General features: G+C 36.2%; 1 protein-coding gene and 1 pseudogene across 4 annotated transcripts; both read left to right on the top strand.

Moving 5' to 3' along the window:
* Positions 1-94,542: 94,542 nt before the first annotated feature.
* On the top strand, positions 94,543-246,481 carry SAMSN1 (SAM domain, SH3 domain and nuclear localization signals 1). Of its 4 annotated transcripts, XM_057696114.1 has the most exons (17): positions 94,543-94,641; positions 96,559-96,665; positions 100,928-101,018; positions 118,635-118,766; positions 134,482-134,519; positions 137,146-137,183; positions 138,942-139,028; positions 145,848-145,927; positions 163,891-164,017; positions 165,211-165,560; positions 219,069-219,140; positions 223,200-223,349; positions 227,749-227,875; positions 230,197-230,348; positions 232,487-232,693; positions 234,622-234,772; positions 245,669-246,481. In XM_057696114.1, the coding sequence occupies exons 4-17, from the start codon at positions 118,644-118,646 to the stop codon at positions 245,869-245,871; spliced, it is 1,905 nt and encodes a 634-aa protein (XP_057552097.1). In that variant the 5' UTR covers positions 94,543-94,641; positions 96,559-96,665; positions 100,928-101,018; positions 118,635-118,643; the 3' UTR covers positions 245,872-246,481. The 4 variants fall into 4 exon arrangements, with proteins under 4 accessions (XP_057552097.1, XP_057552096.1, XP_057552094.1 ...); XM_057696113.1 differs by lacking the exons at positions 94,543-94,641; positions 96,559-96,665; positions 100,928-101,018; ... (1 more) ...; positions 163,891-164,017; positions 165,211-165,560 and having other exon boundaries at positions 134,487-134,519; XM_057696111.1 differs by lacking the exons at positions 94,543-94,641; positions 96,559-96,665; positions 100,928-101,018; ... (3 more) ...; positions 138,942-139,028; positions 145,848-145,927 and adding an exon at positions 164,233-164,369 and having other exon boundaries at positions 163,995-164,017.
* Positions 246,482-251,587: 5,106 nt separating this feature from the next.
* LOC130829865 (glucose-6-phosphatase 3-like) lies at positions 251,588-253,037 on the top strand (annotated as a pseudogene).
* The last annotated feature ends 35,321 nt before the right edge of the window (positions 253,038-288,358 follow it).

Genomic DNA, 288,358 nt, shown 5'->3' with positions numbered 1-288,358 from the left:
TTTATTTGAGATTTTTCTTATTTCTTGAGGTAGGCCTGTATCACTATGAACTTCTCTCTTAGAACTGCTTTTGCTGCATCCCATAGATTTTTAAAATTAATTTTTAGTTGGAATTTAGTTGGTTTACAGTGTTGTATTAGTTTCTGCCATACAGCAAAGTGAGTCAGTTATATATGCACATATATCTACTGTTTTTTAGATTCTATTCCCGTATAAGTCATTGCAGAGTATTGAATAGAGTTTCCTGTGCTATTCAGTAGGTTCTTATTAGTTATCTATTCTATATAGAGTAGTGTGTATATGTCAATCCCAATCTCCCAATTTATCCCTTCCCCTGCCCTTGGTAACCATAATTTTTTTTTCTACATCTGTGACTCAACTTATGTTTTATAAATAGGTTCATTTGCACCATTTCTTTAGATTCCACATATAAGCAATATCATATGATATTTGTCTTTTTCTGATTTACTTCACTCAGTATGACAATCTCTAGGTCCACCCATGTCACTGCAAATGGCATTATTTCATTCTTTTCAAAGATTTTGGAGAGTTATTTTTCTCAATGTATTTTTTGATTTTCTCTTTGCTGTCCTCAGTGATTCATTGGTTGTTTAGTAGCATGTTGTTTAGCTTTCACATGTTTGTGTTTTTTCAACTTGTTTTCTTGTAATTGATTTCTAATTTCATATTGTTCTGGTTGGAAAAGATGCTTGATATTTCAATCTTCTTAAATTTATTGAGGCTTGTTTTGTGGCCTAACGTGATATCTTCTGAAGAATGTGTGCACTTGAAAAAAGTGTAAATTCTGCAGTTTTTGGATTCAATGCTTTGTACACATCTGTTAAGTTATCTGGTATAGTGTGTTGTTTAAGGCCAATGTTTCCTTATTGATTCCTGTCTGAATGATATATCCATTCACTTAAATGGGGTATTGAAGTTCCCTACTAATATTGTATTACTATCAATTTCTTCCTTTATATCTGTTAATATTTGCTTTACATATGATCCTATGTTGGGTGCATAAATATTTATGATTGTTATACCTGCTTCCTGGGATTGACCGCTTTATCATTCTGCAATGCTCTACTTTGTCATTTTTTTACAGTCTTTGTTTTAAAGTATATTTTGTCTGATATGAGTAATGCTACCTGAAGTTTCTGTCTGTGTCCATTTTTATGGATTATCTTTTTCTAGCACTTCACTTTTAGTCTGTATGTGTCTTTAGATCTGAAGCGAGTCTCCTGCAAGAAGTATGTGTATGGGTTTTGTTTTTTCATGCCTTCGGTCACTGTATGTCTTTTGATTGGAGCATTTCATCCATTCACACTTAAAGTGGTTTTTGATAGGCGTACATTGATTGCCATTTTGTTCATTGTTTTCTGACTGTTCATTGTTTTCTGAATGGGAGTTCTTCTGAATTCCTGTGTTCTTTTCTTTGTCTTTTCCTTTGGGATTTGGGAAGTGTTATGTTTGGGTTCTGTTTACCTATTTCTGTTTACCTATTGTAGGTTTTTGACTTGTGGTTACCTTGAGGTTCATACGTATCTACCTAGATAGAAAGCAGTTTACTTTAAACCAATAGTTGCTTAAGTTCAAATGCATCCTAACAACAGTACATTCTTAATCCCCCACCATATTTTGTGTTTTTGATGTCATATTTTACATCCTTTTGATTTTTATATCCCTTAACTACTTATTGCAGTTATAGATGATTTTACTACTTTTGTCTTTTAGCCTCATAGTCAGTGGTGAAAAGCTGAAAACTTTTCCCCTAAGATCAGGAACAAGAATGGATGCTCACTCTCACCAATTTTATTCAACATAGTTTTGCAAGTCCTATCCACAGAAATAAAATAAGAAAAAGAAAAAAAAGACATCCAAATTGCAAAGAAGGAAGTAAAACTGTCACTGTTTGATGACATGATACTATATATAAAGAACCCTAAAGATTTTACCAGACAACTATTAGAACTAATAAATAAATTCAGGAAATTTGCAGGATACAAAATTAAAATGCAGAAATTTGTTGCATCTCTATACACTAATAGCAAACTATCAGAAAAAGAAATAAGGAAAATCTCATTTGTAATTGCATCAAAAAGAATTAAACACCTAGGAATAAATTTAAACAAGGAGGTGAGAGACCTACATTCTGAAAACTATAAGATATTGATGAAAGAAATTGAAAATGGTGCAACTAAATGGGAAGATATACTGTTGTCATGGATTGGAAGATTTAGTGTCCATACTATCCAAAACAATATACAGATTCAATGCAATCTCTATGAAAATGCTCATGGCATTTCTCACAGAACCAGAACAACTAATCTTAAAATTTGAATGAAACTACAATAGACCCTGAGTATCCCAAACAATTTTGGGAAAGAATGACAAAGGTGGAGGTATCAAGCTCCCTGGTTTCAAACTATAATACAAAGCTATAGTAATCAAAACAGCGCATTACTGGCACAAAAACAGACACATAGATGAACAGGGAGCCCCAAAATAAATCACACACATGTGGTCAAGTAATCTATGACAAAAGAGGCAAGACTATACAATGGTGAAAAGACAGTCCCTTCAATAAATGGTGGTGGGAAAACTGGACAGCTAGGTACAAAATGATAAAACCGAACTGCTTTCTCACAGCATATACAAAGATAAACTCAAAATAAATTAAAAACTTAAATATAAGGTCTGAAATCATAAAATTTCTAGAAGAAGACATAGGTAGTCCACTCTTTGACATTGGTCTTACCAATTTCTTTTGGATCTTACCAATTTCTTTTCTCAGGCAAGGCAACAAAAAACAAAAGTAAACAAATGAGATGACGTTAAACTAAAAAGTTTTACATAGTGAAGGAGACCATCAACAGAACAAAAATGCAACCCATTGAATGGGAGAAGATATTTGTAAATGATATATTTGATAAGGGATTAATATCTAAAATCTATTAAAAAAAACTCATACATTTCAGCATAAAAAAAAAACTGATTAAAAAATTGGCAGAAACATGAGTAGACATTTTTCCAAGGAAGAAATACATATGGTCAACAGGCACATAAAAAGATGCTCAATATCACTAATCATCAGGGAAATGCAAATCACAACCACAATGACGTATCACCTCATATCTGTCAGAATGGCTATTATCAAAAAGACAATAACACATGTTGGTGAGGATGTGGAGCAAAGGGAATCCTGTGCACTGTTGGTGGAATGTAAATTTTGCAGCCACTGTGGAAACAATGTGGAGGTTCCTTAAGCAGTTAAAAATAGAACTACCATACAATCCCATTTGGCAAGTCTATTTTTGGGTATTTACCCAAAGAAGATAAAAACACTAATTTGAAAAGATATACACACCTCAGTGTTTGTTGCAGCATTATTTACAATAGCCAAGATGGACACTGAAGTGGCCATTAATAGAAGGATGGATAAAGAAGATGTAGTGTACACACACACACACACACACAAAATGGAATATGACTCAGCTTTAATAAAGATTGAATCTTACCATTTGTGACAAACGTGGGTGGACGTGGTATTATGCTAAGTGAAATGTCAGACAGGGAATGACAAACACTGTATGATTTCACTTATATTTGGTATCTAAAAAACAAAACAAATGAACAAACATAATAAAGATGTAAAGATGCAGAGAACAAACTGGTGGTTGCCAGAGGGAGGTTATTGTGAGGTGGGCAAAATAGGGAAAGGGGATTAAGAGGTACCTACTTCAAGTTATAAAATAAATAAGTCATGGGTATGTGATATAAAGTATAGGGAATATAGACAATAATATTGTAATAACTTTGTATAATGACAAATTGTAACTAGACTTATTGTGATGATCATTTTGTAACATATAAAATATCAAATCACTATGTTGTCTGCCTGAAGCTAATATAATATTGTGATATTTGAATTAAAAAAATAAAAGATGGAACTAAAATTTGAAGTCTTTTCTTAACTCTTTGAAAGAAAATAATCTTTTAATGAATATGGAGTTCTAGGAAGACCTTGTTTGGACCTGGAAAAAATGTATAGAATGTGTTACATTTAAAGTTTAAAATAAACTCTAATGCTGTAAAAAATTAGCCATTAAGTACATTCTAGAACACTTTCTTAACCTATGTCTGAAGCACCTGGAAAATAATCATTAAAATTTCATTTATATTTTGTTGATAGGCAGATCATTCCCTAGAACATTGTCTAAATGCTTCTGAGTGATGTAATTTGACTAGTAAATTAATGGTTTCTGGTGATCTTAATGTTAACATAACATTTGGAGGCATCGCTCATCAGGGGTGCAATACTGCATTTCACAAGATGCATGAGACAAAGGAACTTAATGAGTTTTGCCTGCACTGCACATATTGTGCACAACTCTGTTCAAACTGTTACAGGCTTCCTGCCAAGATATGTAGGAGAAATTGCCTAAAAGATTAGTAGAAGAAATGGTCCCACTTCCTACTCTGTACCCTTGCGATTGGTTTGTCAACAGTTGGAGAAAATTTTGGTATAGGCAGTAAACAGTGTCAGTTTCAGAAGATGGGACCCCTGAATAAGATTTATGAGAAGAGAAACACGATTCTACTACAATATTTCCTTCTTTGTAATAAATGATGGTTTTAATAGGTATTGGCCACTCCTAATATTCATTATTAAAGTTCGTTCATGCTTTAATAAATGTTTTTGTGATAAATTCCATTTGATATACTTCTAGGAAATAAATGGCTAGGTAACACTGCAAGTCTAATATTCCTTTTTTGTATATATAGCGAAAGTTTTAAACATATAAATAACAATTAAAGTTGTTGCCCATTAATAGCCTGTAAACGAAAAGTGTCAAAGGCTATTTGTTATTGCACATGGTCTACTGCTTAGAGGACATACATACATAAACATTATTCCTGAGTTGTAGAATCATTATACAATAGAAAAATAAATCACCTATAAAAGTTTAAGTATACACAACTGGAATAGTTTTATTTAATTTTTTGGCAAATTCTTTAGCATATTCTCTTTGTTAGTTATCAAAATTTTTTCCTGTATGTTATTTTAAAAAATTCCATACTATATCAGTATATAAATGTTTTACATAGTAAAAAGATTAACTTTTTTGTTACACTATTACAAAACATATTGGCCAACATTTATTGAATGTTTGCTATGTGCCAGGAACTGCTCAAAGTGTTTTATGTATATTAATTCACAATAATCCTAATATTAATTACTGTTTCAGCATCACTTTATAGAAGGGTAAAGTGATATACTGAGAAATTAGGAGGCTTGTCCTACCTTGCAGCTAGAAAGTGATGAAGGATTCAGTCCAAGTAGTCTGACTACCAAGTAAGTCCTGTATACTTACTACCTTTTCAAGATTACCTGGGAATAAATGTTTGTAGTGGGTAGAATCAAATTGTATGGTTTTTTTTTTAATTAGTATTTTTAAGAGTGTATGTGTTTTGCTTTGAAAAATGTAATAGCCAAACTAAGATTTGAAATAATTGTTTGCATTCAATACTATTTTCATTATTTGATACCAGTTTAAGTACACTGTTCAGTGACATTAATACCTTCACATTGTTGTGCAACCATTACCACTATTCATCTGTGGAATTATTCCAACACCCAAACTGATATTCTATATCCATCAAGTAATAACTTCTCACTATCCCCTTCCCTCAGCCCCATTCTACTTTCTGTCTCTGTATCTTACTTTTCCTTTCTATAAAGTGATGCTGAGAACAGAACTTGCTTCTTTGGATAATTGTGAGTTAATAATAGGCTCAGCATAGCACAGTCTCTCTTCAGAGCTGTTAGACTGCAAGGGGAGCACTTGGATGGTAGAGTTCTTCTAAGATAAATCCACTATCATTTGAATTGCCCTTTTTTCACTATTGTTTTTCTGCCCAAAGAGCAATGCCTTCATGGTACGTGTGTGTGTGTATGTGTGTGTGTTTGTAGGCAGTGGGTGTGAGGGAGGCAGGATGGGAAAGAGGAAGTCTGGAGAACCTACTAGCAGGAATGAAATCGACAACTGGTTTGTATCAGGGTTCCAATGGTGTATGTGGTGTGTGTGTGTGTGTGTGTGTGCGCACACTGACATGTGAATGTGTATGTGATGGTAGAGCTTGGGGAGTTAGGGATAGATGTATCAGAATCAATCATGAGATATTTTCAAATTATTCTTTGCTACTTCCAAGCCCAGTTCTCCAGGAATTAAAATAGAGTCTTTAGGGGTGGGAGTCTGTGTCATTTGTAGAAGCCCTTTGCTGGTTGTGGTATCCCCCACAGCCCACCCCCATACAGTTTTACACACTCACACAAGCTCTCACACATCTATGGAGAACCACTGCACTGACTACACCCTCTAAAATGGAGAAAAAATGAAAAGCTAGTCAGTAGGTGGCCTATCCTCGGTTACTTTGTAACACATTTGAGAAGATGAGGCAAGAAGAACTGGGAATTATGAGTATATTTTGGCCAAGAATCTTGAATAGTAATGCCAAGAAATAAAAGTGGTAGCTATGAAAAAAGGAGAGAGAGAGAAAACAAACTGAAAAGATGGCAAATGCACAGAGCCAGTCTAGGAACGATCAATGGGCCCAGGACTGAGGTCATGAGGTATATAACCTGTGGATTTACAACAAGGATATAGTTAGAGCTCATGAAAATGAGCAAAAAAAAAAAAGAAAATTAACATGTGCTTTAAGACATTGAATTACTTTGCTTTTAGGGATTTCATGTTTGTTTTTTAAATTGTTAAAACAGGCCCCTGTGGTTCATTACAGATGTATGCCTAATTCAATTATTCTTTTAGATGTCTTAAAAATAAACATGTCTTCAGTATAGTTGAAGCAGGACTTCTAGCTTGTCTTGATTTCCCCAGGACTTTCCCAGTTTTAGCATTTCCAGTCCCACGTTTCTGGAATCTCTTTAGACTTCGGCAATTGGTGATGGTTCAAGACACATTATTTGTAATCATATCCTTATCATTTTATTATATATATGATAATTATATTTGCCTACCATGTGTTTTGCCTTTTATCATCTTTATCTGTAAGAATAATAAGTGGTAAACAAACTTTTCGTCAAATTACAAAACTATAGTTTTGAAGCGGACATTTTTGCTTTCAAAGGAAGAAGGCAGCAAAATGTTATTGAAAGTGGTTGCATTTAATGCTTAAAGTGATATTCCCTAAACTGGATTCCTGGCTGGTGATGAGATGTTCTAGGAATCCATCTTAATTGGTTATAATGTCTGACTTCAAAATGCACATGCATGTGTTTAGAAAATCTATCTGTTGGACTTCTGTAACTTCCTTAGGATAATTCACTCTGACAGAAAGGAAGAGAGAACAGGTGTTAGAGTTGTTGTTCTTAGATAATTTAGAATTGTTCTTTTCTCTCTAATATGAGCATTTTGCACTCTACATTTCCCTCCACGCATTGCTTTAGCAGGTTACCATACATTTTGATACATTCTGTTTTTATTTTTCTTCAATTCAAAATATGTTCTAATTTTCTTCTCAACTTGCTCATTGACCCATGTGATATTTAGAAGTATGTTGTTTAATCTCCAAATATTTGGGGGTTTTATGAATATCTTTCTGGTATTAATGTCCATTTTAATTTTGTTATCAGAGAAGATAACTTTGTGTGATATTGGTTACTTTCAGTTGGTTGAGGTTTGCTTTGCGGTACAGATTATGGTCTATCTTCTGAATGTCCCATGCACTCAAAAAGAATGTTTCATCTACTGTTGTTAGTTGAAATCAGTGGATATTCTTACTGAGGTTTTCTTGATCTTTAGTGATTTTCTGTTTACTTGTTCTATCAGTTTCTGAGAGAGTTGTATTGAAATCTCCATCAATAGTTGTGGATTTGTATTTTTTTCCTTCTGGTTCTATCAGTTTTTACTTCATGTATTTTGAAGCTCCGTTGCTAAATTCATACACATTTAGGATTTTTACGTCTTCTTGGTAAATCTAACTCTGTATCATTATGAAATTTCCCCTTTCATCCCAGGTAATATTACTCCTTCTGAAGTCTACTTTGTTATAAATATAGCCACTCCTGTTTTCTTTTGATTGATGTATGCATAGTGTTTTCCTCATCCTTTACCTTTTAAGCTCACTATGTCTTCATACGTGTCTTATAGACAGTAAACATTTGGATCTTGCTTTATTATTCAATTTGGCCATCTCTGTATTTTAATTATTATGTTTAGATCATTTATATTTACATATGTGACTATCTGTGATTTGATTAAAATCCACTCAACTTGCTGGTGGTTTTTATGTATTCTACTTGTTTTTCTCTTCCACTTTTCCTTTTTCTTCCTGCTTTTGAAATATTATGACTCCATTTTAACTTCACTATTGGCTTATTATTTATACATCTTACTAAATTATTTTTAGTGTTGCCTTAGGATTTACAATATACATCTTTGATGCATCACTGTTTAAGCAATATTACACTACTTCGTGTATAATGTCAGAAACTTACAAGAGTATACTTCCAAAACACCCCTCTCATTTTTTTTTTTTTTTTTGGCTATCATTGCCCAAATATTTTTTAGGCACTAGAAAAATACAACCCTTAGGCCAAAACCAGTCATTTTCATTTATTTTTGTGTAATTTATGGCCTCTTTCATGCTACAAGGGCATAGTTGAGTAATTGCAAGAGAGACCTTATGACCCACAAAGCTGAAAATATTTGCTATTTGATCCTTTAAAGAAGAAGTTTGACAATTCCTGCTTTAGAAAATCAATGAATCTTTTTAGTGTGATTAAGAATATCTTTTCTACTTCCCTTATTATAACCATATCCAGAAATCTTTATTTTTTTCTATAGACCCAAGTTTTTGTCTTATGTCGTATTTCTTCTTGCTGAAGAACTTCCTTCAACATTTCTTGTAGTTCAGGTCTGTTAGTAATGAATTCTCTCAGTTTGTTTAATCTGAAAATATATTTATCCCTATTTTTGAAAGTTATATTTGATGAATTTATTTTTATGGCTTTACAGTTATTTTCCTTCTGTCACTCTATAGTTTGGCTTGCCTAGTTTCTGTCCCTCTATAGTCTGGCTTGCCTAGTCTCTGTCAAAACTTTTAACTTTTCTTTGTATATAATTTGTCTTTTATTTTCTGACTGTCTTTAATATTTCCTCTTTCTCTTTCATGTTCAGGCATTTGAATTTGATGTGCCTAGGTCTGGGCATTTTTCTCCCTGCCCCCTTTTCTCTGTGTTCTCCTTCTGGGATTCCAGTTATGCTTATGCTAGGTTATTTGACATTTTCCCCACTGCTTTTTGATGCTTTAATCTGTTTTATTTTTATTATTCCCTCTTTTTTTAATCTTTGTGTTTTAACTTGGGTAATTTCTATTGACTTATCTTTAGACTCAATGATTGTTTTCTTGACTATGTCAAGTCTACTGATGAGTCTCTCAAAGTCATTTTTTTATGACTACTACCTCTGGTTTTTATTTTTAGAATTTATTTAAACTTTCTTATATTTTCCATTTTTCTGCTGAAATTCCCATCTGTTTGTTAATGTTTTCTGCCTTTTATACTGGATTCTCTAATATATTAATCACAGTTTAAAAAAAATTCCCTCTCTGATAGTTCCAGCAATTCCACTGCTTCCATTTAGATAGTTTCTAGTGCCCTGATTTTAAGTTAACTGATCTTTTCTCAACCAATATCTAATCTGCTAAGCCTATTCTATAGAATTGTGCCTATTTATCTATTGAGATACTATATTTGTTTCCTTATTATGTATATGTTTTACTTTACATACTTCAATATATTTTGAATCACTGCTTTACAGTCTCTGGTAATTCCATCTTTTTTTTTTTTTTTTTTTTTTTTTGGAATCTGAGCTATTTACTTATTTTTCTTGTTTTCTTCTTTACATATCTAGGAATTTTTTATTGGATGATGGACATTATTGAGTTTACATTCTTGAGTGTCTGGATTTTATAGTCTTTATTAATAGAATGTTGAATTACGTTCAAGTAGACAGTTAATTTTCTAAAGTATGTGATTGATCATTTTGAGTGTTGCTTTTAAGCTTTATTGGGAAATTTCTATAGTGGAATTTTTTGTAGTGCTTTATTAGCTGCATCTCATGTATGTTTTCTCTTAATTTTAATGAATGCTCAGATTAAGTTCAAAAAGAGAAGTGTGGTACATGATAATCTGTTATAAGGCTTTGACATAAGAAATTTCTCAGTAAAGTGCCTTATTTAGGAGAGCCATGTAATCTTCACTCATTCATTCACCCATCAATTATTATTCCTATGAGAATTAAGAAGATACTAATAAGGAAGATACAGATTCTTGGATTTTAGAGTGAGAAATAAACAAAGGGTGGTGGAAATTCGGAGGAAAGAATAGAGACTTCTGGTTTCAGGAGGTGGTGGGAAGTCAGATTCATGGAGAAAGTGACATTTGAATTGGCTGTTGAAGGAAGGAAGCACTTACATCATGAGGTTTGATGGAGGAAAAGATATTCCAGGCATAGCTAAGGCATATAAACAATTTTGGAGAACCAGTAAAAATCAAGTTGTCAAAGGTGTCAAATGTGTTAGATGGGGCTAATTATAATAGTACTTAATATGGTTACTATACACATAAAAATAATGCGTTAAATTGCTTAGCAAAAAATTTGGCATGTGGTATGTACTAAAATATTGTTTATTTTACAGATTTTGGGAGCATTTTTTAAACAAGGATGCTAAGCTTTACATCATTAAAAATATTAAATATGAATATCTCTACTTTTTTAACATATATTTAAAACATTTTTGTTACTAAAATTTTTTAATATTTGTTGTCATATTTTTAAGATTAGTCATATTTATTGAGGACATTCTATAGACACTTTAATATTCCATCTTTAATCCTGGCTATTACTCGGAAATACATGTCATAACAGTAAAGAAATATGCTTTGAAAAGTTCAGATCAATAGGTATCAGAACAATTATATAAAAATAATTTTTTGCTTCTTCAGTTATACATAATTTACACTTGAAACTTATAATTGGTCTTTGTCATGTTTGGTGACCTTAACTTTTTGACATCATTGCCAAATATTCAAATCTATTATATAGATTCATGCTTTTGTGTTATATCTAGTAATTAATCCATTCTTTATTATGTTAAACCTATTCAGATTCAGAAGGATGGGCTTCGTCCTAATTAACCTTAAATGTTATAATGAAATTATATTGCGGATTAACTCTGGAAGTTTATTTTATGACATTGTTTATTCTGTGTTTAGAAAAGCACTTAATCATTTAATCTAATATACTGTCAAATAAGTGTCTTCTGGAAGCCAGAATTTAGCTTTGACAGTTAAAGAAAAAACCAGATTTTGATGCAAAATTAGATAAACAATAATGAAAATATTAAGTACCCAGGATGCAAAATCCCATTTAAATAGCATGCAGACTTTTAATAGAAAATTACATAAATTTCTTGGACTTTAATTGTATATAGCAATAAATCAGTAAGAAGATGCATTACTATGTTGAAAGAAATATTATTCACAGGAGTCGAGATATCATAGGAGACATCATGTGTACAAGAACATCAGAAAATAGGGCTTGTGATTGATGCAAGCTTCTAATATGGAGGCTGGCATTTTTATTTCCTTTCAAGTTAAAGTTCATAAGAATTCTGTAGTATTTGTTAAGCTGCTTGCACTTTTGCAGGTAATGAGAAAATAAATAATCAAATATAGCTCTAGGTTTCAAGATGTTGACAATTAGATCCATTTGTATGGGCTAATAAATTTTTAAAAAATTTCTTGTTTAACCACCTTACTTTATAAAGAAGGAATTATGTTACTTTAGCTATTCATAGGATGATAGGGTTTAGTGGCAGAGTTGGGGCTCAATTATAGGATTTTTTTTTCTTTCTACATTAAACAATAGAAGATGGCTGTGCCTCATTTTCTCCTTCTGTAAAATGGGTATTGTTATCATGCCTTATACATTTTATCATAATCATTGTGAGGATTAACTGAAGAAATACTTGTAAAGCTAATATTAATTATTAGGAACATGTTAAGGACTCAGTATGTGACACTATCAGCAGCAGCATTAGTTCTGTGTTATCTGGCAAAAACTGTATTTAGCGCCATAGGAGTTTAGATGAAAGAATGATAATGAAGTATGGAGAAAGCAGATTCTCAGTCAGGTGGTAGAAAACCACAGTACACACTTGTAAAACTAGGGCTTCTAGAGAAAGACAATTTGGGTGTAAATTTTGTGCCACTTACTAACATTAGAATTATGGACAATTTAGGACAATTTATAATTTTAAAAGCTTCAGCTTCCTCCGGTTTATAATGATAAAACCTATGCCCACGGGTGTCAGGTGCACAAACTCGATGTATTATAAATATCCAGTACATGTTAGATTTTATTTTACTCCTAACCAAACCATTTGATAAAATCTGGCAATTGGTTCGTTAGGTGAGTACAGCCAGAGGAAATATCCTTGTACTGTACACATAAAGCTTAATTCTCAAATTTTAGTAACAGCAAAGTTGGATTTTGCCAAAGCTATAAATGAAATTTTGTCTTAATAACAACTAAAAATATTTATTTTGCTATTTCTTTTCCATTTTACTTTCAAACACTTTTGTTGTCTTTTTTAAAAGGATCTCTCAATGAAACGTATTTAATAAGAACTCTTTGCTTTAAAAAGTTATCAGTGTAATTTGTGTTGAAATCATGCTGATAAGTAACATATGGTGATGATATAAACATTACACTAGATTTTTCTCTATTACAATTATTAAAAATTGGAAAAGTTTGGTATCTGTTGTGTTAGTCTAACAGAAGCAATGGGAAGAATATCTTATCATTTCATGTTATATTGCTCCCTGCCAGCAAAGTGAATTATATATTACTAAAAATAGAATTTTAACCTCCCACTGTACAAAGGGAAATTTTGTATTGATAGATATTGATCCTGGTGTGTGTGTGTGTGTGTATATATATATATATATATATATATAATCTAAGATTTCTAATGCTTTTAGAAATTAGAAGGTATATATTATAAAACATTGATATTCATTTAATGCTAAGAAAAATTAGGAACAAGTAAGAAACAAAATAATAGATTGATCCTTTTTTCCTTTGTCCTTTGAAGAATAAGATCCAACAGACATACTTCAACCGTAAGAGTATATTAAATATCTACTGTCATATAACAATGAATCCAAAATGCAGCAGCTTAAAAGAACAAACATTTATTATTTCATGGACTTTGGGAGTGGCTCAGCTGGGTGGTTCTGGCTTAAGGTCTCTGATGGACTTGTAGTCAAGCTGTCGACCAGGGCTGTAGTCTCATCTGAAGGCTAGACTAGGGTAAAGTCTCCTGATCTCATTCACATGCTGCTGGCAGGCCTCAGTTCCTCACAGGCTGTGACACTGAGAGCATCATTTCCTCTCTGGCTTTTGGCTAGAGGCCTCCTCAGTTCCCTGTCATGTTAGCCTCTCTATGGGCAGCTCACAGCATAGAAGCTGGCTTTCCCTAGAGTGAGTGACCCGAGAGAGAGGGCCTAAGGCAGAAGCCACAGGGTTTTATAACCTAATCTTGCAGAGGATGCACCATCACTTCTGCTATATCTTATTGCTCATATATCCCGACTCTGGTATGATGCGGGAGGAGACATTACAGGGGTGCGAGTAGCAGGAGGCAGGAATCATTCAGAGCTATTTCGGAGACTGGCTACCACTGAAGGAAAGTGGTTCTCCTTCCTTGCTGACAGAGAGAGTTGGTACCTTACCTTATCTAAGGCTTTTGGGCCTGCCTTCGATGATGATTTCTGTGAGACTAGCTGGTAAATTCAATAAGTCCTTACCTTATTGATTACTTGGTAAAAAAAAAAAGGCAAAGGTTCTGGTCTAAGCAGATATCTGCTTATTTTTTCCCATGGCTTTCTCCACAGAGTATTTAACCTGTTTAGCCAGTCCTTCAAGGTTCTGAATCTCTCTATAAAGCAGATTGGAAAGAGTCCTCATTGAGGATTTTATATAGTGTAGTAAATTCCTTTTATGCCATCTCACCCCTAGAGTCCACATTTGCACAGCTGTCCGTCTGTATCCAAGGCTGGCTTGAAGACAGTTCTTTCACAGTTTGTGACTTCTTACCTCTCTTGTGTGAACAAAAGAGGAATTGGCTAAAACTGGGATTGTTTCTAATAGACTGTTTAAGGAAGGTCACAGTTGGGTTATCTTTGTGACCAGTTGACATCTATAATAAGATTTGAAGACTTGATGAAAATAGTAAGTTTAACATATCAATCAGAGGCTTATCAAAGTGATCAATCTTGGCTGGTTGGAGGAATTTCGTTTCATTTAAATTGTACATATTTTTCACTCAGAATAGATGAATAAAAGAGTATTTAGGCTTCACTTCTGATTTGGTCAGTTTTTGTTTGTTTGTTTGTTTGTTTTTTGTCATCCAGGCTCCAACGCTTACTGTATAATTGATTCTGGGCATCTGATAAATGGCAGGCAAGCCACATCCCCAAGGTCTCTTTCCAGAAACTGCCTTATTTTCTCTTTCCATATGTTTTTAGCCTACATTTTGGAGTTGAACTTAAGTGCTTATGCAAATATATCAAGGGAGCGATGATTGCTTTATCTACTGCCTTAAGCTGTAGATGGCTTGAGAAAAGTAGCAGGAGAGAGCCTAGCCTGGCTCTGAAGATTGAGGCCACTCTTTCAGCTTAATTAACCACATGTGGTAGATTTTATTATCGCTCCCAACAGTGTTCTCTGTCCCTAAGAGGTATACATCCATTCCTTTTGCCATGTGACTGCCAGTGCCTTCTACTAGGCAGAATATACTTCCCACGTCATTGTTAAGTTTGACCATGTGACTTTATTTGCACAACAGCAGAAATAGTTTTTCATCAGCCTGGGTCCCAGAATAAGATGTATGGAACACACTTGAGCACAGCTGTAGTAACTCTTAGACCTGTGAGTGAGAAATGCATGTTAATTGTTGCAAACTGTTTGGATTTTAGAGTTGTTTGTTTCCATAACCAAAGCTGATTAGTATACTATATAAACAGTGAAATGGTCATGCACTGTGATGGACCATGTGGACAATATGCTTTGACTGCCAACCATAGCACAGGCTGTCCCCTTGCATTCTCTACTAAGAAAGGACTGATGGCATCCATTGTTTTACGCATTTGATAGTAGTGAGGAACAGAACTTTCATCTGTGAAGAATATCCGTAAGTGTGTATGTTTTCTCTCTCTGTATAATGGACGATCAATAGACTAGACGGTGGTGAGCAGCTTAACTTCAAAAAGAGAAGTGTAGTACATGTTAATCTGTTATAAGGGTTTGACATTAGAAGGTTCTCAGTAAAGTGACTATTTAGAAGAATTATGGAATCTTCATTCATTCATTCATCCATCAATTATTCCCATGAGGACTAGAAGGATATTAACAAGGAAGAGACAGATTCTTGGATTAGAACAAGAAATGTACAAAGGGTGGTGGAAATCCTGAGGGAAGAGTACAGACTTCCGGTTTCAGGAGGTGGTGGGAAGTCAGATTTCTGGAGGAAGTGACATTTGAGTTGGACCTGGAAGGAAGAAAGGATTTATCTTACAGGGTTTGATGGAGGAAAAGACATTTCAGAGATCAGATTCATGAGCAAAATGTCAGAGATGGAAAAGCATGGGATGTATATGAGAAACAATAAGCCCTTTAATTTTATTTATTTTAAATTTTTTTTAATTATTTTTTTATACTTTTAAATTTTTGACTATGTTGGGTCTTCATTGCTGCACTCAGACTTTCTCTAGTTGCCGCAAGTGGGGGCTAGTCTTCGTTGGGGTGCATAGGCTTCTCATTGCAGTGGATTCTCTTGTTGTGGAGCACCAGCTCTAGGCACGCGGGCTTCAGTAGTTGCAGCTCTCAGGCTCCAGAGAGCAGGCTCAGAAGTTGTGGCACATGGGCTTAGTTGCTCTGCGGTGTGTGGGATCTTCCTGGACCAGGGCTTGAACACATGTGCCCTGCATTGGCAAGCGGATTTTTAACCACTGTGCCACCAGGGAAGTTTTAAGCATTTTAATTTTAGTGGCGCTGAAGGCACATGGAGGAAAATAGGCTCAGGTGAGAATGTGAAAAGACTTGAATGTTAGACACTGGAGTTCAGGCTTTGATTTCTAGGAAATGGGGAAGCACCAGCGATTTTCAAGTAGGGGATTATATGATTATTGTTATTTTTCAGAAACCTATATATGGCAATAATAAGCAGTATATTTGACTCTTCCTATCTATTCTTCTTCTATCTTTTGCCCTTTCTAATAAAACACAGTATGAAAATAGTTTCTTAGAAGCCTTATCAAATTGAGTGCTTCTTAGAGAATTCTGATCCCTGGCAAAGAAATCTTATCAAATTTTGCTTTCATCATTCACCTATCTGTTTAGAAACTTTTAAGTCTTTCTTTGCTTCCCGTTTATCAATTCTAAACCTACTGCCTAGTTGCCAGCTTTTCTGTAATATGATCGCAAGATTTATGGTAGGACTTGCATTGTGAAGACATGGAAGCCTGCAATGAACAGAAGAGTTGGAGATGACAGGGAGGACCTAAGGGAGAATCTGAAATCCTGGGGGCCATAAAAGTTAATCTTGTTCTCCTCTAAGGGGGCAGCCCAGCCATTTTACATCTGAAGCTAATTGCTTGTAGGTCATATACATAAGTGATAGAATTGATGTTTAACCTTAGGTATGTTTTAGTATAAAGTAATTTAAAACCTTAACTACTACCTGATATTGGAGGGAACAAGAATTTACCAGACTTGGCAGAAGATAACAGCTATCACAGAAAGGCCAAGGTATTGATCTAACTTATTCTAACATCTAGGGCACTCTTAGTTTAGTAGACTGACTCCAAAGGCAAGTATTCAGCATCTTGCTTACTTTGCTCATTTAAGATAAAGCTAAGAATGGACAGTATATTCTAGAGCTATGTGAAAATTTTGGTAACTGCTGAATTGTCTTCATCCTAGGTTATCAACACTTCTCTTTCCCTGCAGTTAAGTCTAGTCAAAAATAGTTAAGTCCAGTCAAAATGGGAAAACAAAGATTATCACAGTCTATTTCAGACTTAGGGCGAAGTTGAGAAGTCTATATGCAGCTTTCCGGAACAAGCTGGGGTCAAGAGTAGTAGTAGGAGCAAGAGGATGCAAAGTTGGAGGCAGGGAGTGGCTTCACAGGAGAATAAGGTCTAAGGGCAAATATAACGAACATGTGAGATGAGTAGGAGTTTTCTGGGAATTGAACTGAGAAGAGGGGATGAGATGATCACAGAGTTTGGAGAAAGGCCTCTAGGTTTGTTTATTTTCCCCCTTCAAGTTATACTGAAGTATAGTTTACATATAATAAAGTGCACTCATTTTAAGTGTATAGTATGATGAGTTTTAACAAATGTGTAACTCATATATACCACCAAAATCAGGACTTAGAACACTTCCATCATTCCCCCCAAAGTAACCATATATCCCTTTCAGTCAACTCCTCCTACCCCTGGCCCCAGGCAGCCAATGACTATTCCTCAGAGTAAAGTAGCTTTGCCTTTCCTAGAATTTCATATAAATGGAATTACAATTGTTTGTGCTTATCTTTTGCTCAGTATAATATTTTTGAAATTCTTCTATGGTATTGCTACATCCATAGCTTATTCTTTTATTTATTTATTTATTTATTTATTTATTTATTTATTTATGCTGTAGACTTTCATTGTATGCATGTACCATAATCTATCTATTTATCTATGATTAGACATTTTGGTTTTTTCCAGTTTTTGGAAACTGTGGAAATAAATCTGCTTATGAACAGTCAGGAACAAGTCTTTATGGACATATATTTGCATTTCTGTTCGATAAATACCTAAGAATGGGATTTTTGGGTCACATGATAGGTATATCTTTACCTTTTTAAGAAATTCTCAAACTCTTTTCCAAACTAGTTGTATCATTTCATGTTCCTACCAGCAGTGTGGAAGAATTCCAATTGCTCTGTATCCTCTTTATCACTTGGAATTGTCTTTTTAATTTAGCCATTCTAGTCAGTGTATGTAGTCTTATTAAGCATCTTTTTTATGTGTTTATTGGCCATTTGTTTAATCTTCTTTTGTAAAGTGTCTTTCAAATTTTTGGACATTTTAAGTTGTTTGTGTATACATGTGTTATTGTTTTTAAGAGGCTTTTATATATTCTGTAGCATGTCCTTTTATTTCTTAACAACTTTTATTGAGCAGAAGTTTTTATTTTTAATGAAGTCAATATATCCACATATATCAATATTTGATTGTAGTTCATGCTGTATCCTTTAATTTCTCTGAGCAATGTTTTATAGTTTTCAGTGTACAGGTCTTACATATCTTTTGGAAGATTTTTTCCCTAATTATTTCGTATTTTTGGATGGGGTACTGGTGTAAATATTTTTTTTATTTTTCTTGTTCATTCCTAGCATACAGAAATACAGTTGATTTATATATATTGGCCTTGTATCCTGAATTATTGTTAAATTTATTCATTAGCTTTTTAGGTGATTCCTCAGAAATTTCTGCATAGATGTTTGCCATTTGCAAATAGACAGCTATATGTCTTACATTATGGTACTTACTAGAACTTACAGTACAATGTTGAATTGAAGTAGTGAAAGGATATGGTCTTCTTCTGGTCTCATGGGGAAAGCATTTAGTTTTTTCCATTAAGTGTGATGTTTGCTATAGGTTTTTTAGAGTCCTTCCTTTGGGCTGAGTAAATTCCTTGTTTGTGGAGAGTTGTTTTTTTTTTTTATTATTATTATGTGTATTAGATTTTGTCAAATACAGTTTCTACATCTACTCAGATGTTTTTATCCTATTACATGATATTTATATTTGAATGTTTAATCAACCTTACACTCTTGGATGAATTATCCTTGGATGTGATTTATTTTAACATTACTGGATTTGATTTGCTCATTTTCTTCAGGATTCTTCTGGGACTAGAATTCTCTTTGTGGGAAGATTTTAAATTAAAATCTGTTTCTATCAGTGACATAAGAATACTCAATTTTGTTATTTTTTGACTAAGTTTTGGTAATTTGTCTTTCAAATAATTTTCTCATTTATGTTGTCAATTTATTGGGATCAGTGTGTTCAAAATATTCCCTTATAATTCTCTCTTAACATCAGTAACTTCTGCAGTGGTATTTCTTCTTTAACTAATAAAATACTGGTAATTTATATCCTTTCTCTATTTTTTTTTTATTATTTTTTTGGGGTACACCAAGTTCAATCATCTGTTTTTATACACATATCCCCATATTCCCTCCCTTCCTTGACTCCCCCCCCCTTCGAGTCCCCCCCACCCTCCCCGCCCCAGTCCTCTAAGGCATCTTCCATCCTCGAGTTGGACTCCCTTTGTTATACAACAACTTCCCACTGACTATCTATTTTACAGTTGGTAGTCCTTTCTCTACTTTTTTTGATTGGCCTAGCTAGTCCAATTTAATTGATCTTTTCAAAGATGTACATTTGCTTTCATTGATTTTCTCAATTGTTGGTCCATTTTCTATGTTACTGATTGAGACTCTTACCTTTATTTTTTCTTCTTTCTACCTCTTTGGGTTTAATTTTCTTTTTTTAAGGTGTTTTTTAAATTTTTTATTTATTTTTATTTATTTTATTTTTGGCGGCATTGGGTCTTTTTTTTTCTTTTTTTTTTTTTAATTTTATTTATTTATTTATTATTTTTTGGGGGGTACACCAAGTTCAATCATCTGTTTTTATACACATATCCCCATATTCCCTCCCTCCCTCGACTCTCTCCTCACCCTTGCATTGGGTCTTTGTTGCTGTGCATGGACTTTCTCTAGTTGTGGCGAGCATTCCTTGTTGCGGTGATTGGGCTTCTCAGTGCGGTGGCTTCTCTTGTGGAACATGGGCTCTAAGCCCGTAGGCTTCAGTAGTTGTAGCAAAAGGGCTCAGTAGTTGTGGCATGCAGGCCCTAGGGCACACGGGCTTCAGTAGTTGTGATGTGTATACTCAGTAGTTGTTACTCACAGACTCTAGAGTGCATGCTCAGTAGTTGTGGCACACGGGCTTAGTTGCTCTGTGGCATGTAGGATCTTCCCGGACCAGGGATCAAATCCATGTCCTCTGCATTGGCAGGCAGATTATTAACCACTGTGCCACCAGAAAAGTCCTAATTTTCTTTACTAGCTTCTTACTACAGAAGCTCAAATCATGGATATTAGATCTTTGTTCTTTTCTTATATAACCATGTAAAGCTATAGAGTTCCCTCAAAGCACAGCTTTAACTGCAACTAAGGTCTTGGTAAGTTATGCTTTCATATTTTTTAGTTCAAAATATTTTCTAAATTCCCTTGTGACCTCTCTGACCTATGGCTATCTAGAAGTGTTTTGTTTAATTTCCCTATACTGGGGGGTTTTCTGGATATCTTTTTGTAACATATTTTGATTTATTTTAATATTTTAAAATTTGAATAATATGAATGTACTTAATTACACAGAATTTTACACTAAAAAGTGGTTAAAGTGGTAAACTTTGTGGTATGTGTATTTACCATAGTACCAAATGTTAGCTATTCTTACTGCGTATAGTATATCTTCTTTATCCATTCATCTGTCAGTGGACATTTAGGTTGCTTCCATACCTTGATAATTGTAAATAATAATGCTGCCCTGAACGTTGGGTTGCGTATATCTTTTCAAATTAGTGTTTTTGGCTTTTTTTGGATGTATACTGAGGAGTGGAATTTCTGGGTCATGTGGTGGTTCCACTACTCTTAGTTTTTTGAGAAATTTCCATACTGTCTTCCACAGTGGCTGCACCAATTTACATTCCCACCAGCAATGTACAAAGGTTCCCTTTTCTCCAAATCCTTGCCAGCATTTGTTATTTGTGTTCTTTTCGATGATAGTCATTCTGATGGGTGTGAAGTGGTATCTCGCTGTGGCTTTGATTTTCATTTCCCTGATGTTTAGCATTGTTGAGCATCTTTTCATGTGCCTGGGGGCCAATTATCTTTTAAGTACATTAAAAATTAGGACAATTTTCTTTTATATTTTCCCATATTTACTGTTTTTGGTATTCTTCATTCCTTTGTATAGATTCAAATCTCAATCTGGTATAACTTTCCTATGCCCCCCAAATTTCCTTTAACATTCCTTTTAGTGCAGATTTACTAGTGGGAAACTTTTGCAGCGCATGTTTATCTGGATTCTTCACTTTTTTGAAGAGTATTTAGGCTGTGGCCTCAGGGTTTTAACCAGCAGAGGGCGCTGTGCCTCTCCGCAGTTGGAGATGCAGAGGAACACCCAAACCTCCATGCTCTCAATGAAACTGGAGTCCTGGTCGTGGCCCTGAATTCCTGGATGAGGTTGTTTCAATTCAAGGCTTGACAGGAAAAAAGAATACTTGCTCTCAACAGTCTGCTGGAAAAATAAAAATATTACTAGGAAGCGGTAATAGTTTACTTGGAATTTATAGTGTCATTCAAATATTGGATGTTTTTGTTTTTCCTAGCAAGAAGTTTACTAGTGTGAGTTATAGATTAATTTTCATTCCTGGAGAAGAATTGGTCTAGGTTTGCTTTCGATGTATGTCTGTTCTCTCCAAGGCAGTGCTTGTTCATGTTTTTCCTCTTGAAAATGCCCATTCCCTTTTTATATTGTCTCTGAAGCAGGTAGTCATAGCCATTACGTTAGTGATTTTGACTTGAGTACCAGAGTAGTTTGCTACTTGTCTGAAAATTATATTCTATTCTTAATTTCATTTTAGATATTGGAGCATAATGCCTTCTTTCTGGAGAATCTTACAATTTGGTTTGAAATAGAAAAGAGTTTCCCACCTCTAAGAGCCCATGAAATGTTTTACATGCAGAAGCATCCAAACTTTGTAAGGACTTTGATGGCCAGAGCTTATATTATATAGCAATACAATTATTGTTACCTCTTGCTAATATATTTTTTCATTATATATTGGAACTCATGAATGATGATGCCACTTTTCTTCATTCTGTGATAGAAGTTTTGCCTATTATACCTATTCTGAAGCCAGTCACCATTGGAGAGGCAGTTGGATATATCTGGATAGATCTGGCTGTGTTATATACTGCTGCTTGACTTTTGGCAAGATGCTGAATCTCTAAACCTCAGTTCCTATGTCTGATGTTGGGATAGCCATAGTATTTATTTATTCATTTTTAAATTTTTATTTATTTATTTTTTCATTCATTCATTTATTTGGCCGTGTTGGATCTTTGCTGCTGTGCAGGTTTTCTCTAGTCGCGGAGAGCAGGGGCTACTCTTCAGTGCTGTGTGCAGGCTTCTCATTGCGGTGGCTTCTCTTGTTGCGGGACACAGACTCTAGGCACTCGGGCTTCAGTGGCTGCAGCATGCAGGCTCAGTAGTTGTGGTGAATGGGATTAGTTGCTCCACGGAATGTCAGACCTTCTCTGACCAGGGATCGAACCGGTGACCCCTGCATTGGCAGGTAGATTCTTAACCACTGTGCCACCAGGGAAGTCCTAGCCATAGTATTTAGCTCACAAGGTTATTGTGAGTTTAATGAGACAACTCATGTAAACCACTCAGTTACAATGTCTGCCACACTGATGCAATCAATGTCAAGGATTATTTTAATTAGCTTTTATGTTCGGTGAAATACATGAAATTAAATAAAATTGAATCATCTGCATTGCATGGATACTTCAGGAAGCATGGAGAAAACACAAGAGAGATAAGCAGTCAAATGGATAAATGCTAATGTTTTTCTAATTTAATGGAATGTCTTAGTAACTATGATATAAACAGAATGCAAAATGGTTTCTTGGGAAGCTTTTTGTTGTAAAGCAGTACTAATGGTACAACACAATACAAAGGTCACTGGGCTTTGTGTCAGTAGACTTTGCTTTATAATGGCTCTATCACTTCCTATTACCTAATTTTTGCAAATATACCTATTTATTTATTTATACCTCTCTAGCCTTACATAGGAGATAAACCTATTCTGGAACCCCTTAACCAAAGTGAGGAAGTTTTCTGATGCTCTGTCTGGAAGGACCATTGGTAGCCATGAATAGATGAGCTACACTCCTGAAGTAAGTAACTGAATGCCACTTGTTATGGGCTGAATCATGTCCTCTGCTCACCACCCACCCCCGCTCCTGAATTCAGATGTGGAAGTCCTAGATCCCAGTATCACAGAATGTGACTGTATTTGGAGACAGGGTCTTAAAGTAAATAATTAAGGGTAAATGACATCATTGGAGTAAGCCCTAATTCAATATAACAGATGTCCTTATAAGAAGAGGAGATTTGGACACAGACATACACAGAAGACAACCATGTGAAGACACAGGGAGATGATGGCCGCCTACAAGGCCTTCGAAGATACCAATCCTGCTGGCACCTTCATCTTAGACTTCTAGCCTCCAGAACCATGAGGGAAGAAATTCCTGTTGTTTACGCCATCTAGTCTGTGGTGCTCTGTTATAGCAACCTGAGCAACTAATACACCACCTGTCCCCTTTGTCCCAAGTCTCCTTGTTAGCCTGACTTCTTCAAGGGCTTAGGGACTTCACTATGTGGGTCATGTAAACGTATGAGGAACCCTCTTCATGCTTCCCTTAAATAAAAAGAATTAAATGTCCGCAAAGTGAAAAATGACTGAACTTAACTCACATTTGAAAGATTCTATTTTCTTTTAAATGCCAGGGTTTGACAATATGTCACCGATTAAAGCCCATCAAGATATGGCAAGGGGGCTAACTGAGGCCCTTCTCTGAACCTGGGAACTAAGTTTTCTTTACATAGAGAGATTCCTCTGAAGGAGGAGAGCAAAGAAAAAAGATAGGCACCTCTTTCTAGTTTCCAGAGATTGGTATATGAATATTAGATGCTGCTGTCTAGCCTGCAAGGGAAGTGAGTGTGCCCTCAAGACAAACACACTGAAGGAGTGACTGCCTTTAGGAAGTCAAGGGATGGGTCAGATATTCTCAATATTACAAGAGCTCACTAGCCGAGACCTCATGCTCTGAATGTTAAGTTGCCAAGTGGTTCTCTTGCCATCAAAAGCAGCAGGTTCATTGCAAAATGTGGGTGACTTATAACAGCACTTAAGTTAAGAGCCAGTATTTGTTTGTTGTTGCTGCCATAACAAATTACCACAAATTTAGCAGCTTAAAACAACACCCATTCTTTATCTTATAACTCATGAAGTCAGAATCTGGATGCAGCATGGCTTGGCTAGGTTCTCTCAGCTCAGCAGCTTCCAAATGCTGATATCAAGATGCCAGCCTGAGCTCTTATCTGGAGGCTCTGGGGAAGAATCTGCTTCCAGGCTCACTGGTGGTTTTCAGAATCCAGTTGTAGGACTGAGGTCCCCATTTCCTTAAGCCCCTTCTTTTTTAAGCCAACAGTAGCAAGTCAAATCCTTCTCCTGCTTTGACTCTCTGACTTGTTCTCCTGCTACCAGCTGGAGAAAGATCTCTCATTTCAAGGGCTGATGTGATTAGATTAGGTCCACCTGGATAATCTCCCTACTTTAAAGTCAGCTGATTAGTGATCTTAATTACATCTTCCAAATTTCTTTTGCTATAAAATCTAATATATTTCTGGGAGTAATGAACAAACATTACAGGAGTCAGAATTCTGCCAACCACACATCTTTAAGTGATATTCTCTTAGCTTACCTAAATGAATTTTTATTTCATTTGGAATAGTTATGAACATATAGGTAGCATTTAAATAATGGCATTTTGACTTCCACAGATGTACGTCTTTGCATTTTAATTTTTTATGATAAAATCTTCATTTTCCTCTCTGTCTTACAAACCCAGGGTCAATTCAGATTTTTGGTATTGATGGATGACTCCCACGGTTATCTCTGGATTACTTGCATAGCAAGTCTATTACTTTGGTCATGAAATGGGACTTTTTAAAGACTTCCAGGCGTGAATACAGGTAAAGAAAATACATTAGTTCTAACTGAAAAAAAACAACACTTTGTCAGTGGTTCTCAAACTTTCAGCTGCATCAGAATCACCTGGAGAGCTTGTTAAAACATGAACTGCTGGGCTGCACACTTGAGTTTCTGATTCAGTATCTATGAGATGGAGCCTTGATAATTTGCATTTTTAATGAATTCCTAGTAATGTTATTACTACCAGTTCCAAGTCCATGCTTTGGAAACCACAGCTTTAGGTTGATTTATTTCTATGTTTTTCTATTTATGAGAAAGCACAAATTTGCTACTTCGTGTCTCTGGGGATACCTGTAATCTACATGCTACTATAATTATTTTATACTCATCCCAACAAAAAAAGTGCATAGAGTAGAAACCTGAGGAAAAAATGGCATGGAAAGAAAGGAGCCTGGTCATTAATGATATTTAGGACATTTCCTTGTATGTACCATCAAGTGATGACTTTGTTTTAAATCTCTTATTTATTTTCTTGCTTTTTCTAAATATGACCCTATAAATATTAAGCATAAAAGAATAAGAGAGTCTGGTGACAATGAAGAGCAAAGAAAAAAGTGAATTGTTAACATTCAAATGTTTCTATTGGAAGTAAAATGTTAAGGGAAATTTTTTTTAATCCTGATTTAAATCTCATGCTTCATTTACTGAACCAAATACTCATGCTTCATCTACTGAACAAAATAGGAAATATTTGCTAAAACTTTATTCCAAAATATAGTAAATTATTTTTGCCAGTGGTATAATTGTCCACACTCATAGGGCTATGTCTATTCAAAAATGTTTATCTCCTTTGCATGAGGAAGAATTTACTATAAAATATTTCATTGTGAAGGTGGGAAATTTTTCAGCGAAGTAGGATACTGTTTTTTACAGGTGACAGTTATTTCTTTCACATTATGAAATTCCTATTAATGGTAATTATCACTAATTCTAATGAAGATAATATTGATGAAGTGGTTATCATAATAGTGGTTACAGTTAATATTGAATATATAATACCAGATATTACTATCATGTAAGAGAAAGGTCAAAAACTCGAATCTGTAAATGGAGACATTGAAAAAAACATTCTCTGTTCAATTTAAAGTGAATGCGAGGGATGTGGCAAGTTTACATATAAGATACACTAGACTTGGGCGTTGGAAGCATAGAAGCGAGTGGAAGTTTCAGAGGAGATGAAAAGAATTCTGATCAAAGAAGAGGGAAACAGATGATAATGAAAAGGGTTACTTTCCCTTTTCTCAGTGATGTCACAGTGGATTTCTAATTCTCTTTTCTGACCTGTTTTCTTCAATGCAGCTCTAGCCAGTCTGCTAGCTTCTTAGAACCCCACTGGGAAAAGCAGGAAAATATATTCCTCAATACCTCCAATATTCTACAGGGAGTCTTTTGAAGTCCAGGAAATCTGACTCTGAAATAAGTTCCCCCCGAGCACCCCTGCTTAGAAGAAAAGAGCACCAAAGGCCATGGGAGAGGGCATGTGGGTTTTACCCATTGACATTGTTAAGAAATTTCTAGTGTCCACATGCAGTTTTGATACTTATTTTTTTATACATGTGTTTTGAATTTTAATAAACTGAAAATGATTTATAATATGAATTTGTGATAAGAAAGTTAATATGTAGCCCAGCTCTGGGTTGAGGTTGTAGTTGCCTGGGGCAGTTCATGACCAAATAGGCAGATAAGTCTGCATCCTGTGTAAGGTGGGCCATTTTTACCTAATGGTGACAGTGAATTGGAAGCAAATAAACAAAATTGCCAGTTGGTAAACCTTGGGTTAACCTCAGATCTTTAATGATTCGTGAAATCTAGAATAGCACCCCCAAGAATGCTCCCTTACATCAGCAAGTTTGTTGCTGTTCAAAGATGCTTCCTTGGGAGCCTAGAAACTTGAAGCAACTACAAAAGTCCCAGAGGGTTTTGTCACATAAGAAGCCAGAGGGGAGTATCTGCTTGGTGCTACCGTATATTTTCTTTCTTCAAGTTACAAATTGCTACTGTGGATCCTGGAACCAGACAGAACACATGCAACATATTTTGAGATTAAGCAGAGGATCCGCTTTACAGGAGTGAATTCACACGTGTAGAACCATCTTTCAAATCAAAATGTAGCAGCATGTGGGTCTGTGAGATGGAATAGAGGGCCCATAATAGGTACTAAAATGCTGCCAGATAGGTTTAGGACCCATTTGTTTGTCGTATATATGATGTGGCAGACGTCCCGGTTACATCAGTGGCCTATTTCAGTTTGAAGGTTGTTATATTTGGGGAGAAGGGAGGGCTTTTCTTACACTGACTTAGCTTCTAAGAGATATGGTAGGAGAAAGGGAAAAGTTAATGGAGAAAACAAAATATGCTGCAGCCTTGGCGAATATTCTGCAGAGAAGTACAGCAATATTCTTTTTCGCCAGGTTCATGGAGTGTAACGACTGGTACTAAAGAGACAGAAAGACTAGTTTAAAGTGCATGTGATGTGCCAGGCACGAGGCTAGATGTTTGCATTCGATTCTAATATCAATGAATTTGGGGAAACTGAGGCTCAGAGTGGCAGAAGGAATATGAATGGATTGTAAGTCTCGGTATATCTGGCTCCCAAGCCCACTCCACATCCTGAAGTGCTGCTGAAATCTGATTGGAGCACCATGACCTGGATGACTTTTGCAAGAGTCACGGTGTTCTTGTGTGTAAAACAATAGATCATCTTCTAAGGTTTAATCAAAAATCTAAAAACATGACTGCATTCCCAGGAAATTAAAAGGATTTCACAAGGGCATTGGCAAAATCTCTTCTACCACAGGCTAAGTAATTTCCCCCAACTTTGTAAAAACACTCACACCCATTTAACTTCAGTTTATTCAAAGTCCTTTGGGTGTAAATAAATGAAATGTTTTAACAAGGTAATTACTTTTAGAAAATAGATAGCATAACAAATAACAGAACAGTTGGCACCAGGAATAACTTTCTTAGTTTTACTCCTTCTAGATTGGCTAATTTATTTTCATTCCTCAAGAGGCATAAAGAATGTTGAACATGGCCCTAATTAAAGTCCTCTCACAAGTGCCATAGTAATTTAGACTCGCACTAAAGCCTTGACTCCAGCTGCAAATCTCTGAGTGATCTGGCCCCTGCTCACCTCTCCAGTTCATCTCCTGCCTCAAAGATGAAACCACGTTGGCACTCTTGCTGTTCTTTGAACACTCTAGGCTCTATTACCACAGGCCTTTCTCTTCTCATTGCCTGAAATGCTCTTCCCATAGATATTTTCCTGCCTTATCCCCTTGCTTTATTCAGATCTCGACGCAAAGAGCTCCTCATCACAGCAGAGTTGTTGGACCACGTTGGCTTAAAGAGTGTGTTCTGCCTACCCCCATGGGCCCTGTCTATATTTTGCTTTGCTCTATTTTTCTTCATAACACTTACTCTTATATTGCACATTTATTTTTTATTTTTCCCCAAATCCCCCCAATAAAACCCCAGACTATAACCAAGGAATATGCTTATCTTGTTTTATCAATCTACTCTAGTCCCTAAGACAATCCTGGTCAAGCCAATGCCCCCAAAACGCCACATTTGCTCAATCAATAGAATGCGTAGTTGTAGCTTTTGTTTAAAATGCTTAAAAGTATTTCATCTGAATGAAGCTTCTCATGGAAATTAAAACCAAGTAAAAGGGCTTATCAGATTAATTTTTTTTGGTTTCAGCAGCAGACTGAAAATTCCTGGGGTAGGGCAAGACACAGAAGCTGGCATCAATTTAATTATAGAGGAGCCATTTGAAATAGCAGAGTCATTTTGACCCAGTGTTAATGAGGGAAAACTGATGTCGCAGCTGGGGCTCCTCTCCTAGCTGCGCTGCTGCTGCCTTGCACGTGTGGCTCGAGCGCAGTCCCCTGCACCCAGGCCGCCGCTGAGACAGCAGGTGGTGCCACTTGTCTGCACAAACAGGGCATCTCCTGGGGGAAGGTCAGCCAAGCAGTGTCATTCATGTGATGACATGAAAGAGCCCTTTCCTCTACAGCAGGTCTTTGAAAGGTGAAATGTATGAGGATTCTGGAGTCAGGAACTGGGAGAAACCTGCTTCCTAGGATGCCAGTATATGGAGTAACTACATTTGTGAATGATAAAGAGATTGAGAGGAGAAAGGCAAGGAGGAGGCAGGATAACTTGCTTCCTTATGTGTCCCTTCACATTCGCATGTTCCCAGGAGAGAGGGGCTCCTGGGATGCTTCAGTGAGCCTTAGATGCATTCCCCACATGCAGGCTTACTCTCTCAATTTTGAGAGTATACTATGAAGAAAATGTTCATTTATATTAAGGACACTTTATTTCAAAATGCAACCTTTTTTAAAAAAATGGAACATATAACCCATGTTGTTGAAAGCCTACTATATGACAGTCTTTGCACTAGCAACTGAGGCCACAAAGTATAACAAAACATGATTTCTCTCGACAAGGTGAGGGCATGTAAACAATGTTTTAAGTACCCTGGGAGAGGTATGAACGAGATGTTATGGGCTCCCCACGGAGAATGTGTCAATAACTGGGGGAAGCAGGGAAGGTTTCCATTAGAAGATGATGTGTGAATTTGAAAGATGAGTGGGAATTTTTCAGGCAGAAAGGGCGAGGAAAGGTTGCACCATGCAAAGAGAGCAGCAGATATCAAAATAATGAATTGGATTTTAGAAATAGCGAGATTTTGGTTTGGCTGGAGCACAGGGTATGGGTTTGTATGTGTGCTTGTGTCCACTTGGGTGGGTATATCAATGTTTGTTCAGGAAAATTTCAGGTGCTTTCTAAATCGCAAGGTTGAAATGTTTAGTTCAGGGAATTAGAAGCTTATACATATTGGAAGGCCTTGGGGAGATAAAGACAGTGTGGAATATCTGTGGAATGATTCTCAGGAGCCCACTCAGAAGGTGCTTTGGATCTCATAACCACCCAAGCATCTGCTTGTAATATCTGAGGAGTAATGCCCTCTTTCTCTCTTTACCTTCCAAATCTTGTGTGATGCCCCTCAGTGGTTGTCTCTAACTCAGAACATCGTGGGAAGCATGTCCCCAGCATCTTCTTTGTTCTTGGCTTCTTCTGACCTTAAGGAGACTAGGGTGCTGCTGACTTGATGGGAGACAAGTGAGTTCATTGAGATAGGTAAGGTTGGCTGGCATCTTATTGTAAGGCTTTCATGACACAGTATGTACCTGTACTTTATCTTAGAATCATTGGGGAAATTGTTAAACGTAAACATCTTAACACAGGGAATGATATCATTAACTGAGTTTTAGAAAGATCAGTTAGTTAGCGTTATTACCAGAAAACTAACTCTACTAATTCTATAAATTTAAAGAGGAAAAACTTAGGGAAGAAACTTATGACATTCAAGAAAAAGAAAAGAAAAGAAAAGAAAAAAGAAACCTATGATATTCTGGTAATTATGTGATGTTAGGATTAAAGGAACAAAGATAGAAGGCAGAGAGGCCAGTTGCTTTCGAAGTGCTTTCCTTGCCTTGACAAACAAGTTTTGGTTCTGTAAATGTTAAAGTAGCACCTCTGCACCACCATTGTGCTTCCAGAAAGAGAAGTGCCCATATAGCCTCCACTTTCATATCTCTCGGTCCTTATTCAACTGATTGGAAACAAAAGTCTGTCTCTGCAAAGGTCACCTATGACTTCAGTGGCAGAGAATGCTAGCTGTCTACCGGAAATTTGCTTTGCCCTTGGACAGCTGGGAAGTAGCTGCTCAGCTATGGACCATTGTTTCCAACCCCTTTGCATCTACATGGGACCATATGACTGAATTCTGCTCTACGGAATATGGGTAAAAGTGAAATATACCACGTCCAGAACTGGTGCGTAAAAATCTTCCACACTATCCAATGAACTCTTTTCCCAACTGCTGGCCAGATGAAGCCCTGTTGGATGTCCTTGGAAGCCACATAATAGAAGAGTCTCCAGGAACTTAGGTCTGTGGACCAGCTTTACCCCACACTCTACTGCCACCACCACCACCAACTGAACCTTATATGAGCAAGAAAAACAATTCTATTTCACTAAATCATTGACATTTTGGAGCTTTTCTGTTACCATAACTGGTATTACATTTCTCTGTGCTACTCTGTAGCAATAAGTACCATCTCTTTAGCACTCAAATGCTGGCGGCATTGAAGAGAGAATGTCTTTTGGCTACTTGAAAATGTAGACGAGGGATTTAGGACAGTCTGAATATACAGGATTTTGGAGTAGTTAGCACATAGGTAGAAGTTGAAACCATAGGAAGGATGTTTCAGGAAGAATGGATAGAATAAGAAAAGAGGGCCAAAGTAGGGATCTTGGAGAGTCCAGCAGTAAGGGTGCAGGCAGAGGAACAAGTGGCAGCAAAAAGAGAATAAACTACATTCTGTCCTAGAATTCATGAAAATTCAAAGGAAGGAAGATTATGTCAAAGGCTGAGGATAAATAATGTTTCACTAGAGTGAGAGAACAAAAGTAAAATTGCTGTGCCGTGAGGAGTGAAAAAAGGTAGTGCAAGTAGAAACAGAAACTGCAGCTGATTCTAGAAGTGTAGCAGTACAGGAAGGAAACACACACCTTCAAGGTCAGCAAAATGAGCAGAGGCATTTTTAGTGTGAGGATGAGTTAAATAGGCTTGTAAGCTGAAAGAGAAGAGCCACCAAGAGAGGATATATTGAAGATAAAAAAGAGGTGAACTTTAAAATGGGCTTGGAGGACACAATAGAATGGAAAATCCATGAGGAGAGGGGCTTCGTCTGTTTTATTTAACACTGTATCCCCTATCCCCAGGCTTTGACTATTCTGGCACTTGAAGGCACACAATAAGCATTCATTGAAGGAGCCCATGAAGATAGGAAAAGGGAAGGCTGGGGAAGATGAAATCAGGAATACAGAGAGAGGTGTTATCTTTGGAAGCATCAGGCAAGGCATCCTCTGGGATGGGGGGATTTGAAGAATATGCAGATAATATAGGGGGTGGAGTTTGTGACTGATGGTTGCTACTTTGTCTGTGAGGTAGGAGCTAGGCCATCTCTTAAAAATGAGTGGGCAAGTCCTGCTAAGTGATCTCAGGAAGAATTATAAAGGTTTGTAACAGTTACTGGCATAAATAAATATAGTTATTTACTTAAGATGGAATTATTGGACAATTCTAACAATGCACAAATTGTGAGAATAAATTCATTCGAGTTTGTTTAAAGAAAGATTTGTGAAACATAAACCACTGGACAACTGGATACATTTAATCTTTGACAAGATTAAAGTTTAAGCTTAAAACCTGAATATAAATTTGTTTTCAGATTATTTAGAGCAAAGTTGGATGTGTTTTATATATTATACAATTTCAGGCACTGCAGCAGTTTTTCTCCATGAACTTCTTTTTCCTTCCAGTTTTATTGAGATATAATTGACATACAGCACAGTATATGTTTAAAGTGTACTTCATCATTTGGGTAAAATTGTGAAAAAAGAAATTGTCCTTAATTTTTTTAAATTAATTTTTATTGGAGTATAGTTGCTTTACAATGTTGTGTTAGCTTCTACTGCACAGCAAAATGAATCAGCCATACATAAACATATACCCCTCCCTTTTGGGTTTCCCTCCCATTTAGGATACCACAGTGCATTAACGAAAGTTCCTTGTGCTATACAATATATTCCCATCAGTTGTCTATTTTATACATAGCATCAATAGTGTATATGTGTCAATCCCAGTCTCCCAATTCCTCCCACCCTACCTCTTTCCCCTTTGGTGTCCATACATTTGTTCTCTATTTCTGTGTCTCTATTTCTGCCTTGCAAACCGGGTCATCTGTACCATTTTTCTGGATTCCACAATATATGCATTAATATACGAATTTGTTTTTCTCTTTCTGACTTACTTCACTCTGTATGACAGTCTCTAGGTCCATCCACATCTCTACAAATGACCCAATTTTGTTCCTTTTTATGGCTGAGTAATATTCCATTGTATATATGTACCATATCTTCTTTATCTATTCATCCGTCGATGGCATTTAAGTTGCTTCCATGCCCTGGCTATTGTAAATAGTGCTGCAATGAACATTCGGGTGCATGTGTCTTTTGAATTATGAATTCTCTGGTTTTCTCTGGGTATATGCCCAGCAGTAAGATTGCTGGGTTATGTGGTAATTCTATTTTTAGTTTTTATAAGGAACCTCCATGCTGTTCTCCATAGTGGGTTATATCAGTTTACATTCCCCTCAACAGTGCAAAAGGGTTCCCTTTTCTCCACACCCTCTCCAGCATTTGTTTGTAGATTTTTTGATGACGGGCATTCTGACCAGTGTGAGGTGATACCTCATTGTAGTTTAGATTTGCATTTCTCTAATAATTAGTGATGTTGAGCATCTTTTCATGTGACTCTTGGCCATCTGTATGTCCTCCATGTCTATTTAGGTCTTCAGCCCATTTTTTGATTGGGTTGGTGTTTTTTATATTGAGCGGAATGAGCTGCTTGTATTTTGTGGAGATTAATCCCTTGTCAGTTGCTTCATTTGCAAATATTTTCTCCCATTTTGAGGGTTGTCTTTTCATCTCATTTATGGTTTTCTTTGCTGTACAAAAGGTTTTAAGTTTAATTAGGTCCCATTTGTTTATTTTTGTTTTTATTTTCATTACTCTAGGAGGTGAGTGAAAAAAGATCTTGCTGTGATTTATGTCAAAGAGTGTTCTTCCTATGTTTTCTTCTAAGAGTTTTATAGTGTCTGGCCTTATATTTAGATCTTTAATCCGTTTTGAGTTTGTTTTTGCATAAGGTGTTAGGGAGTGTTCCAATTTCATTCTTCTTCATGTAGCTGTTCAGTTTTCCCAGCACCACTTGATGAAGATGCTGTCTTTTTCCCATTGTATATTTTTGCCTCCTTTGTCATAGATTAGATGACCATAGGTGCATGGGTTTATTTCTGGTCTTTCTATCCTGTACCATTGATCTATATTTCTGTTTTTGTGCCAGTACCATACTGTCTTGATAACTATAGCTTTGTAGTGTAGTCTGAAGTCAGGGAGCCTGATTCCCCCAGCTCCATTTTCTCAAGATTTCTTTGGCTATTTGGGGTCTTTTGCATTTCCACACAAATATAAAAATTTTTTGTTCTAGTTCTATGAAAAATGTCATTGGTAATTTGATAGGGATTGCATTGAATCTGTAGATTGCTTTGGGTAGCATAGTCATTTTCACAATATTGATTTTTCCAATCCAAGAACATGGTATATATTTCTCCATCTGTTTGTGTCATCTTTGATTTCTTTCATTTAGTTTTCCGCGTACAGGTCTTTTGCCTCCTTAGGTAGGTTTATTCCTAGGTATTTCATTCTTTTTGTTGCAATGGTAAATGGGATTGTTTCCTTCATTTCTCTTTCTGATCTTTCATTGTTAGTGTATAGGAATGCAAGAGATTTCTGTGTATTAATTTTGTATACTACAACTTTACTAAATCCATTGATTAGCTCCAATAATTTTCTGGTGGCATCTCTAGGATTTTCTACATATAGGTTCATGTAATCTGCAAACAGTGACAGGTTTACTTCTTCTTTTCCAATTTGGATTCCTTTTATTTCTTTTTCCTCTCTGATTGCTTGGCTAGGACTTCCAAAACTATGCTGAACAATAGTGGTGAGAGTAGACACCCTTGTCTTGTTCCTGGTCTTAGAGGAAATGCTTTCTGTTTTCACCACTGAGAATAATATTTGCTGTGGGTTTGTTGTATATGGCCTTTATTATGTTTAGGTAGGTTCCCTCTCTGCCCACTTTCTGGAGTGTTTTTATCATAAATGGGCATTGAATTTTTGTCAAAAGCTTTTTCTGCATCTATTGAGATGATCATATGGTTTTTATTCTTCAGTTTGTTAATATGGTGTATCACATTGATTGATTTGCATATAGTGAAGAATCCTTGCATTCCTGGGATAAATCCCACTTGATCATGGTGTATGATCCTTTTGATGTGTTGTTGGATTCAGTTTGCTGGTATTTTGTTGAGGATTTTTGTGTCTATGTTCATCAGTGATTTGGCCTGTAGTTTTTGTGTGTGTGTGTGTGGTATCTTTGTCTGGTTTTGGTGTCCTTAATTTTTTGATTCAGCTAACAAGTTTTAAATAATGCCTTTTAAGAAGAAAAAATGAGTGAATAAATTCTATGTGAATACCTAAATAAAATTTATAGACTGAGACTGGCTCTGAATATGTAGATTTCATAATATTGACCATAAAGAAGAATTCTATGGCAATAAAGAGTTGTTTCTTTGGTATTTTATATACTGTCAAGGCATGTACTTTTGCTTAATTACCCCTTTCCAGACTAGATCCATGTAATCTTGGACATTCCTTCACTCATTCCTTCAAGGAATTTTTATTGAACACTTTCAGAGCGCTGGGGACATGGTGAAGATGAGAATGGCATGCTTTTCCTGACCTCATGGAGGTGAATAAATGAATATTTTAATTAACCTCACCAGAGCTCTTCCCAAATTTTCTCCATGAACCACAGACTCTTTCCTTTTCATAATTTTATTGAGTCCATGCTGAATTGGGCTCACCAGTTAATTGCTCATATCTCATTTTGCCATCATCATATGGAAAAAATAGGGATGTGAGCAAGTCACCATTTCATTTGCTTGGAAGATTCTACTAATGTCATAATTAAAGGTTTTATGTTGTGTGAAAGTCTGTGTGAGAGAAGTAAACAGTGGAGCTCATGTTTGGTGTGCAAGTAGCAACATTTTAAAATATGGATGAAACACATTTGACTTTTTAAGTAAAATAATATGCAGTATACATACTCTTTGAAGCTGCTCTCCATTAAGCTGTGGCAATTCAGAGGTAATGCAATAAATGTCATTGTCTGTGGAAGTCCCTTTGGTTATTATTGTATTATGGTTTCTATTGTGGTGGGTTCTCTCTTTGAAGACAGACGCTTCTCCAGGGAGATAAAATATGAATCTTAGCTTTAAGCACATATTTTTCCCCCTATAATGTAGTGGCTCTGGAATTTCATGCTTCAGATAAGAGTTGAAAGTTTTAATTTATAATTTTATATTATTAGAGAGCAGAGAGTTGAGATTAGGCAATCTTATTTTTCAATCACTGTATCAATATTTCCTACTGTATTTTATTTATACAAATAAAAATAAGCTATAGATTAAAAGATCCTTTCATATTTATAAATAAGATAAGGAAATTCTTTTTTGGTAACTGTTACAAATTATTTTGTAATTGTGGTAAAAAGAAAAACACAACTTGAGATCTATTCTTTTTACAGAATTTTAAGTTTATAATACAGTATTGTTAACTATAAGCACGATGTTGTATAGCAGAGCTCAAGAACTTTTCCATCTTGCGTGACTGAAACTCTAAATCCATTGAACAACAATTCCCCCCTTTTCCCTGCCACTAACCCATGGCAACCACCATTCACATTTCTGTTTCTGTGAATTTGACTAATTTAGATAGCCATATAAGTAACTACATTTCATAAAAGTAGAATCATGTACTATTTGCTCTTCTTTGACTTGTTTATTTCACCTAGCATAATGTCCTCAAGATCTATCCATGTTGTTGCATGGACTAGGATTTCTTTTTATTCTTATGGCTGAACAATATTTCATTGCATGTATATGTATACATATCACATTTTCTTTATCCATTATCTGTCAATGTATATTTAGGTTATTTCCACCTCTTGGCTGTTGTCAGTAATGCTGCAATAAACACGGGAGTGCAAATATCTCTTTGAGACTCTGACTTCAGTTCTTTTCGATAATATCCAGAAGGGGATTACTGAATCATATAGTAGTTCTATTTTTAATTTTTTGAGGCATCTCCATTCTGTTTACCATAGCAGCTCACCATATTACATTCTGACTGATAAAAGTCCAAATTTCTCCACATCCTCACCAATGCTGGTGAGTGTATGTCTGTGTGTGTGTGTGTGTGTGTGTGTGTGTGTGTGTGTGCTTATAATGGTCATCCTAACAGATGTGAGGTGGTATCTCATTGTGGTATTGATTTGCATTTCTCTGATTAGTCAGGTTGAACATATTTTCATGTACCTGTTGACCATTTATGTATCTTCCTTGGAGAAATAAGTATTCAAGTCCTTTGCTCATTTTTAAAATGAGATTTTTTTTTTCTATTGAGCTATCGGAATATCTTATATATTTTGGATATTAACCCCTTATCCAATATATGGTTTGCAAATATATTCTCCCATTAAGTAGACTGTCTTTTTGCTTTGTTGATTCTTTCCTTTGTTATGCATCAACTTTTTAGCATGATGTAGTCCCATTTTGTTGTTGCTGTCGTCTGTGCTTTTGGAGTCATATCCATGAAATCATTACCAAGACCAATGTCATGAAAAATTTCCTCTATGTTTTCTTCTAGGAGTTTTATAGTTTCAGGACTTACATTTAAGTCTTTTATCTATTTAATTGGATTTTTGTTTATCATGTAAGATAGTTTCATTGGTATTTCTGTCCATTTTTTGGCTGCTACCATGGTAGCTTTGTGGTATAGTTTGAAATCAGGAAGTGTGATGTCTCCAGCTTTCTTCTTTCTTAGGATTGCTTTAGCTATTTCTTCTTTCTTAGGATTGCCTTAGCTATTCTTTTGTGGTTCCATAAAAATTTCAGTATTTTTCTATTTTTCTTTTTCTGTGAAAAATATCATTGAAATTTTGATAGTGATTGCATTAAAACTATAGGTGATTTTGGATAGTATAGATATTTTAACAATATTAATTCTTTCTATACATGAACACAGAATATCTTTCCATTTATTTGTGTCTTTTTCAATTTCTTTCATGGAAGTCCTATAGTTTTCATTGCACTTACCCTTTACTTCCTTGGTTAAATTTATTCCTAAGTATTCTGTTGTTGTTGTTGCTATTATTATAAATGGGATAGTTTTTAAAATTACTTTTTTAGGTATTCTGTTGTTAGTGTATAGAAATGCCACTGATTTCTGTGGCATTTCTATACACTAACTGAATTTGTTAATTTTACTGAATTTGTTCATTAGTTCCAATAGTTTTTTGTTTGAGTCTTCAGGGTTTTCTATATATATGATTATGTCATCTGCAAATAATGACAGTTTTACTTCCTTATTTCCAATTTGGATATCTTTTATTTATTTGTCTTCTAATTGATCTACCCAGAACTTTCAGTATTATGTTCAATAAAAATGGTGAAAGTGGACAACTTTATCTTATTTTTGAACTTGAAGGAAAAGTTTCCAATCTTTCACCATTGTGTATGATGTTTGCTGTGGGTTTGTCATACATGACTTTATTATGTTGAGGTATGTTCCTTCTCTACACAACTTGTTGGGTTTATTTATTTATTGAAGTTATTTATTTTTATTTTTAAAATTTATTGGAGTATAGTTGATTTACAGGGTATATTTATTTTTTATAGTTTGTGTTTTAACCTGTATACCAGAACTAAAAGTGATTTATACACCACTATTGCAGTATTACATCATTCTCTATTTGTCTAAATATTTACTTTTGCCAACAATCTTTATACTTTTGTATTGTTGTTAAATGCCCTTTTGTTTGCTAAAGACTTCCTTTAGCATTTCTTTTTAAGGCAGGTCTAGTGGTGATGAACTTCCTTAGAATTTTCTTTTTTGTCTTGGAATGTCTTTATCTTTCCTTCATTTCTGAAGGACAACTTTTCTGGGAATCATATTGTTGATTGGCAGGTTTTTATTTGAACTCTTTGTACATATCATACCACTACCCCTTGGCTTGCTTTCAAGGTCGCTACTGAGATATTCAATTATAATTTTTTGGTTCTGGTAGCAATTCCAAAGCGATGGGTGTGTGTAGGGGGGTTGAAAGTGTTGTTCCCCACACAGGTCCAAGTAATTCTTCAAACACCAGTAGGTTTGAGAATTCAACTCAATTCTGACACTATCTACCTGGAGATAGCATCAGATCCCACAGGTTAAGGATTCAGTTCTACAAGACCATCTCCCTAAACTTCAGAAGCCAGTATAAGTCCAGGTTATTACCTGGACTTCTGATTGATTGGCTATAAATCAGAGGTTTTCACGACCTCCTCCTCAGGTTTAATTTACTAGAGCAGCTCACAGAACTCAGAGAGCCCTTTAACTTACTAGATCATTGGTTTATTATAAAAGGATATCACTCATGAAGAACCAGAAGGAAGAAGCATAGGGCAAGATATGGGGAAGTGTGGAGCTTCTGGGCCCTTTCCAGCATGCCACTCTCCCTGAATCTACATATGTTCACCAACACAGAATATTCAAACCCCATCCTTTTTTTTTTTTTTTTTTTAATGGAGGCTTTATTACATAGGAATGATTGATTAGCTCATCAGTCACTAGTCATTGATTCAACCTCCAGTCCTTTTCCCCTCCTTGGATGTTGGGAGGTGGGACTTGAAGTTCCAAACTTCTAATAACATGGTCCACTGGAGACCATCCCCCTTTCTTTGGGGTCATTAACATAAAAAAGACACCTTTACAACTTTCATCACTCAGGAAATTCCAAGAGTTTTAAGAGCAAAATGCCAGAAATGGGAATGCAGACCAAATATATGTATTTCTTATAAACCATAGTATCACAAGTCTTATGGGAGTTCTCTTGTATATGATGAGTCTCTTCTCTTGCTGCATTCAAAATTCTCTCTTACTTAGTCTTTGACTTTTGACAATTTGATTAAAAATATGTCTCTGGTTGGATTTCTTTGGATTCATTCTAGTTGGAATTTCTTAGACTTCTTGAATCTGGATGTCCATTCCCATCCCAGATTAAGGATGTTCTCAGCCATTGTTTGTTAAAATAACTTTCTACTCCTTTCTCTTGCCTTCTCTTATTGAGATTCCTACAACGAATATATTGATCTATTTGATAGTGTCCCATAAACCTCTTGGGTTTTCTTATTCTTTTCCATTCTTCTTCTTTGTTGTTGTTCCTTCAATTAGATAATTTTAAATGACCTGTCTTCAAGTTCATTTACACTTTCTCTGATTGATTAAATCTGCTGTTGAACCACTATAGTGACTTTTTCACTGTGGGTTTATATTCTTCAGCTCCAAAATTTCTGTTTGTTTCTTTTCAACTATTTTCTATCTCTTTGTTGATATTCTCATTTTATTCAGGCATTGTTTTCTTGAGCTCATTGACCATCTTTATGACAGTTATTTTAAATTCTTAAGTAATTCACATACTTCTCTTTCTTTAGGTTTGTTTTCTGGATATTTCTTTTATTCCTTTGACTGGGTCATATTTCCTTCTTTCTTCATGTATTTTGTATTTTTTGTTGGGATTTTTGCATTTGAAAAAGCAGCCACCTCTTCCAGTCTTTACAGACTGGCTTCATGGAGGCTAAGACCCTTGCCAATCAGATTCCAAGGGTCTCTGAAACCTTTTTTTGTGGGTACTATAACTTCTCTGGCCCTGTATGTGCAATCATTGCTTTCTCTTCCAGAAGTCTGTAATATTTTGACTGTCTGTGGCACTGCAAGTTCTCTAGTCCTACAGAAGCAACCCACCCAGATCTCCCTTATTCTCAGTAGCCAGAAGGTCTCCAGAGTATACCAGTTCTCCTTGAGTGCACTGAGTCAGATACCAGTCACTTGAGCAGCCCTCTGAAAGCCAGAATCCTGGACACACTCCATTCCTCTCCCTCCATCCTGAGGGAGAAGCCTCAAGTTGTTCAACTTCTCTTGATCATGCTATGCTGAAACAGCCATCGTAAGCCACCCATCTCTTTCCTATGCTTTGAATGGTCCCCAAACATCCAAACTATGTTGATTCCATCAGTGCTCCAAGTGAGGTGAGACAGAAACCAGTCTCTTGGGCAGTCCTCTAAAGAGCTGGAAATACATGTTCCAAACACACGTTCCACCCTTCTCCCTTCCTTCTGAGGGAGAATCCTAAGGTTGTGCTGTTTCTTCTGATTGCACTTAGCTACACTGGCTGCAACAATCTACCCAAAGCTTTCCTTTGTTTTCAGAGGTTCCTAGGGATGAAAATTATACTGGTTTTGTCAGTTCTCCACCTGAAGTGAGACAGAAACCTCAGGCAGCTCTCCAGAAAGCCAAAACATTGGAGGTATGTTCCATTCTTCATGTTCCGTCTGAGAGAGTAGTCATGGGCTGGGGCATTCTATCTTGGCATTGAGCTTTGCTGGCTTGGGGGAGTTGCTGACACAGGTAAAGTGAAATAACTCTTCTTAACTATTTCAATGTGGCTGTTCTCAGTTTTGTTCTCACCTAGTGCACTGCAACTTTTTAACTGGATTCTGGAATTCTCATAAAGGTATTCTGATCCACATGTCATTGTTAAATCAGCGTTTCTGTGGGTAAACAAGGCTGGGTTATCTTACTGATGTCACTCCTATTACAAATTACTTTGAAATGTTTCAATATGCTAATAATTCACTTTATTCAGATTGCTTGTGTCATCAAGAAAATGCATCAACAAGACTCTCACTTGAAAGCATTTGGGTAGTCATTAGTATCAAACAGTCAAGAATCTTCTTCTGGAAAAAAATACTTTATTATTGATTATAAGTAATAATATGCAATCTTCCACTTGACTCTGTAAAAGTCCTGTTGACATTGAACTACAGTTTATAAATAAGGTATTAAGAGGCAAAAAGTGGGCTACACTATGGGTTCTTCACATGGAAGCTTTAATCTCAGAAATTTGGAGTGCATACTCATTGTTCTTCCCCAGAAGAAGATGGTTGGGGATTGAAGATAGGGGGAAGGCATGTTCTGGAGAGGGGATTTTTTTTTATGTAGGGATGGTGGAGATAAGATTTTAGCAATATATTCCTAACCTGTCTTTAATGTGCAAAATGGAATTTTAGTGTAAAAAAATTCAATTTTATACCCAAGTAGTCAGTATAGGAGGGAATTTTAAAATTTTGTTTGTTTTTCTTCTTTCTCTTTTGCTCTCTGTCCCCTCAAACTCTCTATATTTATCTTCCTTCATACTTATCAGTCTATTTATTGCCATCTCTTCCTGTTGAATGCTTCATGCATTTTACATTGCCCCTTGCAGATTGTCATGCATGCACTAATCACTCATTCTAGTTTATCTTTCTTCTCCAATGACCAGTGTGTTTTCTTTTTCTTCTTTATCTGACCCTCCCTTTCTCCTCTTTGGAATAATTGCTTACAAGGAATGTCTTGAATGCTAAATCTATAATTCAAGCATTGATTTTTAAACAGAATCCAAAGGTTGTATTTGAGGCTGGTCTGACTGTGTATCTGCCATATGCCACTGAAATAATCCATTGTTTATCACTGTTTTATTGTGTTTTTATACAGTCTCATATTGCTTGGGTGTGATATGGCACTGTTAGCTTATCCACTTCAAAATTAACCAAGCCAGCTGGAGGAGTGTAATTTAGAGGGGTAGCACATGGGTATGTGAATGCTGGCATCTTGAGTGTGCTCTGAGGGTGTCTCTTATGTTTCTTTATGCCCTAGATTCATCCAAATAAAGCAGAAAAATTGAAATACATATCCATACCCACTCCCCCACACATACATAAATACATTTGCATTGTTTAGGATTCACTGAAATATCAAGAACATAAAACAATAGTATATGGAATTCCTTTAAATCGTAGCAAGTATGTGGCATTTAAATATATTCAAGCATAGTGTGTTATCTAAATAGTATCTTGATGGTGATTTCCAATATTTGTTTCCACATTTTGTCTCATTTTACTGTAAAATATTTAATTTCTTTGTCTCTCTGTCTGCCTCCTTCCTTTCCTGTTTTCCTTCTTCTCTTTCTTCTGCAAATACTTACTGAGCATCAATTGTAACCCAGAGATTTCGATGATGAATAAGATAGGCAAGGAAGTATTCTATACATGGAATACATCATATATAAGCACATACATAATAGAAAAGATATGATTTTTAATAGTGGTAAGAAAAGTTATTGTAGTATGATAGAAATAGATGAAGGACAAGGGGGTATCTATTGTCCTATAGAAAGTCAGGTAAGATATCTCTGAGGAGGTAGCATTTGAGTTGACATCTAAATGATGAAAACTAGCCAACCTCAGGACCTGGGGCTCAGTATTCTAGACAGACAAACTGCACATATGACCTTTTTAATGTTTAAGGAACATAAAGCAAGCCAGGAACACTGAATGAGAGAAAAAGTGGAAGGACATGTGTTCAGAGAGGTAGTCAGGGTTCTGTTAATGTAGCATGATGAAGGTCATGGGGAATGGGTTAGATTTTATTCCAATTGTAACAAGAAACTATAGGAGAGTTTTAAAGCAGGGAAGGAATATGGTTTGATTTATGTCTAAAAAAATCATTATGACTGTTGCATAGCAAATGAGAAGGGCAAGGAATGAAAGCAAGAACTGGGAAACATAAGCACAAATGCATTAAAATGTTTTGTCCTGGACTGCAAAGTGAGTCACAGAACTAGAAACTTTTCTTCCTGACTCAAAGTCCAGTTCTCTTTATTATTTTATTATGTTGTGACCTCATCATTTTATACTTATTTTTCTATTGTTTTGTCCTTCAGACAAGAGCTTCTTTCCTCTCTTCTCAGATTATTCTAGTGCTTTAATTTATTCTTCTTGACCTTGCTAGGTTATAGAAGCATGTTATACTGTCTTTATTAAGGTATGCCCTATGATTTGTACATCTGTTGTATCCTTAATTAAATGTATAATTATGGTTCTAGGATAAAACTTAACAGATTAATACCTTTCCTACTGAGAGAGGACACTGAGAAATAGGGCAATAGTAGAGAAAAACTAATTTGTAGTGTTTACAAGAGATTTTTATCAATGGCATCCACTGATTCTATTTAATTTTCTAGGGAAAATGATTACTTTTATAAAATAACTCTTGTCTAGAGAAATGTAGGATAATTCATGCATAGTCTTAAAAAGTGGAAATTTTAGATAAAAAATAGATGTTATGTAGCCATCTTAATTTAAAATAGAACAGGATAAAACTTGCCAATCTCCACAGTAAAAAAAATCTTATTTTTTCTCCTTAATTTGTTTATTCATTCTGTTCTTCATTCAACAAATCTTTATGGAGTAATTTGTGTGTGCCAGAGATGGATGTTCTCACATATCTTTGATGTCTGAAGTGCTAATCTTTCTTGGCTTGCCCATTTCTTATTTCTTTGGGTAATTTACTTTCCTGACTTATGTATACTAGCAATTTAGTTAGGTGTTCTTTCATATTTCTGCCAGGTTGAACATTTTCATCATGTTTCTCTCCTGTCAATCCCTTTTGCTGCTTCCCTGAATTTTTATCCCCACACTCTTCTCCCTTTGTTAGAGCCACTTGATCTTGCTTGCATATTCTATTACCATACGTTCTCTGTAACTTGATTTGCATTTAATCTGGGGATATTTAAGGGATCTTTTTGAGTAGCTTGCAGGACACAGCATTGAGTCAATCTTACTGCTAGTTCTGCTTGTGGTTCCTTTGTTTTCAATTCCAATGACAATGTTTTTTCCAGTCACTAGTTCTCCACTTGAAATCCTTCTTTTCTCTCAGGTAAGGACATTGCATGAGGCTAGGAATCCTAGACTTGAACCATAATTCCAACTGTGTCAGACTTCTCTGCACATTGTTTACTCTGGTCACTTCTGTCTCTGTGTTTCCTTCATCCCATAGGATATCACCCCAGGTGATGGGATATTACCTCCTGTCTGTGTAAACCAAGAAAGATTCTTATATCTTTCCAGACATCCATCCCCTACTCAAAGGAACTCAGTACAATCTGTTCATTTTCCCAGTCCCTCACAATACATACGTTGACATCTCTAAGGTCACAAATAACTTTCAGTTTGGCATATCCAATGGGCATTCATCAGAGGTCACAGTCTGTTTTGATTTTTTTCCCACTTGTCTTCTTTAACCCAGTGTTTTGTGGGTTCTCCTCTCTTCTCTGCTTCTTCCATGGGCTTCTTCTACATGACTCATCCTTTAAAGTCAGTGTTTCTTGGGATTCTATCCCTGAATCCTTTGTCATTTTAAATACTCAGTGGGCAGTATATATATATGTCTGTGCTACTCTCTTGCTTCGTCTCAGCTTCCCCTTCACCCCCCGCCCCCTCCCAAACCTCGAGTTCTCCAGTCCATTCTCTACATCTGCGTCCTTGCTCTTGTCACTGAGTTCATCAGTACCATTTTTAGATAGCCAGTGGGAAGTTGTTGTATAACAAAGGGAGTTCAACTCGAGGATGGAAGATGCCTTAGAGGACCAGGATGGGGAGGGTGGGGGGGACTCAAGGTGGGGGGGAGTCGAGGGAGGGAGGGAATACAGGGATATGTGTATAAAAACAGATGATTGAACTTGGTGTACCCCCCAAAATAAATAAATAAATAAAATTAATATAAATAAATAAATAAATAAATAAATACTCAGTGGGCAATCTTGTCCATTCTCTTATTTCACCCCGTATACCCCAGCCTTAATTCTCATGCTCTAGATTCATATATCCAACTTTCTGTTAACCACTCATCATCACCTTGATCCTAATATTTCAGAAAGTGAATGTGTCATCTTCTCTCAAAATTCCTCCTCTTTCTAAACTTCCTATTTAATCACCTTCCTCTCCCACAGTTCCGTATCTATGCAGTCATAAGTTCTGATAATTTTAATACTTAAGTACTTCTTGACATTTTCTGCTCCTTTCTCTTTTATCTCTGCTACCTTCATTCTGGATGCACCATCAAAACAGTCTCTTTATGGGTCTTCCTGACTCTAATTTTGTCACCTTCAAGCCCATCCTCTAAAGAACTGACAGAAAACTGCTATTTAAGATGTCAAAAACACTACAGCAGGCTGTTCCTCATTATCTACAGACTAAATTTCAAACTCCTTTGACAATATATACAAGTCATCCATGATCTTACCTATCTAGCTTCATCTCTTATCATTCACTTCCTGGAACTCTGGTTTGGCAACTCTGAATTACTTGCAGTTTTCTACAACTTTTTCCTCATGTTTGTGTCTTTGGTCCTGTGGTCTATTTATCTGGAGATTCTCCTTCCTTTACCTGGCTGATCTCCCCCTTTTACGGGCCCCCATGGCCAGCCATCTACTATTCATCTTCAGTTTAATGTCATTTTCTCCATTTCTTCTAGCATAATTGCTATGACATTGGCATTCCTGTTCAACCTCCCCCTGCCATGCTGAGTTAGATGTCCTTCAGCTATACTCCAAGATACTGTGTGTCTGTACCTGTATTAAGACAATCTGTATTGCCTTAATTTTCTGTTTGTGAGTCATAACTTATTTTGCATTCCCAATGGTACTTGGCTTACCACTAATCACAAAACACAGCTCAGTAAATACTTAAAGTGTTGCTCGATTTTCAAGTAATCTTATTAAAGAGGCAAGATGAATGCTGTTAGTCTCTTGGCACTAGTTTTTCTCATTCTTAAGCATTTTACTAAATATTTTGGGAATGGTTGTATTGGGAAATTTATTTTCTATGTGGAAGAGAGACAGTTTAAAAAATCTTAAATAAATAAAACTGAAATCTTCCAAATGATATGTTTTGTTTCTTTTCTAAGCTCATGTTTCCATCAACTAAAATTAATAAATATTCATCAAAAAAGATCACTACTTTTATTTTTGACAATTATCTTAATTTCAAAGGAACTGAAAGGATGTATCTTTTCTTGAAACATTTGTTGTTATCCTTAATCATATTGCCAACTCATTATGTGATCTTGACCTTAGTTAACTTGCTGAATGTTTCTGTTTCTTTTCTATTAACTACTAATTTCTCCTAATAAATAGTAAGGCTAACAGGATGTCCAACTTACAAATATTGTAATAGAAGCTATTTTTTAATAGTGTATCATGGTCAATGTATACAATGAACACGTAAGCCCTTAATTTTTAACATGAGACTATTTATTAAATGTTGCTCGCAGGGCACTATTCTTGAATGTTTTACCTGTAATAACACTTTTAATCTCATCATAGTCAATCATGTATTATTATCTTCATTTTACAAATGAAGTTACACCAAGTAACTTGGCCAAACATACCTGTTATGGACTGAGTTGTCTCCCCTCCCAAATTCATATGTTGATGCTTTAACCTCAGTGTGACTGTATTTGGAGATAGGGTCTTTAAGGAGATAAGTAAGGTTAAATGAAGTCATAAGGAGAGGTGGCCTCATCCAATAGGAGTGATGTCCTTATAAGAAGAGGAAGAGACCCCCAGGCATGTATGTACACAGAAAAAAAGCCATGTGAGAACACAGCAAGCAGGTGGCCATGAGCAAACCATGGAGAGAGCTCTCACAAGAAACCAACCCTGATAGCAGCATGATCTTGGTCTTCCAGCCTCCAGAACTGTGAAAAAATAAATTTCTGTTGCTTGAGCCACTCAGAATACCTTGTGGTGTCCTGGTACGGCAGCATTAACAGACTAATATAATGCCCAGCTAGCAAGTAGCAGAGTGGAATTAAACCCATACAGGTTGGCTTCAAAGCCCATTCTCAACTATTACACTGTTCAATTAAAGAATGTTTACAGTGATTATACATTAATGTATTTAGTTGCTTAACTTCGTATTAAATAATTATTCTTTTCAAAAATTATTTAACATTTCTCAGAAAGCAATTTTGGATAATTTATGAAGTTCTTTAAAACATATCCATGGCCTCTGACTTAAGACTGTTTATACTCTTTGATCCTACTTCTAAAATTAAATCCTTAAAAGTTTGAGAAAAAAAGAATATGTAATTGTCTAAATAGTTAAATAAATTTTCATACAATGATATAATATAACTATTAAAAACCATTTTTGGAGACTATTTTATGATGTGAGAGAGATTTATAATTTTGTATTTGAAAGGTTGCAATATTATGTACACAGAAACATCCCAACTTTGTTAAATTAGCTACTTACATGGGTATCTATACATATTCAATCTAACATACATATGACTATGCATATTGGTATGTGCATATACCCTTATATCCATACATAGATGCATGGTAGAAAGAGTGATGGGAAATTATACCAAAATATTAACAGTGGTTATCTCTGGTGGGGAACTATGGATGATTTTCAATTTTTCTTCTTGATGTACTTTTCGTGTTTCTCATTGACTATAAGTAGCATGTTTATATATTTTTTTAATTAGAAAAAAATCTCAAGTTATATTATTAGGAAACAATTAACAGCATATTCAGTAGCTTTTCTGAGTGAATTTTGCACTCCTTCAACTAGACCACTCAGTTTACTGTCAAACAGCATCAAGCTGCTCTAGGTTCTCAAGTTCTAGAGCAGATAGTTCTTTAATATCTCTAATGAATGTTATTTTTAAAACTAAACCAAAGGGAGCACTTCTGTCAAATTTTCTTCTTCAGGCTGTGCTGACTGCAAGTGGCAAAGTTACCCAGTATTATCTACTTGGAAGGGTCCTCTGGTATCCAGATATTCTAGCTGCCATGATGCCAAGGATGACCAAGAGGAACTTAAATTTTGGATGCCTAAAGTCCTGTGTGTGTCTGGTTCCCCCTGAGCCTGATGATATTAGCTATTTAACATCTTAATAGACTAAATATCTATTATTTGAATATTTGGGTTAAATTTGGGTATTGGGATTAATTACTTGGATAAAGTATTTATGGAAGATGAACACATATGTTGTATTTAAGAGTTTAAGAATACTGATTCTGAACTCTAGAAAACAAGTTTGATGATTCTGAACTCTAGAAAACAAGTTTGATACATTTTTTTAAAATGTGTTCTTTTTAAGGACAATATAAAGGAGAGTATTTCACTCCTTGCTTCTTCTGTACAGCATGTATTTAAGCAAGATAGGTTTTTTAAAATTAATTCTACGCATTATTGCTTGAAGAACCTTACCCTTTGTCTCTGCTCATGCCCAGCATTTTAAATTCACAACCTTTAATTCTACTTTAGTGCAGTTTTTTTTTTAAATCTAGAGTACTGTAAAAAAGAGAGTAAGGAAGCAAAAAATAAAAATAAAGTAATATATATAAAAGGGGAAGAAAATGAAAACAGATTAGAGAGAAAACAAGGTGTAAGTGTGGGGTGTGTAAGAGTAATCATCTAGTTCTGTGATTACATGCTTCAATATAATATGTACAGGTGATGGAAAAGTCATGTATTTTGAATTAACCAGGAAAATTCAATAAGGATATGGAGCCCATTTTCCACTCTTCCTTTTTCTCCTAGTCAGTTCATATATCTGGAGAGTTTTATTGAGAGAGAAAGAAAGAGAGAAAAAGCCATGCACCTTCTAATACTCCTTGTTTTTAAGTATTATAATGAATGATGACTCAAATTAAGTAAAAAAAATCAGGGGATGAAAGAGCAATCATGAGATCATTCAACCATTTCATATCTCAGTTATATAAATTGGTTTTCTCCTTAAATTAATTGACTAGGGAGAACACATTCAAGAAAAGCATAATGGGTCAAATCTACTCATGACAAACTAAGTCAACTGCATGGTTTTGAACTTTTCGGAAAAGTCAAAATAACTATATTGCTACATAGCACATTATCAGTTGGAAAAACCTAGCGTTAAGGAGTAGCCTCTTTGAAGTGAATTTTCAGATTAAAAACAAATATTTTAATACAAAAGGATAAGAGAGGGACATTAGGAGATAGCTATGGTCAACATATTTGCAGTCCATTTCTTTAATTCTTTTTCATTTAGTCATTCAATGTATTTATTTGAGTGTCTCAGTTATTAATCACCTATTTTTCAATATTTTGTTTAGCAATGTTAAGTTTTTTAAATGGATTGACTTCGTGACTATAAATATTTGAGGTGGGATGTGCTACTAATTGGAAAGGGGTTTAAGTATGTTAACTGGATAAAGCACTTGTTAACTTATCATATACAGTCCACCTGGTATACAGCGAAAATAGCATACAATAAAATATTTCATCCAATGAAAGTGACTTAGATCAGAAGAAGTTGGAGAAAGAGCACACGTGGAATTACTGTTTATATAAAAATTCTATAATTGGATGAAATAAGCATTTTTTTCTCTATGGAATATCTGTTAAGACACAGGTATAGTTTTACCATGCATACTTATTCTTTTCAATGGAAATTTTGAGGACATTTTAGCTAGAACACAAGCAGGAAGGTAGCAGAAGCTTCTAGGAACTTGAACTAATGAGAGTACCTTTTGTTTATAAAATGTGTACTCTACAAAATGAATTCACACTCAGAGGTCTCAACAACACTATGAGATAGGCAGCATGGGGTAATTCACTGATTTCAAAATTGTATTCTAGATCAGTACTTCTCACGTTTTTAACACACACCACACACATACCACCTGGGGATCAAGTCACATGGTAGATTCTATTCAGGGAGCTTGGGATGGGGCCTGAGATGCTGCACTTCTACTCTGCTCCCAGGTGATGCTGCTGGCCACTTTGAGGAGAGGCTTTGGAAGTTCCAGGACTGAGTTGGTACTGCCTCAGGGTTAGGATGGAAGGTGTGGAGAGGCCCAGTGGAATCCTTGAAGCTCTGGCATCACCGTGATCTAATCATATATTCAAGTTGCATATTGGATTTTATTTGACAAACATCTTTTGGTGCTAATTTTTTTTTCTTAGCCATTGGTTTCAAAGTATTGGAAAAAACTCCACTAGATTCCCGTTATATCTCTGGAAGTATGTGTCATTAATCTCCCAGGATGTGTTTGGTTATCTCTAAAGTAAATGAAGTCAAAGACAAAAATCGGCAATATAACTGCAATCCTTTAACTGAAATTATTTTTATAGTAAAGCTGCTAGTAAGTGGTGAAAGCAGAGGTTGGATCCAGATCTTCTGGGTCCAGGGATCTTGTTGCTATACCACATTTACTCAAATATTTCTAGAGGTTGGGAAACAAATATGACCCTTTTGTTCATGGTGAGTCATGGAGGAGACATCGGCTCTGCTAGAGGACTTCATTTAAAAAATTAGAAGGCAATAGTTCATGTTGGAAATGACAATGTGGTGAGGGGGAAGAAAGACCTGCGCCTTCCTATTTATAGGTTATTCCTGAGTATCTTGGGAAATACTGGATTCACTCATCAGAGAATTTAGAACTGGAAGGGATCTGGAAGATTTTCTAATTTGTATGTATTATTTCAGTCACAGAAGTTAAGTAACTAGTCCTAAGGTCACTCAGACAATGGTAAAAGTTGAAATATGCCTTGGCTCTCCTGATTCTTATATGAATATTTCTGCGCTTTTAAAAAATCTTATAACAAGCCTCCCGCCGGTACTGGTAATGTGAAACCATTGGTAATGTGAACCAAATTTCATACATTTGGTTTCCACCTTCATGCCCTGCCTCTAACTCTCCTGCTAGAGCTATCATTTGAAGAAGATGATATAAATAGGAGCATAGCAGTAAATAGTGGGACCAACGAGGCCAAAGAATATACCCTGGGGAGCTGAGCACCAACCAAATTTCATAGATACTGTTTACTCTTCACTGTGGAAATGGCCTTTATCATGCATGCTTCACATTCTTTGGTGTTAGTGCATTCTGGTGCAAGAACCCTTTGCTGGGATACTGGGTGAAAGGTAGAATTTCATGACAGGGTAATATGAAGCCATGGCTAAAATAGGTGATGACATTGAAGGAGTTTTCATGAGTACAATAAAATATTTTAGATAGCCAAAACCAAAAACATTTATTACTATACTTCTTATTTTAGCAGAATCATCAGTATTTATTGAGAACTTAAATGGTAGACTGTTCTAAGTGCTTTATACATCATATATATTTAATTCTCAAGTGCATGCAGTTTCAAGCTTGTGTGTTGCCAGAGTGATAGCTAAATAAAGGGAAAAGCCCACAAATGAGCTTCTGTCACTTCCAGACTGAATTTTCATTGAATTTGCAGTTGTTTGACTTAATGCCCCAAATCTTCTGGTTTCTTGGGCACCCTGTGGACACACATCTTGGCCAGGTCCCTTTAGACCTCTCACCTTTTATTTCATCTTGTGATGTAGAGCTTTCAAATGACTCTGAGGCTTACTCTTTTCTCTTTAAGTTACCTAGAACTATTTCAAACATAAAGATATTTTCTGTTTCTGTTCTCTCTCCATTCCACCTTGGGAACAACAAGTGTAAACAGTACACCTGAAACTAATATAATATTGGAAGTCAACTGTACTTCAATAAAATTTTTTTTAATTAAAAAATAAGTACAGGACTTTCTAGATGGTGTAGTGGGTAAGAATCTGCCTGCCAATGCAGGGGACATGGGTTCAATCCCTGCCCCAGGAAGATACCACATGCCATGGAGCAACTAAGCCTGTGCGCCACAACTACTGAGCCTGTGCTCTAGAGCACGTGAGCCACAACTATTGAGCCCATGTGCTGCAACTACTGAAGCCCACGTGCCTAGAGCCCGTGCTCTGCAACAAGAGAGGCCACAGCAATGAGAAGCCCGAGCACCACAATGAAGAGTAGCCCCCACTCGCCACAACTAGAGAAAGCCGGTGTACAGCAATGAAGACCCAACGCAGCCAATAAAATAATAAATAAACAATAAAAAAAATAAGTGCAAACTATAAAGAAACATTTTAGGCTCTCTAATTCTCAATTCAGTACTTTTGACATCAACAGTTGCAGTGGTCTAGATTTTGCTCTGTCTTTTTTTGTCATTCCAAACATTTAATTTTTGTTTCTTATAGGAGCATCAAAGTTCATTTTCAGGAATCAAAATACTTGCTTTCTTATATATACCCTTAAGTTTCCTTTCTAAGCCATTGTTGTTACTGTATATCAGCTATAAATGTTAAACCCCAAATAGCTACTGTATGTTTCCTCTGGAGGAAAGAGGTCTATGAGGTTGATAACCACTGTATAAATTGCATGACTAACTGGTTAATGTGTGTGTGTGTGTGTGTGTGTGTGTGTGTGTGTGTGTGTGTGTGTGTTCTCTCTGTCTAGTGCCCTGGGTGTTAGGGAATGCCAGGCTTCCTTCCATCAAAGCCATTCTGTATGGGGATGACATAGGATATGCCTGGGACCAGGGATTCAGCACTGAATACAGCAGACGGTCCTCCCCTCATGGGGGTGGCATTCTAATGGGAGGACATGTTACAGTATTATGGACATGGGCTCCATTCTCCTTAGTCCTCGCCCTACTTCAGTCTTCCTCTTTGATAATAAGACCTTCCATCCTCTTCATGAAAATTTCCCTGAAGTCTCCAGAAATATTGTTGGTGAGACTCATTTGGAATATACACATTTGTAATTTTGTATTGTTATCTACTTTTTTTGTGCAAAGGTATTTTCTCCATAGCTAGGTATGACAGCATTTCTACTCACAAAACTTCTAACACCAAATGTGTGGGTTTGCTCTTTTACCCAAAAACCAATTCTCCAATTCCCTGGGCACAACTGAGTGTCCTACAATTCAACTCAATGCTGATACTAACTACACAGAGTTAGCACAGGTCCCATAGATTAAGGGCTCAGTCCCACAGGACTGTCCCAGTAAGTCTCAGGTTTCCATCTATAATTCTGACCAACCAGCTATAAATTCAGGGAGTTCTCAAAACCCCCTCCTCAGGTTCAATAATCTGCTAGACAGGCTCACAGGACTCAGGAAAACAGTTACTACTAACAGTTTATTATAAAGGATACAACTCAGGAAGAACCCAATGGGAGAGATGTATAAGACAAGAATGGGGGAAGAGGCACAGAACTTCCATGCCCTCTCTTGGTGTGTTCCCCCCCACCTCCCATGGCACCCCACTGGAAGACACTTTGAACCCCATCATTTAAGTGTCTTCCTTCCATTATTTAGGCGTGATTGACTAAATCACAGGCCATAGGTGACCGAACCCAATCTTCTTCCTTCCCGGGTGGCCTGGCGGTGGGCCTGAAAGCTCCAATCCTCTAATCACATGGTTGGTCCCTTTGGCAACCAGCCCCCATCCTGAAGACACTTGGGGACCCATCAAGAGTTATCTTATTAGCATAAACTTACGTATGCTTGAAAGAGGCTTTTTGTGAATCACAAAATATGCTCCTATCATCTCTGGCACTCAGGAAATCCCAAGGGTTTTAGAAAGTCTGTGTTAAGAACTGGGGAAAAAGATCTGATATATATTTCTTATTATCATACTAGATTTTTAAGGGCAAGGATCACTTCACAAGTTGTTTTATTAAATTTTATTTTTGCAAATTTTAAATACATAAAAAAAGTATAAAGGAAAATACAATGAACACGGTAGCCATCACACAGCTTTACAAATGAAACATTACCTGTGCATTTGAAGTGCTCTGCGTTCTCCTCTCTGATCATGTTTCAGTTCTCTCCTGCCTCTAGAGGGAGCCACTGGTAATTATCTTTCAATGAGCTTCCAACACATATACTCTTAAGCAATATACATTCTCTTTTGTATCTTTTTGAAGTTTATATAAATAATCTCATACCAATGTGTTCTTTGTTCACTTGCCTTGTTTCCCTCAACACTTATGTTCGTGAGAATCCTCCATACTGTTAGGTGTGGTTGTAGTTTATCCCTTTTGTCTGTTATATAATATTTCACAGTTTGAACACAGCACAATTTATTCATTCTCCTATTTGTGGACATTTAGGGTTTTTTCTAATTTTCTATTCTTCTAAGTCTTTATGCTCCATAATGTCTTATGGGTAAAAGGTAGTCAGTAAATACACTATATGATTTTTATTCTATATTATGTCACCATTACATTATCATCTTATAGGGAAACCAGATTATCTGATTTAGTTAATGGTATATTTTTCAGTTGCAATACGTGTTTCATAGTGACGTGTTATGCCAAACCTAGCAAATTTCCCTTACATTTGAGAGTGGTCAGATTCCAAGCTGAGCTCACAAACAGGAAGGGTGAGAGGTGGAGTAGAGGTGAAATTTTCAGAGTCACTGTAGTAAATTAAAGGTCCAAATAGAATCTGATAGGAGCTTAATGACAGTGCTTAACTTGGAGAGAAACACGGCTGCTGAATGCCCTTTCTGCGCCCACAAATACTGCTAATATGCAGTCTCTCTGCATTACCTTTTGGGCAGGACTTAACTCACATGTTATTTTATAAATGAATCACAACTTTTATGGTTTGTCTTCTGTAAGGAAAACTTCCAGAGGTGCTTTCAATGCAGTCATCAGCTTATGCCTGTTATTAGTGCTCCAGAAGACAGGCTCCCTATGGCTGCTGGTGGGAAGTGAAACTTACCCCCAGTCCACTGTGCTGTAGATGGGTGGATGTTTCGCTTTCTGGGCATGGCCTGATTTAACCTACTGGCCAATCCATCCAATTGGCTTCAGTCTCTTAGATTCAGTCTCTCAACACTGAGTCCAGACCCTGTAAAAATATAAAAGTCCCGAGAATAAAAAAATGCTTTATCGATGGCTGGTTTCTCCCTCCCCCTATAGCTCCAAACTGTGCCACACACCAAGCAGACAAATGTAGAAATTCAAAGGCCCGTGTGATTTTTGGCTGTTTGGAATTTATCTCAGCAAATGAGGAGATGATCTCATATCACAGGAGAGGTGCAATGATAAGTGTGAGGACAAGTCATCCCTTAAAAAGCGAAGATGAATGTGCTGCTCTAAAATGGAACTATTCCATGTGCTGTTTACCCAAAAGAAGTATGAAAAGTGAACAAATGGAGCTGTCAGACAAAGCACTGGTGACATACAAAATATTGACATAAATAGCTGATGATACACGAAGCATTGAAAGACACGGTGATACCCCTGTAGCCTCCTTCGCTCATTGATTTCCACGTGGTTTTCCTCTTCTGAATGTGATATAGCTTTTGCTCTGTTAATCGTCTTCCAGATGGGGTCTTCAGAGTGACAAGCGGTCAGGGATTTGGGCAATTTTCCATTGACTATAAAAAAATAGAGATAAAAATTAAAAGATTCGAAAAATAAATCAATTACCATAGTTTGCAAGGAATCGTTTTTAGCTGAAAATTAATTAATCATAATGACTGTGGAAGTGACTGCTAGCTACTCAGAAACATGTTCCTTTTTTCTACGCACACAGTATGAACACATTTCTCTGCATTCTTTGCTCTTGAGTTAGGGCTGTGTACTTAATTCAGACAAAGACAATGTGAATAAAAGTGTTGACAGTCAACTTCAGGTTTAGTGTCTAAAATCTCCCATGAGATTCTTCATCTGCTTGCCCTGTGTGCCTGGAAGTGGAAGACTCCAAGTGGCAGAACCACATGATGCAAGGAACCCAGATGCCTGGGTCTCATTTGAAGCAGACAGTCAGGAAAGTTGCCCAATGCACAAGAATTTTCTTTGAGCAGGAAATACAACTTTATTAACACTGAGACATGAGTGTTTGTTAGAGCAGCTAGCATTTCTATCATAATAATCAAATAAGTTTTATTCAAACACATTTTTATCTTAGGTTATTTGTATGATCTACGGTTTTAGATTCCTTATTTAATACAACTTTATTCTTTGTACAGCTAAGTTGAAACAAATCATAAGTATAGTGCATTTTAAGAGGAATAGATGATGAATTTCACTTACAGAAATGGGACCTTATCACTCACTTGAGAGTTTTGATTTCTGTTTCTCAGAAATATCATAGTTTCTCATCACGCAGATCACTCCTTCATAAATAATTTTTCTTTTGTAGTTTCTAGATTATTTTGGTCTTTAAAATACAACAAAGTTAGAAATGAATGATCATTTTAAAACTTCCTTTTGTGGATAGAGAAGGAAAACATTAAAGACTTTACAATGGGCTAAGAAGCCTGTGTATAAGCATATCCTCCTCAGTTATCTTATTATGTGATTCCACAGATTCTGTCCTTTTGTTGTCTTTGAGCTATTTACAGTTCTTTTCACTATAGATAACTAGTAGCAATGTAAATGACTCTTGTCCACAGATGTACAAATGAATTTTGCCCAGTGAAATACAAGCGATCTCCCTCTACTGAGTAGTCCATGTGATAGCAGAGATTCTGTATTTTATCAGAATAATTTTCTGTGCTATTTGTTGACTCGATTTCTTTATTATGCAAAACAAAAAAAGAGAAAGAACAAAAGTTCCTCACTTGTGCAAGAGCTAAACTTTCCATGTTTACTTTTATATATTTTATTGTCACTGTACTTAAATAGGTAATTAAATATTATTTCTCAGGCACTCATGATCTGATTTTAATCATGCTCCAGACCTCCTCTTAAAATGTTTTGATATTAGCCTTCCCAAATTCAGGTCCTAAATATAGAAAAAATAAAATGAAATTTTCAGCATTTCTTTTCCTCCTAAATTGTCTTTGGAATTTCCCAGCAGGCCCCTGAAAAATCACACAAATTTGTTCTTTGGCTTATAAAAAGCGATGTTAGAACTAATTAGTTTTGTTTGATATGTTACTTTCATAAGAGTTGCATGGAAAAAAATTTCGGATTAGAAGAGACACTAGGTTAAGTTTGTAAAGGTAAATGTTATTAATAAAATATTTCAGAAACTTCATGCTTTATATCCACTCCCTGGAGATTTGTCAGTACCTTACTTTCTGTAATATATTTTTACCTCTGGTGAAACACTGATCAAAATTCTTATTCAATAATCTGTCTTGTACATTTATCAAAGTTCTAGAGTGCTTTATGTGCTGATGTTAAGCCACAACAATATAACATCATCTGTCACAATTGCAGTTATTGCCACAGCCTTACTTTTTTCATTTGGATCTGTTGAAAGAGACATGGGTTGCTTGTGCTCTTGGGTGTCTTGCTGGTAATGCAAAGATTTCAAGACCTTGACTGCTCTTTCACCTGGGCCAGTTCTCAGGGCTGTGCTCTCATGAGTAACATTGAGGAATGAGGTTCTGTTTCCCTCTGAGACAAAGATTACCCTTGCTTATTCCTTGCTACGGAAGCAATGGATTTGCCCAAACTCAGTGTTCCTCAGGCTGTGACATAAACCCTCTGCATGTATAGCATCCACCTGGGCTCTTTCTGTCACCCCTGTGGGGCTTGTGGACAAAGGAAACTAATGCAACTTTTTATGCTCATGCTGTTTTCTGTGATGTGAGCAGAAAGTCCTTTGTCTCTGCCCAAGGTATCTCACATCTTCTGCCAGCATCACAAAACTGTAACAGGCTATCTCAGGAGCTTGTAAGTAGAGTAAAATCAAGTCCCATACCCCCAAAAGTTAGCATCGTCTAGAGCAGTGGTTCTTAATTGGAGATGAACATAAGACTTAGCTAAGGAGTTTTACATATGTTGAGACCCTATTTTAGGCTTGCTGAATCTCCTTACTTGATATTCTTGCTATACTCTTGGTATTCCATGTATAGTATCTCTTAGAATGACTGTATGCTGTATCTCAAGATTTCTTCTCTTAAAACTCTTCCATCTTTATAAATTAGATATAGCATTCAAAGACATCTTCGAAAAGAGACTTAATCATTACTCAGGAACTGTTTACTGGAATGGCTTTATTATCTTTATTTTTCATGTCACCGAAGCAATCATCTACTGCTTTCAACTGTATTATTCATATCAGAAACTTCATCAAATTTTCATATTTGAAAACTGTCAGTACTAAATTAACCACGGTCATTAATTCTCTGTCATCTTCAGATAGTATTTGTTCTATTCCGATGCTTGCATGGAGGCACCACTATAAGCTACAGGGAAGAGTTTATATCTTCAGCAAAGAAGGAGAGTTTCAGAGCCTCAAGGAAAAAGCCTGTACTTCCAAGTGTTCACAGATCAGGGCTGATCTCATAATTTTTTTAGCAAGAGTCAGTGATTTATGGCCTGCTAGCCAAAAATATCCATTGCATGTTTTTTTTAAATAAAATTTTACTGAAACATAGTCATGGCCTGTTAGCTATGTGTTGTCTCTGGCTGATATTTTGCCACAATTGTGGAGTTGAACAGTTACAACAGAGAACATGTGGCCTGCAAATCTTAAAATACTTACCACCTGAGCTCGTTCAGAAAAAGTTTGCTCTCAGCATCTACCAGTGGGTGGCTCTGGATTTTCATGGCTGCTTTTAGTTGAAAAGTAGATGGTTTCATGAAACTGGTAGCCCAAGATCCAGCAGATCAAGAATTAATTAAAAAGATCTAAGTGAACTAATGAGAATTTTTATTGTAGTAATTTTTTGAGAATGTTATTGTTTTCTTTTTCTATTTTCTGGATAGATGAAGAAGTCCTATTTTCTTTAAAGCTATTTGTAACCCACACCGATTTAGTAAATGCTGCTTTTGTAAACTAAAATGAAACATTTTAAAATAATATCTGATTCTCACTGGCTTCCTGGAATTCCAAAGCTCTGAGTAAGTATCTTTACTTTTCATGGTAATATATTTATGTGTAGGTTCAATAGGACTCTGCCCTCTGTTTTACCAGTTATAATTGGACAAATCAGTTATGCAACCAATGCCTTGCCTGAAATGTCATTTTTGAAGATAATGTACATTTGATCAAATATGATGAGTCACCTTTAAGAAGTTGATTTTACATATGAAACCAATGGCTACAAAGCCCTGCCAGGAATACTGGCTCACAAGGTTCTGGTCTTAGAGGTGGTAAGATGGTCTCTTCCTTACAGGGAGGAGACGACAAATTTGGGGGCCTTAGGAACAGAGGAATTCACTCAAATTTATAAGTATTGCAGATGAAATCTGGAGTAGATATTTTATTGGGCTTGTTTTTCTAGTCTTATGAGAACAAATGAAATGTTTATAAAGGTTCAATCAGAGATTCTTTATGAAAACTTTCAGACAGAAATTAAGTTTAAGGCCTCAGTGGTTGTTTGATACTGTACAGCTGTAGATTTGCAAAACAATCTCGAAGAGTTTCGTTAACATTCTTGCTGCACCTGTGTAAACAATCAGGCCCAAAATAGTGGGACCAGTCTTTTTTTGTGATCAAGAATAATCCTTCTTTGAGAAAATTGTGATCTTAAAGTGGAGGGTGGTTGGAGACTGTATTAATGTCCTATTGCTTCTGTAAAAATATTATAATGAACTTAGTGGCTTAAAATAACACAAATTTATTATCCTATAGTTCTGAGGTCAAAAGTCAGAAGTGGCCTCACACTGGTCAGAATGGCCATCAGCAAAAAAGCTAGAAACAATAAATGCTGGAGAGGGTGCAGAGCAAAGGGAACCCTCCTGCATTGTTGGTGGGAATATAAATTGATACAGCCACTCTGGAGAACAGTATGGAGGTTCCTTAAAAAACTAAAATTGAACTATCATATGACCCAGCAATTCCACTACTGGGCATATACCCTGAGAAAACCATTATTCAAAAAGAGACACGTACCACAATGTTCATTGCAGCACTATTTACAATAACCAGGACATGGAAGCAACCTAAATATCCACCAACAGATGAATGGATAAAGAAGATGTAGCACATATATGCAATGGACTATTACTCAGCCATAAAAAGGAACGAAACTGAGTTATTTGCAGTGAGGTGAATGGACCTAGAGTCTGTCATACAGGGTGAATTAAGCCAGAAAGAGAAAAACAAATACCGTATGCTAACACATATGTGTGGAATCTAAAAAAAACAGTACTGATGAACTTAGTGGCAGGACAAGAATAAAATGCAGACATAGAGAATGGACTTGAGGATAAGGTGTGGGGAAGGGGAAGCTGGGACAAAGTGAGAGAGTAGCATTGACATATATACACTACCGAATGTAAAATAGCTAGTGGGAAGCTCTTGCATAGCACAGGGAGATCAACTTGATGCCTGATGATGACCTAGAGGGTTGGGTTAGGGAGGATGGGTGGGAAGCTCAAAAGGGAGGGGATATGGGCATATATGTATAAATACAGCTGATTAACTTTGTTATACATTGGAAACTGCACCACATTGTAAAGCAATTATACTCCAATAATGATCTGAAGAAAAAAAAAAGTCAGAAAATGGTTTCACCAGGCTAAGAGCAAAATGTTAGCGGCCTGCCTTTCTACTGGAGGTCCTGGGGAGAATCTGTTTCCTTGCCTTTTCTGGCTTCTAGAGGCCGCCTGCATTTCTTAGCTCATGGCCTCCTCTCAGCATTTTCAGAGCCAGCAATTGCATTAGTTGGACCTCTGCTTCCATCATCACATCTCCTCTGATTCTGATTCTCCTGCCTCTCTCTTTCATTACAAGGATCCTTGTGATTACACTGAGCCTACCTGGATAATCCAGGATAATCACCCAACCTCAAGATCCTTAACGTAATCACCTAATTTAAATTGGTGCAGCCACCATGGAAAACAGTGTGGTGGTTCCTCAAAAACTTAAAAAAAGAACTACTATATGATCCAGCAATTCTCCTTTTGGGTATTTATTTGAAGAAAATGAAAACATTAACTCAAAAAGATATATGCACCCCCATTTCCCTGCAGCACTATTTATAACAGCCAAGTTATGGCAATAACCTAAGTGTCCACTGACGGATGAATGGACAAAGAAGATGTGGTATGTATGAATGCATGTATGTACACCATAAACTATTAATCAGCCATAAAAAAGAATGAAATCATGGACCTTGAGGGCATTCAGCTTAGTGAAATAAGTCAAATAGAGAAAGACCAATGACAAATACTCTATGCTTTCTCTTATATGTGGATTCTAAAAAGAAAAAAAGGAAGAAAAAGAAAAGAAACCAAGCTCCTAGATACAAAGAACAGATTGGTGGTTGCCAAAGGTGAGGGTTGGAAGGTGGGAGAAATGGGTGAAGGAGGTCAGATGGTAAATAATAAAAATATAAATTTTTTAAAATTAAAAAAGTATGAAGTATTTCATGATATTAAACAACTTTATAATCATATATTTGCAACATAGTAACAAAGGGTTAGAGACAACTTATAAAGTACTTATAAAAGTTAAGTAGAAAAATCCGTGAGGAATATAACAGACAAATGGCAAAGTTCACGAGCAGACATTTTTCAAAGAGAGAAATGTCAATTGTTAACTATGTACTTAAATGTTTATCCAGTTAGAAACCATAAATTAAGAAGAAAAGGCTGCCAAATTAAGAGGGCTGTTCTAAAAATAATAATGCCCTATGTTAGCAATTGTATGGCAAAACATTCATTCCTTACTGTTTGTGGGTATGTAAATGGGTACAATCTTTCTAAGCATAACTTGGCGATATTTATCAAGAGCCCTAGAAACATTCACACACATCCTTTGAAATTTCACTTCTGGGAATCTAAAGTTTAATAAAGAAGAGCAAAAAAGGAGGAAAAAGTAAATGTCCGGCTTGGGGAATAATTACATAAAATATTATTATGTTACCATAGAATATTACCTCCTTCCAGCTTGCAGGAATTGTGTACCTCTCTTCCCAACTCTGCATTCAGTGACATCATATCAACATGATGTAGCTTGAAATCAGCTACGGTGGGAATATTCACTCCATGTAAGTTAGAAAATGCTAATATAAGGACTTTCCACCTCTTACAAATCCAGTTGTTAACTACTCATCAGCATATTACTAATTACAACTGGCATAAGCTTTGAGAATAGTAGTCTAATTTTCTTATTTTACTAATCAGTATACAATAGCCTGTTAAGTTCTCACAGTGAATTAGTAGAAGAATTAGTACTATAATCTTATCCTCCGAATTCCTAGGCCAAGAGCTTTTAGCTTTAACACTGCCAGGGAAATTATCTGTTGCTGTTTTAAATCCCCAAACTCTTGACCTATATACCAAGTTCTGGATGAAGCCGCAGGTGAAATGATGCCTATCTGATCAATTCTGTCAATATTTACTGTGAAATAAAGCAGGAATTAATCACGATTGTCTATTTATACTTGGAAAACTTGCTTTAGATTGGTCCTGGCACAAAGCATCCATATTATTTCATCTGTCTCTTATAGGCATCTAGGAAAATACCTTGCAATCTAATAGGAATTCACAATTCAACTTGCAGAGTATCTTTGTGATTGAAACACATAAAGTCCCATTTTCCTGGAATCCATACAGTTGTAGTTCCCAATACACTGACACGCTAAAAAGGAGACCCAGAATTTCCAGCCTTCCATCCAATAAAAATTTGTTGAGGACCTATACTGTACCCACCCAGGGCTTGTGTGATCCCTGCCAGAACTCCAGAGCTTAGTCCCTTTTCTCACTGTTTTCCCCTAATGATTTCTCACGGGCTGATAACTCTGGCTTGTCTTTTAGGGAAAGGTAGTTCTTCCTGAGTACGGCTGCATCTCAGTTGGGAAAGAATCTCTCTTCCTTCCTAACACCACTGTGTTCCCCTCCAATCTCTCTAGATGCTACCAGAGATAGACATAGATATTTTTTTTCTTTCCCAATCTTTCTGTTATTCTCAATCACCATCCTAGTCAACAGGGGAATTGAACTTCTGGGCCCATCTTCAAGGTGTCGTGATTTGGAGATTCACCTTCTATCACGTTTCACCATTTTAAAAAGTGAAGTGTGCACAAAAATTACTTTTGTTATTTTCTTGTTGTTAAAACTCAGTTTTTCGTGCCTTCCTCCCAGTACTGATCTGATAGACTTGGCATGGGGCAAGGATTATTATGCATTTTGCAAATCTAAGTTCTCCAGATGATTCTGACGAAGGTGATCAGGGATTTGCTCCTTTGGAAACTCTGCTTTGTAGGGACTCTGCAATAGATGGTTCTGAGATGGATCAGCAGAGAGCTCACATAAACTGAGAAGCCTGAGTCACCATCAGACTTCTGTCACCTCACTTTATACCAAGTCTCAGCGTAGAAAGGATGAAGTGCATACAAAAGTGGAGGTTTGGCAGTTCGATCTGTAATGTGGAATTTGCGATTTGCATGGTCTCCCAATTCCTAGTATATTTAAACTAGAAGTTAAAAAAAAGAATGACTTGAGAAAAACAAGTCTTGAAATTTTTTTTAGACTTTCCTAGTTGTCTTTCATGTTGATTTTAATGTGTATTTCACATATATTATTTTATTTAAATCATGTCTATAGTTCTAATCAACCTCTAGATTTTCGATTAAAATTTAGTGACGATAAATACTCATTTCAATGAATATCTAAAAAATGAAGTTTTTTGAATATTTTACTTATAATTTAAAGAATATAGTTTTTTTATCTTCAGTCATTTAATATATTTCCACTATGCTGTATTTAACTTAGTGATGTCAGAATACTTTTTCACTTTGACTCTAGTAAGTACTGTGTCTTTAAGCCCTAAAATGACACTAGTGATAATAGTAATATCAATAAGTAATTTTATATGAAACACCTGACCTATCTGGTATATACATGTATGGAAAGAAAAAATAATAAGTTATGAATACTCATCAGCTATTCAAAAAGTGTCAAGCACTTGATAAAGTTAAATATTCTTGTTATTTATTTGAAAAATGAAAATATCTGTTAATGAAGAACCAATAAATCTAAACATCAGAACATATGAATCCACAAAATAAATTGGTGGATTAGCTCACCTCTTATTTATACACCCCTTTTACCTATTTAGCTTCTATTCATCCTTCAAATTTTAGTTTCAATATTGCTTCTCCTTTCCATTCCCTGCTTACTCCTCTCAGAACACTTCTCATCTTCAATTGTAACTGCCTCTTTCCCCATCAGCACTCCTTTGGATGGAGATATACCTTGTTTATTACTGTATCTCTGTGCCTCCTACAGGTTGTAGTAATAACTGTTGCAGTATAAGTAGTCACTGGACAACAATGTCAGCAAGTTTCAGCATTTCTGACAGACAGAAAGCTTCTTGAGGACGGGTATTCCATTCCTAGTACTGATCACCTCATAAGAGGCAGTCCATAAATATTCTGGAAATAATGAAAAAATAGAAGGGGAAGCCAACTATGGCATCCCCCAGGGGGTGCTAAAGTCCAAAGTCTTGTTTACTTACTACTTCAGCCAGAGTAAATTTGCTCTGTACTATTTCAGTTTAAGTAAACAAACATTTATTGAGTGTTTGTGGGTTTCCTTAGAATTGCAAAGTTAACCAAGACTCAGTTCCTTCTCTAGAGGTAGTTAGAAGCTGGTACAGCAACTAATGCAGCAGAAAATTACATCAAGATTATCCACTAAAGGCAAAACACCTGGCCTTTTAGACAGTAATTTAAGGGCTACTGCAGTGCCCAAGACATTTACTTCAAGGCTATTCCGGCTGCCACCACAGACCACCCTGGATCATTTGCAACCATACCCTGGGATTGTCTCCTCCTTAGGACTTCTACTGAATCTTGGGACAATTCCCCACCCAAGAATATCTAGAGCTGATGAAAAATCAAAAACTCTCTACAATCAACTTTCTATTCCTCCCTAGAAGCGGGTTTAGGATTGGGCAGACCTAATCGACATAAAAGCCCCACCCCTCTTGATCCTTTATGACAAGTTATACATAATTTGATGGTCAGTAGATGCATTTGAATTAATGGTCATATGTTTTTGGCCACATGCTCAGAAATTTGGGCACTACCAGAGGTGCCTGTGGGGATAATGACCCCTTCTTGGCCATGGTTTCTAATTACAAATGTCTGTAATAATATAATCTGATCACAGGTCAAAGGACCATTGGATGAAGTTTTCCATAGCACAAAAAACTGGGGTTTTTTTTGTTGTTGTTTTTCCTAGCAATGATCAAAGCCTTCCAATTGTACCTAATTAGAGAGTATGATTTTTGAGTGACCAAGGCTTAAGTTTATTACCAACGAAACACATATCACCTGTGCCCTAAACTGAGTTGGAATCTATAATTCTTCTGGGCAAGAAAGTAGTTTGCAAACTTATTTTAACTGCTAGGAACATTACAACAGAATTCTTTTAATGTTAAATTTGGAATTAGATGGGTAGAGTAGTAATTCTTTGTAGGAATTTCTTGGCTATCTCTTTGTGTCTCACTGAAAATTTATATCCTAATGTTAGCTTTTGGCTAATGTATATTCTATGAATGAGATATAATCTCTGTTTTAGTAAGGATCTCTATGAACAGTAGAAATGGCCATGGGAGGGTCCAATTCTTATTGACCCCTTAGGTACTATATGTAAGCTGAAATATAACCTGAAGAGATCAAGTGATAAAATATTAAGAAAGAAGGAGAGGTTAATGTATAATGTTACCCTCTGCAAGAGACAGAATATTTTGCCTTTTTTTTTTAATCACGCAAAGAACCAACACAGGTGTTTCTAAATAATGGCTAGTTCAACAAAGAATGTGTTCCTTTTATAGCGAGAGCCGTATTTTTGTGTTATGCTGGCTCACGACACGTTTAAAATTGACATACATTAGAGCACTTCAAATTTATGTCTTCATTTCAACCATTCATTTAGTAGGTCAAATCATCATTATATTTCACCAGTCTGGTGGATTTTAATTCATTTAACATTTTAATCTTTCATCAGTTTTTCATTTAAGAGGATTTCACAGCATATACTGGATTTGTTTAAATTTGTGTGCAGTAAATTTATTCTTTTAACAGTTTTATTCTTTCATCAGAAATTCATTTAAATGGATTCCACTATATATCACTTCTACTTCCAGTGCAGCTTTAGGTCAGGCTGTAATTGATGCAAAAGCAATGAGGTATTAAAAGAGATAGGAAATATCTGAAATGGGAAAGAGTTCAAGAAGTAGGCCATTGTAAGGGCATTACGCACCTCAGGTAAGGTGGGGAGGGGAGAATAATAAAGCATTTTGATCTGAAGCCTTGCATGCTTTATAATTTCAATTCTCAACAAAGTCAAAAAGATCTATTTTATCTAAGCTTGTGTCTTTAAAACAAAATTAACTGCTTGAGTGCCCTAAAACAGCCCCCATATGGCCATGTGAACGTGTGTGCTTGTCTTTACCATCCATTTGAATTACTGGCACAGCTTCTTTCAGTGAACATTCCATCTCCTCCCTCCCCTCTGCCGACATTCATTAAATGACATCCAAGTGATAAACATTAATATAATAAATACAGTAGCTATGGAAATAACCCAGGGAAGAGGGGCATTCTATCATGTTTTCATACAGAAGTAGATGAAAATCACCAGTAGTGCATTATACTTGGCGACAGAAAACTGCAGCATGAGAGATGCCTTTACCAAAGAGCAGAGGTACTGGGGCTTGCTTTGTGTGCATCAGGAAAGTGAAAGGTGACCTTGAGAAACTCCTCCTTGCTCTCTAGGTCTCTGCAAAGGGAGGGACTGCTTTTATGATGCCTCCTATTAGAGGACATTAATGTCGATTGGTGAGTGAAAGGTGCTAGAGAAATGATATCGGTGGAAGTCAATATTTATTTGAATTTGTTAATGTCTCTTTGGGAAGACAATGCCTCAGGAAGAAATATTCTCACCACACACATATACACAAAATGGTAATTTTTTGAGACAATGGGTGTGTTAACTAACCCTATTGGGATAATCCTTTCACAATATATACACATATCAAATCATCACATTGTGTACCTTAAATTTACACAATGTTATATATCAATTAAATCACTGTGAAGCTGGGGAAAAAAAGAAAAAGAAAGAAGGAAGGAAGGAAGAAAGGAAGGGAAAAATAGAAAAAAAGAGGGAAGGAGGGATATACCTTGTGATATTGTCACGGTTGTATTCAATATATTCCTTTATGAAACTGACAGCTACTTCTATCTTCCTCTAGTTTATTGACTCTGTGGGTTGCTTGTTATGTCAAATGCCCAATAAATGTTTGTTGAATTGAACTGAATTGCACTGAATTGTACTGAATTGAAAGAAGAAAATTTTAAGTGCTGGGAAAGATGATCCAAGCCCATCATCCTCTAATCTCCATCTGCCCCCCACCCCCACCCCCAACAAGGTCACAGTATAATCTGGAGTTAGAAATATGAAATCAATTTAACTTATCACTCTGTTCATAGAGCACGTCCCTTTACTGCATCTGGCTAGGGAGAGACGATCACTGAGAGAAAAAATATCGCACTCACACTAAGCATCTAAATTAGTGTTTTTAATGAGAATGATGATTGGTCATGAAAAATTGCAGGAGGGTTGTAGGAAGATCATACCTTACTTCCACTCTAACGTCATGCTGAGCTTTCTTGTGCCTCCTCTTATGAAATTATGGAAGGCCTAATTCTGGTCCATTTATAGGTCTATGGCAGTTTTTACGTGGGAGTTTACAAGTGAGTTAGGAGGAATCACTGGATTTCTCTGTAGGTTCAGTGTAGCTCTCATGGGTTCTAGATCCCATAGGACATCCTAGAACTAATTGAAATATAGGAAGTCTAGAATATTTCCACCTATGCTTAGAAAAAACTTCATTTTTCTACAATGGTCTAGGGGAGACAGGGAGAGGTAAGGGACACATTTTTTCCTCTCCAAGATTTCTAGCACTTCGGACTGCATGCTGGCGAGTCTGGTCAACAGTTTTTCAGGTCCATTTGGATGAGGCTGCTGGTCTTCCAAAGGGTACTGTATGTACCAGGAAGTTTATTACAGTAATGTGAATTTTCCTGAAGGCTAATTTTATTTGGATCTAACTTATCAACCTAGCTGTCAAACTACAAGTGGGAAGGTGAATTTTATTGTGTGGACAATTTTATAACCTTTCAAATGATAATTTCCTGAATTTGTATGCAGGCATATATTGATGGAGACTGACAGATGCTGAAAAGAGCAGAGCCACAAGCCACACCGTAGAACTGAGGATACAAATCATCCTTCCACTTGTCCCTCCTCTCTTGCTATTTTTGTAATGCATCAAAGCTCTCTTTCAAATGCAAAATATAAAGCTGGGCTCTTATTTACCTAACTGATCTTGCATATGTGTTTCCTTCAGCTGTGGCTGCTCTTCTGACCAGCAATCTCCTGCCAGCAATTTTATATCACTGTGTTCATCTAGATGGTTTTTTCGTTATTACTCTTCTATTTAATATCAGTAAAATCTGGACCTAATACTTGAGTAATTTGGTTCAGGAAGAGCTAAGAAAGTCTGCAAATCTGTAGTCATCAATCAGTTACACAAGGACCGAGCCCCACAATGTCTTAGAGTATTTGAGCATCATTGAGACATAAAAACTTCTCTGAGTTTTTATTTTAAATTCGTGTTTTCATGGCTTATCTTTTTCCATCCTCTTACTTTCAATCCACCTAGGTGGTTTTTTTTTTTAGATCTTTCCCTGTCATCTTCATACCCCCAAATGATTCTTTTTAAATTTATTTATTTATTTATTTATTTATTTATTTATTTATTTATTTATTTATTGGCTGCATTGGGTCTTCATTGCAGTGTGCAGGCTTCTCACTGTTGTGGCTTCTCTTGTTGCAGAGCATGGGCTCTAGGAGGTGGGCTTCAGTAGTTGCGGCACATGGACTCAATAGTTGTGGCTCTCAGGCTCTAGAGAGCAGGCTCAGTAGTTGTGGTGCACTGGCTTAATTGCTCCCCCGCATGTGGGATCTTCTGGGCCCAGGGATTGAACCCGAGTCTCCTGAATTGGCAGGCGGATTCTTAACCACTGTGCCACCAGGGAAGTCTGTTAGGCTGTTTTTTAAGTGAATTTCTTATAAACAGCATATAGTGTGTCTTTTTCTTTTTTTTTAATCTGCTCTGCCAACTATGTCTTCTAACTGCTATAGTATGATCATTTATATTATAGGTAATTTTTTATATGATAGAGCTTAAGTCTTCCATATTGTTTGTTTGCTGTTTATTTTCTCTATTTCTCATAGCTCACTCTTTTCTTGCCTTCCCATGAGTTGCTTGACCATTTTTTAAGATATCACTTTGACTTTTAATGACTTTGAGTATATTTCTTTATATACTTTTCTAAGTGGTTGTTCTAGATGTTGTTTTATATATATATATATATATATATATATGTAAGGTATCAACAGTGTACTAGTCTTCTTGTTTTACTACTTCCAGTGAAGTGTAGAAATATTATTTTCATTTTGGTCTCCTTATCCTCCAACTTTGAAAATACAATTTTCATGAATATTTTTCTCTATATATTGAATATAGGGCTTTATAGTTTTTGCTTCAGTGGTCAAATGTGATTTTTAAAATATCATGCAGAGAATAGTCTTACCATTATTTTTGCCCATTACATTGTTTGTTTTTCTCTTCTGGAATTCCTAATCTCATCTTGTTGTTATTTTCTTTCTTTTTAGAAATCTCTTTAGCCATTCTTTAAGGGTAAGTCTGCTGATAGCAAATTCATTAAATTTCCTCTGTCTGAAAATGTCTTTATGTTCTCTTCAAACCCAAAGGACATAGTTGGGGTTATTAGTCCTTTTCTTTAAGTGCTTGAAAAATGTCTTATAACTTCTTCCTGGCCTCTATGGTTTCAGATGAGAAAAATGTCATTTGTTGGCTGCCTATAAATAATATGTTGTTTGGCTACTTTCTCTATGTCTGCTTTCGAAATTTTGTCAAAAGTAAATGAAATTTTAATTTTAATGTGTCTTGGTATGGATTTCTTTGAGTTTATTGTATTTGAGATCTTCTCAGCTTCTTGAATCTATAGATTCATATCTTTCACCAAATTTAGGAAAATTTTAGCCATTATTTCTTCAAAGATTTCTTCAGCTTCAGCTCCATTCTCTTTCTCCTCTACTTCTGGGACTCTGATGACATAAACATTTTATTTTTTATTATTGTCCCACAGATTTCTGAGGCTCTCTCTGTGTGCGTGTGTGTGTGTGTGTGTGTGTGTGTGTGTGTGTGTGTGTGTGTAGGCTATTTTGTCTGATGTTCAGAATGAGTAACTTGTTATTCTGTCTTCAAGTTTAGTGAATTTTTCCTTTGTCATACCCAGTCTGCTGTTGAGCCCCTCTATTGAATTTTTAATTCATTATTGTATTTCTTTATTTCCGTAATTCCCATTTGTGCTTTTTAATTTTTAATGAAATTTTAATTTTTTTCAGTTGTTTCAAGGGCATTTGCAATTGTTTGTGGAAGCATTTTTATAATGGCTATGGTAAAATCCTTGTCAGATAATTCCAGTATCCTATTTATCTTAGTATTGTCATCTGTTGTCTTTTCTCATTCAAGTTGTGATTTTTCTTGTTATGGCAAGTGATTTTCAATCATATTGTGGAAATTCTGATTATTATTTTGGGATACTCTGGGTCCTATTTAAGTTTTCTGCTTTATCAGCCATCTTCTTCATGTTTTCTACGTCTTCTATGGTTTCTTATGCCTTATGTCTAATTTTTTGATTAAGCATACAGCTCCAGACCTACATTTTGCGGGCTACAGTTGCACTGACAATTTAGTTTTCTGAGCTTTTGAAGTATATTTTGGTCTCTTTGGTTTGCTTGGTACTATTTGGTCTCCTCATTATTCTTCTTGGTGGCAATCACCAGACCAGGCCACCTAGAGTCTTTAGGGCAGAGAAGGGAGACTGGCTCATGGGGTTGAGAAAGTTCCATGGGTCTGCTATTGTTGGCAGTGTTCCCACTCAATCCTTGCTTGAGAAAACTGCTTGTGTCTCTGAGCTTGGAGGTAGGGGAGGTTCTTGGCCATAGAGGCAGAGAACAATTCTCCAGGCTGATAGTTGTTGGTGACTCTTCAATCTGGGTGAGGAATCAACTTACCTGAACCATATTCTGCCATTAGGTTGGGGATCAGCAGAAGTTGGGCCTAGTTCTCTTTCTGCCGGTGCAATTAGGGGCAGGGGGATATGAGAAGATCCTGGGTTACTGTGTTGTTTATTCATTACTGGCATCTCTAGCTAGTCTATCTTCTTTTAACCTTTCAGCATTTCCTGTTGGCTTATTTTCAACCTGCACTTGGTAAGGGAGGAGCAGAGAAAGATGAGTCTATACCATCTTGTTTCCCGTCTGCATTTTAAAGTGAATATATATTTTGAATATGTATTTTGATAAGTAAGAAGTAATCTTCTATGCTGTTTTTATAAACCCTTCTCCTTTTATATACTTGGTATCTCTATTAAAATATAAAGAATGAACTTATTAGCAAAAATAATGACAAGAAAACATCAAAAATCTTTTGTGATTTTCTTTTGATTGATAGGATTATGGGTCATTGTTATTTTCTGCTCTAATATTTTTTGCATGTTCTAATTTTTTAAATCAATGAACACTATTACCAATTAGGAAAACTGTTATTTATCAGAGAAGAAAAAAAGAGGCATGGGAAAGAGGCATGTATGAAGCATGGCTAGACTACAAAGCAATGAGGAATAGTAGAAATAATACCATCAATGTTTTTTTATTTCTAGGACTGGGCCCATTGCTTTCTGTGCATCAATACTTACTGGATAACATCTTCAGAACTCTTGCTAGCCAGCTAAAAAAGACAAAAGTAAAGATCTCTAAAACAACAAAGGTAGCCTTAAAGGGGAGTGGGAAAGGGTGGTTATTTTAATAAATGGTGCTGGGTCAATTGAATATCCATCCATAGGGGAAAAATACATATATCCCAACCCATATCTCTCACTACACACAAAAAACCAACTCTAGATGAACTACAGATCTGCACGTAAAAGGTAAAATAATAAATCTTTTAGAAGAAGCATAGAAAAATATCTTCAAGATCTTAAAGCAGGGAAATATTCTTATATATGAACTCAGAATCAATAACCATAAAAGAAAATTATTAAATTAAACTCTTAAGAATGTCTATCAAACAATACCATTTAGAGACTGGAAATCAGTGCACTGACTGGGAGAAAATATTTGCAAATCAGTAAAAAAAAAGACAGAAAAATGAGCAAGTACCCAGAAGAGAGGATGTTAAAATGACCAATAAACATATGTTAAGATATTCAGCATTTTTAGTCTTTAGATAAATGCAAATTCAAATCACAGTTGATATAATTGTATGCTCATCAGAATAGCTCAAATGAAAAATAGGTGATATCAAATATTGGTGAGGATATAGAGTCAATAAACTCTCATAAATTGCTGGAAGGAGTGTGCATTAGTACAACTACTTTGGAAAATATTTGGTGATTCTTATTAAAGTTGAACATAGGTATATCCTATCCCAACAATTTTAATCTTATTAATGTATTCACAATAAATATTTACATATATTCACTGCAAGATATTTTCAATATAAAATATATTAATTGCAGCTCTAATCAAATAACTTCAAACTGGAAACTACCCAAATATCCATCAATTGTAGAACTAATAAATACTTTATAGTATAATCACACAATGGAATCCAATATTACAGTATGAACAAGCAAACTGCAACTATAACCACATTATGGATGTACTGCATAAATATAACACAAAAATGTACACACTCTCTGATTACATTCTATAATGCTTGGAAACAGAGGAAACTTACCTATAGTGTCAGAATTCTGGATAGTGGCTATCCTTTGAAGGAGGAAGTACCTAGAAGAGGAGACAAAAGTGGTTGTTCTGGAATGTTATAAATGTTCCAGTTATTGATTGGGACTCTGGTTATATGAGTGTGCTTACACATGTGAAAATTAATTGAGCTTACATTTGTGGTTTATATTCCTTTTTGTATGTTATTTAATGAAAATATGACTACATTTTCACATATAGTAGAATTTTAATAATGATAAAAAATCTAATAAAATAACCATATTTTAGATAGGATTTGTAATCAATTTTAGTTTTTTTATGCAATTCCTGCTTCCCCGGGCCACAGAGAAGGAGGGGACAATTATCAACAGGTAGAAATTGGTGATGGATGCTCTTCAGTCTCTTAGCCCTGTCCTGGAGTGAGGCAATCAATGGCTTAGGAAACGTATCTCATGCTTCTTCTCCTGTATTTTGAATGGTCTCAAAATAAAGTCTATTTTGTCTGATATTAGAATAGCTGCTCTGACTTTCTTTTGCTTATTGTTTTTGTAGTACATCTTTTTCCATCCTTTCATTTTCAACCCATTTGTGTCTTTGAACCTAAAGTGTGTCTCTTGTAGATAGCTGTGTTGTGCATTGTAATAAGCTACTAAATATTTGAGCCGTGGGAACCAAAGAAACCAAAATCGATAATAATTGGCATTTGTGGGAATTTTTCTAAGAACATTTAGCAATTTTAATCCAGTTTTATTTCTTTGTGGTTCTTAGCAAAAAGGGGATATATACAGAGGGCTTCAATCCAAAGCTTCCCTACCCCCCCCCTTTTAATGAGCTTTTAAAATGAGCTTTTTGTCTTTATTTCTTTCTGTAGATTCAACTTACTGTCTGAAATCCTTTCATTTCAGTCTGAAGGACTCCTTTTAGTATTTCTTGTGGCAGTAGTGAATTATTTCAGTTTTTACTTGCCTGGGGATGTCTTATTTTTAAAGGGTAGTTTTGTTGGATATAGAATTCTTGGTTAATAGTGCTTTTCTTTTACACTTTGAATATGTCATCCCACTGCCTTCTGGCCTCAATGGTTTCTGACAAGAAGTCAGCTGCGAATTTTAATGAAGATCTCTTATACATGATGAATTATTTATTTTTTGTTGCTTCAAAAATCTCTTTGTCTTTCAACAATTTGATTATGATATATCTAGGTGTGGATGTCTAACATTGCCAATGATACTTGTGCTGTCTTCACTGATTTTACTATGGAAATTAAGTCTGTTACCAACAAAGTCCCAGTTCTTTTCATAAGTTCCTCAAAGAGTAGGCTTGTATTCCATTAGACCTAAGTACATATGTACATCTTTATCTTTCCTCAGTGAGATCCAACTACAATGAGCTGACCATACCTGTTACCCCAGGTAAAAGTCAATCCCTTTGATTTTTCACATAACACCTGAGTTGCTCTCTTCGTACAGTTGGGGCTAATTTTATCTCCTCTTTTTTATTTCAACAAGATGTGCTCCAAAGTATCCTCTACTAGTCTTCCATAGGAAAAAATATTTGCAAATGAATCAACAGACAAAGGATTAATCTCCAAAATATATAAACAGTTCATGCAGCTCAATGTCAAAAAAACAAAGCACCCAATCAAAAAATGGGCAGAAGACCTAAATAGGCATTTCTCCAAAGAAGTCATACGGATGGCCAAGAGGCACATGAAAAGCTGCTCAACATCACTAATTATGAGAGAAATGCAAATCAAAACTACAATCAGGTATCACCTCATACCAGTTAGAACTGGGAATCATCAGAAAATCTACAAACAATAAATGCTGGAAAGGGTGTGGAGAAAAGGGGACCCTCTTGCACTGTTGGTGGGAATGTAAATTGATACAGCCACTGTGGAGAACAGTATGGAGGTTCCTTGAAAAATTAAAAATAGAATTACCATATGACCCAATAATCCCACTACTGGGCATATACCCAGAGAAACCCATAATTCAAAAAGATATATGCACCCCAATGTTCATTGCAGCACTATTTACAATAGCCAGGTCATGGAAGCAACCTAAATGTCCATCAACAGATGAATGGATAAAGAAGGTGTGGAACATATATACCATGGAATATTACTCAGCCATAAAAAAGCAACAAAATTGGGACATTTGTGGAGACATGGATGGACCTAGAGACTGTCATACAGAGTGAAGTAAGTCAGAAAGAGAAAAACAAACATTGTATATAAACACATATATGTGGAATATAGAAAAATGGTACAGATCAACCAGTTTGAAAGACAGAAATAGAGACAAAGATGTAGAGCACAAACATGGACATCAAGGGAGGAAAATGAGGGGATGGGGTGGGATGAATTGGGATATTGGGATTGCCATATACACATTATTAATAAGAAAAAAATACCAAATTGTACACTTTAAATATATGCAGTTCATTGTATGTCAATTATATCTCAAAAAAAGTTCTTAAAAAAAAAGAAGGATCAAGCAGAGATTACCACATTAACACTAAAGTATAATTTACAGTGATCTTGTGTTCTTTTATTAGATTCAGGATTCATTCACAGATAGATGTGATTGCTGAGGAAGGAGACCAATATGTCTGGGCACCAGTAGCTGTTATCAGTCTGGAAGACTATACCACAGTGGGTCACCTAATAATATGACTGTGTGCATCATCTCCTTACCTTACTGTGGTTGGAGAAATGCTTGTTGTTTTGTTGCCAAAACTATTATCTTCAGCTTCAAACAATGCCTGTTTCATAAGCTTGGTACATAAACCTGAGAAATTTCAGGTCCTATGATAACCGACTGGAAGCACTACCCATGATTGTAATTGGTCATTGCGTAAACTACAGATCTGCCTTTTATAACATTGGTGTTCATCCTGAGATTAAGGTAACATTTAAAAATACAGGCAAAGATGAGCACTTCTTACAGCATATTCGAGTCCTTCATCAGATTAATATTATGGGTTATCACTTTGATAAAGATGTGGATAACCTGAAGAGGACATTGAAAAGAGCAATGAAGGTGATTAAAGAAGTGAAAACAGATCTTATGTGTAAATATTAAAGGAATAGGGCATATTTAGTTTAGAGATGAGAAACCCAAGGGAAGTCTCGAGCACTACTTTAAAATTTATTAAAGATTTTATGAGGAGCACACCTAACAGTTATTCTTTCTGTTCATGGAGGACAGAATGAGAAAACAGATTTAACTCCTTATTTTTTATTATTATTTTACGTTCTGATTAACTACTTAACTAGATATTAATGGAATTTATTTCCCATTACCTAAATCACTCCCTGGCAATAATTTGAACCCGAAGGTTGTACATTAATTTTTTTCAGAGCCCAGGGGCACCATTTAGTACTCTTGAGCAGTAGCGCTATGTACTAAATAGTATAGGGCAACCTGACGCTGGCTCACTGATCATTTAGTTATAGATCAAAAACTGACTTTAAGAGATCATCTGGCCCAGGATCCTGAGAGGAATAATGCATCATACAAAACACAGGTTTCATTCTCTTCTTGAAGTTCTCTGGGGATGGACACTCCACACCCTTTCTCATTAATGAAAAAGGAAAACACACACATACACTAAATTCATTACATACATTTACTGTTCATAAGAAAGCAGGGTGTTAAATGCTAATGGTGAGAGAATGGAGAGTGGAGGGAGATGAGTGAAAGAAGAATCCGTCGATTCTTTTAAAAATGAACACCTTAATAAATAATGAATGCACAGGACATGATTTATGAAGCTTGTAAGTCAAAATTTTAGTTCTTTTCACATGATCCAAATTTATGTAAATGCTGTAAGAAACTTTAATTCATAATTAGTTAAAAATCACAGTTACATGCTATGTCTACATATCTCTTCAAACTGGCCAAAAGGATAGATTAAAGTTTAAATAGCAAAAATAACTAATGTTATCACAATTAGAAGTGGAGCTTTAAGGAAACTGGCAGATTCTCCTTCTGAAGAGAGTTGAACCACTTTATTTCATTTTATTAAATCATTAATATTTCTGTTTTTTTCCAATAAGATAAATGTGAAATTAATTTATGGTGCAAGAGGGAAATGAATCCTGGTGAATTGTGATATCTTCAGTCATATATCAGATTTTTTAAATGAAAATACTATTTAGAATCTTTTGCACCACCACTTGAAAATCACTGTTCTGTACCATCATTATTTCTTCTATTTATGAATGAATGTAGGTGGTATCTATAATTCCAACTTTCTGTTTTGGGAGTTCCACCTCCAGGCTGATCTGCCATCTCAGTATGTCAGAGAACTAGTTCCCAGCTTGCTGCACTCCATTTCTTTCTGGCAGCCAAGAAATTTGATTTTTATAATGAGGTGTAAATCATAGAAAAGGGTTGTCTATAAAAGACTTCAGCAGAGATAACAGCAAGAGTATAAGAGTTTATGCCAGTGGTGCCGTAGGTTGAAAAAGAACATGAAAATTCAGGACACCATCAGAGATTAAGGAGACTTCAGTTTACGTGTGTATCCTATTTCTGTATTCAACATATAGTGACAGTGAAAATCAGCAGTGGTATATTTCATGTTTGGATCAATTTCTCCTTTGATGGTTGTCAAGTGGGCTGTCTAATGGACAGAGGCATGGCATAATACATGTAATAATCTTTGACATCCTCCTGTGACTTTCCACAAAGCAAGGAGAAGGCAATAGGGGAATATTCTCCCTTCCGTCTCACCCACACTTGACCGTAATCATAGCGTGACATCACTGTTAGGACCCTAGACATGCAGAACAGAAAATGAGTGTTTAGAATTGTTTCAAAAAGAGAGTAAGCATTACTGAGATGAAAAAGTTGTCTGTGTCCTAACTGATAGAGAAGAGAAAGGTTTTATTTTAGGATTTAAGTGTAGTATTGATACTTTTGGCATTTAGTCAGCTTCTTATTTTATTATCAACCTTGAATACATTTTCCTATTTAGTATCTCAGAAGATCATTAGAAAGAAAATGAACAAATGCCATGTATCCCCTAGTCAAGATTCCTGTTCTGCCTCCTTCCCTAGCCCCAGTGAACTGTTATCAAGTAAAACTGGGTTAGAATCTATATGGTGTCAGTGTAGACCTGAACATGCTTATCTTTAATTTACCAATCAAGTAAATTGTAGCATTTATTCATAAAATAAAATTGACATGACATAGCTATATAATCCCAAAAGCCAGATAAAATTTTTGTCCAAAATACATATTCAGGTAGTTGTGTACAAAATATAAAACACTCACATAAAATGATAAATTCTAGTTAAACATCTAGGTATTTTGCTTATATATCACCAAACATCCAGATATTTCAGAAATATCCAGCTAACTGATTAGATGTTTCTATACTCCATACAGATATTTGGCAATATTTATTGACATATTTGTTCATGAAACAATTACATGGAGGTACACAATCCTTCATCACCTGAGATAAGTTTGGGTAGCAAGAGGGACATAGGTCTTAGAAAATTATGTGCATTTTCTCTTTCCATTACATGTCTTATATGTTTGCAATTTTTCTTTAACCATGATCAAGTTTTCATATCAATGGCCTATCAGTCAAGATTAAGGTTAGGTGCATGAAGTGGAGGTGGATCAAGAATCTTAAATAATCTTTTATCTTATATCAGGCTTATATCACCACTTGGAAAAATTTCAAGCCCATTGGCTCAGATGCTCTATGTGTAGATTTTTTTGGCTCAAATAACAATCTGAGAAACTCTACTGTTGCTGACGAGGCTTACAATGGTGATTCACAAGAAAAACCTATTTGCTTCTCTGTGTTTGCTTGTTTGCACATCATTCCTCCGGCTGGATTAGTGAGCAGAAGGAATTGTAAAACCACAGGGGAACGGTTTAAATGGGATAATGCAGACATTAGAGAATGATTAACAGCAATTTCACAAAGGTGGAAGGTAAGCTGCTCATTTTTATGGAATGGAACAAATGTGTTTGGAATGATTAACAAAATAAGACATGAAAAAAATAGAAGAATGTAGCCACTCAATTCTATTTGGGTAACAAACCATATGAAATATAAATGCAAATTCTCTCCCCAATTCATGTACTTAACATTATTTAGTGTTAAACTTCAGCTAGACTGTGGCAGACAACCTGCACAGAACATAAAACCACAGTGCTTAAATGCCAGCCATCCCACTCAGTTAAAAGGCAGTTTATGTGATGCGTACTTTTTCTGAATTTTTTTATCCTACATAAGCCAGCATAATTCAGTGCTTACCAATAGCATTTGAATAAAGCCTAGACCATCTTCCACAGCTAACAGGTCAGACAAGACACTTAAATCCTGAAAGCTTCCAGTTATCTTGTAAAATAAAGAAAATTCATTCATTCATTCATTCCACATATATCTGACCTCTATTTTATGCAGCGCACTATCCTCAGTGTTGTGAAAAATGCAAAGGAATCTATGTAAGGTGTCCTACAGAGGCTGGGGAAGGACAAAATAAGTTTGTTGCTATCCAGAGGTACTTGTTTTTGCTATCATTTAGGCTAGGTAGAAACCAGCTTTAATTTCTGGAATACTGCTACTGCAGCTTTCTGAGACAACTTTCAGTATCATCCAGCTACCCTTTCCTCTTTGCTTCCTCGCATCTGCTCAGGGATAGATGGACCTAAGAACTTCTTTGAAAGCACCGTCTCTACACCTCCCTAGCACAGCACCCCACACAGTTAGCTTTGCTCCATCTTTCCCGCACGCTGATCCATGGATCTGAAGAACAAAATGAGGGTCTCTGGAGCTTTGGCAATGTGAGAAGCGTTCATTCCTAGCAAGGGTCAGGATTGTCCTTGAACCTTAAACCCTAGTTTAAAAAAAATGTGGTCCAGGGACAGGTAGTATGGGCATCACTTGAGAGCTTCCTGCAAAAGCAGCATCTCAGGTTTCACATGAGATGTAATGAATCAGAATCTGCATTCATATACAAGTTGAGGTCTGAGGAATATAATAAACAACCAAAGGATAAATGAATTGAAAGAGCTCTCTTCTACATTGTTATTTATTTTTTATTGAAGTATATTTGATTTACAATTTGTGTTTGTTTCAGGTATGCAGCAAAGTGATTCAGTTATACATATACATATATCTATTCTTTTTCAGAATCTTTTCCCATATAGGTTATTATAGAATATTGAGTAGAGTTCCCTGTGCTATACACTCTTAATTTGAGTTCAGATTAATTAAAGAACAGTTGATCAGAATATGGTTTAATGAAGTCTCATTTTCAATGCAATGCAGACAATTTAGGATAGGGATTGTATCTCTCAGGATATTATTATATCTCAGATTATATCTGTTTCCCTAATGCCCACAATAATGCTGACATACACTAAATAGATATATGTTGAATGAGTTTTTATGGTTTGCCCGGAATCAAGTATAGATTTCTCTCTGTGCACAGTATATGCTTGTTGACTACAGATTTGCAGAGATAAGTTTGGTATTTCAACTTCCATTTCCCAATGCCTAAAAATCTGTCACCTTCTATGTGTTGAATTCGTATATAAATGCATCCCATTCAGTTAATCTGTAATATTTATTGAGCTCTGCAACTATTCTCTTTACCGGAAACTTGGAATTAAGGAATGAAAGGAGATTTTCCTCGCCCTCAGGGTGTTTATAGTCTAGTTTATGGGTAATTATAAAAATATGCCGTAATAGAGGAATATACAAAGTACAATAGGCACATGAAAAGATAATTTAATATTTCCGGAGTATACCAAGGATGGCTTGACAGAAACAATCTTTGAATTGAGAATTGATGGTTGAGTAAGTACTAAAGTCATAAAAGTTTGAGACCATTCTAGGCGAAGGAATCAAGGTGTAAGAGAGCTTATAAGATAAATTATTTCTGGTGTTTATGCAGAAACAATGAGGAAGGGGACAGGACATTGTACAGAAAAGGCAATGGCCTGACCAAGCAAACGCTGGTGTGACTTACCAATGGGTCTGTTTATCATTGAGCAGACAATGTGGGAGCCATTGAAAAATTTTGGAACAGAGTGTGAGGTGATCAGATGCATATTTTAGAAAGCGTAGGGGGTGAAGAGGAAGGCTTGCAATCAGAGTCAGAGAGACCAATTAGGAGACGACAGCAACAGTTTACATTAGAAATGATAAGAACACAGTCTGTGACAGTGACAATGAGAATGGAGAGGAGGGAAGGAAAAAAACTGTTCTCAGGAGGTATAAGGGTGAGGAGGACTGTAGAGCTGCCTATATTTGTGCAGCTTGGGCAAAGTGAGAGTGAATTGCTCTTGGCAGAATTATTTTCATTGCTGTAATGAATAATTACTTGTCCTCTTCCTAAAGTAAAAAGAACCAATGGCCTTCAGAAGATTAAAGTTATGGTTGGTCTAAGAACCCAGAGGATCATGTCAAGAATTTCAGAATCAACACAAAATGGAGAGACCTAGGCTGCTTGTTATGAAAAATCCAGGCAGAGAAATTATCCTGAAATGTACTGTCAAGACTTGCCTGCAATACAATAGACGTGGGTGGGTTGTGGTTGATTTATTTCCTTTACAAGGAAAGCAAATATGAACAAGACTTTCCCCACATGTAGGTAGGTTCCATTATTGCTTACAAAATATGATTTAAGGAATGACTTCAAAAGGCTTCCCTGCCCCTGTCCTTACTGGTGTCCCAAATTCTCATCATTAGAGAAGAGCCATGCACTTGGAGTAAGAAGTTGCCCATGTAGAGAGAAAACACTGAAAATATCCCTGCGCTGTTCCTGACCGTCTCTTCTGTGAGACATGAGAGAGGGCCAGGAAAGGTGAACCTAGATCTCCTGCGGAATTACAGAAATGTACCTGCGTGTGAGAAGCCCTTTCTCTGTGTTTCCAATTAGAGTGTGGTTTCATTAGAGGATAGCTAGTCAGACTATGGCTTAATGAGATCTAACTCAGAGTTTCTCAAATGTTAATGTCCTTACAAACGTCTGAGGATCTTATTAAAATGCAGACTCTGATTCAGCAGGTTTGAGATGAGATGGACAAGAGATGTGTTTCTCAAAGCTCTGGGTGATGTTACGTTGCAAACACCAGGAAGTGAGGAGTAAGGTGACTGGAAGTTAACGAATCAATTATCTCCCAGGACTCTGAAGGAATGAGACACAGGGTGAGGAATTTGGAATGTGATGGGGGTGGTGTGGGCACCAGGATGTATTTGCCTTCATACTTCCTTCAGATAAAGAATGCCTCTGAATGCCATTCATTTATAGGGTTCCTTTGAGCGATGCTTTACTTCTATGAACCTTGCCAACAGGTTATGCAGGGCAAGTTGCCACCACCCACTCATAGAAATCTTCACTTTTCTGAGTTCTAAAGGCACAGATAAGCTTGCTACACATGACTAGTTTATAAACAAAATGCCTCAAGATGGTTTAAAAACAATCTGCAGCCAGCACCACAAATATATAAACTGTAAGAAAATAAAACTGGGGAGAAAGTATTTGCCAAAGAAAGACAGAGAACTGGGGGTGATTTAATAGAATAGCCACCTCAAATATACCATATTCTATACCACTTACTGACATGTTTTCAGCTGAACTCGCTTTTACTTTTTTGGACAATCTAAATAATTGCTCACTTTTTCCACCTCATATAGACACATCTTGATTATAATTAGAGGACGAAGTGCATCTGGTTGCATATAATCCAAAGCATAACGCTGAAGTGAAGACATTAGCTATAGGTGACAGAATACTTTAAGGTACAGTTAAAAGATTGGCTCTGGCTATGTTTATCATTGTCCCTCCTTGCATAAAAAATACTGGTTTATTTTTAAGGAAAGATTAAAATTTTACTAACTGTTGACCCTTTAGACAGCAACAATGCTAAGAAATGGAAATTTCACCTGGCCTGAATTCAGCCTATTAGAAACTCTTTTTCAGTAAGTGTAACAGCCACTTTATTTATATCAGCTTATTTAGTTATTTTATATTTTAAATAGATTAAAAATATGTAGCACATCACATTACCTGGCTTTGAAAATTAAGCCCATGGCTGTTCCTGCTTTTTAGCCATTCTCTAAACTTGCTCCACTGACAGACAGGCATAGTATAAAAAGAGGATTAAAACTGTTTTCTGTATCCTCAATTTTATCAGGGATAACACAGAAATCTCCATCATTCATGCAGCCTAGAGAGTTCTAAAGCATTAACAGTTTATCTGGCTTACGTGTTATAAATGCTAGAAAGTATATATATTTTAAACCAATCACCCAATCCAACCATAACGCAAAAAATTGTATTGCAAGTTCGATTGGTACAATTCCTGCTAAATGAATAAAATAAGGCAAGCTCCTGGAAAAGCTGGTGTCCAATAAACTTAACAATAAAATCTTATCCAAAGGGGTTAAAAAAGGTGTTTGGGGAAACAGGCTTCTTGATGTGTAAATATTTTCTTTTTTCTTTTTCTTTTTTTTCATTTCTGAGGATGAACAACATAAGGCATAGGCTTTTGCAAGAAAAAAGTTGTTAACAGCTGCTTTAGTCATATAGATATAAATAAAACTTTGATTTCAATGTTCCTGGGGTTATTTCACCATCACTTATTTGTCCAGAAGAACTACTTGTAAGAGCTGAGTTCAAACAGGGCTCGCAGGGCTGGCCTTAGGCAAACTCAGGAAGGAAAGGTTGCTGTTCAGTAACTTGCAATGCTTCCCATTTTTCCCTCCCCTTTACTGTCTTTCTAGCCCTCAGTTATGTCTTGGGTAGGGGATCTATTTTTCTTTATTTCTTATGCAAAGTCAAAGGTTTGTTACGGGAAAGGAAATGTGATTTCTGACATCCATATAATAAGCTAGTTAACAGAATATAATTCCTAAAACCAAATGAATACTTGAAAAACCTACTACAATTTCTTCAGGTATTATTATGCATATTGCAGGAAAATAGATTGTAATTTATGTTTTATGTATTTGTCAGTAAATTGATATTGCTAGAAACACTATATTTTTTAAGGAATTGTCTTTCAAAGCCTGATTTAGACAAGTTTTCAATACAAACACAAAAGTCAATATACAAGATGAAAATAAATGATGGTTCATTTGTAAAATATAGACAATGTGAAAATATAAAAATAAAATTACACAAGATAACTCTTTCTCTCTTTCTCTCTCTTTGTTTCTGTCTCTATCTTATCTCTTTGCCTCCTTCCCTCCCTCCATTCTATTTGAAATCCTTAAAGTATTAAAAAGATGAAAAACAAAAGGACAGCCAAATGAATACAAAAATAGTAAAAGAAAGTTGAATTTTAGCTGAAATAACCATTGAAGGAATTGACTAGTGGTGGAAATGGTTTTAGGTGACTGGACTTTAGATGCTGTTCTGGATCCTAAGAGCATGGTGAGAAGTCCTCTTGCCTTAGAAGCACTTGCCAGCTTATTTGAGATGCAGACGCCTGAGCCCTGCCTCAGACCTCTGAATAAGCCTTGGAAGCTGGGCCTTTACCTGCATTTTAAACAAGCCCCTCTGATATTCTTATACACATCATAGTTTGAAAATGTCTGCATGATTGGATATTAGAATCAACTGGACTTGTGTGCCTGACAGTGGCAGTGTCTAAGGCTAATGATCTTCTTTTCCTTGCATTGTAGATATGTAAAAATGTCATGTTGCTTTGCAAAGTGCTCCTTCCAATTATCTTTCCCTGAAAGAACAAGAAAGGTGCAACTCAGTTCTCACCCAAGGCTGCTTGATTTCATAAATTTATCCCCATTTTTTGGTGGTATTCCTCACATCAAATATCAAGTATCAGTGCTTTAAAAAAAAAATCCACAAAATATGATGACAAACGAAACTAAGTTTGTTAACCTGTTGGAGTAAGGGAGAATATTGAGTCTTGGTAGTGTCTCAAGAAAGCAAATGTCAGGATAGGGTATTTATAGGGTTTGGGATCTGGGTTTAAGTGAGTCTTAGGGTGGGTGGTTCATTGTGGAGAACTGAATGGACCTGGGCAACATTTATGAAAGAATAATTTATGGTGGACTTAAGAGGGCAGACTTGAAGTAAATCTTGATAAGTTAAGTGAAATTTGATAAGTAACTTGTTTGCCCAGCTGAGCAATCTATTGTCCTGATATTTGCCCAGAAAAGTCGGTTTGCAGGAATTTTCCTAAAGCAAACAGCAAAGTCATTTCTTGATTTATAATCTTATCTTCTTGGGGCTCACTAACAATTGCTAGGCTCTGTAGACAGAACCCATCTTACTTCCCAAACCAAGGAGGAGCAAAGAGGGCTTTCCTGAGCTTTCTTCATTCTAAATTCTTGGAGAACTTCATTCAACAAATGTTAATATGCTATAAAAGATGGAAGGTGCCAAGGACAGATACTGGTATTGTCTCCCTCACACATACATACACACACACACACACACACACACACACACACACTGCCCATGACAGACATTAATAAGCAGTCACAACATTCCTTCCTACTTATCCTGAACTTGGCCTCATGATGTTTTTCAACGTAGCATCAGGCAATCATTTTCAATTCACTAGAGTAGTCACTCATACTGCAACCAAATGGGCTGTGTTAAGCTTTTGGGGAATATAAAGGTGAATCGGGCATGCATTGTGTTCTCAAGGAGTTTAGAGTTAAGAACGCACAGGGAGTACCCTGGGAACATTGCTAAGAGGCTGGTTAGAGCAAAGCATACGTGAATGGCAGTAGTATGGAAGTCCACGTAGACAGCTGTTGGCCATTATAAGTGACCTTTAAAGTGAGAGCAGAGTGTGTGACACTTACATGATAGGAAACGGGGTATAAGTGAATCAGGAAAAGTTGCAAATGAAAGAATCACAAATGTGCTTTGAGATTATTTAACTGGAAGTAGACAAGAGATTCTGTAAATGCAAAGAGCATGCATGATGCAAGTGCAGAAATTTTGAAAGAACTTAATTTAAGAACAGATTAGGTCAGTTACAGGTAGGTGGAAAGGTGGGTAGGAAAAATACATTACAGACATGGGGTTGAAAAGTTTTGACCACAGTGGTTTATTGTATGGAAGCAATTTGAGGAGAAGAAAGAAATGATTTTTAAAAATATAAATTTTGCATTTTGAACAACAAAAAATTTAAACAACAAAAATTGTTAAATTTTGAACAACATAAAGAAACGGTGTTCATCAAAATTCAATACCCATGAGGAGAAAGAATATGAGAGAAATTTGATCATTGTAATGATTCTCTTCTTTCTGTCTGTTTAATTTCTCTTCCTTGGAAGTTATCTGTTTTCTTCTCCATGTGACTTTTGTGGAATACAAAACTCCAGACCCTGTGCCTCTCGATCACAAGATTGCCACATACCCCACACTTGACCAATGACTGGCACTCTATTGAGAATTTGCTTTTTAAGGTGAGATACTCAGAAATGAAGAGTAGTAGGAGCTGAGTCTCCAGATGCCAATGCCCTACAGAGATGTTTTATATGTTAATACCACTTAGTTTGCTAAGATACCCTAGTTCTTATCCTTCTGGAGATCTGGTTGTTCAGTTCTTCCTTTGAGCCTGCAAACTATGCACTGGAAACCGAAACCAGCATAATTCCTTCTCCCCATGTAGGAAATACTGGATCCAGTAAATACTGCCTAGCTATTTGCCCCAGGATATACATGTTCCTGGAAGATACGATTGTGAACCAGTTAAAATCAAGACTAACAGCTTGTTCATCGACTCATTTCTAGGTCCTTACCTCACTGTGTTGACAATCTAAAACTATTATATGATACATTCTGCCCAAATAGCTCCCTGCTTTGCTGTCTTGCTCTTCAGTTACTATATCCAAGCCCTAAAACCCTATAAATATTGACCTTCTTTAGTGCACCAAGTCTAATAAACTTAGCTTTGCTTCATCAACAAGTTTTTCTGGTGGTCTTTTGGGGAGCCAAAAGTCAACACTACTAAACAATCAAAAAATCCTTTTTTTCTTTTCTGGATAAATTAGATACAATTAAATTCTGTTGCCTGAAAGTAAAAATTGCCAATTGTATAATGCATTATGATAAATGCTCATGGAATGTCATTTTGTGTGTAATTTGTCTCATAAAATTAGACTGCAAATTTCTGGAGGGCAAACAAGTGTCGTATTGGGGGCTAATGTTAAATAATGTAGAATATAAAGAAATAGACAAACTTACTACTTTGTGCCATTTCTTGTCTCTCAGTTACTAGCATATTGCCTTAATAAAAACATATCTCCAATATTTATTATTTGACAATAGCTATTGTGCTAATTATCTTAGGTCTGTAACTATTAGATAAAACCCTACAGCAGACATTGTCAGAGTGTCACCCATTTCCTGTTGAATGCTCTTTACATTTCAGTAGAAGGCAGCCTATGATTCCTAAATAACACCATTAGCATTTTGGTGCAGGGCTGCCCTTGGGAATTTGTGGCAGGGGCAGCCATTAACTAAAAACTTGTGAGCATGGAGGGATAATTGGCCAGGGTAATTCCGAGTTTCTCAGGGGGCTAAATTTTAGTCATCCAATATGATAACTGGCTTAATAACACATCCTTTATTGGTTGCCTGTCCTCTGTATTCTCTCCACTCCTCACTTGAATGGGGAAAGCTATACGCAAAAATGATGTTCCTCAAACATGTCCGATAAGTGCCATGATTTAATTAAAACATTTTGTTTGCAGGTAATAGAAACTGATTTTGCCTGAAGCGTCCAAGTAGGAGAGATTTACTGGTAGGTTACTGGTTTCGACTTCTCACATTGCCCCCAGAGGTACCTGTTAATCAAGTATGGCTAAGTGTGTACATAATCCTTGCCTCAGGGTCTGCTTCTGGAGAGAACCCAACTGAGACATAGACTTCTTAGGAAATCATGTTATCTTCATCCTTTCACGGTAAAACAGTTCCTAGAATTGCACCAGGGACAACTTTTGGTGAAGAGTCAGCAAGAATATTCACTCCCTCGCAAGATGGTGTCTAGTTTGTCTTTGTCTATTGAGTGCCTAGTACAGTACATGTCACAGTGAAGGTAATAAATAAATGTCTGCTGAATGAATTACCACGGTGTACATAGCCTGGTTGCTATAGGGTCTGATAATTTCGGGGATCTGACAATCACAACAGACTAGAGTTGAACCATGCTGAGGATGAAAGAGGCATTTGTTCAAACAGTGTTTTAGCCAGGGTACCACATAGCCAGGACTGACGCTCAGGCAACATGCATGTGGATGGCTGGACCAGTTTTTCATGGTTGTTGTCTAAAGTTTGTTTCGTGTGTTCTGATTGGTACATGCCCATGTTCTCCTACTTGTTAAATATTTTCATATTATCCCTGTTCATAACCAGCTTTTTCAAACTCCTTTATTTCAGATGTGCTTGAATCTTCTCTTCAGATCTGAAGAGAATGCCCTTATATTCTTGCATGTTCTTTATCTTAATGTCTCTTCTCACCAGCTCTTTAGCATTTCAAAGAAAGACAGTGTCTTGGCCAGAGTCATTGCTTATTTCTAAAGCCTGTATATCCTATCATACATCCATGCAAGTATTTATTTTCCTCCTCAGGAATTATTTTTCTTATCATCACTGATTGCATTGGTCTAGTGCCAGTCTACTCCATGCCCTATTAGACAGCATTAAATATTAGCTTTGGTTGATACTATAGAACATTACTTATGATAACCTGGACAGTTTTAAGTCAGTGCTTAAAACCAATCAATCAGAAAATAATATTTTAGTATCTAACATACGTAAAGCACTATAAAAATGGCAAGGGAATCTACAAGAATTTCAACAATGATCTCTGCCTTCTAAATATATAACATTCCAATCCAGGTCTGAACGCAGTATTTATATAGTCCCACGCAAGTGATTTAACCCTTCTGCCTCATTTACTATATGAAATGAGGATAATAACTTCTGTGCAGGTTTAATGTAAACTTTTAAACACATAAATTCTCCTTAACACATAATCGGCACTCAAAAATGGCAACTGTGACAATTATCAGTCTAATTGCTAAGTTGAGATGTCAAACACTGTAAAATATCACCTGGTAAGGATCAAAAGGCAGGGTAATTTTTCACATATACAGAATCTAAGTATTGCGAATTCAGGGGAGGCAGCCATTCTAGTTTGGAGAAACCTGGGGAAGTGTGTTGGAGTTAAGTGTAATTAGAATGGAGTCTTGAAAAAGGGGTAGATGTTGGGCAAACATGCTCACTGAATAAGATGAACTAGGGTGCCTGGGACAGGTGCCCTAACCACACTGTAGTAGACTTCCAGGCTTGGGGGGGTGGGGGTGGGGTGGGGTCAAGGGCTAAAAGAGCCTCTGACTCCTGTCCTTCACCATGAAGAGATGGGATTGAGGAAGTTATAATTTGATTGTAATCATGGTGTAATGAAGGTAAAAGAAACAAGACTGTGATGGGCTGAATTTTGAGAGGAAACAGGCAGGGTGGAGGTAGAGGCTGGAAACTTTGCTGATGAAGCCATAGCTTATTCATAGATGAGATGAGTACACTCACCATCTACTTTCTGAGAATCAACATTTCTCTCTTTGCACTCATTCTCTCTGGGGTAAGCATATTTAGGGTGGTCAAAAAGAATGATAAAAATCAGTTGCTTCCTCATTTTAAAATTTATTTTAAAACAAGGTATTATATTGTACCTAGTATACAAACGAAGAGTTATTTTCCAATTCTGTTGCCCATTTCATGCTGAAGTTTCATTTTTCCTACCTTGATTGTACATATTAATAAAATGGTATTATAAGTTATTCTTTCATTCTTTCTTTTTAATTTGTCTTAAAATTGGTCATATTTTTAGGAAAAATACTCATAGAGTCTTCTCCTTAAAAGAAAATTTTAGAAATGAGAGTAATGTAAAAAAGCAAATATTTTCTAGAGTTATTCTTAAAATAGTCATGTGCTATGCAGAGATGAAGGTGTTAACTTCAGTTCTCAGGTCCATTTTTATGTTACCAGGCAAAACCGATGCCTCCACTGAATTATAGGTATGAGTGCCATTATCTCCCAGAAGCACCTTGAAGAAGAGATGTCTAATCTCAATAATGTGACTTTCCACATTAAATAAATCCCCCATGTTCAGTAGTTCTTCGTTCTTAAGGAGAAAATGTCTTATCCCTCCCGCCATTCACCTCTTCTAAAGAAAAGAATCTCAAAGAAGTTTGAATTTTTATTAACCAGAATTGATTTTGTTTCTTTCTAGTTGGTATTCCTCATCACACTGTGTGTGTGTGTGTGTGTGTGTGTGTGTGTGTGATGTAATGGATGAATAAACATGAGAACCAGTTTGTTTGCTAAATAAAAACTATTTTCCTTTATATAGACTTCTCTCACCACTTATACTAAGTTTATGCTTATTTAAAAACAAGCAGTTAGCCTAATAAGATAGTTTAATCAACACACCTCTGAGGCAATACTTGGAAAATACTTGCAGAAGTATTTGACTGGAATGTTGAAAGACTCAGGAGGGTGAATTTCCTGGCGGTCCAGTGGTTAGGACTCTGAGCTTTCACTGCCGAGGGCTCGGGTTCAACTCCTGCGATTTAAGGGAAAGAAAAAGGGCTCAGGAAGTTTTTTACTTCTGCAGATGAGCTACACTAGAGAGACATCTCCAGAGGCTTTGTTTTCTTCTAAAACATCTGCTCTCCATACTTTCAACTAGTTCTACATTAATAAACTAATAACAATGTGAGGCTTGGAATTTGCAAGAAAGGTTGTGGCCAAAATCTGTTCAATTTTGGTATCCACGTTGTGTCTTCTCCATTGTAATTTATGAGATATGGTTAGTGGATTATACAGAATTTTCATTTGAACAATAGAAAGTAAAAGGAGAATTCTTTTTTCTGTAAGTGTGACCTCTGGTGACTTTCTCTTCACCCAAACTAGCGTATCCACCCCTCCCCACCCCCAAGTGCACAACCTCTTTAGTGAAACAGGAACAAATATTGATCGAAAATAAAAAGACAGGAAGGTAAAGTTAAATGTTCACATTAGTGTCTCCAACCAATGTGTTACTGAGTAACAGTAAGTTTCTATGTATATTTTACTTTATGTCTTTACTGTTACGGAGAGGCATACCGTTCACACACATATACACGCAGCAGTAATGCAAAAAGTTAAATATCACTAAATATCTAAAACTCAGGGTTTTTCTAGACACGAGTCTTGTATGAATGGCATACATCTTAACTCATATTTTAATTTAGATGTAAAATTATTTGTTTTGAGAAATCCTGAGACAAGGTCCCTAGAGTCAGGATTTTAGAGCTAGAAGTGACCATTAATATTATTTAGCCGAACTCTCTGTGTCAGAGCAAAGAGCTACAGAGATAACTAGCACCTGGTTCTAATTAAGAGTGGAGACAAAACTAGAGTCCATATATTCAGTAAATTATAAAGTGACCATTTCTTTCCCTTTAATCACTATCAAAAGAATATCCTCTTATAACACTAACTTTCCTCGTAAACACAGTATAATAAAATCTTAAATATTAACACTGAAGGGCTTTGACCAATTGGCGCGGTCACTCTTGCCTATATGCCACTCTGGTGCTTACTAGCTGAATATTAGCTCTGCTTGGTGACTACTCGTGAAGATTTCTTCATGTTTCCTGACATGCTGTTCACCTATTAATACAGCTAAGAATTGTGCTTCTCTTAGTTACAGTGTTGCATTATCATGCCAGATTTGCAGTGGGGTCAGCCTTGACCTCAAATGCCTTTCTGGCTTAGGCAAGTCAGTCTAGCTCTCTCTGGATATTTTCTTTCTTCTTACCTAATTGACATAAGTTGTGTCCCATTACTTCATTATATTTAGACCCACAAGCTATTTCAGCTTATAAAGATCACATCTTATTTTAGCTGGTTTCAGCTCATTCATAGCCATCAGAAAATGAATTAGAGAGCAGATTCATTGAAGACAGCATCTATACCATGACCAACACCCAACTGATTCAGTCAAATGGGTGAAAAATCAGTCCCATCAGTTGTTTGGCTTTTTTGAATTAAGCAGCTGATTAATTTACTGTGTCACTTTTCAATAATTGTGCCGGATTGTTAATAAAATAATGAGTAATGTCTAAAGGTCTAACATAGGTGGAAGGCCACTAGAATTTTGACTGCTAGGATCGGAAATACCCACTAATAAAACGCCTTGGGAATGATCCCTAGTGCTTTTACAGTCACCTGCTGATAATTTGATTTAAGTCACATTTCCTCAATCTGTTGGTGAGTACCGTATGACATTTAGGCCAGGGCGAAGAGATGGATTTTGGTGAGACGTATTGTGTCTATTTCCTCCTCCAGCCTAGCAAGTTTGCCAATGTAATAGAAAAAAGAATATTTTATAGCCTTTAGAATTTGGTGTTGGAAAGCCTTTCTTAATTGGGTTTAATAATTTTTAATAGAAGCTATGTGGTCGACAGAAAACTGCAGTGACTAACTTAACCATGATAGAAAGAAACGTTCTTTTAAATAATTAAAAGCTGATAAAAGGTCCATGCATTATGGAGGGGGGAGGGAGAAGACCAGATTTAATCAGAGGATTCAGGAAGGAGGGTTGATGAGAGAGATTAATCAAACTAGCGCATAGTCATATAAGGGACAGGATCAGACGATTCACTCACAAAAAATGAGTAAAAGCAAAGGAAGAGTGGGGGGAGGGTGACACGGTGGAGAAAGTCACATATGCGGTGGGAGTCAGATGTCAAACCTCATTAAAGAAGTTGTCCAAAACATCTCTAATGAGCTGGAAACAATGTGCGACTCACCTGGTTAGAGGCATTTTTGCACAAATTCAAACTCAGGCCAGGTTGCTCAATGGGTCTTCAGAGAAATTACAAACACTGAAGTGAATCTTAGCCAAGGAGAGCTGTGTTAACAGACTTTCCCCAACCACACAACTTTGGCGATGAAGACAGAGATAGATGCCTTACCTCTCTGAGGTTAATACTCAGTTGCCTTCACCTATATGTCGCCACTAATAACTGCTACAAAAGATATCAGGGCTAGAGAAACAAAAAATAAGAACAACAGCAAACAACACAACACAGTTTGTCTAAAGTGTCAGGATCAAGCAAGGCTGGGGGCCAGATATCTGTGAGCAGGGGAAGGATTTGATGGAAATCTGTGTCCCTCTGCCAAAAGAGTTAGCTACACTGAGCCACCTAAGCCATCTGTATATGCAGAATGACCTTGGCAGAAGAGGAACACACTATTTGTTTCCATGGAAGAAGGGTGTGTATATGTGTTTTTTTTTAAATCAGGTATCATGGTCTAATGCAGAGGTGTCCTCACGTTTCCTGCCAAGAACTCCTGGGCATCTGATGAAAGGTTGTGAAGTTCTTTCAGGTTTTTGATCTAAGTTTGTCCTCCATGTAGGCTTTAAAATGAATGGATTAAAAAAGTCATCAGACCTCAATCTTTTTTTTTTTTCCTTCTTCCAATTATAAGTAGAAGGAACGATCTTCTGCAATCATCCTTTTGATTATGTCACTCTCTTTAAATAACTTTAAAAGAGCACCTGGTTTTCCTTTGCATCAAAATACAATGTTCTGACTCTCTTCCTTTGTCCGTCCTGTGCTTTACTGTTCTGATTTTGCTTTGTACGCTGTTCTCTCCTCCTTTCTGCAGCCAGACGTGAACTATTTGCCCTCCTGCTTCCCTTATTATTTTCCTCCTTGAAGATCTGCTATTGTCCTCACCTAAAACATCACCCCCACCCCTTTCTGTCCAAATTTGTTTACTGTTTAGCACTTTATTCTGTCTTCTGTTGTGTGGTACTTGTTCCTGATACTTTAAAAATTCACCTGCACTTATGCTGTGCTCTTCTCCACCACTAGTTTACACGGTTTTTAAAGACAGGAGCACTACACTCTTCTTTTTTGTTATTATCGTAGTGCAAGGCTTATCAGGGTCATTTGACTACTGGTCCCATTTACAACCAGTAAAGACCATGATCCTTTGCTGTCCCTTCAAGATTGGGTAGGCGGTATCACTTTGTACTCAGATTAATCTTGTCCATTTTCTGTTTCTTCAGGTTTCTGTCTCAAGTCTTAACATGTTTCAAGTCTTAACAAAAGCACTGTGGATGAATTCAAGCGACCAGGGCATGCTTTCAAAAGCCTAGAGCATGTAAGATAAGGAACGAACTCACAATTCTCTCATTTTCCATCCACCCAACAGATGCCTGACTGTGTTTGTGTACGAAATGTTAGATTCTTACTTATTCACATACTCATCGATAGCAGGTGTATCTGTTATTTTGTTTATATTGTCTAAGTCTTAGTATGGTGTTATGTTCCCAGTCTCTCTTAATTACTTATTGATGATAATTAAACCACCAAACACACTTTCTTTAACAAATATTTCCAAAACAAAACAAAACAAAAAAGAAACAAAAACACATTGTAAATGATGGTATTTTCTACTTAAGTCCTAGTCATGATCTTGTTACTTGCTGTGAGAGCTGGATCTGCTTGTAAAAGGCCCTGAGAACAGTGCACTAAGTCCACATAGACCTTTAAATGTGAAGAATTTAGGCCCAAACATGTATTTGTGTTTATGTGCAACACCTACTTCTTTTCACAATGTCTCAATCTGACCCCAGAAAACCTTTTTTTTGTGGATGCCTGCCATCAAGGACTAGCATTAGTCACTTAATTGCTCTGCTATCACTTTATCTCTCAGGGTGTGAGCCTGACTCTGAGATCATTGTACTAATTTAAAATATTTGGAAACCAGCAAAAAGACAGACTTGAGGAGACATTGACTAAGTCCCTATTCCAGGAGGCCTCGCGTTTTCCATTGTGCTAAAAAAGTCCAGTTTTGCCCTTCAACATTTCTCTAAACAACTCTTCCCCAATCCAGTCTCAATAGCAAAAAAATAACCATTAATTGAGAGACTTAAGGAGACACAATAAGAATACTGCGCTGAAGTTCTGCTACCGTTCTGGCTAGGAAAAAGAATAGATAGTGCTGCTGGGATCTCTGTGCCATGTGAGTTAGAGCGCTTGTAAGAGAGCCTCGGGAAGTGTGCACGGGTTGGAAAATTTGGATAAAATAATGACGAAAGATGGCACATTGATCCAGGCTATTATTTGTATTTTTAATTTGAACATTATATAAAGCTGCCTCCCTCAGACTCAGTGGGAGCTTGTTAAAAATGGCCCACAGTCCTGTTGGGTCAGCCTCTCTGGAGGTGGTATTCAGGGAATCCACCTTCTTAACAAGCTATCCTAAGTGATTCTCGTGTTCAGGAACGTTTGAGGGCCACTATATACACGAAAATAGTAAATAAAAATATTCACCCAGTGCTGTGTGCTGTGCTGGATATTGAAATGTAGGAATAAATAAACCAAACCCATTTCAAGAATTCCCAAAGGCAAATTATAACACCAAAGAAAGTGAACACAGTTATGTGCTCCTATAGACTTTATCCAAAACTTGAGGACTGAGTTTTTAAGTAGGTTACTTTCAGCTACTTTAAATGGAAATGCAAATTCCTATCAATTAAATTAATCTATGTAATTTATTTAAAATATTTTTAAAATGTTCTAGCTGTTACAGTTAGAAGGTTTTTTAAAATTTTTTTTCGTAGTATAGTTGATTTACAATGCTGTGTTAATTTCTGCTATACAGTAAAGTGACTCAGTTTTATATATATATATATATATATCTTCTTTTTCATATTCTTTTCCATTATGGTTTATCACATATCACAGGATATTGACTATTTCCCTGAGCTAAACAGCAGGACTTTATATATCTACTTTCCATATAATAGTTTGCATCTACAAATCCCAAACTCTTGAAAAGTTATTGCCTAAACCAATTTAGGATGTTTTGGCAGAACTGGCGGGGCACTTCTTTGGGACCCTGGCTTCTCCTTTTTTGTTGCTAGCATCTCTCTGATGTTTCCTCAAAGGTCCCCTGACCTCATGGCCCTTCCCCTGCTCTCCCATCAAAACTGCTCTACTGATGGGTATAATGGAGAACGCTAAGCTGGGAATCAAGAAAATGGGTTTGCACTGTGACTCTGATACTAAACAACTTACATGGCCCTGAGCAAGCTTCTTAACTCTATGAGTTTCCTTATCTAAAAAATAGATGGTATGGTTTTAAAACCTCTGATATTCTTTCTGGTCCTCTTTCTATGATTCATTGAGTTCTCCATGCATTGCACTTCAAGATGGGAATGAAGGTTTCCATTTGGCAGGAAGAGAGGTTGCATGAAGAGGAGTCTTGGAGGAGCTGTTCATGAATGTCACAGCAGGTATGTAAGCAGGGCCCTTAGAGCCAAGAGGAGTCAAATTGCCCATTTGAGTGAGCCCAGCTCTACTCGGACTTGGTGTGTGAGCTGTGAACACATCCTCTGGCTTCTCTGTGATTGATTTTGCTCATTTGGAGGTGGAAACAATAATAATAACTGTTCTCACCGTGTCATTATTACCCAGGGCATGAGCAGACATGTTTAAGTCACAGGGTGGGCATTCCATAACATTTTTTCACTCACTATGAAGGTGTGGTTTATACACTGCCTCATTTTACCTTCTTAACGTTGGGCTATTGATTTAACAAGTACATTCAGGGCTCAGGATGTTCCAGGAACTGATCTAAGAACTTCACTTTAATAGTAACTCTTTTAATCTTTATAACAAGCCTTCAAGGAATTATTACTCTCCTATTATGCAGATAAGGAATCCAAGGCACATAACTTGCCCATGGTCACCCACATAGCAAGCTAGACAGGCAGTCTGGGTCCGCAGTCTGTGCTCTCAGTCTTTGTTCTGCTAGCCTATGTGAAAGTCAGAGAACAAGAAATGGCAGGCGGAGGGGGGTTGGGGGGTGGAATGTGGGCAAGGCACCTATATTATTTGTCAAAGACAGCATAAATTTGGTGTAGCAGAAAGATATCATAATAACTCAGCAAAACATCTAAAATTCTATGTTCACCTACAAAACGCCCAACCTTTGGGTCCTTCTTTTGAAGAGACGTTAGTCTGGCATTGGGAGTATTTACAAAGCTTCTTAAATCTGTATGGCAATCCTTCACAGGCAAACCAATGGGCGAGGACATTCTGAACCTTGAAATAGGAGTTGCAACATGTCTTAAACATCCTCTCTCCCACGTGTCTTCCTATCACATGTCTCATAGGAATAGCAACTCACGAGGAACGTTTCCCCTGATCTGCTTAGAGCCCCTCAAATTCTTTCCCCAGCTCGGCAGAAGCATGTCCCACCAGCAGTTTCAGGATGCTAGCCTTATGTTCTCTCTCTTTATTATTTAGACCATTATACGTTGTCTTTTTCCCTTTTTCTTTTTTTTTGAAATCCCTTTTATATAGGCTAAGAGAGTAAAACTTTAACATGTTACAGGGATAAATCTCATTGCAGAAATAATCACTAAGGGTTGTTGCTTATCTGGTTTCTTTCACTCTGGTGCCTCAAATCTTGACCGTGATCGTCAGTTATGTTTCCCTTAAACAGGAGATTTTATAAAACAACAAAATGATTAATTAAGAATAACAATGGGTTGGGAACTACTGTATTACAACTTAATGTATGATAAAATTCAGCATAATTTTTTACAATAAACTGAATGATAGGTATTTCTAATATTAATTTCCAATCTTGCCTTGTGAGTAAATGGTCATATGTGCTCAATTAGAAGTAAGAAAAGAATCTGCTCAAGGTTGGTTTCAATGGTTACATTTTTCTGCTGCTCAAATTCTGCCAAAATTCTTAGGTAAGAGGAGATTCTTCCCTGGGATGTTACTTCCTTTTCTCAAGTTCCTTTTGCTACAAGCAGGTTATTCTCAGCCTCGGCTTATACAATTGGCCAGAGTGTACTTTAAGTAGAAGTTCTATCCTTCATGTTTCTAAAGGGGTTCACTCCCAGGAACACGCTCTGCCAAACGCCTGTTAATTACTTCTTGCCTGGAGGATGGTTTCCCTTGACTGAAATATGGCCCCGAAGCTTTCTGTATCCCTTCGAGTTTTCCATCTTTTGCTCAGCTGTCTTTATGTTCTTTCACTCGTCGAACTTTGGCTGAACACCTACTCATGCTAGACACTGCTGGGCACTGAGGTTACCAACACAAATGAAAGACAAGCTCTGTGTTCTGGAAGCTCATCCTTTACAGAGGGACAATTATATAAGCAGACACCTACGATCCTACTTGATTAATACCATGATAGAGGTTTGCCTAGGTACCAAGCCAACCTAAAACGAAGATATCAATTGTATACTAGCAAAGTGAGGGCAGAGAAGACTTCACAGAAAAAGTGACCTGTAAGTCAAGTTTTAAAAAGGAAGCTGGAGTTAAGCAATGAATGATGTTGGAGAGGCCAGGGTACTCTGGAAGGAGAAGCAGCACATGCAAAGACATGGAAAAATTAGAGAGCTGGTGCATTCAGGAAACCAAAAGAAGTTGCTGTGGCTGGACATAAAGTGTGCAGGACAGCTGGGGACACCGGGATTGCAGAGGCCATCAGGGCTGGGTCATGAAGGGTCTTCCATTCCATGCTAAGGTTTTTGGCTTGGTCCTGAAGGTATTCATTACTATTCCTCACTACACACAGACCACAGACAGTTAGTTTCCTAGCAACAAAATTTATCCCAAATGGAATATTATAAAATTGACTCAACAAATGCCATGCGATACATATGGTGAGGGACGTAGTGGTTCCCGGTTTTCTAAGGCAACAAACTCAATCATTTCTTTATTTCTAAATTAGAATTATATATAACTTTGTTGTAAAAAATGTTAATAATCAGGAGTTAAATTATATAATGAATAAGCAAATGTAATATGAGAAAATAACTAAATTTAAAGTTGCCACTAATTTGTAGCTCGGTGCCCAACTCTGAGCTTCCTGTTAACTGCCTTCAGCTGGGAAAAACAGTGAGTTACTGTATCTTTCATTGGCTAATAGAAGTTGGGACAACCAAGACATTTCCTGGTCCTAAAACCTGAAAACCATATTTTACTGACAAAGCCTATTCTGCCCTTCACTCCTTCTTTTCTTCCTCCTTTCCTCCCTCCCTTCCTTCCTCCCTCCCTTCCTCCCTTCCTCCCTTCCTTCCTTCCTCCCTTCCTTCCTTCCTTCCCTCCATCCCTCCCTCTCTCTCTCTTTCTTTCAATTTTGTACTCCCTGATCTTGTAAGCATTGTGTGCTAGAAGGTGAGGCAGGGTGCCACAGGAGGTAAGGGGAGAAGATGTGCTATAAAGAAAGCCAAAGACATTTGCAAGCCATTTGTAGCAGGTGCTGTCAGAGCCTCGCCCACATCCCTTGTACCTAAACCAGTTCACTGCGCTCCAGTGCAAACTTCTAGCTGTGACTGAGGCTTGGTTGGAACTGTAGGAGGTCATTCTGCTCACTCAGAGCAGGCTAGAAGTGCCAAGGGAAGTGAGACCCCCTCCCAGGAGTTGATGTGCCTACACCTCAACAAACCTCACCCTCCAGTGGGATAACTCTGAGACATGAGTTTTGCAGCATTTCCCTAAGTATTCCAGTGGGATTAAGCTCCAGGCACCCTGCCTTGCTGTCTCTGCATGAGTTTCCCACTCCCTTACTTGTATTTCTTGTATGTTCAAATACACTCATTGTGTGAACCCTTATGTCATGCTCTGCATCTGGGGAAACTGAAGCTAAGGCACTGTGAAAAGAAATGCTAGGAAGGAGTTCAAAGGTTTCAGAAAAGACAATTTGAGAGATCACATTGACAGCAAGAGAATAGTTGAGGTAGAATTGGAAGAGAGTGGAGGCAACAAGACTCATGAGGAGAAAATTGCTATAGTCTAAGGAAAGATTGTAAAGAAGGAACTAGGGCACCAGGGGATTGGAGGGTAGAGACAGATGTGGAGAGAGTGGGCAGATGTTATGGCAGTAGATGGGGAGGCAGTAGAATCAAGGCCTTGAGGAAGACTGAGAGGGAATAGTCAAAGGAATAGCAAAAGGCCAGGAGAAGGGGTTATCCATTCCAGGAAGAAAGAAGCAGCCAACTGTTTCAGGAGCTACAGACCGATGGCGTTGCAGGGGTTCCATTGGATTGGAAATCTGAATCACAGTGATCTTCCACAAATCACTTTCCATGGGATGATGGAGACAGAATTCTGATTGCAGCAGATTAAGGAACAAATGAGCTGGCCAAGTGATTATAAACCAATCTCCAGAAAAATTTGGTTATAAAAGGAAGGAGAAAGAGAGCGATGGCTAGTGGAAAAAAGGTTTAAGGTCAGAGAGGGTATTTTTAAAGGCAAGGATGGCTTGAGCTGATGTGTGGACTTCAGTGATAGAACAAGTGCAGACGAAAAGGCCAAAAATACATCAGTTAGTAGTATAAGGTCTTGGTTCTGGAAGGGATGGTGGGGAGGAGATGAAATCTTGAACACAGAAGGAGTTTAACCTCCCATTGACAAGTTAAAAAGAAATCATTTACATGCCAGACACATGAGAGGTTGAAGGAAGTCAGGAAGCTGGTCTAAGAGGGATGTCAGTTGTGAAATCTCCTCTTCTGATTGTTTTGATAAGGATTCCTGAGAACTCACGTGCATGAAGAAAGTCAGAGTGCTTGCTGCAGTTGCAACCCTGTGTCTTCGGCTGTATACTACAGAAACAGAAGGTGAATATAACCGAGGGTTGGGAGTGGGGAAAGAAAGGGGCCAATTTGGCAAATGAGACTGTAAAGTTTATGGTGCTAATGATTTTCAAACATTTTCAGAAGCAATGGAAAGAAGAATGCAAAGAAAATGAGTTTATTTTCTAAAGTGCATTTTTTTTTTGTGTTGCAGTTTTCCCTTGCTAAAGTCATCTAAATCTCTGTATTTTGAAAATATAAAGACTGCACCATGTGTGTGGATTAGTACTACTCATCACTCCAGCAGTAAACAAATGGATGAACACTCTAGGTTTTAATAGAGCAGGTTGCTACTTCTTTACATCAACTTACTAACTTCTCTAAATGCTATCTAAGATGTATACAATGAGCACTTTTAACATTCACCCCTTCCCACAAAAACAGGCTCTCAATATTAATCCTAAATATAGCTCTGCATGACCTCTGTCTGCCCTGTACAGACTTAGCAGGTTTTCGTTTTTCAGATCTTCTTTTTGGTGTCTAATTTCCTAAAGTCTAAGAGACAGCTGTCTGGGGGCCTGAGAGCTAAGACAATGAACACGCAGCTATCAAGGAAATGGTTTTCTTACAGCAACAGCTCCATTTAGATCTGAGCATTTTCTCATTCTTGCCTGACTGTAGACTTTCATAAATTGCAATTAGTGCTAGATTCAGACATATCCTTTCTTGCTGATGGGGCTGGTTGGGGTTAACTTCTTTAGCCTGCTTTAATTTAAAACAGGTCAGATCTAATTAAGGTAATCTTCAGATTCCAGTAGTTTGCTATTTTAACTGTGTATCCTGTAGAAAAACAAAGCATACAGATATTTGCATATTAAACCAATGGGAAGTATTAATTTTTTTTTTTTTTTTTTTTTAGCATTCAATGCATTGTTTTTATTTCTAGTCAGTAACACTTTTATTTTAGCCACTATTTCCTCATCAGTCAGAAAAGAATGTGTTTTGTCTTCTCTCAAAGCTGGGATTTCTAGAAGACTCTGCTATTTTTCTGCATATTAAAACAGGAAGTACCCTTGACTGCTTGACTGACTTCTTTCTCTTAGTATCTGCATGACTAAAGTTTAAGCTTCCTAAACTTGGTTGAATCTCTATGGTCCAAGTGAAATAGAAGATAAAGAAATTAACCACTTAAACTATGTTAACAGTCAATCCAAGTATTTCTAACATCTGGCATTTTCACATCCTGAAGTATTGATGAAGACAAATCTACGAAACAGAATATTGGTGATGAGCCAGGGCCAGGCTGGGTCATTTAGGACGTGAAGTAGACAATTCAATTTCTAACACAGAGTATTGGAATCCCTCTGGATGACAAATGGCTAAGCTGGTCATTTTTAATCATGTGCAACTTGCGATACCGTAATGTTTGATTTTATGACATCCTCTTTCACTTTTATAGTCTACGTAACAGTTTTGCACTTTAGTTAGGTGACTTTACACTTAACCAAACAACTACCTGCCACTTTGCTTATAGACTATTTTTTTCTTCACGTTAACTAAAAATCCTCTGATTTGCCTGAATGGCAGTTTTGGAAGTCATTGCATTAGAAACAGAGAAAAGTAAGGAATCCCAGGGAGCATCTGGTCCTAACCCTTAGAGACAGGGAATCTGATGCCAAGAGAGGCAAAGTGAACTGGCTCAACTCAAACAGCTCACTGCTGGTTGTGGTAGAGTTATTACAAGGTAGCTGTAATTGTTCTTGCCACATGTCCACACCCATTGCCATGTGACTTTGCAGCTCCTTCCATTAAAAGGAGGCATCTGCTTCCCCACACCTTGAATCTGGGCTTGCATGGTGCCTTCCTTTGGCAATAGAAGGCAGGAGAAATAAGGGTAGCAGTTCTGCAGCAACAGATAACTAACATATAATTTATTTTATTTTACTGTTTTTAAAAACTCCCAGATTATTGGAAAATCAGCAGTACTCAGATTGTTTTTTTCTCAACTCCTGCTTCCAGCTACTTGGCAAATTTTCAAGTATTTGATTTCTTTGCTGGTATATTGTGTCATTTCTTTTACAGTTTCTGCCTCATGAAGCTTTCTAAATGTGTTCTTTTCTGGTTTCGAGTTTTTAGGAACATCTTCAGCTGAGGTGGAAGTTTTGATGGTGCTATTGGGCATTACTTTGTGGCACAAAGTTTTAATCCACTTAACAGCTTCCTGCACATTATTTTTTTGGCAGGCAGGTGATGCTGTCAGCTATGTCCATACTAGCAGGCAAATTGCATCAAGCAAGTAACTCTTGGAATGAATAAAAAAAAATAAAAAAACTTTAACTAAGGGGGAAGTCAACTTGCTGTGTTTGATAAATTTCAGTTCTTTGTCACCTGAAGTCATGTATATTAACATAAGACTTTATCATATTTGTGGCTCGAATAGAATCATGTTATCTGAAAGCCTCTATTTATTTTGGATGATTTACTCACTCTTACTGGTGGGGCAGCTAAAGGAAGCATGATGTAATAAAATTAGCATTGAACTTTATAATTAGAAACGTGAGTTCCAATCTAGATCATCCACCTATTAGATGTGTCCCTTGAGCAAGTCACTTTACTTCTTTTAATTCAATTTCTTTTGTTTAAAATTTTCAGTTTCTTGGGGTTTTTTGTTTGTTTGTTTGTTTGTTTGAGAATGAGGTGAAACATGTAAAGCATTTTGTAAGCTGCAGACTCTCATTTCTACTTCTCTTCTGAGCATACACATTTTCAGTTGCTTATTGGACATTCTTTCCTGGATGCGCCCCATCTAAAATCCATCTCCACATGCACTACTCAAGCTTTCATTTTCTTTGGACTTCCCTAATTCTATTCAAGGATACCAACATTTTGTCAATTACCCAGGTTTTAAATCTCAAAATAAGTTTTTGATGCCGCTCTCTCATTTATCCTTATAAGGCATTCACTTATATATTAATGCAGCAAATGCTTATTAATCACTTGCTCTTTTCTCTTGCTGCACACCCTCCTTTCAGTCCCATCCTTATGTTTCAAACCAGTCTTTCCTCCATGTAATCTCACTATTTCAAACTCTGCTTCTCTGGATTTGGCATTCACCTTGGATTCCTCAGCCTAGACCTTGACCAGATTTTATCCTTCTCTCTTAGTCTTCTCACCAGTCCCAGTGTCCCTTGTTTCTGGCAATAAGAATATCCTACTTCTAGTCTGTGCCCTTTAGGACCTCCCCTCTCACCCGCAATAGCCGGCAGTGCCACTAATCCAATTTGTTCCCATCTCATTCTCCCTGATGGAAGAAGAAAGTCAGACACTCTGACGGTGAGGGTGTTACCTAATTGTAATAAACCTCCCCTCATTTATAAAATAAGAGGGATACTGGCTACAGACTACCTCACGAGGCCATTGTGAAATGAGGTACACATATGACTGGCACAGAAGAAGCACTCAAGTTCTTCCCAAAAACCTGGATGTGATTGCACAACGCTAAATGCAATACTCCCCATCCGACTGACGATTCAAAACAAAAACATATTAGAATCTAATTAGAGAGATGCGAATGACATGCTTAATACAATTTGTGTATATTGATAAATGATGAGATGCAGTGCAATACAAAGTGAAAAGGTGAGAAGTATGAAGTAAGTTTACTCACGGAAGAGAAGCAGGTAGTGACTTGTAAAGAAACTAAGAGATATGAATTAGTGAAAAGAGAGCAAGAGAATATTTTAGGTGTGAAGAAATACATAGGAAAATGCTCAAGAGCAAAACAAAGTGTGACACTGGGGTGCTGGCCCAGTGAAATGGAGACGATGGGTTTTAGGTTAAAGGTTGTGGTACCAGTTACTGCAGACCTCAATTCTTGTCCTAGTAACAGAGAAATACATGTGATCCAATTTCTCCAATATTGTCCAAATTTTATTTCCAAAAAAAACCAAAACAAAACAAAACAAAAAAACCCCACGCCTTTTGTTGTGTTGTTCTTAAGGAGTCAAGTTAGGAACTTACTGAATGTGTAAATCCTTTGATAATATATTAAACGTTATTGCGAAACACACTTTCATATGCATTATTTTAAATGTGAAATAATATTTGTGGAGGAAAAATTTGACTGCATTTAAGCAACTCCTTCCAAGGGAGGCTTCCTGTGTTTTATTTATAAACATTAACTGCCTTCCCTTTCTGTGTGAATTGGGCTAGAAAATCACAAATGCAAGAGTGTTTGGGTTTGTCTAATTCAGGCCCTGCATATTTTACAAATGAGGAGCAGAGAGAGGGAGGTTAGATGTCTTTCACAAGGTCATAGCTAGACAGTGGCCAAGATGAAATTTAGACTCTTCTCCAGGTTTTCAATCTCTTGCTTTAAGAGGCATGCTGAAGGACCTAGGATAGCCAAGATGACATTAAAGACAAAGAGCAAAGCTGAAGTACATCCACCACCAGACAGCAAGACTTGCTTTAAAGCTATAGTAATGAAGAAAGTGTAAAACTGACACAAAGATAGACCGATGGAATATGATAGAGATTCCAAAAACTTATCTACTTGGAAACAGTGCCTTGATATGATAAGGATGCCACTTCACTTCAACAGAAAATTGACGATCTTCTCAAGAAGTAGCACTGAATCAACTGGATGTATCAGTGTAAAACAGCAAACAAACAAAAAAAACCCTTAAATCCTACCTCACACCAAATAGAGAAATTAATTTGAAATGGATCACAGACATTACATATGAAAGCTCCTGGAATAAAACATGGACAATATCTTCATGACTCTGAAATAGGTAGCAAGTTCTTAGCTAAGACACAGAAGCCACTAACAAAAAGGAAAGATTAATAAATAATTAAATTTAATTGTTTGTTAATTAATACATAATTTAAAACTGCTCATTAAATGACAGCACTAGGATAAAAATCAAGTCATAGGCTTGGTAAAAATCGATGTAACACACATCTGAATATATTTGTCGAAGTGTTCAACAGAATATAAAAATTCTTACAAATAAATAACTCTTACAAAGAAAAAAACCAGACAACTCAATTAAGAATGGGTAAAAGATTTAAACAAACATTTCTCAGTGTCAAAAAGGCTATGAAAAGGAGTTCAACATTGTTAAAGCCACAATTAAAACACAGTATGCCAGAACAGCTAAAATTAAGAAGGTAAAGTATAGCTCAATTTGTAAAAGTTGGCAACGGTGTTATTTAATAGTTTACCATTAAGAAATCTTGGAGGAAAATTTGCCTCACTTCTTTTAGGCTAATAAGTACTTCAAACATCTGCTCTTGTCATCTCATCACCATAGCTCCCAATGCTTGTGTCATCGAGGCGCACACAGATAATGCTGAGATTTATGGCTCCTGACACTTCACACAACCAGAGGGGATAGTTCTGGGATCTTTAGTCCCTCAAGGCCCAGCCTGGCGGCCTGGAGGCATATCAGTAGTTTGGTTTGGCCAGCTCTATGAGAATACACACTATTTTAGCATCACTAAATAAAGCATTGGCATAAAGGCAGATGAGTCTGAGGTCGTTCTGGACAATGGTACGTAAAAGGTACATAAGCAAGAAGAGAAATCCAACAAGTGGACACCGATGGCCCTTGATACTAAATTTGTACTGTACCGAAAGCAAAAAGATCAACAGTAAACAACCATGTGTACTTCCCAGGGTCGTGAAAGCTTATCAAGGAAAAGCATTTCAGTTTAGTTGGGAAAAAGGCTGTATTCCAGGGCCATCAGCATCACGCAGCTCACATGGAGTGCTCTCTGGGGCTAGGGACCAGACCTTCTCTTGAAGTCTGTTGGGTAGAAGATACTAGCTATATTTGTTATTACCTAGCTATATCTTTTATATTAAATTAAAATGTTAAAGGACTATTAATGAAAATGACAATTTTATTTGTAGTCATAAGCTTCCTTTTAAACTAAATACACTTTTTCCATTCCGTTTAGTGTTGTCAGATATTTTAAAACACTTATTCTAGTTTGCTCACAAAGTTTAAAGCCATCTTTCATTCATTGCAGTTTTCTACAGGAGTTTGGAAAAACATGCAAGAACCTTGAAATTATTCAATTCTATGCCAGGTGCTTTACGGATGAAATTGAGGCACAGAGATATCGTTTACGGATTCTTCTCCCACTGGAATGCACTTTGAGAAACATTTTTCTTCTCTACCATATCTGTAAATCACTACTTTCTAAAATGAATCTCTTAAACCTCCTAAAAGCTTACTCCTTATCAAATTCTACTTTGGTTGCAAGAAACATTGACAGTCTTTACCAGATAAAGCTAGAAACTTCAGCATTTCAAAACCAACACATTTCTGTAAACCTGTATCTAACAAATATGACTCTCCCTAGCTGTCCTTCAAAATCTGTCCGTGAAAGGTTAATACGTGAAAGGTTAATACTTATTGTTCGTGACGAGAATGTACATACTCTCTCCTCACCTCTCCTTTCCTCTCTGCTTCTCTCCTCTCCTCTCTTCTTCACCCTTCTCCCTCTTCCTCTCCCTTTCTCTCTCCCTCTCTTTTCCTTTGATACTAGATGACTTAAAAATGGGAAAACAATGTTATCTGAGTTAACCAGCTAATAGATGTGATGGTAATATTGTTTATGCATTATTTCCAAAATGATGGGTATTTTATGTTCTACTACTCTAATTACACTTCTTTAAAATTCATGACTTTACTTCCGTCCTTTGTTTATGAAATAAGTGAATATTGAGTTGACGGTCCTTTGCAATGAAAAAGATAGTGTGATTTATAATTATTTCAGTTTAATTTAAGGAAGTGTCACCTGGGGATATGGTGGAGTCTCAGAATTGTCTGTACTATAATTTCCTGCAGCAGTCCACAAATTTGAACATAAACATTAGATTTACCTCTATCTAACTTGAAAGGCTTTTTCCTCTCCCTTACTCTAACTTTACCACTTTCCCTGCTCTGAAATATCCATCACAAGTGTCAGGAGCTAGAGGGATTTTAGATATCCTCCAGACCAGCTTTTCGACTGGTGTGTATAACTGGTGTGTACCTGCTGACACACTGTGAATGGTTATAGACATGCTGAGACAGCATCTCCCTGGAACTTAAAAGTGGCCGGTGGGGCCTTGAGAAAACTTCCATTTTTTTGTGTGTGCTTTTATGTAAAAAATGTTGAGAAAGACTTAGTCTATCTCTGTTTCATTGGTAAAGAAGCTGAAAAACCCTTTGAGTTTGTCACAGAGTCCCATAGGTCTAGGGCTAGGTATAGAATTCAGATGTTGTGGCTTCTGCTCTGATGTACTTTGGCCATGACACACACTTCCTTCCTTCTTTTTGAGTGAGACAGTGAAATTTAGTGGCTGTTCTTGGTACACACCTTAATTGGAAGACGTGACCAAACTAATTCATGATAGCAGCCTGCTGAATTATTCCTGGAATTCAAGCTACATATGTTGCTATCAATTTATATAAACAGGCTTTAAGACAGATTTTATCATCACTTTTTTTTATAGAAGTGGAAATTGGCATTCAGAGAAGTTAAGTGATGTGTCAAAAATTTCGTAGTAAGTTACTGAATTCAAATGCAGGTCTGTCCAGTTCCAGAGCTTAAGATCTTTGCACACTATCATAACAACTTAAGATCTTTGCACACTATCATAACAACTACCTGTTGGAATGAAAAGTAACTGTCATCTTATAGAGTACAGAAATTCTACCTGCAGAGGAAATAGATAAAAGACAGTTACTTTTCAGCATCTGAGAAAAGAAGGATGTGAGGGGAGGCAATAGGGACATTTGCTGTGCCACCAGACCCTATTCTGCTCTTTGAACTAGCTGTCACTTCTAGGGAGTGGGTGTCCTGGTGTGACATAAAACACCTCAGGGTCCTTTTGCAGAAAGAATCTTAGAACATTTTATTGTTTTTATTGCTTCTACCAGATACAGGTGTTAGGAAAATTTCAAGTTGAAGAAAAAAATACAGCAAGTAAATTTTTACAAAGATTTAAAAAGTTAGATACTACAGTGTTATCTTTGGATTCTCCCAGTAGCCACCTCCTCCCAAATGACAGGAGTCCATGTAACAGAAGAATTACAAGGAGGGACCTCTGACTCTAAATTGTACCACAAATAGGTAGTTTGAAGAAATCAGTTCTCTAACCATTATATGTGGAAAATAACTGATGTCTTAAGCAAGTGATCTTGCTGTGATTTATGTCAAAGAGTGTTCTTCTTATGTTTTCTTCTAAGAGTTTTATAGTGTCCAGTATTACATTTAGGTCTGAAACTAACACAACATTGTAAAGCAACTGTACCCCAATTTAAAAAAATGGAAGAAAAAAAAACCAAATGAGAATCAGAGAGGAAAAATGAACAGCAAAACACCATGGCACATAGATTTGGCCTTTTAGAAACTATTGAAAGATTTCATTTTTTTTTTTAGATCTTTATTGGAGTATGATTGCTTTACAATGTTGTGCAAGTTTCCACTGTAAAACAAAGTGAATCAGCTGTATTTATACATATATCCCCATATCCCCTCCCTCTTGAGCCTCCCTCCCACCCTCCCTATGCCACCCCTCTCGGTCATCACCAAACATCCAGTTGATCTCCCTGTGCTATGTTCGGGCTGGTTGACTCTCAATCTGAGGAAGAAAATGTACAAAATGAGCCCAGAACTCCCTGTTATGCTATAATTCAGGAAACTTTAAGAATGTTAAGCTGTTCTTTGCTAGAATGCGGTAACCAAAAGTCTCTCAATGGTCAAAGATAGGACATAATTGGGCATCAAAAATATGGGAGAATTAGCTGAAGCCTATTATATATATAAAAGTCTATAAGCTCATGATGCTATGAGAAAGAGAGAAAGGAAGAAAAAGGAGGTGGAGGCGGGAGAGAAAAATAATAAATCCATTGGGTACCATTGAAAAAATAACTGGAACACTAATCCCTTACTCTGAAATTGTCACATGTCCTTCTTTTTCGTCTATGTGCTATGTTTTAGGTAAACCATAGCACGAGGTGATGAAAGACATTTCTACCTTACAAAATTTTCCAGGAAAGTAATGCAGGGTGACATATAATTTACAAGATCACTTTGTAGCTCCTAATGAAATAATTTATTGAAGTTTTGGTAATCAATTGATGAAACTTAGTATCCACAAAAGGGAGAACTATTAAGTGCCTCCTGATATGATACAATGTACAGCACCCAGAACCACCTATGAAATGTTCTTGCAAAAAGTTGATTCAGAATCTAAGCAATTTCCATCTGTAGGAAAGAGCTGTTTTCCATTTAGAGGAGATACTAGAGATAGAAGAATAAGTTAAATGAGGCAAAAAGAAGCAAAAAGAAAATTCTGAATGTGATACATTTAACAGCACCTAATTTCTGCGAAGTTAGTGGCAAAGGAGAGAGAGAGAGAAGCAAAGAGTTCAAGATTAAAAAGACTTGAGAGACATGATAACCAAATGTGACATGTGGTACTTGTTTGATCTTGATTCAAATGGAGCAAATGAAAAGTTATCTTTTTTTTTTAAATCATTGGGGAATTTAATTATGGAAAGTGATTTGGCTATCTTGTCACATAACAAATCACCCGTAACTTAGTGGCTTAAAAAAACAATAATTTATTTTCTCACAATTTTCTAACTCGGTCAGACCTCTTGGGAGACAGCTTTCTGCTCCATCTGGCATAGCTAGGGTGGCTTGCCAGGGACTTGGGAATTTACTCCCAAGAGGGCCTCACTCGCGGGACTGGAACTTTGGTGCTGGCTATAAACCTGAGAAGCAGCTGGGATTGTCACAGGAGCCTTCAATGTCCTTTCATGTAGCTCTCTTTATGTGCTGCTTGAGCTTCCTTACAATAGGACAGCTGGATTCAAAGAAGAAGGAAGTGGAAGCTGGCAGTCTCTTAAAGGCTAGGCTCAGATCTGGCACAGTGATACTGCTGCCCTAGTCTGTAAATACTTATCAGTGTAGTCACAGCCTCAGCCCATATCTAAGGGATGGGGGAAAGACACGCCCTGTCTCTGAGGGGGGTGTGACACAAGGAGGTAGTTGAAGTTATCCAGGTATAATTTTTAAGTGCAGCAATGGCACTCTGATTATCTAAGAAAATGTCAAAAAAATTTTAGAGATACAGAGTGAAGGTATGTAGGAGTGAAATGGCATTATGTCTGGGTTTAAAACACTTTAGCAGGAAAGAAAAATGATAAGGATAAAACAAGATATCTTGATAATTTTTGCATATAGGTGATGGAAATATGGAGGGATTATTGAACTCAACTTTTGAGTATGTGTGAAAATTTCATGATGAATTTTTTTTTTTAATATTGGGACTTGAAGTAATGTTATAGCTCCTAAAAGAGACCCTAAGGAAGAGATTCAAAGTTTTAGTTTCATCTGGTTTTGATTAAATTTTAATATTACATCTTCTCAAAGTGTACCTTAAATGATACTCCTCCAAAGCACTAACTTTGAGAAACTATGCAGGAATAGCAAAACTTACACAGAAATGCTGAGGCTGTTGGGAGGAATCATAGAAAGGCAGCCAAACACAGAGGGCTGTTGACATTGGCGCCTATGATGTCGGATTCCTTCATCCAAAAGTGTGAGGACTTGATGCTTTGAGTTTCTGCATCTATATTCAGACCTTGAAGGGGAGGGCAGGGGGACTGCAGCTAGTGACCATGACCCTGACCTCACTGACCTTCTGCATCGATGCCAACAGTTGTCAGTCTGCAGACCAATTCTTACATGAGAAGAACAGCTCTTAGTCATGAGTAAGCACTCTGTCATGTGGTCTGTTACATGGAACTCAAAGCATTCTTAGCTAATAACTCTCCAAAGCAGAAGTTTACAATGTAACACTGTAGGTATTCCTAATTAAAGGACCAGGGACAACTGTAGTTGCTCTTTCCAGGGGTACTAGAATTAAATGCAATTCAAAGGAAAAAAAAGTCCAGAACCAACTGAGGAAGAAGCATGTTTGCGAGATGTAAATTTTGTAGCAATTCTACCTTAGCGTATATATTCAAAAGAATTAAAAGCAGCGACACAAATAGATTTGCGTACACTCGTAGCAGCATTTTTCACAATAGCCGAAAGATAAAAGCAACCTGTGTCCATCAACAAATGAATAGATAAAATATGGTACATACACTTGATGAATATTATTTGTCCTTAAAAAAGAAAGAAATTATCACACATGCTACAACATGAGTGAGCCTTGAAGACATCATTCTAGGTGAAAGAAGCCAATTAACAGAAGGCAAATACTGCATGATTCCACTTAAATGAGGTACCTAGAATAGTGAAATTCTTAGAAACAGAAAGTAGAATGGTAGTTGCCAGGCGCTGGGGGGAGGGAGGAAGCGGGAGTTAGTGTTTAATGGGTCTAGAGTTTCAATTTTATAAGATGGATAAGTTCTGGAGGCGGATGGTGATGATGGTCACACAACAATGTGAATTAAATACACTTAATGCCACAAAACTGTACATTTAAAATGTTTAGAGTTGGAAATTTTAATTTACGTGTATTTTACCACCAGAAAAAGTGCTTATTTCAGTATCTTGCATGTAAGATATCCAAAATTTTTTTAATTAAAAAAATTAAAGAGAAAAAAGGCATGGGAGACGGGGAGGCGCATGGTACAGAGCCTTGAACTAACCCTTTGAAGGGAAGGTGTTACTTTTATATTGGAGGATGACATTTTCTTCAGGGCGTGCTTCATATTTTCAATTTAGTTAGATAGGCCTATGGTTGGTTTCACTGCATTTTTGCTCCAGATTTTAGGAATATTATTGCCACCTTTGAAATCTGTTTACAAAGATCATGGTAAGGCTCATTCTCTCATTTTGTTAGTCAGGGTTCCTCATTAATTTAGAAAATTGTGTGTTCAGTAAAGACCCATCTCATTTGATAATGGTCTGTGAATCCATGGGATTATGGCAGGGATTTTACTTGGTAGTAATCTCCCAGGAGAACTGTCCAAACAGCTGTGAAGGCAAGAGACAGCTACAAGGGGCACAGCAACAGGGGGCTAAAGCTGACCCACATGAATCTTTTCTGCTTTTCACTGGTAAGTTTTCTTTTTTTTTTTACGTTCACCCTTCATATCCTCATTTTTATTTTATTGTATGGAATTAGGGTCTACCCTAAACTTCCTGAGTGGTGATATTAATACATTTTAGGGTCTCATAAGAAAGTCCACATCAGATAAAGGAGGAAGAATGTTTTCATTAAAGAATTTAAGCCAACTCTATTCAGAGGCAAGTAATTTACAAAAAGAGTACATATTTATCTATAACAATGACTAGTAGTTACTTAACATTTTGATACTGAATTTCTAAGTGGGATATGTAAATAGTATTTTTGAGGAACTATTTTCTTCTTTTTATTGTTGAATATGAGAATTTTTTTTTGCAAAATATGCTGCATTTGGGTTGCTGGCTTTGCTTTGGGACATTCCTAGGAATCAAAACTTCTTCTTTATTGTTCGAGTAATGACTTCTGTTCAATGTTGGCTTGGTTAAACTACCATGGAGGCAGCTTTCTGAGTTACACAGCACTGTAAATAAATGCAAGGTACAATAGATTAATCCACTCCTGCACATGTGCTCATTCAAGGGTGTAAGCACCTCGCAAATTCTTTTTTGCGTTATTGCTTTTTTTTTCTTTAGCCTGAAGTGGATCAGTGGAAGTTAGCAGGTCGTCATAGATCTGGAAATACTTTCTAACTCTAACCTGCAATTGTGACCATCTGCCAATGCTAAAAATGGATTTCAAAAATAGTTTTATTCATTTCTATCTGTGTTTACAGCAGGGTATTATGCCTATTCATTGGTTTTTCAAGATGTCGATGGGAGGGCCCTGTCATTTGAGGAAATAAAATGGTTTACTTTGATGTTTGTTTTCTTTCCAAATTGCAAGTAAGATTAACATAAGTGCTAGAGATGGTGCTGACGTAGGTTGTAATACCCAAACAGGAGGCATTTTAAGCCAAGATAAGGGATTTACTCTTAGAGCATCTTGAAAAATAAAATGCAATCGTGAGTCGTGGCAGGCTGAATCATCGAGTCAGTTTGGCTGTATAGTCCCGATTTACAAAATAACTGCCAGTGCTCAACTTTGCTTTGTGTCATATAACTCTGACTGGAGAAAACCCATTTCAGGTGATTTAAGTGGTATTGTGCATTCTTTTCTCGTTGCTCTAAAAGAGCTCTGTGTGGTTTACATGAATATACTTCCCATGGAAATAGGCAGTGTAGCAGCAGAAATGACTGTGTTCTGGAATCAATCTGAATGGTACTATAATCAGGATGCTAACGTTTCTGTAACATAGCATAGCTCAGCATAGCACGGCATACGCTTTGTAATCCTGCTGCTGAAGACATATAACCATGTAATGAGCAAGACTGTCTTTCTCTGTAATATAGGGAAGAAGGCACGTACTCAAAAAGGATTGCTTCAAAACCATGCCTCATGGACTCGATTTGACTGCAACGCTTTGCCATCTTTTTAAGTTATCCTTAAAAAGTTACTTGCTCAGAAACATACTGAACTATCATGAACACTAACTTATTTTGTGTAAGCATTCCAAAGTTTATATGTGATCAAAATTAACTGCTTTAATAAGAAAATGTCCACAAGTTCCTTGGGAAAAAATCAAAACTATTTAAGGTATTTTTATTCCTTCTTGGGAAATAAAGTTATTTAGTGTATGGGCTCTCAACCAAGGTGTTGTGACACCCTACTGTGCTGTTATGAACTGTGAAAAAGGGGTGGGGTTACAGTTTTTGCCAGGAATTGGTGCATAATTCATATTTCGTCTGTGCCTGTAGGAATGTGAACATATGGGACACAGCATTTTTAAAAAGAGATTAAAAACTACTGATTTAGTGGGAAAATTGCAGAATTGGAAAGTGGAAATGGATATGAATATATTGACCTTTAAATCTCTAGGAAGGAGGAGATTTAAAATATTAAGCATCACATAAAGATTATCACTAAGGAAAGTCAGTGAAAGAGTTAAACATTCTCTTAAGTGTAGGGGCAAATTGTAAATCTCTTAGTAAATGGGGTTTTTAAGAGAAATATAAAGCAAACTTAATGAACTACCCATTCTGAACCAAGGATACTATAAATAATCCATTAAAGGTGATCGCTATTATTTTGGATCCATAAACTCCAAATGGGGTCTATCTTTCAACAGGCAGATAGGACTATCCTTTTACGTGTATCACTCTGAATCCAGAATTTTTCTTAGAATTTACATTGTGATAAGGCTTTTAGAGCATTTGCTCATTAGAAGCAAGATGATTTTCTTGTTGAGCTCATCATATATTTATGGAGTTTAACTTGGCTTTGTAACCCAATAAGGTTGCAAATAAATTATCCCTGCACCATCTCTTCAATGATTTGACATGATGCTGCCTTTATCTTTATTTGGTTTATATATTTTATCCCTTTTCTCTCCATCCTTTTCTTCATGACTGTTCTTTATACTTATTAAGGTAATTCTAACTCCAAGCAGGTGTGTTACTCAGAAGACTACCCTCTCCTTGTCCTTCAAAATGTGGACTTTTAAAGTCTTGGTGCTTCTACATAAATACAGAATCATCTTGTCAAGTTATATGAAAATCTCTGATAGGATTTTGGTTAAAATGAATTTGAAGTTTACACCTTTAGGGGAAATTGACTTCATTATGAGGCTGAGGCCTCCCATCTGTAAACATGTATAGCTTTTCATTTATTCTGATCTTCTTCATGGTCTTTAATGACATTTATAATTTTCTCTATAAAATTCTTGCACATGTTTAGCCAACTTTATTGCTAATGGTCTAAGAATTTTCGTTGTTGTTATTAATTTTTTCTTAATTTGTTTTTGCTGATTTATAGATACATTATTGATTTTCAAATATGGATACTGCAAATAAGTCGTTTTGCTGAATTTTTAAAATTCTGGTAGTCTGTGGTTTTTCTGAGACTTTTTAATGCAGGTAATCTGTAAGTTTTCCTCTTCTTTAGTAATCATACCATTCTCAGCTTCTCTCTCTCTCTTCTGTAACATTGACAAGTAAAAATGCTATGATGGCAGGCATCCTAGTCTTGTTTCTAACATTCATGTAATTACCTTTAATTGAGTCTTCCTGAGGTTTTTGATAAATAACTCTAATGAGGTCGAGGAAGTCCTGCCTTTTCTTAATTTGCTGAGATTTTATCAAGGATGAATAATAAATTTTTTAAATGCCTTAGAATATTTACTGAAATGATAAGATTTCTTTTAAATATGTTACAGTATATTTAAATGTTGAAACAAATTATATATTCCTGTATTAAACACTAATTGGTCATGTGTATTTTTAAATACATTATTAAATTTAATTTTGCTAACACTACATTTAGGATTTCTTAAAACTATAATTAAAATCAGTCCATAGTTTTCTTGACTTGACAGGAAAAATCTGATATTTTATTTTTCTAGAATTCCTATTACTAGGATGCTGTAATGCCCCAATATGTCCTCCACAACGTTACCCAAATGTTTCATGTGTTTTCTATTTATCCTTTTATGCTGCATCCTGGGTGAACTCTTCAGCATTTGCTAATTCTTTTAAGAGGTCCAGTTCATTGCAATTTTTGATTATTTAATACAAATTTCTATGATTACATTATTCATTTTCAAGAATTTTTCTTTGTTTATTTTTGGTTTCCTTTCTGCCTGTTTTATTTTCATCATAGGTTATTTATTTTTAATTGTATATTCCTTTCTTATTGAGCCCTGTGAAGATGATATTCTTTCTTAAATTATTTTCATCCATTTTATGATGTTAATTTCATCTGGAATTGAGATGGCTTTATTTTCAGATTGCCAATTCAGTCGACTCTCTTTCTCAGCATTTGATCCCTTCCTGTGTTTTGGTTATTGTTGAATGATAACTCTTTTTCTCTTATCTCGCTCTGTCTATCTCTGTGTCTCTGTCTCTGTCTCTCCTCTCCCTGTCACCTCTACCCTCCCCCTCTCACTTTTCTCTCCTTCTTGGCCTCTCTACCTTTCTCCATCTGGTTGTGAGGCATAAATCTGCAGTTTCTCTGAGACTCCAGTTTAGAACCAAGGCTTATATTGCTGGTCCAGGGATCTCATCCTGAGATGATATTTGGTGTATGACTGATCCAGCCACTGGACCAGCTGGCAGCTTGTTTCTAATCCCAGTTTGCTGGCTGTGTTGTTGAATTTTGCTTTTCTGGTCTACGGCTTCCTAGAAGCAAGAGCCCCAGCAGCTATGGGAAGGGGCACTTTTCAGCCTCCTTTCATAGCTGTGGGTGCTGCTGTAGCCCTTGGATTTCAGCACGGAGTTTGCTTTATGTGGAAGATGGCTATTACACATTACACCACAAGGCCCAAGATCCATCAGTGCTGCCCGTTTGTGGGTGGGCACCTAACAGGTCCAAAGCTTAACCTCCATTCACCACTTTGTGCTTCTGTGAGGTTTTCAGTTTCCCTGACATGTTTAGGTATTTAAAGCACACATGTCTTAGGGCTTACTTAGCTCTTTTAAATTTTCTTGATAATTTTCCATGTGTTTGGAGGAGAAGTTACTTGAATTATGGAACTGTAAAACGTATTGGTTGAAATTTTTAAAGGTAGACAATGTGACTACAATTTAATCTTTACTTTGCTTATATCTTAAAAAAATATATTTTTAAAGATGAGAACATTTTCAGTGCAACACTATGGTTTTTCACTCATTGTTTCAGGCAAGAAAACATTTTCATAATCCAGCAGACCTTTATATTATGACACCAATATCAGCATCACAAGTTACTACAACTAGAAATTTTCAATATACTAAACGTATACCACTTTCCCTTAAGATTGTTTCCAGATGATACCATAACTAGACCAATTCTGTCTTAAAAGGAAAAAAAAAGTAAGTCAATTCAGTTAATAAGTTTGCTTCCCAAATACAAAGATGTAACATAGAGTTCACAATGGTTTTAAATGCAAACTCATACATTTTAAAATTCATTATTCTATAAAAGGATAAAAACAAATGGACAATATTATTTATTAAGATAAATACTGTAAACATTAATATGAATGCCTTTATTGTACTTGTGAAATTCTTCTGCTCTTTCAAAGCATACATCGTATTCATTTTATCCTGAGAGTTTCTCTGTAAGGTGAATGACACTGCAACTTCATAGTTGAGGAGGTGGAAGTACAACAGATTGTGTTTCTTATACAAGGACATAGTTCTAATTAGTACTAATTAGTACTAATTAGTACTCTAATTAGAGGGATACATATAACTAAAACCTATGACCTAACACCCAACACAGTTTATTGGTGTCCAAATAGGTCTTTATTTAGTACCTTCAACTTGATGTCTTCGTCAAGTTTCTTGAGAACTTGCCTCATTTTGTGCATGAGTCCCCAACACTCCGACTATTGTTTGAATTCCTGGCTCTGTAATAAGTGCCAAGAACGTCTCTACTTACTGTCTTGTTCGCTGTTGAACACTGGTATCCCTTAAACGTGTAATCCCAATGCACAGCGTTATTTAGATTGGGTGCTATATATATGGGTGGGTAGATGACTTTCAGTGAAAATTATCATTTCGTTATTCCTTGACTCAGAAATCTCCTTATTGCAGGAGGGCTCTATGGACAGCTTATATGAGCCAGTCCCAGAACAACAGGCTCACCAAGAGAGCCCGTCTGGTAGAACTGACTCTCTTTTCTCACCCTCTGGGGAAAATGGAAACCCACACAGCAATCTCTTCATGGTGAGTGACTCTGGAGTGGATCACCTCTTCTCTATTATATATTTAGAATCACTTGCTTAATGAAACCTGTTAATACAGCAAAACGACCCTGTTTTCAGAAAGTTCTTCATTTACTTTTTGTTTCTGCTTTTCTCTTCACTGTTGTCTCTTACATGATTTTGACTTATTAGTATGAACTACCATTCACAAAGTATGTATTAGGTGATTATGTCACTTAAATCACTTAATCAAAAGCAACCTTATGACAAAGAAATAATTGTATCATTTTCTAGATGAGGAAATTGCAGGAGAGAAATACAACATAACTTGTTAAAGACTATAAGCCATTAAGTGTTAAAGCTGGCAATTAAATATATATATGTCAGCATCAGCAGTGTATCAGCAGTTTACTCGTGAATCAGGTTTTCGGTGTAGATGTGGGGAACCTGAAATGTGTAGCATTTGCCAATTTCCATACTGTAAATGCTCCTACCATGGTTGATTTCTAACTATCAGTGGTTTAATAACAGGCTTACAGTATCTGAATGTTTAACTATTCATTCTCTTTAGTGCCGACTCCAGCATACCAGAGCCTGCTTTGAAGTTTGTGCTAACCACTTTATTAAGCTGCTTCTTAAATTTATGGACACACACCATCAACTTACAAACTACTGAGTATTACTAGAATGAAAAGGCAAATAGTTTCCGTGAATTATATTCATAATTACTAGAGGCATAGAGTTCTACGTGCTCTGCAAAATTGGCCCCATTCTTGTTTTACAGTGCAGGCTGTTTTCTTAGTCAATTGCGCTATATTTAAATTAATCCCATTCTAATACACTTATTTTGCTTCTATTGTGACTTAGGACAATACAAAAGATCCTATGTCTGCAGGAAATAAAGAACTTCTCTATACTTATAGATGTCACCTCTTATTCTTGTAATCATACATTTCCCCAATAACAACAATAAAAAATATTAACTATCATTTATTCAGTGCTTCCTTTTTGTCAGGCACTGTACTAGATGATGTTATATATGAAATTACTTGTGTTGATCCTCACAATAACTTAACAGAGGTTTAGCAATGTTGAGAAAGGCTAAAGAACTTTCCCAGTTAAAAAGAGGATGACCCAGGATTCAAACTCACATCTTTTTTTTTCCTCTAGAGAAAGAGTTAGAGTAAAATGCCTTTGAGTTTTACACCTACCTGCACAGCTACCTACTTTATTCTTTGGGGACATTGAAAACTTCTTATTTTCCCAGCTTACGGAACGTTTCTGTTCTCCAGAAACTTAGATCAACTAAAATGTAATATACTGTTAGTAAACAAGTTCAATAATAAGTCTCAGTAAGTAAATATAATTTTAAAAATTAGTGTAGTGGAAACTCTTCCCTCAACTCTGTACCCTTTCTAAAATCCAAAAGATGTTGATGTGGACAGATATGCTTAAGAGGAAGCAGCAGTACATTTTACGTCTTAATGTGTGCGTGAGAGAGAGAGAGAGAGCCCATTTACATGGAGACTGTCAACTGACATTGCAAAATGTTTGTAAGCATTTTTACTCTATAATTAAAAAGAAAAATTGAATAGGCTGAAAAGCCTGAAGATATTTCCTTAAACATGTGAGTTTAATAAGTAAGCATGAAAAATAAACAAGTTCATGGCCAACCAGTCTACTAGGATTGTTATCAAACTACATTGCAAAAGTAGATGAGAATAATAAAAACATGATTTAAATTGCTACAGCTCTCTCTGTATATATATTTCTGTCTTTCTATGTATATAATTAAATACTGAGGTATATATATATACATTTTATATATACATATATATAACATATATGTCACTAATTTTTAAATATATGCATATGTACAAGTATAAATGTATATATGGATACATATATGTACACATATACACACACACAGAAAAACAACTGGTTCAATTATTGATTCCACTATTCAACTTTTGAATTATACCAATTGCATCAAATTATCATTGACAGCTATTTTATTCCTAATGAAAATGATTCCACAGCTCGGATAAAACAAAGTTAGTCTTTTAATAATGAAATTTAGTGATTTAGAACTTTCCTGACTTTCCATCCAAGCCTCCGAAGAATGGATGCTTTTTCTCACTTATTAGTCTCAACTTTTTTTTTCTAATTCAAGGAAAAAAAGATTTGGACCAGTCTTAATAGTATTGGACATAGATTCTTCTTTTGGATTAATGTTTAAAAAATACTATGAAAACACCCCTAAAGTTAATGGAGTTATTCCTCAAGCTCTGAGAGTCCTCAGCCCAAATGTATTTGTAATTTTCTTGTAGGGGAGAGGTGCTCTCAAACTTAAACTCTTTATACCCAACCTGACAGCATATCTAGTTGTTACAGTGGAAATTTAGAGCCCATACTAAAAAATAGTGTCATTTGCCACATGAATTGAAAAGAAAAATTAAAATGAGAGAAGCGTCCTCGGCCTCTTGGCTTCCCTTAAAGCTATTTTATTTATGCATCCTTATTAGGAGTTTTGCTATGTGAAAAACACTGTGTTAGTCAAAGTGAGACATTACATAGGTGAATGTAAGGTGTTCCCAAGTCCCAAAGGAGATGATCAAGTGTAGACCAACTGCACAATTAAGGACAGAGAAGGTGTTTAAGGGAAAGAAGCTAATGTTGGGATTTTAAATGCAGAACATCAAAAATATCCCATTTACAATTTAATTGCAGCTCTAGGAGGGGTTGGTAATGGAGAGCTGGTCTAAAGAGAAACTGATTTAAATTGAGATTTTATTAAATTTTATAAAGATAGTAAGAGATCCATTTGTAGTATATAACAAAACCAGAGAGTTTTGGAGGACTACTGCCAAAAAAAAGAAAACTACTAGCTAAAAATTTTGACAAGGTGAATAATCATGTAACTAAGCAAATACGCTGAAAAAAAATAGACTAACATACTAGCCTAACTAAAGATTGACTACTTTATTATTACATTAGTTAAAATGTAGACTGTTACTGCTTGATTCTGTACCTATTTTAGCACCTCTTTATTATGTCTGAAGCTAATAAATGATCTTGAATTAGAAAAAAAAGTGAGAACATAAAATGTTTGTACCTCTGCCAATTTGGGGTTAACAGCATCAAGACTGAATTATGAGGCTTGCCATCTATATTGATTGAAGTAAGCAAATAATTGTCAATTTTCCACTTCATTTTGTATCTCATAAATTAAATTCATAAGATATTTGAGCCTTTTCAAAAATGAGCTTAAATGTGGAACAGGAGAAATGTCTCTATTATTTGTATGTTACACAAATATTCACTCAGTGAATACTGGTAAGCTAAGTGAGTGGATCAGTGAAGGTTCATAAATCAAACTAAAGAAAGTCTTGATAATGGAGAACATATGATGCAGTGTCATATGTGAGCTTTGGAGCTGGGCAGATATGAATTCTCATTCTAGCTCTGCACTTACCAGCTATTTGACCTGGGGAAGTTGCTTAAATTCTCTAGACCTCAGTGTCCTCCTCTGTAGAATGAGAACAATCCTAGGTGTGGATTCAGCCTAGTTCAGTTTCAGAGACGAGCATCCCTTCTTGCTACTGAGCACCGGAGTTAGAAAGGCAGATGTGTCACAACAGAGCTGCGGCTAGAGCTACGGCTCCATGTGGCCTGTGTGTGTACTGCTTATGAGCTAAGAACCGCTTTTACGTTAAACAATTTGTTTAAAAACAAAAACAAAAATAAAGAAGACCATGCCATAGAAGCTGTATGTGGCCCACAGAGCCTAAAATATTTCTATCTAACTTTTCATGGAAAAAGTTTGTTGACCCAGGCAGTGACATTTTTAAGACAAGAAACAGGTGGAAATTCATTTAATAATGTATTTAAGCAAGTATATGGAAAAGATTGTTGTTTCAACATGTGATTATTATAAAAATTAATGAGATATTTTATATTCACACTTACATTTTGAAATATGGTGTGAATCTTATACATCTCAATTCAGATGCTAAAGTTTCAGTGGTTAAAGTGAATCCCGCTCCTGATGAAACAATAAAAATTGTGCATTTTGACCCAGCTTCAATTTAGAAATTAAAATTAAATTAAATTAAATTAAGTTAAATTAAAATTTAGTTCCTTGGTCAGACCAACCAAATATCAATTGCTCAACAGCCACATACGGTCAGAAATGCTATCATATTGGACAGCACAGAATTAGAGGTTTGAAATTGCTGGTGATGCTGAGGCATCAAAGTAACCAGATAATACCAATTCCGCATTTTACTTAGGGAAATATAAAGTATACAAATACTTGATGATAAACACTTAGTTATATACTTTAAAGAAGAGACAAAAACAAAGGGAATAAGTATATTAACCAATGAGGAGACTGAGATTAATCACTTGTCTGAAATGAGGGATGGAGTCAAGACTGCAGTTCTGGCTTCCCAAATGCTACTATAGTTCTTTGGCTTTTCTGTCCCAAGCGTGTGCGTGTGCGTGTGTGTGTGTGTGTGTGTGTGTGTGCGCGCATGCGTGCTATGCATGTACATCTATGCAAGAGTTAGAAAGAGTAGGAGAAGCTGAGTGGGAGAATATGTTTTGGGGAGATGAGAAGTGAAGAGGAGGGGAAGATAGAAAGATAAAGAATCCAACCTTATTGTATATACATTAAATATAATCTGATACATATGTATATTACATTAGTTAAAATGTAGGCTGCTACTGCTTGATTCTGTACCTATAGAATCAACCACATATATATATATATACACACATATATATATATATGACATAGCAGAGAGAACTTGAGACAGGCAATGAAGTTAATAAACTTGAGTTTTATTCCTATTCCCTAGGCAGCTGAGAACTGTGTATCCTTGAGAATGTTATTGAACTTCTCTGACCCTAAGTTTTCTAAGCAATAGAATAGGGATAAAAATGTCTGTCTCTTGGTTTGTAGTGAGAATCATATGTTATAACAAACGTTAAGCACCTGGCATAATGCATATTAATGTTCATTTTCCTTCCTTCTACAACCCATCACACCAGGGCAGAGTGATCCTTTAATTTAATATCCTTGATTAAATGACTTTAAGTCAAACTCTCATTCAAGCTTGGATGTCATTTGAAAATAACTGCTCAAAATGATTCGTAATCAACGCTCCTTACCTAAAAGCATTGATTTTTACTGGGATGGACAAGAAGGAAGTAGTAGGATTTATTGTTGATATGCATTAGAAAACCCAATATTTTAATTTCCACAAATTGCTTCAAATCATGAACACTCAGTTTGAGTGCAATATTTGACACTCATCCCGAGATTTCCTTCCACGTGTAAATAACAGTAAACAGGAAAATCTATCACGGTGGCTCTTGTTAGCCCAATTTATATTTCAGGTGTTTTGTTTTGTTGGTTCATTTTAACTTAAATATTTTTAATTGAAAGTTTAATTTTTTAATGTACTCACTCATCAACATTCTGCACTGATAAAATCACTGGAGAAATCAATTAAATTTTTTCCAGCTACCAGATGTTAACGAGAGCATAATATAGCAGATACAAACATAGTTTTAAAGACAAATGATCCGATGCATGTCTAACAGTTGTTTAGAGCTCAGCACTAATGAGGCCAAGGTCAAGGGTTTAATGCCCTCTTGGCCAGTTAGTTTTGCTCTGTTCCATAGCCACTGGCAGGATCCATGACCCAGCCTGCCATCTTGGCTGTGCATGTCATTGATCATTAAGGAATCTGGGTTGGAGGATGAGGTGGCACCAGCACAAAACCATTACCCACTATGAGAAGAGCAACTGAAGGGAAGAACAACCTAGCTGACCAGTAGTTTATCTACCTGAGAAGATTTTCCTTCACTGTAATCAGTCTTCAGTCCGCTAGTGCAATTCTCAGCTTTCAACTTAAGAGAATTCATGGGGCAATGGTAAGGGCACTAAGAGAGAAAACTGAGTGCTTGCCCTGGCTTTGTTCCTAAATGGCACTGAAAAAGGCATTATACTATCTGGCTCTCAGTTTCCACCTCTGTAAGATAATAGGGTTAGACTAGATGGTCTCCAAGACCTCTTGCTTCTCTAAAATGGCTCCATGGGTATATTTTTAATTTTTTTGCAAGGGGGAGTGTTTTCTAACATAAAACACTATTATCTTCCTTTTGGAACTGTTGAAGGCAGACTTTTGAACCCTACTAATGAAACTTACTGTATAAATCAGGGTTCTGTAGAGAAACAGAACTTATAGGATGTGGATATACAGAAAGAGAAATTTATTTTAAGGAATTGGCTCATGCCAGTGTGGAGGCTGGCAGGTCTGAAATTTGGAGGGCGGGCCAGCAGTCTAGAGACTCGGGGAGGGGCTGACGTTGTAACAAGAGTCGAAAGGTAGTCTAGAGGCAGAATGTGTGCCCCTCTTCCTTGGGGGACTACTGTTCTTTTGTCTTAAGACCTTCAACTATTGAGATGAGGTCCAGCCACATTATACAAAAGTAATCTGCTTTACTCAAAGTCTACTGATTTAAATGTTAATTTCACTTGGTGTTGGACCAAATATCTGGGTTCTGTGGCCAAGCCAAGCTGACACGTAAAATTCACTATCACACCTGCCTTCTGGTATTTACGTCTTTATGTAACACTCACCTTTCTTTGTGTGTGACTTGATTCCAGCAGAATTTGGCAAAGATGATAGGAAGTCATTTCCATGATTAAGTTATAAAAGACTGTACCTTCTGTCTTGCAAGCAGACTGTCTCCGGTGCTTTCTTGCTTGCACATTATGGTGAAGCAAGATCCCATCTAGAAGAGGCCCATGTGGCAAGGAACCGAGAGCAGCATTCAGCCTACAACCAGTAAGGAAAAGAGGCCTTCACTTCAACAACCTTCAGAAAATTGAGTGCTGCCAACAAATACTGAGTGAGCTTAGAAGAGGCTCCTCTTCCCAGCTAAGCCTTTCAGCGAGACCGCATACCTTTGGGCCAATAGCTTGATTGCAAGCCTGAAGTAAAGGACCCACCTAAGGCATGCCTATGTTCTTGACACACAGAACCTGTGAGGCAATCCATGAATAGCGCTTTAAGGCATTCCATTTTGGAGTAATATATGGCAAAGCAATAGATAACTAATACAGGATCTAAAATTAACTTGATAAGCCATTGCTCAGGGTTATTTGCAGATAACCAAATCCATGTTAGCTAATTTAAGCAGAAAGAAGTGGATTACAGGTGAAAGAAATCTCAGAATTGTTGGGAGGCTGAAGATCGATACTCTAGCTGAGCCTGCAGAAGTTACTGAGAAGCACATTACAAAACCTGGCACCCCCAAGAGAGCTGCTGCTTCTACCACCAGCAAGAAGTGGCCAAATCATGAAGTTGGTATCATAAGGGCAGGCTCCAGGATCACACAATCTCTGCTGAGATTTGCTACATTAAAAATGGATACCCACACCTGTCTTTTCCCCCACGTTAGTTAGTCCACATTAGTCAGTTTTGAATCAGTGTCTTAAGTTGGTCCATGTGATAGACAGGATCTAAGCCACACATCTTATCCTGGTAACAAAGAGAGTCCTTTCTCTCTCCTCCCCGCTTTCTCTGTTCTCTCTCTCTCTCTCCTTCTTCCCTTCTTGTTCTCCTTCCCTCCTTCAGTTCTCCTTCTCTTTCTCTCTTCTTCTTCCACCTTCTTCTGCACATTAATTTTAGGATTAGTGAATTACAGATGTCAACTATAGCAGAAATATGTATATCAAAAATATCTAGAGAGTAAAATAAGCAACTGTGTAATTAAATGCTGTATTATAAGTATCGAGCTCAATTTCAGCAATAATTCTTAAAAGGAATTTTTAAAAAAAATAGCATAACAGTCAGGAGCACAAAATTTGGGGGTCAAACAAGCTTTACAAAAATCCCAGCTTTGAAATTTACCAGCGATGTGACCTTGGACAAGTTTCATAAACTCTTTAAGCCCAGGTGCTTCTCCTCTAAAATGAGGAAACTGCTTGTTACTCTCATTCATCACTTGAGAATAAAAAGTGACAATGCAATTAACATTCTTAGCACAGTGGCAGGCACAAAGCAAATGACCAATAATAAGTGTTATCACTGAGAACATGATTGTGGTTTGTAGTTTAATGGTGCAATTTCCATGGAGAAGGTGAGATTTAAGCTGGGCTGGAAAAGGAAGAACGGGAGTTAAAAATGATAAAAGGAAGGTGAGTAAGACGTTATCCCTGCACACTGTCCTAGCATCTTCCACAAGAGGCCTTAAAAAGCACTTAGAGCCAAGTGTCTTGTAAATGGATAAATGGACACATTGAAATGTGACATGTCATCTTAGAACATGTGAATAATGAAGACAAGGTAGGTGACTCTCAGATTGGTTTTCTAACCACTCAGCTGCATTTCTTACTTGCCTCCAAACTATTAAAATTGGGAGTTTTCTGTTCTGTCTCCATATTAGCATCAGCATTGACATAGCTATTAATAACATAGACATTAAAGGAAGAAAATGAGATTAACAATGGCATCCCATCAGCTAGGTCTTCATCAAACTATGAACAAGAGGAGTGAGTGTCAAAACAGTGCATGTAATCCTTTTCTTGATTTCTAGATTGTGAAATGAGTCATAACAAGTTGACATATAAAATATAGATCACCTTCATTAAAAACACTGCACTTTTCTTTCATTTTTATTTTTTACCTATTATATCTGATCACATACAACTATTCTTCTGCCACCAATTCATATGTGAACACTTTCTGGTGGTTTTTAATTAGTTTCCTCACGTAAATAGAGGCTTATGTTAAAATATAATGAAATCAATAGATTAAGGTTAATTATGCCCTATTCTCTTTTTTATTTCCTAAGCTCACGATACAATTACTAATTGAATCTAATGAAAGCCATGGTTATCTCTTTAATCATGTTTTAAAGAAAAAGCTGTAAAGCAAAAAAGCCCATTCCCATTTTAATTTTCTCTTAAAAGCTTTTGTCATCCCTACTGACTTTGGATTGAAATATTGTGGATAGGGAAATATGGATTGTTTCTCCTGGAAGAGATTTTCAAGTTCTTGTTCACCAGCCTTCATACTATTGATGTAGCGACTGAGGTTCTGAGAGGGTTCTCCGATCTTGTCCAGTTTAGTAGCAGACCTGGGAAATCAGGTCAGGTTCTGGAATGCCAGTTCAGCGCTCTTCTATTGTAAAGACAGAATTTGATATTTTTAACCATCTTATTTCCTATCACACTTCTTGCAAGTTTGTTTCATTTGCTCTTGTTCCATTTGTGGCTATGAGGATTAAATAAGATAATGATGTAAGGAGCAGGCAACATGAGATCTAAACATTTCTTGTCTTTCACCTCTCTGAAGCCTTGTGCAAATATAATTTCATAAGTCACAGCACATTTAAGGATACTTAAGAAAGTTCTAAAAATGATACAAGTGAACTTATTTACAAAACAGAAACAGACTCACAGACTTAAAGAACGAACCTGTGGATATCTGGGGGAAGGTCGGGGGAAGAGAGAGATTGGGAGTTTGGGACTGACATGTACATACTGCTATATTTAAAATAAAATGCCTTTCCAATGGGGGAAAAAAAAAGAAATCTGGAAAAGAATCTTTTTGAAAAGGAAGAATCTTTTATAATGCAAATAACCATCCTCTAAGTAACCTATTTTGCCATCCTGGATATTTATAGCACTGTGAGAGGAGTTTGTTAGTTCAGGATTGATAGAAAGCTCACTTAGCACACCAGTAGACGAATGGCAAAGTTCTACACAATTTACCAGCTCTGTCCCTGATGGATTACATACAGTAGCCATGCATTCTCCAGGCACTACAAGCTATGAGATCTGCCCTGAGATGATGAGCCTTGTGGGGATGCCATACACCACCTGTTTCTCTTGGGGAAATCAGAATTCATTAGCGTATAGGGTTATTACTCTTTGACAGGAGCTGGATGGGCTGGCAAGAAAGTCTACTTTTCCCATCAGAATGAGCTGATGTTGCTTCTGCTGCTTCTTCTTCGTTGCATTCTCATGGGGGGATAGAATCTGTTTTCCCTGAGAACCATAATTTTATTACAGTAATATACTGGGGGGCCTCCCAGTATAATGTGGAGTCTGGCATCTAAATTCAATGATTCTTGAAGTGCCCATTTTTAATTAAATGTGCTGTCATAAATTACTGGGCATTCTTTGATGATGATGATGGCATTCACAAAATGATTAGTGCCTTTAAAACACATGAATATACTGTCCAAATAATACTAACATATACACACTACTGTGTATAAGACAGATAACCAACAAGGACCTATTATATAGCACAGGGAACTATAGTCAATATTTTGTAATAACCTATAAAGGAAAAGAATCTGAAAAAGAATACATATGTGTGTGTGTGTGTGTGTGTGTATATATAAAAGTAAATATAACTGAATCACTGTGATGTACACCTAAGACTAACATGACATTGTAAATCAAATGTATTTCAATTTTAAAAAAAGAATTATATGAAAAAACACAATTATTATTCATATTTGTGCTTTGATAAGAGTTGCTTTCTAAGATTTTTGTTTAGTAGTGGCATATAGTATTACATTTTCTCATCATTTTCATAGCCATTCTCCCTTCTGGCCAACAGTTCATTTGTGGGATCTCTGATCTAGATGACGGGTAGATTTTGTATCTGTGTAGTCAATTATGGAAGTAGCATTGTGTGCTCATTAAGGCATCAGGCATAAAATCCCAGTTTTACCACTTACTAGTTATGTGACCTTAGGCAAGAATTTGGCTGCTCTGTGCCTCAGTTTATTCATCTGTAAATTGAAGATACTTATAACTGTATAAACCTCACAGGATTGTTGCAAGGATGCAATGAATTACTCCATGTAAAGCATTTGGAACTGTACTTGAGAATTCACGAGTGTTCTGCCACTATTATTCTGCAAATGTGTTAAATCAAGAAATTAGAAAAGCAATAGAATTTAAAAGTCTCGTTATTCTTAGCAACTTGCTTTAACCAACTGGGCTCAGACTAGCTATATTAACTAACATTTCTCTTTGTGGTGTCATCTATTCGATGATTTAGGAGATGTCTTCATGTGATTTTTTTCTCCCCACGTTTGTAATAAGGTGTAGAGGCAAGGATGGCACAGCTTATGGGTGGCAGGACTCCTTCACATGGGTGAATGATTTACTACCCAGCACACAAACCTCCTCCTTGTTTTGAAAACAGAGCTGAAAGCTGGGTATGTATTTTTTCATCTCGCTGATGGCTTTCAGTGTACTGAGAAACTAGCCCGCTTTATTAAATTTGAAGCACTGTAAGCATCCTCTTTGCCAGATGTCTGTTAGAATTTTTTTAAAGGGAACGTCTATGAATTTCCATGTCTTTTTGTGAACATCTGTGGGAATTTTATTGAAGACTAAGAAGCTACAAAATGTCCAGACCTGGGCTCCTTCAGTTTGGATGTGGCATTCTTGGAATCACAGTATTTTTACAGTAAAATCATTTTAGTTATGCAAATGAATTATCTTTATTCTTGCAAGAGAATGAGTTGAATAAAAGGAAATTGGGTTAGCTTATTTTAATAAGAAGTTATATGTATGTGTACAAATATGTGTGTGCATTTTTATGTTCAACTCTTGCCTCAATATCAGAATTCTATGTAACCATTAATGAATAATTAATGAAGCAACATCTGTAAGTATCTTCAGTGTGTTTGGAATCATGTAAAGATTTTGTAAAGACTAGCTCATTTAATCTTCAAAATTAAGAAAACCATGGAATCCAACAGGATCCTGAGAGTAGCAGTCATTGATGGTGGATATTTGAGAGAGGAACCACTTGTGATTCTTTTTTGGCTCTAAAAGAGTGTCTGGGACATAATAGATGCTCAATAAATGTTTGTTGAATGAACAGTAAATGTGTGAATGAATGAATTATATGATTCTAAGGAATGCATTAGAATGAAAAATATGACTAGCATTTAACCAAGGTAAAGCACTGTATGTATGACCCTAGACAAGTCAATTTACCATCTGGGATCTCAGTTTATTCATTTGCAAATCAAAGGTCAGATCTCATCAGCACTTCAGTCTTAAAAATTCACCATGAGATTTACACCATCATTTACTGTCAATCAATATTCTCTATGCAGAAATACCTTTCACATTTCCATTAGCTTGGCAACAACAACTCCTGACATACTCATTTCATTTTTCCTTCTGACTTTGTGATTTGAAAGTAAGATTTAAAATCCAATAATGCAAGAAACAGGCACGTATTAGACTCAACCCCATAGGACAGTCGACTGTAACCACTGCATGAGAATAGAAATATGGCAGTTGGTACCCAAAATTTCTCTGTTCTTTTAAATGGCATCTTCTCTTTATTTCTAATTGTTTTTAAATTTTCCCTAATTTGACCTAGCTTCATAGTTACGCAAAAATGCTTTGCTCCTAGAGTCTACTCTCATCTACTTGAAAAATAACACAGGTTGGACATATTCTTTAGTTTCTACTGTCCCATTCATAATAATTTGCCTACATTTCACTTTTTTATTTTCCTAAAAATTGCCAGGGGTAACAAATAAGGTAAGCCACAAACTCCCTAGTGAATGAAAGGTAAGACTAATAATTAGTGCTTGACTTAGGGGATAATGAAGGCTAACAGGAGCAAGCTTTACCTGGTACGTATGGTAAGTGTCAAATTAATGGACTAGACACAATGATTTCATTGACTCTCCAAAATGGTATTTTCCTTTTGTAGTTCAGATGTGGGAAGACATTCAGAAGTCTTTCTGAAACCTTGTAAATGTTACTAAAAGTAATTAAAGTATGTGGGCCGAGTGACTGGATGCAGAATGTCCTGCTTGAGCAGTGGAGGAACTAAGGGTGCTGGGCGTGGAGACCATGGGGGCATAGGCTACCGTGGAAACAGAATATTGACCCTCTCTGGGGGCGCAGCCCCTTCCTCACTTGCACACCTCATATCACCCTGTTTGGCCCTGGAGGATGGCTGGTTAGCCAGAGACGGGTAAGATTCCTCAGCGGAGGAACAACCTAAGACAGGCACAGTCGCAGAGGGGCCAACAGGGGTGGGGCACAGACCCTTAATCCTTCTGAGAGAGGTCTCCTGCCCCCAGGGCTGCTTTGCTCTCCACGCCCAGCTCAAATCCACGCCCAGCTCAGATCCACACCCTGCTCAAATCGGACCCAGGAGGCAAACAAAGATCATTGCCCCAGTCATGTGAGGCCTTTGTTTGTTTATTTCAAAGACAACCTTGTTTGTGGGACTAAACTGGGAGTGTTAGACCCTTAGGCTATGCCAAGAACTCAATAAAAGCAATGTGGGATCAATCAGCAAGGCTCTTGATCCTAGAGGTCTTGAGTCCCCCGGTCCCATCTTTCTCTTAAATCTGTGTCTGTGTTTTCTTTAAGCTTGTGGCACCCGTCACTCACCTTGAGTCGCCGAGCTGGTCTCAGCATTCAGACTCTCTCTCTCTCTCTCACACACACATAGATGTAGTTCTAAAAATAAAGCTATGTATAGTCCTTCTTGACTTGCCCCTCCAGAAATGAAGAACCTAGGGTCTGAACTCAAAAGTACATGACAGTCTGCTTATGTAAGCCGACTGCTTACAAGCAGTACTAAAAATTGCTTAACCCATTCACTAGTCATCTACAACTAAGCAACACCCAGGGAACAGACACCTTATTCTAATTGAGTAGACGTTGCCCTGTTTGAGTAATCCCTTTTCTTCATATAATCACACTTGAGACTGAATTTAATGTACTTAACTTTCCCTACCTTCTTGTAGGAAGCATGTTACCTAAGGAAAACTACACTAACTCTTTCATCTTAATAAGGATTCAAAAGTATTTACTATATGAAAACTCTTTAATAGAAGATCCCCAAACCGAAGCTGATTCATTACAAGCAAATATTAGATAACTTGAGTTCTGGTAAAACAGAACAAAGTAGATAGTCCCTAGAGAATGCTGTGACAATGTATGTTCTAAAAATAACCAGTCTCTATCTACCGTCTTATGAAATTCCTTCAAGTCTTGGTCCAGATGTCTCTAAAGCTCAGCTCAGAAGCTAGTTGTGTCCCTTTCACCACAGTCAGTAGCCACGCATATTTAACCAGTTTAGGTCCAACATCTGATTGTATTAACTTAGCCAAAGTTTCAGCCAGGTGAAGCAAGAGCCTGTGCTTCAGTAACCTGCCCTCCGCCTCAATTCAAACACTTGCGCACAAGTTTTGTGTCATCTGGAATTAATACCTTTGGTATCAAAAAAACAATGAGTTATTGACATAATAAGTGGATTCAAAAAGTACTATGTGGCTAAAAAAAGTTCACAAAAAGACCATGGTTAGAGACTGATTATTTTTAGGACACATGATGACAAGGCATAGCGAATCGAAGGAGTGATCAATCTAACCGTTAACTCCTCAAAGGTCTGTTGATATCCCAATTCACCTCAGGGCTTGGTTCATGGCTCCCACATTTTTATCTTCGTCCCAGCTCTCTTCTACAAGACCTTGTCCTCTGGGTGATCCACAGGCATCTTAACTTGGCAAAACTTGTTTCTTAAGTTTGGCACTGATTGTTTCAGCATATGGGTTTTCAGTTCTACTCAATAACTTGAAATAGGTAAGTGAAATTGTCCTTGAAGTTAAATCTTGATAAAAACACAATAAGGGTTTGAGAAAGGGCTCCCTCAGTTACCATGTGGGGGAAAGCTTATCCTGGATTTTACAGTGCTCAGACTAATACTGTCAAGTATTGGAATAATAAAACCAATTCTGAGTAATATCTGCAAAAAAACCCCCTGTGTCACTATGCTGTATACTTGAAACTAATGTAATATTGAAAGTCAACCATCCTTTAATCAAAAAAAACAAAAACAGAAAAAACTTTTCTTCTTCTGGTTTTTGTTCACCACTCCTTCCAGGCTTTGCTTTTGTGTTTTTCTCCCTACGTGGAATATTGGTCCCAGTATTCTCTACTACACAAAGTCCTACCACGCCAAACAAAACCCTTCAGAACATGGTCTGTTGCCTATCATATAGCAGGTGTTCAAAAAACACTTTGAACATCAAAAACATAAATGGTTTTTGAATGAAGGAGTGGATGAATGAGAGAGACAGAATCTGAAGAGAGTTCTTAAAGGCACCTGGGAACAGTTTAAGCTCTTTCAAGGATGGTGAAAGATGTGGCGACATATTCTTCTGCCAAAAGTGCAAGGGATTTTACATAACATCAGCTGCTCTGAAGAAAAAGGCCGGGTGAATCACAGTTGTATTTCAACACACTCGGGGTATTGTGATAGGCTACTTTCCATCTTTCTCAAAGGAAGGCAGTGTAATTAACATACTCTGGTATGTTTCTCTCCCCCTGGTCTTGGTGGGTTGATGAGGGATATAAAGTTGGGGTTGCAAGCATTTAATTACAGATTTTTGTTTAGAAGACTTGCTTATTAACTGTCCAGGGCTTATAATAAGGAAAACATTTATCAAAGTTACAAAGACAAAGAGAGAAAAAAGTGAAAACTAGAACCAAGATTCTACTACATAAATTACTAAAATACAGTCATTTTACTAGGAAAAGGCAAAATCAACTACATTTGGATTATACTCAAAGATAAACTATACTTGAATTCTCTTTCTGATTTCTTGAGGTGATATTATTTTATTTTACTTTTTATTTTATTTTACAGGAAGTTTCTAACTTTGAGAATGCAAAACCAAAAAGAAAGTAAGTCAAATTTACTTTGAAAACTTTATGTTCTCTTAGTTCTATCATGTTGAATGGAATATTTTAGTGGGTTTCCTGTCAAAGTGCTTTTTTAAAAATCTGCATGTACAAATCTAGGTATGTTTTACTCTGCTACCATTTATATTTATGCTGATACATAGGAAACTTGTGTTGTGACATTCCTGTAGACAGGGATGTGAAAATTAAATTTTCAGAGGAAGAAACATGTCTAAACTAGGCTCAGATTAAAGTGGAAGCCTACTCGAAAATGTTTCTATCAGTGACCTCTTAATCTTTTGGAGTTCTTCTAATCCAAATAAAAATGTGTTTGCAAAGAGATTTGGGTTATTTAGGTCAGGCTTGGCTTTATATTCAGCACGTCAAGCTGCCAGAGGACGTGACACACACATGTTGCATAAGGTAATGGGATTTTTAACTAATAAGCAGGAAATACATAGCAGTAGGAAGTTGGTTTATGGGGAAATTTCCAGATTGGTTGCTGATGATACAGAAGAATGGCTTCCTTGCACTCCAGAATGGTCGGAGACCAAGCTGTTAATATGTGAAATTCTTTCTGGATATAGTCTTTTTCAACAGCTCTTGCTGCTCCCCGTCCCCCAACCAAATACCTCCTCCCACAAAGCACTTTGTGCTTTCATAGTCTCCTTCCTTTCCTGCTCAAAGCTTTCTCCCAGCAAGGATTTATTAAAATGCATCCATAGTAAGTAGGTAAATGCATGATTAACAGCTTAGAGCACCTGCCAGGCAAGGGTAGTTGTATTTTAGCCACAGTTAGCTACTTAAACTACACCAGTGGCATTTTAAGCATGAATGGGAGTAAAGAAGGGGTTTTTTAGCAGGGCTTGTCTCAGTCTTAACAAATCGCCCCACCTATGTAGCTGTTTTTTGTATCCATGGATAAGGAACTCACTAATCCGGAATCAAATACATAAACAAAATTACAGCTATTGGCTTATGATTGATTCTTCTGCACATTAGACGATACCTAAACATGGAGGCATAGAAGAAGGATAAATGACAGGGAAAGTACCTGATGCTGACTGAATTAGGATTTTTCAAACATAAGCCAAATCAATTAACATACTCCTCAGATTCCAACCAGTTGAAGTTGAAGACTTTCTTGCGTTCCCCAATTCTTTTGTCCATCACCTCCCTGAAGGGAATAACCTCTCCTGTCGGTATGCACCTACTTCACCTTATAATATTATAAGTAGCTTTTTTGGGAACACTTGCTAGTTCCCAAGAGATGTCCTGAGTAAGCATTTTGCATTAAAAAATTAAAACAAACCAAAATAAAATGGTTAAGAAAAAAAGAAACATTATATATGTAGGTTTTTGCTTACAGCCCTGAGCTTACAAAAGGTGAATAGTGGAAAACACTCCAGCTATAACAAGATTATTTACATGTACATAACGTGTGTGTTCACCCAATGTGTAAATTGATTAACATGATCAAGTATCAATTTATAGTCAATCTTATTTCATCTCTATCCATCTGACTCCCCACTCCCACCATCCACACTGGGATTTTTTTTTTAAGCATATCTCAGACAATTTCATGTTCTAATATATCGTTAAAAAACGACTTGTTTTTTTTAAAAAAAAAACATAACCACCACACCACTGCTGAACTACAACAAAATAAGAAAAATAACCTAATATCACCAAGTATACAGTCCATGTTAAAATGTCTCTGATAGCCTCAAGTGCTTGTTTAATAGTAGTTTATTTGAATCCAAAGAAGATCCATGCAATAGATTTTGTTCATGTTTCTTAATTTGTAGGTCTCTCTCCCCATTATTTGTGAAGAAACTGGATTGTTTATTCTGAGGAATTTTCCATATTTTTGAATTTTACTGATTACATCCGTGTGTGTGTGTGTGTGTGTGTGTGTGTTGTAAACATGTGTTCTCTTTTCTGTTTCCTGTAAACTTTTAGCTAGCTCTCTAAGCTTGGTAACATTCAAGTTTGATTGTCTGTCTATATATTTTAAAAGTAGGTCATCAATGACTATACTTCCTGTTACATTACGTTGGAAGCTCATATATCTGGTTGTCTCTATTTTTATGACTGCGAAGTTGCTTAGTGGGTTCAGATGGTATCAGACTGATCCACCCAGCACAAAGTTGCCCATGGGCCTTTTGATTAAAACTTCAACAGCAATTGGTGATTCGTGCCCAGATTTATTGTTTTATTAGGGATCATACAGTGGTTATATTCAATATGCAGTATTCTTTCTGTATATATTGAACAGAATTATTTGAAAAAGAACTTTCCCACATGAGCTATGTGATTACCTTGAGATACATTCATGTAGAAATGGCCCACTCTTTTTTTTTTTTTTTTGCAGAGGTGGGGGTGGTGAGATTTATGAATGTTAGTTTCTTCATATTGCATGGAAATTTCCAGGACAAGATTACATTTGTATTAACTGTACTTTGTCATCTAGTGACAGGAAAATTCAGGCCCATGTGTAGAACTTAGAGGTAGAATTTATTTTTGCTCTCCAAGGCATTGCACACGTCTAAGTGATCTAATTTCTGTTTCACTTAAAATATAATTTATTAAATCTAGACTTGAATATCGGTTTCTTTTATTTTTCTAGGTCAATCCGGAGATCTGTGTCTGAAAGCAGAGTATTTGGTTAGTAATTCAAAAAATTACTCATGCAAGTGATTTGTTCTGTTTCTCTAAGAGTGATTTTCTTCTGCTAATACCATAAAGCAACAGAAAGTAATGAATGAAAGTCAAATTGATTAGTCTTTGAATTTTATAGAAGAAATTTTAAAAAAGAAATGTGGTTCCATTCTAATTTTAAATGGTTATGACAAATTAACCGTCAAATTATTCAGAATAATTTCCTTTTATATTAAAAAATAATAATTTTTGGCTTATTTTCTGATTATCTTCCAGTTTCCCAGCTTTAGCTTGGAGGGCCCATGGTCAAGGTGCTCTCTTAGGTATCTTTTCATGTATAGGAATTATAGGAATCTAGGAATAAATAAAAAAGAAATAAAAAATGGTTGAATTGTAGAAGACTTTCCACAGCAATTCAAGCACCAGAGCTTTTCTTCAGTTTCTGTGGTTATAGTATCCATAGTAATAATAGAGGCAATTGGCTTGATTTGTATTTTAATTCTAAAGTGAATACCTAATTATTTTCAGAAAGTTAATGGGTGATATTTTTCTTTCTGTTACAGAGTATAGGGGGGTCACTAATTATAAAACATTTGTAGTGACCAAATGACTGGATTATTCAGTCAGTAATTCATTTTTTATGCAGTTTGTCAAAATTGTGGGTACCTTTCTCCCCAGCAGAACCTAGGAGTTGGATGCTCAAACCCCGCTTTTGCCTCTATTCAAAAACCAAGTTCCTGGATAGGGTATGAAAAGCACACTCCGGCCAAAGTGATGATCATCTGTGGATGCATCTACCAAGAGCATCTGCATTTTAATTGGGTCTGATGTTCTTCCAGTGGCAACATCCACAGGGGCTGAGTCCTATCTCATTAGTCAAAGACCTGTGGGCAGTAGTTGCTAAACATTTTGAATATCAGCCCCGATTTGAATAGTATATGATCTGTAATAAAAGGAAGTAGGCAAACTTTTATTTTCCATTTATATATGCCATTCTCATAGCATATTCAGGTTGTACACACGAAACTCTAGATGTTTCCATCCTAACATAATTCTTGATGGTCACCTGCCTTCTCGGTAGTCAGATATGAGAGCAAATAGTGACTTTAAAAATAGCAGAGCATGCTGAGTTTTTGTGATGTTTTGGTTGCATTATTCAAAAATTGCCTTATCAGTGGTGTGATACAACATGTGGGATGATTAGTCTTCAGTAAGCAGATTAGAAGGGATTCCAGTTCTTCATTCCAGTGCAGTTCGATTCTTTACAAGGTGTCTAGACACTGCTCCAGGTGTTAGAAGGACAGGGCTGGGAAAATCATGGTTCTCCCGGTCAAGGATCTTAGAGTTTCTTGGAACAGCTCGATGTTCTCTCTACACGCTTACTTAATCATTTTGTTAAAAACAATGATGAATGTGGAGGGTGGAGCTACTTTAATTGATATGTAAAAATAAATGGTTATTAACTCAAGAAAAATACAGCAAAGTATAATGTAATCAAAAGCTATCAAGAGGTATTTCACAAGTAACCTTCTGCCATCTATGCTTGGGTCCTTATGTATTTCATGGAAATAAATGGGAGCCCACAGGACATCTGGGAGTGTCCATCAGGGACTAGAACTCCCCAGAATGGACCACAATGCTTTCTTAACATATTTCTTACCAAGTTACAACACTGTGCTGAACTTCTTTTGATATCAAATTTCTTACACTTACTGGACAGATGTTATTATGAATTCTTCTAACTAATCTTCTGCTTTCCTTTAGAGGGAAAAACTGTGAATGACACAATTTGGCAGGAACCCAGCAAGCCTGAGAATGATTCCCACATCAGAAGACTCTGTCAGCTAAAAGGTAATTGCTAAATTTACTTCAGCTGACTTTGCATTTTCCCAAAGTAGTTTAAAGGGCAGGTAAGAAAAATTTACATCTTTCTTCATTAGAATAAGCAGTGCCTGGTGGTCTACTTAAAAAGGAAAAACTAATAGAATAGAATGTATGTATTATTAATATATACGTGTGTGTAGATACACAGAGACATGTAGAAAGGAAGTGGAATTTAATTAAGCTACCTGTTGAAGCAAAGAATAACTTACAAAAATGTATGAAAGTTTTTAACATCTAAAAGAATGAAAAAAAATTAAAAATTAGCACATAGAAAAAGCTAAAAATAACATTAATATATTAACAGTTGTGATTTTTAGGTTTTTGTTAAAAATTTAAGAGAAATAAACTTGATTATTAATGCAAAATTTTGTCATTTTACAATTAAAAATACCCAAAGAGCAAATTAACAGCCAGATATAAGAAAATTTATTAATAATAAATGACTTTAAAATTACTTAACTTTGGGAAGGGTGATGAATAAAACAGAAAGTCTTAAGAGTTCACAAAGATGAACCAGAACATAAAAAGTTGATCTACTTGGTATTCTCCCTCCATTGTTGCTGGAACAAGAAATAATTGCTCATATTATTTATTGATTATTTAAGAGTATCTGATTTTTAATTTTAAAAGTTTTTTTAATATTAGGGGACAAAGGAAATTATAATTTTTTTTTTTTTAATTGGCTGTGTTGGGTCTTTTTTGCTGTGCATGGGCTTTCTTTAGTTGCAGTGAGTGGGGGCTACTCTTTGTTGTGGTGCGCAGGCTCCTCATTGCCGTGGCTTCTCTTGTTGCGGAGCACGGGCTCTAGGCATGTGGCTTCAGTAGCTGCAGCACATGGGCTCAATAGTTGTGGCTCACGGGCTCTAAAGCGCAGGCTCAATTGTTGTGGCGCACGCACGTGGGACCTTCCTGGAGCAGGGATCAAACCAGTGTCCCCTGCATTGGCAGGCAGATTCTTAACCACTGCGCCACCTAGGAAGCCCTATAATGTATTTTTGTAGTCAGTAATATAATGGTTTGATATACCTTCTGTTCAGATTTTGCCTTTTGAGCTTCATGGAGGAGCTCGTAGATTTACAAAGTAATTATTTATGAAAACAATCATTTTCCTTTGAAATATTTCAATTTTATCCAAGATTGAATAATGTTTTGGTGAATAATTTTAACTTAATTTTTAAATATTTACAGATTTCTCCATTATAAACAAATAATTGGGTGAAACATTTGGGGATTATTTTAGATATTTTCTTTTAATTATAACATAGGACATGTTTTACTAATATCATGTTTTGATTGGATTCTGTCTTTTCTGTCTTCGCCTCATGAATGCTAGCTGTATTCATTCACACTTCAGTTCATTAATCAAATATTCATCCACCCACCCATTCATTCATCCCTTTAATAACCATGTGTTAGTTTTAGATTATTGTACATTAATCTATGAACAAAGACGGTAGAACTATATTACAGATTATTTTAGTTATAAACTTTGCCATAAACCTCCTCAAGTCTTCTATTGTCTTAAACTTCTTTTCTGTAAAATATTGTGGTTTTTGTTTTTTTTTAATTTAGCAGTAATAGAATAGTAATTCTATTACAGCTATACTGACAAAGCAGCAAAAAAATCTTGACCTGAGGTGAGGTACTTCTGATTAGTGATCTCTTCTTTGTCAGAGAACAAAAAAGAAAGTCTTTACAGGAGAATTTTCAACTTTGATATTTCTCAGATTCTTAAGTGCCCCTGTGTTCAGTCTGTGTGTGTGTGTGTGTGTGTGTGTGTGTGTGTGTGTGTATGTGTGTGTGAGCACACGTGCCTAAGAAGTTCAGCTGACATTTCGGCAGTTCCAGCTGAGTCACAGGACATTTCCTAGGGATTAATGCTGTGCTAGAAAGAGTTGATGGCCTGAGACCAAGGCTGTCGGTGCCATTGTAAATTGAAGGGAGAAATTTAGTGGGGGAGGGAGGGCCACAAGTGGTGGACTTGAATTTTATGGGTGTAGTAGCTTTCTTTGGAAGGCTCAGAGTATTTCCAAGCAATTAGTGCCCTACATATCAACCTATAATATTTCTTTCTCATTTTAAACACTACTCTTTAGCTGTTAATTGCATAATTACTTAAGAGTGGTTTACTGGGCCTGAGGATTGGCAGTCTTTGAAGTTTACTGAGATGAGGATAGGTAGGTGCACCATTGCTGTCATCCACAGCTCATGATTTTATTGAACACTAATGATGAAACTGTAAAGACCATCTTTCAATCAAACAGAAGAAACTATATAGGGAAATGGTAGGAGTGACATTAACTCCTAAAGAATCTGTTACAAACTCCAAGAACCAAAAACAAACAAACAAACAAAAAGTCCATTTCTCTCAATTTCAACTTCAAAATGGTATTTCCACATGATGCAAGTTATATTAACAGCAATTCAGTCCTAAAGAGTATTGGGCCTGATGAAAGAAACTTCCACAGGCTATATTTAGCCAAGGATTTGTGCCTGGTATTTTGATCCATAAAGATATCCACATACCCCAATAACATGACTGTGTTATGTTGGTTAAGAAAAATTTTATCACAGTAATTTGAAAGCCAGAATCAGTTTTAGTTTATGTAGTCCATTTCCTTCTTCTAAGAATACTTTTATCTAAACCTATGTCTGTGAAACTGAGACTGCATCTGTAAAATACATGTAGGCTAAATTGAGTGCTCAGGACTTTACAACTGAAAGATTGGCATAACTTAGGTATGAAGGGAAATTCATCTGTAATTCATGTTAATTATTTTTTATTTTCAGCACCCTAAACAAGAAGAATATTAATAATATTCCTTTTAGAAAATTAAAATTGATTTTAAAAATCTTTAACTTTATTTTGGCCTTAGTTTTATGGGGGAAAAAAGCCCCAAAAGAATAAACTTTTTGAAATCTATGAATTGGAATTTACCCAAGATCAAATTATGATTTAAGTAAAGATATTTTTAAGAACAGGGTTTTCATTATTTTATACCAGGAAGTACAAAGAATAAAAACAAAGCAAAATTTTAAAAAAGGAAAAGCAACCAAAACGTATTTGGAGATTTAGAGATTTTTTTCAAATGGTGTGACTGTAATAGACTATCCCATGAAATAGAAAATATGTGAAAAAATTGGCATAGGTTTGTAAAGGATGTAAGGAGCTAGATACATTCAGGAAATATGGTTAGTAATGAAAGGAGAATTAACTCCACTCATACTGCTGCAAAATTATTTTTATAATAAATCCTCTTTACATATGATTTTGACGAGATTCATTATAAAAACCTCATTGGTAGAGATATCAGGACCTCCTAGTTTAACAGTGGAATAACCATTAGTTTGAAGTATTCTTTCCTGAATTCTAGTCAATATCATTATTTGGCCAGCCTCTTCACAGTAAGCATAAGCATATAAATACTTCGGCTGAACTTCTCTAGATCTTATTAATTCTTCTTCTTTATTGGCTTGATACCCTCATTTTCAAGATGGTGAATGTATATAGTCACAAGAGTATTTACCATTCTGTTTAATTTTCAGGGACCACAATTTGATTGAGATGTCATTTCCCAAGAGCGTGTAATTTAATTCTGTTTAGACTGGACTACATGAAGAATGACAGAGAGAAGTCTGATTTCACACCTGAATGTCTGCTTATGGTGTGGGAATAAACTTCCTGAGCAAAGGGGGCCCACAGCGGGCCTCTTCTAATTCTGAGGAAGCCTTTCTGAATTGAATGAGAACATTCTGAGATGTAGTGTTTTGTATAAACAAATCTTAGAATCCCTTCAATTTTTCAGGAGAGTTCTTATTAGGATTATAGTTACCTGAGTACGGTCAGAAGTCTAATTTCCATTAGAACCACCTAGAAGCTGATTAGAAATATTGCTTTTTAAACCAAATCCCACTTTTTTTTCTGCATCTGCATTTGAGGGGCAGTTGGAGTCTGAATGCTTATGCTGGAAGATGCACTCTTATGTATACTGTTGTTTGTGACCCACCGATGCTGTTCATGCATGTACAGATAATCTATTGCTACAAACAAACCACCCCAAAACTTAATGACATAAAGCAAAATTTTATTAGGCTCATGGATTTGGCAAGTCAGAGATTCAGTCAGGGTAGTGCTTCACGACATCTGAGGCTTCCTCTAGGAAGACTTGAGCGATTGAGGAGAACTTAAATGTCTGGTGGCTGGAATTATCCAGAGGTTTCTTCCCTTACATGTCTGGTACCTGTCTGGGATAACTTCAGGTTGGATTCCACTGGGACTGTCAACTGGAGAACCAATATGTGGCCTCTCCATGTAATTTGAGCTTCTCCCAGACTGAAGTCTGGGTTTCAAGAGGGAGAGACGTGGGAGGGAGCTTCACACGTCACACAAGGAAGCATCTGGAGAGTGAGCATCACAAGAAACCCAGATAGAAGCTGCCAGGCTTCTTCTGACCCAGACTTGGAGGTTACAAAACATCACTTCCACTGCATTCTCCCCTGACAAGCAAATCACTAAGGCCAGTTCGATTCAATAGAAGGAGAATTAAACTCCATTTCTTGGTGGAGGAGTGCTAAGGTCACATTTCAGAAGAACATGTGCTATGGGAGATATTGTTGTGGCCACCTTTGGAAAATATAACCTGCATATTGCCTAATTCAACTATTGCCTTTGCTGCTACTTAGGAAAAAATTGTTCCTACCTTTATAAATGTGTTCTTTGCAGGGTAATATTTAAGAGATAACAAATAAATAAAATGTATAAGATTACAAAACAAATGGCTAATCTTCATTAAATGCCACTTTCCGGGTGTCCCTTTTTTAGTCCAAAACCCTCAAAATCTCCCGTTTTCTAAGCAGAAGCCACAGATAGGTGGTTTTATAAATGAATTTATTTTGAGAAAAACTTTGGGCCAGACAGTATCTTAAAAACCAGGAAATTCTACCTTAAAATTCATATATTTATACTCTCTTGTAAAACATGAGGGACATTGTCAATCCTGGGTCCAAAGTCTGAGGTGATTTCAGTTGAAAGAGCAGAGAACAGTGGCTGCCCCGTAGCAACGGCAGACCTTCACCTCACGACAGATCTCCCACTGTTGCCTTGACAGAATTCACTTCGTTTAGTTAAATTACTTGCTTGCCTTCTGTAGATGTTTATATTTGCAACATCGGTCTAGTGGGCTATGTCCATGTTCCTCCACCTGGCACTCAAGGCCCATTACCATTTGGTCTCACTCACCCACCCAGCCTCACCTCCTCTTGTGCAGTATCCAGAACTGCCCTCTGACGTGACCAAACTCAATTTCTACATTGAATGAAACATGTTGCACTTATTCCCCACTATAGGCTAGTCTTCACAGCATTGCTTTTGTATCTGTAACTTTTCCTTTTCTTCTGCCTTTCCAAATGATCTCGATTCTTCGAGCTTCCATTGAGGCCCTGCCTCTTCCACGGGTACTCTGGGTCATAGTCCTCTCTCCCCACAGTGGTGTCTGAGCCACTCATTTTACTGCCTGACACTGTTATGTAAGTGATGTAAATGCAGTGCGCCCTTGCTCAGCAGCTTCCAGATTTGGGAGTACAAGAGTCTCCTTCACTGCTCTTCTCCTGCACCCAGAACAATAATTATAGAGTGAGCTCTCCAAAATTCAGGTTAAAGGGATCAGAAAAAGAAACACAATGAAAAGGACTAAAGGGACAAAGGAAAGAATTTTTTTTCTAAGTACAGAAACTAAAAAAAAAAAAAAAAAAAAAAAAAGACTATAAAAACTCTGCTTCTAGCAACCTGACCCTGTGATGGGAGATCTTGCTTCAAAAGTGAGATCACAAAACCGGCTCATTTTCAAATTTCAATATTTTCTGGAATCCTGTAGTATGGTAACTCTGATGTGAAATATTAACTTATTGGTGTAAATAACTCTGAGACTGAGACTGAGAGTGAATTTAACGTATCCTTTAACCATAGCTATAACACAGATTTGGGGAAAAAAACCTGCTCCTATTTTTCACTATGCATGGAGAGTAGGTCTTGCCTTCCCCTCTGTCCCTCTCAGAATACAGGAATGAGGAATAGTGGAAAATTGAAATAGTGACTGGAAGTAAAAGGGAATGAAGGTGAAAGAAAAAGTCATTGGCCTGGTGGCCAGGTGATTTCTGTGGGTCTCAGTATCCTCATCTCTAAACCACGGGGCTTGGATTAAGTGATCCATGAAGTCCTGTCTTCCTTTAGCACATGGTGTATGTCAGATTTAAATAAACAGAGCCCCTTTTACAGGGCCTGAAAGGGAAAGGCTACTATCTTTCGAAAAGGTTGCATTTAGCTGCAAGCGAATGGATGACACATTCCAAAGCTTTTACCAAGGCAGAGAACCATTTCAACATAAATAATTCATGTTGAGAAGACATAAGCTAATGAAGCTCAAAATGCCAGGGATGGAAACAAGTGAGGTGATAACTTTCTGGAATCATAGCAGTTTGGAGTCAGAAGTGGTTTAGTATCTCGGATGCTACTCTTTCATTAGTGGGAAGGAAACTAAGTTCCAGATAAGTTCCATGGCTGGCTCAAAGATACAGCTGGTCAGAGGCATTCTTCATTTTTATTTTGTTAAATTTCTATTTTACTTTGTTCTGTTTTTTATAAGAACACCTTATCTGTAAGAAAGTAAACATTTATAGTCAATATGATGCCTTAATAGACTAAAGAAAAATATTTACGTATTCAATTGCACTTAAACTTCTTAAATCTTGTAATTTCTGATAACCTCCATATAACACCTCTTTTCATAGATCTAAAAGAAGATGATTTTCTTTTGAGTAATAATACACACACTCTTCAAGGAAAAAAACTACAAGACGTTCCTAATCAGGTAATGTGAATAATCAACAGTTACATGGTGTTTTGTGAAAATCATCGTGTTATTGGTGTGTACATAGTGTACAATGCTTAGCCTTGTAGCTATTTTGTATTTAGTTACTGCAGGTTGTTTTGTAATTGATATGCTTACACTCTGTAAATTGGAATATAAATGAAAAAATTAAATGATGACGCGTTAATAAACCATTTTGATTATGCAAAACATCATGCTCTATAGCCTTTTGATAAGTAACTCTGAACTTATTAAATTAATATACTAGGATTTTCTCTGACAAGACCTGTGCTAAGGGCTTAGAACTATCTGGCAACCTTCAGTGAGGGGCATGTCCCTCATTCTTTATGTTTGATATAAAAACATATACTGTGATTTCTGACATATCCCTTTAAAACTTGCATTAATTAGCCCAGGAGTTCAAGCAATTAAGAATGTCTGAACCTTGGGCCTCCCTAATAATAATAACATAGCATTAATTAACAGCCAAGTAATTGCTATTCACCCTGTAACAAAAAATCATAGACGAGTCAATAGGGCCAACTCAGGCATCATACTGATTTTTGATATTTTTCTGACAGCCATGAGGTTCTCTTTAATCATTCTGATGGTTTTATTAGAAAATTTAAAACTGACCTATCTCGGTGCTGGAGATTGATCAATAGGCAGAGGGTGTGTAGCATATGAATTATGAGGGGTTGATCTGGTGAGGAAAGGGAACTCGAATTCCTGCATCCAGCCTGATTTCTGAGGCTGTCAGAGGCCTTCCGCCATAACTTTTGGTCAAGCACAGGGTCTGCTGGCTGCTCTGATGCTGCCGGAGTCCTGGAACTGTGTTCCCCAGAGGGCGGCGGCACCCAGAGGCGCTTTGCTGGAAAGCTCTGAAAACAGACAGAACTCTGCTTGAATCTTAGTTTGGCCCTAGTGGCTATATGACCTTGGGCAATTTACTCCATCTCTCTCTGCCTCAGTTTTCATCATCTGTAAAACCAACCTATAAAGAACCTATATCTCATGGCTGTCCTGAGGATTAAGGGAGATGCTTCATTAAAGTACTTAGCTTCACGGCTAGCATTTAGGAGATGTTTTTACAAATTCAATTGTCATAGAGCCGCCTCTCTTCTCTTTCCCCTTCCTCCTCCTCTTACTCTTTGCGAGATCTTGATGACACTGTCACAAGCACAGCTGGCAGATTATCTCTGAAATATGCAGTCTCATCCTCTCAAATTTAGATGAGGCCTAAGTGAAACACTGATAACAAGGGAAAAATAATAACTGGTTTATAGTAAGAGCTTCTCCAACATGCTTTGTAACCAGAGAAATTCTTTAGATCTTTAGCAGAAAAATAGAACCATCTCTTAGAAATAAGAAAATGACGTAGAACATTCTTAGAAGAAAGAGTTAAAGATAAATCTTTAACACCAATCTTTCTGCACATTTTAATTGGCCAAGAAATGATTCTTCTAGAATGGTAACCATTCATATGTACCATGTAGTTTATCACTAAAGATTAGTTGAGGGAATTCATATCCAGTGACAGGCAGGCAGGAGCTATCTAATCTAGAAATCTTCATCTGAGAGTTGGGGGGTGGTCTTATCTATCTTTAATATCCCTCTTCGTATTCATAGTAGACATTCAATCGAGCTTAGTTAATTAAGAAATGCTTTTTCTGTGTAACAGAATACTTTAGTGTAACAGAGTATTATTAAATATTAAGCAGTGCTATGCAAATTATTAATATATTAACTCCTTGCGGCTGAGGAAAAGAGAAGTAGAAGCAGTTTACCCTTTGAAAGATGAAGGAGACAGGGAGCCATTCTCTGGTGTGAAGGAGAAACTGGCCTTTTGGTAGAATTGGTAGGAATGGACTTTGGCACAGACTGTGGCCTCTCATCACGTGAGCAAATGACTTCTCAGAGCACTGTTTCTCCAAGCATGACCTGGGGACCATCTATATCAGAATCACTTACGGTATTTGTTAAAAATGCTGATTTCTGAGCCATATCCTGGTCTGACTGAATTGTCGTGTCTCGGGTCCAAGAATTAGTATCTTTATGTGAATTTTCAGAGAAGGCTCAATACAAGAACCATGAGACCCTGGGAACCAGACAGTTGATGAGAACTTGTCTGCAGATTTGATGTCTCATGCATTTGCACTTTACAAGCCCCAGCTTGGTTCAGGTCTGGTCTGGGAAGGCAGCAGCCTCCTGAAAAACGCAAAGTTGATATTTGTTTCCTATTATAGGAATGATATGTATTCATAACAGAAATTTTTCGAACTATATAAAAGTAGAAAGAATTAAAATACTGAATAATATATTAAAAGGGTAAATATTTTCATATCACTGGCCATTTTACTGAATATCATTAACAAGAGATAAAGTTCATAAGATGTAAAACATATTATGGTTATTATTACCATATGACCATGCCTACAAAATGTATTTTTGACAATAAAAACATTCAGAGTAAAATATTTAAACATTAACTGAATTTCCAGTCAGAAAACACTCAACCAGACATGTTTCCTTCATGTTCTCAAAAAGAAAAGAAAGATCTCAGAGGTAAAAGAAAGTACAGGGAACCGAGTGGCAGGAGTGAGGGAGGATGTTTATGGAATGCTTTCTCCAATACTGACTTTGCTCTGTGAATATTTTTGTCTACTTGGCCTGGGATTAATTTGTTGGAGAACCAGGCTTCCAGGAGAAGTGCTGAAGGGCAGGGTTGGAAGCAAAGCCGACTGTCTGGTACTGTGATTATTATAACGACCATAGAGAACATCTTGGGGTAACTTGACTCCCAGCATTTATTTTTGTATCCTTGTTCTTGTTTGTTCTTTTCTGGCAGCATTGAGTTGATGGCTCAAACCTTTTGTAGCATATTGAAAAGGGTATAAAATATGCAGTAATACAGACTTTGGGCTAATATATTTTCAAAAATGTTTCATGCCTCATTTCTCACGTAAATTCCTAGGTTGCATTCAGCCTTCAGAGCGTCATTCATATTCATGATAGAAAAGAGGGATAACATTTATTACTTTCAGTGCTAGTGATATTCAGTGCTGTCAAGCACCCCCTCCCAGGAATGCACCAAAACATTTTCTCCCTGAGCAACTTCAGTGGAAAGAGTATTGCTGAATGAATTAATTTTTAAAATATTAAAATAAATGTTTATATTTATATATTTATACACACTATATTTATATAGTTGTAAAATATATAAATGTATGTCTATATTTTATTGTATATATTTTATTATATATTCACATATATATTTATATTTTTATAAAAGTATATGTATATCCCCCAAACCTTATGCTCCCTTCTGTGGCAGATGTTTAAAGTACTAAAGATTAGATCACTCCATACCCTTGCAATCAATTTCTTTCTTGATGTTCTTTTCTATGGAGACTGTAAGGATAAGTATTTGAATTGGCAGCCTCGCCTGTAGTTAGAGATGGTTATGAAACCCAATTCTGGCCACTGAGGTGTAGTCAGAAATGCCTGGGGAGGGCTTTCTTTTCCGAAAAAAAATAAAGCGACCCTAAGGGCAAAAGGCACAAGTTAAGGGTGGTGAAGCAGGCAGATGCATGGAGGTTTACTTATTCATCATAGACATTCTTGAGTACCTGTACCATCATTGGATCACCTATGTCTGAACTGCCTATTTTGTGGAAATATAAGCCCCATACTTGGTTTTTTGTTTTTGTCTTATAAATTTATTTATATATTTATTTATTGGCTGTGTTGGGTCTTCGTTGCTGCTCACGGGCTTTCTCTAGTTGTGGAGAGCGGGGGCTACTCTTCATTGCGGTTCGAGGATTTCTCATTGCCATGGCTTCTCTTGTTACGGAGCACAGGGTCTAGGCATGTGGGCTTCAGTTGTTGCAGACCGTGGGCTCAGTAGTTGTGGCTTGCAGGCTCTAGAGTGCAAGCTCACTAGTTGTGGCGCATGGGCTTGGTTGCTCCGCAGCATGTGGGATCTTCCCGGACCAGGGATCGAACCTGTGTCCCCTGCATTGGCAGGCGGATTCTTAACCACTGAGCCACCAGGGAAGCTCTCCATACTTGTTTAAGCCACTATTGTTAGGGTTTCTGTTCCTCAAAGCTGAATGTATTCCTAAAACTGATATGCTTTATTTTTAAAACTGTTACTTCTGCTAATGCTCAATCCTAATTGATTTAAGATACTAGGCCAAACCGTGCTCACAGAGTTGGGTGATGTCTAGACTCAGTTCTGATTGTACAATCTAGACTAACCTCCTTCAGTTCTCAAGCAATGTAATCAACATCTAGAGTTGAGTCATTTAGTCCATAAGATGAACATCAGATTAATAACAAAAAAACCTATTGACTACATACAGTTCATTGGCTATATATACACTTGAAACTGTATCCAATACAGCACACCATTGTTCAGAAAGGTGTGTAGATTAGATCAAAGTAGAATTGATTTTTTGTGCGCTTAACTGAGGTCATGACACCAGGTGACTGGGGAAGAACTTTAAGGTTAGGCTGTGATCCTGTTAACAAGCAACAGAGGCAGATCTCTTGGTTTCATCAGACAAATTTTTTTTGGTTCTAAGCAAAGTTGTGAACAAACCATAAGGCAGGGGAAAAAAGATGCCAAAATGACAGATTGTTTACGTAGTATCTGAAAGTGTCAAACAAAAAAATAGTCTTTATGTGTGATGTGATCACTTAAAAATGAACTAATGATGTTGTACATTGTTCTTATTTTCAAGTACTTTCTTCTCCATTATGTAACTTTAGCTACCATATAAGTTATCTGTTGCTACATAACAAATTACCCCTAGATTTCGGGGCTTAATACAGCAAACATTTGTTATGCCACAGTTTCTGTGAGTTAGGAGTTTGGGAGTGGTAAAGCTGGGTGATTCTAGCTCAGGGTCTCTCATGAAGCTGCAGTTAAACTGGCGTCTGAGGCTGCCTATCGCTGAAGGAACTGCTTCCAAACTCCCTCTCACAGCTGTAGTCAGGAGGCCTCAGCTCCTTGCGGAGGGAGCTGTTTGGAGACATCAATCTCTCACCATGTTGGCCTTTGCCCGGGGCTGCTTGAGTGTCCTCACAGCATGGATTTTGGCTTCTCCCACAGTGAGTTATCCAAGACACAAAATAAGAAGGAAACCAAGATGCCTTCTAAGGTCTAGTCTCAGAAGTCATACACCATCACTTCCAGCTTATTTTATTTGTTAAAGACCAGTTATTAAATCCACCTCATACTAAGGGGAGGGGCATTATGACCCATCTTTTGAACAGAGCAGTATAAAACAATTTGTGGGCATAGTTTCAAACCACCAGAGCTACCTAATAATATTTTGAGCCTACAGGTGGAGGACAGGTGGAGGAGATTCCTACATCCCAGGAGCAAGATATTATAACTCACTTTGCAAATAGAGAGAAAATAGAATTTGGTAGGTAGAATAGAATGTAACCACTTTTTTTAAAATATAAGACTTTGAAGAGTGGCTTTAATTGGTATTAAAAGAACATTGAAATACACATGAAATCCACAGTTTTGTCTCTGGTGAAACGAAATTGAAATCAGACCATATCTTATTTCAGTATCCAAAGTTATACGGTATCTATCTATCATCTGTCTGTCTATCTATCATCTATCTATCTATCTATCTATCTATCTATCTATCTATCTATCATCTATCTATCTATCTATCTATATCTATCTTCCCTTTTAAAGCAAGGAAAAGAGCCTAAGCAACCCTCATTTTAACTTTTAGTTTATTCACAGAAAAGGATATGGCTGGTAGTAACAAATGAATTTTATGAATAAGCTATATTATCTAGCCATTTTAATTCTAAATACCTGTGGCATTTTCACCTCTTGATCATCTTAAAAGGTTGATAGGAATTATTTGGGTATTTCTTAGCATTATTCTCATTTTTTAAAGAATTATATAATTCAAAAAATGACTAGTAAACACATTCTGGTAACTTAAAATGTGCCAAACTAGTTGATATCATTAAAAGGGAACACAAACCTGAAAAATGCACGCCTAATTCCTTAAAAATCCACACAGTACACTCAATGGAAAATAAAATCCAATCACTCAGTACTAGTTTCCATCACTTCAGCTACTCTGTCAGTTTCTACTCTTTGCCTCTTGGTTTTGGTCTAGAACTTGTGAGACTTCTGCCTAGCTTAGGACTTTATAGAAACCAAACTTGCATTACTTTTATATGAGTCATAAGTCTTGACTTTGGACTTGTTTAAACTCTCTGTGACTCAATTTCCTTATGTGTAAAATGACGCTAAGAAAAACTTCTTACAATTGCTATAAATACTGAACGAGCAGCCCATATATACTACCCTTAGAAGATGTTCAATGAAAATTTATGTCCTTTCCCTACAAGTCTATTTTCTGTTATAAACTCTCACCAGTGCCCTTTGTTGCACTGTGGTGCCCTGGGTAGAAACTGTGTTTAATACCAGGTACTTGGAGTTTTCAAAAGAGTAGTTGACACTAAGAAACTTATATTGACAGGTACCAAACATAATAAAAATATCCTGTACTATTGTTGCAGGAAGGAGGACCCCTTCCAGGGCTCAAGAGTGGGCTCTTGTCTAACACTCAGAAATGAATTGCCCAAGGAGACACACATGCTGACAAAAAAAGAGACTTTATTGGGAAGGGGCACCCGTGCTGAGAGCAGCAGGGTAAGGGAGCCCAGGAGAACTGCTTTGCCACGTGGCTTGCAGTCTCGGGTTTTATGGTGATGGGGTTAGTTTCCTGGTTGTCTCTGGTGAATCATTCTGACTCAGGGTCCTTCCTGGTGGCCCACGCATCGCTCAGCTAAGAAGGATTCCAGCAAGAAGGATTCTGGGAGGTTGGTAGGACATGTGGACTGGGGTCTCCTCTCTCCTTTTGACCTTTCCCGAATTCTTCTAGTCAATGGTAGCTTGTTAGTTCTGCATTTCTTACCAGGACCTCCTGTTGTAAGATGACTCATACAAGTGTTTACTCAGGATTGGCCAGGCCAGGCAGTTTCAGTCAGTGGTTCCCCTAACACTATGTCCCCAGATATCACCCAATTCCAAATGTATATTTAGAGTGAGTTTAAACTCTATCAGACTTTCAAAAAGGGATACCCATTACATACCCAATAATAAAGGGCATTAAGGGAATAAGGAACAGACTGCTCCATAAACCATTTTTCTGACCCTAATTTTCTTTCTACCAAACTTCTTCTGGGCTTTGGACCATGTGTTAGGACTTGAGTAAGTGAGGGATGGGGAGTGAATTCACTGTACATATGATGTAAATACACTATATGTACATACATGCACATACATATTCATCTTTGTATACATGTATGTAAAGATGAAGTTAAGTGGTTTTTCCATCTCTTTCACAATAATGTTAATGCAATGAGCATTATTTTCTGTAGTTCTTCGTTACATTTGTTTTCAGCTGCCACATGAAAGTGTTTTCAGAGAACGTAAAAAGACTTGTCCTTATTGAGAAACTTCCTGACCCAAGAGAAGCAAAAAGCATTTCCTTCAAAGAAGGATGAGTTTTTAATGTAAAAAAATTTCCCTAAAATTTAGCAATTTCTCCTGAGACATGGAAAATTTTGTAGTGTTACGAGGTATATCTCCTTTGTGTGCCAGCTCTCTCTTATGACATTGAAATCCTCAGATCACATCAACCACCTGCCTTTCCTTGTAGGGCTATTGCTAAACAGAGGTTCAGGGAAAGGACATGCTTTAGCAGGTGTGGAAAATTTCTAGGACACTCATGTACAGCACAAGTCTTATAGTGCTATGGGCTTGAATAGGCTGTAAATCCTATTTGCAGTTCTTTTTCCAGATTGACTTTTGGGAACACTGTAAGCTAAATTATGCAACTTTATTTGGTTATTATTTCCCAAAATGTAATATAAATTTGCAGATTCTGTGGCAAATAACCATCTATTACAACAAATCATGTTTATTTATGTAGGTACAAATATAATAGTTTCAAGATATCTCCATTCATGGCTTTCTCTTCCCAAAGATAATTAACATGCTAACATCTAAGTTGCTATCGATACAATAGTTTTCTTATCAAAAGTAGTTTTTTGCCTAAGGAATGATAGCTATGCTAGGTAGGAAGAGGTGTTGGAAAGGTACTATTTAAATATTACTTCTATTCCCTGAAAAATTACCGTATGCTACCTTTGCTGTTTCCCATGCCTTTTAAGTTTTTAATGACTAGTTAGAATATCAAAGAGCTGTGGCGGAAAAAAAAAACAAACTCAATCTTAATGAATACTAGAAGGACTTCCCAGATGAAAATAAGGCTATGTGTTTGGAAGGACTAAGAAAAAAATTAGAAACTGGATCAAAATACCTGGAGCTACCACTGACTGTGCTTTAGGCTATTAAATTCATATTTCTATGCCTCAGTTTTCTCACTGTTAAGGTGTTGGACTGGATGAATTACAAAGACTTCTTCAAACACTGATAGTCCGCGATTAGTAGTAGCTCATTCCCACTTTTTCCTTGATACTCTTCTGAGGTCCAAGAGTTTATATAGGTAACAAAAGGGATACTTATATAATCTAATGTCCCTAAACTTATCTGGGTAATAATGCATTCCTATGACCCAACTCCCCCTTTTGTAGATGCATGGGGGAGTGAAGTGGCTTGCTCAAGTGCACATGGCCAGTCACAAAGAAAAGCATCACAACAGAGCAGCTACTTATCTGCAGACCAAGCTTGCTTCTATTAAACCAGGTTTTCCTGACATTTTTCATTTATTTCTTGTGTATCTTAAATTATAATTCCTAGAAACAAGGGTTGTGTTTTCTGTATGCAATTTGCTATTACCATGGCTCCTTATATTGCTAGGAGTCCAACAGGTGCTTAATAAAAATTAATTTATTTGCATACTGGCTCTTAAATTTCTTATTGCTCACATTTTTTGGCCAGCTAGAGGGTGTACGCCCCAAAAGAAATGTTGTTATGAACAGTTCCAGAAACTTCTTCAAAATTTCAAAGCAGAAGATTCTATATGGAAGTAAAAAAGATATTGCTTCTGCAGCCTTTTCCCTTAAACCCACACAACCTCATTTGCATCTCTGACTTGTGTAATCCTGGCAGCTTCTAGCTGACTTGGCAGTGTCTCCACATTAAAAGACCGCCCCAACCTATGGGTCAATGAACAAAGAGCAGTCTTGGCTCCTCATACAGAAGTGGGGAGAAATGGACGTGAACTTGTGACATCCTTGTGTCTTGGAAAATAGAGCCATTATTCCAAGACCAGAATTATGCACCCCAAAATCTGCTTGAGAGGGAGAAGGAGCCAGAAACCTGTGTTAGAACTGGAGTGGGTGATTTGTATATACATATTGGGATAAGACTGTTATATAAAGGGCTTTGTTAGACGCTAAATTACATTGCTTAGCTGTTCAAATGCCTGCTAGTCCTCCAGGCAAATGCCTTTCCTTTCCCCACCTAACTTGGTGGAATCTTTCTCTCATGTGAATAACCATCACATTTTATCTGTATTTCTCATATGACACACATTAGCCTTTTCCTCCAGATGTATTTTTGACCAGCTGTTCAGTTCCCATATATTTATTGAGCATGCTAAAGACCAGGGTTGAGATGTGCAAAACAGCTCTGGAACCCCAAACAGCTCACCTTTCAGTGGAGGGGACAGACACAGAAACTTAGATGACTGTTTTTAAATCATTCATACTGAGCAATGAGCATCACAAGGCAGACAAAACATCTTATTCTCTTTTGCATCTCCCAGAGGTTAGGTGCTCAGTAAATGTGTGTTGAATGAATAATTAGATATCTTAAAAGTCTTCTAGGAGAATATATTCTATTTCATTAATTAATGTATTCAAGTGCCTATTCATTCAATGACTTTTTTTATTGTGCCCAACCCTATTTTAAGGGCTGATACAGTCTTCATTTCACTTCAATTTCTATCACAAAATTAATACGTTTTGCAATTACAATTATGGCAATTTTTCCACCAGTTATTTCTTCAATCAATATTTCATTTGCTTAAATGAATTACTTTCAAATTGTCTTTTTAGTTATTTGTAGTTCCAAAGAAAGCAGTAAAATAAACCTCTGAGATGAAACTTGTTTGTTTTCATGTGTGTGCATTGATTGACTCTAGTTCATAATCCTCTTGGTTTTATTACTGTCCATTGAGTTACTAAATGTTAATTGATCATTGTGACCTTACAAATTATCTCTTTAGAGTATGTTTTAGGTCATAAATAGAGAGTAATCACATTCACATAAAGGAGAATGGAGATACAGTTTTGGCAGAAATAGATTTGATTAAAACAAACCTATATTCTTAACACATTTTTTTTTATTATTATTTTTTGGGGGGGTACACCAAGTTCAATCATCTGTTTGTTTTTCTTTTCTTTTTTTTTTAAATTTATTTATTTATTATTTTTTTAGGGGGGTACACCAAGTTCATATCCCCATATTCCCTCCCTCCCTCGAGTCCCCCCTCCACCCTCCTCGTCCCAGTGCTCTAAGGCATCTTCCATCCTCGAGTTGAACTCCCTTTGTTATACAACAACTTCCCACTGGCTATCTATTTTACAGTTGGTAGTATATATATGTCTGTGCTACTCTCTCGCTTCGTCTCAGTTTCCCCTTCACCCCCCACCCCCTCCCAAACCTCGAGTTCTCCAGTCCATTCTCTGCATCTGCGTCCTTGTTCTTGTCTTGTCACTGAGTTCATCAGTACCATTTTTAGATTCCATATATATGAGTTAGCATACAATATTTGTCTTTCTCTTTCTGACTTACTTCACTCTGTATGACAGACTCTAGGTCTATCCACCTCATGACATATAGCTCCATCTCATCCCTTTTTATAGCTGAGTAATATTCCATTGTATATATATGCCACATCTTCTTTATCCATTCATTTGTTGATGGGCATTTCGGTTGCTTCCATGTCCTGGCTATTGTAAATAGTGCTGCAATAAACATTATGGTACTTGTTTCTTTTGGGATTATGGTTTTCTTTGGGTATATGCCCAGGAGTGGGATGACTGGATCATATGGTAGTTCTATTTGTAGTTTTTTAAGGAACCTCCAAATTGTTTTCCATAGTGGCTGTACCAACTTACATTCCCACCAACAGTGCAGGAGAGTTCCCTTTTCTCCACACCCTCTCCAACATTTATTGTTTCCAAGTTTTGTGATGATGGCCATTCTGATCGGTGTGAGGTGATACCTCATTGTGGCTTTGACTTGCATTTCTCTGATGATTAGTGATGTGGAGCATCTTTGCATGTATTTGTTAGCCATCTGTATGTCTTCTTTGGAGAAATGTCTATTTAGGTCTTCCGCCCATTTGTGGATTGGGTTATTTGCTTTTTTGGTATTAAGCTTCATGAGCTGCTTGTATATTTTGGAGGTTAATCCTTTGTCCGTTGTTTCATAGGCAACTATTTTTTCCCATTCTGAGGGTTGCCTTCTAGTCTTGTTTATGGTTTCTTTCGCTGAACAAATTTTTTTTTTTTTTGACTACATTGGGTCTTCACTGCTGCACGCAGCTTTCTGTAGTTGTGGCGAGTGGAGGCTACTCTCCATTGAGGTGCACAGGCTTCTCATTGCAGTAGCTTCTCTTGTTGCGGAACATGGGCTCTAGGTGCTTGGGCTTCAGAAGTTGCAGCACGCAGGCTCAGTAGTTGTGGCACACAGGCTTAGTTGCTCGGAGGTATGTGGAATCTGCCTGGGCCAGGGATCAAACCCATGTCACCTGCATTGGCAGGCGGATTCGTAACCACTGCACCACCAGGGAAGTCCCTTCTTAATACATTTTTTAAATTATAGAATTTCTCCCAATTATAGAAGTAATATATCTTCATTGTAGAAAACTTGGAGAATGCAGAGTATATAAAGAAGAAAGAAGCCATTTAGAGTGGGCCATTTAAAGTTTATACTTTTTATACAAATTTGCATTCTGATTTTTCACTTAATAGTGTATTGTAAGCATTAAAAAAATCATTTCTAAAACCCTAAGAATTGGTAAATCTTGAGTAACTAAGTGAAGAGTCATAAGACGACGAAGGTCAGAGAAACTGTCAATGCAAAATACGTGAAACTACTTGAAGTTTCACTTTAGGGTGTTCATTACAGCTTCCTTTTAAAATAAACCAAGATAATAATATTTTTTAAAACCTCTATTTCCTCTGTTGAAGAAATTATGTGATATAGACATCAGGTGATCTGCTGTTTTCTATTTGAATACTTGCTAAAGAGGTCACTAGAGAGGAAAATTTTTCTAAATCAGAAATTAAGAACAGAAAAAGAACAAAGGGAAATTATTTTACTTCATTTAAGGTCCATCATGTTACTTTCCAACTTATTTTTCATTAGTAGGGTAAATAGATCACAATTCATACAGTTAGATGATTTTGATTTATTTAGTTTCCATAAGCCTGTTTCTATATATATTTCACTATGAGGGGTAAATTCCCTCGTAGTGAAATATATATATGAAAGAGAAAATGTGTGTGTGTGTGTTTGTATATATATCATTAAATATTCTTATATATTATATATAAAGACATATATAAAAGAAGATATATATTACATATATAATATATATATGAGGCTAGGCCTATACATCTAAGTGTCTACCTGATACTTATCCTCTATATTGGAGAACCATATTTAATTTATAAATCAAAACCCTGAATTTGGTTTGTCTTATTTTGACTGTCAATACCAGATAACCAGTAATTATGTCGGCTCCTAAAAATCTTGTGAGAAAGAACATCGGATTAAAAGTCAGAATACTTGATTCTCATCCTAGCTCTGTTATTAATGAATTATCTTTCCCTGGATAAGCCACTTAGTTTCTCTGGGTTTTCTCGTTTTTTAAATAGGCTGGTAGACTAGATGTCCAAGAAGTTCCATCCTGGCTCATAAAATATGATTGTAGGATTAATCCAGTTCAATAATTCATTGATGCTATTTTCTAAAAATTATTCTATCATCCTAATAGTCAAGCAAAGTGTCAGAAAATGAGGTGTGTTTAATCCAACACATGTAACAAAATTTTTACATTATTTAAGGAATGTGAGCCAAGTGAACTAAAATATATGCACATTTATATATAAAAGATATAGTATATGCATATTAAAATGTATATATGAAAATTTTTAATTTATATTCATATATAATTACCCTTTTGATGAAGAAAAACAATAAGTAAGCTAAATACAATTTAAAAATTTCCTCTCATTTCTCAATTCCTAATCCTGTTTTTTGCATATTACATTTTGAAGAAATAGATTTTATCAAATCAAGCCCTCATCCATTTATTCCTTCATTCATTTCATATTATTATTTTAACTAATTCATATGGAATACTAACTGTTAGCAATGTTATAGGTACTAAGGATGCTGCATGATACGTATATAGAAGGGTATGATTCCTGCCTTCTTTCAGTTTAGAGTCTATTGGAGAAGAAAGAAATTTAACCAATGATGACACAACAACATAAACCTGAAAATGCAGTGAGAGACAAGAAGGTGAAACAATGGGGACGCAATTTGACTTGGGAGTCAGGAACGATCTCTCTGAAAAAAATGACATTAGGCTGAGGCTCCAGGAGTGAGTAGGAAAGAATTAACCAGGTCAAAAGAATGAGAATAAGCATTCCAGGCAGACGGAGCAGCATATACAAAAACACTGAGAAAGGAGAGTTACAGAGATTAGGAAACTAGAGGCCTGCACATTGTAAGCTAGTGGGGACCTTATAGACCCAATTATGTATTTTGGATTTTATTAAAAGAATACTTGGGATTTCTGCAGTAATTTAAGCGTGATAGTAATATCCTCAGGTTTACATCTTTCAAAGAGAACGCTAACATTAAATTATGAATCAACTAAAGGCGTGCAAAAACTAAAAGAAAACCAAATGGGGACTTGGCAGTAGTTTCAATGAGAGAAAATTAAACTAGGGTGATAACAATGGAAGTGGAAAAAAAGAAGCAGATTCAAGATACATTTTGGAGAATAAACCAAACTCAGTAATGGGATAAATACAAGTAAACAAAGGAGAGGTAGATGGCAAAGGTGATAACCCGATTTATGGGATGTGCAGAAGGGTGGATGAAGATGGCATTCAGTGAATTGAAGAAGACCAGATGAGAAACATGTTTGGAGGGTCTAGAGGTCAATCTTGATCGTGCTTATAAATCATTTTAAATAGTTGAATATGTGAGTCTGAAGCTCTGAAGAAAGCCTTAGAGAAGTAAATTGGGAATCATTAGCATATAAGTGATATTAAAAGCTGTGTGTGTGTGTGTGTGTGTGTGTGTAGATGAGAAAAAACATTATGGCAATATTATATAAAGGCCTAGAGTTAGTTCTAAAGCAACTTAAGCATTTAATTTTGAGAGAAAAGGAGGTATCATCATATAGGAGTTAGAGAAAGAACAGCCAAAATAGGTGAAAGGAAAATCAGGAACATGGTGTCACAGAAGCCAAGAAAAGAAAGTATTTCCTGAAGGTCATCATGATCAATGTTGCTGAATATCAAGTAATAATGGAGTTTGTGGGGTTCATTGGATCATAAAAGCAATTTAAATGAAATAGTAGAGACAAAAGCTGATTGATGAGTACATGAGATGGGTGGAAAGCATGAGAAATTAAAAAGATTAAATTAGAGGAAGCACATACATAGTTAACTCTTTTGAGAAACATGCCTGGGAAAGGGAGTAGAAAGAGGGGTAAATAAAAGATGGTGAATTAAAGATGGATGAGATCAGAGCACATTTGAAAGCTTTGGGAAAAGTCCTTTAAAAAGAAAGATGATCAAAATTCAATGAAGAGGGAATATGAATAAAAATGTAATCCAAGTTGTGTCCTTCCTCTGATTAGAATAAAATACGTATTCCTAAGCCTGCTTTAGAAAAGCCTCCTTGAAGACTCCTAGTTAAATCTCTGGCCTTATCTCATGCTACTCTCCCCTTCCTTCTCTTCCTTGGGTATACACTAAGAATTCTCCCAGGAATTCCAGCTTTAGAACCTTTGCATAAGCTGTATCCTCTTCCAGAAATTCTCTTCCTTCTGCTATTTGCCTCGCTCACTCTTTTCCATCATTCAAGTCTCAGTTGAAATGTCCTTCCTGACCATCCACTGAATCTAAAACTATCTCCAAAGTTTCATGTCTGGTTCCCTCTTGTCGTTCAAGCCTCAGTTTCAGTATCCTCAGTGAAACCCTTCTGATCACCTAATGTAAATTGTAACACTCCCATCCCCATGCCATCACCCTGTGAATTCTTAGCATGGCACTTCTTATGCCTCATTTTATTGTTCATGTATTTGTTTATATGTTAATGGTATGTCACTCCTCTCTAGAACGTAGAGTATGAAAGCAGGGATCTCGTCTTACTTGCTCAATGCTGTATCCCCAGAATGTGTGATAGTGTTTGACATACAGTAGGTGCTCAATAAAAGTTTGTTGATTGGTTGAATGGTAACTTTAATTTACAGGTCAGTCTTCATAGAAAACATCTAGAAATTAAAAGGCACATTATTAAAATTTTAATCAAATTCAATACCAATATGCAGGTAGCAGATTAGAGAACTGTAATTTTTTAATAACATTATTATTCAAAATATTATAGAAGATTTCTTTTTAATAGATAATCTTAATGATTCTATACCTCTTATAATAATAGTAACTCTAACTTTCATCCATCAGGTATATACTATCTAATAGCAAGAGAAGGTTTTCCAGAAGCACTTTGCTATTAAAAAGTAGCCAGCCAAGGGGGGGAGTCAAGGAAAGGAGGGAATACAGGGATATATGTATAAAAACAGATGATTGAACCTGATGTACCCCCCCAAAAAAAATAATAAAATAAAAAATAAAAAAAATAAAAAAAATAAAAAAAATAAAGTAGCCAGCCTAATATAAACAATTTACTATGAGTAATCCATTTGGTAGATAAAACATATGCATGAAATCAAGAGTGTATTTACATTCAGCAAACATTTATTAAGCCATGCACAATCCTAGCCATATTGGATTCAAAAACGAATGAAGTACAGTAGACTGATCTCTAATGATTCAAATATGAGTAAGTGAAAGTTAACAATACTGTTCCTTAAAAAGGGTGTAATAGAGTATGGACAAAATAATGAGGGGTCAGTTCGTTTTACCACTCCGGGCATGGGATCTCACTCATTTGAATTTAGACACTATTCAAATGTTTCTATTCCTCCTAGGGGCAAATCGTTAATATGAAATTCAGTTACCCTGGTATCTAACATATCTCCCCAAATCAAGTGAACGTCTGTTTCACAAAGAAGGGGGAGAGAGAAGCTTGTTTTTGATGCCAGTGTTTCAATGGAGCAACTAAGCTTTGTGTGCAGGAGGAAGAGGTTGCCGTAAGAAAAGCACAACAAAAAAATATTGTGATCAATGGTTGTGCAAGTCCAGCTCATTCTTTCTGGAAGGGGCTGAAGATTAGAAAATGACTCTTTCTGAGTTGTAACAGACCTGTAAAATTGAGTAACTAGAAAGTACTAAAAAGGAATTCTGGGGAAAATGATACAAAAATAAATAGCAATGGAAATCATGGTGAGCTGAGCATGACCTTTGGAAAAAGTAGAAAGCTTTTGCATATCTAAGAAAATCTCATCACAGTCCTCTCTGAAAGATTAAAATGATTTCAGTATTTTTCCAGTTATTTAATGCAAACAGGTATGGCTTGCTCTGACAAAATGTCACATTTCTTACTTAGGTACCATTATGCAGAGACAGAACATCAAGTTTACGCTGGGTGTTCAAAGTCATTCTTAAAGACTAAGAAGGAGAACTAAATGCAATAATTGGAAATGTTTGCATGCCAGAGATCCTTATTCTTCTATACATTTCTTTGGGCTTAGTCTCTGTCAAAGGATTGGAAAGCACTGTAATAATATGTCTCATTCAAACATTAATGAGGAAGCAAATCATTCACCTTTTGAAAATTGCCGTATCCATTTAGATGTCATTTATCAACTGTTCAATGGAAAGAATGAGGCAAAAGCAGGCAGAGAAATATTTCTTAGTCCTGAGTTTTCTGGATGAAAAAGAAGTATTACTCTATGTATGACTTCTTATCTTGTTAATACAACAGAATACAACTATTCTACCAATTAGTATAACATTTAGCACATAAAGTATTAATTTTCAAAATATTTTGAAATCGTAAGAGAACAATATCTTAAAAATAAGTGACAGCAGTATAAATACAAATTTGTCAACATTAAACTAATGAGAACCTTTTCTGTATCTTCCAAAAAAACTTTGTCTTTAAAGAAATGCTAATTCTTTTATCGATATTTTTTTTGCCACAATAAACCAGTGACTAAATACTAATGACTATATACTAAAACATAACATAGAATGATGCGGCTGTGTTTTGGCTTTTCTCAGTGTGTATCTTTTAGAAACCAAGAGGCTATTTAAAGAAAAGTATATCGTTTGAAAATATTTTATACTTGAAATAAAATGCTGTTTTACCAGAAATTTTTAAAAGGAAAATGAAGAAAATTTGAATTCTGCTTTTTTTTTTTAATGCTATCAGTCTATTCTAACACATGCAAGCAGCAACTTTCAATTTCTTGTTCCAACTACGTTATCTGCAAAGATAACCATTTCACATTGAGCTCTGGATTCAATCCATTTTGCTGCATTTTGAAATAAAAAGAAAAAACAAAGGTTAAAAAATGCTCTGCTTTATTATGACTGGCCAGCTATGATGTATTTTACAAATTTGAACCCCCAAAAGGTGATGTGCTTTCAAGTTATTGCTTAAATTGTCTCAGGCTACAGGTCAAGGTCATGTTATTAATTTTCCTACATTTATGATCTCAACACATTTTATATTTAATTTTTTGTGGAGAATGATTTGTCTTTACCCCAAGCTGTGTTTGTGTTAGGCTGTAATATCAGGTGATGACCCGGTGGAATCTATGGGCACCTTAAAGAAACTACAGAAACTGCTTTGGACCAAGAAAGCCAGAGTGTCAAGTCTGAATGAGATGAAACCTATGTCAATAAATCTCCGTAAGTAAGAACTTGATGACCTGATAAAAATGTTTTGAGGAAGAATTGGGGTAGCATATATTAATGAAGGACATTTTGATAAAGTCTTAAAATAATCATTAAAAATTGAGGGGTTTGGTGGGGTTTTTTGCCAAGTTATTTCTGAAACAAGTATCCTTACACGGTTCCTGAATTTCACCTTATATCTATGCCACTCCATTGCTCCTTTCCCTCAGAACCATAATCGGGGGTAGAGTAAGAGAAAGCTATGGGTGAACTCAGCAAGATAATAGCAGCACTGTCGACTGTTCCCATTCCTTGGCCACAGAAAACAGTATAATTCAATTTTGATGTGAATGCAGCTAATTGGCAGGTGATGAATGCAACTTTGATTTTCATTTATTTATTTACAAGAATGCCCTATTAATCAAAATGTTTTGTTTACACCGGCCAAACATTTGAGGTTAAATAGATTCAATGATATGGCACAATTCACTAAGGGTAATATATATCACTATTTCCTAGAAATGTTTTATATATTACCAGAAATTTCATCAGACCCTACACTACATGTAAATATAGGAGTCACTAATCAACATTATAGGACCAAAGCTATACCTCTTTCTTTTGTTTTCTTAGTCTTGTTCTTACTTTTCCAAACTATTTCACTATGAGACACACCACACGCATAAATCTCTTTGCAGACTGATATTGAAATAGAGAATTTTAGGATACCAAAAGAATTCTAGCAAATCTCTACTGAGATTTCATTCTTTTGAGTAAGGCAAAGATTTGATTTGCTCTTATACACATGACCTCAAAAATTAAAAATATTTAAGAATAGAAACATACCATATCATGCTTATAACATGTGGGAATTTTTTTTTTAATTTGTATGTTTTCTAAAGTATCTCTCAATAAACTGTTTGCATGTGGCTTCCAGTCATTCCAGGCAAACCGACTTTAATCATTATATACGCTTTCAAAAATTTTTAGGTAAATCTGTTTTTACAAAATAAATCACTTAATATATCAAAGACTTCCTCTTTAAAGAAATGCTATTGTAAAATTATTTTGTGAAATTATATGACTTCTTGGTTTATCCTGTGATGTTCATTCATTTCTATTATATAAAAGGAATTCTAATAGTCATAATTTCTACCTGTGCAAAATTATTGACTTACCTCAACTTATTTTTCTTTACCATTCAAAAGATGAAGATGAAACATTGATTTCCTGTATGAAATTAGCGAAATCCCAAGAAAAGAAAGTTAATAATGTTAGTACAGGGAGGAAGGAAGAAATGGAGATTAGACTGGATTCTATTTCTGCACCATTGATTAGATGCAGTACTTCAATTGGATGCAGCTTGGCAGAAATGCTATCCCACAATAGAGGTGAAGTTCAGATGTGGAACAGCTGGAAACCTTTTCCAGAAAACCCTCTGTGGACATATGTTGATTTCCAAATTGACCGGATTGGACCCTGGGACAACTGTTTCCACTGCACTCACCACCCATATCTCAAGTCTTCTAGTACAGATATGGATCTCCCACATTCATGGGTAAGTTTGTAAACTACGGAAATGTATTATCTTATCTGGATGGTTTTACTAGCAGGAAAGAAACAGATAACAAACATGCTAATCAGCCAAATTTATCAGTGTCTGGAAAGTTACCAGAGCTAGAGCTGTCTTGCCAAAAAGTAACACAGCTCTTGTGACTTCTATCGTGTTACTATTGCATGTGTTTCTTTGTGTTCCAATAAACAACTGCATAATATTTTCCAGGGATTTCTTTTTAACTAAAGGAAGACAATGGATGTTGATTCAATCAAGAAGATGTGCGTTGAATTGTCTAAATTGTTGCTGTTGTCTTGCAGTTTCACTGACAAATAATAGCTAATTTAAGTCAGCATTCTCTTTGTGCATACTATTCTCCTAAGCACTTCACATGTATTATTTCATTTAAATCTTACAACAACCCTAAAATTTAGGGAGTGTTGTTCTACTATTAATTCCTTCCTATTTTACAGTTGAAAAAAATGAGGTATAAAAAAGTAGCAGGTACAATATCACAGATCTAACAAGAAATGGAGTCAAGATCTGGAACCTAGACAGACATATGCTAGGAATCCTGATTTTAGCTGATACATTATAGTGTTTCCCATGTACTAAGCTAGATCCTAAGGCTATATGGTACAAGAGAAAGAGTATGGATTTGAAGTTAGAAAAACCTGGGCTTGAATCCAAGCTCTGCTGCTTGTTTACCTCAGGCAAATTATTAAAACCTTTTAATTTCAATCTTCTCCACTGCAAAATGGAAATAGTAATATTAAACTCATGAGGTAATTGAGAAACTAAAATTAAATAACACAAATATTCCAGGATTTAAGGGTGTCTAATTTTTTTTCAACTTGAGCATAAGTTACTTATCTGCCTGGTATATTATTCTTTCCTTTAAAACCATTACCCTGTCCTTTAAGACACAGATCAAACACTTTGTCCTCTAAAAAGCCTTCCTGGGTCATACCGGACAGGTGTAATCTCTCCTTCATTTGAACTTCTAGATCACTTAAGGGGATTGTTCTTTCATTGTATAGACATCAAATACATATTGGCATCACTGTGTGTTGGTACAATATTAGACACTGGAGATGCAGAACAAAATAATACATGCACTGCTCCTGTCTTCATCCATCTTACCATCTTCCATCCTGTAGTGGGATGAGTTGGGCATTAGTTTATTTGCTGTAAGTAATTCATCTTTGTACCCTCCATAGTCTCTAGAATATTATAGGCACTCAATAAATATTTGAGCAACATTTGCTGGCTAAATAAATGGAGTTTTAGAAACCAGTGGACTTTGTTGCCATAGATCTATTTATTTATTTATTTTTATTTTTGGCTGCTTCGGGTCTTATATGTGTTGCGTGGGTTTAGTTGCCCCGCGGCATGTGGGATCTTAATATTCCGACCAGGGATCAAACCTGTGTCCCCTGCATTGCAGGACAGATTCTTTACCACTGGACGACCAGGGAAGCCCCGTTACCATAGATGTAGTTAAAATATTTCTTCTTTTTCTTCTAACTGTTCCTATATTAATGCAGTCATACATAAATCAGTTATTATGTGTGTGTTTGTGAATGTGTGTATTGATTTAGGTATGTGTACCCAGTAATGTTTTTCTTTTTTATTTAGGTAGTTTTGCCTATTTTAGTATACAGCTAAATGATTAAGGAAGGAGTTTTATCTTCAGAAGGTCAAACATATCTGCAGAATGCTCAGAACTTCAGATCATAGTGTTCAGCATTAGTGGCAGGAAAACCTCAGTGGATTTGGAGAGAGGGTTCAAGAACATGTTAGAGTTAAATTGGTTTGGTAAACTTAATGAGACCACTTGCACTCAGGGATTTGAGACATAGAGTGAAAGAAGTTGGATGAGTGCAAATTATTATTTTCATATTCTACACATATATTCTATAATAATAGCAAGTAAAAAATCTAGTTTCATTTTAGCATAGCTGGTATTTTTTTTTTTTTTGTAATAATTGCAAGGCTATTATTTGGGTTATATTTTAACTTTCATTCTAGGGAAGATACAGAAGGCAGATAGTGTTGAGGGAAACGTCTTCTCAAATGAGTGTTACTCGCTATCAATGGCAGGTAGTCAGCAATGACCTTTTTGCAATTTTAAAGGGTAAAAGTGTGACCACATTTTTTCCTAAATGTACCAACATATGCAGATACCTTGGAGCTGGGTCTAAACCCCACATTTGGAGGGAAATAAAACCAATCCACAAATTAGTTTCTTGATGTCAGAAATTTCAGTCATAGTGGATTCCAGTGTCTTTGATCCCATCATTAAATCAGAGTTTTGAGGTGGCCTGAATGTGACTTGTCTTCCAGACAGTCCTTATTCACCCAGATGCAACTCCCTGCTAGCCCACTCCAGGCCCACACTCTCAAAGCTGGTTCTTATAGAGCTGGGTATAATGCCATCTCTGATATCACTAGCAGAATGAGATTGGGCAAACTCCTTATCTTCTTTAATACACAAATTCCAATTCTGTATTGGTTTCAGACCCTACTTATCTCTTTTCCTCCGAGTGATACTTTGCATACTGAAAACATCCATTTGTAAAACAAGGTTATCAAGGTCTCCTATGCAAGGGCTGTTGGGAAGATTAAATGAAATGGTGCCAGGACTCAGTCAATAGTAGGTAATATTTATACCCAAATCAAAGAGTCCAGAAGCTTGTACTGGGCTTGGAAAGAAGCAACATTTTACTCAGTTGAGATACCATAAACAAACAGAATCCAGACAGGGAAATGTATTATTTGTGAAGGACTCTTCACAGAAGTCAACAGGGGGAGAATGAGACACGCACAGATGTTTAACATGCAGTTTATTTGTTTGTAAGATCTATGGGATCTGAAGAGTGGGGAGAGATATGTGATTATAGAATTGATACAAATTGAGAAAGGCAAAAGATGAGATTTATGAAAGTGTATACTCCACAAGAGAAATGTGAAAGGAAAAACTACTTACGGATGCTGGTCTTTTCTAATATCCAAGATGAGTGGTGTTGAGAGAGAATTTCAGATACATCTTAAGAAAGGTAACAGTGGAAGTAACCAAAAATAATATTTGAAGCCAAGTGTTTACAATCAATTTACACTGAGTGATTGAAGGGTACTTACGAAATCGTGCATGCTGAGAACTTGAAACATCATAACAAAAAGAAGAAAATGAGCCATATACTTGGCTAGGAATAAGGGCAAGAAAGAATAAAGTTTGTGTGTTGCAAAGATGAGGCCTTCCTTTAACGTAGTATTAAGAGAGTAGCTAATATATTTTTCAAAATCTGGGATTTTTTTTCAGATTTATAAAAAGAATAAATACATTTTTTATCTGATTAAGAAATGGAAGTAATCTTGACATGAAAAAGGGGAACAAATATCCCTTTCTCCCTTCAAATGTCTCAAATGTTTTGAAATCTCTTTTATCAAAATAGTGTGCTATATTTAAAAATGATAATAACAAAAGCTCTTTCAGAAAGAAGGAAAGTCAGAGGCCTGAAAGAACAAAACAGAGACCCACTTATAGAAGAATTCAAATGCAATATAGACAGAAAAATTATAACAATGAGAAACCAAATTACATAAAAATCAAAGAAAAATAAATGAAGTTTATATACAAAATCTCAAGGTGAGAAAATAAAGCTCTACTTAAAGCATCTTAAAATGCATAAGAAGAAGTTAAGTGTGGAGCTGAAAGGTTTTAATGCAGTATGACATGAATCCATCAAAGAGAGAGAAAGTGTGGGGAGAATGGAAGATTTCTTTGCAGAACTGTTTCAGTGAGAGGAACAGGATATGTGCTAACGCTAAGCAAGAAATAAAGGAACAAAGATTTTACAGTTAACCTTTCAGTTTAAATGGGGAGTAGTGGATACTCTAATCATTGACATGGGAAAGTGATCTTGGGTCACACAGCCCCACTGCTAAGTGGCTTCAGGGTTTTAATACTGTCCCTCCAAAACTACTGATCTATGGGAGAGAGGTGACAAAACCAGGAGAAGCTATTTTTGCCTATCTTCTACTTTTTCTATTCTCAATCTTGGCAATCACTCCGTCCCTCTGACCCTAGTCTAGTCTACCTCCTTCAATCAACATGACATGTCATCCCCAGATTAATCTACCAGATTCATTTACTTGACTAATTTATCTGATAAATCCTACCTGAATAATGATTCTAAAGCTCAAACCTAATGTTACTGCTCCCCTTACAAATCTTTAAGTATCTTCCCAATACCTACAGGGTCAAAAGCAAACTCATTCACCTAATCTGCCTTCTAACTAGATCCTCACCAGTCTCTTTCACACACATACTCTGCTATAAGCAAAGTGATACCATCCTTTTGCCAAACACAGTGATTTACTTCTCATCTTCATAGCTTTGTTTTTTTTTCTTTGCTATTTTAATTGTTATAAAATATACATAAAATTTACCATTTCAGCCATTTGTAGTGTACAACTGGGTGGCATCAAGTACATTCACAATGGCTGTCAAACCAATACACTGTGCATTTCCAGCACTTTTTCATCATTCCAAACAGAAATTATCCCATTAAACAATAACTCAACATTTCGCCCTCCCCACCCCGCAACCAGTCTCTGGTAACCTCTATTCTACTTTCTGTCTCTAAGAAGTTGCTTGCTCTAGCAGTGAGGTGGATGGACCTAGAGTCTGTCATACATAACGAAGTAAACCAGAAAAAGGAAAACAAATACCATATGCTAACTCATATATATGGAATCTAAAAAAAATGGTACTGATGAACCCAGTGACAGGGCAAGAATAAAGATGCAGATGTAGAGAACAGACTTGAGGACATAACTTCGTTTATACTGCTTTCTCATTTAGATCTTCCTTTCTTCTCTACCTGTTTGATGAAGAGTAGGGAAGGTTAAAAACACACATGAATAAGAAAGAATTCATGGGGTACACTTTGAAGAAAAAAATGTGTGACAAGGAATGAGGACTGAGAGGACCAGTAAAAAGAGAGTAAGGAGGCACGTGGTTTAGAAAAAAGGCAAAATTAATTTCATAGGCTCCATTATCATTTTCTTTCTACATTAGTGATGTTGGACTCCTGACAAAAGTCTCTGTGGTCCCACTGATGGGTGTATTTTTACTGGCCCAGTGAATAAGACATACCAAGAAGACTGCTCCCATATCTACCCAGAGGAAACCAGGCTATGAACGATCAATGCATAATTTCTCATAGTTTAACGCCCTTGTGTTCAACTCTAACAGCAAAAGCTATTTGTTAGAACAACTTTAAACTTTTATCTGCTTACCTTGGAATTATGGTGGTATGGAAAGAGAACAGGTTTTAATGAATAGATCTGGACAACTTGTGAAAAGGAAGGTAGAATAAATGATAATCTGGTCTCAGAAATTCAGAAGGAAAAATAGGGAAACGACAGAAAAATACCAAAAGATATTTATACTTTTTACACTCTGCACTGAATTAACTTGAGAATCAGGAGTCTAAAAATACTTTTAAGCCCCTAAATGAACAAGCACAAATAATTAATTATGAGTATTTTACATGACAAATTTTTAATTATAGCCAATAATGTTTGATGGAAGGAGAATTAACATTTGCCCAAGAGAAGAATTTGAAAAATAGGAGATGCTGCAACAGCTTATTCATTCATTCATTCCTTTATTCATTCATCCATTTATTCACTCATTAGCAAACCCATGTGAAGTGCCCCCTAAGTCACTTAGGCTATAAACGCGTATGTGGAGGTGAGCGTCTACTGTTTCATATTTATAATGAGAATTTATGGGGCCTTATTAAAAAACGTAAAAAAAGGAACAACAAATAATCACAATCCTCAGCATAAAAATTCACTAAGATGGGAAACCTTGCAGTACTTGTATATAAAATACTCCTAGAAAAGATCTGGCCAGATGTACAAACACATTTACATTGCAAAAGAGAGCTGATGGAAGAAACAGTTAAATTATGAGATATTATAATGGTGCAAGACATCAGATTTATGGAAATTATTTAGGTTGAGTTGTAATCGTTTATGAAATGTTTAAATGTCTTTTCTAATAAAATCTTGTATAATAAATACAAAGATAAAATGAGAAAATGTAATTGCTCTGTAAGTGTGAAATCTTGCTCTACAAGTCCAGGATAACTACAGGTATTATTAAATTAGACTTTTGAAGCAGAGCAATGTAGGATGCAAATGAATCAAATTATTTGGGTTGATGTTTGGCTTTTCCCAGTTACACAAACCTCATGAATATCAGTGAGAATTTCAGACCTGTGATCTAGTTCTAGAGCTGTTATAGAAACCAAGAATCCGTCTTTTTCATGAATTGCCCAAAGGGTTTTGTCCCACTTCTCTCTTTGTTTTGTTGTTGTCCTTTCTCTGCGCTTATTTACTCAAATGCATCAAATTAAGAAAAAAGTTGAATTGGTATTCCCTACAATAAAATCTTTCTAAAGTTATCATAAAATAGTTGTAATTTAGAATCGCTCCTGTGATAATGATATAGGACCTCTGATAATCAATTATAACTACATTTTGGTTTCTATAAGAAAGTTGAATGTGTTTCTTTGGATTCTCAAGTGAACAAAGGAGGAAAATGAATGTCAATCTGAAAGGGGCCCAATTATGCTCACTGATCATGGGAGACCTCAAGTGCCTCCTTACTGAGACCCTAACTCTTGCATGGTTCAGAAGAATAAAGCAAATCACTAAAGCTGGACATTGGCCTTTGGGAAGAGAGACGCCTAAATGTTAGAACATTTTACATAATGATCTTTGGAGAACACCCCAAGTATTGGTAGAATTTCTTTTGTGGCAGAGAAACAAGCTCATAATTCAAACACTGCTAAGCAAGCTAAAGATAAAGGCAGACTGTGAGTGTGCAGCCTGGTGTGTCAGAAGCTATGTTATACATCAAAAGAGTACAGGTTGGGGCCAGGAGAGCCAATTGTGAGCTCAGCTTTGTCACTTACTGGAACTTCTCTGGGTCAGGCAGCTTAATCTCCATGGTCTTCTGCCTTGTCATCTTTTGGAAGAGGAAGAACTATCAATGATTTTTAAGGCTCCTTTTTATCTTTAGTATTTGGGCTATGAGGGCACACCGAGGAAGGTAAATCCTATGTGCAGAAACAGATTAGTACATAAAGGTTTTCTTTCAGCTTTTCCAAAGCAGCTTTTTTCTCACTTTTCAGATGACCATTGTTGACCTGATTTCTATCGTTTTTTTTTTTTTTTTAACATAAGTTATTTTAGGTTTGGGTTTTCTTTTTTTTTTTTTTTTCCTGACCCACTGCACTTCCTCTGTCCTGGCTACTTCCTCATGTTCTGAACCAGCAACTATATATGTGAATATAGACTTCACTTGGGAAACAGCCAAGTTCTCCTGACCATGAAAACTTCTTCATGAACCAAAATGTCTCTATTTCCATTTTCAGGAACTAAGAAGGTTTCTGCCACTCAAGAAGAACTATTTTTTAAAATCTTTTTGAATGCTATTTTGGAGAACAAAATCCTGCTTTGACAAATGGGTGGGTGAAGTCTAAGTAGAATTGTAGAGGGTGGGCAGAAGAGCAGGGGCCATGCCGTGTGAAGAGTGCTTGGCTGGAGTGAGACACACTCTTCTGCCAACATCACCTGTTTCTCTCTCTCTCTCTCTCTCTCTCTCTCACACACACACACACACACACACACACACACACACACTAGGTGCCACCTTTGTGAACTTGACCTGATCATGCAGGCATGTCAGTACAGTGATAATCATAGTCTCCATTGACTTAGCACTTGACTATATTTCAGGTGTTTTTATATATGCTATCTTTGTGTTATGATTCAGTTAGGTGGTATTATTATTCCCATTTTAATAATAAAAGAGATTAAATAATTTATGTCATATAACAGTAGGTTGCAGAACTAGATTTTAAGCCCAAATCTGTAAGAGTCCAAGGTTTTCCTGCAAAGATTATGGCTTTGTAACTTTCGAGATTAGGCTAGTCATGGATCTATACATTCTCATCCTTGAAAAATGAAGACCTTTTTTCCCAACTTGCAGTATAAAATGAAATGATGCATCTGAAAGTGCCAATTCAAGGTAGGGGCTTAATCACTTAATACATAGAGTCCCTGGCTTTGAGATGCAATGCAACTTTCCCCACATTTCATTTTATACTCGTGCTGTGAACTAGGCAAAACATTATTGCCATCTTACAGATGGAGAAATCGAGGAACATGAAGATTAAGAGAATTACCTGAGGTCCCACGGCAGATGATGGCAGAGATGTTACTGAACATACACCTCCTACCTTTCAAGTCCAGTCTTATCCTATCACAAAGTTGTCTTTAAATTGTTCAGCAGAAAGAAAAATAAACATGGTGGCAAAGAGGAGCCTTTGGTGGAAACTACGCGTATCGGAGCCAAATAAGCCTGGGTCTTGAACTGTAGCCTCACTGCTTACTGTCTGTGTGATTGCTAAGTTACTGGAATTTTCTGAGTTTCAGTTTCTTATCTACATAGACATAATGAAGATTTCTTTGTGGAGTTCTTGTAAGCAGTGGATGTAAAATGTTTAACTATACCTGACACACAGTTGGAACTTAATGAAGAAGAGCTATTTCTAGTGACAATTATTACTATTTCATTACACATTATAACTATGTTTATAATTATTTACCTTTCATTCAGTGAAAAACAGCATTATGTCTGTGAGACACCAGGTATTGCTCTGGGCTGTGGGGCCACAAAGATGATATACCTGATGTTAGAGTCTCACCATCAGTAATTCTCTGCAGTTTTGTATCATATGAGATAATATTGTATTAAATGTAACTTACCAGTTTGCACTAATTTTTAAGATTTATAAATATAGTTCACCCAGTTTTCTCCCTATAGATAAGAAAGCCAGAGCTTCTTAGTTGGGGTAGGGTGAGACCCCTCTTATAGCTTCCAGGAGGTGCCATGGTGATCCCATGCTTGTGAATCTCTGAGATATGCAGACAAAAAGAAGGCGGGGCTCAGGCAAAAAAAAGGTACTGGCTACCATTGTCCTTTACTGACTTCCCACATTATCACCATATCAGCAGTGTCTTACGGATGTAAACCAATTTTAGCTTTTTAAAACTCCTTTCATATATTTTGTCATTGCCGTATCACATATGCATGTCATGATATTTTATTTTAGAGTCAGCATGTAACTCTCAGGCATAACACACCTTTTTTAAAAGAGAATGAAAAATCAAGGAAAGAAATTCATATCCTCTCTCCTTTCTGGGAAGTTGTAAAGCAACTGGTTGAATTCACTCTTAAAACCTTTATGAATATTCAGTATAAGATCTTTATGCATCTCATGGTTCCCAGTTATTAAATACAACCATAATGGTGAATACTTAGATTAGAAATATGGCCTTTTTGCAGTTCACCCTAAGCCCAGCTCAAACGGAAGCCCACATCTCACCCATTGAAAGGGAGTTCTAGCCAGAGTGCAAAATGGATCAAAGTCAGAAACTCATTTATTTATTCACTCAACATTTGAAGTATTTACATTGTGCCAGATAAGGAAGGTACAATGCTGAGTAGAACAAACACTGTCATCCTTATAGTCCAATGAGAGACAAAAATAGAAATAACCACATAAATAGAAATGAAATGACAACTTTGATGAGCGCTATGAGAGCCACATGGCTCTATGGAAGCCTATCACAGGTAGACTTGATCTAGCCATGAAGTCAGGATACACTTGCAGGGTTGATGATGACTGAGCTCAAATGTAAAAAGTAGGAGTTAATTAGCCAAAACGAGGCAGAATCAGAGTCAGCCTGGCTGGAAGAGAAAGCAAGGAGATGCGCTACAAGGTAAGTCTGAGAAAGGATCAGACCACTTAGAGCCTCATAAGTTATGCTAAATTTTGTTGTTCATCTCCTAAAAGCAATGGGAATCTATGCAAGAAGTGTTTTAAGTGAATGGCTTGGGTTTTTTGTTTGTTTGTTTCTTGTTTATTTGTTGAGGGTATGAGATATATGCTTCAGTTTATATTTTGAGACGAGTGCTTTCCACACAGTGATGAGAATAGATTGGAAGGGAAAAATAGATACAAGATGATGGTGACTTGAACTATTGTGGTAGAAAGAAGGAGATGAACCACTCTCAGGCTCATAGACTTATGTCCCCAGTATACACATTTATCCAAAGGAAAGCAATGCCAGTTTTGAAAGTCATCTTTTGTCATGCAAACCGAAAAGCCCCTTTCACTTTAGGACATATGGTCACAGATGACAGCAGAGAAGTGATACAATGACAGGACTGCACATTGCAAATCTGTCCTTTCATTTTTAAAACTTAGCTCATAGCCACCCAATGGCTTCATGGAATCATTACCAATAGATAAGGAAATGTCATCCATTTGCCTCCTCTGACTCCACTTGGACAAAGGCCATTGTTTCTACAAAGAGTGGCTTGGAGCCATGCAAGGTTTCAAGGGAAATTGGCCTTTCAGAGGGGTATAGGAGTAGATAATGCATATTGCCACCGTAAAATCTCTAATGAATATTAAGGATGGCTTTCATTTGTGGTGATTGAAATGAACTCATAAATTCTCTCTCTAGGATGTGGGAATTTTGTCCTCCCTGTGGAGAGATTTAATGGATTTGTGGCATTCTGAATGATTTGGCAAGAAATCAGAGGTACCTACGCAGTCACCCGCAAAGGGCACTTAGTTTCTTACATGGGATAGTCACCACCACAAAATATTTTCTGTAGGAACCTGGAATGATTGATGTAGCCCACTGTAAGTCATGACAAGGTATCAACTGAAAAACTGGAAAAAGAAGTGGTTAAAGGCACCGCAGCTTTAAAAACAAATTTGACTTTTAGAGAAGGGTTATTTCCTTTTAGAAAAAAAAGTTAGACCTGCCACCTGCAAGAAATTTAGATCTGTTGTTTGTGGCAAGGGCCATCATATTTTGAGGCTACTGAGAGCTCCTACTGCTTTCTGTATGAAGTAGATTAAACTGTTCCTACACAGTGATAAACATATCGCAAAGAGCCATAACAGGAATACAGTAAGTTGTAGCAGTTAATGGTACAACTTCCAGTTAAAACAATATTCTTAGGGTTTCTTTTGCCAGTCCCCATTTTTATGTGTGCTATTTTTTGATAAGTTAATTTTTCACATTTGCAGAATCAATATCTTTCAAAGCTTTATAAAGAGTGAAAAAAATTAGAGGCAAGAATTCTAAGGATCTTTGCAAGCTGTGTGGGCGTGGGTTAGCAGAACACCCTCTGAAAAGTGCAAAAATCATCTATGAAAACAGCAGATAAGGATTCATATTAAAAATATCATCAGCTCTAAATTTTCGGTACACATGGAAAGAAAACAGAAATAACCCCAAGCAGCAATTACCCAAAAGGCATGCAGATTTTACGATGGAATGTGGCAGAGAATCTCCTTTCAGAGAAAAGAACTTTTTAATGCTCTTTAATGCTACACTTTCAATTTTTGAAGCAAAAAGAGTTCTGAATAATTTTGTTCTGTTGGAGGAGTGTATTCCTTTGTGGAATAATCCATGATCCTACTTTTCAATCCCATGAGTTAAGGCATTATGAAAGAAGTTAACCCAAATGTCCTGCATTCTATTTATATGAAGGAAGTATGACTGTAACTTAAGACATTGGATTCCTTTCTGACATGGGATAACAAAGCTTGGTTCAGTGGGGAGATTTTTCTGAGCATAGACTTGCTTCTCAATTAGGTTTCTCTTGGATGGGAAACGTCTTCGTTTGTGAAAATTCTGAGTTGGAGGATAAGCCAGATGGTATAGGTTATGATTTCTTTCGCTGTAAAACAAATGGATTAGACTAGGTAACCACTAAGATCTCTTACAAGGATAAATATTTATGAATGAACTTTGCAAAGGAATAATAGCAGTTGAGAATTATATTAAGCCATCATCTGGGGAAAAGGACCTGATTCCCATGAAAATATTCCCAAACTCAGAGCCTTATATTTTAACATGTAAAATGGTGAACACCTTTTTTTTTTTTTAACTTTTATCCAATTTAAAATAAATAGGCAAGAGGAAAAGTGTAGTATTCATCTAACTTGGATGTCTTGCCATTGCCTGCTCACAAGAACTCAATGCTGCTTGGATGTGAAAGGTTGACATAGTTCTATTTAGGAGTGGGGTTTAGGGAACTCAATCCAGATGAGAATTAGAGGGCTTTGGAAGCCTGATGATTTGAAGGAGAGAAAAGACATTGAAAGAAAGAATCACAGTATGTGTGATGATTCCAAATAAACCAATCTGCTTTAAAATTTGGCTAGAGTATTACGTTTTAAAACTATTTCTCAGTGTGTGGTTTCATGGACCAACTGCATCAGAATCACCTAAGGTACTTGTTACCAAGATCCACCGACTCCAGATTTACTGAATCAGAATTTCTAGGATGAACATTCTTTAACAAGCTCTTTAGATGATATTTTTCTGTTCACCAAAGTTTGAGAATCATCTCTGCAGAGAAGAAAAGAGTTCCCTGATTTTTCAATTTCATCTTCATCAATCCAGAAAGTCTTTTTGAGAAGCTCTCATATGTATATCACTTTCAGAAGTTATTTAATCTCATAAGCACAACAATCCCATAAAGTAGGTAATTCAATTTTCCAAATGAGGTAATAGGGCTCTGAGGATTGAGGAAGTTGCCCAAGGCCTGTTTCAGGGCCAAGCTGGGATTTCAGAGTCTTCCAAATCCCACTCCTGTAAGAGAGTCAAATCACTTTAGGGATCTCACATTGACAACACAACAAAGGAATGCACTGGGGAGCCCTTGGGAATTCTTAGTACAAAAAACTCCTGTGATCAGCCTATATGAAAGTGTACCTCTAGAGCCTCTAATGGGTGCAGCTGATATTTCCCCAGAGATAGTTTTGTGCTTTCCAAACTGATTTGGTTGGAACTCCCATCAGAGAGTGTTTGGGACTTTTGATAAATCACAGAGTAGAAAAATCCCCAGACAGAGGGTATAACAAAAGACCAGGCCACTTATAAATCTTCCAGAGTTTACAAAATGCTTTTGAATGTAAATAGCTCTTATGATAATAATACATATATTTTTAAGTAACTTTCTAAATAGCATCTGATGTTCTTAACTGGGTCATCGTTGTGTCCTTTTGAGTCTAATATCCAAGCTAGGTAAAAATCGTTGGCCTTACTCATTTGTGAAACTTTCCCCAATTTGTGGGTGACTTTTGTTTTTTTATGCTCCCATTTTTCAACTGTCTCTTCTGCCAACTCCTTCTTAATACGGATGTTTTAGTGGGTTGCCTTCCTATTGTTCTAGTGGCATGGAACTCTCTGCCAATATTTCTGTATGACCTATAAGGCCCCTAACAGCATTTTACCCAATCGCTGAGGAGCAAAACCGTCCTTTCTGTCCGAGGGTCAAAGAAAATGTCCAGTTTTGCTAATTACACAGCCCATTTACTTTAGTAAGAGTTTCCAATATCATTTGGTCATGATCTTTAAATCCTAAAATGTTTGAACCAGGTCGATAGATTTGAATGGGACCTTGAGTGTGTGTGTGTGTGTGTGTGTGTGTTTCTTCGCATCATATAACACTAACATAGCTCAAAAAGAAATATCTGTGAAAGGTTTCATTTGATTCGCTGTGTCCCACCTTCCTCTTTCTTTATCTTTATTCTAAACCAACTTTTAAGTGGCATTATATGGTGGAAGCCATATATAATGCAGTATGTTTTTTCTCTTAATGTTCCTTTAAATGTCAGAATAGGTTTGGGAAATGAAAATCATGGGTGTGAAATGGTAACAAAGCTGATAATTTTGAAATATTTATGTTAAAAGCCTTTTTGAAATTGAGTACTTAGCTTCTGTAGTGTACTTTCCTGACAGCCTGTAACCCGTGGATATCCTCATTCACCATAATTAGTAAATTTGATGCCTTATTTACTGTGCATTAATTCAGGTCAGATGAAAGTGGGAAAGAGTCTCCCTTGAATATAATACAGCTGAATTTAAATTCAACCAAAGGAACCACAGTGCAATGTGGTTACTGCCGAAGAGTTGTCAAGCAACATTCTGGTCTTTGTATCTGGGCAAATTGTTAGAAAAATGAGCTTTTGTCTTTACCAATAACAAAAGCAGAACTAACTAGAAATTCAGTTTGCATATATGGAATTGGAAGTGAATAAACTGTGATATGTCCCTGTTCTTTCCATTGTCTAGATTTCTGCCCCCTTCCCATCCCACTGGCCAATGTACATTAGCTTGCCTTTCAAAATGAAACATCAACCAATCACCGATATTTATTAAACCCCTAGTACCCACAGAATGCTTTTGCATCTTGCATGTGGCTAGCATTGTACTCACCCATGATGTTGAGAAGTTTATGCAACACAGTATAAGGAGAAGGCCATTAGACCTTAAAGGAAAAAATGCTGAGATTAAATTTGGAATCCATGGCATACACTGCCACGTTACCGTCTGAGTCCCAGTTGCTGCTTCTGTGTAGTGGGAAAAATATAGCCTTTCTCCCAGACTTATCATTAGGATGGGAAGAGATACTTATGTAAAGGTGCTTAGCTCTCTGTCTGGAATATAGATGGTAACCAAGAACCCCAAGAACCAATGTGAAAAGGAAACAAATACATTTTTAGAAAGCTGTATCTCAAAACCAGGGTGGTGATTATAGATTCAGGTGTAAATAAAGCATTTTGTTGAGCTCATTGACCTGCTTTTGAACTTTACTACTGACTCTAAACTTTTCAGTATTGCTCCCAGAGTAAATGTTAACTTTGTCAATAGAGGTTGAATAGCTGAAATATTCTCTGTACATTTTCCAGGATTTCTATATGGTATACACAAATCAAAATGTGTTTTCTTCTCAGCTTTACATGCTCTGTGGTGTGTCCCTTCTGTTTTTCTCCCTATTACCTCTGCTCAATTTCAGTTACTTCCCCAGTCTTTTTTCCATCCCTTCAGAGCCTGCATACAGTCTGGTAAGTATGTATTTGCTACAACTTCTCCTCCTTGGCTGATTTTGAGTTACCCTTCTGAGCCCTCAATTTCCTTTCCTGTCTGCTCCTGAAATATGCTCCTTTGGGATCTTAGGAGGAAGTGACAATGTAGTGAGGCCTTGGAAAAGAATTACAAAATAGAAAGTGAGAAAAGGTGTGAGATCAGAAGAAGGGGAGGTGGCCCATTTTCTAGCTATAAGACCAAGGTTTACATGCACAGCTAACTGCTAAAGAAATGAGTGGGGTTGCTTTTGGCTTCTTGTTTTCTCCCTTAATTTGCTTGTGAGCTTTATTCTACACAAAGGGTTTGGCTGTGTGGTATAGTGGAGTCAGACAGGCCTGAATTCAATTCTTGACTATTTGTTAGCTTTCTGACTTTAGGTGAGGTAGCTGTTTTATGCCTCAGTTTCTTCTTTGTAAAATAGGAGATAATAACACTTTATACATTTGTTAAGAGGATTACGTGAGATGTAGTGATCAACAGTAATGTATCAAAAATGTTTGTTCATTTTTCTCTTCCAAAAATCTATCTTCTTCTTGTCTCATTCTATACTGTAAACTAGACTGAATGTATGAGTATGGAAAATGTTGGCTTTTAAACTGTAAACTATATCCATATAACTCTTCAAGTCAATATTTTGGAGGCATCTAAATTCCTCTCTGTATCATTGACATATATATACCACCAAATGTAAAATAGATAGCTAATGGGAAGCTGCTGCATAGCACAGGGAGATCAGCTTAGTGCTTTGTGACGACCTAGAGGGGTGGGATGCAGGGGATGGGAGGGAGGCTCAAGAGGGAGAGGATATGGAGATATATGTATACATATAGCTGATTCACTTTGTTGTGCAGCAGAAACTAAGACAACATTGTAAAGCAACTATACTCTAATAAAGATGTAAAAAAAAATAAGTTCCTCTCTTAGATGATCTGACTTGAAATCAGCTGCAGGGGTTCAGAACTAGCCATCTTCTTTCTAAGATCTAAATACTATATTCAAATCAGAAGTTTTTAAAGTGAAGATAATTTCCAATGCTAGGCTACACAGTAGTAACTAAAATATGCTGTTTGGAGGAAGGAAGGAAAAAAATGAATGAATGCCAGTGGGTAAGTTCACTTGACTCAGCCACTCATGTAGACATAAGGTATTTTTGGTTTACTTTTGTTACCACTCAATTGTTCTTGTATTACTTATTCAGCCTTTTCCTATTTAAGTAATTCTACCACTATGGGTACTAATACACATGTCAATCACAGAGAGACAAGGCACTCCTCTATCAATATTCATGTTCACCAGTGCTCCCAAATATTTTATATCTGTTCTTTCCTATTTTGCATGGTAATAAACTATCATACAATACCATTTAAGGCCTCTAATCTCTCTAAAATGTCATTTTGTAGGAGCCACTAATACAGAAACCCTGTTGCTTGTGTACCCATGGCTTAACAAGTGGAGAAGAAGGTCACATGACAACAGTTCAACACTATATTTTCATGACAAATGACAAATGACAAATGAAGTGGCCCCTGCTGCCCTTAGATCCAGTACTGCCCTCAGCTGTTTCTTTAAGTCAAAACTCTTTGTCTCTCTATGCCTTAACTTTTCCAAGTGAATTTAATGATTTTTACATATCAGTGTCCAAGACATCTGAATATTAACTTGTGTACACAATTTTTTCGTGTTTATTTAGTCTCAACTTAATAATCTCACTGATTTCTAAATTTATTATACTGTGTACTTCATGTTTTAAAAGAAGGAAGTGATATTAAATTGCTTCTTCAATATAATACAATTAGAAGCATATAATTTACATTTTGGGTTATATCATATAATTAGTATTTTTGTAATGTCAGTTATGGTATTCAGTAAATGAGATAAAAGATATATGGAGATGTGTTTTATATTCATTAAATCATTTACTTATATATGCAAGTACGACATGTTTTGTCTCATGTGGTTATGAGGAAATGGCAGAATGTGAATCAGAATGCCTTAACAGTGTCTTCTTATTTGCTAGTGAATTCTGTCACTTTAGTAAAGATGTATCACTTGTAAAGTGTGTGTGTGCATTTATGTTGCTTGAAACACAGAAAACATACTCAAGACTTCTTTATTTATGTTAGGATCTATTTAAACTATTCAAGTTTAGAAACAGCTAAAGAGTACATAGCCTTAGAAGTGTAAGTGTCATAGGTTTGAACGCCACCTACTTCAATTAGAGAGAAATCATTTGCTTGCATCAAAGCTGCCAATTATCACAGTTCATGACATTTCTAGGAAATACCCCAAACAGAAATAACAGCTGTAATCCAGCATCCTTAGTATTGATCTTAGTGATAGTATGTTTCTGAACAAGTTTTTTACTTGCACAGAAATAGACATTTCAAGATGTGGGTATAAACCAGATTCTGCAATTAAGATAAAGAGCAAGGAGAAAAATTCTGGATACCTAAATGGCTTGCTACTGGAAAATTAATTTTATTCATTTCATGATTCTCAGATTTTTTAACTAAATTTTTAAATCAGTATCAAAACATCAATATCAACATCATTTTAAATGTTCATATTATAGTATTAGCATTGTCATTTTTCCTTGTGACATTTTCATCACGAAATAAAGTGATCTGGTAGGACTGAATGTCAAAGTATGCTCGTTTCTTTATCCAGATAATGTTATGTAGACAGGAGAGCTCTAATATAATGCTTTGGACCAAACTGAGAAGAGGAGGATCTTTTCTTCATCCTTTTTGTTTGCTTCATAGATGAGGAGCGACTGAGGAACTATAGAAATACTGAGGAACAAGCTTTGGAAATGTCACAGATTCTCTCCATCCCCCATCTCTAATCTATGCTCCACATTTCAGCTAGAAACTTTTCTCTAACACAAAAATCTGGTCGCATTGCTCTCTTTCTTTGACAACAGTTCTTTAGTAGTCTCCATCCCATACAAATTATAACCCCATTCCATTAGAATCTACATTATTTAACATGGTGTATCAGGTTCCTAGGGCTACCATAATATAGTACATACACTGGGTGATTTAAAACAACAGACAGTTATTATCTCACATTTCTGAAGGTTACAAGTCCAAAATCAAGGTGTTGTCAGGGCTATGATGTCTCAGAAGCTTTATGGGAGGATTCTTCCTTGTTTCTTCCAGCTTCTGGTAGCTTGCATGGCTTGTGGCAGCATAACTCCAATTTCTGCTTCCATCTTCACATCGCTATCCTCTCCCTGTGAGTAGCCTTTCTTTCGTGCATGTGTGTGTCCAATTTCCCTCTTCTTTTCAGGACATCTATCATTTTAGATCAAGGGGTCACTTTAATCAAGGATGACCTCCGTTGAACTAATTATGTCCTCAACAACCCTGATTCCAAATCAGGTCCCATTCTGAGGGACTGGGGGTTAGGACCTCAACATCTCTTTCTGGAGGGATACATTTCAACCCATAGCATATGGCCTCTGAGTCCTGCCTAGCCTGACTTTAAGCCACCTGGCAGCCTCATCGTCTGTCTCTCTCCTTGTTTATCCTACCCACTTGCTGTGGGGAATTCCTCCTCACTCTCACACCATGCCAAACTCTCATGCCGCCCACCCTATCGTACACTCTTCTCTTTGCTGGAATGCCCCTGAATTTCCCCTTGTCTGCCTGGCAAATTCCTATTTGACTCAGTTTTACCTCAAGTAGTCCTTAGGATTTGCCTCCTTAGTACAAATTTCCCTTATTTCTTCGGGCAAATTAGCAACGTGCCCTCTAGGTTTTCCCTGCTCATGCACGCTGGGTTGATACAGAACACATTATATTGAATTCTCAGTCTATTAGTTTGTCTGTCTTCCCACTAAACCATAAACTCTCAGAAGGCAGTGCCCATGTTTCTCCATCTTTGGACACCTGGTAGAGTGCCAGGCCCACGGTAGACATTCAAGACATATGTGTTAAACAAATAAGATAAGGTCCCTCTTCCATATCTTGGAATACAACAAGAATGATGAGAGGGGTCAAGAAGTGGAACTTCCCTGGTGGCGCAGTGGTTAAGACTCCAAGCTCCCAACACAGGGGGCCCAGGTTTGATCCCTGATCAGGGAACTGGATCCCACATGCATGCCGCAACTAAGAGTTAGAATGCAGCAACTAAGGCAAGAGCCCACTAGCCACAACTAAGGACCCCATGTGCTGCAGCTAAGACCTGGTGCAATGAAATAAATAAATAAACAATATTTTTTTTAAAAAAAAGAGTCAAGAAGTAATATGTTATGCCCTGGGACATTCAAGTCCCACTCAGTCTTCTCTGGGTCTGTTTGATAGAGAGATTCTCCCAAATCTCTCTCACCAGGGCAAGACAGTGAGTCACCGGAAAGGCCTTACAGCATGTTAAGGTTTCCTAAGCTTGTGGTGGCCAGAGGTGCGATGGCTTAAAGACTAGCACAGACTTCTGCAGTTTCCAAATTGGTACCTTCTCAAAGTGATACTGAGTGGATTGTATTCACCTGCTGATTGTCAGCAGAGGAGATGACCTTTGCAGAAGTTGGCTCTGCGTGAACCATATGCATACTTACTGATTGTGCTGAGAGCTAGAAAAAAAAATACACATTTTCCCCCAAGTATTTATCATCTTGTAAAGAAAGTTTATTTTCTCTTTCAAAGGAGAAGTGTTAGTTTTCTAAAGTATCATTTCACAAAGATGAGTTTATAAGTTCAAGTCAAGCTTTAATATTTAGAGAATTATAGGGCCAGGGTTTTAGTGGAGTTGGGACCAATATAATTTCTTTCAATAGGAAAGAAGATATTTCACTCCGATGAATGCTTTGCAGGAAATCTCCTAGGCTCAGAACTAGATGTCTCAGAATCAGAAGCCAAGTTGGTAGAAGAGGAAATTCAGTCCCACATATGCATAAAATCAAGATAAGTACCTCATAGGAAAGCTGTTAGGGTAAAAAGTTATGTTAAAAGATGTTCAGCCTTAAGACAAAAATGTTATACAAATCGATAATAGAGCATAATCTTCATTAGCACGGTATGTTGACATACCTCATTGATTTCTCCATAAAAGAGAAAGAATTTTTTGAAAGTGGTTTATAGTCTGTGTGTTTCAAAATTTTTGCAAGATTTTTTTCTGGTAATGTCTAGTTAAACATTTATTCTGCCTGCCATAATCCGTGTTGGGGGTACTAATTCTGGGATTTTCAGGCTTGATACTTGTCAATCCAAAGAAATGGCCTAAACTGTGCAAACCAATAGAGTTGAGTTATTCATCTAGTCAACAAACATTTCCTGACCTCTCTCCATGCCAGGCGCTGTGCTAGTGCTAGCAGTAGATCTGGCCTCTGCCTTCTAGGTAACCAAGGCAGACAGACAAATAAAAGCAGTTAAAAAAATAAAAAAAAGGTCAAGCACCTATGTGTATTTAATTGGAGAAGGCCCTCTGGGGAGGTGACAGGGAGGCTGATGCTTTAAGAATGATAAGGAGCCAGTCACATGAAAGTGAAGGGAAGAGCACTTCAAACAAAAGAGAGGGCTTGACCAAAAGCCCAAGACAGAAAAGAACTGGACTGTGTGCAGACACAGAGAGAAGGGTGGCATGACTGTAGAAGGGAAAGAAAGGAGAGTGGCATAGGCAAAGGTCAGAGATGTCCAGGCCTTCCTGGTCACGGAGTTTGTTTTCAAAGTGCAATTACAAATCCACAGTTAAATGCTTATCACCAAATCTAAGTGAAAGCAGAACTGAATTCTTCTGTAGAAATTTCCCCTGGTTGGTGGCTGAGGATAAACAGCATATTCAAATATCATTATAGCATGTGACAATTTGAGAACAGCAGGTTAAACTAGACGTGACATATATACCAGTGTTGGAAATCAGAGGTGAGACGTGTTACCAAGAAGTTGGTCACACTGTGACCGCAATCTAGAATGAAAGTAGGACTTGAAAGCCTAGGAATCTAATCCTTTTCCACCTATGTATTTGAAGGAGAGAGGAAAACACTAGCATTTGTTAAGATCTTCTCTGTATCAGGAATTTTATACACATTGTCTGATTTAATCCCAACAGTAATCTCATAAGGAAATATTATTTTCCCTTTTATCAATGAGGAAATTGAAAATCAGAGAGGCCAAATGTTGGGCCCAAGTTTATATAGCTTGACTGAATTCAAATCTATGTCAGTCTTCTAAAGTTCACAGCCTTCTAAAGGCATCACATCACAGGGCCTCCATGGATGGGTGACATAAGGAAAAGCAGACCGCACGCCGGGCTTGCTCAGCAGAGGACTAGTAACCAGAGCATGTAACTGCTGCAGTGGCTGCTTCAGGTGGCTAGAATCCCTTGCCCTTGAAAATAAAATAATCCCACGCCCTGTTTCTCTCCAAATAGATGTTAGGTTTCAATTAATCAGTTAGTTTTCTTAGGCTGCTGAGCACCGACGTTCACTTGGCTATTTGATTCACCACACTACTTGACTGACAAAGAAAAACAGATTTTTCTTTCATTTCTCACAAGTATAGCTGCAAAAGTTATGGAAAGTCTTCTTATTCAAGAAGAAAATAGAATTGAATTGTGGGTAACATAATTGTAAAATCCTGTAAGTGATACTAGATTTCTCCCTCCCCAGAAATGACAAACGCAAATGCTTTAAAATTAGAATGCAGCAGGGTTTCTGAGGACCTGTGCCTTGTGGCTTCACGCGTTATGTGGAAACTGCAGTTTGTATGTGTTGGGTTGGGCAGGGCAATTTATACCTATTTACAACATACTTGGTCTCCTAAGAAGTTCTTCCATTACTATTTGAATGAAACAGTAAAGATGGAGTTCCCTATAAATGGACACATATGACATATATACCTACATATATACACTCGTAAATATGTATATATACATATACACATACATATGTACATATATACATCTGTACATATACAGATGTATATATGCATATATAGGATGTTTGTGTATATATATGGTATTATGAAATTTGATTTTGCTGCAGTATACATTTTTACATTAAAAACCTTCATCACAATAATTTTCTATTCATTTCTTTTGTAATTAAACTGATATGCAATTGAAGTATTTCATCTTATAATTACAGTCAAAGTTGAAGGGATGAAGATCAGATAAAGGGTTTTGATTGTTTAAGTAATAGGCTATACAGTTACTATCTCTTACAGCTTTACAGCTTTAGCATAATTTCAAATGTTAAGGTATGAAAAATAATCTGGTCACTCTTGAATCTGCTATAAATTTTTCTGATGAGTGAAGGTAGAAAGGAAATAGAAATAATTTGTACTTCCTGTTTAAGAATAGCTTTCTGAGGAAAGGAAGCATATATATATCTCTCCAGGAATATTTTATTAGTACATTTTTCTTCAACAGGTAAAGAGAGGAAATCATGGTCTATTGACCAGCATAGTCTACCTTCCTCTTGCGCTTCTGGGGAAAGAAGTACGAATTAAGCAGGGGATTTTTTATGGCTTTAGAAGTATTTTGAAGCCTACATTTTCTAATTGAATGAGAGAGTCTTTAAATTCTATAGTGCTTTACAATTTCCAAAAGTTTCACACACATTATTTCATATAATCCCATAATAACCCTTTTTATTCCCCTACTTCTATATCGCCCCTCCCCCTTCCCTCTCCCCACTGGTAACAATTATTCTCTGTATCTGTGAGTCTGCTTCTTTTTTGTTTTATTGACTAATCTGTTGTGTTGTTTTAGATTCCACGTATAAGTGATATCATATAGTATTGGTCTTCCTCTGTCTGATTTATTTCACTTAGTATAATGCCCTCCAAGTCCATCCATGTTCATTCTTTTTTATGGCTGAGTAGTATCCCATTGGGTATACATACCACATCTTCTTTATCCATTTATCTGTTGATGGACACAGGTTGTTTCCATACATTGGCAATTGTAAACAATGCTTCTATGAATATTAGGGTGCATGTATTTTTTTCAAATTAGTGTTTTTGTTTTCAGATATGTACCCAGGAGTGGAGTTGCTGGGTCATATGGTAGTTCTATTTTTAGTTTTTTGAGAAACCTCCATACTGTTTTCCACAGTGGCTGCGTGAGCTTACATTCCCACCAGCAGTGTATGAGGGTTCTCTTTTCTCCATATCTTCTCCAATATTTGTTATTTCTGTTCTTTTTGATGATAGCTATTCTGACAGGTGTGAGGTGATATCTCATTGTAGTTTTGATTTGCACTTCCCTGATGATTAGTGATGTTGAGCACTTTTCATGTGCCTTTTGGCCACCTGTATTTCCTCTTTGGAAAAATATATTAAGTTCTTCTGCTCATTTTTAAATTGGGTCATTTGTGGTTTTTTGTTTGTTTGTTTTTGTTTTTGTTTTTTTGATGTTGAGTTGTATGAGCTGTTTATATATGTTGGATATTAACCAACATATCAGTCATATAATTTTCAAATATCTTTCCTGTTTAGTAGATTGTGTTTTTGTTTTGTTGATTATTTCCTTTGCTGTGCAAAAGCTTTTAAGTTTCATTGTGTCCCATTTGTTTATTTTTGCTTTTGTTTCCTTTACTCTAGGAGACAGACACCCCCCCCATCACCACCACCAAATAATGCTGCAATTTACGTCAAAGAGTGTTTTGCCTACGTTTTCCTCTAGGAATTTTATAGTATCTGGTCTTACATTTAGGTCCTTAATCCATTTTGAGTCTGTTTTTGTATTTAGTGTTAAAGAATGTTCTAATTTTGTTCTTTTGCATGTAGCTGTCCAGTTTTCCCAGCACCACTTATTGAAGAGACTATCTTTTCTCCATTGCATAGTCTTGCATCCCTTGTCATTGATTAATTGACCATAAGTGTGTGGGTTTATTTCTGGGCTCTCTATTCTGTTCCATTGATCTATGTGTTTGTTTTTGTGCCAGTACCATATTGTTTTGCTTACTGTAGTTTTATAATAGAGTCTGAAGTCAGAAAGCATGAGTCCTCCAGCTCTGTTCTTCTTTCTCAAGATTGTTTTGGCTATTCGGGGTCTTTTGTGTTCCCAAACAAATTTTTTAATTATTTTTCTGTGAAAAATACTATTGATATTTTGATAGGGATTGTATTGAACCTGTAGATTGCCTTGGGTAGTATGGTCATTTTAACAATACTGATTCTTCCAATCCAAGAACATGGTATATCTTTCCATCTGTTTGTATCATCTTCAATTTCTTTCACCAGTGTCTTATAGTTTTCTGAATATGGGTCTTTAACCTCCTTAGGAATGTTTATTCCTAGGTATTTTATCCTTTTTGATGCAATATGGTAATTGGGATTGTTTCCTTAATTTCTCTGATAGTTCATTGTTAGTGTATAGAAATGCAACAGATTTCTGCATATTAATTTTGCATCCTGCAACTTTACCAAATTCTTTAATGAGCATAGTAGTTTCTTGGTGGCATCTTTAGGATTTTCTATTAATAGTATCAAGTTATCTGCAAACAGGGACAGTTTTACTTATTCCTTTACAATTTGGATTCCTTTTATTTCTTTTTCTTCTCTGATTGCTTTGGCTAGGATTGCCAAAACTATGTTGAATAAAAGTGGCAAGAGTGGACATCCTTGTCTTGCACCTGATCTTAGAGGAAAAAACAGGAGATTTTAATAGCACATGTACTATGTTCAGATAAAGATTAATTAAAAAATATTTTTCTGCAAAGTTTGTTCAATTTGTTCAGTCAGTATTGTACTATGAACAGAATTTCCTTTCAGCCTAATGAAATGCACTTCAGGAGATACTGGATTATATTCTTAGTTTAAAAATTACATTGAAGATTTTCAATAAAAACATTTGTTATTGTTTTAGACTATCTATAAAGAATGAAAAGGCAAAATATTTTCACAGGGTACTGTATTTCTGTGCCTGTGAGAAGAATCTGAAAATGTGGAGAGAACATAATTACTTAAATGTGAGAATGGATTTCTATTGAAAAGCTTCACATTTGTGCCCTGCCTTTTTCCTACTATGTCATGTCAGTAGCTATGTCCTATGTCAATCTTAAAAATTGTAAGGTTGGAGTGTTAGTGACAGGGATAAGTTTTATGTAATTAGCTACATGCTCCATATAACTAGGAGTTTAGCAAAGAAGATAAAGAGACACAAATGTTTTAAAAGGTAGAATGAAAGAAGAGAGCTGGAGGTGATAAAAACGTGGATAGTTGGCAAAACTAGACTTTGCTTAAATATAGCATATAATCCATATACATTTACCCAAAAGATGCTAACCCACAAATACAAAGACATTTGGTAAAAGGATAGGAGAAGAGATGCCAACTAATGTTTGGGATGATGGAAGGTGAATGGAGAATTGGAGCAAGGCAGTCTCAGAACCTACAGAAAAGGATGCTGCAATGAAGTGAATCAGTGTGCACCAAAGAGCCCCTCAGAGCCTCAGCATTTGAAGCCTGCATGGAAGCTACCCTGTTCCTTCACAGCCCGTCTGGGACATGGGGGGATTATTACCTACAGAACCTAAATGATCTCAGAGAATAGAATTCCAGAAGCTGCCACTTAGGGCTCTTCTGATAAAAAGGCTTCCTTGCTTTCTGATCACCTAACAAGCCCACCTATTTACATAGAGCTTACAGTCAGGGTTTTTATACCACGCTCTTAGCCAAAAATCTCTAGACATTTGAAGAAAGCCTCAAAGATGAAAGACAGCAGTGAAAGCAAACAGAAGAAAGAAATTGGAGAGAAACAAAGACAATAAAAGGAACAGAAGGAAATTATAAAAATGGTAATTAATAACCAGAAAGATAGAAGAACATATTCCATTTATTTATTTAGTTATTAGTGTTTAGTATATGCCAGGCACTTTTCTACTAACTTTATAATAGTGTCTTATTTAATCCTCATAGCAATTCCTTTGAGGTAGGCACTACTCTCATGTCCATTTTATAGAAAGATTACGTAACTAGCCAAGGACAGCTTAGCAGATGGCAGAGCCAAGATTCGAACCCAGGTAGTCTGCTTAAAGTCCACCCTCTTATCCGTTACATTTTACCTCCTTTCCAAGAATTAAGAAGAGAATGTTCTCAAAGCCTCATTTTTTTTTAGAATATTACTATTAAAATACACCCTTAAAGTAAAAGCTAAGGCCTCAGAAATAACCTGTACCCAACTACACTGAACCCCCATTCCATCCCCCTGACTCTCTCCACCCAAGTAAATCATTACACTAAAAGCTATGTTCCTTACTCCTTTACTTTATTTTTTAAACCTTGAATGTATTTTTTAAAGAATATCATGCTATACGCAATTCTTTGGGGAACTGTTCTTTTCACTTAATATTGTGCTTCCAAGATTCATCCATATTGTTGCATGTTAATTGATTTCATTGTTACTGCAGCATTTTTTTTTAAAAAAGAAAAGTGTTATGAAAGGAAATAATCAGAAAGTTTTACAAAATAAAATATTATAGTTAAAAGAAAATATTTATTAGAAAAATTAGTAGAAAAATAATGGAATTTCCCAGAAAGTAAAAAATAATGAAGAAGAAGAAGGAGGTGGAGAAGGAGGAGGGGGGAGGGGAGGGAAGGGGAGAGGGAGGAGGATGAGAGGGAGGAGAAGGAGGAGAATAAGAAAACCGAAATATAATAGAATGAGAGTATCAATCAGTGTTTCTAACATTGTACTAATAAGATTTCCAGAAAAAGTAAACAGACAAAGGGATAAAGAATTTATCAGAGAAACAACCTTAAGGTTGTATGTTTTCAGTCTGAAGAGCCACTGAAAGAGCAGTGCAGGGAATGAAAAAAGAACCTATATCAAGACACATAATATGACATTTTAGGACAAACCAAGAATAAAAGGAATATATACATATTTTCTTTCTCTCTCTCTTCCCCTCTCTCTCTCCAATGGCATTAGTCTTCTCAACGAAGCCACAAGACAATGGAAAGCCCTTCTAAATTCTGAGGAAGAATGAAGCTAGAATTCCAAGTCAAAATAGCATTCTAATGTTAAGGATATACAAGGTCCTAAAACATTTCCATTAGGGAGGCATGTTTCTGCAAATGAAAGAATACACAAAAATGATGATGTGAGATTCAGGTCAAAGAGAATCCAAACCAAGAGGTGACTGAGAATTTCCATTTAAGCCTCAGCACTGCATACTTACAGAATAATCAAACTCCACTGGAACAAGGAAAACATAAATTTGAAATGTTCAAGCATTTAAAATTATAAGCATGGGACTGAACTTAAATGTTCAAAAAAAAATCAGTTGATAATTTGTTGGGGGCATTTATTTGGGATATAGTAGCAATTATGAACTCCAAAAATAAACAACAAAGGAACACTAAGCACTAAATGTAATTTTATTTATCCGTGAACAATATTTATAAAATAATAATAACTAATGACTTAACTAAATAATTATAAGGGAGTAGAGAAGTGAAAGGAGTACAAAATCCTCAAGGACAAAAAGGAATCAATAGGAAATGTCTAATATATAAATCAAGAAAGTATGGGCCTGTCATGTAGAAAAATGAATTTAACCAGTGAGAAAAATGGTTTTAATACTGGAGGGCTCAAAGAATTGACATAAGAAGTCTGGGTGTATAAAAGGATGTGATAGGGAGCGTCTGTTTTTTAATTTTTTAGGGTAAGTGTTTTAGTTTTTACAAAACATGAAATGACATTTAGAAGTGTAAAAGGGAAACGTAGCATAGAGGTGTGAAAATTATGACTCTAATCTGGGTGTGACATTGAGGCCAGCAAAGACTGGTGAGATTAAAAGTCAAAGGTTAAGAGAATAATAAATAATTTTTAGAAACATAAATGGGGGAGCTACAGCTCCAGATGAAGGAGAAAATATATCCTTATGGTAGTAGCTTCAGACATAATATCAATTCATAAATGGATACTTTACCAAAAGCCATCAGCAGGGAACTTCAGAACTTAGGGAATTTCATAGCATATAGACAAATCTAATCTGTGCTCCTACTCTGATTTTTATAAGCGTGAAATTAGAAAAAAAATGATTGTAAAGATTGCCTTGGGGGGTCTTGACAATTCTCAGAGTCACAACAAGGTAGACTGTGTTGGAGAAGGAAACTAAGAGGTAGCAGGTTTGTCCATGTGGTCCTGAGTCTTAATTAAAGAAGAGGGTTCTGTATTAGTTACACACTTACAGGTTTCAAATTTTTATACACACCTAATGATTGAAACACTTTTTCCAACCAGTAGCTAAGTATTATCCTCCCTCTTCCCAGCCTTTACCATTCCTGACCTTAACCCCCAAATAAATCACTGCCATTTTATGTCAGCTCTTTATGCATAACTGTGGTATAGCATGATGTTTATAAGCTGAGATTTTGGATTGAACCCTGACTCCACCACTTCCTAGCTGTGCGAACTGGACACATTACCTAACCTCAACCTGGAAGTTGAGGATGATAGTGGTAGTACGAGCTTATAGAGATTTTTTGAGGATTACATGGGAAATATGAATAAAGCACACAGCACAATGCCAAGCATGTAATAAGCACTCAAAAATAATAGTCACCATTATTACTTTTAATTTTGAGAATAAGATGACTTCATGAATATTAACCCTTTAATCATAAATGTATGAAATTTTGTTGTATCATTACTTATTGTGGCAATCACTTAGAAAGTATATATTTATAATTTGTTGAGGTAATCTGAGTAATTTGCATATATTTTAAACTTTATCAGGTCCCCTAATTGTTTTAGTCATCGATGAACTGGTACCTCTCATTTTTTGTTTAGTAAGCCTTATCTTATGTTGTTTTCAGACATCTTGCCATGCATAGATGTGATCTAAGTGGTTCTCTGCCTCTTTCAAAACAGTTTCTTCCTGTATGATTCTTTAGGTTCACCATTCATCTTGAACTGTTGGTTCTTTTTATTTATATAAATTGTCTATTTCTTCTACAACTAAGATGGTGAGATAATGTGCTACATTATCGCTTTAGAAATTTAAAATAAGGAATAATGTCACAGGGCCAGGTTCTCTCCCAAGAGGCTTCCTAAGATATCTAGGGCTTGACCAGCAGCTCTCCTCTATCAGAAGCACACTAAGCATGGATCCTTTTTGGGACACACTCTGATTAACCACCATGGAATTTTTAAAATTCGTAGTGAGAAATAGCAATTGCAGAGTTTCTGGGACTTGCTGTCTATGTGAACAATGCATTCTATTTCTGCTGACAGGAATCAATCTGTGGTTTGAATCTGATTATTCGTATTTTAACAATCTATCAATAAATATTTATTGGACTGCTGAAACAACTCTTTTACGTTGCGCTTTACTTTCTCATAAAAATACACCCCAATAGCTGTCATTTGTTTGCCATTTCTTTAAAATGTTGACTTAGCCACTATGACGCAGAAATTGTAACCAACATATATGCTACAAAGTCCCAGCCTTTTTTCGCCTTGCCTGGGTTAAGACCATTAAGGTAATGTGTGAAAACAAAGCACTGAGACTTTGCTCTTTTGCAATTTCCCTGTTTCAGAACATGTCTTAAGCAACATGTGGCTTGGTGGTTCAGTCATGATAGGGAATTTGTGTGCTCAATACTGACTCTTTACCTCATTCCTGTTCTATGTACATTTGACTTTAGAATTTGCTGTTTCATTCTGTGTCAGGCATTAAATATCTTGATAGCTCTGGAATTCCACAAAATCAGACATAATTAATCCCAACGTTTGCTACTGTGTCACCTGAGTTTTTTGAGGACCAAGATGTTTAATATAAATTGTAATAACACCTCAAAAGTCATATCTTTTAATCTCCAGAAAATAGTTTTCTTGAGTAAAAGAGAAGGTTGGAAAATTGCTTCTCTCATCATTAATTCTGAGGGAAAAAATTCCAGGTTTATTTACATATTAAACATTTCTTATAGTATTAATGATGGTAAAAATGCCTAGAGATCATACACTGAGATTTTCTATAAGTTGCTTGATAAACTGCATAGAGTCCAGCTATGGTCACCATGAATGTGAGTGATCACTATTCTTTAGTTATCATTATAGAAATATAATCTATAGCAAACATTATCCAAAACATTAGTCTTTGAAATCCTCTGCCTCTTTAAGATCCATGAACATTTCTTGACATAAAACATTTCTTAAATAAGTACACTCTTTATTGACATTTCCTTTTATTCTACCCAAAACCCTAACATGTGACAAGCCTATTGTCATTTCCATGTTATTGACTGAACTCCACAATTGAATTAAATTTCTATTCACAGGTGAAGCAATTGGGGCACAGAGATTGCAAATGTTTCAGTTAAGGAATATATTTTTTCATGACTTTCAATTTCTGAAGAGATGAAAAATATTTTTACTTGGACCACTGCCTTAAGTCCAAACAGAAAGTTTGAAAGGAAGCATACTTTTAGGGAATTACCCAACCTCAGAGTCCACAGGTTTTTCAGTGTTACCCTCTATGTCATTATTTTGAAAGTACCAGCCTGATAATTCTTGGAAAATATAATTCTGCTTTTAATATCCAATAGAAGAAGCGTATTAACCATAATCTTGACAAGTGTATTCCTTCAATTCTGTTATAGAACATAAACTATTTTTTTAGCTATTCAGGAGACGATATCTTGTCAGACACCCCACAACAGACACTCAACTTAATATTTGTTAAATGAATCAGTGAGATTTGAACATGAGAACTGGATTTTAGGGAGGAGAGGCTTAGAGGCATGAGGAAAGACTGAGAAATAGAGTCTGTTTCATTTGTAACCTAGAGAAGCTGCTCCTTAAGAATAGAGTACTGCTGTTTTTCAACCTGGGGTTTCATAAACAAAATCTAGGTTGATTTCCTTAACAAACCAGTTTTAATAGAAGTGGAATTTCAGATGTTTTACAAGTCTCCCTTTGGTAAATCCCTAATTAATAAGAAAGCTTGAACTTCTTGCTTTTACTTCCTGAGTATGCTGGTTTTGACATTATAATAAGAATGTTAAACCCTTTAGTTTGATGGGGAAAGTCTTTCTAAGCCATATTAGCTCTATTCCAAGCCTACTAAATAGGGACTTGGAAGGCTTTATTTGAAGTTACCATTAATCCATTGGATCCCCACTTTAACAGCAATTATCAGTATATGACAATACAGTTTGTAGCAGAAAGACATCTGATTAACTGAGGGTCTGTTTAATTGATTTCCATATTAATCAGGACTTTACAAAAGTAACAATATGCATAATCATTTACTTCTGGATTCATATTCCTATTTATATGAATTTCATCCATACTCTATTTTTTTAAATGCACATATGTGCTTTAAATAGGATTAGTATTGTTTAAAGTCTAGTTTATTATGTCTTCCAATAAAGTTTACCTAGGAATGTAAAACTGACTACCTTGAGTATTTGCTTTATTTTTAAATACTAAAAAGCTCACATTTCAAGTTTTGTTTCATGTATTGGCTCAGATGTTTTCTTCCCTCTACCTATGGAATATGTTATAGATTTTTATTTTTGTATAAACTGAAAAAAAATGCGTTTTTATTTTGAAATCTTCATGGCCCTTATAACACATGTCAAAGTGTGAGATTTAGGAATCTACTTCACAGAATACAGAAGGAACAGAAGGTTAAAGAGTTACCAAAGAATTACTGTAAAAAAAAAAAACAACAAACCAACAACAACCTTACCCATGTAGATGTGAAGTCATATCCTGACCAAAAGAGGAAGTAGCGGGTTCTTAGACTCAAACTTATCTGTGGCTGTACATCATAGACAGCATACTGCTGACTGTCTTCAGTTGTTTCTGTAACAACAGAAAGTGCACTCTCTTGGCGTAGTCTGAATTCAAAATGCTGAAGAGAAAACCATCCAATGTTTCAGAGAAGGAGAAACATCAAAAGCCAAAGGTAAGATAATTTCATACATAGTCAGACAATACCAAACTGCTTAATAGAATACACACACACACACACACACACATTGTTCTTATCTGTCAGTCATAAATCAATTCAACCATGAGGGTTGAATCCCTCATGGCAAATATGGAAAAAATTGAATTGCCAAGTTAGGTGTTAAATGATACCTGACAATTATTGTCTCTGTAATTTTATATATTTTTTTAATATTTGTTTGTTTGTTTGTTTGTTTATTTGGCTGCACTGGGTCTTAGTTGTGGCATGTGGGATCTTCATTGCCGCGTGCAGGATTTTTAGTTGTGGCATGTAAACTCAGTTGCGGCATGCATGTGGAATCTAGTTCCCTGACCAGGGATCGAACCCTGGCCCCCTGCATTGGCAGCTTGGAGTCTTAACCACTGGACCACCAGGAAAGTCCCTGTAATTTTATCTTATAGGGCATAGTTGATTATTTACATCTGTAAATGAACTTGGAGCTCATATTGTCAACTTCATGGAAATCATTTTGGTGGCCTCTGTGAAAGGCTGATATTATGAAATCTCCATGTACATTTTTAATAATGTAAAGATATCAAGATCTATTTAACAATCTACCAAGTGCATTTTATCTTACATCCTCAGCTCTTCATAATCATTTAATTATGAGAAGATTGTAAAATGGAGATGTTTTGATTAAATATTTGTTTTTTTCATTTTTTTCACACTACAATATGATAGCTTGTTGTACAGGTTATTTTTTGTACTCTCTCTTGAACTAACTCCATTACTAGAGAGAGGATTGGGTTGTATTTGGGAAGCATCAAAATCCCATGAATTTATAGATTTGTCAAATTGGTTCTATTTGAAATGTTATTCTATTCTTTGTCTTGAAAATATTTCTACTTAAAAATAAGATATGAGTTAACAAAGTTTAGATTTTATTGTAAAATTATAAATTATTTTCATTAATAATATAAAAGATATCTATGAAATACTGGTGTCAGAGAAGTGTTCTGAAACCTGTAAATTTTTTGTTTCTTAGGTGAATAACATTTTAAATCTGTTTGTGAATAAACAATAACTGAGTTCAGATGTCCTTTTAGAGGACTGATTTATTATTAATTAATTATTGGCCTTTATTTGCTTGGCACCGTTCAGAGAGAAAGGAGTTGGGAATTGATTATGAACTTCTGAATTGTGGCATTGAACAACGGTCTATATTTTATATTTCTTTGGAAGTTAGCACACAATCTCTCTGGATGAAACTAAAATTAAATGATTTCCAATCTTTGGAAACTAAGCATAAATGATTTTCAATATTAATTCTTACTGACACAAAGATCTAATAAAGGATAGGCAAGCATTTCTAGCTAAAAATTCGACTGGATAACATATGATGTCTATCTTTTTCCCTAATAGAATAAAAATTCAAGGTAACATTTCCCAAAGAAGACAACAAAGTTTTTAAAAGCATCACTTACCCTTTTAATTAAGGTTAAGTTTACATAAAATTTGCTTGGTTAAATGCAATGTTGAGTTGACAATATTAAGTTTTAGGGAGATCACAAAAATTAATATGAAGCAGTGGTTTTCCTCCAAGTATTTAAAATTTAAAGTTAGAGTATCTCATAAGAACTCGATTATGTAGTGAACTACTATCATATTTATGTCATTGAACAACTTTCAAAATGATCATCATTTGCCTTAATTGCAGGAACTACTGTAATAGAAGTGGAATATTGTTCATCTTATTGACTTACTTTTTCATAAACGTAAAAATATATTTGATAAAATATACATATGGGAACAAAATATATCACAGAAAATAGTCACATTGGAAACATTAACTTCTGTTGTGAATGAATTCCTGTTTTCTTTAGATGGATGGTTTCATTTTATATGAATTTAAAGAGATATGTGAGTATATATGAAAAAGAGTTATTCATACATTCCAGGTCAACTAAATCCTTTCCTTTTAATACGGAGATAATATTTTTCCAATTATTATAATTATGTGTTAGAAATAACTTTGCTTTAATTCACATTTATTTTACTGGGTAATTTTCTTTGCATCTTTTATGGAGAAAGAGCCAAATCCCTAAGAGATAGCAGAGCTTGCTACAAATAAATGGCTAGTAGAATGAGGATTGCAGATCTCTTCATCTGTTAGAAGAGATAATAGGGCTTGTGTCTAGAAAGATAGAATAGGACCATCAAGAAATCAGTCTGAAATATAGGGAATCACTGTCTACACTGATTAACTACATACCAGACAATCATTCACACCTCTTGACCCAGAAACCTACACTTCTTGTGCTATACTCTTTCAAAATTTCTGAGAGACATTTCCTTGTTTTTTATTGTAAGTGCTAAAGTAGGTAAGAAGCAACAACATTAAAAAGAGGGGACTAGTATTTAGTCATGCAGTTCATGTTAACTCCTATGGGTTGTGGTCCAGGTGACCTAATACCCAATTCAAATGGTGAATGCATATTATACCTAATGTTACTCTTTAAATAAAAATTATGAAAGTGTTCATTTGAAAAGGAAATAAATGAAAAAGGACTGTGTTATTAGTATTTTTAAACATGTCCTACAGCGTGAGAAGGTTCAAAACATTCATGAATATAAAATGTAGCAATAGATTTTGTGAGTCCATATAAAAATTATTTATCATTTTATTATATTCACAAGACATCAATAAAGATGTCCATGAATCAAAAAAATCAAAACCCATTAAAATATAGTTTTACCATGTATGATTTATTGATATGTCTTCTTTTTCACCCTTTATTCCTCTGTTTCTGCATCTTTGTTATGGGTTCTTTCCTTCAAATAGCTTATAAAAAGGACCAATAGCATTCATATTTATTATAAGAGATTCATAGTGTAGGTTAAGAAGGAGAGAACAGAAGTATTCCATAAGGGAAACTTATAACTCATATCTCAGAACTCTCTGTGGGATATAGGTAAATTCCAAATTAAGAAAAACATTTGATAAATTTCTTTCTGATAATGATTATGTATTCTACACTGAGATTAGTCAATCAAAAATGGCCTTGCTTAACATACTTGCAAGATACTGCACTTTCCTTTTTGAGTTTTGTTTTTACCTTCTCATCACTAGTACCCACTACTAATTGTGATTTAAAAAAATATTTAAGCATATTTAGGACTCAGAGTTCAAAAGATATGATCTCATTACACTCTATAAATGCTTAAATTATAGAACAATTTTCCTTAACTCTTTTACCACCTAAAATGTTTTAGTTTGCTATATTTATTGTGAGGTTGTTGCATATCAGTGGCTGTGTTTAGAGCTTTTGGTACACTAATTTATTTAATATTTGTAACATTTCTGTGAGAGAATAACTCTTATTTAGCCTTATAGAGGAGAAGGCTTAGAGAAGGCTAATAAACTTAAAGACACAGTTAGATAAAAAGTAAAACTGTGGAGTGTGAAATACAGATGTCAATTTCTGGTACTCCTGTTCTTAATTATTATGGCATATTACCAGCATAGGGACTGTAGATATTAGTTATATTTCTGTCTTAATTACCAGCTAAATTTTAAGGAAAACTGGGAGCACGTATCTGTAAGAGCCTCTCTCTGTGAGCTGGAAAGGAATTTAGAGGTCCTCCATTCCTGTCTGTAATTAAATTCCACCTATAAAATTCCACCTATAAAATTCCTCCAGGTGTCCATCCCAGCTTTAAAACTTAAAATTGTAAAACAACAAGAACAACTTTATTAGTATTCACCTGTTCAAATTGTCCAAAAATCATAACCTAGTATTGAGATAACTATAAGCATGTATTTCCCTCCTAAACCTAGTATAACACCTTTAATGCTGTAGGCTCTTAATAAATATTTGTAAAGTGAATGAAGTTTCTCTACTGTATGCAATCTGGTTCAAGTATGAATACTGACTAGTACCATGTATTTTCATTATTCTTGGTAGCAAGCTGATTAGTTTGTACATAAAGTTTGTATGCGTGTGTGTAAATACAACTGTAATTCATTTCTAAGTTTTAAGAAAAATTCCAATAAAGCAAGTGTTGTGCAAGAATCCCTAGAGAGTCCCATTGTTACTAACAAGTAGATCATTGTTCCAGGTCAGGGAATGTGGTAGAAACTTCGAAAATAGAACAGGAATAGACCCCACAAACGAAGCTCTGCAAATGAAATTAGAAAAAGTTGACCTTTATTTGGCTGGGATTAATGATCTGTGTTAGTAAATTTTAACTGAGGTTTCTCTTTGAGTAAAGGAGATTCAAACACCACTGTTATTTTAAAGGGAAACATTGGAATAATGGCAGTTCTGGAAATAGCTTTTTTTTTTTTTGTCATTTTTAAAAATCTAAAGTGCATACTAAATGAGACACCATTAGTGTCACAGATGCTAATTTTCACTAGCAATGACTGAAGTGGCATTCTTTTCCATTTGCATTTGATCCTAGCAATGATGAGAGGTGATGTGTTGATTATGAACTGTTTTCACTGCACTGCCCGCTGTGCAAATTTATGCTCCTAGACAAGGATGACACATAGTTGTGGCATTAAAGAGCTTTCTTCATTGCTTCTCCTATCAAGACTGTTAAGATACATTTTTAACTCTTACAAGTATAAGAAAAGAGAAGTGTTTATATGAACTGGTGCTTACTTTAGGCCAAGTACTTGCTCAAGGGGTTTATGGAACTCTGTAGCCCAACCCGCACCCTCCCCACCCCACCCCATTTACAGAAAAGGAAACAGCCTGGTGGATGTGAAAAATTTTGTCCAAGATCTCATACCTAGCAAAAAAAAATTGATTGTGGATTATACGGAATAGCTTTTCTTCTTCTAAACTGGTGGGTTTCCCCACTGCCACTTCTTTTTGCGTCATCACCTGGGGTATAATTTTCAGACGTAATTTATGTGACTTCAGTTGAATGCTTTGGCTTTTCAAAGAAAATGATTCCAAGTAAGGTATGTGATATACCACGTAGGTAATATTTTAAATCCACCTTTTCCATTAAAAAAGCGGTGGGTATAAATAAATGTTTATTTTTACTTTTGGTTATGACCCGCCCCCCAACCCAGGCACCTAAAATATCTCTCCAAAGGTTCTCGTCACCTCCGTATTTAGTTAGGATTTATGTCATATTTGTTTTCCAAGAAATATTTAAAGTATAATGCAAACCTAAAACCAAATAGCTTAAGTCAGAAGAAAATGGAGTATAGACCATGGTAAGAAGTATCACAGGGCCACCAAGGTTGAGTTGAATGTGGATCTAAGTACTTGCTACTCACTGTGGCCCTACAGGCTAGCAACATTGGCATTCCAGGAGTTTGTTAGAAATGCAGACACTCAGGCCTATTAAATCAGAATATACATTGTAGAGAGATATCAAGGAGTTCTGTGAGCACTTTAAAGTTTGGATGTGATGTCTGCATTGATGGTTCTCAACCTAGGTTGCACATTTGAATCACTGAAGAGCTTTAAGAAATACTGATGACTGGGTTCCATCTTCAAGTATTCTGATTTACCTAATGTAGAATATGCCTGAGCAACAATAATGTTTAAAGTTTCCCAATCTGGAGGTATTTTTTCTAATAATCTCTTCAAAAGACTTAGAAGTTAATTCAGTCCTTCATGCCTTCATTATATGCTGGAAATGCAGTGGTGAATAAAACAAAGATCCCTGCCCTCATAAGATTTACATTTACTGGGGATGACGGACAATAAACAAGATGAATGTGTTAAATACATGGTATGCTAAGTGATGATAAGTGCTAAGAAGAGAAGGAAGAATATGAAATGCAAGGGACCAGGGAAGACTTGGTGAGAATGGGACATTTGAAAAAAGCACCTGAAGGAAATGAAGAGCTGGCTGAGGAAATCTTATTCCAGGCCGAGGGAAGAGCAAGACCAAAAGCATTTTGATGGGAGTGGCCCTGGTGTGTGGTTTTGAGAAACAATGGATCAGAACACACGAGGGGAAGACCAGTCACAAAGAGCCGGATGTAGGAGGCCTTCTAGGTCATTATAAGGTTTTGAGCTGGCATTAAAACATTTTGAGAAGGATCTGGCTTACATTTTAGTGGGTTTATTCTTGCTTTTGTGTTTCAAATACACTGAAGAAAGTGAGGGAAAAGAGACCCTTTAGGAAGCTATTACAGAAATTAGGAAAGAAATCGTGGTGGCTCAGACATGGGAAGTTGCAGGTTGGATGCTGAGAAGTTGTTGAATCTGGGATCTATTTGTACATACTGTATCCATTTGGATATATAAAAAAGGAATTTACCACATGGGCTCTAAAGGTGGTAAAGAGAAGGGCTGCCATTGCTCTGCACTGTTCTTGCTTCCAGCTGGTTCTCACACTTCAAGGAGAAATGCCCTCATCTCTCTGCTCACAGCCACCAGAAACATATCCCGAGACTGATATGTCACTTCCCCAAAGTTTCTGCCTCTTTCTTCAAAATACAATTTTCTATTGGATTTAATTTTCATTTCTAGGGCACCTAGAATCAGAATAGATGAACTAATAATTTGCTTATTTTACCTTGCTGAATTGTTTGAAAGAGGTAAATAATTTTAGCCTTGAAAAATTATCTTCAAAGTACCAATTCACTCTAGCCTTCCCATTTTACAGAATATGAACCTGTAATCAAGTTTTATTTTAAGCAAGTAGCAAAGTTTTAGTACCAAATAGACTGGCTATACTTGGAAAAAAACACAGTGTCCAGATGATATATAAAAAGTTCTGGAGACAAATGGTTGAGAGAAATGACGTAAGTGTAGACTCCCCTTGGAAATATGGGTATTATATCCTATAGGAAGGTATAAAGTCATTACCTTGACTACCAGTGCACTGGATTTGTTAAAAATCAATTTAATGAGACACTTATCTCTTTAATCTTTCCTTGCCTTACTTAGGAGATAAATGACTTCATTATTCCTGCAGATTGTGTATATTTTTTTTATAATGGAATTAAGTCCATACTTTACATATCTAAGTTTCCAAATATAGCATTCCCAAACTGATCCATTTCTCTTCCTTTCAGTGTTAAGGATTTAGGTGAACTTTTAGAAACAAGACATTCATAATTAGCTTCTTAGTAGAGAACAAAAACGTCCTCCATTAAGAATTGATTAATAAGAATAGGAGAGGGTTTTAAGCAGTCTCTGGTGGTAGACAAAGTGATTCTTCTACAGATAGAGAGCCATTTGTCAACGCAGCTGGCTGTGTCCCCTTTCTCCCCTCATTTAAAGAGCTTTGGAAATTTTCACCTAGTCTGTATTAGATTTGTAGGGCTTCCATAACAAAATACCATAGACTGGATAGATTAGAGAACAGAAATTTATTTTCTCACAGTTCTGGTGGTTGGAAGTCCAAGATCAAGGTGTGGCAGAACTGGTTTCCTTTGAGGGTCATAAGGAAAGGATCTCTTCTAGGCTTCTCTCTGGCCACCACTCACTGCCCCTTGACTTGGCTGTCCTTCTGTGCACATACCTAGTGACTCTCTTTGTGTATCCAAATCTCATCTTTGAGTGGCTCTGACCACTCTCATGCTTCCCTGTTTGTGCCTCCCTTAGCCTAGAATGCCTTTGCCCATTTTCCCCAACTCGTGAACTTATTTTTTAATACCTCACTGGCCTCTCACTCCCTCAGAACGCCTCCACCAGTTAACCCAAGGCGGTGCATTAGAGGGCATACTGGCAGAGCAGTAGGGAATATGAACTAAGTCTTGGGTTTAAGGTCCTATTTTGATATCTCTTAACTATGAGCTGTTGAACATTTTATTAAACACCTTTTGAGTTTCAGTGTGCTTATCTGAAGAAGGGGATATGTTAAAGCATGTCATGTAGGATTGATGTGAGAATTAATTACTATATGTAAATTTCCTAGCACATAGTACATATTTGATGAATAATCTCTCCATCCTTCCTAGTTTAATAGTACTTGTTTCACACCTCTATTGTTTCTTCTACCACTGTTTATTCTAATATGTCCTACCAAATGGAGTTACCATCAAGAACAGGGAATATATCTTGTTCACATTTGTATCCATGCAATTTTTGTTGGGGAACAAAAGGCATTGAACTCTTCTGACTTTCAGGCTCCATGTGCTTTCTATTACACTTTGGCTACCATCAAAAACATTTATAATATGGAACACTGTCGTGATTTCTCAATAGATGCACAATACTTGTGTAATGACTAATGGATAATATAAGTCATCTAAAGCAGTCTCTACTCCAAGACATTGTTTGTAAATGGGAAACTGATAAAGATCTGGGCAACACCCACATAAAGCAAAGTAACCATTCTTAGAATCAGAATCTAATGAGACAAAACAATAATCAAAAATTGTAATCTATCTGAAGAAAAAAAAAAGCATTTGTAAAGAGTTTTGCTTTCAGGGAGGTTAGAAAGGAGTGGGAGAATAGAAATTGCCATTGAGTCTGCAGAACAATTCATATCAACAGAAGCAAGTATTCCATTAGGCTCAGCAGCATTGCTCACTTAGGTGAACTAAGTTTAGGCTATTATAACTTCATGTCTCTAGCCCTTAATGCAACCTAATTCACTTTTCTGTGACTCTACTATACTAATCAAACTTCCAGCAATGATTTTGTGCCCCATGTCTCTAGGCGAGACAATTCTTCGATCAGCCAACAAGAATACGCATTCTCTCTGGCAGGTGAATTTCTCATACCCAATCAATACTTGGCATTGCCATTTTTGGTATCCTATCAGTTTAGTTTATGAGTCAGTTCCCCTTGGAACTCTTTATTTCTACAAGTCTGAAATATAGATTTCTTGTACCTGTCAATGAGAGGGCCTGACATTAGACATGGAGACCCAACCAAGGAACTGGTTTCTTGGAAGGATTGGCCTAAGTTGCCAACTGGTCCCACCTCTTCTCTATATACATAAAATAAAGACAACTAAATAATGAAGTTTCTTTTCTATATTTTTCATAATTTTAACAATTTAAATTCCTGGAATAAGATTCAAGATAGATTTATCTCATATCAATATCAAAATACATAGTGATATAACATTAGTCTGGATATTTGATTAAATTTGTTTCTGAATATTCACATGGTTATAGCTAGGCAACTTTGATTTTTTAATTAAGAGTAATAATAAATAATTCAATATATAAATTCTGCAATGTTTATGGGTATATACTATTTATATTGTTATTATACAGCCATCATCTTTTCTAAATTAAGCCATCTACAAATTTCAAACTACTTTAAGATTATGAATATCTCACTATAATTATTTATCAATTTTAAAGTACCCATTACCAATGAAACAAAGGTTTATAATTTTAAAAATAAAATTCCTTCAAAGGTGAATGTCCTGCAATTATCAGACATATATTGTAGGTTTAGGAATTGTCATAAACTGAGTTCATTTATACCACTGCTATTATATTTCAACACCACGATTAGACCCTCAATAGACTAAAATATTTTTATAGCCAAATCCAAATGATGAAAGGAAAATAAATGTAATGGACAACGAAGTTATAGAACCCAAGCGTCTCTTCCAAACATCCTAGCATGAACTTACAACTGTTTTTTTCTACTTATTCTTTCCTTGTTTGGGATTACATACTGTATATTTGCCCCACATAAACATGTCTGTTCTTACTAAGAAAAAAACGTTTAAATTCCTAAGCATAGTGTCAGCGGGTGCTGCCCAAGATGGGAATGTTTATAAGCTTTATGATATTAACTGCAGCACTCAACCTCAGGTGGCATAAAGCATGCAAAAAAGAACTTTCTGTCAGTTTTATTATTTCTAGAAAGGTTCCCCTTGAAGCAGAAGAGTGACCTTGCTCTGCTGAGCTGACATATGCCACTGGATTAATGGTCGAGCTCTGCTGGAGGGAAGCTCACGGAAACATTACAACTCCAGAAGCTGGGCTGGCGGTGACCATTAATCAGGGGGACCAAAATCATGCATCAAACACACTCATTTAAAAGTAGTAAAAATGACTTAAAAAAAAACTTTCTGAGAATTAGCTTATTGTTTGTCATTACTTGTGTTCAAGGAGATCACTGCATGACTAAAATATCCCTTGGGGAGAACTTTAAAAAGGTTATTATGTACCCAGAGGCCAAGTGAATGCAGTGGACATTGAAGAATAATGGAGTTAAGGGAGAGTTTTTGTTCCAGAGAGTCTGATGGGAAAGTTTATTAAATGGCCTCTATTTTCCCAACTTAATTTTCACTCCTTTATTGAACTATGATTTCAAAGCAATGGGTACTATGAATGTCTGACTCTTTGTGACGATTTTTATTTTATTTTTAAAACTGGAGTAATTAGGTTTAGTGGTAGAAACATTTGACTGGTAAACTTGGTTAGGAAATTTCTCAAGAACCTAAAGTTCAAGTCAAGTTACTCGAACATTAAACACGTTAACAAGTATCTTAATGGACTTAAAGGTACTGTACATTCTTCCACCATGTGTTAACTAATAAAAAACTTTCAAGACTTTTTCTGTCTCTGATTACTGAAAAGGAAAAAAGGCTTAAATCTAAAACCCTGAAAGAGAATTTTCAGTTTAATTTAGCTGATAAAAAGTTACGCTTGCTTTTTACAAATCTCTTTGATAATAAAGTTGAATAGGCATAACTTCTCTTTTATATTTTCAATAGTTTGTCTTTTAGATTAATAATACTATGCACCATACATATGATATAATTTCATTACTAGGTAGAACAAATAGTAGATTATGGCCTTTATTGAGAAAACCAGAATATTTGATCATTAAGATTACGATCAATGTAGTAAGGCTTGCTGTGATTATTACTCCAAAGTTATTCTTCTAAATAACTGTTGCCTTCTTTAACCATGATATTCAACAGTATCTTCTTTTGTTAGCCATACGCTACTCTGGAAAATTATGATGCAGAGTTATTTATTTGTTTTTGAAGATTATAGGATTACAATATTTGACAATGATGTGACTATAGTTAAAATATTATTTGATATTTGGCTGTAAGTAGAAAAAATCTAATATGTACACAATTGAAAGTTAATTTATTGGAGGATTATACATATTTCTTGTAACTGGAAATTTGAATTATCCATTTTTCATACTGCATTCTCTCTATCAAGGTGCCTAGAAAACAAAATTAGTAATGGAACTTTGCTCACAGAAACCACTTATCATTGAGTAAGTATGGTAAATGCATAAAATATGTTACCTGTAATTCCTCATTCTTCTCCCCACTATCTTCCCTAAAACACACACCATCTTCTGTAACCTTGGTGGACATGGTTAATCATGACCTCTAAGTCTAAGCCTGAAAGTGGCTTCAGAACACTTCTCAACACAGCTCTCCAGGAAGGTCTTAACAAACCATCCATGCTGATGCAAGAATTAAAAACTTCTTGCCAATTTTTGTTTTGAAAGATAGTCCGTCCAGACAATGGGAAATCCTAATGACATATTCTTGTGAATACATAACACTGTTCTAGTGCCCCCAAATGATTACGTTCACTAGAAATGACCTTTCTTTCTCTCCCTTGAAGAGTTCAGGAGATAATTATATTAGACACCTTTTTGTCATCCAGTGCTCCTTTTAATATATAGTGTGTGGTTCATTGTCTTTTAATACTTTACCATCATTTTAGCAATTATCTTTAGATTTGGCAATTTATAAATAGTCCTTCAGTCAATAACTACACAATCTCTTACAGTAAATAATTTTTGAAGATGGTTAAGCAAATTCAAATTGTATTATTTCAGCTAATTTCATGGCCAAAATCTGTGATCATTTTAATGTTTCTTTAGACTATCAATAATATAAGTATAGACACATGCATATAAAATGCCTTTCATGTATTAAGTAGTCAGTACAAATACAAATAATGATGAATATAAATTTCCAAGCTGACATCTAGTATACATTATTAATTTATTGTGTGTAAATATAATCTGCTTTTAGGAATTGCTTCTATATTTGTATACCAGTCATTTGAATATGGCTCTATTTAGGCTCTTATCAATTGAAATTATTTGATCCATGGCACCAATAGAGTGTAAACTCCTCCAGGATAGATTCTTGTCTTACTCATACAGACAGCCCTGACCCCAAGCACAAAGTTTAGCCACAGAAGCCATTTAGTATATTTGCACTGAATTGCATAACCTAAAACATTATGCTCCTTAATTAAATATCAGCAAACCATTTTCTTTGACTATAACATGATTAAGTTATAATGTGCTTTTGTGTAACTGTGAAATGTATGGATGTTGTCATTTAACTTGAAGATAAATGTGTGGGATTTGTCACCTGCTGTGGTTTTCCCAAGTCTCCCAACTGTAGATTAGGAGCAATCAATGTGTGCTAAAATGATGAGATGTTGGCGAGCGGTCTCATAGAGAAGATAGGACTTGATCCTGCCCTTGAAGAATGGGCTGGATATGAGTAGGAGGAAGAAAAGTGGAAGAACATTCCTTCAGAGAAAAACAGCATGAGCAACAGCTTAGAAACATAAATGAGTGCGTGTGTACTGGCCAGCAAGAAGTGTCCGAAGTTCTGCTTAATCAGATTGACTAGCAGTACCTGATCCCATGGGGAAGCATGAATGTGCAGCATGTTAAGTGTGGGCTTCATTTTGTTAACTAAGGAAGAGTCACTTAAACTCTCTGAGCCTCAGTTTTCCTCATCTGTAAACTGGAGAAATCAATAACTACCTCAAAAGGGGGTTGTATTTGTTTAATGAAATAAGTGTAGAAAAACCACTTGGCTTAGAGCAAGCTCTCAGTGGCCACCATAACAACGTGGAGCAAGGTTTACATTTTGAGAAGAAGAACAGAATGATGAGAACTGGTACTTTAGGGAAATTAGTCCAGTGGTGTGATTTTAGATGACTGAAGAGGCAAGAGTATGGGAACTAAAGAGCTGAAAGTTATTTCACTGACTCAGGAATGGCGTAATAAGCACATATTTGAGTAGCAGTAATGAAAATAAATGCCTACAGCAGAGGTTTGGGAAAAGAACTGAGGTTGTGAAGGCTGAAAGAATGTGTGTGTGTGGTAAATATATTACATTTTGCACTATATGTCCAAACTCCCCAAAGACATCAGTGAGCAAATACGGGTTTCCAGCAGTGCAGGTGCAAGTTTCAGAAGGCAGGATCAAAACAGATCCTCAGGGGTAAGAACACATAGGCAGAGAGACTTTTGTTGGCACATATGCCTTCAAGCCTGAAGGCAGGCAGAGAAGCTACTGTAAACCAGAGAAACTGTAAGAGTGGGTTCCCCAGGGAAATTCTTGAAGATATCAAGGAAGGGTGGTAAAACAATTCCAGAAGGATCAAGAGGGACCATTTAGTATATTTGTTTATGTGTTTAGTAGTTAGAAAAAGAGAGAGAAGGAATAGAAAGTATGTGCTATAATAACAATACAGGAGTGAGTAAGCCAAGCAGAAGTTTTACAATAGGAAAAACAAGAAGCTGAGAAGTTCAAGATAGCCTAATCATGGTCACATTTTTTAAAAGCTTTGCATTGCCTTTTTATTCTATAGGATTTTGTAAGAGTTGGTATTGAATAATGTCAAGTGACTGAACTTTGGTTGCATTATGCTTTTGACCTGAAAAAAAAGATATCAGTATTATTTATTTTAAGAATTCTTTTCAGCTAATATAGAATATCTTAATTTTTATTCAATTCCTAAAAGTGCAGTATGACTTGTAGTCAACGAATGCAATGTAAATCATGAGATATGGTAATAAGTAAGTAATGCAGCAGTACAATCGAGAATTCTAAATGTTTGAGTCTTTAAACTTGTTTGTTTGTTTTTTTTTTTACATTGAACAGGCTGATACAAATAACCACTTTTACAGGGATGGCTCATTCTGCATTGATTTTTTTCTTTTTTTTTTTGGTTCTAGTTTTTTTCCTTTAGGTAATTTTCTTTGAGATAGTTTCAATTTGCAGAAAACATCTCTCAGCACATCAGCTTCTGAAAGTAAAGCTTTAGCATGGAAATTTTGACACAACTTTAAAACACTGTGGTGGAGTCAGAATCTGCACTTCCTTTAGATAGCCTGCAGTTGATAGGAAAGATACTGAACCAGAGAGATCAAGTAGACTAACTTTTGTTCTGAGTCCAGATGTACATTAAAAATATTTAGAGCATTGATGAGTACTGAGTTGCCTTTACCCAAGGTTAAAATGTTAGTGTTGAAGGCCACGTTTCACACTCTGCTTGTCTTTCAGCCTTCAGCCCTCTGACGCCCAAACAATGTCTTCCATTGGCACCACATGATAGGGTAATTATTTAACACTGAGGCAATCCTAACAGATTATTTTAAGTGAGTTAAATTTGTTTCACACGCTTCAAAAGATCTCACACCTGAATTAGTTAAAACAATTAAATCCTCGAATGCCTTTGAAGGCTGACAAGCTTACTGAGATTTAGCATACCATTATTATAGAATATTCATACAAGCACGTGCTGAAACAAAATTCTGAACTTTAAGAGCATATTACCAACGAAGGCTCTATGTGCAATATTTAGATGATGTGAGAACTCATTGGCAGAGTGTGTGTAATTTTTTATTTGCCAGTATATTTCAAACTACTGCGGATGTCTGACTCATATATGCAAATTTTTTCTTTGAAATAGACTGTGAAACTTTTCCACCAGTATCTTACCCAAATATTGTCATGCTGGAGATAAGATTTTACTTGAAGATCCCAGAAGTTGGAGAGTGGTTAAAAAGTGAAAATAAGGGTTTAATTCTTTTGGTTTTGGTCAAAAAGTTGACTTACATTCCAAAAAAAAGAGATTTCCCCAATTATCCTTCATGTTGATAAATTTAGGATGGTCATTGTTTTAAGAAACCTAGTCAGTTCTATTCTATCTATCAAGCTAACTTTACATGCTTCTCATCCTGCTTAGATAGCAAGTTTCTTTGAAAATGGAAAACAGGATAAAAACTTTGTAATGGAATGGAATAGCGGAGTACAGCAGGGTGGAGAATTGAAAAAGAAAAAAAAAGAAATTTTTTTTGCAAGTTCTGGTTCCTGTAACAGTTTCCTCATTGAGAAGGACTATATGATTTCTAAGAACCTTGCTAGTTTTATATAATGAAGAGACATTCTGTAATAATTAGAATTGTTATACAAAATTAGAGAAGAAATGTGACCAACAAAAAAGAATCCTTTCTTAAGTTCTTTAATATTATTCATTGCATTGCATGGGGACACACACGCACGCACGCACACACACACACACACACACACACACACAAATGAATTCAAACACCCCAAATGCCACTTATTCAGCCCTATTTTTGTGGAAGCCAAGTAGACTATATGGAAGAAGGTAATCTGCTACATAATCAGATAGTCTTTAAAAGGTAATCCAGTAACATATATTTATATCGGAATGTTAGTTGTACTGAAATAAATTTAGAAAGCAAAACTTTATTTTCTCCTTAAATACGGTCATACCTCTACACAACCATGACCTAAGCAATGTTAATGATATCTTTTAAAATTAGTTCCTTAGGAAGTTATGCGACCATTAACTTTTTTTTTAAGACTATTTTTTAAGAGCAGTTTTAAATTCATAGCAAAATTGAGAGGAAGGTTTTCCCATATGCTCCCCCCAGCCCCACACCTTATTAACACCTGTAAATTATTTTTTTAGCTTTTATATAGGTATGTTTGGTTCTTTTTTTAACCCAATATTTTATTATGGAAAATTTCAAGCATATGTAAATGTAGAATGTAGTACAATCTACCCCATATATCCACCACCCAGTTAATCATTAAATAAGTCATGTCTCTTCTTTATGCCCACATATTTCCTGCCCTCACTAGATTATTTTGAGTTACAAATGAAAAATAACAATACTTTCTCAATATCATCATACAACTACTTATTTAAAAAATTTCCTCAGTTGTCTCCTGGATGTGTTTTACTACAGTGGTTTATTTGATCTATATCTAAATAAGATCCATGGATTTTACAGTATTTAGCTGATACAACTCTTAAAGATTCTTAATTTTATACTTTCCCTCTCCTCTTTTATTTCTCTCTATTGATTAGTTGAAGAAACCTGGTTATTTGTCCTGTGAATTTTCTCATTGTCTAAACTTTTCTGATTGACTTCATCTTTTCGATGTCATTTAACATGCTCCTCTGTATCTGTATTTTTTGTAATTTGTTAGTAAGATACAAAAGCTTGGTGCGACTGCACTATTTTTTTTTTTAAAGAATATTTCATTGGTGACATTAGGTGCTTCCATTATGAAGCACATATTCTGTTTCATTCTTTTTGTGATTTTAGTAACCACTGATGATCGTTGCCTAGATCCATTATTGCAGTAGGGACTTACACAATGGTACTTTTATAATTTCATCATTTAATTGATTAGATAGAATATACACACATATATACATGGAAAGAAAAAATTTCCCCATATTAAGTATTTAGTTGCTCTAAAATATGTTTCATACAAGAAAGATGGATAGTGTCTGTTTTTCCCTTTATTTGCCAATTTTCATAATATGGCTGTAACATTTCCAAAGGTAACAACTGATTTTTTTATTTTGAGTATCATTATGAACTCATAAATTTTGATATATTAGATGTATTTCAATATAGCTCAGTTATTATTCTTACTAATACTAAAATTGTCCCATATTTGGATACAGTTTACCCCAGTGACAATCTTTTTAATATGGCCCTTGTGTTGTTTTGGCATGGCCCCAGTAGTCTTTGAAAGCTTACCTACTCTATGGTATGACAAGATGAAAAATTTGAGAATATAGATTGAGAATTTTGATTTCAAATGTCATTAACATCATTACTTATTTTCATTGTCCCTCAACATATGCATTTGTATATATCATCATTAACAATGTTGGGAATACTGAGAGTAGGTTAAAATTAAAAATTGTTTTCCTTCCAGTTTTATTGAGATATAATTGGCATACAGTACTGTATAAGTTTAAGGTGCACAGCATAATGATCTGACTTACATTCCTCATGAAATGATTATCACAATAAGTTTTAGTGAACATTCATCATCTCATATAGATATTAGAGAAAAATACCACATTTTCTTTATCCATTCATCTATGGATGTGCACTTAGGTTGCTTCCATATCTTGGTTCTTGTAAATAATGCTGCACTGAACAAAGGAGTGCATATATCTTTCTGAATTAGTGTTTTTGTTTTCTTTGGATTAATACCCAGGATTGAAATTGCTGGATTGTATGGTAGTGTTATTTTTAAATTTTTTGTAGAACCTCCATACTATTCTCCATTGTGGCTACACCAGTTTACATTCCCACCAAGAGTGCATAAGGGTTCCCTTTCTCCCCATCCTTGCCAACACTTATTATTTGCTGTCTTTTGGTAATAGTCATCTGACAGGTATGAAGTGATATCTCATTGTGGTTTTGATTTGCATTTCCCTGATGATTAGTGATGTTGAGCATCTTTTCATGTACCTGTTGGCCATCTGTATGTCTTCTTTGGAAAAATGTCTACTCAGGTCCTCTGCCCATTTTTTGATTGGGTTGTTGGGGATTTTTTGTTTGTTTTGTTTTGTTGTTTTTTGGTTTTGTTTTTTTTTTTTTTTTTTTGATGGTGAGTTGTATGAGTTCTTTATATTTCCAATATTAATCATTTTTTGGATACACCATTTGCAAATATCTTCTATTCAGTAGACAGCCTTTTTGTTTTGTTGATAATTCCCTTTGCTGTGCAAAAGCTTTTTAGATTGATGTAGTCCCATTTATTTATTTTTGTTTTGTTTCCTTTGCATGAAAAGATTTATCCAAAAGATATATTGCTAAGATCAATGTCAAAGAATGTACTGTCTGTGATTTCATCTAGGAGTTTTATGGTTTCAGGACTTACATTTAGGTCTTTAATCCATTTGGAGTTCATTTTCTTATGTGGTGTGAGAAAATAATCCAGTTTGATTCTTTTGCATGTAGCTTGCCAGTTTTCCAACACCATTTTTTGAAGAAACTGTCTTTTCTCCATTTATATTCTTGCCTCCTTTGCTGTAGATTGACCATATAAGTGTGGTATATTTCTGGGCTCTCTATTCTATTCCATTAATCTATGTGTTTGTTTTTGGGTCAGTATCATACTGTTTTGATTACTGTAGCTGTGTAATATAGTTTCAAATCAGCAAATGTGGTAACACCAGCTTTGTTCTTCTTTCTCAAGATTGCTTTGGGTATTCAAGGTCTTTTGTGTTTCTATACAAATTTTAGAATTACTTGTGAATTCATACAGTTCTGTGAGAAATGCCTTTGGTGTTTTAATAGGGATTGCACTGAATCCATAGATTACCTTAAGTAATATGGTCATTTTTACAATATTAAATCTTCCAATGCATGAGCACAGTATATCTTTCTATTTGTTAGTGTCATCTTCAATTTCTTTCATGAGTGACATAGTTTTCTGAGTATCAATACATGTCTTTTACCTCCTTAATTAGATTTATTCCTAGGTACTTTTTTTTGGATACAATTGTAAATGGGACTGGAAAACAGGTAAAATTTATCTTTTTTTTTTTTTTGGTCCTTTAAACCATCAAATTACTGTCATTTTTTATGCTTAAAATAATCCCTCTCTCTAAGCCACCAATTCAATATGAAATTAGATTCCTTATTTTTATTTGGAATTGTTAGGGATTGCTTTTATTTTATTTAATTTTGTTTATAAATATTTTTTAAAGTTACATGGTTTTAAAGTCAAATCTATAAAACAAGGCATATTCAGGGAAGTCTGTTTTTTCTTCTGTCCATTTCTCTTTGCTTATTTTACCCCATTTCTCTAAGAAGGAAAATTTATTTTTGCCTGTATTGAGACACATACGTATTTCCACCCTTAGGTAAAAGGCAATCTATTATGTACACTTTTCTCCACTTGTCTTTTTTCACATACACTATATCCTGGAGATCATTCCATAGCAGATAAAGAGTTATATTTCAGGTTTTTTTCAGATGCATGTATTTCTGTTGTTTGAATTTATCATTCAGTCTTCTCTTGATGAACATCAGGGTTTATATCTTTTCAATAATATAAAAGATTTACATTGATTGTGGATGTGTAAATCAGTTTATATTCAAATGTATCTCTGACATAGATGTCTAGAAATGAAATTTCTGGGTCAAAGGGCAAATACATGTAATTTTGCTAGTTTTTCCAAATTACCTTTCACAGGTGTGCAAACATATCTGATTGCATAAGGAAACACTGTATAGATTTATAGTTAAAGACTAAATATAATCTAATGTTAACATAAACAAAGAATCATCTAAAATATAAATTGCATTTTTATTTGTTACTCTTTTGTTGATAGCTATTTGTTTATATAATAGCTCTATCTTGATGAGAGCTCTGTCACAAAATAATATTTGCTAAATCTAATCCATTACAATTATACAATGCAAAATTATCAATATTGAAATGCACTCATTTATAAAGGACTATCATCTATGAAACCAGCTTACCTCCACGATTCATCTGTTCATTAGAAATTTAACAGGATTAGAAATTACACATTTGTTCATTGTCCATACCTCATAGTAGACATTAGTCCTTTTTCATCATAAGCCATAGCTTATACGTTATGAAACCATCCCAGAAAGTCACCATCCCAGAAATCTGACTAGAGAATAGTGAAATTTTAAAAACGTTATTTTAAATTCTTAGATTTGCTTCTTAAGGGTGTCTTAACATGGATTGATATTTTACTCCTCTGGCTTAAAGCTGCTGAGCGATTCGTAATGAGATGACTGACAAAACCCAAAGTAATAGTCCTGAAAACCACTACTCTTTAATCCAATTCTCTTTATTGATATAATGTAAGGAGAATTAATTTTAAAAGGTGGTGACTATTGATTACTTAATGGCAGAAGATAGTGTAGAGAAATGCTGAAGTGAGCCTATTCTGTGCCCTCATGGGCAACACGACCCATTATCCAGTGGTGGATATCCTGCTGTAACCCTCATTAATATTTAGTAGGCAGGGCATAGGCTGGTTGTAGACTACAAAATTTCCCTAGTCACAGGTTCCAATAGGCCATAAGAATGTTTCAAGTATATAAAAGAGTAACAGATTTCCCAGTGTTCAGACTATTTATAAGCGGGACAAGAATAAATACACTCAATACCCTTTTGTGATTTCTGGGCAATGATGATTTGGCAGAAGTGCCTACTAGGCAAGTTGAAGCGATTAATGCTCTGGGAAATCACTCTAGGTTAGTAAGCCCTGCATGAGAAGACTGTATTTTCCATAGTGGTTCTCAGTTTCAGTCCTTCTTTTTCTTTCCTCTTCCCACAAGCTGAAGGGCTTCTTCAGCAGGAGTAGCAAGTCAGCAAAAGGCGTTAATTGTGTCTAACACAACCATCATCCTTGGGGCGACTTTCTGTATCACACTGTCTATCAAGCTAACCCCTTGTCACATGGCAGGATCTTTTTATTTCAACTCATTTAAAAGGGAAACAAGGAGTTTTAAAGATAGCTGCTAGGGAGACATTAGAATAAGAGTGCTTGTAAGGACTAAGAGCCTTTGAAGCCAACTTGAACTAAAATGGTCTGCGACTTTTAAAGGACAATACAAAGCTTTATAGATTACTGACTCCCATTTTTAACTTTTCAAATTACCAGGTTATTTTTCAATACCACCAGCTTATTTTGAAAATATAAGCTTAAAACGGGATAAAGTTCTTAAGATAGAACATGTTCTCTATATCGTCTGATATCCACCATCCCAAACAATGTATAAAATTTAATAGTGAGAAAATATCAATTTTTTGACTCAATGACTCTAAAGATTTTTGAAAGTGTATTTAGGAGAATCATTTACTTTGCAGTATATCAGAAATTGCTTATAATTACCTGCCTAGAATAAGTTACATAAGAATAAAAATTTAGCCTTGTAGGCATAAAGTATCCAAGAGAACAAGTCTTCTATTAACATATTGAGCTTTCTCTCAAAATGAGTGAATGAAATTGACCCAGAGGTCTCATTGTAATTCCATGTTAAATGTGGAAAAGTTCAGTTTTACTTCCAACCTTAAACTGGGCATGCCTAAATGCTCCTTTCAATTTATTAATTGGTCTGTGTATATGCCTTCTTTTTCTGACATCTAGCAGAGAGTTTCAAATTATCAAGAGTTAGCCAGGAAATGCATTTGTGTTCATTTTTGTTTTTTTGACAAATATGGTCTTTTTGAGGCACAATGGTGGATCTACTCTAATGCTTGTTTTTGTCTGTTTTGTAGTTTTTTTATTGGTTGGTTGTTTAGTAATACATGCCATTCTCAAGAGCAAAAGTAACACTATAAATTAAAAATAATTTAACAGATTTTCTCCAAGGTGCTTAACACTATAACATAAACATATGAAGACATTTTATGAACTGTAACTATTACAATGTTAATAATAGTTACACCTTCAGTGCCTTTATATATTCCATAGAGATTTTTTAATCTTGTATTTGCAAGAGACTGATGCTTATTGAACCATAATTTAATATATTTAGCAGTTGTATCAGTGAAAGCCACAAATCCTAAATTTCCTTTCCCTTTTGTTTCCTATTTTATAGCGCAGCAGCAGTTTCGGGAATTTTGATCGTTTTCGGAATAATTCTGTTTCAAAACCAGATGATTCAACCGAGGTTAGTGTTCTATTCCATTTTTATGAGTGTTATACAAACATATTATAAAAAATTTTGACGCCTATATAATTTTTGCAAATTACAGTAAGAAAAAGAAGTGTATTTAAAATCATAACCTTGCATACATTTTTGTGATAAATGAACAAACAATTATTTAGTATCTAGTACCATAGTGGGCATTAAGAGTAAAAAGATATCTAAGAAGCCTAACAGATGTTTGGGAAGGCAGAACATCAACTTAAGAAGAGATTTACAGTTTAAAGTAATGCAGACGATCCCAAATTTTCTGAGCATTTCCACTATAAGACAATATATAAGTTAAATTTTATGTAAGTTGTAATTGCTTTAATTTAGGAAATGTTTAAATGGCTTAACTGGAAATTAGTTAAGGAGAGTATAGGCTGCTCATTTGCACTCTCACACTCTGTACACATTGAAATGTCTCAGTGGGGACCATTCCATACACATTTTGCAAACCGTGAACACTTTAAATGTAGCGTAAGAAAAGCTTCCCATAAAATTATTTACATCATCATCACCGCTACATTTAATTAAGCACTTACCAGGAAGTAAGCATAGCGCTAAACACTCTACCTATCTGTAAATAGGAACTATTATTTTTATTTTATCATTGAAGAAATATGTTTGAATAAAATTACTTCTGAATTATACAGGTCATGAATGACAAAGGCAGGATGCAACATCATGTCCAAAGTTTGCTATTTGTTATACTCTCTCATAAACCATGGACCAACTGTGATAAGTGATTAATGAAAGTTAAAACAACTAATAAAATAGTAGAAAGGAGGGATATATATTGAGAAAAGTGAAAATATATGCTTATCATTGAACCTGATTTATCTATTCATGTGATAGATCTGTTTTAGATCAATAGGTTTTAGATCTTATGCACTTCTTAATTATTCATTCTGGATATTTCATCTTTATTTTTTGTTTTTTAATAAAGAATTCCTTTCATCATATCTAATTTCTCAGAATATCTTTCAGATTCCTATATCCACCTACCAATAATATCTTTAAATGTGTTTATTTCAGCAATGGATATTCTAGACAATAAAAATAGAAAGAAAATATGTATTATCACTTTATAAATAACTCCATTAGTACAAACATATGCATGTGTGTATAACATATCCCCTTTTATACATATATTACATATATCCCCTTTCATTCACCTCTATATTTATGTATATATAAACTTATGGATAAACTTGTATACATACATGGATATACATAGATAAACTTGTATATAGCTATATGGTCTATCAAAATTTATGTAATTGTAAATGATACAATACAGTATGTATATACAAATAGTGAGATGTCCTATATAATTTTTTTTATCATGAGGGATTTCTTGTTGATTTTTTTAATTTTTATTTTATTTTGGAGAACAGTTGATTTACAATATTGTGTCAGTTTCAGGTGTACAACAAAGAGATTCAGTTATACATATACAAGTACCTATTCTTTTTCAGATTCTTTTCCCATTTAGGTTATTACAGAGTACTGAGCAGATTTCCCTGTGCTATACAGTAGGTCCATGTTTGTTATCTATTTTAAGTATAGCCATGTGTACATGTCAGTCTCAAACTCCCATATTGTATAAACCTTCAACTTTCCAAAATCGTACATAGGTATATTTACTGTTATTGAGTTTATAATCCTAGAGTTAACCTATAAAAGTTGCTCAGGCTCATTCAATTTCATTAATTAGTAATGGTGACCTAGCAATTTGTGAAAGAACTTAGTGAACCTGATAAAGTAGTTTGCACACTTTTTAGCAAACCATCATTCATTCATTCAATAAATGTGTGCTGAGCATCTACTCTGTAACTCAGAAAGTACTGTTACAATACAGGTGAAAATCCTTACTTCATGAAGCCTAGAGTCTAGGGGAAGACAGACTTTAAAACAACAACAAAACCCATAAAAAAAATCTAAATTAAACTGTGATTTAGGCTATGAAAGAGAACAGCATAGAAAAATGTTGAAATTAAAAATATGCTGAGATAGTTTCTTTAAAACTTTTGTAAAGAATGATAGAAAAACCTGAAATTAAAAATAATTATAGTACTTTTTTTAAAAAACTTAGGCAATGGTAAGTTAACACAAGTAGTAATGAATTAATATACCTTCTTATTTATTTTTGTTTGTAATTTTACAATGTAATTTTACAATGAATTTTTAGAGAAAGTTTAAGTAGAGAAAAGAGAGAAGAAAAAGCCTAACTCTAAAACTGTAATGTGGTTCCAAGTTATATTTTATTCAGGGCTTTTGAATTAAGCAAAGAATCTTTGCCTCTATAACCTTGAATGTAGAAATTAATAAAGTGCAATGAGGGCTTAAATTGGCTGTCCATTCATATTTATCATAGGCAATTTGGGGTAAGATATGAAGCAAAACATAATACTGATTAATAATGATGTTAACTATGTGGTTAAACCTTCATATTAAAATATTCAAGTTCACTAAAGAGAAGTTTCCCATGATTTTTGATATTCAGGGAATGACTAGCTATCTACCTATTGGGAATGGTGGGCAGTGCTAAATTAGATGACCTTCAAGGGTCCTTTCTTGCAAATCTGGGATACTAAGGATATGTAACCCAAATATGTCCTCCAAGAAAAAAAATGCCAAAGTTCTAAATGAGAAATCCTGCTTATTCAAAAAATATTGAGGGTCAGTTATATTCTTGGAAAAATGCTAGACACTCAGAATGAATAAAACAGATAAAGTCTCCAGTCTCACGGAGCATACATCATAGTGGGAGTGCAAGCAGTAAAGTAAAATGAGTATATTATTGGGTACTGTTAAGTGCTTAGAAGAATAAATCATGGTAAATATACAGGAAGTGTGGACAAGTGTGGGTTATTTCAAATAGGGTGATAAGTCAGAAAATTTCTCTCCTATCACTTGGCATGTGAGTGGAAACCCAAATGAATGAAGACATTTGTGGATATCTAGGGGAGGCCAATGGCAAAAGCAAGTACAAACATTGATGGAAACATGAGAGAAACAGCAAGGTGACTAGTGTGGCAGTACTCAATTATAGTTGTTTTCAAATGTTAGCGTGTATCAGAGTCACTTTAAGAGTATGTTAAAATACAAATTGTCCCCAAGTGATTCTGATGCTGCTGGTTTTGGGACCACATTTTGAGAGCCATTGGTACAGTGAACAACAGAAATCTGAGAAGTGGCAAGAGGTGAGGTGGTGAATATATTTTTATTTCATATACTCTCTATATAATGTAATATATATTTTATTATAATAATTATATTTTATCACATTATGTTGTTATAGAGACTTGTGGGCTGTGAACTTTATTGCGTTAGATGAGAAGTCATTGGTTTAACAAGATTCTTAATAAGCATAAATCAGAAGCAGTCTAAATAGAGATTTGATTAGTGTGTGAAATACATAAAGATCTCTGTACTAATGGCTGGAACCAGTTCATTATTAATATTGCTTGAGAATGTTGGAATTGTGCATGTATTCATCACCTGTAAGATGAAAAAACTGCACTTTCTCTGTGGATTTAATTAACTCCAAAACTTAAAAAATTACCATGACCATTTCAATTTATAAGAAGCAAGAACGTATTTTAGTGCCCGTTCAGCATGGATAGATGCTATAGCCTTTCTAAAGCCTCCAATAAAATAACTCTCATCTAAATAGACATAATCACTCATTATGCCTGGCATTTAATTCTATTTTGTCCATCTCAAAAACAGAAAGGACTAAAGTGATTCTACTACACAGCTATTAAAATGTAGCTAAAATTCTCTCAATAATTTCAGATGTGAAGCTCGTCTTCAACATCACAGGTTTTACTTTCTGAGTCTGTCATACAGTTAACCAGGCCTACACAATTTAAAAAATATGTATTATGTTCAGATTGTTTGGAATTTTGGAGGCTGCTGCACAGAATATATAGGAAGTCCACAAATCTGGAATTTTCTCTCTAACAATGTTTTCAGATCAATGATGTTTTTGATTGCTTTATTATTTTGTCTTTTGTAAACACTTCTAACTAGGTACATGAAGGGGAACCAATAAATGAAAGTGGAGAACAAAACAAAACTTCACATGATGGAAGAAGTCTAGGTAAAAAAATGAGAGCTATTTCCTGGACAATGAAGAAAAAAGTGGGTAAAAAGTACATCAAAGCCCTTTCTGAAGAAAAGGTAAGTGTCCTCTGTTAATTACTCGTATTTTTCTATTAGTTTTTTTCTTAGTAGTTTAGAAATACTTGGTAGTTTATGAAGAACTTCAATATATTATCTCCCTCAACAATTGTGCCCAGAAGTTGGGTGGAAGAAAGCATTATTACTCACATTCTAATAGAGGAAACTGAGGCTTAGAAAGATCACACATGTGGCATGTGAAAAACATATGTCATTTATGTTGTAATAAAGAGTTCTTTTCCTTACCAAATGATATTCCATTTTACAGATAAGCCTCATTTCATTCATCCTTTCATCAGTTGATGAACATTTGGGCTGTTTCCACATTGTGGTTATTTTAAATCATGTTGCTATGAATATCTGTGTTTAAGTTTTTACGTGGAAATATTCTTTTCATTTCTCTTGGCTATATGGTGGCTCTGTCTGATACTTTGAGAAACTGGCAAACTATTTCCCAAAGCAGTTGCATCATCTTACATTCCAACTAGCAATGTGTGAGAGTTCCAATTCCCCCACATGCTTGCCAACACTTGCTATTGTCTGTCTTTTTGATGCTAGCCATCATAATGTGTGTGAAGTAGATTCTCATTACAGTTTTGATTTGCACTTCCCTGATGACTAATGATGTTAAGAATCTTTTCATGTGCTAAGGCTATTTGCATATCTCCTTTCAAAAGATGTTTATTCAAATCTTTTACCTGCTTTTTAATTGGGTTGTCTTTTTATTGTTGTTAAGTTTTTTTAAAAAATATGTTATAGATACAGATCCTTTATGAGATAAATGATTTGCAATATGACATATTTTCTCCCATTCATGGATTGTATTTTCACTTTCTGGATATTATCATTTACAGCACAAATGGTCATAATTTTGATGCAGTCGAATTTATTTTTTCTTTCATCACTTTTACTTTTAGAATTGTATTTAAGAAACCATTGTTTAATCTAGGGTTACAAAGATTTACTCCTGTGTTTTCTTCCAAGAGTTTTATAGTTGTAGCTCTTAAATTTTGGTGTATAATCCATTAATTTTTCTACATGGTGTGTGGTAGGAATCCAACTCCATTCGTTTGAATGTGGATATTAAGTTGTTCCAGCACTACTTGTTGAAAAGACAATTTTTTTTGTTAAATTTTAAATCCATATTCTTTAATTTATGTTAACTTGCACAATAAGTTTTTTTTGGGGGGGGGTTACACCAAGTTCAATCATCTGTTTTTATACACATATCCCCGTATTCCCTCCCTCCCTCGACTCCCCCCCACCCTCCCTGTCCCAGTCCTCTAAGGCATCATCCATCCTCGAGTTGAACTCCCACTGTTATACAGCAACTTCCCACTGGCTATCTGTTTTACAGTTGGTAGTATATATATGTCTATGCTACTCTCTCACTTCATCTCAGCTTCCCCTTCACCCCCTGCCCCCCAAACCTCGAGTTCTCCAGTCCATTCTCTGCATCTGCGTCCTTGTTCTTGGAAAAGACAATTATTTCTCCATTGTATTTTCCTGGCATCCTTGTTGAAAAATCAATTGATCATAAATACATGGTCAAAATATATGGATCATAAATATATGGATTTATTTATGGACTCTGAATTCTATTTCATTGACTTATATGTCTTATACCTATTCTCTTTTTAACACACTTCAATAGGACTTCTGTCCTCAGTACTCCATTAAAACAGTTGTCATAATCAATATTAACCTCTGTGTTGCCAAAGTGAATGGTCACTTTTCTTTCTTCTTACATAATTTTTCAGCTGTATTTGATGCAATTGATGATTTCATTACATATGAAACATTCTGTTTTCTTCGTTTCTTTGAGCATTCTTCTGGATTTCCTTCTTTCTCAAAGTTCCCTATCTTTGCTCTACTTTCTTTCCTATCCTTCTAAATATTGAGTCTTCCTGAGGCTTGTTCCTAGATGTTCTACTCAGTTTAGTCTCTCTCCTAAGTGATCTCATCTTGTCTCATGACTTTGTTTTTCACAATTGCATCTCTAGCTATGATCTCTTTACTTATCTGTTATACAACCAATTGCTTATTTGATATTACCACTTAGATGCAAAATAGATATCTAGAATCTAATATATCTAAAACTTAATTATTGATTCTCTAAGCTCTACAAAAAAGTTTGTTTCTTGTCCAGTCTTCCAAGTAGAAGTAGACAGCACTGTTGTAACTGTAGATGCCAGAAAGAAAGGAAGTGGGAGAGAGAGAGAAAGAAGAAAGCCTACAAATCACTCAAAATTCCTTCTTTCTCTCACTTTTCACACCAGTCCATCAGCATATCCTCTTGGTTCTAACTCCAAAGTATATCTAAAACCCTTAACTTCTCCATGTAAATTACTCATGCTTTAGATTAAGTAAACAAACTTTCTTGCCTAGATTACCTAATTGATTTCCTTTCTTCCACTCTTTCCTCCATAAAAGCCATTCTCCACATGAAAGCCAGAAAGATCTTTAAAAAGTCAAATTCAGAACACATCACTTCCTTGGTTAAAATTCTATAGTACCTTTAAAAAAAAAATTCTATAGTACCAAAATGCATTCCCTTACTATGATGTGTTCATGCCAGTCCTCTGAGAAGTAGACCCCCAAGAAGGGAATAGACACACCAAAGACTTACTGGAGAAAATGCCTGTGAAGGATAAAGAAGAGAAAGAAAAAATGAGCAGGGAAATCCTTCAGACTACTGTCCAAGTCTGACACCTGTAAAAGGAGAGGAAGAAAGAAGGAGAATCCTTCAAGTCTCAGACTTCAACACTGTTCTAAGAAAGCTTTGGCCAGATTGATGGGAAGTCCTTGAACCAAAAGTTTCCATTAGAGAAGCCCCACATCCCACCAGAATGGGCTCAAATGGTAGCCACACTGTTTCAGTCATTGGAACATGGCTTCCTTGCAAACACAGTGACAGATGTAGAAGGCCAGTAGTTGGGGCTGCCAGTAAAGAAGGGTCTCACAGAAAGAGGTCTGAGTGCACATTTCCATGGTTACTACAGGTGGTCCATAAAGCCCTTCCTGATCTGGCTCCAGTTTACTTCTCTGAGCTCATATTCTGATTCTCTCCTTACTCTCACTCAGCTCCAGCTACCCTGGCCTTGTTGTTTTCCTCTGCATAACCCAAGCTAATTCTGAGTTTAGTTATTTTGTTCTTGCTCTTTCTTTTGCTTGGAAAACTATCTCCAAAGCTTCATATAAGTCACATCTTCTTATTAATCAGGTCAAGAATTCAGAGACTCTACTGTCTTATGGAGGAGGTCTTTGGAGGCTACTCCCTCTAAATCAGTCAACCTTCCTCCAACCTTAATCTGAATAGCTAATCCTCTCACCTCACCCAGTATTATTTTCTTCATAGCCCTTATCATTCTCTGAAATTGTCTTACTCACTTTGTTTACACAAACCTCTCCACACACACACACACACACACACACACAGCCTAATAAACTAAAATGTACCTCATCAAAGACAGGACATTGAAAAAACGAAAAAAAAGACAGGACCCTTTATCTTGTTTACCGTGATATCCCCAGTTCCCAAAACAATGCCAGGTACTTGGAAGGTGTTCTACAAGCTTGTGTTGAATGACTGAACAAATGAATAAAAGAATGGCTAAAAGCAGAGAATCAAACTGAGCATATGTCATATGTATATTCTGAAGTTTTATCAATGTTTAGAAATGCACAGAAATGAGGAATATTGAATTGTATTTTATGAATATTAAGAAATTCATAGGTTTTGTTGAAACTATCTAAATATGGAAAACATTTGCGATGTTTTCAAGTAGATGTAATTTCTTTTGAAATTGTCTGTCTTTCCTAATTTTATGCAAAATTTGCTTTTCACTTGACTAGGTGGCAAGCACTGTATGAGATTTGTAAAGCTTCTTAGATAAGCTTTGCTTTAGAATTGCAAAGTGTGCATGTTTTATTCATATCTACTGATCTGGTAGGGTGCAAATAACTAACATGAAGCAACTATGCAGAGTTTAAACTTGTAATATCAGATCTCAAAGGATTAGTAATGGTGGTAAACAGATGATAAGGACAACATGAACAAATAAAAGTGCTTTAACAGATAAAGCACAGATGTTAATAAGTCTAACATTTCTGATTAAATAGTTTGGATACAATATTCATCCTAATTACAAAAATAAACTTTGTGATTTCAGTTAAATTCCAAAATGTGGGTTGTTTCATCTATAGAATTTTCCCCACTATACCATATAATGTTATGCTAGAAATTGAGCTAAAGATTAATGACACTCATATTTTATGCTGATGTATTCCTAAGTATTTTATTGCTAGAATATGTCTTGTTTATTAAAACAATGCACACAGTGAAAGTCTCCAAGGAAATCAGTACTTTGCACTTAACCTCTGATATGATTTTCTGAAGGATGAGGAAGGAGAGGATGCCTTCTCATATCGGAACAGTGATCCCATGATTGGAACCCATACAGAGAAGAGCTCCCTCAAAGCCAGTGACTCCATGGACAGTCTCTACAGTGGGCAGAGCTCATCAAGTAAGGCTATAGAATAAGTGACAAGAGTCTCAATGGGAGATCTGGGTTAAGTTAACTAAAAACAACACATTTATTTCTCTTGGGCTTGTTTGTCAAAATAGCACCAAGGTTCCAACTACTGGATGAGAGAAATAGTGAAAATGTAGGATGTGTTGACTCTATAGAGTTGCTGTTATTTAAAATAACACATAATATATTAGAATTACGGACTATTTTGAAACTTTTAGCACTGTGTTCAGCAGGGATCTTGGGGATATGCCTCAAAAAGATCATATTGTGCGATTAAGTCAGAATTCCTACCATAAAGTGTGCTGGGGAGAACTGGCATTATCTTCAATCCAAATATTTTAAATGGCTTGAAGTATTCAAAAAACTAAAATCCTGTTCTTTTTCCTTCCCTTTCTCCCTCCCCTCACTTACTTCTTCCTTTCTTTTTCTCAGCCTTCCTTTCTTCCTTCCCTCTCTCCCTACCTCCTCCCTCCTCTTTTCTTTCTTTCCTTCTTTCTTTTTCTTTCTTTCTTTCTTTCTTCCTTTCTTTCCTTCTTTCTTTTGTTTTCTTTCATTTTTTTCATTTTTTCTTTATTCCTTCCCTGTCCTGCCCTCTTTCATTTTTTCCTTCTTTTCCTTTCCCTCTTTTTCCTGAAGTATTCTGAAAAGAGCAGGATATTTGCATCAATTCTAATGTTTACTTTTTAGGTCTCTATCCAGCATTAGTGAGTAGAGAGTGAAGTAGTATGTAAATACTAAGTAGTAGGAATATCACCAATTAGGTGACAAAAAGGAATCAGTATGAGTTCAATAAGAATTTTCTAAAAACATCGTTTCTAACAAAGAAGTCACTCAGGCTTCAGTCACATGTCCTGCTACAGTATTTGAATGAAACTACTGATACTACAGGGTGCCTTATAACTTTTTTATATATACATTGTTATACATCCCTCTAATCTTTTCAGGGCTTTAAAATATTTTTTGCAAAGTTTATTTTCCATTTCATTTAAAATCAACTGCTTCCGTTATCTGAAGAAGGATCACAAAGACCAGATACTACAAATATCCTGAATTTTATTCCTACTTTCCTATTGGCTGTAGAACAGCTATTTTGTGAAGAAAAAGCTAATACAGAAACATTTGAGGGAGATATTTTTGCATGTGTGAAATTCAGATTTCATTAGTATTCATTTCTGCTCCAAGTTTTAAAATTCAAAATTCTGATGCCAAATGTGGGTAGAATTTTATTAACTTGAATATACAATGAAAAGCCAGGGGCTGGAGTGGTCATGGAAGGAAGAGTGGGAGGAGCTGGGGGTCTACTTAGCTATTAAATAAACAACTTAATTTCTGTGGTTAGATGCAACTCACATTTCTTTTACATCAGTCCATATTTTAAAAAAATGGAGCATCCTTAAGGATCTTTATCTTATCGCTGTACTTATTTGAATAAATGGTAGAGATAGTGGAGCTGTTCCCTCATGAAACAGAGCACCGAAAGGCCACACGGAAGGAGAAAGTGAGGTGACAACTGAAAGCAGTAGGGCAACTCAGAGTTACTTCCACTGGGAGCCATTTTTGCCCCCAGGTAGGCAGCAAAAATGGAATCTCTTTTTCTTTTTCCCTTGAGGTTCAAGATCAGAAAGGAAGAGGAACAGAGAACAAGGATTTGGAGCAGTTTAAAAAGCCCAGTTTAGAATAGTTTTGAACAGTTTAGGAGTATAGACATTGGAACACATTTCCACTTTCCCTGACACTCCCACAACAAGCAACAATGCTACCTTTTATACCTAGAGATGTTGCCTCAAAATGGCTTTTGGTATATGATAGAATGTGTGAGACAGCATGTTTGCTACATTGTGATAAGCTGTAGGGAACCTTATGGTCTTATGCTTTGACCATCCCTAATCAATAGAACACAAAGATCAAACTGTTGCTATAGGTTTCTGTCTTTGTTTACATGTACAAAATTAATTATCTGGCTTGTGCAGGGAATTAAGTCTATACTATCTGCCTCTTTAGCAAGTATCCAATGCTCAAAACACTGTGCTGCTGGATCAGATCATAGAGACTGAGGTAAGAGAGCGTTTGGGTTGGTGGTCGAGGAGAAGATGATCAGGTTGACTAGAGAAAGAACAGAAATGGCTCAGAGGACAGACGTCACTGATGGAGAATGACTGAGAGGCAGAAACAGGCATCAGTCACATAGAACCTCCCCAGGAGGCTGGCATCCAATGCTTCAGCATTGTTCCTGCTTAGTTATGTCCAGTTGATGGTTCAGAATGTTATGCACCTTCAGTGAGAACTGTGAACCTCTGCTTTGCCTTCATCAGGTGGAATAACAAGCTGTTCAGACGGTACAAGTAACCGAGACAGCTTTCGACTGGATGATGATGGCCCCTACTCCGGACCATTCTGTGGCCGTGCCCGAGTACATACTGATTTCACACCAAGCCCTTATGACACTGACTCCCTCAAAATCAAGGTGTGTGCACATCATACCTGCATCCTGTGTGGTTTGTCTAAGGCTGGGTGTGTGATCTCGTTCAGGAAGTACAAGTTTGGGGAACTAGGGGGTGAGTTTGTTCTTCCCAATAGGAGAAGCGGGGCTGGTTTACTGTGGCAGGAATTCAAACAAAACATGAGAGGTAGGGTAGGAGGATCAGTCTTTTGAGGCTATTTGAAAAAGTTGCATTATGTAGATAATGTAAAACCAGAGCCTATTCGAGGAGAAGGAATTGTCATCATTTTTCTGAAAACCAAAAGCCTCACAAGTTGCTGGAGGTGCTCAGTTCTGCCTGATACTTGTTGGAGTAAAAACATGAAGCCAAGGAGAGGGAGAGAAAATGGAAATATCAGGCAAGAGCCCAGCAGAGCAATATTCTTGGGAACCAGACTTGGCCAGACAACTTTAACACTAAGTCAGTACTTGCAGATGCCATGAGTAACCTGACAACTTTCTCTCAATGATATCCCCTCCTGAGTTCCTTTTTTAGCTCTTTTCCTCTATGTTCATTTTCTTTTGCTGTGAGGGCTTCAAACAACACAAAGGTTGAACCACCATTGGTGCTGCCTAAGGGGACATCTGTGGGGCCCTCATAAGACACAATAAGAATCCCACAGACACCACTGAGTATTGAATACTATTGTTCACCATCCAGGGTCTTAGCCGAAATGAAATTGGATTTTCGCTTGTGACCTGTGGGCTTACCTATAATGTATACTCTTTACAAGTTTAAAGGATAATAAGAAGGATGTAGCATAGGACTGTCATACTTAGAAAATTCCCCTAGAGCTTCTGGGGATTTTCTAGGTCTGCTTAGCTGATCCCATCTAGCCTAGGATTTGATTCCCTATAGTTAAAGACAGGAAAAGCTAGATGAAAGCTCATAGGGTCTGAAGGGCAGACTATCAAAAGTCGAAAACACCAGATCTTTTAATCACATTGAATTCTACTGTTACAAATACAATTTGTGTTTTAGATGGAAGAATACACATTCACAGAGCAGAAGAAAAAATATTTTTAGTAGCAAACTTAATGCTTTGTCTAAGGGTAGACCCCTAAAATAGCAAAAATATCAGCACCTATAATGTCATCTCTGAGACAGAAAGCTGCATGTCTCAAAGGAGTAACTATGACACTTAAATGTAGACACTGTATTGGCATAGAAAACAATTTTCTTTACAAAAAAAAACAACACCCTGTGGAGATTTCTACTCTTGCCAATAGCTCCTGCAGTCTTAGTGTTAGATGTGAATAAAGAGAAAGACCAATTGGTTTGTCTATCCCAATACACTTCATTCATACCTCAATCCAGACTTTGCTGTGGAGCTCAATCTAAGTGTTAAGTAATTACTAATTAATTATTAATTAATCCAGGATAATTAGCATAATTTAGCCTTAGTGCATATATACTTTTGCTATGTACAAAATTCTGAACATTTTCATTATTTGAGATGGATACAATACTTTAGGTGGATTTATTTCACACTGTAGATGAATTCTTCAGAGGAACTAGAAGCATAGACAGAGTCATAGACTTCTCTTTCTTCCCCTTCTGTACTTGGGAGCCCCTCTGGCAATGATGGCTTGAGCTTTGCTACTTATACATTGTTTTGACAGGATGAACAAAAAGAGCATTATTTTTGAGTTCAAACAATTTAGGGTTGAGTTCTGGTTCTGCCACTAACTTCCTATAAGCTCTTGAGAAATTATTTAATGTTTGCATTTCTTTTTCTATAACAGAGTAATAATGACACCTCACATATATATATCTTAAGAGGTGTGTTGTGGGCATAAAATGACTTAATGTATGCAAATGTGTTTTGTAAACCACAGAATGCTCTACAAATATAAACTGATAATTTGACATGGTACCAAAAGCACATCACCAAATACATTTAGGAGTTTTTCTTCAAGCATGTTGGGGTTTTCTTCAATATTACTAGTAAATAGTTTCCTTAAACTTTTAAAAGAAATTTCCTCTCAGATTTATTTCTAACTCTAAACCCCCTTAGCACAATGCCCTCACTATTCTAATTTTCCATGATTCCATTCTTTCTACGAATTGTCATAACACCAAAGTTCTCTGAAATCTAATTTGTATATTTCTTTGTCTTTAGAAAGGAGATATCATAGATATTATCTGCAAAACACCAATGGGGATGTGGACAGGAATGCTGAACAATAAGGTGGGAAACTTCAAATTTATTTATGTGGATGTCATCTCAGAAGAGGAAGAAGCCCCCAAGAAAATAAAGGCACACAGAAGGAGTGGGAAGGAAAAACCTAAGACTCTGCAGGAGTTCTTAGAGAGGATCCACCTTCAGGTTAGCAAACCTATGGCCTGTTTGATTTTGGTGGCATATGGATGGAGTAATAGAGCAGAATGGATCAGTGTTTGTGTTGTTAAAAAATACATGATGTACAGCAGGGGAAAAACCTGTTTTCCAAGAACAGTTTATATATACCCTTTATTACTTTTATTATGCAAGCACAGGTCTTGATATAACATCCCTTGGACTAAACTCTAATGGTACTTAGCAGCTGCAGTAGAGATTAGGTTGAGAAAGTGCAGTGAAAAATGAAATATACTTGGGAGAAGAAAAGGCACAGAGAAAATATGTAGTAAGAATGATAAAGAGAATATAAAGAGTGAAGGTAAAAATTCAGAGCATTGAAAGGAAAAATGAAAAGAAAATTGTATTTTCTATAGAGCAGAGATCAAAAGCAAGTCAAGAGAAGATAACTAAATTTAATTGTTTTTAAAGTCATTAGGAAATAGTGATCATTAAGCTCCCATAATGATTGTGTTAAGGAAACAGTGTTGTCTATATTTACAATCCAATTATTTTGTTATATTAGAAAATTTTTTGTGAAACATCTCTGTTGTTAAGTGGCATGTACATACAATACGTCTAGCCTCACTCAATTTACTATTTTGCCATCCACTTCTAAAATGGACACAACAGTACTTTGATAGTTTTCAAAATTCATCAAGACAATAGTCAATTAATATTCCCTTAACTGTTTTTCCTGAATTATCTATAATAGTTGCATTCTTGTCTGTAGACACACTACACAGGCCTTTCGATATTACTATTGGTGTCCCCCAAATGGGGTACTCATTGGAGGAAGCACAAGTTTAAATCCTCCTTCAGCTACTTGCTTGTTCTGCGACCTATGAAAAAAACCAAGGGCTAAGGAAGTGAAATAACTTACTCAAGAACCCACAGTTAGTTACATCAGTATGGAAATTTTTTTTTTTCTGTTCTAATTCAGTGCTCCTTCTAGGATGCATTAGTTTTAAAAGAATTGCTACTCTTTCTTTCCCTTTTTAAAAAATAAATAAAGGACTAGTAATAACTTCTTCCTGATTGGTTAAAACTTTTATACATCCTCTTATTAAAATTTAGTAACTAAAATAAGGATATTGAAATTATGATCGAGTAAAATGGAAGGAATATCTGAGGAAGTTGAAAAGCATTCAAATTCACTTTGCATTTTTATTCTGTTAGAGAGAACAGAGGTTACATAAATAACATACAGACTTTGAAATCAGAAACCTATGAATTTTAAACTAATATATATTGATGCAAATGGTGGACAAAATATACATAATAAGAAACAGAAACAGTACTTTTCCCAACCACAGTGCTTTTATGCTTAATAAGAGCTTTTAATTAAATAGAAATTTTGGGACTCCTTAGGTTTATATAATGCTTTTCAATCAAAATGCTAAGTATACTTTTTATATAAATTGTGTCTGTTTCAAACCCATTTTTTAACCTACTCCAAAAAATTTAATGAGGGTATATGATTTTGCAATCAAGCAAACAAGAAGAGATATAGATCCAGAAATATTATTATAATATACTCTATTAGAGGCATTTAATTGATAGACTTAATAACACGCTAGCATTGTCAATTTTGCTATTTGAGAAGTAAAAAAGTGCCAAATGGAATGAATGACCCTGCTGTTTAATTGATCCATGATTTAGCTTTGTATAGCTTAAGGTAATCATTTCTTCTTTACATTTGTCCTTCCAGAAGGTGAGAACTGTACAACATACTGTTTAAATGCCCCACTTTTACATGTGGAAAACTAGTACAAATAAAATAAAGTTAAGCAAAAGTTCTATTGGCACCTTTGGTTTCCATGCATTTCTACACTTTTTTTTTTTAATCTATAGAGAACTAAAGATAAAATATTTGAATCTGACTAGCTTACATTATACATATTTTTCCTTCCCCACAGGAATACACCTCAACGCTTTTGCTCAATGGTTACGAGACTCTAGAAGATTTAAAGGATATAAAAGAGAGTCATCTCATTGAATTAAACATTAAAAACCCAGAAGATAGGGTGAGGTTACTATCAGCTGCTGAAAATCTTCTTGATGAAGAAAGTAAGTATGCACACTTACTCTTCTCCCTAGCTGAGAATCACAGTTTAACGTAAATAGTAAAATCATTAAAAACAAAGCCCCAGTTTCATTTACTGAGAATCATATAAAGCATTTTTTCCAATAAAATAAGTATTTTCTTATACATTTGGAAACAACAACTCTGGTCAAATCTATAATTAGAAAGAGGACCTTTTTTTTCCTTACTGGATTCAGAAAACAAAAGAGCTTTTCTGGGTACCTTATTTAGATTCTGCAGAGTTATTACTTACACACAAGTGGATGTCTGCATTCGCAAAGACTGGGGGAGTTAGAGACAAATATTTAGTGACAGCGTGAGCCATTAGTGAGAAATGTCATATGCGACTTTTGTAGAACAGCACAGAGCATGGCTCTGAGCTAATGAGCCTTCGTGCCACACAAGAAAATTCATTTCATTACCATATAGTCACATCCTGTACATGTTTATAGTATTCTTTCAAAATGCTATAATAGCTTGCAAAAATATTCAGCGCTTAATTTTATTATCTGAGATAATTCTCTGTATTTGTACGTATAAACTAAAGATGGAGTAACACATGTAGATTCACTTGAACATTGGCTACACCAACTGGGTTGGTAAAGATGGGATAGTTTTTGTTTTCACAATTGCCCAATCTGACCATTCTTCTTACTAAATCTTGCCGGGCCCCCAAAACCCTGAGCTCAAGGCAGTACCTAACTCTGCAAGGAGAATTTTGTTAGAAAAAAAAAATGGGGGAAGGTGTCTAATTTTAAAGATGAGAAAGAACTTAGATCATCTAATCCAACCTTCTCTTTCACAAGTAATACTACTAATAATCATTAATTATTTTTTGAACATGTTCTCTAACTTTGAGCCACGGTCTTTACATTTATTATCTTCTTTAATGCTCTCCACAGCTCTGTGAGCTAGTACCATCCCCATTTTTATAATGAGAAATTGAGAAGATAAGTAACTCATCCAAGGTCATGCACCTAGTGAATTAGGAAGCTGGGACCAGTGTTTATGATGCTATGTTATACTTTCTCACACTACAAGTAACAGCCCAGGTTGAGAATAAGGAAGAAAGTTCTGTTTAGGACCCAAGCCTCCTGACTGTCCCATAGTGAGTTTTCCTGTATCCTCCCTCATATGCCTCACAAAATGGCATAGTTGAACTTCACATGTTTATTATACACTGGCCTTTTGCCTAGTAAGAATTAATTTACTTTTTTTAGAAACTGTACCTTACTTAACCCTTACTTGCTGTCTTGTGTTTGCATAGATCCTCATCCTTTTCAAAGTGTTTTCACATCTACCACTAATTTGACACCCGCAGAATTGATTTCATCGTTAGGCTAGGAGTTTGTATGCATTTTTTAAAGTCCTGGAGGCTAGGAAATGCGGAAGAGAGAGGAATCAGGTCACAGAGGCAGACAAAGGTCACACTTTAAAAAGTAGCCTGTTTACTCAATAATACAAGCCAAAATAAAACTGATCAGTGTAAACTGGTGTAGCAATATCTTCCAAGTAAATGAGGCAGTTTCTTTCACATCTTGCCATTTCAAAACATGGATACTCAGTATTGCTATCCTTAGCAATATTATGCTAAGAAATGGATTCTGTAGATTTCTTGTAATTGAAAATTTTCAGTATCATTGTCAATACTCTCCAAAATAAGCGAATGCTGAAGCAGAGGGAGGAAGAAGAGTATTTTTGAGCACTTGTAAATAATTGCTTTTCTTCTACAATAACATCCATGTAGGTATTTTGCCCATTTTATAGATGAGAAAATATTTCAGAGATGAATTTGAAAGAGGCCAAACAGCTAGATTAGTAGCAGAATTGGAGTTTTAATCAAAGGCAGTCTACTATAAAAAAAACAAGTTCTTTCTTTCACACATACGAACTGGTAATTATGAATAGAACAATGATTATTTGAAAATTCAAGCTTTCTATGACTTTGTCAATTTTCCCAAGAGCTTCAGTTCAGTTTTCCATTTCAGAAAGCAGAAGCTAATGTTTAAGTGAGAACAGAAGCTTTGCAAAAGCATGATGCCCTGAAAGGTGAAAGGCTACTGTTGCTTCATTGAAACAGGATTTGTGAATGGAAGGGGCCAGAGAGCCTTGGAAAACAGGGCTTTCAGCCATAAAAAAGTGCTCAGCAGAGGTCCACAGAGGGAAGCTCAGTCCAGTGCCAAAGGCATGGACCGCTTAAGGCATCCACTTAATTTCTTTATTCTGCCTCCCTCATCACCCATTTACTTTCGATGTTAACAAAAGAATAATACTTTATAGACGTTATCATATTAGAGCTAGGTAAAATTTTAAAAACCATCTGACTCAAATTTTTCCGTTACAAGATGGGGAAACTAAGAATACAGTAGTTAAGTTATCTTCTCAAGGTCACATATCTAGAAACCAGTCTCCTAAATCTATTAGAAACACATCCTACTACACTGTGGTCTCTGAAAACAAAAGACAGTATCTCCAAAGCATGATGTGACTTTCAACATTTGATCTAAAAAAGTAAAACTTCTCTGAATTATTTCTCTTTAAAACTTTAGAAAACAGTACTTGAAGGTCACTAGAGGTTGAGCATTTAATAATATCCAGTAATGTACAAGCATACCCACATTGAGCCAAATTCTGGGAGATGAAAGATGGAAAAAATGCAGATTCAACCAGTGTTTGTTGTCAACACACAATCCTGAGATTTTTCTTCCTTTAATCTTAGGGTCTAAAGTAGTATTAGAATATACATGTCAAAAAGATGCATATTGCATGTTAGGCTATTCTGACTGAAAGCTATTTATCTTATATGAAACTGCTTTGCTCAAGAAATAAAGAAGAATGACTTCTATTTGTTGATAAGATGGTGAGTTCTGATGATTCGGCACCATGCTGCTGCATGCTTATTTTTATCTGTTCTCTACTCTGTGAGTCATATCTTCTACAGCCATGCTAAAGATTAAATGCACAACCTTCATGTACCTTGAATGATAAAGACCTTGAATATATGGTTGTATAAAACTGAGACATTATTAAAAACAAATGCATGTCACAGTCATAGGTTAAAAATAGCATTTTTGTGTGTGTGGAAGAATGGGGTATGCAAATTGGCCAGGATTTTATGTATGCATTTTATTTTGATTATTGAATAATGTCAGCTTGGGGAACGTCAATAAATTCCTAGTTTAGCGTTTCATTGCTTCTTAGGTTGGAAACTGGAAAGTTTTGCTTTGCTTATCATTCAGTATAAAAATTGAGCAGAATCAGCACCTGTTTTGAGGACAGGAGCTAAAGCTTTGAGATAATGTAGAAAAGACCACAAGCTCCATGTGAGCCTTTAATACATCTAGAGGGACCAAGAGGATGGCGTGTGGAACAGGGACAAACAGAAATCTAAGACTTAGAGCAAGCAATTTCCTTTTTCTCTTGGGCCAAAATAGATAGCATTGTACCCACTTTGACCTTGAAAATGTTAACCGGATTAAAATTTTTTAGGTCACTGCTTGACAGGAGGTAAAGATGCTTCTTCAAGAAGCTGACAGTAGGGCTGGCAAGTGGTGTTAGGGCTGATCACAGTAATACCTCTGGAGTAGAATAACAGCTTTGGGTTCTCCAATCCCAGACAAGACGAGTACAGAGATATTGTGAATTTGTTCTCATGTTGCATTAGCATTGAGCAGAATTCAGCTGCTAGCTCCTTCAGCTGGGAATCTAGATGAGGTTAGAAGGAGAAGAAGAAGAATTAGGGTGAAATACTCAGCCCTTGAAGGAGCAAAAGAGCAGAATCTGTTTATTTTGTGCATATTAGATTTTCTCTATTTATCATCTGAATTTTAAAATGGTTTGTTTACTTTGAATAAATATTCCCAGCAAGGAAAAAAGAGAATAGAGAATATGTGTGTGTGTGTGTGTGTGTTTCCATAAACACAACCTTCAAGATCCCTTTGCCTTGCTGAGAAATGCCTCTTTAAAATAGTAAGATAGTTAACTGCTGTTTATAGTAAATATCGTTTTTTATTCTGAACTTGTTTCTCTTTTCCTATTTTTAGATGCACTTTGATATGTCTTGAAAGTGTGTCTATGAGAATGTGTACTACTGTCCTTGGGGAAAACGGGTGATGGAAATATCTTATTTTCCCTATAGCAGAGGGATAATTAAAATTTAAATTGAAAACAAAAAACAACCTAGTAACAGAATCAGCAAACTATCCTAGAATCTGGATGTAACATATTGGAGGTACTACCTGCAAACTTTGTTTGCCGTGCTCATTGAGGAGGTAGGGGGAAGGCTGGGTTGTGTGCCAGGCTGTTGGCACCAGCTGTGGTCACAGCAGCCCCTCATTGCTCAACTATCCCCAGTTGTGCCTTCCTGCCTGCCTACCTGCCCAAAACGATGCAAGGCAAATGGCAAGACCCAGCCAGGAGCCTGGAACATGAGCTGCCAGCAGGGAAGACTTGTAGTTATGCCAAGCAGCAGTCCAGCAGTTGGCCTGACAGCGTGCCAGGGTAGCCTGGTGCCTTAGCCCCTGACACACGTGCCTGGTGTTTCCAACCTCCTTGCCATATGATTTGGATCTAGATTCAAGAAATGTACGGCTTTTAAGAAAATACATGCTAACTATTCACACAGACAGAGTAGAGAAGGCACACAGGTATTTCATATTGATGTATTTATAAATATGCATTTAATATCTATTTCTGGTCACAACCATTTTGCTTTATGAAATTTACTTTCTTCAGATTGTTTTTGGTTTTACCCCCAAGACTGAAATTATGATAGATGCCATATTCTATATAATACAAAGAACAATAAAATGAACTGGAAACATTTTTATCCTTCAACCAGAGAACAATCTCCAGAGGAAAGAGTTCATAGAATTTTCACTTCCGTCACCTAAAGAACTTATAATGTCTGAACATGTAGGGCATGCCTGTACTTGTTCTTATATTGCACTATGATTTTGTACTAGGCATGGCTTTGTAGTCATTACCCTGGCCAAACAAGACCAAATCCTCTATTACCACGTGCCTTCCCAAAGCCACTAAAACTATGCTTTGCACTGAGTGGATGGTTAACAAATGCTTGTAGAATGCTTACATGTTGAATAAGGGAGTGAAGACATTTGCAAATAGTAAGCAAAACTTTTTTCTTATTATAAAACTTCAAGTCCCCTATAATCCCACTTTACACATAAAAGTTTTTGTCACAGGCAGGTGGGTGTTGAAATGTGTTGTCAAGATTCATTTTATGCATATGCTAACCGGGTGTGTATATGAGTGTGCACGTGTGTAAATGAGTACATTTCTAGAAGGAGATAATGTAAAAACTATCCAAGTTTAACATGTGCATACTTCTGTATCCAGAAACTCTGTTTTAGAAATTTGTTTGATTGATTTCTACAAATGCATAAAAACACTAGTTAAACTACTAGGAGCTTTCTTTAAAAACTAAGACCAATGTGAACTTCCATCAATAATTAATTTGTTATAAATAAAGATATATGCAAACAATAAAATAGTAGGAAAATATTAAGAGAATGAAATGCATACTAACATGAAGATGTCCAAAACATATTAAATGGTAAAAGCAAATTGTAGATCAGTAATATGCAAGGTAATGCTATTTTTGCCAAATAATAAATTTTAAAATAATGAAATTAGGTTACTTTTTCATCATGTCAAGTAAACAGGATTAATTTAACCTGTAAGAAATACAGTCTTGCTTTTCCAAGGCCCCTGATTTAGCAATAGAATAATAGTCTTTAATATTATTTGGTCATTATCAAAACAGTCCAATGTAACAACTCAACCATGGGTAAATATTTCCTGGGACCAAAGCTCTCATGGAGATGTGTGCTTGGAGTGAAGTGGCAGCCTAACGGTGCTGCCCCTGTTGGTGCTCAGTGATTGGATCTTGAGTGAGTGTGCCTTTGCCCTACTGACGAGTGGAAGTGGAAGTTGTCGTGAGTGTAAGTGAAAAGATGTACTTCCTAGAACCTCATTAGAGAGGAGACTATGATGCTAGGATGCAAAGAGAGGTTTGCAGAAAGAGGGAAAGTCATTTGAACTCTTTATTCTCTCATGGCCTCAGGAAAACAGCAACTGGTTGATTTCCCATGAAGCGATATCTGTGTTCAGTTTGTTCTTGTTGTATGTCCAAGAGGTGGGTTAGTATTCACATGAAATAAATATCAAATATTCACTAAATAGAAAATTAAAGTGTTCAGGTAATTTAAGGACATGCTTAAGATGAAATCAGAAATAATTAAGAGTTATGCTATATTGCCTACTGAATATTCCTCCGTGGACCACACTACCTCTGGACAGATAAATGTAGCCATAGTTACCCAGAGAATGCTTGAGTTTTGGTTTGAGTGCCTCATGTGGAGCTACAAATGAGGCTGAGATTTCAAGCCATCCTAAGATGCATAAACCTGGTTTTTCCTTTTTGGAGTTGCTACCAAGCTAGAGAAAAAGAGGAGGATGATACAAAGACCCAAGAGGTATCTTCATTTGAATTTCAACAAAATTTCTTACTTGATCTTCTTTAACTCATATTTCCTTTAATTAATCTAAATATTACATTGTTTTTATTAAACACATTGTTTATTGAGCACTTCCATTGGCCAGGTATTTTCCTATGCTCTCTGGATTACATTATTTTATAGTACTTTGCCTAAAGAACAGAGGCTTCATACTTAAGGCAAACAAGATAGTAAAGTCAAAATCTGGAACATTTGGGTAAAGAAAATTGGAAAAGTGGAGCAAAAACTAGTAGTTTACATTTTTTATTACATCTTTAACTTTCTAATATGTGAATATGCGGCAGAGATTTTTCCTTAGGGCATGAGAACTTTTTTCCGGAATTAGAATCTAGTTTGATTTCCTTTAAGTTTTCTTCACTTTCAATATAATTGAGATTGCCTATACTTAATTAATTAAATGTCACAACTCAATATAATTATTTTATGAATAATTATATTCGCTGTCTTATGTTCTAATCACCATGCCACTTTTTATCTCCATTGATGACTATCTTATGTTGAACCATGAGCTTCATACAATTCCATAAAAATTTGGGTAAGAAATAAAATATTTTAATATTCTAATTAGTTCTTTAGGACAAAATAGCTCCTAAATAATTTTTTCTTAACATAATTATTTTATTTTCATTACATAGAGTATAGAACTGTTTGGGGCTGCTATCTGTACTCCTATTATGCCTGCTGTTAGCTGGTAGCAATAAGATATACCCTTTTTCAAATTATTTACTAATTCTGCAGTATACCCATATTTTTAAAATGTACAACTTTGTGGATATTTGCAAGCCATTTAGGGGCTTTATTAAAAAATGATACCATTTTAATCTTCTTGTTCTCTATTAAAATAAAATATAAAACATTGTAGATGATCTCAGAAATATAAACTCCAAAATTTTAACACTTTCATTTGTGATTTATATGATGTCTCTATGTTTTTATATACTTTTAATAATAGAAAAATTATATATAATAATTTTTTAACTTGTATTATCAGAAATATTTTGGTATAAAAAGATGCACTCAGATATCTTATAGCAAGTCTGTAATTTGCAGGCAAACTGCTTCTTATTCCAATGTGTCACCTGCCTGGTTAGCTCAGATGACTGGACCGTAGGACAAAACTGATGAAGGTTATAGTTTCAATTTCTAGGTAGGTCGGTTAGCTTTACTTGGTTAGCTTTACTCGGTTTCACGGCCACATGAAGGGACTAAATGACTTAGAAAGAACATGTGGATGTATTAGTTTGACTTCATCTCCTCTGCTGGAGAAACCACCCATAGCACAAGACCTAGGTTTGTGCCAATCCCTAAGTTATTAGTGTCAAGGTGCAAAAAAAAAAAAAAAAAAAAAGAAACCAAGAAGAGGAAAATCTTGACCCTCCAAATACAAAACCTGAATGCTAGATAGCTTTCATTTCCATGATATAACTTAATGACCTGCCTTTTCTTTTTATAGTTACAATTGAGGGGCTCCAGCTGATCGCCCGCCTGAAATTACTGCAGTCCTGGTGGGGAGCTTTTGAGGAGGCATAGCCATGTTTTCATTTCACTAGGAAATCATTCAGCACATTACCGCTGTTCTGTAAATTACTGTGCTGCATAACTCTCATACTGAGAAACTATGTCCTTTTTCCATAAAAATTACAGATGAAAGGTTTTTACAACAAATACCCTGTATTTAAAACAAACCATTCCTAGAATTTGGAGAATGTGATACAGGCTTTCCCAGGTGAAAATAGAAACAAATACATTTTATTACTAATATAAAAAATGATACATTCTCTGTTTAAAGTTAGACTTATTGTTTGTTTACTTTGTTACTCTTTGAGGTGAACTATAGTAGCTTCTGAGGATGAAATCACAAGCTAAGTACTTATTTTTTGAAAGGAAAAGAGCTATTTTGGAAATCAGAGTTCTTCAAGCCTAGGTTTTGTATCCTGAAGAGAGCCCTGCAATCAGTAACCAACCTAAATAGAACCTGGTGCTGGGAACAGTTTTTTTAATGCCAAGTGCTGTTTAGGATGTCAGTCTGAGGGTAGAAACTTAGTTCTTTCCATTTTGTGTTGAGGTAATAGAGCCAAATACAATCTGGGGAAATATGGCCTTATCACCACAGCCATTCTGACTAAGAGGATCACACTCCAAATATGGAGATCACTGCTGATGTGGCAGGAAGCATTGCAAAAAAACTAATTCCTCTGACCTTTTCCAGAACACGAGCTGGCTCTTCCATTTCAGTGGCAATATGACAGAAAAGCAAAGCAAGAGGAGAAAGCTTTTCCTTAAAGAATGAGGTCCCATTTCAGTGCTGGTTTTTCATAAAAGAAGGGCTTGGAAACAAAAATGAATGACTGATACCCATAAAGACTAGTCAATATTAAGTGGATTCCCCCAAACCTAAAGGTCATTGTAACTAATAAAGAGAAAATGCTTCATGATAGCTAACATTTTAAAATAACAATCAGAGTAGGTATATATTAAGTTAAAGCTCCTTATACCTAGAACTAGTCATAACATCGCTAGACTTAAATTCTTATACTGAGTCCACAGTCAAATAAAGATGTGGCAACTGTGGAGAAGATTCAGAAGAATGGCATAAATGTGGTTTCATCATTGCAAATAAAAACTTTGAGGAAGAGGTTAAAAGAACTGCTATGATTCATTTTCAAAATGAGTAGACTAAGAAATTATTTTTATCATTTTTTCCAACCTATCTCAACTTGTGTTTCCCATATAAACCACAGAACACAGAAAATAATTTAAGTGACTCTTATCTCAAGTCCTCCATGAAAGGTACATAACTAGTACCATTTTAGATACATTGACAAGAATTTAATTTATTGCATACAAGGATGCTAAGGCACCAGGGCTTAATTCTCTCTTGTAACAGAGGTTGATAAAAATTGGATACACAGTGGACCATACACTAATGTTGGCAAGACATCTGAAGCCTAGAGAATGCATTTAAAAGCAGGAGATGTATAGACAAGGTAAAGAGTAGATTTCCAAAAGATAAATTACTTAAGAGTCTATTGAGGAAAATTACACAATTACACAATTTCCTTCTTCCAAAGATTTTGAAGTTTGGATTTACTTTATTCTCACTGGAATGGGATGAAGTGCATTGCTTCTGAAGGCAGAGGTCTTAACCCCCCCTGAAATGTATGTTCTTCCAACGTAGGGCTATTCAAATGTCCAGAGTGGAAAAGCCCCAGGGTTAGAAGGGGAAATAGCAAGACATGCTGATATAGCTGACAGGTGGTAGCCTAAGATCCATCTCCTTTCCTTGAAACCCATTTCATAATACAGAGAAATACGTATTTACTGGGGTCAGGAAATGCAAAGAAAGAAACTTCACATTGGCAAGAGACCACAGATGCTAAAGATTCTTGAGAAGAGCAAAACTATAGGGCTGCTTCGGTTCTTTAGAAATATCTTTCATTACATCTCTAATATGATTATTTTTTTCTGAAAAGATAAAGCCTGTTGAATCCGGAATACTGCCTTGTTGACACAGAGTTACCAATCTGAATATAAATAATTGTGATTCAGAACTATAAACAAAGATGTAGGAGACAAACTACAAAAGGCAGATTCAATGGGTACAGTGTTTTACCATCTAAAAGCAACCTGGGGAATTCCCTTGCAGTCCAGTGGTTAGGACTTGTTGCTTTCACGGCCTGGGTTCAATCCTTGGTGGGGGAACTAAGATCCTGCAAGCCATGTAGCACAGATGAAAAATAAAATCAATAAATGCAACCTGGTTTCTATGTCTACTTTTCTGATGAATGCAAACATAGGAAAATTCTGAATACTCTAAGTTGCATTAGTCAAATTCCAAGTTATTGAAATCCTATTGTATATTGTTGTCCATAGTGATCTTTTATTCATTAACCCACATTACCATGATTCTAGAATTGTTCACAAAGATCACTATTGACTTGGACTGTACATTTAAACTACAAATGACTTCTAACGTTACTTTAAGGAATATTTGGACAAGGTATCAGTCACACTGTGGATACAATCTGCTTTCTCTGGCAACTTATCATTAATGTAAAATGAGAGTCCATATTGATCTTTACTTATGTAAGCAGTTCACATGAACTCCATGAAACTGCAAGTGAGCGACAAAGGGGAAACTTTGTCTTCTAAGAAAACAGTGGCTTGAATATTTAAGTTCAAACAACTCTTTTATAATAAACAAATATATCGTTTACTTACAGAATTTTCAATTGTAGTGAAGTCAAGGTTGGAACAGTTAAAATAGCTTGAAGATGAATGAGTATATGAGCAAAACTGTTCTTGGCTTTGCCTAATCACTGCCCTCTTTTCTATTTACAGCTATTCAAGAGCAAGAAGATGAATCCGTGCCCCTATCCTTAAGCCCAGACATCTCCTTAAATAAGTCACAGTTAGATGACTGCCCAAGGGACTCTGGTTGTTATATCTCATCAGGAAATTCAGATAATGGTAAAGAAGATCTGGAGTCTGAAAACCTGTCTGACATGGTACAGAAGATCACTATCACAGAGCCAAGAGACTGAATACATATTATCAACTCTACATCTACAGATGTGTTCTGTTCTAACTCTACTTGAGCTATCAATAAAAGATCAAAATGTAGAGGAAGGGAAGTATTTGCAGATACAACCTGAAGTAAAAATGTTTTAATGGGAATGATTGTACATAAAAGCTCATATCTCTAGTATTCCCAATTATTGTAAATAATATGTATATTTATTATCTTAAATGCTACATGTTAATATTTCACTCACCTGTATCAGAAAAAGGACAGTATACATTTCTGGTATGTGCAACATAAGCTTTATTTGGCTTTATTTTATAAGTGTAAAATGAATCTGCCAAAAAAAAAACTCCTTTTTTTAAACCTGCCAGTTTTGAATTTGTGTGTATTGTTTAATGAATAGTAACAGAGCATGTGTGTTTAACTAATTGTCCAAGCAAAGTGTGAGTTAATATTGGAGACATTTTATCCTAATCCACGGTGGAGTTTTAGTAATTATTTTTTGTTGATTTCTTCACTGTTATCTGTATGAAAGATAACAACATATTGTCTATTCTGATTTAGTAAAACTAATTTTAATAATTGTACAGATTTTTCATCTTTAAGTGTAAATATTTTAAATTTTGAGATACCCTAATTTTAATAATAAAAAGAACTATATGCATTTGGTATTTTCCAGACTAGTGTTACTTAAAGTATATTCATCTTAGAACTTTACACAAAATATCTCCTACCAGACAAGGTTTTATAGTCAGTTCTCACTTTTATTTATATATATATATAAATATTTGTATATTTTTATATATATATATATATATATGATTTCCAAATCAATTACCTCACCTCAGTCTCTCTCCCAAACCCCACATCTGTGTTATCCAATCTCCTGAATACTTGTATGTATTAGCTTGGACTGCCATAACAAAATACCATAGATTGGCTGGCTTAAACAACAGAAATTTTTTCTGACAGTTTTGGAAGCTAGAAGTCCAAGATCAAGTTGCCAGCCTGTTGGGTTCTGGTGAGAGCCCTCTTCCTGGCTTGCAGATAGCCGCCTTCTTGCTGTGTCCTCATGTGGCAGAGAGAGACAGCAGGCTCTCTGGCGTGTCTTCTTACAAGGGCGTTAATCCCATCATGGGGTCTCCACCCTCATGACCTAATCTAAACCTAGTTATGTCCCAAAGACCCCATCTCCAAATACCATACATTGGGGCTTAGAGCTTCAACATTTGAATTTCAGGGGATGGGGATGGCACAACTCAGTTCATTGCACTCTAGGAAGCTTCAACTCAACACACCTAAGTTCTTGATTTTCTCTGCAAATCTGTCTCTCCTGTTTTATTTGCAGGCTACCTCTCTCTTTAATAGTACCAACACCCAGCCAGTTACCCAAAGCAGAAAATAATTTCTTGCTTCATCTCACATATATCCTTCTCATACAGTTTCAATAAGTAATCAAGCCCTATGGATCCTACCTCTAGAAATGCTTTCATATTCATGGCTTTCTCTCCATTCACATAGTTGCTGTCTTCATGTAGAATTTCATAATCTCATGTGTGAAATGACGCAATAATTTTCCAGCTGACTTCTGTTCTATCAATGCCCTTCCTTCTAATCCCTCCTCCACATGGTCTCCAGAAAGATCTTTCTAACACAAAAATTAAATCACACACTTTCCAGCTTAAAATTTTTTGATGGCTTTTCATTGTTTTTAGTATAATATTTCAACTTTCTGGGATAGATAAAATCCTTCCCAACAATTTTTAACCTACCCTATGAGTCATAGCTTTCCTCTTCCACCTCTCACTCTATACTCTCCAGCCAAAACCATCTACTTGCAATGTCTGGAATTCACTATTCTCTTTGCAACTTTTCTTATGTTATTTATTTTCCTGGAGTGCCTCCTGCTATTTTCTATATCCAGAAACCTCCCTCTGTTTTCTGTCTTGAGACTCACCACCAAAGTCACTTTCTCTGTGAAGGCTTCCATGATTCCCTTTGGTGTTCTCCTCTTTGTGTTTCCATAGCAACTAGTATCTCTGTTGGTTACAACACGTATCATATTATACTTTATTTATGATGACACTTGCCCTTCCATGAGACTGTAATCTCCTTGTGACAGAGATTATTTTGTATAGTTTTTTAAATCTCTGGTGTAATACCAGGTACAGAGTGGGCATTTAGGAATTGTTTGTTGGAGTGCATTAAATATAATGATTATTTCCATACAACACATTCCATATTTATGCTTAAATCAATCTATTCAATCTGTAGGTAAATGCCTTCCAAAGTGACCTAAAAGTTTTTTTAAATAAATAAAACGTGGCACCCTAGGAAAAACCAGGAAACACAAAGTGTTATTTCAAATTCTGGGGGACAACATTACATTGTTAATCTCTAGTATATTTTTCCAGATCCATGAGAGTTAATCCCAGATGCAGTGGCCAGGTCAGGAGTTAAAGTACATGTCTATTTCTGTTCTTCCCTCTCCACAGCTGGAAACTGTGTTTCAATTTCAAATTTCCAACTTGCTGGCTCCATCATGGCCCCACTCCTGCTAGGACTACCACTTCAAAGAGATTATTCTAGGGTCTCCTTGGACACAACACAACAACTGATCCTAATTTTTAAACTTTAATCAACCTGCTGCCTCAGGGAGGTCAAGAGAGTATAGCTTCTTTAAGAAGATGCCAGGAAACTGTAGGTTGGGAAGCATATAAGGAATTTCCTGATTGTAAAATGGTGGAAATCACCTGTGAAACATACTCAGCCACAACTTCAATCCCTTCAAAATGAAGGTACCAATTGAGAATTTAGGGAAATACTCTTGAACAGAAGTGCTGCAGAGGCCTTGCGGAGACTGAAACAGAGGAAGAGAAACTGGATTCATGCAAAAAGAAAAGAAAAAAAGGAAAATGAAGACACGCTGAGGTTGCAGTGGTTGGTAGGATGGCCCCATCATGGAGCGCAGCACGGACAAGGACACTATATCAGAAGTACACGCCACATCAAGGGAGCCCTGCGGCCTTTACTTTACCTACTCGATCCCTGCAGCTCTAGCTTCACCTTCCTTAGGTCTTTCTCCTGACCATGCAAAGCTGGATAAAGAGGAGTGGAAAGGCAATAAATAGTTATCCAAGGTTGTGACATAGTTAAGGGACTTAGACATCCCACTATTGGCTGGGAGAGAGACATGAGTCTGAGTCTTTGAAGAGTAGATGTGAAGGTGGTTCAAGGGTTGACATTTTAATGTTTACCAGGCTTTGTGTTCCTAGGCTGAAACCTGGGGAGTGCTCCAGTCTTACTCATTTATTTAATTATTTAACAATATTTAGACATGGAATATACTTGCTGCCCAAGACTATGCCATAAAAACCTTTGGGTCAGATAATCTGCATCGCAGTCTCGCCACAGCCTCTCTGTTGGAACCAGCTGAGTCTTTCCGTACAGAAAGGCTGTAAAACCAATCTGGAATGCAATGATTATTCTGATCCCAGGGAGAGCCTATATTTACAGATTCAAGTTTGTTGTGCCAGTATGCATGGTTAAAGAAATTTTATTTCAGGTAAATGGATAAAATCTTTAGACTACTTTTTTGGTAAGAGCAAAAATTAGATGATTTAAATTCTGGTTTCTCTCCCCCCCACCCCTCCACCACCATTCTATTACTGTTTTAAACGAGAATGTATCTTCACCCTGAAGTATGTTATCAGAAGCTTTTTTTAATCAATTAAATTGTAAAAAGAATTCATTAAGAAATAAAGTGACTTTTGGAACTGCTCAAATGACAGGCAGCTAAAGATTTTTAGGTTTTAGACAACGTCCAATTTACTGAGGTTACAGTCAAGTGCCTTGCAACTTCCTGAGTGAGGCCAAATTGATGACATTTCATGTTGAGAAACTTCCGTTACAAGCATAAGTTCTGAGAAAAATAATATGATGAAATTTTAGATACTCCATCAACCCACATATGCACGCACTCCCAAACCCCCACCACTGATAAAGAAAATCGTAAAACTAATCAGCATGCAGACTTCAAGTACTCTTTCATATCAAAGAAATCATGCTAAACTTATGTAAAGGTTGAAAGTAAAATGAATACGGATTAAATATAGGCAAAAGAATAGCAGTTTCTAAATTTGACCAGGTTTTTTGGCTATGGAAATAAGATAGAAGTAACCCTCACTTTATGCTACTTCCTATCTTACCACTGAATTTGTCTCACCACAAGCAATGTTGACCTAAACACATCGACTGGAGATTCTGGAGGACTGTGTGACTTTGGGCAGGTCACTTATCCTCTGAGCTTAGTTTTTTCCCTCTACAAAATATATATAATTATAGTACTAATATTCTATGTTATCAATTAAATGAGATAGTCTTCAAAGCACTCAGCACAATCCATACAGTAGGTGCATAAAAACTGACATCTGAACATAAAATCAAAGCAGCGCACATGCTACCGTAATACTGGCATGGTTTTGTAGTGGTATGAAACTCTTCAGACACAAATGCCCGAGGGCTAAGACAACTGTGCTGTCCAGCAGCAATGAGAGAGAGTCAGCTGACTTACCAGACCTTCACAGATTCACGACCATTTTGTCATGACAGAATATTTCTTTGTTTACTCCTAGTAGTTTAGGAAGAGGCTATATTGTATTTAGCTCTGATTCCTCACTCTTGGCACATGATACGGATAATCATTATTGAAGAATAAGTGATTCAATATATAAATAAATAGAAGATTTGGGGTTATTATTGCATCTTGGGCCCTGGTCTTTACAGTTTCGAGTCACAGCTGAGTGTGCTATATAGCAAACAAAGAAACCCTTAGAAAGATACCCTAAATGAAAGATTTAAATATTGGCAAAGTTTATGGGCATTTAGGCAAATGATCTATCATGGGAAATCAAAGATCAAAGAGAGGCTACCAGGAAAATATAAGCTTTTCATTATTCCTTTTTCCTACTCCATCATGCAAACTTCTCACATACACAGAGTATCAATGTGTCTGTGTGATATTATAAATTAAGAAGCCATGACAGAAGAACCTAAAAAATGTAACATTAGTATGTTCAGAGATTTCTTTTGACCTCTGGGGACTCTGGTGAGCCTGAATGCAAAGCACCGTTTCCTCACAGAGAAGAGGTGAAATCCTGATGCGTAGGCTAACAGGATGGTTTTCCTCTCTGAGTTCTTGGGCACTAGGCCAAGTGAACAGGCAGGAATCATTCCATTTGCAGAGTAAAATGGGGTGAAAAGCACTTCTGGCACACTTTGTCCATATAAATTATACTTGTTTGCAATTCATCAACTCCTTCTCTCCTTTATATCCATGTGTAATGTAAATGATCATCTTTCTCTGAAGCTCCATAATGAAGCACAGCTCAAAAATGTGATAGAATCAGCTAGAAGAGACCAGATGGGAGGTTTTTTCCCCAATATGCATATTCATAAAAAACAGAGAACTCAACAAAAGGAGATACAGAAGTACTTGTACCCAGGGGCTGCAGAGACATGTACAATAGTAAGTTGGTTTTCTGCCACTATTCATTCTTGAAACCTTTACTCATTCATTCCTGCAGAAATCACTGAAAATGCTCTGGGGAAAAAAAATCTCTCTCTCTGTTTAACAACAAATGTATTTCCCTTTGGATTTTTAATGCACCTTAGAATCCACAATTCAGGAAAAAACAGTTAAACATTACTAGAGAACTGTAATTAGAAGGTAAACTATGGAGAGGAGAGGGCCAGGTGAACTTAGAACTGGGAGGAAGTGCTACGTGCTACGTGTAAGACCTCTCAAGACTTTAGGGACGACCCTTCAAAAGCAAGAGGCTTATCTGTCAGCCTCCAAATCAACAGCAGATGAATTCAAGCAGGAGAGTCTTGGGCTGGGGGAGGAAGGTGTGGACCAATTAGCCAGCTGTGTGTGCAGACTTAAGGCCCTGCTTCAGTGCCGACCGAGGATGCCTCGCTCCCTGGAGCAGGGGTTGTCCCTAGCCTTCTCTTCAAGAGACCTCAGAATATCTTTGGAGGGTAGTGGTACTGGAGGAGAAAGGTCTGGTCTGGAAGGAATCTTGGTCCTTGATATTATATATCCATCATCACAGAAGGAAAGGAGGGACACTGGATGCACCACGGACCCTCAGATCAAGCCCTGGCCAGGGTGACCCCTTGGTCGCCAGGGAGTCCATGCTGGGCGCAGGCATCGCAATGGCTGAGGCGCTGCAGAACCAGCTGCCCTGGTGGGAGAATGCGTGGCTCTGGGTCACCTTTCTGGGCAACCCCAAGAGCCTCTTTCTGTTCTGCTTCCCTGTAGCCTTTTGCCGGGTGGGCACTGCCAAAGTCTGGATCAGTCTCACCACCAAGTGGCTCAACTTCATATTCAAGTGGTTTCTGTTTCAAGGCGGGTCATTTTTTGGTGGGTCCATGAGTCTGGGTACTACAGCCACGCTCCAGCCCAGGTTCACCAGTTCCCCTCTTCTTGTGAAACTGGTCCAGGCAGCCCTTCTGGACACTGTATGATCACCGGAGCAGCCCTCTGGCCCATAATGACAGCCATCTCTTCCCAGACAGCCACTCGGGCCCACAGCTGCTGGGTAAGGGTAATACCTAGCTTGGCTTATTGCACCTTCTGGCTGGCGGTTGGCTTGTCCCAGGTCTTCCCCTGATCACATTTCCCTCACCAGGTGTTGGCTGGCCTAATAACTGGTGCTGTCCTGGGCTGGCTGATGACAGGTGCCCATAGAGCGGGAGCTAAGCTTCTATAGGTTGACCTCACTGGCCCTCTTGGTGGGTGCCAGCCTCATCTATTGGACCCTCTTTACCCTGGGCCTGGATCTTTCTTGGTCCATCAACCTAGCATCTAAGTGGTGTGAGCAGCCCAAGTGGGTGCACTTAGAGAGCTGGCCCTTTTCCTCCCTGAGCCATGACTCCAGGGCTGCTCTGGGTCTTGGCATCACCCTGCACCCTCCCTGCTATGCCCAGGTATGGTGGGCATACCTAGGATATGGCCAGAAGCTAGCCTGCCTTGTGCTGGTCATGGGGCTGCTGGGCTCCCTGGACTGGCTGCGCTACCCTCCTCAGATCAGCTTTTTCTACATTTTCAATTTCCTCGAGCACACACTCTGGCACACATCCAGCACCCAGGAAGCACCATCCATTCACTCCTCCTGGCTCTAGGTGCCTCCTACTGCCACATTGCCTCTCACAAAGACAACACTCCATGACCTCCATACACCGGGAGGCAGCCCTGTCCCCTTCCAACCCCCAAGAGGACTTGCTCATCTTGAATTTTCTATTTTTCCCACCACCTGGTCTTAGCACCAAAGAAGGGCCTTCTCTCTCCCAGGAAGGCTGGTCCTCCTCCTGCCTTCCCTCCCAAGTCCCCAAAGAGCAAAAGCAGCAGCAAGACCAATGGGTTCCTGTAACACTGTGAGGGGTTCAGAGCGACCCCAATAAAGCCCTTCCACATCTCCGTAAAAAAAATTAAATTAAATTAAATTAAATTAAATTAAATTAAATTAAATTAAATTAAGAAAAAAAGAAGGCAAACTGAAAAAGTGAAGACTTCAGTGTCCCTTTAGCAGTATGGACTATAGATATTTTAAAAGCACACTATTATATCAAACTGTATAGTAGTGTTCAGAATAAAGTTCAGAATAATGAATTGTCTGGATGGCATTTAGCTATGTGATTTTTTTTAAATATCTGGTTACTCAGAGGCTAAGGTAGTTCATGCTTTTGTACTGGGGAAGCAGCATTGCCAGTAGAAAGTTTGTTAAGAGAGTGAATACAGTATCAGGTGACACTGTGAAAGAAACCAACCATAAAACACATGCTTTAAATAAAAAGAAACGTAAGAAAAGCATTCAAAGGGTGGTTGTGAATTTTGGTCACATAACTAAAGAAGTGGTATTCATACTAAAGTCTGATGTTTCTGACTCCCCGTGTCACCCTTACTCTCCACATGTGAAGCCCTAGTATCCACTCAGGGAGGCCAGCCGGTATGGACCACATTCTGGATCTGTGCCCTCAGGTTCCTGTTAGGCTCAATGAATGGCAAGTCCCATTAGGAGCCTGAAGGGAGAGAGGGGAGTGAAGTCAGGGTAGTTGTCCTCTCCATGAGATCACCTTGTGCTGGCTGTCTCCCTTAATCAAAGGTCAATAGTCCCCCAAAAGTGACTTTTTGTAATGACTCTCTTTCCTTCAGATTCTGGTAATTGCTCCTTTCTCTCATCTGCTAAGGCCTACATTTAACAACAGCTCTGTGGCTGTTAGCTCTCACTACCTGCACGGTCCTTAATGGTTCCCCTACCTTTGTACTTAGTTCCTTTATAAATAAGCCTTCCTTGAATTATCCTAATTCTGCTGTGCCGTCCGTTTCCTGTTGGGAGCTGGACTGGTGCACTGATCCACCACCATCGTTCATGACTTCCAGTTACTTAGGTCATGTTCTTGAGTCCAACGAGCACCGCTCTGTGACTGCAGTGTAACTACATTTACATGGTCATAGGTGATTTCTATCTATTCCATGACCAACCGCCATCCCACTGACAATCAAAGAGCTTCAGGGTAAAGCATTTCCACTAACGCTACCAAAACTCATGCCCTTTAATCTTTCAGTTTCTCATTCATCTGATTCATGGGGCCACCCACATAGTTCTCCTCTTCCCCAGCAGCTAAGAATCCTGGCAATTGTGGTGGCTGGCGACATATAAATGGAGGTTTTCATGGTGTAGTTCAGGCCAACCTTACTGCACGGAACCCATATTCTGTCTGTTTCTAACAACTGAGCCCGCAGTCCATTTTGCTATGAAACACAGGGTCATTAGGACAATATACCATCTACCAACATTAATATCCATCCACCAACTATATAATAGAATAGAATGAAGCTAGTATATATTTTAGCTGCTTGCTACCTAATCGGAAGTATCTGACATATCATTTTTGTTTTTTTAATAAATGCAATAGCACATAGCTACTGGAACTTTATGAGCAACTTTTCAGTTCTAAAATTCTTTACCTCTATGTTGTATTTCATCTATAATATCATTCACTAACCTGGGGCTCACACATAAAGCCTTAGGCCTCAATCTCTGAGAAGAGTTACTGTAAAATATGGATGCCCAGATAATTTGCATGATTAATGAAAATATGCTTTAGAATATTAAACATTTAAGATGTTAGCATTTAGTAGGCTTTCAGACAGAAGTTAAAAGACTATTAGAATGACTGATGAATTGCTACAGTACATTAGCCCTCAGAACAGGGAATGTGCTAGAGGACATTTATGTAACTTCTTAGCATTCTTGTTTTTTTTGTTTTTCTTTTTGCTTTTTTCCTTTTCTCCCTCTCCGACTAAGCTGTCCTTTTGTGACCTTGGTTCAGTTGTAAGTCACCAAGTATAAAAATTTGCAAAGTTCTGAAGACTTGAAAATTACATGGAAAGCTATTGAAAGGGAGAAAGGAAGCAATTGTATTAGCCAGGGCTTTGTACATAATATCTGACACATAGTAGGAGATGAATAAAATGTGTTGAAGGAATAAAATCTCTTTTTTCATGGTTCAGAGTGTCTTACCTCAAAAAATGAAACAGAAAATTCCACCCTGGTTAGTGACAAGGTCACTTAACAGTTTAGCTATTCATAACTAGGGAATGTAGACGCACTTTCTTTCCATTTGTTAGGAATTGTGTTTTAAAATGAAACTCCACATGCTGGTGTCTTTCTAGAGTCTTTCATTTTTGATTGCTGCAGAGCTTATCAGTACCTATTTGGTCATTTATTTCCTCCTCTTGTTATACTTACAGATGAAATATACCAGAAAGGACTGTCAAGGAGGTGTTTATATCCCTTCTGGGTAAAAAGTAAAATACCATTGAAAAGGTAGGATCACAAGAAATACCAAAATAAATTCTAAAGGTAGGAGCAATAAACTGCTTAATGGCCTTGCTTTGGGGAAGATAATTAACATTACTTTAATTTATGTGAGGTATTATCGTGAAGTTATGAGCTCCCTTTCTGAGCTCTACTTGCCAAAGCCTGCTTCTTTAGGCAGCATTTTCCTTAAAGCGTTATTTAGTTTATAGTTTTCCAACACTCACTTATTATACTGCACCCTCGTTCCTGTGTCAGTGAGCATACAGAAAAGTACACTGTTATACATCATCTAGAACCCCACTATACAGTCATTAATGCAAAAGTGAACAGGAGAAATGTAGCAGGCTGAATAATTGCCCCCAAAGACAGAAGATTCTAATCCATGGAATCTCATAAATGTTACCTTGTTTGGGAAGAGGGTCTTTGCAGATGTGATTAAGTTAAGCATCTCAAGATAGGGAGATTATTCTGGATTACCTGGATGGGCCTCAAATGCAATCACAAGTGTCCTTATAAGAGAGAGGAAGAAGGAGATTTGGCACACAAAGAAGAGAAGGCAATGGGAAGACACAGCACAGATTTGAAGATGCTGGCTTTGATGATTGGAGTTATGTCTTCATAAGCCAAGGAATGCTAGCAGCTACCAGAAGCTGGAAGAGGCAAGAGATGGCTTTTTCCTCTAGACCCTCCAAAGGAAGTGTGACCCTGCAGACATGTTGTGGATTTTGGCCCAGTGATACTTGTCCTGGACTTCTGCGCTCCAGAGCTAGGAGAGAATAAATTTCTGTTGTTCTATGTGATGCATTTTGTGTTAGTTACAGCCACAAGAAACTAATACAGTAAATAAACTATGTTCAGCTTTAAACAAAAGGATAGTGACCCCTATTCATGGTCATTACTAGCAGACCATGGGAAAAATTATATTATTAGCAGCAAGTTTAATACAAAAGTATACCAACATATATATCCTTTGGAAACTATGCATATAGTATTTATCTTTACTTGTACATGTGTTGTGTGAATGTATTCAAGCAAATCATTTTTTTCTAAACAGGACAATAATCTTCTTCAATAAAATAATGAATTTCTGAATATGACAGTTAAGCACACAATATTTTTACCCTTAAGATGTTTTAAGATTTCACTTAGTAAGGGTGTGCTTTCTTTCATCCCCACCTGGAACATAGCTGTTATGGGCTAAAGAGCATGCAAGTTTAAAATATTCTTGCAAAACAAAAACATCCTGATTTTGGTTTTATAAGGGCCAGAAACTTCCTTTCAGGCTTGGAAATATTTATTTTGCTGAAAGAAAATGATATTTTTGTCATGACTTATTTATTTCTTCTTTTCTTCATTAAGTATATATTGAACATGTTCTAGGTGCCTGGAAACTCTACTCAGTTCTGGGAATAGCAAGATAAATGGCAAAAGCACCTGTTCTCAAGGAGTTAAGAGTTCAGTGTGCTCCTTTGGCAAATGTATAAATAAATCCCTATGAAATGCGATATGCTAGAACAGCAATACAGGCAAGTAGTGTGGAAGCAGGATTTAAAAATAAATCATTCACTTCAGAATCAAATGATTCTATGAGCTTGAGAAGAGTTAAACTGTGTCTAGGTATATGAAGTAGAAAAATAATTTAACACATTACTTTGGAAAAGTTTCTCATTCCTTATTTTGCTGCCAAATACTTGGGTCATTCATAGTCAAAATCACATTCAAGGTTATAATAGACAAGATTCAACATTGTCAGATTCTGAATAACAGAATTAGCAAATTATAGTAATTTTCTCATGGTTTCAAAAACAACTACTTGTACAATAAAGGTTGCTTAATTAAAACTTACCCAACTGAGACTCCCATTTATCTGAAACAAATGTTTGTACTATAGACATTAACCAACTCTTCACATGAGTAACTAACAATAAACAATGGAATGATGCTTGATGAATATCAATTAAAACAAATTGCTCCCAATAAACTTTGTCCTAAAAAAAATACATCCTGCATGGGCACATGTTCACGTGTGCAGGTGTGTGCGTGCATACACACAGACATGCGTGTGCACGCACGTGCGTGCACGTGCACACACAGCTTTGCCATTGTTAACTTGTCTTCTTGAAAACATCAGTTAGCATTAACTGCATCTTAAAGATCGTATGTTCATTTTACCATTGAGCCTAGATCTAGTCTCTGATAAGACATAAGTGTCAGGTAGGACCAGCTACCTAATGGGAGATGGCCAGAGTGCTTAGAATAACGGCCCAGTGTAAAATGAAAACACAAAGCCCCTTGTTTTAAATTACTAAGAATTTTAAGACAGCAATAGCAAAGCGTTAACGTGAATGTGGGGCCTTTGTGAGAGCAGAGCCCTGTGCAACGACACAGGTTACCTGCCTATAAAGCCAGCCCTGGTTTCAGGTATTCCTTACCAATATTCCTCGTTTGCATTCTCCCAAGTACTATAATATAGATTACGAAAATGAAAATAATCTCCCTAAAAGTCACATTATGATCATATATTCTTTGCACCAACCTATATTAACTATGAAGGCATTGTTGGGCACCCATTAAAATTCTAAGATCAAAGATTTTCATGCTTACTTGATTTTGCTCTGCTCTGCTCTATCCAGCCTTACTCACATAATCTGTGCGGTAGAGAAAATGCTATGTGTTCACCAAACTGTGTCTATTAGGCACCTGGGCATACTATGAGCCCTCTTGCCTTCAGTTCAGTCTATGTGACCAGTTCTGGGCAAAGTTAGCGCCTGGCCCATAAGATCTTCTTTGAGGTTCATGTCCTCTCCTCACTAGATTTTCCTTACTCTTCCCTGCGCTTCCCGACCCCTTTATCTATATACCTGGAAGCAGTGAAATCTGAACTGTAGAACTCTGAATTGTGGAGACTATAGCAAAAGTCTGAACCCCTGAGCCATACTTGGAGAGAGCCACTCAGGAATGCTGCTTGGCCCATGTTAGAGTGTCACATAAAATTAAATTTTACTATTTTAAGCCACTTATATTCCCCTAATACTCTGCATTTGAGAGTATAACAGTCTGAGGCAGGGAGGATAGGGCCCAGAGCAGTATCAAACTCACTGAGTGTTTCTGGTACATCTTTTGAAAACCCATTGCTAAAGTCATCTTTCAGTGGAATGTAAATCAGCATGCTATTCGTATTATTTTGTGAGGTTGTTTAGATTTTCATAAGAGCAAATACATTTATAATTTTCAAAGCACTCTTTCCTATGATTTTTTAGAGAATTCTGGGACATTTTAAAGACTTTGAGATCCACAGCAATGAATTATCAGGGATAGAATGACCAATAGCAACAATGACCCTTTGCCAAACATCTCCGCAAATCTCCTAAGTCATCACCTGTCTGCTTGTAGGACTTACAGATGTCAAAAATTCAAATTACCCAAGGAAATGTTTGATAGAAACCCTGGAATTGGGCTGAGTCTGAGAATCTGGGAACACTACTGTTAGGAAACTTCAAGCCTGGTATTATTGCTAGGGACAGGTGGAGATGGCCAGAGTGCTAGAATAATGGCAAGTGTTCTTTTCCCTTTGGCTGCAGAATGTTAGCATTTATGGGAAAAAGTCGATCAAGTACTTACTGGATTTGCTTAATCAAGCATAATTGTCACCATGTGACTGGCAGTTATTGGAAGCTCCTGTGTGAGACAGTGCCAGAACCAGTATGCAAAGATCTACCTGTATTTTAGATAGTAAAAGAAAAAAAAAGTTTTCCTCAGCACAGGAAATCAACATGAAGCAATTTAAGAACAAGGATTTTTGAGAGATTTGGTATCAGACTTAGTTTTGGCACTTATTTGCTTCAATTCTTAAGCATCTAAGCTCTAGTTTACTCCAATGTAAAAAGAGATGTTAATGCCTCCACTGCACAAGCTTAAACAAGTAAAGCAGCTAGCATGATTTCGGCAACATTTTACCTCTGTCAGTTTCATCATTTATATTAATGATATTTTTAATAGTAATAATACTTTAAGAATTAAGAATGAAGAAGCACCCTCATTGGGCACTCTCAAATTTATACTATAAAGAATCCTCTTAAACATCCTTCATGCCCTCTCTAAAACTTAGAAATTATTTTCCCCAGACTTTTTCCAGACACAGTGTCAAGCATTTATAATTACCCATTTCCCTACACAGCCAGGCATATATTCCAAATAAAGCTTCAATTGCCCAAACACTCAAAAGTTGTAGGAAATAATAATTCATTAAATATTTATGAAATATTGAACTATCATACTCATACCAAGGGAGTTTAATGAGAGAAATTATGTCCTTACCCTGAATCTTAAAAAGGTCTCTGGGGACCCCGATTTATATAGATTTTTTTCACAGAATGTCTCTTTTACACTGCCTTTATAAATGCTGTATTTACAATGATTTTTAGAGGTCTAGGATAGGTTCCCCTGAACGAAGCCCCCAAATTCTTCAAAACCTAGGCTAATTATATAAATTTAAGGATTATAAGTGCATTTCTGAGATATGAATCAGGCAGAACACAATTTCTATTAATAAAAATCTACTATTTTTTTCAATAATTAGAAAGCTGCCCATATTTTAATGTGTACAGAAATGTTGACAAAGAAAAAATTCAGTTATCCAACAAATTTGTTATTTTAGATGAATTAAAGGCATGTTAAATCTTGAAATATCCTACACCTGCATAAGATCACAGACTAAACTCTATGATAGTATCTAAAAGACTTAAATATAGCTTTTGATAAAGGAAACAGAATAACATATTTTTAGAGTAGTTAAATTGTTATAAAAGAAAAATAGCTATTTCTGCATTAAGATTGTTTCATGCATTAGGAAGTTCAATAAGTAGACTTACATTTGTTGCCTTTATTGTGAGCTTGCAATGGGAAATGTGTCTATTGCCCTACCTATAGGATTGCAGCTAATATTAATTGAGCACTCGCTAGATAAGTAAAACTCTATTAGACTCTTGGAATACAGAATCTTAAGATACATTGTCTTTGCTCTCAATAAATCTGGAATCTGGCTGGCAAGGCAGGACAAATACCAAAGACTATAAGGCAACACAGTCCTATAACAAAAGATGCGTCATAGTGCCAAACCAACAGGACAGAGTAATAGTGGTAGAGTCCAGAGAAGGAAGGCATCCCTAGAGGCTGTAAACACTTACCTCCTAAACTGAGATATTCTGGTTCTCAATTTATAGTTTCAGAGGGAAGGGGGAAGGAAATCACACAGAAATATAATAGTTATCTGTGTGGTCCCCACTTCTGCTGCATTAAATCTATAAATTGAGAATGAGAATATATCAGTTTGTAATAAATATAATCATATACTAGATAAGCTGTTTGTGAAGTAGCAACTACTTAGCTGTATACAATATGATTTATGGGAGGTACTGTCAGTTAAAAATCTAATAACCACTAATTATACCAGTGCGGATTTCAGTTTACAACAGAAGACCAAATGATTCATCTCCACATTCTCTTTTCATTGAGTTCCATGGAAAACTGTTTACTTTTCAGGGATTAAAAAGAAATATTCAGCCTATACAATTTTTCCAGAAGGTTTAAAAAACTATGTTGTATAACTTATTCCGTTATTAGTTATAGCACTCTGTTAAATGGTAGGTACTAGGGATACTTAGAGGCCTAAAATATATTCCAGACCTTCAAGGACTTATCATCTAGCTGGGAACTCAGGATTTATACGTAATACAATAATACAAAGATACAAAGTGGCCAAAGGAGTCTATTGGACATAGGTGTCCCAGTGGTTATGATATTTCCCAAATCATTCTAACCTGACTCTATGAATATGGGAATGATGCTGACAGACCCTTCTCTGATTTCAAATTCCATAAATTTCCATTATCTGCGTTAATACAAGACAGATACAAGTAAAATCCTGGGAGAAAAGAGTTCCTAAACATTAGTAACATAAGTATCAGAGATAACCATTTTCAAAAAATTATATATGAAGTACTTTACTGCTGATGGTCAAGAGGAGGGACTCCTGTTTTCCAGGAACCACACATGTCACAGATGGAGGGGACCTGGAGGGGGTCTATCCCAATGCCATCACATTGTAGAAAAGATCTGAGGTCTAGAGGGGTGAAGAGATCTATCCATGGTCACACCTATTCACAAACACGTGGAATTCAGATCTGCACTATGATCTTCTGAAATTAAGTCCAGGCTCTTCCCTTCACACCATGCTGCTCCACCCTATGTGAAACACAGGATACGGGGCAACTTCTCTTGTACTTACAAATCCTCTGAAATGTGTGTTTCCCAAATAACATATGGTCCCTAAGTAGGAAGAAAATAGAACCACCAGTCTAGGTAACATTGATCTTAGAGCAAAATAAAAAATATCGACAATATAATGTTTGCCTTTTAGAATCCTTGTGAGTGTGCTGTGCCAGAAGAAGTGAATTTATTAGCCAGAGGAGGCTTTACAAATTTTCCCACAACTCCATGTGAAATACTAGATCTACACTAGCCATTTTAGGGAAAAATCATACCTCCTACAAGGTGTTTTGAACACCATCAGAGCCTGTGAAACAACATTTCGATTAGCAAAGTGAAAAATGAATCACCATTATTGGCAAAGAGTTGTGCTACAGTTTTATTCAAACCAAGAACAATTGGTTGAAAAGAGGTGAAACATCAAGAAGAAAGGTTCGTTCTACACACTGCATTCTGATTAGGCTTCTGGATCCTTGTATTTAAGACCCATACTTTCCCCAGAACTCATCATGGCCCGATGATAATTACAAAGGTATGGTAATCGAGAGTCCTAAATCAAACAGGCATAGTAGATCTGCTGTCACTGCAAGAATCATTTCATTGCAAGCTGGCAGGGAAGGATGTGCTTGCCTTTCAACTGGCAGAGCAGGCCTCTTGGCTGGCACAGCAACTAGCTCTGCCTTAAGTCTTCCTGAGCTACGCCCTGTTAGAGTAATTTGGCTAATTGAAAATGTCTGTCTTTGGAGAAATCTTTCATAATATTAGTGTCATTTGCAGGTTGCTAAGGAAGATCTCTAGAGCTGCAGTGCTGCCAGGCTGCCTACAAAGCCCCCAGTGATTAAGGTTCCATCCAAAGAGTCCACTTAGACAAGAGGCTATCCAATGACCTTCCAGTCATCCTGTCTTGACAAAAGGTAAAAGTGAGCAAAGTGTCTTGAGTGGATATGTAGCCTCCAAGTAAAGCAGACAATGTTGATGAGGGATTCCCAGGCCACTCTGGACAGTTCCAGTTATCTCAAGAAGTAGTGTGGAATTGGAACATCCCCAAAGGAAAATTTGCCAACCATCTTTAATTTTAAAAATAAAGTTATGTTACAAGCCACTTGGGAGGAATAAGCAGGGGGAGATAAAAATCAAAGAAAAAGTTCTTTCACAATTTAGGCAGAAACAACAGTTGAGACACTATGTGTTAAAAGTTGTATGGAAAACGATTTTTAATAAAATCACAATAAACATGATATTGTTTTTCAGTATTCTTATTTTCTCATCATTTCATCTCCTGTAAATCACAGAGCCAATTTTACTTAACCTTTAAAGCATTAATCTGCTAAGAGAAAATGTGCACGTTTTCAATTCTTGCCCTGAAATGAGAGGTTAAACTTCACACTGACTATGTCTACCCAAGTAAATTATACCAAAATATATCAGTGGATTTGACAAAACAAGACTAGAGCATTAGTGGGAAAAAGAAATCAGTCTCTGAGGAGGCAAATAATTTTTGTTTTGCTCTTCCTTTCCAGCCCAGCTCAGCCTTAATTGGCCTCTAGTTCCCCCTTTTCTTGTGTCTCTGAGTTCCTTATCTAATCCTGGTCTCATTATGCTCTGTTGGTCTCACCAATCCTCCTGTATCCAATGACTCACTCTTGCGTCCCCTCTTGAATTCTTCCCTGAACACTATCTGGTTGATTTTAAGCCTTCTCTTCTTCTCCACATGGCTTATTGCTTCAAAATCCCCTCAACCACCGAAACTAGGAGTTATAAACCCTTACAAATATTTCAGGCAGAACAATCAGTCTAGGAGCCCCCACAACACTGACCTAATCTTTGGGATCTAATATCATGACAGATGTGTCTCTCTTCAAGGCTCATTTCTAAGGGACCTAAAATTTGCCTTGGTAAGTGCTCTCTATTACATGTCCTGGGATGAGTTTATCTGTTTAAAAGTATTCCCCAGCTCAGCAGAGCTATCTTCCAAAGTTTATTTGTAAATCAATCCTTTGGAATTCTAAATGTCTTTTCTAATATAAACTATCTTACACAGATTGGTTTAAGCTCCAGATCAATTCCAAATATCTGTCTAGCCTGCAAAATTTATGAAGAATAATACTAATCTAAAAGATGTTGGAGGCCCATTTGGTTAGAGCTAGAAGGGAGCACGGAGATTATATAATCCAACTCTTTTGCTTTATGGATGAGAAAACCAAAGCTAACATTTCCATTCCCATATAGCATACAAGAGACAGAAGTGGAACTCTTAGTTACTACCTGGATTTCTCTCAATTAATCCACATATAATCTTGAAAGACTGGTATTATTATCCATATAAGAAAAGAGAAGCAAAGAGAAGCAAGTAATTTGGCCAAGTCACATACCTAGTACCAGTAAATTGGTGGAGTTGGGGTTTAATCTCAGTTTTCTCAGACTTTATGCATGTTCCAGTCTACTGCCCCTCACAGATCCACAGTCATAAAGTTTCATTGAGAATCTGAGGCATTATTTATCTATCTAGGATCACATTTCTTTCCCATACCCCATGGGAGAAACAGTACCCTGCTCATCTCCAATCCAAGCCACTAGTGATGGCCCTACGATCTAGGGTGGAGGACAAGAGAAATTTGTGAATAATGAATAAAGATTCAGTTTAGACTGAATCTTGGAAGAAAGTAATTTTCTTCAATCCACATTCTATTCCAGTTTCTGGCCTATATTATCTCTCTCCCTACACAGCCCAGTTTCTTCACAGTTGTCTAAACTTGTTTTCTCTTTTCAATCTCCCATTTATGGCACAACTTACTACAGTTAGGATTTTGCCCAACCACTGCTTTGCAACTGCTCTACCAAAGATCACAGTGTCTTGTAGATCATTCAAATTAGTGTATTTCAATCCACTTTGTAAGCAGCATTCAATACCTTTGACATTCTCTTCCTGACACTCTTTTCTCTTTTGATGTATGGAGGTCCCATCCATCTCTGAACCATTTCTTATCTGCCTCATTCATAAGCTCCTCATCCACTTCCTGGTCTTAAATGCTTATGTTTTCTATAATCTTGTCCTTCATCATCTTTTCTCCAAAACCAGTGGTTTCAACTGTGCCTGAACATTGGGAAATTATCTGTAAGGAGATTTAAAAATTCTAATAGAAAACACTTCTGAATAGCAGAGCACAGACCTATATAATCAACTCCTCTATACAAGCAATGAGAATACTAGCAAAAATGGTCAAAATAAACTTTTTCAGAACTCTAGAAATTAATAAATTTTTTCAAAAATATGAGGTTTATAAAAAACCAAATGAACTTCGTTAAAAACACTAAGCTTTGTGGCATTTCAACTTTTCCTATTCCTACTCCCCTTATCCCCTAATCTCTGTAATAGCCTTCAAACGAAAAGCTATATTGTACAATTCAGGGGATATAGCCTATGTTTTATAATAACTATAAGTGCAATATAACCTTTAAAAATTGTGAATCATATTGTACACCTGAAAGTTATGTAATATTGTGTATCAAATATACCTCAACTGAAAGAAAAGGAAAAAAAGCTACATAACTATCCTAACTGTGAAAACCAGCAGCCAAGGAGCCACTGGTAGGAACAGAATGAGTTTGGAGTTCCCCCCACATCCCATCCCTACAGAATTGTCACTCTTTACCTGTCTGGCACCTCCATTCTCAGGACTTATTTTTATTTGAATTGAGTAACAGCCAAATCAAACCTAACTCAACTCACTTAGTGTGAGCAGCAATGCCTCTAAGGCACTAATGAAAACAATCGATGCCAATTGTTCAATAGTGCAACCCCATGAGGTAGCAGTACCAGTTGGGTTAAATAAGAGACTTACCAAAAATTTTAAAAAGAAAAGCTGGGGAATAAGATTCTCACATGGGATGGTGAAAATATACAATGTATTCCCAGAAATCTCGAAGGCCACATGCATGTGAGGGATGTGTACAGACTCAGGAAAGACCTGAGAAAGCCCTAATCTTCCACCTGTGGATGACTTTAAGGCTCTGCATAAGTAGGAAGTAAAGAATAAAGTAGAGTTTTAAACTGCCTACTGGAGTACTAAATATTCACCCCCACACATACAAAGCCCCTCAGTAAAGTCATGATGACTTATTGGTTTAATGCACTTGAGAAAATATCTGTCCAGCCATTAGCTGACCACTAAGCCAACTGAGAAGAAATGTTGAGTGGTATACATAACAAACAATTCAGACACTACAGAATTAGTCCAGGAAACTCAATAAATAAACAAACATCCATGCAACAAAGCAACAACACCACCTAACAACTCCAAAAAAAAAATAAAAATAAAAAAATGAATGGAGGCAACAGATTTCCAGAATTGGAAATATCCTGTTTTCATGAAAAAAGCAGCATATGAGACATGCAAACAAACAGAAAATTATGGCCCACACAAAGAAAAAAATACCAGTCAATAGAAACTATCTCTGAGGAGCTCAGATATTAGACTTACTAGACAAAGACATTACATCGGATTCAAGATGACAGAGTAGAAGGACGTGTGCTCACTTCCTCTTGCAAGAGCACTGGAATTACAACTAACTGCTGAGCAATCATTGACAGAAAGACACTGGAACCCACCAAAAAAGAAACCCCACACCCAGAGACAATGGAGAAGCTGCAATGAGATGGTAGGAGGGGCACCATTGCAACAAAATCAAATCCTATAACTGCTGGCTGGGTGACTCACAAACTGCAGAACAGTTATACCACAGAAGTCCACCCACTAAAATGAGGGTTCTGAGCCCCACATCAAGCTTCCCAACCTGTGGGTCTGGCAACTGGGGGAGGAATGCCCAGAGAATGAGACTTTGAAACCCAGCAGGATTTGATTGCAGGACCTCCACAGGACTGAGGGAAACAGAGACTCCACTCTTGGAGGGCACACAGAAAATAGTGTGCTCACCAGGACCCAGGAGGAAGGAGCAGTGACCCCACAGGAGACTGAACCAGACCTACCTGCTGGTGTTGGAGGGTTGCCTGCAGAGGTGGGGCCAGCTGTGGCTTACTGTGGGACAGGAACACTGGTGGCAGGGATTCCGGGAAGTGCTCACTGGCATGAGCCCTCCTGGAGTCCACCATTAGCCCCACCAAAGAGCCTGTAAGCTCCAGTGCTGGGTAGCCTCAGGCCAAACAACCAACAGAGTGGGAACACAGCCCCACCCACTGGCAGACAAGTGGATTAAAGCTTTATTGAGCTCCACCCACCAAAACAGATTAAAGTTTTACTGAGCTCCCACCCAGCCCCACCCACCATCAGTCCCTCCCATCAAGAAGCACACACAAGCCTCTTAGATAGCTTCCTCCCGAAGAGGGCAGACAGCAGTATTTCCTTCTGTGGAACTGAAAACCACAGCCACAGAAAGATAGAGAAAATGAAAAAGCAGAGGACTTTGTACCAGATGAAGGGACAGGATAAAAACCCAGAAAAACAACTAAATGAAGTGGAGACAGGCACCCTTCCAGAAAAAGAATTCAGAATAATGATGGTGAAGATGATCCAGGACTTTGAAAAAAAGACTAGATGCAAAGATCAAAAAGATGCAAGAAAAGTTTAACAAAGACCTAGAAGAATTAAAGAACAAGCAAACAGAGATATGCAACACAATAACTGAAATGAAAAATACACTAGAAGGAACCAATAGCAGATTAACTGAGGCAGAAGGGCAAATAAGTGACCTGGAAGACAGAATGGTGAAAATCACTGATGCAGAAAAGAATAAAGATAAAAGAATGAAAAGAAATGAAGACAGCCTAAGAGACCTCTGGGACAATGTTAAATACACCAACATTCGCATTATAGGGGTCCCAGAAGGAGAAGAGAGAGAGAAAGCACCCGAGAAAATATTGGAAGAGATTATAGTCAAAAAATTCCCTAACATGGGAAAGGAAATAGCCATCCAAGGCCAGGAAGTGCAGAGAATCCCAGGCAGGATAAACCCAAGGAGAAACATACCAAGACACATAGTAGTCAAACTGACAAAAATTAAAGACAACAAAAAATTATTAAAAGCAACAAGAAAAAAACAACAAATAACATACAAGGGAACTCCCATAAGGGTAACAGCTGATTTCTCAGCAGAAACTCTGCAAGCCAGAAGGGAATGGCACGATATATTTCAAGTGATGAAAGGGAAGAACCTACAACCAAGAATACTCTACCCAGCAAGGATCTCATTCAGATTCAACAGAGAAATCAAAAGCTTTACAGACAAGCAACAGCTAAGAGGATTCAGCACCACCAAACCAGCCCTACAACAAATGCTAAAGGAACTTCTCTAAGCAGGAAACATAAGAGAAGAAAAGGACCTACAATAACAAACCCAAAACAATTAAGAAAACAGTAACAGGAACATACATATCGATAATTACCTTGAATGTAAATGGATTAAATGCACCAACCAAAAGACACAGACTGGCTGAATGGATACAAAAACAAGACCCATACATATGCTGTCTACAAGAGACCCACTTCAGACCTAGGGACACATACAGACTGAAAGGGAGGGGATGGAAAACGATATTCCATGCAAATGGAAATCAAAAGAAAGCTGGAGTAGCGATACTCATATCAGATAAAATAGACTTTAAAATAAAAAATGTTACAAGAGACAAGAAAGGACACTACATAATGATCAAGGGATCCATCCAAGGAGAGGAGATAACAATTATAAATATATATGCACCCAATATAGGAGCACCTCAATACCTAAGGCAAATGCTAACATCTATGAAAGAGGAAATCAACAGTAACACAATCATAGTGGGGGACTTTAACGTCCCACTTACACCAATGGACAGATCATCCACACAGAAAATTAATAAGGAAACACAAGCTTTAAATAACACAATAAACCAGCTAGGTTTAATAGATATGTATAGGACATGACATCCAAAAACAGCAGATTACACTTTCTTCTCAAATACACATGGAACATTCTCCAGGATAGATCACTTTTGGGGTCACAAATCAAGCCTTGGTAAATTTAAGAAGATTGAAATCACATTAAGCATCTTTTCTGACCACAACACTATGAGATTAGAAATCAATTACAGGAAAAAAACTGTAAAAAACACAAACACATGGAAGCTAAACAATACGCTACTAAGTAACCAAGAGATTACTAAAGAAATCAAAGAGGAAATCAAAAAATACCTAGAGACAAATGACAATGAAAACACAACAATCCAAAACCTATGGGATGCAGCAAAGGCAGTTCTAAGAGGAAAGTTTATAGCAATACAATTCTACCTCAAGAAACAAAAAAAAATCCCAAATAAACAATCTAAACTTACCCCTAAAGAAGCTAGAGAAAGAAGAGCAAACAAAACCCTAAGTTAGTAGAAGGAGAGAAATCATAAAGATCAGAGCAGAAATAAATGAAATAGAAACAAAGAAAACAATAGAAAAAATCAATCAAACTAAAAGCTGGTTCTCTGAGAAGATAAATAAAATTGATAAAGCTCTTGCAAGACTCCTCAAGAAAAAGAGGGAGAGGACTCAAATCAATAAAATTAGAAATGAAACAGGAGAAGTTACAACAGACACCATGGAAATAAAAAGCACCATAAGAGACTACTACAAGCAACTATATGCCAATAAATTGGACAATCTGGATGAAATGGACAGATTCTTAGAAAGGTATAAACTTCCAAGACTGAATCAGGAAGAAAGAGAAAATATGAACAGACCAATCACAAGTAATGAAATTGAAACTGTGATTAAAAATCTTCCAACCAACAAGAGTCCAGGATCAGATGGCTTCACAGGTGAATTTTATCAAACATTTAGAGAAGAGCTAACATCCATCCTTCTCAAACTCTTCCAAAAAACTGCAGAGGAAGGAACACTCACAAACTCATTCTATGAGGCCACCATCACCCTGATACCAAAACCAGACAAAGATACTACAAAAAAAGAAAATTACAGACCAATATCACTGATGAATTTAGATGCAAAAATCCTCAACAAAATACTAGCAAACAAAATCCAACAACATATTAAAAGGCTCATATACCATGATTAAGTGGGGTTTATCCCTGGAATGCAAGGATTCTTCAACATACACAAATCAATCAATATGATACACCATATTAATAAATTGAAGGATAAAAACCACGATCATCTCAATTGATGAGAAAAAGCTTTTGACAAAATTCAACTCCCATTTATGATAAAAACTCTCCAGAAGGTGGGCATAGAGGGAACCTACCTCAACATAATAAAGGCCATATACGACAAACCCACAGCAAACATCGATCTCAATAGTGAAAAACTGAAAGCATTCCCTCTAAGATCAGGAACAAGACAAGGATGTTCACCTCTCTGCTATTATTCAACATGGTTTTGGAAGTCCTTGTCACAGCAGAGAAGAAAAAGAAATAAAAGAAATCCAAATTGGAAAAGAAGTAAAACTGTCACTGTTTGCAGATGACATGATAATATACATAGCAAATCCTAAAGATGCCACCAGAAAACTACTTGAGCTAATCAATGAATTTCATAATGTTGCAGGATACAAAATTAACACACAGAAATCTCTTGCATTTCTATATACTAACAATGAAAGATCAGAAAGAGAAATTAAGGAAACAATCCCATTCACCACTGCAACAAAAAGAATAATATACCTTGGAATAAACCTAAGGAGTCAAAAGACTCAGAAAACTATAGGACACTAATGAAAGAAATCAAAGATGACACAAACAGATGGAGAGATATACCATGTTCTTGGACTGGAATAATCAACATGGTGAAAATGACTATAATACCCAAAGCAATCTACAGATTCATTGCAATCCCTATCAAATTACCAATGGCATTTTTTGCAGAACTAGAACAAAAAAATCCTAAAATTTGTATGGAGACACAAAAGACCCTGAATAGCCAAAGCAATCTTGAGGGGAAAAAATGGAACTGGAGGAATCGGACTCCCTGACTTCAGACTATATTACAAAGCTACAGTAATCAAGACAGTATGATACTGGCACAAAAACAGAAATATCAATCAACGGAACAGAATAGAAAGCCTGGAGATAAACTATGGTCAACTAATCTAAAGGAGGCAAGGGTATACAATGGAGAAAAGGCAGCCTCTTCAGTATGTGGTGCTGGAAAAACTGGACAGCTACATGTAAAAGAATGAAATTAGAACACTTCCTAACACCATACACAAAAATAAACTCCAAATGGATTCAAGAGCTAAATGTAAGGCCAGACACTATAAAACTCCTAGAGGAAAACATAGGAAGAACACTCTTTGACATAAATCACAGCAAGATCATCTTTGACCCACCTCCTAGAGTAACGGAAATAAAAACAAAAATAAATAAATGGGGCTTAATGAAACTTTAAAGCTTCTGCACAGCAAAGGAAATTATAAGGAAGACGAAAAGACAACCCTCAGAATGGGAGAAAATATTGGCAAATGAATCAACAGACAAAGGATTAATCTCCAAAATATATAAACAGTTCATGCAGCTCAATATCAAAAAAACAAACAACCCAATCAAAAAATGGGCAGAAGACCTAAATAGGCATTTCTCCAAAGAAGCTATATGGATGGCCAAGAGGCACATGAAAAGCTGCTCACCATCACTAATTATTAGAGAAATGCAAATCAAAACTACAATGAGGTATCAATTCACACCAGTTAGAATGGGCATCATCAGAAAATCTACAAAGAGTAAATGCTGGAGTGGGTGTGGAGAAAAGGGAACCCTCTTGCACTGCTGGTGGGAATGTAAATTGATACAGCCACTGTGGAGAACAGTATGGAGGTTCCTTGAAAAACGAAAAATAGAGTTACCATATGACCCAGCAATCCCCCTGCTGGGCATATACCCAGAGAACACCATAATTCAAGAAGACACAGGCACTCCAATGTTTACTTCAGCACTATTTACAATAGCCAGGACATGGAAGCAACCTAAATGTCCATCAACAGATGAATGGATAAAGAAGATGTGGTACATATATACAATGGAATATTACTCAGCTATAAAAAGGAACAAAATTGGGACATTTGTAGAGACATGGATGGACCTAGAGACTGTCATACAGAGTGAAGTGAGTCAGAAAGAGAAAAACAAATATTGTATATTAACACATATATGCGGAATATAGAAAAATGGTACAGATGAACTGGTTTGCAAGGCAGAAACAGAGACACAGATGTAGAGAACAAACATATGGACACAAAGTGGGGAAAGTAGGGGGTTGGGGGAATGAATTGGGAGGTTGGGATTGCCATATATACATTACTAATAAGAAAAAAATATCAAATTGTACACTTTAAATATATGCAGTTTATTGTCTGTCAAATGTATCTCAATAAAAGTTCTTAAAGAATAAAAAAAAGGCACTATATCAGCTATTATAAATATGTTCAAAGAACTAAATAAAACCATGCCCAAAGAATTAAAGGAAAATTTAAGAACTATGTTTCACTAAATAAATAACATATTAATAAAGGGAAAATGAATTTTTAAAAAAAGCAAATAGAAATTCTGTAGTTGAAAAGTATAAAAACTGAAATGAAAAATTATTAGAAGGACTTAAAGGCAGATTTCAAATGGCAGAATTTGATGACAGCTCAGATTAGATTATCTAGGCCGAAGAACAGAAAGAAAAATAATGAAGAAAAGTGAACAGAACCTCAGAGACCTATGAGATACCATCAAGTATACAAATATACAATTGGAGTTCCATAAGGAGAGGAGTGAAAGAAAGGGCAGAAAGACTACTTTTAAAGTAATGACCAGAAACGTCCCAAAGTTGATGAAAAAATTTAAAATGGATACCCGAGAAGCTCAATCAACTCCAAGTAGTATAAACTCAAAGATATAGCAAAATTGTCAAAAGTCAAGGACAGAGAGATCATCTTGAAGGCAGTAAAAGAAAAGTATCTTATCATGTATAAAGTCTTCTCAAATATTAACAGGTGATTTCTCATAGGAAATTATGGATTCCAGAAGGCAGTGGTATGACAAATGCAAAGTGTTCAAAGAAAAATACTGTCAGCTAATACTGTGAAGAATTTTATATTCACAAAAACTATCCTGCAAAAATGAAGGAGAAATTAATACATTCTCAGTAAACATAAAGTAAAGACTATAACCCTAGAACACCTGCTTTATAAGAAATATTAATCAAATATTAATAGTTAATATTAATACCTATTATTAAATCTATTAATATCTATTACTTATACATTAATATTAATAGTTTTTCAGGCTAAAGTGAGAGACTAGAGAGTAGTAGCTCAAATGGACAAAAAGAAATAAAGAGCACTGGTAAAGATAACTGCATAGGTTAATACAGAAAATGGTACAAATTAATTTTGTTTTTAATTGATTTTTTCTACCGTTTGATTTAAAAGACAATTGAATAAAATAATTTTCAATTGAATAAAATAATTGGGCATGGCTTAAAACACATAAATATATCATTTGTATAACAATAATAACACAAAAGAAGCAGAACAGAGCTATATTAGAATGTTTTGCAAACTATTTGTTTCTTTTAATGAGAACTAGATTATTTTAAACTTCAGACATTAATTATAATCCTCAGAGCAACCATTAAGAAAAATTTTAAAACAGTAAAAGACACAAAGGAATTATAATGGTATCGTTTCAAATATCTATATAATACAAAAGAAGGAAGGAATGGAGAAGGAAAGTAACACAAAGACAATACCATATAGAAATCCTACCCTACCAGTAATTACATTAAGTGTAAATCATTAAAATACTACAGTTAAAAGATAGAATTTTGCAGAATGGGTTAAAAAAAAAAAAAACAAAAAACATGATTCAACAATATGCTGCCTACAAGAGACAGAGTTCCAGTTCAAAGACACAAATAGGATGAAAGTAAAAGGATGGGAAAAGATAACATGCAAAAGTTAATCAAAGAGAATGTGACTGGCTTTCAAAATCTCAGACCAAATGTATTTTTACTCCACACAAAACAGCAGAATACACATGCTTCTCAAGTGCAGATGGAACATTCTCCCAAATACAGTTAGGTGATAAAACAAATCTGATTAAATTTAAAATTTAAGGTAATACAAAGTATGCTCTCTGGCCCTAATGCAAAAATTCCTAGAAAGAAGCAAATTATCAAAAAATGACTTGAGAAGAAATAGAAAATCTGAGCACATCTATAACAAGTTAACATATTGAATTAATATCCAAAAATTTCCCACAAAGAAAAGCCCACACTAGGATAGCTTCACCAGTGATTTTTATCAAACATTTAAAGAATAATTAACACCAATATTTCCAAAATCTCCCCAAAAATAGAATAGAATACTTCCCAATAGTCAATATTATTCTGATACCAAAAACTGAAAAGGTATTACAAGGGAAAGAAGTCTACAGAGCAATATTCTTTATGAATACAGAGATAGTAACCTTCAATCAACATACTAGCAAAACAAATCCAACAACATATAAAAAAGCATTATATACTATAACCAGGTGGGATTTATCCCAGTAGTGTAAGGGTGGTTCAACACAAGAAAATCAATCTATGTAATACATCACAGCAATAGAATGGAAAAAAATCTCAATAATCTCATCAGGAGCAGGAAAAGCATTTGAGAAAACCCAACACTCTCTCATCATTAAAAACACTCATTAAATTAGAAATAGAAGGGAACTTCCTCAGTATGATAAAGAGTATTTATAAAAATCCCACAGCTTACTGACATACTTACTGGCCAAAGGCTGAATGCTTCCTCCCTAAGATCAGAAACAAGACAAGGATATTTGCTCTTGTTATTTCTATTCAACACTGTACTAGAAGTTTGAACAAGAGCAATTTGGTAAGAAAAGAAGTTAAAGGCATCCAGATTGGAAAATAAGAAGTAAAATTATGTCTATTTGCATATGACATGGTCTTGTATATAGAAAATCCTAAGAAATCTATGCAAAAAAGTATTGGAATGAATACATGAGTTCAGCAAGGTGAAAGGACACAAGAGCAATATTAAAAAATCAATTGCATTCCTATACACTAACAATAAACAATCCAAAATGAAATTAAGAATTTCTCCATTTGTAATAGCATGAAAAAGAATAAAATACTCAGGAATTAATTTTTTGAAAGTGCAAAACAGGTACACTGAAAACCACAAAACATCACTGAAAGAAATTAAGACCTAAATAAATGGAAAGATATGGATATTCATGGATTTGACGACTTAACATGGTTAACCGCAATACACCCCCCAAATGATCTATGCATCCAGTGCAATCCGTATCAATATTGCTTGTACTATTTTGGGAAAAATTGACCCGCTGATCTTAAAGGTCATACAGAAATGCAAGGGACACTGAATAGACAAAGTAATCTGGAAATAATCTCGACAAAGAACAAATGTGGGCTACTCACACTTCCTGATTTCAAAATACTGGCATAAGGTTATTCATATATATCAGTGGAATAGAAGAGTCCAAATATAACATTCATGGTCACTTGATTTTCAGTAAGCGTGAAGACAATATGGTAAGGAAAGAATACTACTTTCAACAAATGGTGACAACTGTATATCCACATGCAAAGAATAAAATTGAACCTCTACTACACACAATGTAGAAAAATTAACCTACAGTGGACCATACACAAAAATGCAAAAGCTAAAACTGTAATTCTCTTAGAGGAAAACATAGAAGTAAATCTTCCAAACCTTAGATTAGGCAATAGTTTCTTTGATATGATACAAAAAGCATCAGTAACGAAAGAAAAAAAATGGTAAATGGGATTTCATCAAAACCAAAAACTTTTTTGCTGCAAAGGATACCATCAAGAAAATGTAAAGACAGCTTGCAGATTGGAGGAAAATATTTATAAATCACATATCTCATACTGGACTTGTAGCTGTAAAATACAAAGAATCCTTACAATTCAACAATGTAGGAAACAACCCAATTTTAAAAATGGGCAAAGGATTTGAACAGACATTTCTCCAAAGAAGATGTGAAATGGCCCATAAGCACGACAACATGTTCAGTATCATTGGTCTTTAGGGAAATGCAAATCAATACCACCCTGAGATACTACTTCACACTCACTGAGATGGCCAGAATCAAAAAGACAGGTAACAAATGTTGAGAATGTAGAGAAATTGGAACCCTCATGCATTGCAGTGGAAATGTGAAATGGTATAGCTGTTTTGGAGAACAGTCTGGTAGTTCTTCAAAAAGACTTCCCATAGATTTAAATGTAGAGTTACTCTATGACTCAGCAGTTTTACTCCTAGGTATGTATCCAACATTGAAAAAATACTTCCACTGATCTCAGTGATTCACTCCACTAAATTTTCAGCCCAGCCTTTCTATCCAGTGACTTATTTTCAGGGTCCCACATGAATCTCCAACTCAGCCTGTCCGAAACCAAATTCATCACTTTCATTCCAAACCTTATCCCCTACCAGTGTTCCATCAGCCATTTAGAAATCCAGAAATGACGCCTAACTCTTCCCTCTCCCTCATATTTCACATGCAATCACTCAGCCCCATTAATATTAGTGCCAAAATATAAATTTTGCAGAACAAGTTTATTCATTCCCCCTCATCTCCACTTCCTCAGTCTCAAGACTTGGACTTATCTCCTTTCACAGAATCATTATCGTCAGGATTCTAACTAAGCTCCACAACTCCATGCTTGATCTCCTCCAATCCATCCCCCAGACTTCATTCTAAAATGCAAATCTGATTACACCACTCCCCAGTTGAAAATCCTTCCCTGGCTCTCAAGTCTTTCTGTATGAAATTCAAACATTTAGACTGATTTTTAATAATCTGCTCCTACCTAATTCTTCCAGTCTTACAATTCATCACTCTACCACTCCTACCTCATTACCCAACTCTCTGATGATGGGAGACTGCTTTCAATTTTTCCAATGTGCTTTGCTCTCATATCTTTTGAACTAATCCACATCCCCTCCCTATATCAACACCCACTTCTTTTCCTGAAACTCTTACTCAGTCTTGGAGACTTAGCTCAGATGTTAACCTTCTCTGAAAGAACAACCTGCATACCCTCAGTATAAATCACATTCCTTGCTGTGTGCTCTCATATAATACTGGGCATTCTCCTATTATCAACCTATCACTCTTGCAAAATTGTTTGTTTACTCTATTAATCTGATTGTTCTCTGGAGCAAAAATTGTATGCTCAGCACTAAGTAAAGATCCAACATACAGTAAATGTGTAATAACCTACACTATGCAATGCAGAAATGGTTAGCTAATTTGTTTTTTTTTTTCAGATTGTATATAACAGTATTGGAATATATCCACCATTTATTATTAATTTATTAAATTTATGAAACAAAATTTACAGTTGAAGAAATGCATATATATGTGTGTGTATATGTGCATTTATATATATATGAAGTACACACATATACATTATATACTGCATGTATGTATATACAGAAAGAACCTATACAGAAATTGAAAAAAACATTAACAGTGGTTCTCTAGGACATGGTTTACAGATATTTCTTTTATTTTCTTTTTTAGACTTTCCTGTGGTTTTCTATGTGAATATGTATTTGTTTTACAATGAGAATAATTTGTCAAAGATAAGCTTGTCTATTTTTTCTCATTGATTCTATCTGCCAAAGTTTATGAGCTCTGAACAGAGTAGAATCCACCCTCTTTTCTTTTTTCTCTGTTCTCTTTTTCTGAAATAGGCACAAAACTCACTGAGGGGCTGCAAACTGCCAAGGAAGTCAGGATTCTGGAGCTGCAGGCATTGGCAGAAGTTCTGAAGGCAGGTACAGTTCAGGGGGTTTCATCGTTTTTTCCCCTCCTCCATTTTGAAGTCTTTAAAGTTGATGCTAAAGTAAAGTTGATTTGCATGGAATCAAAATAGAAATAAGTTGAGTGAGTAGTTTGAATTCTCATGTTTTGAATCTCTATGATCACCAATTACAAAGTAATTGCTGCTTTCCTGTAACTTAACAAGGGAAAAAAGAAGTTACACTGTTATTTCTTAATCTAGCACTAAATATGAGAAATTCACATTTAATCAGACTAAAACGACAATGTTAAGACTCAAATGTGTATTTGAGAATAAACATTGCACTTTGGTTTAGATATTGTTTACTCAAAAAATTATAATGGCTTCTTCAGAGAAGCACAGGTTGATCGAGAAAAATGTTCCATAGGAAAGCAATTAAAATTATGCTGTAGACAACATAAGGTTCCGGTACTATTTTAGAGTAAGATGCATTCTTAGTTTGTAGACTATTTTCCTGATTGTGTCATTAATCTGACTGAAGCATATGGGCATTGATTCTGAATGTCACAAACTGTATTATATTTCCATTGAGAAGTCTTTCCTGTTTGCAACATTTAGAAATCATTATAAAAATGTGAGTTCACTTTTCTTTTATAAAACCATGATTCTCAAACGATTTTTGATTGGGAACAGAACAACATAAACAAAGCAAACCAGTGCCTAGCCATGCATCTATTTGTTTTGATCATCTTAAGCCATTGCCTAGCTGTCTTCAAGCCCCTCTCTGGAGATTTCCCAGGACAGAAATACTGTTAAATTCAGATATCTTTCAGGAGTCTAAAGAAAATTCAGCCACAGTAGGGACATATCACCCACATGAAAACAATGAAATAGAGGAATCAAGGAAAACCTTAAAGGGGAAAATAAGACAAAAAGGAACACTCTGAAGTTTAAGAAAAGAGGAACCTGGAACAGAAAGAAAAGGACAATGGGCCTTGCCTCCTGATATTTAGATGAGTTATTGGTATGAGTATAAACTCTAGTTTATTTACATGAGTGTAAATCTATTTATTCGTATAAGTGTAAACCTCAATTTCTACCTGCCCTGTGTCATCCCACCTCCTAAGCATTCCCAACCTCATACCAAGTTAGGACATGTATTCTCCATCTTCTCCCTAGTACCACCTCCTATCAGATACTTTAACTTAAATGTAAATTGGAGGATGGTGTTTTAAAATCCAGCTATACCTAGGGCAGGATGGCTAGAGTTGAGGGCCTCTATATTTGATCTCTTTCCACTTCTCTCACCATATACTTTGTGCTTTTGGCATGGGAGGGGCCAGGTAATTTACAGAATTCAGAATGCATACCAATCATATGCATTCATTTGTATATGATTGGTTCCCTTCAAACAGACCTGAGTCTACACGAATATAATCATTAGCTACTGTAATGAGATAGTAAGGCCATGTACCTGAAGGTAACATAGCACAAATCGAAGTATTCTCCACAATTGTGATCACATTGCCATGGTGCTTGATATCACCTGTGGGTGAGAAAATTTTTCTAAGAAGCTTCTTTCAAAACCTAGTTAACTTACAATCACTAAAAAAAATGCCTCGATTAGTTTCTTGGGATAGCTGTGAAACAGAAAGACTTATTAGGGAATGAAAGATAAGAAAAAAAAAATCTATCCAAGTCTCAAGGTTCCAGGGTGGAATCCGGTAAGTATAGTGAAACAAAGCTGAATGAAGAGTCATTAGCCTTGGGTTCCAGTCCCAGTTGTGTTACTTGCCACACACAGTGAAGGACAATTCTCTGAGTTATGCTATTTCAGCAAGTCTAAAATTACTGGCAGGATACTTCATTACGATGTCATGAAGTCAAGTGCGGTCATTTGAGAGTTCTCTAAAATTTGTTGAATATCATACAAATAAACAGTATCACTACTATTCTTACAGAAATATAATAATTTAGAGATTGGGTTGGCTCATGTGTATTGGACATAATGAGAATTATTTATTTCAAGCAAGGCAGTTTCTTTTGTAACTTTTTAATTGAAGTATTGTACATACTCAAAAAAAATGCACAAATCAATGTACAACTTGAATTATCAAAAAATGAACACACCCATGTAATTTCTACCAAGGTCAAGAAATAGAATGTTTCTAGCACCAAAAGTTTCACTTTGTACCCATCTGATTACCTGCTCTTCTCCTTCTTCACCAAAGGTAATCACCATCCTGACATCTAATGCCATAGATTAGTTTTGCTTCCTTTAACACTTTCTCTAAATAAAATCATACAATATGTACTCTTTTCTATTTGACTTCCTTTGTTTACTGTAACTTTTGTGAGATTCTCTTGCATGTAATGCAACAGCAGTTTACCAATTTCATTGCTGTATAGAAGTCATATGCTATATGTACTAATATATGAGTATTTATATATTTATACATTTTTCTGATGATGGATGGACATTAGGTTGTTTCCAGTTTGATACTACTGAAAATAATACAATATGAACATTATCTTAAATGTCTTTTACTGTAACTGTATATGCATTTTTTTAAATTTTATTTATTTATTTATTATTTTTTGGGGGGTACACCAAGTTCAATCTGTTTTTATACACATATCCCTGTATTCCCTCCCTCCCTTGAATCCCCCCTCAACCTCCCTCGAGTCCCCCCCACCCTCCCCGCCCCAGTCCTCTAAGGCATCTTCCATTCTTGAGTTGGACTCCCTTTGTTATACAATAACTTCCCACTGGCTATCTATTTTACAGTTGGTAGTATATATATGTCTGTGCTACTCTCTTGCTTCGTCTCAGCTTCCTCTTCACCTCCCCCGCCCCTTCCCAAACCTCGAGTTCTCCAGTCCATTCTCTGCACCTGCGTCCTTGTTCTTGTCACTGAGTTCATCAGTACCATTTTTAGATTCCATATATGTGAGTTAGCATACAATATTTGTCTTTCTCTTTCTGACTTACTTCACTCTGTATGACAGACTGTAGGTCTATCCACTTCATGACATACAGCTCCATCTCATCCCTTTTTATAGCTGAGTAATATTCCATTGTATATATATGCCACATCTTCTTTATCGTTTGTTGATGGGCTGTACCAACTTACATTCCCATCAACAGTGCAGGAGAGTTCCCTTTTCTCCACACCCTCTCCAACATTTGTTGTTTCCAGATTTTGTGAGGATGGCCATTCTGATCGGTGTGAGGTGATACCTCATTGTGGCTTTGACTTGCATTTCTCTGATGATGAGTGATGTGGAGCATCTTTGCATGTGTTTGTTGGCCATCTGTATGTCTTCTTTGGAGAAATGTCTATTTAGGTCTTCCACTCATTTGTGGATTGGGTTATTTGCTTTTTTGGTATTAAGCTGCATGAGCTGCTTGTATATTTTGGAGGTTAATCCTTTGTCCGTTGTTTCATAGGCAACTATTTTTTCCCATTCTGAGGGTTGCCTTTTAGTCTTGTTTATGGTTTCTTTCGCTGTGCAAAAGCTTTTAAGTTTCATGAGGTCCCATTTGTTTATTCCTGATTTTATTTCCATGATTCTAGGAGGTGGGTCCAAAAGGATCTTGCTTTGATGGATGTCATAGAGTGTTCTGCCTATGTTTTCCTCTAGGAGTTTGATAGTGTCTGGCCTTACATGTAGGTCTTTAATCCATTTGGAGTTTATTTTTGTGTATGGTGTTAGGAAGTGTCCTAATTTCATGCTTTTTCATGTAGCTGTCCAATGTTCCCAGCACCACTTATTGAAGAGGCTGTCTTTTTTCCATTGTATATTCTTGCCTCCTTTGTCAAAGATAAGGTGCCCATATGTGTTTGGGCTTACTTCTGAGTTCTCTATTCTATTCCATTGATCTTCCTTTCTATTTTTGTGCCAGTACCATACTGTCTTGATCACTATGGCCTTGTAGTATAGTTTGAAGTCAGGAAGCCTAATTCCACCAACTCCATTTTTCCTTCTCAAGATTGCTTTGGCTATTTGGGGTCTTTTGCGTTTCCATACAAATCGTAAGATTTCTTGCTCTAGTTCTGTGAAAAATGCCATTGGTAATTTGATCGGGATTGCATTGAATCTGTAAATTGCTTTGGGTAGTACAGTCATTTTCACAATGTTGATTCTTCCAATCCAGGAACATGGTATGTCCCTCCATCTGTTTGTGTCATCTTTGATTTCTTTCATCAATGTCTTAAAGTTTTCTGCATACAGATCTTTTGCCTCCTTAGGCAGGTTTATTCTTAGGTATTTTATTCTTTTTGTTGCAATGGTGAATGGGAGAGTTTCCTTAATTTCTCTTTCTGCTCTTCCGTTGTTAGTGTATAGGAATGCAAGAGATTTCTGTGCATTAATTTTGTGTCCTGCTGCTTTACTAAATTCATCAATTAGTGCTAGCAGTTTTCTGGTTGAGTCTTTAGGGTTTTCTATATATAGTATCATGTCATCTGCAAAGAGGGACAATTTTACTTCTTTTCCAATTTGGATTCCTTTGATTTCTTTTTCTTCTCTGATTGCTGTGGCTAAAACTTCCAAAACTATGTTGAATAATAGTGGTGAGAGTGGACACCCTTGTCTTGTTCCTGTTCTTAGAGGGAATTCTTCCAGTTTTTCCCCATTGAGAATGATGTTGGCTTGTGGTTTCTCATATATGGCTTTTATTATATTGAGGTAATTTCCTTCTATGCCCATTTTCTGGAGAGCTTTTATCATAAATGGATGTTGAACTTTGTCAAAAGCTTTTTCTGCATCTATTGAAATGATCATATGGTTTTTATCCTTCAAGTTGTTGATATGATGTATCACATTGATTGATTTGCATATATTGAAGAATCCTTGCATCCCAGGGATAAACCCCACTTGATCATGGTGTATGATTTTTTTAATGTGCTGTTGGAGTCTGTTAGCTAGTATTTTGTTGAGGATTTTTGCATCTATATTCATCAGTGATATTGGTCTGTAGTTTTCTTTTTTTGTGACATCTTTGCCTGGTTTTGGTATCAGGGTGATGGTGGCCTCGTAGAATGAGTTTGGGAGTGCTCCGCCTTCTGCAATATTTTGGAAGAGTTTGAGAAGGATAGGTGTTAGCTCTTCTCTAAATGTTTGATAGAATTCGCCCGTGAAGCCATCTGGTCCTGGGCTTTTGTGTGTTGGGAGATTTTTAATCACTGCCTCAATTTCCATACTTGTGATTGGTCTGTTCATAGTTTCTATTTCTTCCTGGTTCAGTCTTGGAAGATTGTATTTTTCTGATAATTTATCCATTTCTTCCAGGTTATCCAATTTATTGGTATATAGTTGCTTGTAGTAGTCTCTCATGATCTTTTGTATTTCTGAGGTGTCCATTGTTACTTCTCCTTTTTCATTTCTAATTCTGTTGATTTGCATCTTCTCCCTTTTTTTCTTAATGAGTCTAGCTAATGGTTTATCAATTTTGTTAATCTTCTCAAAGAACCAGCTTTTAGTTTTATTAATTTTTGCTATGGCTTCCTTCCTTTCTTTTTCATTTATTTCTGCTCTGATCTTTATGATTTCTTTCCTTCTGCGCAGTTTGGGGTTTCTTTGTTCTTCTTTCTCTAGTTGTTTTAGGTGTAAGGTGAGGTTGTTTATTCGATCATTTTCTTGTTTCTTAAGGTAGGACTGTATTGCTATAAACTTCCCTCTTAGAACTGCTTTTGCTGTGTCCCATAGGTTTTGGGTTGTTGTGTTTTCATTGCCATTTGTTTCTAGACATTTTTTGATTTCCTCTTTGATTTCTGTAGTGATTCCTTGGTTGTTTAAGAGTGAATTGTTTAGCCTCCATGTGTTTGTATTTTTTGCAGTTTTTTTCCTGTAACTGATATCTAGTCTCATGGCGTTGTGGTCTGAGAAGATGTTTGATATGATTTCAATTTTCTTGAATTTGCTGAGGTTTGATTTGTGACCCAAGATGTGATCTATCCTGGAAAATGTTCCGTGTGCACTTGAGAAGAACGTGTAGTCTGTCGTTTTTGGATGGAATGTCCTATAAATATCAATTAAGTCGAGATGGTCTAATGTGTCATTTAAAGCTTGTGTGTCTTTATTTATTTTCTGTTTGGATGATCTGTCCATTGATGTAAGTGGGGTGTTCAAGTCTCCCACTCTTATTGTGTTACTGTCGATGTCCCCTTTTATAGCTGTTAGCATTTGCCTTATGTATTGAGGTGCTCCTATGTTGGGGGCATAGATATTTTCCATTGTGATATGTTCTTCTTGAATGGATCCCTTGATCATTATGTAGTGTCCTTCCTTGTTTCTTTCAATAGTCTTTACTTTAAAGTCTAATTTATCTGATATGAGTATTGCTACTCCAGCTTTCTTTTGACTTCCATTTGCATGGAATAATTTTTTCCATCCCTTTACTTTCAGTCTATATGTATCCCTTGGTCTGAAGTGGGTTTCTTGTAGGCAGCATATAGAAGGGTCTTGTTTTTGTATCCATTCAGCCAGTCTGTGTCTTTTGGTTGGAGCATTTAATCCATTTACATTTAAAGTGATTATTGATGTGTGTTCCAATTACCATTTTCTTAATTGTTTTGGATTTGTATTTGTAGGTGTTTTCCTTTTCTTGTGTTTCCTACTTAGAGAAGTTCCTTTAGCACTTGTTGTAAGGCTGGTTTGGTGGTGCTGAATTCTCTTAACTTTTGCTTGTCTGGAAAGCTTTTGATTTCTCCATCGAATCTGAATGAGATTCTTGCTGGGTAGAGTATTCTTGGCTATAGGTTTCTCTCTTTCAGGACTTTCAGTATATCCTGCCATTCCCTTCTGGCCTGCAGAGTTTCTGTAGAAAGGTCAGCTGTTATCCTTATGGGTTTTCCCTTATATGTTATTTGTTGCTTTTCTCTTGCTGCTTTTAATATTTTTTTCTTTGTGTTTAATTGTCATTAGTTTGATTAATATGTGCCTTAGTGTATTTCTCTTTGGGTTTATTCTGTATGGGACGTTCTGTGCTTCTTGGATTTGGTTAATTATTTCCTTTCCCATGTTGGGGAAGTTTTCCACTAGAACCTCTTCAAATATTTTCTCAGACCCTTTCTTGTGTTCTTCTTCTTTTGGGATGCCTATAATTCGAATGTTGGTACGCTTAATGTTATCACTGAGGTCTCTGAGACTGTCTTCTATTCTTTTTATTCTTTTTTCTTTTTCCTGCTCTGTGGCGTTTATTTCCCCCATTCTATCTTCCAACTCACTTATTCATTCTTCTGCCTCAGTCATTCTGCTGGTTATAGCATCTAGAATATTTTTAATTTCAGTTATTTTGTTATCCATTGCTGTTTGTTTTTCTGAGTTCTTATGAACTGTTTCTTGTACTTTCTCTATTTTGTTATCAAGATTTTGTATCATTTTTACTATCCTTACTCTGAATTCTTTTTCAGGCATTTTTCCTATTTCCTCCTTATTTATTTGGTCTTGTGGGTGTTTTTCCTGCTCCTTTGCCTGCATGGTGTTTCTTTGTTTCCTCATGGTTGTCCAGACTTTTGGGGTTGCTTGACCTGGCGATAGAGGTGTTTATATAAGACTGTCCAAGCCTCAGACTAATGTCCAAGTGTTGGATTAAACAAATACAAAGTCTAGGAAACACATACATGTGTAAGACACACAATTACTGAATCCATTAGGACATAAGGCTCTGGAAAGACCTGACAGAACCCCAGTATGCTACCAGATATTCAAAGAGAAACCCAGCAGAAATTGACAACTGAAACAGAACAAATCAGAGACAAAAGCAAAAGCAAACAAACAAAGAAATAATACCTTACACATACAAACACTAATCCAGGGAGATTTTGTAAGCTAGGATCAAATATAGAAAAGAGCTAGAGTACCACCAGACAGAATGGAGATTCTCATAATGAAATTAGACAGTTGTACTAAGAACTAAGATAAAGACAAAAACCTAATATTAAATACCAAGGTGGTGCGTCATCTGGAGAATAGAGCAAGGAGTCTGAGCAGATCAATAGTATTGCTTATAAGTATGTTAAGATCAAATAAACTTAAAACGGCTGGAAGAAAGGGCAACAGAAGAGCGTAGTGTGGTTGGAAATATGGAAATAAGAAGAAAGGAATAGAAATGTATAAAAGATAGGGATGAAAGGAAAGTATGAGAGATATATTGTCCATACTACCAAAAACTTAGTTAGATATAGAAGTATATAAAAAGGCAAAAAAATAAAAATAGAATAAAAAATATCATTAAAAAAATTATGTTATAAAATTGTAGATCCCTTAGGACTAAGATCGTAATTAATAAAGAAAAAAGAAAAAGAAAAAAAAATCCAGAACTGATCCCAGAATGGACCAGTTCAATAGGATCGATACTAATTTTTCTGTTTCCTTAGCGTCTCAGCTGTAAGTGTCCTTCTACTCGCCTTGGGTTTTTTTGCATTATTCTGTGACCAGCCGAAGTTCCTTTATTGTTCGTCTGTAAGCATCGGTGTGTGGGGAGGGAGAGGGTACAATAGTGGCTCCTTCCCCTGGGAGTGAGTGAGCAGTGGTGCACTGTTGTTTCAGTCGGGCTTGGAGGTGCCTGTTGCAGAGGGATGCTGGTGGCTCAGGTGTAAACAGAAAGTCTTAGAGTTGGGCCTCTCTTGGGTTTTTTTTTGTTTGTTTTTTTCTTGGCAGCCTCCCTGCTGCCAGTGTTCCAAGGGGTTTTAATCCAGCCCCGCCCGAGTGCCTGAGGGTGCTTGTTATCCCTGAGTGCCTTAGGTGGCCCACAGAGCGTGTCTCCACTGTCTGTTGCAGAGGTGCCGAAAGAGAGAGAGAGAGGCTATGCACGGGGCTCCTCCCCCCCGCCCGTGAGCCTGCAGCCTCCAGCCACCATCATGGCCAGGCAGCTCTCAGGGGCAGGCCCTCCTTGCCGCGGACCTCTTCCCTCCTGTCCTCTCGGTCCATCACCTTACTGGCAACAATGTTTCTCACCCTGAACCAGCTCTCCGGTTCCCACGCTCCCACTCCCGGACCCTCTGTTCAGCTGTGAATCGACGTCTGGGTCTGGGAACGCCGAGCTGCAGTGTGGACCCTCCGTGTGTTTCTCACTCCCTCCCGTCTGCCACAGCTCCGCCGCTTCACCCTCTTTGAGCCATCGTAGATGCCTCCCTACCAGTTATGTTGGGCTCCTTGCGGTCCTTTCTGGTGTCCGAGGCCGTCTGCTGGTGTTCAGCTGGTTCTCTGTGGGAATTATTGTGTCCTTCGGTGCATTCCCAATGCATCTGTGGAGAGGGATGCATTCCATGTCCCTCTACTTCGCCGCCGCCATCTTTTAATCCCCTGTATATGCATTTTTATTGAATATACACCTCTAAGTGAATTTTCCAGGTTATAAGTTTTGTGTGTGTTCAAATTTAGTAGATAATGCCAGTTTCACCAATGGTTTTATCAGTTTTCATTACTGTCATCTGGTAAAGGAGCTCTAATTGCCGTGCAGCCTTGCTGACATTTTATAACATCAGTCTTTTTCATTTTAGCCGTCTTGGTGAATGTTCAGTGGCAAATTATTATCATTTTTATTTACATTTTCTTGAGTAACATCGCTTTTACTGGTCTTGCCAAGAGTTTTCTGGTAGAACTGCTTCTTGTAATTAGAAAGAAGCAACCCATCTCTATGCGGACAACCTGTCTTCCTCCTCAGGTAAGGGATCTGAGCAGTCATGGTTTGGGTCTATGCACATTTGTTGTCATATTCAGTAGGTTTTACATTGGAAATTTGTCTCAGCAAGTTTTTAAAACATCATTTTTGAAAAAAAAGTGGGGGGAAGCAGGGAAGTATTTCAAGAAGTCTATATGTAATAATAATAATAAAAAAAAAGCCATAGAGGCTCTCACTCAAGATGGCTTACCAAGCCTCTTGAGTTTAGCTTCTCTGCTTCCTCAAATCCCTTTTCTAATGACACAAGAAATAAAATGATAAAAATAAATCCATAACAGCACTTGAAAGCTGGGTGGTATGCTACTAAAAACCAGAAAAGTGAAGAATTCCTGGAAGATATTGTAAAACAAGTGGGAAGAGATTGACAGTCAAACCTAAGAAAGCTGAGGAACTATAAATCCCATGCAGTCAAAGAGGAGCTCAAAATAGATGAGTTTTTCAAGCACCAAGTCACATAAAGAACAAAAGGAGCAAAGTCTGAGAGAAAGTGCTGGCCATGGGGAGCTGTCCAGGTAATTAAATAGAGAACCCTTAAATGACTATGCCAGGAATCCTTTCCACCTCCAAATTACTGAATCTCACATTTGCTCCCAGGTACAGAGATGTAGAATGAGAATTCCATGACCAGCCCGAACTTCTGGGCTGGAAAAGTTGAGCCTTGTACCTTGGAGAACAAGCTACACTCATTATAAGGGGTGTATGCAATCCCCCAGTCAAATCTGGAGAAAAACCAGCAGAAAAAGTGATCCTTCTGAGCCCTTTTTTTTTTAAGTAAAGCCTTTTGAAGACTTGAAACTTGCAAAGGAAATAATTAAAGGACTGAAATTCATTATGTGTGCCTCCTTTGGTGATAGGACCTGTCCCTGTGCTATA

This window comes from Hippopotamus amphibius, chromosome 10 (assembly GCF_030028045.1).
Source record: "Hippopotamus amphibius kiboko isolate mHipAmp2 chromosome 10, mHipAmp2.hap2, whole genome shotgun sequence".
NCBI lineage: Eukaryota > Metazoa > Chordata > Mammalia > Artiodactyla > Hippopotamidae > Hippopotamus > Hippopotamus amphibius.
This window is presented reverse-complemented; position numbering and strand designations above follow the sequence as displayed.

Coding starts and splice junctions, on each gene's coding strand:
- SAMSN1 (XM_057696114.1), top strand. CDS start 118,644: ATGGACAGCTTATATGAGCCAGTCCCAGAACAACAGGCTCACCAAGAG. Junction 118,767..134,481: donor CACACAGCAATCTCTTCATG/GTGAGTGACTCT, acceptor TTTATTTTACAG/GAAGTTTCTAACTTTGAGAA. Junction 145,928..163,890: donor TACAAGACGTTCCTAATCAG/GTAATGTGAATA, acceptor TGTTTGTGTTAG/GCTGTAATATCAGGTGATGA.